Genomic DNA, 242,722 nt, shown 5'->3' with positions numbered 1-242,722 from the left:
TATCACTCTACTCTTTTGTTTTTTCTCTTGATGTCAAAGTTGAGTCAAGTTTGCAAGCAGTTTAAGTAACTGGCATGTGGTTTTAATGCGACGCACCCCTAGCGATTCCCTCTCATTTAGCCATGCTAAATGGAATGACAAGGCTCTTTGAAACTTGGGACAGAGTCTTACCTCTGGGTCTTGGTTCAGCTGGTTCTCGCTCTGTAACAGAGAGAGGGTGAGAGGGATAGGGAGAGAGAAGAAGAGAGAATAAACAGGTCCCGTGCTGTGAAAATTATTCCACGGCCATTGACTGTGCACAACATATCAGAATGTGGATGGATGATTTGTTGGTATGCCAAGACCTTGGTTTGGAGCCCCCACAAATTAGATGATTACACTTGCTTAGTGTCAAGATGTTCTTCAGGAATGTGCAAGACAGTGTTGAGCACTAATGAAATAGTTTGGCACCAGATGGAAATGCAATACTGCTGCTAGTGAAAGTCTGCTAAAATAACCATACAATGCCATGGAACTAATTAAAATACAGTCATATACTGGTACACAAGTCCCTGATAATGCTTTGTAAAGTTTTTGTTGCAACTTCTTGAAACGACAGTGCAGAACCTCCAGGGCCCCATTTAGACAATTTAAAAAAGACTGCAATACTCCAAATACTATTTTATAATTTATTCCAACCTCTAATTCTGGGAAGTTTATGCAGGCTGCCAATAATTCATGCAAGGTAAAAGTGCATGTACAAAATACATGATATAATGTAACTGCTTTAATTTCACTCTGAACTTGCATTATGAGAATTTAAGCAATTCACAACATCCCAAAAATGTACGAAATGTTAAAATCTAAGCCAATGAGAAGAATGGCTGCAGAAAAAAAGCCTAAAAGAGTAGCTGTAAGTAGAGGCCGCAGCTGTCACAACGCCTGAAGTGGTGGGTGCGGAGTCAAACGCAGAGAGCAGAGGATACTGGGAAACCGGACTTTGTTTCGGTTTCCAATGCCAACGCCCAAAACAACAGGCGAAATAATCACCAAAATGGCCAAGCCAACACAGGGCACAAACAGACAGGAACACTACACGCACAACCTGACTAACAGAAAACAAGCCCACACAAAAACAGGCGGGCCTAACAGGCTTAAATAGTACTGAATCAAAAACAAAATAAGATGCAACTAATAAGACAAAACAAACAGAAAAGGAAAAGGGGATCGGTGGCAGCTAGTAGACCAGGGACGACGAAAGCCGAGCGCCGGCCAAACAGGCAGGGGACCAGCCACCACCGGCCTGAGGAGAGACACATGAAACGAGGGGTTAATATGATAGTAAGAAGGAAGCTGTAACCTATAACACACCTTGTTTATCCTCCTCAGGACTTTAAATGGCCCCACACACTGCGGCCCCAGCTTCCGGCAGGGCAGGCGGAGGGCAGGCGGAGGTTTCGGGTCGAGAGCCAGACCCGGACCCCGGTGCGAACACGGGGGCCTCACTGCAGTCAGCATTCCTCTTGTGCCGTCCACCAGCTTGTTTCAGTGATTCCTGGATGGCTCTCCAGGTCTCCTTCGAGCGCTGCACCCATTCCTCCACTACAGCAGCTTCGGTCTGGCTCTGATGCCATGGGGCCAGGACCAGCTGGTAGCCCAACATGCACTGGAATGGTGACATGTTAGTGGAGGCGTGGCGGAGGGAATTCTGAGCCACCTCCGCCCATGGGACGTACCTCGCCCATTCACCAGGTCGGTCCTGGCAACACGGCCGCAGAAACCTACCCACATCTTGGTTCACTCTCTCCACCTGCCCATTACTCCCGGGGTGAAAACCCGAGGTCAGGTTGATCGAGACCCTCAGACGTTCCATGAACGCCCTCCAAACTCTGGACGTGAACTGGGGACCACAATCAGAAACGATGTCCTCTGGCACCCCGTAGTGCCAGAAGACGTGGGCAAACAGGGCCTCCGCAGTCTGTAGGGCCATAGGGAGACCAGGCCACGGGATGAGACAACAGGACATAGAAAACCGATCCACAACGACCAGGATCGTGGTGTTTCCCTGAGACGGGGGAAGGTCGGTGAGAAAATCCACCGACAAATGCGACCACGGCCGTTGCGGAACGGGGAGGGGCTGTAACGGGGAGGGGCTGTAACGGGGAGGGGCTGTAACGTTGGACTAGTAACCGGAAGGTTGCAAGTTCAAATCCCGAGCTGACAAGGTACAAATCTGTCGTTCTGCCCCTGAACAGGCAGTTAACCCACTGTTCCTAGGCCGTCATTGAAAGTAAGAATGTGTTCTTAACTGACTTGCCTAGTTAAAAAAAGGGCAAATAAAAATAAAATAGGCAGGTGTCGAGGAGCCTTGCTCTGAGCGCACACCGAGCAGGAGGAGACATAAAACCTCATGTCCTTGGCCAAAGTGGGCCACCAGTACCTCACCCTAAGACGCCGCACTGTCCTCTCAATACCAGGATGACCCGAAGAGGGTAATGTATGGGCCCATCGAATCCAACGATCACGGACACCAAGCAGCACGTACTAAACACCCGCTGGACAATGAGGAGGCAGGTTCCAAACGTCGATCTCCGCGTCCACCTCCCTTACCACCGGTGCTACCAGACATGAAGCTGGAAGGATGGGAGTGGGATCGATGGACCGCTCCTCGGTGTCATAGAGACAGGACAGCGCGTCAGCCTTAGTATTAAGGGAACCTGGTCTATAGGAGATCGTGAAACGAAATTGGGTAAAAATCATGGCCCACCGGGCCTGACGCGGATTCAATCTCCTCACTGCCCGGATATACTCGAGATTTCATTGGTCAGTCCAGATGAGGAAAGGGTGCTTAGCCCCCTCAAGCCAGAGCCTTGACCAGAGCTAACAACTCCCGGTCCCTCACGTCATAGTTCTGCTCCGCCGGACCGAGCTTCCTCAAGAAGAAGGCGCAGGGGCGGAGCTTCAGTGGCATGACCGAGCGCTGTGATAGCACGGCTCCAACCCCAGCCTCGGACGCGTCCACCTCCACTATGAACACCAAAGAGGGGTCCGAATGAGACAGCACGGGAGCGTCGGTGAACAGTTCCTTCAGATGACTGAAGGCTCTGCCCGCCTCCGCCTCCGCTGACCAGCGCAAGCGTACCGGCTCCCCCTTCAGCAGTGAGGTAATGGGAGCAGCCACCTGACCAAAACCCCAGATAAAGCTCTGGTAGTAATTTGCAAACCCTAAAAACCGCTGCACCTCCTTTACCGTGGTCGGAGTCGGCCAATTACGCACGGCTGTAACGCGGTCACACTCCATCACCACCACAGATGTGGAAATGCAATAACCCAGGAAGAAAACGGCTTGTTTGGAGAATACAAATTTCTCAGCCTTGACGTACAGGTCATGCTCCAGCAGTCGCCCAAGTACCCTACGCACCAGAGACGCATGCGCGGCGCGTCTGGCAGAATAGATCAGTATATCATCGATATACACCACCACACCCTGCCCGTGCAGGTCTCTGAGAATCTCATCTACGAAAGATTGGAAGACTGGAGCATTCTTCGACCCATACGGCATGACGAGGTACTCATAATGGCCAGATGTGGTACTAAACGCGGTCTTCCACTCATCTCCCTCCCAGATACGCACCAAATTATACGCACTCCTAAGGTCCAGTTTTGTGAAAAAACACGCCCCTTGAAATGATTCCACTGCCGTGGCGATGAAAGGTAGCGGGTAACTAAACCCCACTGTAATGGAATTTAGACCTCTATAATCAATGCACGGATGCAGACCTCCCTCAATTTTCTTCACAAAATAGAAGCTCGAAGAGACGGGTGACGTGGAGGGCCAAATGTACCCCTGTCCCAGAGATTCAGTGGCATATGTCTCCATAGCCACTGTCTCCTCCTGGGACAACGGGTACACGTGACTCCTGTGAAGTGCAGCGTTTACCAGGAGGTTTATCGAGCAATCCCCTCATCGATGAGGTGGTAATTGGGTCACCGGTGGAGGGCCCTGTCTCCATGAAATCTCAGGATTGTGATTAGTCAGCCAGGGAATCCCTAGCACCACTGGAAACGCAGGTGAATCAATAAGGAAGAGACTAATCCGCTCCTTAGGATCACCCTGCGTTACCTTGTCCAGTGGAACCGTGGCCTACCTGACCTTAAGGGTCGGCTATCTAAGGAGTACACGGGGAAGGGTTGGTCTAGAGGCACCAGGGGAATCCCTAGCCTTAACGCGAGCCCACGATCCATAAAGTTCCCAGCTGCGCCTGAATCGACCAGCACCTTATGCTGTAGAGAGGGAGAAAACTCAGAGAAAGAAATTAGTAGGAACATATGACCAACAGGGAGCTCTGGGTGAGTCTGGTGCTGACTCACCTGGGGTGAACGAGGAGTGCTCTGCCTGCCCTTCCGACTCCCAGACGACCTCCTCCAGCACCGATCGGTAGTGTGTCCTCTCCGACCACACCTGGTGCAGGAGGAGCATCCTCCTCTGGTCCGCCTCGATGTGCCCCCCCCCTAACTCCATGGAGATTGGAGTGGGAGGGCCGGGAGGTGGAACCAACAGGGCCCGTTCTGGATGCCCGCGGGCAGCCAGCAGGTTGTCTAGTCGGATCAACATGTCAATGAGTTCGCCGAGGGAGAGGGTGGCGTCCCGACATGCTAGCTCCCTGTGGACGTCCTCCCGGAGGCTATAGCGATAGTGTTCAATCAGGGCCCTGTCGTTCCACCCCGCCCCAGTGGCCAAGGTCCGGATATCCAGCGCAAAGTCCTGTGCGCTCCTCGTCTCCTGTTGCAGGTGAAACAGCCGTTCACCTGCCACTCGGCCTTCCGGTGGGTGATCAAACACGGCCCGGAACCGGCGGGTGAACTCGGGGTAGTGGTCCCTCGCTGAGTCTGGGCCATTCCACACTGCGTTGGCCCACTCCAGGGCTCGACCCGTCAGACAGGAGACGGGGACGCTCACCTCCCCGAGGGAGTCGGACGAACGGTAGCCAGGTACAGCTCAGGCTGTAGTAAGAACCCCTGGCACCCAGCCGCCATTCCATTGTACTGCCTGGGGAGCGTCAGACGCAGAACCCCTGATCCGAACGCCGCAGGTGGTGCTTGCGGAGGAGGTGCTGGGGGTGAGGTAGGGAGGCCACTCCTCTCCCATCGTTCCATCCTCTCCATCATTTAGTCCATTGCCGACCCGATACGGTGGAGAATGGCCGTATGATGGAGGACTCGCTCCTCCATGGATGGGAGAGGAGGGGCAGCTGCTCCTGCTGACTCCATAGTATGGTGCGGGCTTCTGTCACAATGCCTGGAGTGGTGGGTGCGGAGTCAAACGCAGAGAGCAGAGGATACTGGGGAAACCGGACTTTATTTCGGTTTCCAATGCCAACACCCAAAACAACTGCCGAAATAATCACCAAAATGTCCAAGCCAACACAGGGCACAAACAGACAGGAACACTACACGCACAACCTGACTAACAGAAAACAAGCCCGCACAAAAACAGGCAGGCCTAAACAGGCTTGAATAGTACTGAATCAAAAACAAAATAAGAGACAGGTGCAACCAATAAGACAAAACAAACAGAAAAGGAAAAGGGGACCCCCGAGCGCCGCCCCAACCGGCAGGGGAGCCACCTTCGGTGGGAGTCGTAACAGCAGCATGTTTCTGAATATGAGCAAACCCAGGCGTTCTCCCAGTTGTCACTGCACTGCTAAATTAACATTTGTTCTTCACATTCATTTTAACATTGCTGAAAAGTTCTACAAGCTATAAGCTAAGAAAAATAAGATAAGATAAGATAAATAATTCCCTACTCCAGCCGGCAAAATCAGGCACATATCGAGGTGTAACTTTCGGGTTGTTAACTGGTTTTCTGGTTGAGAGGACGTCACCAAATTACCAACCCGATAAAGACATAATTTTCTGGTTGCTTAAAAGACATTTACAAAACATAGATTTACAACCAGTATAAAACCTGACCATGACGTCATGAGATCATTACAATGTGTTTTGCCTGCTGGGACTATGCTAACTGCCTGGAAACCTTCACAGTCTGTCTAATCTAGAGTGCTCCATGATGTGTCTGGGTCCCTGTGCTGTGCTGCAGCCTGTCTGTAAGGTTTTACTAGCACCCCCCAATATGTCCTGCATTGCGTTACACTGTTATGATGGTGCTAGGCAACAGCTTCCCAGAAATGTTGTCGTATCCCACTGAGTTACAAGCTGTGTTAAATTCAGACACAACATGCATATTTGAGTGTGCTATCCAGCTAGCTAAACTGAAAATGTTACAATAATGAGGGGTGGCTACATTCTTATAAATTATTTCAACATTTTTGTTGATTATAAATTGTTAAAGTGCAGTTCAATGTATTAACTGTCCGTGACTTTCCATGTATGCTGTAAAATAGGCCTAGTTGAAAGTCTGTGTTTAATTAAATTCTTCCTGGTTCATCATCTATCACAGCCAATGTTGTCACCATATATTGCATTACCGACAACCAACCCCCCCATATTAAGATAGAAAATACTAATGTGAAGTTCGTGGCCTAATTGGTGCCCCATGTCTCTCTACATAAAGACCAAAAGGTCTCGGAGCAAAAGGAAACATGTCTTACATATTTCACGGTTCCGATGTGGCAAGCACTAATGATTGTTGCACACTATTAATGTCTCCCTCACAACTTTAAGCAACTGGCCAACATGTCAAAGCAGAGCTCAGCTGACATCTGTGCAAAGCTTCTCATTCAACGCATGCCACCTAAGTGACTTAATTTGGGTGGATAAAAGCATTCTGAGGGTATACACATGGTGCTTTTCAGCTCGTTGCATTCTATAATGAGAGCCAGCTTTCAGATGTAATACTAACAAGCAGGTTGCTGACACAATGCAGACTATGGGACTGATTATTTTCAACTCTACAATGGACGAGGATGCCATTTTATTTAGCATCCAGAGGATTCTCATCCTGATGATTCTATGGGTGTGGTTCAAATGGTGTTCATTGCCTATATGGAAATTATGAAATGGAAATGTTGTTCTTATTCCTAGTCAAGCCGCAAAGATATGCTCAGTGTGCTAGTTTATTTTCTATTCATAAGCAACAGCATACTGTCTCCGTCATAACCAAAGTATTCACGCTAGGCTTCCTGTTGGTGCCTCTCCTTGCTTTCCCCCATAAACACATTATCAAAAGGAAAAAACTGTTCAATGACCACCTTTTGGCTTTCAACGGGAAATGTATGTGTCAGTTATACCAACATGTGTATTGCCCGTTGGAGTGTAAACGAATAAAAAGGTGGATATGGGGTTGTCTCAGTGTGCTCACAGCATGTCTGAAATATCTTGGCCGCTGGAGAAAGTATTAAGTACAGCAGTTATGAATGACAGAAGGCTCTGCAAATTGACACATTTAAAGTATCCAACTTGGTTCCATCCTTTCTCTTTAAAGCTATTTTATCTCATGCTGTGCTTATCATAATGTGTTAACTTCTGATCGTAAAGAACACATCCTTATAAGCCAGTGGAAAAAATGAATACTCTGATAAATTAGGCTATCCAATTCACCACTCAGCTACAATGCCCTCCGTAATTGTCTTCTTTTGGCTCTATACTTCACATTTTTGGATTTGAAATCAAACAATAAATATGAGGTAAAAGTGCAAATTCTCAGCTTTAATTATAGGGAATTTTCATTCATATCGGGTGAACTGTTTAGAAATTACATCACTTTGTGTACATAGTCCCCCAATTTTAGGGGAGCAAAGGTATTGGGACAAATTCTCTTATGTGTATTTGATTTTTATTAGGATCTCTTTTAGTCCTCATTTGGACTAATCATCCAAGAGTCCTTAAACATTCTAATACAATTTATAATACGACCACATTTTCACATATAACACATATAACACACTGTTACAAACAGACAATACACTGACATATTGATCAGATAAATACTCTTGAAGTCTGAAAATATAGATCAATTCCTTCATCTATCATAGTCCCGCACAACCTTCCAATTTATTAGATTTAAATGGTTCTAAAGCATTGTTTGAATGTATATATTGAAAGGTTTCTTGTTTTCTCAGGTAAATTATTCCGTTTCTTTATTGCTCTAAATCGAAATGTTATTTTGCCTATTTCTCTTTTAAGTCTGGATAACACAGATGGTGGACAATCTATTCCTGGTATTTACTGAATATCTGTCTCTTTTTAACTGAATACTGTTGTGAATAGAGTTTGGCAGTTTTAAATAGTGTTCATTGTTAAATAAAATAACCATGTTTTTTTTTTCAATTATCTTGTTGATTGATGACCAACCAAGAGCATTGAGCATGACTACAACAGAAGAACCCTATACCCACCGTAAAACAATCCTTGCTGCTTTGTTCTGTGCAATCTGCAGCCTCCTACATTAACTTGCTGATGCTTAGGTTGATTGCTTAAGAATCTTTCCCTGCAAATATTTAGCTATCCTTCTGATCATTCATGCATTTTGTTTTTTACATAGATGAGTTGTTTGAGACGACCATGATAAGCAGTTGTCCAGCTGCACCCTTAGTAGTTTGATTTCTGCCACTTACCCAATTTGTACTCCCCCCATACTTAATTGTATCCCATGCTATGTTGGCCATTTCCTGGTGGAACAGACCAACAACCTTGGTTTTCAAAACAAGTTTCTTCCGACAAACCCACTCCCTGATATTTCCCAGATCTGCTTGTAGAGCTTGCTGTACCTGTTGAACCGATTGTCTTGCTGTATAATTTGTAGTATCATCTGCAAAATTAGCTTGAGTTTCAGACAAGGCATAAGGAAGGTCGTTGGTATATATTAAGTAAAGAAGTGGCACAAGGCAGTATCCCTGCGGTATTCCACAGTTTAAAGCATGAGGGGAAGAAAACGACCCATGACTGTTTCCTGTCAGTTAGATATGACTGTACCCAATTAAATGCTGCCTCCTTAAACCCATGATGCAATAATTTTGTCAAAATTATTTCATGATCCACTAAATCAAATGCTGCACTTATATAAAATACATGTACACCCACAAACCTTCCAATATCCAGAGCATTAAGGCACTGGTCAGTCATGTCAACGAATGCAGTGGTAGTGGAATGTTTTTTGCGATAAGCATGCTGATTGGCTGTAATCAGATCATTCTTTTCCATGTACTCCCATATTTGTCTACTCACAATTCTCCAATATCTTACTGAGTGAAGGGAGTAGACTGATTGGTCGACTATTGGCAGGAATGGCAGCTATCTTTTGGGATCGGACACAGTTTAGCATGCTTCCATACATTTGCAAATATACCCGTTTCCAGTGGTGCTGCAATCTTGGGAGCAGCAAATCAATGTACCAAATAACACCTCCTCTACTGACACCATTTGAAGACTAGAAGAGCACATTTTTTTGCTCATAATATGATCATCAATCCATTGAACAATAGCTTGTTTGGAAGAATGGGTGTTTACATTATCGCTCAGTAAATTAATTTTTTCTTTGTAAAAAAATAGCAAAATGATTGTCAATATCAGCTGGTTCTGTTATTGTTCTCCCGTCAACCTCCACACTAGGTGGGCATGATGAAATAGATATAACAAGTAAGTCCTTAACTGAATTCCATACCATTTTAGAATCATTTTTGCGATCAATATAAGCATTTTTACGTTGTGTTCTATAATTCTGTTAACCTGTTTGGAATAGGGGGCAGCATTTTCATGTTTGGATGAAAAGTGTGCCCAGAGTAAACTGCCTGCTACTCAGTCCTGCCTGCTATTAGTAGATTTGGATGGAAAACACTCTGTGAGTATGACAGAATATGTATGTCTGTGAGTATAACAGAACTCATATGGCAGAAAAAATCCAACCAGGAAGTGGGAAATCTGAGGTTTGTAGTTTTTCAACTCTTGGCCTATCAAATACACACAGGGTCAAATTGCACTTCCTAAGGATTCCACTAGATGTCAACAGTCTTTAGAACCTTGTTTGATGCTTCTACTGTGAAGGAGGGTGAATGAGGGCTCTTTGAGTGGTCTGGCAGAGCGCCACAAGCTGTTGACGAGCGTTCAGGTGAGATTGCATTTGTGAAGACAAAGGAATTCTCAAGTTGGAACATTATTGAAGATTTATGTTAAAGCATCCTAAAGATTGATTCTACTATGCCCTCCGACGAAGCCTCAACCAGGCAAAGCATCAATACAGGACAACGCTCGAGGGATGTGGCAGGGCTTGCAAACTATTACAAACTAAAAAGGGAAGCACAGCCGAGAGCTGCCCAGTGACATGAGCCTTCCATATGAGCTAAATTACTTATATGCTTGCTTCGAACCATCACTACTTCGAAGAGAACGTGTGTCTTGAAATGCCGATGGCATTTGTAGATGGCTGTTCTTACCGCCATCTAGACCACTTGCAAGCTGGGGTGGGATTGGTATGGCACAACGACATTCCGTGTAAACCACTTCAATTTCAGCAAACGGAGGTGAAACGCGAATTGTCAGAACTGGCGATCTGCACCGACTCAAACTACTCGAGACTCACCTTCTTATGCCACTTGCCATTTTGGAAACAAAAGCACATGACTACTTCAAGTGGTAAAGGGGTGAAAAACAAAGAGCTCATCCTAGCTTGTGATGACCTCATCACCAAACACGACATACAGGTGTATTGGAAGAAAGTCAAGGGACACTCCAAATCACCTGGTCGTGACAAACTTGGCAACGACCATGCCGACAGCATGGCGAAATCGGTGCAATTCACGGCACCGCTTGGGTGCTTGATGCTCGAGACGATAAAACCACTGAGGAAGCTATGTTGTCTGCGGTAACGCATAGCCATGTAGCACCACAGAAAACGTCTTTGCACAAACATATTGTGTTGCTAACGCATTAATTCCTGAATAGCGATCTGGTAGCAATGCAACACCAAGATGTGTCCCGCGCCACTTTGATGGCGTTCCTGTCGGATCATGTCAACCACCCAGTGTCCGAACTGGCTTTGGCAGGTTCACACGACTTGCGTTTCCTGTACGCAACTAAACAGCACCTCACACTTGTAGATGACCTATGTTTCAGAAACCGACACCGCTCAAAGGTGGGTGGTTCCTAAAACACAGAGGGGGATGATGATAGCCCATGCACACGACGAGCCATGTGGAGGCCATAGGGGGGTCAAGGCTGTGGGTCAAGGCAATGTGAAACATTGCGACAAGTGGCCTACTAGCCTCACATGGAACAAGACGTGGCACAATACGTGCAGGGGGTGTCTAGTTTGCTGCCAGTTTCAACCCTCCAAGCCACTTCACAGAGCACCCCTGCAACCGAAGGGTGTGTCTTACCCCTGGAGCTCGATCCAGATTGACTGGGTCGGCCCAGTTGCCAGGTCAGCCAGAGGCAACAAGTATCTCCTCACAGTGACTTGCGCATTCACAAAGTGGGTGGAGTGCCTGCCGGCGACCAATGACACAGCGGAAGCCACGACCGTTCTCTTGCTAAACCACATTTCCAGTTGTTTCGGCCTGCCAGGAGAAACCGTGGACAGCAACAGAGGAACCCACTTTTCGGCAGCTGTAATGACCAAACTGTGGAGGCTTCTGGAAATCAAAGCTAAACTCCACATCGCATACCTCCCTAGGAGCTCGGGCAGGGTAGGAAGGAGCAACCAAACAATCGTCAGAATCTTGAGGAAGTATGTGGCAGCCAACAACAAAGATTGGGACCTCAAACTCCCATTGATACTGATGGCGATCAGAGCCACACGCAACAGGCTACAGGAATAACACCCTTCAAGATGATGATGGGCCGGCAAATGACGCTTCCACTGCATCTCCTGTACCAACAGGGAGATGTCGCCGCAGCCACCGCCTACACGGCTCATCAATACGTGACCGACCTGCGGAACCATCTCCAGACTACCTTTGCTTATGCTCAAGGACAGTTGGAAAGAAGTGCAGAAGGTGACAAGACCTATTACGACAAAAAGGCCTCACACCAGGCGTTTGAGGTCAGGGATAAGGTGTGGTACTACATATACACCAAACCCGCGGGCGTCGCAACAAAGTTCCTGCCCCACTGGACGGGGCCACACGAGATTGTGGTGAAGCTGTCCCCTGTAGCTTACCAGATCAGAATCAGCTAAGGTCGACAAAACGCCACATTAAAGTGGGTCCACCGGAACCAAATCATGTTGTACACTCCCCCCATGGGAATAGAAGGGGTGCTAGCCAGCACCGAATAGATAAAAACCTAGCAAAGTCAGAGATACTAAGAAAATTCTTAAGTACCCTCAGCTGATCCCTTCCAGGAGATCAGTATGTTGCACCTAACATCTCTTATTTGCTTCCCAGCTACCAGATATACATATGTTGACGCTATTGATATCATCCTACGCTGTACTGTTTCAAAATAAGAAAACCAGAAAAATTGTTGTCAAAACATTTTGTTTACAAAAACAAATAACTTAAATAATCTAACAATCTCTGATTATGCATTTCTGTAGGATGGAGTTCCTTTGGCTGATCCTGGCACTCTGCGCCCTGGTCAAAACCAACCCGGCAGACGTAATCACGAACGGACCCCCTACGGGAATCGTTCTCCGCGACGACCCAGGACTCCTCATAACTAACTGCAGAGTACACACACAGAGGGTGTATGTCCGCCTAGATGCAGAGAATGTGTACCGCCAACACATTCCACCAGCGGCACATTTGATTTGGGCCGGGACTGACTGGACCAGCCAGGCAATTAAGCACGCCCAGCTAGACACTGCCCATATGTTAGCCCAACTCCAAAAGTTCACAGTAGCCCAGTCAGAACTAGCCGAGCCCAGGCGAGAGATACGATTCGTCTGGGCGCTACTATCGATAGGGGCACCCGCAGGGTCGCTATTTACCCTAGGTACCACTGCCGTTAACGCAGTCAGTCTAGCCACAGTCAAGAAGAATGTTAGGAAGATTACTGAAGAGATGCCACTTATCCAGCAGCAGATGAAGGCACAGGCCCTCAGGTTGCAACATGTGGGAAAGTCTCTCCAGGACACTATTCTGGTGGTCAACACACACGCTACTCTCATTAACAAAACTATCCTGTCTGTAGGAAAGCTAGCAGAGGTCATGAACCATGACTATGCCCATGTCCAATTGGTTTGATTGTTACTGGAGGATTTTCTCTGTGAAGTTAGCTCTTCTATGGACCACTTGGCCATGAATAGAATCCCCTCATATCTAGTGCCCCTCTCAATGGTGCACAACATATTGACCTCAGCTACTTCAACCACGATAAGGCCATTACAGTCACATTTGGCCTATAGTCTGGGGTCGGCCATCCCAACGCTGCCGGTTGTTGAACTGGAGAATATCTACAGATTGAAAACAGTTCTCAATGTAGGATTTTGGCGCGACAGTACCCACTTAAAGATTGCCACGCCCCCAGTTGTAGCTTACCAGGAAAACAACCCAGATTTCTATCTCACCCCTAAACTGTTAATGTGTACTCTAACCAAAGATGTCCACTACCAATGTCCTAGAAAACCAGGGATAACACTGAGCAGACACAACGATGGCTCTGAACGAACTTTATTTAACTCTCTGCAAACTGGAAACCATTTATCCGGAGGCTGCATTCATTGTAGCTGAGTATTTTAACAAGGCTAATCTGAAAACAAGACTCCCTAAATTTTATCAGCATATCGATTGCGCAACCAGGGGTGGAAAGACCTTGGATCATTGTTACTCTAACTTCCGCGACGCATATAAGGCCCTGCCCCGCCCCCCTTTCGGAAATGCTGACCACAACTCCATTTTGTTGATCCCTGCCTACAGACAGAAACTAAAACAAGAGGCTCCCACGCTGAGGTCTGTCCAACGCTGGTCTGACCAAGCTGACTCCACACTCCAAGACTGCTTCCATCACGTGGACTGGGAGATGTTTCGTATTGCGTCAGATAACAATATTGACGAATACGCTGATTCGGTGTGCGAGTTCATTAGGACGTGCGTTGAAGATGTCGTTCCCATAGCAACGGTTAAAACATTCCCTAACCAGAAACCGTGGATTGATGGCAGCATTCGCGTGAAACTGAAAGCGCGAACCACTGCTTTTAATCGGGGCAAGGTGTCTGGTAACATGACCGAATACAAACAGTGCAGCTATTCCCTCCGCAAGGCTATCAAACAAGCTAAGCGTCAGTACAGAGACAAAGTAGAATCTCAATTCAACGACTAAATAACTTTTTTGCCCGCTTTGAGGACAATACAGTGCCACTGACACGGCCTGCAACGAAAACATGCGGTCTCTCCTTCACTGCAGCCGAGGTGAGTAAGACATTTAAACGTGTTAACCCTTGCAAGGCTGCAGGCCCAGACGGCATCCCCAGCCGCGCCCTCAGAGCATGCGCAGACCAGCTGGCCGGTGTGTTTACGGACATATTCAATCAATCCCTATACCAGTCTGCTGTTCCCACATGCTTCAAGAGGGCCACCATTGTTCCTGTTCCCAAGAAAGCTAAGGTAACTGAGCTAAACGACTACGACCACTTCCGTCATCATGAAGTGCTTTGAGAGACTAGTCAAGGACCATATCACCTCCACCCTACCTGACACCCTAGACCCACTCCAATTTGCTTACCGCCCAAATAGGTCCACAGACGATGCAATCTCAACCACACTGCACACTGCCCTAACCCATCTGGACAAGAGGAATACCTATGTGAGAATGCTGTTCATCGACTACAGCTCGGCATTCAACACCATAGTACCCTCCAAGCTCGTCATCAAGCTCGAGACCCTGGGTCTCGACCCCGCCCTGTGCAACTGGGTACTGGACTTCCTGACGGGCCGCCCCCAAGGGTGAGGGTAGGCAACAACATCTCCTCCCCGCTGATCCTCAACACTGGGGCCCCACAAGGGTGCGTTCTGAGCCCTCTCCTGTACTCCCTGTTCACCCACGACTGCGTGGCCACGCACGCCTCCAACTCAATCATCAAGTTTGCGGACGACAAAACAGTGGTAGGCTTGATTACCAATAACGACGAGACGGCCTACAGGGAGGAGGTGAGGGCCCTCGGAGTGTGGTGTCAGGAAAATAACCTCACACTCAACATCAACAAAACTAAGGAGATGATTGTGGACTTCAGGAAACAGCAGAGGGAACACCCCCCTATCCACATCGATGGAACAGTAGTGGAGAGGGTAGCAAGTTTTAAGTTCCTCGGCATACACATCACAGACAAACTGAATTGGTCCACTCACACAGACAGCATCGTGAAGAAGGCGCAGCAGCGCCTCTTCAACCTCAGGAGGCTGAAAAAATTTGGCTTGTCACCAAAAGCACTCAAACTTCTACAGATGCACAATCAAGAGCATCCTGGCGGGCTGTATCACCGCCTGGTACGGCAACTGCTCCACCCTCAACCGTAAGGCTCTCCAGAGGGTAGTGAGGTCTGTACAACGCATCACCGGGGGCAAACTACCTGCCCTCCAGGACACCTACACCACCCGGTGTTGCAGGAAGGCCATAAAGATCATCAAGGACATCAACCACCCGAGCCACTGCCTGTTCACCCCGCTATCATCCAGAAGGCGAGGTCAGTACAGGTGCATCGAAGCTGGGACCGAGAGACTGAAAAACAGCTTCTACAGTGCCTTGCGAAAGTATTCGGCCCCCTTGAACTTTGAACCCCTCGACCTTTTGCCACATTTCAGGCTTCAAACATAAAGATATAAAACTGTATTTTTTTGTGAAGAATCAACAACAAGTGGGACACAATCATGAAGTGGAACGACATTTATTGGATATTTCAAACTTTTTTAACAAATCAAAAACTGAAAAATTGGGCGTGCAAAATTATTCAGCCCCTTTACTTTCAGTGCAGCAAACTCTCTCCAGAAGTTCAGTGAGGATCTCTGAATGGTCCAATGTTGACCTAAATGACTAATGATGATAAATACAATCCACCTGTGTGTAATCAAGTCTCCGTATAAATGCACCTGCACTGTGATAGTCTCAGAGGTCCGTTAAAAGCGCAGAGAGCATCATGAAGAACAAGGAACACACCAGGCAGGTCCGAGATACTGTTGTGAAGAGGTTTAAAGCCGGATTTGGATACAAAAAGATTTCCCAAGCTTTAAACATCCCAAGGAGCACTGTGCAAGCGATACATTGAAATGGAAGGAGTATCAGACCACTGCAAATCTACCAAGACCTGGCCGTCCCTCTAAACTTTCAGCTCATACAAGGAGAAGACTGATCAGAGATGCAGCCAAGAGGCCCATGATCACTCTGGATGAACTGCAGAGATCTACAGCTGAGGTGGGAGACTCTGTCCATTGGACAACAATCAGTCGTATATTGCACAAATCTGGCCTTTATGGAAGAGTGGCAAGAAGAAAGCCATTTCTTAAAGATATCCATAAAAAGTGTCGTTTAAAGTTTGCCACAGGCCACCTGGGAGACACACCAAACATGTGGAAGAAGGTGCTCTGGTCAGATGAAACCAAAATTGAACTTTTTGGCAACAATGCAAAACGTTATGTTTGGCGTAAAAGCAACACAGCTCATCACCCTGAACACATCATCCCCACTGTCAAACATGGTGGTGGCAGCATCATGGTTTGGGCCTGCTTTTCTTCAGCAGGGACAGGGAAGATGGTTAAAATTGATGGGAAGATGGATGGAGCCAAATACAGGACCATTCTGGAAGAAAACCTGATGGAGTCTGCAAAAGACCTGATACTGGGACGGAGATTTGTCTTCCAACAAGACAATGATCCAAAACATAAAGCAAAATCTACAATGGAATGGTTCAAAAATAAACATATCCAGGTGTTAGAATGGCCAAGTCAAAGTCCAGACCTGAATCCAATCGAGAATCTGTGGAAAGAACTGAAAACTGCTGTTCACAAATGCTCTCCATCCAACCTCACTGAGCTCGAGCTGTTTTGCAAGGAGGAATGGAAAAAAATGTCAGTCTCTCGATGTGCAAAACTGATAGAGACATACCCCAAGCGACTTACAGCTGTAATCGCAGCAAAAGGTGGCGCTACAAAGTATTAACTTAAGGGGGCTGAATAATTTTGCACGCCCAATTTTTCAGTTTTTGATTTGTTAAAAAAGTTTGAAATATCCAATAAATGTCGTTCCACTTCATGATTGTGTCCCACTTGTTGTTGATTCTTCACAAAAAAATACAGTTTTATATCTTTATGTTTGAAGCCTGAAATGTGGCAAAAGGTCGCAAAGTTCAAGGGGGCCGAATACTTTCGCAAGGCACTGTATCTCAAGGCCATCAGACTGTTAAACAGCCACCACTAACATTGAGTGGCTGCTGCCAACACACTGACACTGACTCAACTCCAGCCACTTTAATAATGGGAATTGATGGGAAATGATGTAAATATATCACTAGCCACTTTAAACAATGCTACCTTATATAATGTTACTTACCCTACATTATTCATCTCATATGCATACGTATATACTGTACTCTATATCATCGACTGCATCCTTATGTAATACATGTATCACTAGCCACTTTAACTATGCCACTTTGTTTACATACTCATCTCATATGTATATACTGTACTCGATACCATCTACTGTATCTTGCCTATGCTGCTCTGTACCATCACTCATTCACATATCCTTATGTACATATTCTTTATCCCCTTACACTGTGTATAAGACAGTAGTTTTGGAATTGTTAGTTAGATTACTTGTTGGTTATTACTGCATTGTCGGAACTAGAAGCACAAGCATTTCGCTACACTCGCATTAACATCTGCTAACCATGTGTATGTGACAAATAAAATTTGATTTGATTTGATTTGGTATTAAAGATATCACCAGCGAAGAACGCTGTAGAGCCAAACTAACAGCCAGGGATGGGGCCTCCACCACGCAAGTGGAGGTGGTAGGGAACCGATGGTTGGTCAACACACCGTTCGCGTCCGCCACTATGACTTACGAACGCCATGACTCCATTACCCAATTGAACCGCCCCAACCAGACTGTTTTTGTTAAGGTACCAAAGGGGGCGACTATTCACATAGACGACCTCGCTCTATACCAACTTCCCGATGACAGGATAGACACAGAGATTGAAATGCCAAACGCTTTTGCTAAATGTTCCCTTGAGTTACCACAAACCATTCAAAACCAAATCCAGTATGAGGGACCCATGACTGTTGATCTTAGCGTATGGGATGAGGCACTTTTAGTTGACCCGGTTGACTACAGACCAAAAGATTGGTCTGTCGCCCGCTCTTGGACGGTGCCGGACAGTATCCTGACTGTTACCATGATCCTTGGTCTTATTTCCCTTGGCGTGTGCACCTACTACGTACACAGGTGCACACGTGCAATGGAAGACCTAATGAGGTCTTATACTAGGATCACCCGTGGGACGGAAGCGATCCCAATTTTTGTCAAATTGGCAATAGATCCTGAAACCCCCTAAGGGGGCCCAGTCCCAGCCTCCTCTCCCGAACTCGTTAGGTCAGCCCAGTAATGTGCCCATTGTAATCTTTGACCTTCAGGGGCCAAGTTTTTCCAAGTGCCTTAACTACCCACCTGCAAGTAGGATCACCCTAGACATGACCTTAGAGACAGTGCCATGATATAGTCATTTAGCCAAGACCTTGGACATATATAGAACACAGTCCAAATTAGATGATTAAGGTGTGGTAGACACATTTTGTATACTTTTATGTTTTAATTCCATTATTTGTCGTTTCATTTCCTTTGACACTTAGGAAGCAGTAGAGCCCAATGCCGCTCATTTGGGGAGGAAATGTAATGATGTATTGCCTGAGTTTTGTGCGTTATTAACGCCTGCCAAGTTACTGCCTAGGTCCACTAGCCGGGATAACCGGACAACGGGCCGGAACACAGAGCCACTGCCGGACCTCCCAGGTCCATTCTGGTGGTGGTCCGCAGCTTGCAGAAATCCTACCAGGGTGAACCACCAAAACGGGAGGGGGAACTGCTATGATGATCCACAAACCAGGATATCCGATGGTCATTCTTATGGTGGGTTGCAACATGCAGAATCATTCCAAGTTGAACCTACCAGAGGGGGACTGTCATGACTGTCCTGATCAGGTCAGATTACAGGAGACCACAACCCTACAGATTATCTCTCAACCCCAACAGAGGAGGAGAGATCTAGGGGTCTGAAGATGTGGGGGTTTTATGAACCCTCACGCCCCTGGTAAATCTCAGGCCACAGACAAATTCCTTTGTCCTGTTACTATGGAGAACCAGCCTCAGAATATTAAACATGAAATAAAGGAACAATGGTTTCCGTCAGCCACAATGGTGGTCATGACAATAGATGGAATATGAAAATGTATGTCATTTTTGTTTTGTTATTAAAGGTTAATAGATGACGTTATTACGAAAACATTGTAACGTGAAGAGTTTTCCTAGTATATGTTTGATGTTTATACATTGTACATTGTATGGAAAATATCCAAATCAAAGAGAATATTTTGGGGAAGATGAAATGTGAAGTTGTCTAAAATTGGATTTGAGTAAAATCCAGACCTTGCCCTCTTAACTTGGTATGCCCAGAGAATTTCCCCAAAGGCGGTTACGCCCACTTCTGACCCAAGGGTATAAAACCTGTGAATAAAGTATTTCCAGAGAAGACTACGTGACCCAAGCTGCAGCCAAGGTCTAAAAAGTCAACGAACCCAGAAAGCAACACAAGTTTGAAGACAAAAAAATATTTTTCTACCCAAGCTACGGATGAGTAGCTGTGTCTAAGCGGGTGAATTCAAACCGGACCCCCTTAGCATCCAATCCCAGTGAATCGTGGTATCTAAAAGGTTTCATTCCTATGCTGTGAGCTCTGAGCTACAGAGCTGTCTGTCAGAAGACCCCTTCAGAAGACCCCTTCCATAGCAAGGGTGAGGGAACAGACTCCTAAGCCAAAAGGACACTGACATCGTGAGGACGACCAGAAAGGCGCGCCGGAGAAGTGCATCATCGAGCAGCCTGAACAGTCCATGCGGAGGATCCACAGCGAACTTCCCCACGTAATTACATCATAACATTCTGCCCCCTAAGAGCGGCAGTTTGGGGCAAGGCTAGGGTTAGAATAAGCATAGCTGACAAATTCACCCAATTGTATATTTCTCTTGTGTACTTTCTTTTTTCTCTCTCTCTTTGAAATCCCCATTTTGGGTAACATGCGCCATAGTGTGTTTGCCCGTTATACTAAGTTCTAATCAATAGCCTACAATGTGTTTAGTCTATGTGTATCATCATTTTAGCTTTTTAGTAAATAAATATTCAACTAAGATTGGTGTCGTACGAACTTAGTGGTGAGACCTGGGTCCGTGCAGATTCACGGACTATACGACGTTCAGAACGAGATTGTAGAGGTAACTGGTTAATTAGCGGCTGTTGTAAAATCAATATTCTGATATGCTTTGAGTTAATTTGGGAAATAGAAACTCAATAAAAACTAGTTTTCCCATGGTGCCCCAGGTTAATGAGTTAATAATAGCTTGATTCAGTTAATCACGCAATTAGAAACTTCTAATCATTCGATGAGCAACAGTTGTCACATTAACTAATACACCGTCATGATACATGGGTAGGCAGACCATTCCATAAAAATGGAGCTCTATAGGAGAAAGCCCTGCCTCCAGCTGTTTGCTTAGAAATTCTAGGGACAATTAGGAGGCCTGCATCTTGTGACCGTAGCGTACGTGTAGGTATTTACGGCAGGACCAAAATGCCTTAACAGGAAGCCAGTGTAGGGAGGCTAGCACTGGAGTAATATGATCAAATGTTTTGGTTCTAGTCAGGATTCTAGCAGCCGTATTTAGCACTAACTGAAGTTTATTTAGTGTTTTTTCTGGGTAGCCGGAAAGCAGAGCATTGCAGTAGTCAAATCTAGAAGTAACAAAAGCATGGATGAATTCTTCGGCATCATTTTTGGACAGAAAGTTTCAGATTTTTGCAATGTTACGTAGATGGAAAAAAGCTGTCCTTAAAACAGTCTTGATATGTTCGTCAAAAGAGAGATCAGGGTCCAGAGTAACCCCGAGGTCCTTCACAGTTTTATTTGAGACGACTGTACAACCATCAAGATTAATTGACAGATTCAACAGAATATCTCTGTTTCTTGGGACCTAGATCAAGCATCTCTGTTTTTTCCGAGTTTAAAAGTAGAACGTTTGCAGCCATCCACTTCCTTATGTCTGAAACACAGACTTCTAGCGAGGGCATTTTTGAGGCTTCACCAGGTTTGATTGAAATGTACAGCTGTGTGTCATCTGCATAGCAGTGAAAGTTAACAGTATGTTTTCGAATGACATCCCCAAGAGGTCAAATATATAATGCAAACTATAGTGGTCCTAAAACGGAACCTTGAGGAACACCGAAATGTACAGTTGATTTGTCAGAGGACAAACCATTCACAGCGACAAACTGATATCTTTCCGACAGATAAGATCTAAACCAGGCCAGAACTTGTACGTGTAGACCAATTTGGGTTTCCAATCTCTCCAAAAGATTATATAAATATACGGATGAGTGATGGCATAGGCAGATTCAGTAGATGGTTGTCACACCCTGACCATAGTTTGCTTTGTATGTTTCTATGTTTTGTTTGGTCAGGGTGTGATCTGAGTGGCATTCTATGTTGTGTGTGTAGTTTGTCTGTTTCTGTGTTTGGCCTGATATGGTTCTCAATCAGAGGCAGATGTTAGTCATTGTCTCTGATTGGGAACCATATTTAGGTAGCCTGTTTGGTGTTGGGTTTTGTGGGTGATTGTCTCCTGTGTCAGTGTTTGTACCACACGGGACTGGTTTCGGGTTTTCACATTTATTGTTTTGTAGTTTGTTCATGTAGTATAGTTTTTCTTATTAAAAAACCATGAACTTCAACCACGCTGCGTATTGGTCCGCCTCTCCTTCGACGGAAGAACCCAGTTACAATGGTGTAGAGTACAATATATACATGAGATGAGTAATGTAGGATATGTAAACAAAAGTGGCATTATTTAAAGTGACTAGTGATACCTTTATTAACTCTGTTGATTTAAGTGGCCAGAGATTTGAGTCTGTTTGTTGGCAGCAGCCTCTCTATGTTAGTGATGGCCGTTTAACAGTGTGATGGCATTGAGATAGAAGCTGTTTTTCAGTCTCTTGGTCACAGCTTTGACGCACCTGTACTGACCTTGCCTTCTGGATGATAGCAGGGTGAAACAGGCAGTAGCTCGGGTGGTTGTTGTCCTTGACGATCTTTCTGGCCTTCCTTTGACATCGGGTGCTGTAGGTGTCCTGTAGGGCAAGTAGTTTGCCGGTAATGCATTGTGCAGACTGCACTATCATCTGGAGAGCTTTGCGGTTGAGGGCGGTGCACTTGCCATACCAGGCGGTGATACATTCCAACAGGATGCTCTCGATTGTGTACGTATCTGTAAAAGCCTGTGAGTGTATTAGATGACAAGACAAATTTCATAAGCCTGCTGAGGTTGAAGAGGCGCTGTTGCGCCTTCTTCACTATGCTGTCTGTGTGGGTGGACCATTTCAGTTTGTATTTCAGTTTGTCCGTGATGTGTACACCGATTAACTTAACTTTCCACCTCCTCCACTACTGTCCCGTCGATGTGGATGGGGGTGTGCTCCCTCTGGTGTTTCCTGAAGTCCACAATCATCTCCTTTGTTTTGCTGAAGTTGAGTGAGAGGTTATTTTCCCTCACCTCCTCCCTGTAGGCAGTCTCGTCATTGTTGGTAATCATGCTTACCATTGTAGTGTTGTCTGCAAACTTGATGATTGAGCTGGAAGCATGCATGGCCACGCAGTCATGGGTGAACAGGGAGTACAGGAGAGGGCTGAGAACACACCCTTGTGGGGCCACAGTGTTGAGGATCAGCGGGGTGGAGATATTGTTTCCTACCTTGACCACCTGGGGGTGGCCCGTCAGAAAGTCCAGGACCCAGTAGCACAGGGCAGGATCGAGACCCAGGGTCTCGAGCTTAATGACTAGTTTGGATGGCACTATGGTGTTAAATGCTGAGCTGTAGTCAATGAACAGAATTCTTACACAGGTAGTCCAGATGGGATAGGGCAGTGTGCAGTGTATTTGCGATTGAATTGTCAGTGGACTTATTGGGGCAGAAAGCAAATTGGAGTGGGTCTAGGGTTTCAGGTAGGGTGGAAGTGATATGGAATGGTGGCCATCTTGAAGCATGTGGGGACAACAGACTGGGATAGGGATTGGTTGAATATGTCCATAACCACACCAGCCAGCTAGTCTGTGCTTGCTCTGAGGACACAGCTTGGAATGCTGTCTGGGCCAGCAGCCTTGCGAGGGTTAACACATTTAAATGTCTTACTCATGTTGGCCACGGAGAAGGAGAGCCCACAGGAGGCTTTGGTAGCGGGCCGTGTCAGTGGTACTGTATTGTCCTCAAAGCGAGCAAAGTAGTTGTTTAATTTGTCTGGGAGCAGGATGTCAGTGTCCGCAATGGGGCTGGTTATCTTTTTGTAGTCCGTGATTGACTGTAGACCCTGCCACATACGACTTGTGTTTGAGCCGTTGAATTGTGACTCTACTGACGCTTTGCTTGTTTGATTGACTTGCGGAGGGAATAGCTGCACTGTTCATATTCGGTCGTGTTTCCGGTCACCTTGCCATGATTTAAAGGAATGGTTTGCGCTTTCAGTTTTGTACGAATACTGCCATCAATCCACGGTTTCTGGTTAGGGAAGGTTTTAATGGTTACAGTGGGAAGAACTCCTATATATATGAAAGTAGTGTCCTTTTAAAAAAGAATAATACTTTGCCTTGGACCATTTTATATTGGTACAAATATAGCTTAGGCTTGGAGCAACCAAATGGAGGCATGGTCAGATTTGGCAAAGGCAATCACGGAAGTTCGAGGAGCAGTGATCCAGAAAGTTTAGCAGCAGCTTTGGGGTTTTAGGCTGGGTTTCTGTATAGCACTTTGTGACCTCTGCTTATGTAAAAAGGGCTTTATAAATGCATTTGATTTAAATTCATCGTGAATAAGGATGAGTGAGAAAGTTACAGAAGCACAAATATCACACCCACCAAAAATGTAAACATTCCCAGTTATTGTAATGGTGAGAGTTTAGCATGTCTTGGGGTATGATATATGTATCTTTATTTTTCACAATTTATTCAGGATTATCTGTAATCATAGTATCATCCACATTAATGTAGAAGTGTTAAGAAACATATTATATTCTTATTTTTAAAAAGTGACATTTACCATTAATTTCTATTGGGCACAAAATAATCTTTGAACATCCAAAACAAAGATCAAATTTATTCAACAAATGTGCAGAATCAAAAGCTTGATGTAGTCATTGCGTGCTATGAATATGGGACCAAATGCTTAACTTTTTACTACTTTAATACATATAAGTGAATTTGTCCCAATACTTTTGCTCCCCTAAAAGGGGGGCTATGTACAAAAAGTGCTGTAATTTCTATACTCGATATGGATTAAAATACCCTCAAATCAAATTTAACCTCATAGTCATTATTTGATTTCAAATTCAAACTTCTGAAGTATAGAGCCAAAAGAAAAAAAAATGCTTCACTGTCCCAATAATTATGGACGGCACTGCATTTAGATGAAGTGGGCCTACATTTCAGGTTCTGTTTCTCTCTTGTTTATCTCATGCTCTGCTTATCATAATGTGTTATATTGTGTGATCCTAAAGAACAAATATCTATAAACCAGAGTAAAAAGTGAATGCACTCTTCTACACTGTGTTAGCCTATCCACATCACTCAGCTATTTAGAGGAAGTGTGTCTACATTCCAGCTGCAGTGCAAGGTTTTTACCTCAGATTTAATAGTTGTTATTACTAACCATGCATCCTTTGCTTTGTGGTCTCTCTTATACCACAGTTTCTCCACAACAAGCAACATTGCCATACTCACACAAGGTCATACGAATCTGACAGGGCTAGTGCATTAAAGGTGGTTCTGGCACCACATCACACCAATGTATGTGATGTCACAGGCAATTATGGTCTTTTATTCGATTGATGTGTGTTGATTTTGTGCCTTCTTGCAGTGTGTACTTTTTGTTCACAGTCAGCTGGCCAAGCTGAAGCCTCTTGGGAATCAACAAAAATGACCCTTATATAGCTTGGACTGTTTTCTCTTCTGTGGATTTGGGGCAAATTTACAATTTTCCCATGAGCTTCCTTAACTTTGGCCTTGCCTGAGACCTTGTTGAGCCATAGACTCTTAGAAAAAAAGGTGATATCTACACCTGAAATGGTTCTTCAGCTGTCCCCATAGGATAATATTTTCTTTGCAGGTAGAACATTTTTGGGTTCCACGTAGAACGCTTTCTACAGAGGGTTGAACCAAAAGGGGTTCTATGTTGTAACAAAAAGGGTTCTACCCGGAACCAAAAAAGGATTCTCCTATGGGGAAAGCCATAGAACCCCTTTGGAACCCTTTTTTTCTGAGAGTGTAGAGTCTGCAATTCTATAAGCAACAAAGCCACCTCCCCACCATTTATTTTGATATACAGCTAAGGGATGGGGCTAAGGAAATCTATCCCCTTTCAAATTCAGTGCTCTAGATGCAGGGACTGACAATCCATTACATCCAAATGATAGTTTTAACCATGTTTTGAAGCTAGACATGTTTTACAAACAATGGAGTAAAACAAGCTTATATTTGGGATTTTCATGGAATAACAGTTGCACTTTGCTCATGAGGTATTTATATGTTATATTCTTTAAGAATCAGTAGCTATATATTATTAATTAGATTTTTTGATGTACCAATTCAAGACTGTAGCTTTAAAGTAGAGAACATTATGAAAGTATCTCTCCGCGGATCCAAGCTGCAACCACTCATGAAATAACAACATTTACCGTTAATTTGTTTGAACTGTTCTGATATCTTCTTTGGATCTTGGGGCAAATGTAAGACATTCCCATGGTCTTCCTCACATTTGGCCTCACCTGAGGCCATTTGATCAAGCTGGAAAGGACTAAAAGTCAGTGTGCACTAAAGTAGGGTCAATCTCTGTGAGTTCAGATGTCACATATTGCATTAAGCTTGCGCTGTTGTTCAAAGACATGAACCCTGTACAACCCTTTAGGGCTCTCCTGAACTTTGACGCCCCAACTGGGGAAAGGAGTGATGAGGCCCACTGCAGTAGAGGTAGATTCTCACGGGACACATTAACAGCTGACTCTCAACACGCTGCTCAATGCCACATTTTGAAAAGATGGCTTCCCCCGCCCCCCTCTGAAAAACAGATGAACTCATACAATTATTTTCCCACTCATTTTTTTTTTTGCACATTCTCAATGTTTCTGTCTTCCTGCCTCTCATTAGCTCTCAGGAAAAGGAAAGATACACAGAAAGACATGTTTTGGATTAATGAAGTGAGAGAGAGAGAGAGAGAGAGAGAGAGAGAGAGCGAGAGAGACAAACAGAGAGAGATCGCATTTTGTAAGGAAAGTGGTACACTAACTCTGACCAAATTATGAGGTCTTTATGGTGGTAAGACATAGAGGGCTAATCAGCACAGCATAGGGAAAACTTTGCTTGTTGTGGAGAGACCAGCAATGTGGAACGCTCCACATGCGTTCCACATGCACAGCAGTAAAATGGTCCATTAATTTATGTGGTTTGTATGTTATGTTCTGTGGTTTGTATGGTATGTTCCTGTAGGTTTCAACACATTAAAAAGGCTCATGTGCTGTTGTTTCCATAACCACCAACTGAAGAAATGCCTATGAGTCAGAGGTACCTGGGGGAGGGGGTTCCATCAAGTTGAAAATTCCAACAATATGTAAGAGGGTATGACATGATAGACACTACCGTTCAAAAGTTTTGGGTCACTTAGAAATGTCCTTGTTTTTGAAAGAAAAGCACATTTTTTGGTCCATTAAAATAACATCAAATTGATCAGAAATACAGTGTAGACATTGTTAATGTTGTAAATGACTATTGTAGCTGGAAACGGCAGATTTTAAATGGAATATCTAAATAGGCGTACAGAGGTCAATTATCAGCAAACATCACTCCAGTGTTCCAATGGCATGTTGTGTGTTTTTTTAAGGGGGGGGGGGATCAGCTTAATATTGCGGAAAGATTGTTGCTTCCATCAATTATTTTCTGCAGTGTAGAGTCCCAAACCCTACCACCCTTCCCCCAATTGGAGTAAACTAATAATCAATAACACTTAAGCTTCTACCTAGAGTATATACATCTTATACACATTTTACAGACAGAATCTATTTTATAATAGTTATTTTTTGTTTGTTTTTAGTCCTTCCTCTAGTTCCATCCAGTTCTATTTGTAATTGTGCTATTTCACAAAATTTCGGAACCTATATACATTTTACAGACCCAGTGAGTTTTACATTGGTTCTCTTGTTATTAGTACCACCCTTCAGGTCCATTCAACCCCTCCCATCTATCTCTCAACACCATCCATTTTGGATTTCTACTTGCCATATATTTTTCAACTGTGCTGTGATGCTTGACAAAAGTACTGAACCTTTCTATTCTCATAGCTTCTAGAGATTGTAAATTAAAAATAAATAAGTAATTTAAATTGAAAAATGTGAAGTTTTTAATCCGGCGTTGTTTTGCATATCAATTCATAAACCATGTGCCATTGAATGGGTACATCGAAAATCTCTTCCCAATTATTTTGCAGTTTTTTGGTCCTTAAATGAAATTGGTATATGTTTTTATTCATCACGCTTTTCTTTAAACCATTTATGTACTTTAATACAGGGCAGACATACAAGTTCCTTACTTTTTCCCCCTTCTACTTGCCTCTTCCATTTTTGTGGTATTGCTGCAATTAGTTGGTTGTAATTTTGGGTAGAGCAGACATTTCCATATGTGTCACGACTCCGACCGAAGGTGGCTCCCCTTCCCGTTCGGGTGGCGCTCGGCGGTCGTGGTCGCCGGCCTACTAGCTGCCACTGATTCTTTTCTCTCCCTCCTTATGTGTTTATTGATTACACCTGTTTTGAGTTGGTTGTAATTAGTTGGGCTTTATTAGTCAGCCGGCCCGCCCGTTTCTTTGTGCGGGATTGATTATTGTAACCCTGGTGTTTGATACAGACGAACGTGTTGGTGTATGTTCGTATATAGTGCTAGACTGTTGTCGTTCCCCGTGTCGGGCATAAAAAGCAGGTCACTAGGTGTAGGCAAAACCATAAGCAAATAGGTAAAGTGTGATGACTAATGAGTTAATCAGGATGATTTTTCCACAAATAGACAGGTATTTTCCTTTCCATGGTAGCAAGATCTTATCTATTTTTGCTAACTTTCTATAAAAACGTATTGAAGTGAGATCATTTCTTTCTTTTGGGATTTGTATACCGAGTATGTCCACATCTCTGACAGACCATTTAATTGATAAACTACACGGTAATGTTAAATTAGCATTTTTTTGTGATCCAATGCGTAATATTGGTCATAATTTGATTTTAAATCCAGAGAGGATAGCAAAAGTATCTAGATCCTCTATGAGGCCATAGAGAGATTCTAATTGTGGTTTTAAAAGAAAACATGAATCTTTAGCGTGCAATGACACCTTAGTTTTTAAGCCATGGATTTCTAATCCCTTAATATTACTGTTTGATCAAATTTTAACAGCTAACATTTTGATGGCAATAATAAATAGATATGCCAATAGTGGACAACCTTGTTTTACTCTAGATAGTTTAAAACTTTCTGAGATGTAGCCATTATTTATTATTTTACACCTAGAGTTACTATACATAACTGTAACCCATTTTATAAGATATTCCCCAAACTTGAAATATTCTAGGCATTTAAATATAAACTCCAGTCGTACTTTATCAAAAGCCTTTTCAAAATCAGCTATGAAAACAAGGCCTGGTGTCCCTGATATTTCATAGTATTCTATTGTTTCCCGTACTTGTCTTATATTATCTCCAATGTATCGTCCATGTAAAAGACCTGTCTGAGTAGGATGAATAATATCTGACAATACTTTTTAAATTCTATGCGCCAAGCATTTTGCTATGATTTTTTCATCATATCACTGAAGTGCAAGAGGTCTCCAATTTTTTTAATGGACTGGATCTTTATATATACCACTTGGGTCCTGTTTCAGTAATAATGATATCAGACCTTCTTGTTGCGTGTCTGATAATCTATTGATAATCCAAGTTTATAATTTTAAAAGGCTAATTGATCATTAGAAAACCCTTTTGCAATTTTTTACCACAGCTGAAAACTGCAATTTTATTGCTTCTTTAGACTAGTTGAGTATCTGGAGCATCAGCATTTGTGGGTTCAATTACAGGCTCAAAATGGCTAGAAACAAATAACTTTCTTCTGAAACGGGTCAGTCTATTCTTGTTTTGAGAAATGAAGGCTATTCAATGCGAGAAATTGGCAAGAAACTGAAGATCTCGTACAACACTGTGTACTACTCCCTTCACAGAACAGCGCAAACTGGCTGAATAGAAAGTGGAGTGGGAGGCCCTGGTGCACAACTGAGCAAGAGGACAAGTACATTAGAGTGTCTAGTTTAATAAACAGACGCGTCACAAGTCCTCAACAGGCAGCTTCATGAAATACTACCCGCAAAAAAACAGTCTCGACGTCAACAGTGAAGAGGCGACTCAAGGATTCTGGCCTTATAAGCAGAGTTCCTTTGTTCAGTGTCTGTTTTCTTGTGCCCATCTTAATATTTTCTTTTTATTGGCCAGTCTGAGATATGGCTTTTTCTTTGCAACTCTGCTAAGAAGGCCAGCATCCTGGAGTCACCTCTTCACTGTTGAGACTGGAGTTCTTAATGTTTTGTATACTCAGTGTATGTCACATAAGGAGGGTCTGCACATCATGTTACCACATCCATTGGGTTTAAGCAGAGGGCACTATTTTGAAGCCAGGTGGGAATTTAACAAACACTCCCTCACCACTGTTCATTTCCCTAAATCCACTCAACTTAAATGGCCAAGATACATCTGGACAAGCTTGTGACACCCGGGCTTCATCATGAATATGTCGCACTGTGGTATGATTCAGTACCCTTTGAGCCTTTGCCTCCATAAACCAGTAGATTAGGAGTTTCATTTGTTGGGACTAGGAGTGTGCCAAAACAGAAGCTCACCTCCCATCTTGATGGGTGGGTACGGGTAGTGCGAGCTGGGATGGGAATAGCTCCCAATAGTTACAAATAAACTTTTTCAATTTTCAGCAAACTTAACATGTGCAAATATTTGCATGAACATAACAAGATTCAACAACTGAGACATAAACTGAACAAGTTCCACAGATATGTGGCTAACAGAAATGGAATAATGTGTCCCTGAAAAAAGGGGGGGACAAAATCCAAAGTAACAGTCATTATCTTGTGTCTTGCCACCAGCTACATTAAGTACTGCAGTACATCTCCTTCTCATGGACTGCACCAGATTTGCCAGTTCTTGTTGTGAGATGTTACCCCACTCGTCCACCAAGTCACCCTCCGATCTAACAGGTCCCAGATGTGCTCAATGGGATTTGAGAGCTGGGCTCTTCGGTGGCCATGGCAGAACACTGACATTCCTGTCTTGCAGGAACTCATGCACAGAATGAGCAGTTGGCTGGTGGCATTGTCATGCTGGAGGGTCATGTCAGGATGAGCCTGCAGGAAGGGTACCACATAAGAGAGGAGGATGTCTTCCCTATAATGCACAGTGTTGAGATTGCCTGCAATGACACAAGTTCAGTCCGATGATGCTGACACACCGCCCCAGACCACGACGTACTCTCCACCTCCAAATTGATCCCGCTCCAGAGGACAGGCCTCTGTAATGCTCATTGCTTCGACGATAAACACAAATCTGACCATCACCCCCGTTGAGACAAAACCGCAACTCTTCAGTGACGAGCACTTTTTGCAGTCCTGTCTGGTCCAGCGACAGTGGGTTTGTGCCCATAGGCGACGTTGTTGACGGTGATGTCTGGTGAGGACCTGCCTTACAACAGGCCTACAAGCCCTCAGTTCAGCCTCTCTCAGCCTATTGCGAACAGTCTGATCACTGATGGAGGGATTGTGCATTCCTGGTGTAACTCGGGCCGTTGTTGTTGCCATCCTGTACCTGTCCCGAGGTGTGATGTTCAGATGTACCGATCCTGTGCAGGTGTTGTTACACGTGGTCCCTGCGCGGATTGTCAGCTGTCCATCCTGTCTCCTTGTAGCACTGTCTTAGGCGTCTCACAGTACGGACATTGCAATTTATTTCCCCAGCCACATCTGCAGTCCTCATGCCTCCTTGCAGCATGTCTAAGGCACGTTCATGCAGATGAGCAGGGACCCTGGGCATCTTTCTTTTTGTGTTTTTCAGAGTCAGTAGAAAGGCCTCTTTAGTGTCCTAAGTTTTCATAACTGTGACCTTAATTGCCTACCGTCTGTAAGCTGTTAGTGTCTTAACAACCGTTCCACAGGTGCATGTTCATTAATTGTTGATAGTTAATTGACCAAGCATGGGTTTAAACAGTGTTTATATCCTTTACACTGAATATCTGTGAAGTTATTTAGATCTTTACAAATTATCTTTGAAAACAGGGTCCTGAAAAAGGGACATTAATTTTTTAAGTTTAGTTCAGGTAAAATGTGCAATGCAAAACACTTCTGTGGGAATTTGTGTATAAACTGTGCACAGTAAGTGTATCTTCTGTATTTGTAAAATAGTAATATGAAAGTTTAGTTTCTGAAGTTTCCAAAACTGTATTGCACGCAATTATTTTTAACGGTCGGGATTGTTGTACCAATGGTTTGAATGAGAATGCAGTGGCTGAACGTGTTCTCCAACAAGGTTGTTTGGCTCGACTAGGTAATCCTTACAGGCCCGATTCGAGGAGAAATAGAAACAGGACGCAGCTCTTCGGGTCCTTTTCCCAGGAAAATCCTTCAGAGGGTCGGCTCGGCAGCTCCCAAGGCTTGGTGGAAAGGGTCCAGGCCAGAGGCGGGTTGCCTGGGCCAGGGGGTGACTTCAATGTTGGTTTTTGATCATCTTGGTGCTTCTGTGCAGCAGCGGTCGTCTTGGCACAGATACCGTGTTGGGTCAAAGGAGAGTGGGGTGAAAACAGATAGTTCCGCGGGGTAAGAAGCAGACCTCGGCCCCTAGCTGGAGTCCTGGGGAGGGGGCGTGTTCTCTGGGCCTTCCTTCCCAAGAATTTACTGTGGCAAAAGTGCTCCCAAGTGGCTTGGTCAGGGGACAAGTTACTGCTTGCCAGTCCCTGAACCCAGTGTGGGCTGGCTATCATAATGGCGATAACACATAAGCACATTGTTTCTACCCAATGTTCATCAGTGCTCAGGTGTATCGAGATTGCAGTATCATCCAGATGTGGACATAACTAACACAGTTCCTACCCCACATGCAGAAACACTGTTGTCAAGAGTGGTGGAGATGAAAACAAGGATGACACCAAAAAAACTAATTATCCCAGTCCTCAGGGTGACTCTTTGCCCCTTCAGAAGATATGGGAGACTGGTTTAATTGATTGGTTTTATATCACAACAGAATCCCAACAAATTATATATACATTTATCCCCCCCCCCAAAAAAAAACTAAATAGGCCAACAATCAGCATTTTATAAGACACTGTAATTGTTTCTATGGTACAAGTTATTGTTGACCCGAAAAAAAAATATATAAACTAAAATGTATAATATTTTTTTGGATGTTGGCTTTGACAGTGGACATGTCTCTGAAATGTTGTTTTCATTTTTGTACTGATTCTTATGTAAATAAAGTACAGTGCCTTTCAAAAGTATTCACCACCCTAGGCGTTTTTTCTATTTAGTCCAAATAGTCCAAATTCGTTGAAGTGAAATTAAATAAATTACTTGTTTCAAAAAATGTTTAAAAAAAACAGAAAAGTGGTGTGTGTGTGCATATGTATTCACCCCCTTTGCTAAGAAGACCCTAAATAAACTCATGGACCAGGTAAGGAGGGCATTAATCAGAGAGACAACAAAGAAACCAAAGATAACAATGAAGGAGCTGCACAGCGGAGAATGGAGTATCTGTCCATAGGACCACTTTAAGTCGTGCACTCCACTGCAGTTTATGTCTCAGTTGTTGAATCTTGTTATGGTCATACAAATATTTACACATGTTAAGTTGGCTGAAAATGAACAGTTGACAACGAGAGGACGATTCCTTTTTACTGAGTTTACAAACGTCAGCTCAAAGCTGTGTTCAACAAAAGACCTTTGTGCAAATCTGTGGTAAAACAACTAACATTTACTGTAATTTTTATGACAATTAAAGGGTGACTATAATTAAATAAATGGGCTTATTGTTCATCAATGCGCATGAAGACAACGAAAGTTGTCTTGGGGGTGTGGTTTGATGTGGGTGTTTCTTGGGTGTGTCTTTGCTATTCAGTCATACAAACAAGGACAGTAGGGAGGTAAGCTAAGCTAGGTTTGCTATTGAGAGAACTAGATTTTAAAGCCATCAAGATGGTCAGCAAATGCAGTTAGAATTGTAGGCTAAGGAGACGGCTGCCGTTTTAAGATCCTGTAACCAAATGTGCTATTTCGTATATATATTTTTTTGCATTGTTTGAAAGTTATTTTGTACATAATGTTTCTGGCACCGTGTCCTATGACCGAAAAGAGCTTCTAGATATCAGGACAGCAATACCTCACCCCATACTGGAGGAATACTTTTTCATCTACTTTAGACAACCAACAAAGCTCTCATCCCCGTCATTCACAGGAGAAAGAGACGGAGGTATTGTGGATGAATATCCGGGGTCTGGTTAGGATCCGTCGCCGAGAGGGTAATCTACCTTTACCATTGGTCCTATTAGCCAACGTACAGTCAATCGATAATAAAATAGACAAACTACGATAGCGAATATCCTACCAAAAGGACATTAAAAACTCTAATCTTGTTACGGTTTTCTTCGGGTGAAAGAGAGTCGGACCAAAATGCAGCGTGGTTAGTTCGATACATCTTTAATGAAGACAAAAACACGAACTATACAAAAACAATAAACGTAACGTGAAAACCGAAACAGCCTATCTTGTGCAAACAAACAGAGACATGAACAAATAAGGACAATCACCCACGACATACTCAAAGAATATGGCTGCCTAAATATGGTTCCCAATCAGAGACAACGATAATCACCTGACTCTGATTGAGAACCGCCTCAGGCAGCCATAGACTATGCTAGACACCCCACAAAACCCCAAGACAAAAACGCACCACAAAAACCCAGGTCACACCCTGGCCTGACCAAATAAATGAAGACAAACATAATATACTTCGACCAGGGCGTGACAGAACCCCCCCCCCCTAAGGTGCGGACTCCTGGACGCACATCAAAACAATAGGGAGGGTCCGGGTGGGCGTCTGTCCATGGTGGCGGCTCCGGCGCGGGACGTGGACCCCACTCTATCAATGTCTTAGTTCCTCCCCCTCGCGTCCTAGGATAGTCCACCCTCGCCGCCGACCATGGCCTAGTAGTCCTCACCCAGAACCCCACTGGACTGAGGGGCAGCTCGGGACTGAGGGGTAGCTCGGGACTGAGGGGAAGCTCGGCACTGAGGGGAAGCTCGGCACTGAGGGGAAGCTCGGCACTGAGGGGAAGCTCAGCACTGAGAGGAAGCCCAGCACTGAGAGGAAGCTCAGCACTGAGAGGAAGCTCAGGCAGGTAGTTGGATCCGGCAGATCCTGGCTGGCTGGCGGATCTGGAAGAGTCTGGTTGACTGCCGGATCTGGAAGAGTCTGGTTGACTGGCAGATCTGGAAGATTCTGGCTGACTGGCGGATCTGGAAGAGTCTGGCTGACTGGCAGATCTGGAAGAGTCTGGCTGACTGGCAGATCTGGAAGAGTCTGGCTGACTGGCGGATCCTGGCAGACTGACGTATTTGGAAGAGTCTGGCTGACTGGCGGATCTGGAAGAGTCTGGCTGACTGGCGGATCCTGGCAGACTGACGGATCTGGCTGCTCCATGCTGACTGGCGGCTCTGGCTGCTCCACGCTGACTGACAGCTCTGGCGGCTTCTTACAGACTGGCAGCTCTGGCGGCTCCGTGCAGACTGGCAGCTCCTTGCAGACTGGCAGCTCCATGCAGACTGACAGCTCTGGCTGCTCCATGCAGACTGGAAGCTATGGCTGCTCCATGCAGGCTGGCAGCTCTGGCTGCGTTGAACAGGCAGGAGACTCCAGCAGCGCTGTAGAGGAGGAAGGCTATGGCAGCGCTGAACAGGCGGGAGACTCCAGCAGCGCTGTAGAGGAGGTAGGCTCTGGCTGCGCTGAACAGGCGGGAGACTCCGGCAGCGCAGGAGAGGAGAAAGGCTCTGGCTGCGCTGAACAGGCGGGAGACTCCGGCAGCGCAGGAGAGGAGAAAGGCTCCGGCAGCGCTGAACAGGCGGAAGACTCCGGCAGCGCAGGAGAGGAGAAAGGCTCCGGCAGCGCTGGAGAGGCGAGGCGCACTGTAGACCTGATGCGTGGTGCTGGCACTGGTGGTAATGGGCCGAGGACACGCACAGGAAGCCTGGTGCGGGGAGCTGCCACCGGAGGACTGGTGTGTGAAGGTGGCACAGGATGGACCGGACCGTGAAGGCGTACTGGAGATCTTGAGAGCAGTGCTGGCACAGGACGTGCAAGGCTAGGGATGTGCACAGGAGGCCTGGTGCGTGAGGCTGGCACAATTTTCACCAGCCGACTAACACGCACCTCAGGACGAGTATGGAGCGCTGACCCAGGTGCCATCAAATCCCGACACGCTCCGTCGGGCAAATATCGTGCCTAAAGCACCAACCTAGCAACTCCCTCATAACTCTCTCCTCCACTTTCCCCATTAACTCCTTCACAGTCTCTGCTTCACTCACCTCCAACACCGGCTCTGGTTCTGGTCTCCTCCTTGGCTCCTCACGATAAACAGGGGGAGTTGGCTCAGGTCTGAACCCTGACTCTGCCACACTCTCCCTGAGTCCCCACCCCAATACATTTTTGGGGCTGACTCTCGGTCTTCCGTCCGCGCCGCCATGCTTGCTTCGCCAACTTCATTCTCCGATAACCTTCTTCGCACTGCTCCAGCGAATCCCAGGCGGGCTCCGGCACTCTCTCTGGGTCGACCGCCCACCTGTCTATTTCCTCCCAAGTAGTGTAGTCCCGATATTGTTGCTGCTGCTGCTGCTGCTTCTGTTGCTTCTCCTGCTGTTGCTGCTGCTGCAGCTGCTGCTGCCTCTGTTGATTCTCCTGATTCCAGCGCCTCTCCGCTTTCGCTGCATCCAGTTCTTCCTTGGAGCGGCGATATTCTCCAGGCTTTGCCCAGGGTCCTTCTCCGTTTAGGATTTCCTCCCAAGTCCAGAATTCCTTATTTCGTATCTCCTGCCGCCGCTGTTGCTTCTCCTGCTGCTCCTGCCTGTTGACACGCCGCTTGGTCCTGTTGTGGTGGGTGATTCTGTTACGGTTTTCTTCGGGTGAAAGAGAGTCGGACCAAAATGCAGCATGGTTAGTTCGATACCTCTTTAATGAAGACAAAAACACGAACTATACAAAAACAATAAATGTAACGTGAAAACTGAAACAGCCTATCTTGTGCAAACAAACACAGAGACATGAACAAATAAGGACAATCACCCACGACATACTCAAAGAATATGGCTGCCTAAATATGGTTCCCAATCAGAGACAACGATAATCACCTGACTCTGATTGAGAACCGCCTCAGGCAGCCATAGACTATGCTAGACACCCCACAAAACCCCAAGACAAAAACGCACCACAAAAACCCATGTCACACCCTGGCCTGACCAAATAAATGAAGACAAACATAATATACTTCGAGCAGGGCGTGACAAATATCTTATGTTTCACCGAGTCGTGGCTGAACGATGACATGAATAACATGCAGCTCGCAGGTTTTAAGCTTTTTTCTGCAGGATGGAACAGTGGTATCTGGTAAGACAAAGCGTGCGGTCTATGTATATTTGTAAACAACAGCTGGTGCATAAAATCTAAGGAAGTCTTGAGGTTTTGCTCGCCTGAGGTAGAGTATCTCATGATAAGCGGTGGCCAGGGACTTTAATGCAGGAAAACTCAAATCTATTTTACCTCATTTCCACCAGCATGTTAAATGTGAAACCAGAGGGGAAACTCTAGACCACATTTACTCCACACACAGAGACACATGCAAAGCTCTCCCTTTCCCTCCATTTGGCAAATCTGACCATAACTCTATCCTCCTGATTCCTGCTGACAAACAAAAACTAAATCAGGAAGCACCAGTTACTCAGTCAATAAGAATGTGGTCAGATGAAGCAGATGCTAAGCTACAGGACTGCTAGCACAGACTGGAATATGTTTCCGGGATTCTTCTGACATTGAGGAGTACACCACATCAGTCACTGGCTTCATCAATAAGTGCCTCAAAGACGTCGTCCCGACAGTGACCGTACGTACATACCCCAACCAGATGCCATGGATTACAGGCGACATCTGCACTAAGCTAAAGGGTAGAGCCTCCACTTTCAAGGAGCATGACTCTAACCCGGAAGCTTATAAGAAATTTTGCTATGCCCTCCGATGAACCATCAATCAGGCAAAGCTTCAATACAGGACAAAGATGGAATCGTACTACACCGGCTCTGACGCTCGTCGGATGTGACAGGGCTTGCAAACTATTACAGACTACAAAGGGAAGCACAGCCGCGAGCTGCCCAGTGACACAAACCTACCAGGCGAGCTAAATTACTTCTATGCTCTCATCAAGGCAAAAAACACTGAAGCATGCATGAGAGCATCAACTGTTCTGGACGACTGTGTGATCATGCTCTCCATAGCTGATGTGAGTAAGAACTTTAAACAGGTACCAGGACGTGTACTCCGAGCATGTGCTGACCAACTGACAAGTGTCTTCACTGACATTTTCAACTTGTCCCTGATTGAGTCTGTAATACCAACATGTTTCAAACAGACCACCATAGTCCCTGTGCCCAAGAACACTAAGGTAACCTGCCTAAATGACTACCGACCCATAGCACTCACGTCTGTAGTCATGAAGTGCTTTGAAAGGCTGGTCATGTTTCACATCAACACCATTACCCCAGAAACCCTCGACCCACTCCAATTTGCATTCTGCCCCAACAGATCCACAGTTGATGGAATCTCTATTGCACTCAACACTGCCCTTTCCCAAATGGACAAAAGGAACACCTATGCGAGAATGGTATTCATTGACTACAGCTCAGTGTTCAGCACCATAGTGCCCTCAAAGCTCTTCACTAAGCTAAGGACCCTGGGACTAAATACCTCACTCTGCAACTGGATCTTGGACTTCCTGATGGGCCGCACCCATGTGGTAAGGGTAGGTAACCACACATCCATAATGCTGATCCTCAACACGGAGGCCCCTCAGGGGTGCATGCTCAGTCCCCTCCTGTACTCCCTGTTCACTCATGACTGCATGGCCAAGCACGATTCCAACACCATCATCAAGTTTGACGATGACACAACAGTGATAGGCTTGTTCACCAACAACGATGAGACAGCCTATAGGGAGGAAGTCTGAGACCTGGCCGTGTGGTGCCAGGACAACAACCTCTCCCTCAACGTGATCAAGACTAAGGAGATGATTGTGGACTACAGGAAAATGAGGACCGGCACGCCCCCGTTCTCATCGGCGAGGCTACAGTGGAGCATGGTGGGAACTTCAAGTTCCTTGGTGTCCACTTCACCAACAAACGATCATGGTCCAAACACACTAAGACAGTGGTGAAGAGGGCACGACAAAGCCTATTCCCCCTTGGGAGACTGAATAGATTTGGCAAGGGTCCCCAGATCCTGAAAAGGTTCTACATCTGCACCATCGAGAGCATCCTGGTTGCATCACTCCCTAGTATGGCAACTGCTCGGGCTCTGACTGCAAGGCACTACAGTGGGTAGTGCGTATGGTCCAGTACATCACTGGGGCCAAGCTTCCCGCCATCCAGGACCTCTATACCAGGCGGTATCAGAGGAAGGCCCGAAAATATTAAAACTCTAGCCACCCTAGTCATAGACCGCATGGCACGCGGTACCGGAGCGCCAAGTCTAGGCTCAAAAGGCTTCTTAACAGCTTCTACTCCCAAGCCGTAAGACTCCTGAACAGCTAATCAAAGGGCTACCCAGACCCCTATTTTACGCTGCTGCTACTGTCTATTTATTATATATGCATAGTCACTTAAACTCTACCTACATGTACATATTACCTCAATTACCTCGACTAGCTGTACTGGTGCCCCCTGTATATAGCCTCGCTATTGCTATTGTTATTTTACTGCTGCTGTTTAATTATTTTTACTTTTATTTTATTTTTTTACTTATCTATTTTTTACTTAACACGTTTTTCTTCCTAACTTCTTAAAGCAATGTTTGTTAAGGACCTGTTGTATTCAGCACAGGTGACAAATCAAATGTATGCATTTGATTCGACCAGCTAGCTAGCATAGCTTGGTGATATCTGCAGCTGGCTATCCTATTTAGATGATATTGCTCTGTCAAATCAGTTATCACACGATAGCAAGAGCCAATGTCTGCAATGTGTTTCATTTGACACTTGTTCGACAACACTTTGCTTCGAAAGAAGCTTACAACATTTCATCACGTCATGTAAATACATGCTAGAATCCTGACTAGAACCAAAAAATTTGATCATATTACTCCAGTGCTAGCCTCTACACTGGCTTCCTGTCAAAGCAAGGGCTGATTTCAAGGTTTTACTGCTAACCTACAAAGCATTACATGGGCTTGCTCCTACCTATCTCTCTGATTTGGTCCTGCCGTACATACCTACACGTACGCTACGGTCACAAGACGCAGGCCTCCTAATTGTCCCTAGAATTTATAAGCAAACAGCTGGAGGCAGGGCTTTCTCCTATAGAGCTCCATTTTTATGGAACGGTCTGCCTACCCATGTCAGAGACGCAAACTCAGTCTCAACCTTTAAGTCCTTACTGAAGACTTATCTCTTCAGTGGGTCATATGATTGAGTGTAGTCTGGCCCAGGAGTGGGAAGGTGAACGGAAAGGCTCTGGAGCAACGAATCGCCCTTGCTGTCTCTGCCTGGCCGGTTCCCCTCTTCCCACTGGGATTCTCTGCCTCTAACCCTATTACAGGGGCTGAGTCACTGGCTTACTGGGGCTCTCTCATTCCGTCCCTGGAAGGGGTGCGTCACCTGAGTGGGTTGATTCACTGATGTGGTCATCCTGTCTGGGTTGGTGCCCCCCCTTGGGTTGTGCCATGGCGGAGATCTTTGTGGGCTATACTCAGCCTTGTCTCAGGATGGTAAGTTGGTGGTTGAAGATATCCCTCTAGTGGTGTGGGGGCTGTGCTTTGGCAAAGTGGGTGGGGTTATATCCTTCCTGTTTGGCCCTGTCTGGGGGTGTCCTCGGATGGGGCCACAGTGTCTCCTGACCCCTCCTGTCTCAGCCTCCAGTATTTATGCTGCAGTAGTTAATGTGTCGGGGGCCTAGGGTCAGTTTGTTATGTCTGGAGTACCTCTCCTGTCCTATTCGGTGTCCTGTGTGAATCTAAGTGTGCGTTCTCTAATTCTCTCTTTCTCTCTCTCTCTCTCTCGGAGGACCTGAGCCCTAGGACCATGACCCAGGACTACCTGACATGATGACTCCTTGCTGTCCCCAGTCCACCTGGCCGTGCTGCTGCTCCAGTTTCAACTGTTCTGCCTTGTTATTATTCGACCATGCTGGTCATTTATGAACATTTGAACATCTTGGCCATGTTCTGTTATAATCTCCACCCAGCACAGCCAGAAGGGGACTGGCCACCCCACATAGCCTGGTTCCTCTCTAGGTTTCTTCCTAGGTTTTGGCCTTTCTAGGGAGTTTTTCCTAGCCACCGTGCTTCTACACCTGCATTGCTTGCTGTTTGGGGTTTTAGGCTGGGTTTCTGTACAGCACTTTGAGATATCAGCTGATGTACGAAGGGCTATATAAATAAATTTGATTTGATTTGATTTGATGTTACTGCGTAAACGGTATCAACTGCGAGTTGAATGCCCGGTCTTGAGTCAGCTCAGCTGTCCTGCAACACAATATTCAATATCTGGCTAATTTTGCCCACGTTGTCCACGTTCCAAAAACAAAACATTTTATGCTGTACATATAATAATGATGTGCTAATAAAGAAGGTATGCCTACACTTACTTAGCAAATGAAAATAAGTTGTGTGTAGAGAACAACTTCAGCTGTCTAAGCAGAACTATAGTGGAATGGAATTCTGTTTGTCTATTTGGTCAAATCTAAGGATTTGGCAGTCTTACCAAACACAGCAAGTCTCCAGTGGGTGATGAAGTCCCTTCCATCGATGTGATGTATTACAGGTTATGGACAGGTGCAGTCAGGTAGCAGGAGGGGTGGAGTTCCTGACACTCCATCCTGGATATGACAGTTTTCCTCATGGGTCCAGCAGGCAGAGATCAATAACTACAGGCAGATGTGAGGTACAGGAGGATGGCACTCTTCTCATACTGAGTAGCCTACAAAGAAATATGAGAAGAATGCAATTGCTGAACTTTTGTAGGTATTCTAAACAATGTGTTTTAATAATTTTGAAGTGTAACAGTTCCATGTAGAATAAACAATCCTTCACATAATAATGTAGAGGCACTGTTCTGCTAATATAACAATGTGCAAATATTACTCGTCTTTCATCATTTACTGTCATTCACAGCCGATACAGATACTGTACCTATCAACATTTTGTTTGGTGGTGCTGGGACTACCTTGCCAAACATGTCAGTCGTGAGACCTTCTTGTATGGTGTCCAGTATCTGCCCACCATTGATAGTACCATTCGATTTAATAATTAAAAAGGTATAGATGTGTCTTGCATAATTATAATGCTGATTTCAAGGTCTCTCCCTATTCAGACATCAGTATCAACCTCTTTCCGTCAGAGGACTCCCATGAGCAAAGCTTCTCTCCTGTCCTCCATCTGTTGAAAAATTAGGTATAGTTGATGAATGACACATAAAATGGGTATTGTTATCTTGTCCATGTATATTCAGTTTGTCTGTCTGGAAATTCTGTTTATTGTGTCAGCACTATTTCACTGAGTCAAATTTCTGTACATGTAAAATTATTTGGAGAATAAAGGTGATTCAGATATTACTCAACACTTGTGATGTCCTGTCTTATTAGTAATCACATTTTGTCCCTTCTGAGGTGTTTGCCAGCGCAAGTAGATCAGCTCCAGGCCACTCTCGTCACAGATACTTGTCATGAAGGTGCCTGACCTACAGATCCAACCCAGCTTCTATCACAGAGAAAGAGAGGGAGGGACGAGAGAGAGAAACTGTCACCATACAGTCATGGAAGCCAACAGTATATACACGGTTGAACATAGCCAATCAGATATTATGATTCACAGCTAATTCACAAGGGACATCTGGTTGGCATTAGTCAGCCTGGCCCAGGAGTAGTCCATTGTAGCACCATGGGATGGTAGGTCCCTTCTTACAACATACAAAACACAAACAGAACTGATTACATTGTCAATGGGGGTTATGTCCTCCATTAATCTAAAACATGACTGGTGTCTGGCCAATGCCTACTTATCTGGTGATCTGTCATCATTATTGTTGCCCTAGAATATACACTATAATGTTGTTGCTTGTTGGCATCTTTTGGGGGGTTAGCTAAATAACTATTTAGTTTCCTTGATTATTTAGCAGGGATCTTACAGTAGTTAAAACTTCTTCAGGATTGGTGGGTCTCCTGCGGGATGGTTGAGCTAACATAGGCTAATGCGAATAGCATGAGGTTGTAAGTAACAAGGACATTTGCCAGGACATAGACATATCTGATATTGGCAGAAAGCTTGAATTATTGTTAATCTAACTGCACTGTCCAATGTACAGTAGCTATTACAGTGAAATAATACCATGCTATTGTTTGAGGAGAATGCACAGTTTTGAATATGAAAAGAAAGTTATTAATAAACAAATTAGGCACATTTGGGCAGTCAACATTTTGAACAGAAATGCAATGATTCATTGGATCAGACAACAACTTTGCACATACACTGCTGGCCAATATCTAAATTGCACCTGGGCTGGAATAATACATGATGGCCTTTCTCTTGCATTTCAAAGATGTTGAAACTGTTTTTTTTCTTTGCATTATCTTTTACCAAATCTAATGTGTTATATTCCCCCTACATTCCTTTCACATTTCTACGAACTTCCGTGTTTACTTTCAAATGGTACCAAGAAAATGCATATCCTTGCTGCAGGGCCTGAGCTACAGGCAGTTAGATTTGGGGATGTCATTTTAGACAAAAATTGAAAAAAATGGGCCGATCCTTTTAACTCATCACACTTACTGTAAGGGATCTTGTGTTGACACTGCCAGCATACAGTTGTGAGAAGTATGTATGGAAGTGATGCAATATGTTACAAAGTAATGTGCAGTAATGTGGTATGCAGTTTGGTGAGCCCATGACTGTTATACTCTCCAGTGTTTAATCTGTCCTCCTCAATGAGACTACTTCCTGACTGGGGAGTCTGCTGTCTCCATTATACACTGGAAATGGTCTCTTTGGGCATGTTCCCCTTATAACAACATCCGGAATATGGGGTGTGTGTGTGCTTTTTCTTTTCCTATCCTTGTGGGGACCAGACGTGGGGACGTTTATCCGGTTCCCACAAGGAAAAAGGCTATTTTAGGTTTAGGGGTTAGGTTTAGGGTTAGAATTAGGGTTAGGGGATAAGGTCAGGTTAAGGGTTAGGGAAAATATGATGTTTAACGGGAATCAACTGTTTGGTCCCCACTGGGATAGTAAAACAAACGAGTGTGTGTTTGTGTGTGTGTGCGTCTGTCTGTGTGTGTATGTGTGTTTGTGTGTGTGTTGACTGACACTGATAGCCCACAGTCCAGGGAGGAGTTCTCACAGGGACAAAGTGTGCTGAAACATAGACAAAATCATAACTGATTCAAGCACGGACCCCTGAAAGCGTGGAAATGGCAAACACAGCTGACAGGTTTTACACTGTGTGTGTAAGTGTGTGTACATGTGTGAGGGGATGCTAAGTTACAAGCCACAGGGGATTACAAAACTATACAGGCGATTTCCATCGCAGGGCCAACCCAAACCCCCAGTACAACCTCAAAATGCCATTGGTGGAGCACTCAGCTCATCATACGGTAGATCTGTTTAACTTAACTGTAATTATATGTGGGTTTGTTATCATTTCGTTAAAGATCAGAGATTGTTGGGAAGCGAACTGCACAAGCTCTAAACCAGAGAGTCATCAAGGCAAACAAATATGCAACTAGACATGTTCCCAACTTATCTATGATATTGTATTTTCTGAGAGAGGGGAGGAATTACGTGGTCTTTCAATTGAAGAGGCGGTCCACTACTGTCAACCATAAAGAGGAAAAAATGGGGCTTTGATGCATCTAGATTGTCCTTGAACCCCCTAAAATGAAAGACAAGCTCATAAAAAAACATTTACAGTGCCTTCACACACCTTGACTTTTTCCACATTTTGAATTTAAAATGGATTAAATGGAGATTTGTTTATCACTGGCCTAAACACAATACCCCATAATGTCAAAGCGGAATTATGTTTGTAGACATTTTTACAAATTAACAATGAAAAGCTGAAATGTCAATAAGTATTCAACCCCTTTGTTTTGGCAAGCCTAAATAAGTTCAGGAGTGAAAATCTGCTCAACAAGTCACATATTAAGTTGCATGGACTCACTCTGTGTGCAATGATAAAGCTTGTCTGTCAAAACGTTGGATATTAGATTATTAAATTATTGCATCTGAGCTCCTAGAGTGTGCCATTCTCCTTTTCTTTTTTCAATATGATTTTTGAATGACTACTTCATCTGTGTAACCCACACACACACAATTATCTGTAAGGTCCCTCAGTCGAGCAGTGAATTTCAAACACAGATTCAAGCACAAAGACCAGGAATGAGTTCCAATGCCTCGCAAAGAAGGGTATTGGTAGATAGTTAAACACAAAAAACAGACATTGAATATCCCTTTGAGAGTGGTGAAGTTATTAACTACACTTTGGATGGTGTATCAATACACCCAGTCACTACAAAGATAAAGTGGTCCTTCCTAACTCAGTTGCCGTAGAGGAAACTGTTCAGGGATTTCACCATGGTGACTTTAAAACAGTTACAGAGTTTAATGTCTGTGATAGGAAAATCTGTGGATGGATCATCAACACTATAGCTACTCCACAATACAAACCTAATTGGAAGAGTGTAAAGAAAGAAGCCTGAACAGAATATAAATAGTTCAAAACATGCATCATGTCTGCAACAAGGAACTAAATGAATACTGCAAAAAATGTGGCAAAGAAATTCACTTATTTTCCTGAATACATAGTGTTATGTTTGATGCAAATCCATACATAGCTGAATACAAAGCTGAACACCGCAGCTCAATCTGGTGTAAGAACACTGACTATGCAGTAGCAGCTGACTTTGTGGAAGCTAACCACCCTATCTCCTCCCTCAAATACACAGGCATTGAGCATGTTACTCTACCATGGAGAGGAGGTAGCATTGGTATTCTACTACTACAGTGTGCATCCTACTGGATTTCCTATCTAAAAACAGGAAATCCTATTTCTCTTCGAAACAATTAAATATATATGTGAAATTAAATGAAACAATAATGTATGTTGATGGTAATATTATGTACAATATCTAATCATGTTTCCATATGATAGCAATAGCCTAATGCATTCTATGTGCTGTAAACAATTGTCTTTTAAGAGTTTCACTCAATTAATTCTGATCAATCTAATAATTATGACACACCCTCACTATTGTAACTGGTTACACTAATTGCACTGTTTGTCTCCAAAAACTGGTTCAACCATTCATGACATTACCCTGAAGAAGGCACAGTGGTGCCGAAACATTGGTGTTTTACCCAATACGTTACTGGGAGCTTATAGTGTGTGTGTATACAGTGTGTGACTCTTTATTTTTTATAGCAAATCCCATACAACACATTACTGAGTACCACTCTCCATATTTTAAAGCATAGTGGTGGGTACATCTTGTTATGGGTATGCTTGTATATCTAAGGACTGGGATGGAGCTATGCACAGGCAAAATCTCAGAGGAAAACCCGGTGAGGTGTATATCTGTCTATAATAAAGCCCTTTTGTGGGGAAAAACTCATTCTGATTGGCTGGGACTGGCTACCCAGTGGCTCCCCACCCATGGCTGCAACCCTGCCCAGTCGGCTAAAATCCATAGATTAGGGCCTAATTTATTTATTTCAATTAACAGATTTCCTTATATGAAATGTAACTTGGCAAAATCGTAGAAATTGTTGCATGTTGCATTTATATTTTTGTTCAGTAAAAATCTGCTTGAAAATCTATGGCAATACTTGAAAATGGTTGTCTAGCAATGATCAACAATCAATTTTTCATTATGGGGTATTGCGTGTAGATGGGTGAGAGACTTGTTTTTATTTGATCCATTTTGAAAGCAGGCTGTAACACAACAAAATGTGGAATAAGTCAAGGGGTATGAATACTTTCTGAAGGCACTGTAAATGTTCCATTATCCAGTAATGTTAATGATTCACTTACTATATTTAGTTAAAATCCTTTTGGAATTCCAACGGTCGTAAATTTGACGGAAGGAAAACCAAAGCTAGCCCATCATATGCATCTTTAAGCAAATAACAATGATGTCTCACAATGACTGTCAATCTCCAAAACTTCTCTTAGTAGGAGTAAATGCTACAGAGCTTAGTGTAGGTGAAACTGACCAGTTTGCTATTTTAATGGCATCCTGTCGTCTCTAGGGTGCCCAAGTAAGGGAGGAATGTTTAAAAGAAAAAGACTAAATGGGAAGCAGACATCCCTGACAGCCATCCAAATTAAAAAAGAGAGAAGGCGGAATAAAAAAGAAAGCTCTTGGGCCCAAGAGGACGAATAAGCTTGAAATGTGCTGCGCACATGGGAAGCACAGGCACAGCTGCAAGCCATCTCTCAGTGAACCCATTTCCTTTGATTCCCCTCATTCTTAAAGGGATTGAACATTGATATTTTGGAAAGACACCAGGCCCTCCAGATGATCCGCGGCGGTGGACAGATGAGTGACTCATCTGGGTCTCACACCTGGAAGTCTATAGAAACAGTCCTTTCGCTTTCAAAACCTGGGTTTGCTTTTGAACACAAAATTACTGCATTCAGTTAGTGGGTTTGATTGAGGTGTGTGCATGGGTACGCTGGCAATGTCAACACAAGAGCCCTTACAGTAAGTGTGATGAGTTAAAAGGATCAGACCCTTTTTTAACATGTTCACCTAAAATGACATACCCAAATCTAACTGCTTGTAGCTCAAGACCTGAAGCAAGGATATGCATATTCTTGATACGATTTGAAAGGAAACACTTTGAAGTTTGTGGAAATGTGACATTAATGTAGGAGAATATAACACATTAATGGCTGTGACAGGAAAATCACCTTTGAAATGCAAGAGAAAGGCCAATATATGACTTAGGAATCTAGGCGCAATATCGATTTTGGACACTGGATGGAAGCAGTGTATGTGCAAAGTTTTAGACTGATCCAATGAACCATTGTAGTTATGTTCAAAATGTTGTATCAAGACTGCCCAAATGTGCCTAATTGGTTTATTAATACATTTTCAAGTTCAAAACTGTGTACTCTCATCAAACAATAACATGGTATTCTTTCACTGTAATAGCTACTGTAATTTGGACAGTGCAGTTAGATTAACAAGAACTTTCTGCCAATATCAGATATGTCTATGTCCTGGGAAATGCTTTTCTTACTTACAACCTCATGCTAATCACATTGGCCTACGTTAGCTCAACCATCCTGCGGGGGAGGACACCGATTCTTTAGAGGTTTAAAGAGGGGCTGCCATGAAGGCAACTCGTAATTACACTATGGGTGCAGGTGAGATTTTCATAACGCATAAGCAATACATAACATCTGACATGATCATTGAACAGACTTCATTAAGCTTTTAAATTGATGGCTTTGATGATCTGCTTCCAATGTGCCTACCAGACTGGTTGAACAAATTAGTTTGTTTGAAAGAGCGATTCACTTTTTTCTTTACATAATAACAAGTGACAAGACCGTGATCAACTTGGCGATCAACTTGACTCATTTGGATCCCACAGCCACTTCTATCTGTTGTTAGTTACTGAGTCCAGCACATAAACTCTCCAATACTGGAGTACCAAGTGTGAATCACCAGTATATGGGGGTTCATAGAGAGGAAACGGAAACCTGTTGGTCTCAAAAGGAATGCATTTCACTCCTCCATTGTGGCGCCGTCTTTTTCCCCACTAATGTCACTAATCCTTGGTTCTGGACGACTGTCAGTAGCACCTGTATTTTTTTCGACGTTTTTTGCTGTATATTTCAAGGGTTTGCATGACCAATTTAGCTGCAGAAAAGCCCAAAGAATGTGTTCCACCAACTGCTAGGTTACAGACTGGAACCAATGGCCCACTGATAATGGATGTTCGTACTGATGCCTTACATCCAGCCAGCTGTTGGCATCCGTTCAAAACTGTGATTGATCAGATTTGTTGTAATGGGTAAACAGTACAAACCAGGGTCAATAGTGGCAGACAAAGTTAGCAAGACGCAGCCATCACCTTATATGAAGCAAGGGTGGCCCCCAAATCAAAACATTGAAGGCCCTTTCTAAAAGAAACAATCTTTAGTCTTAGTCACAGACAGTGCCAACTCAAACAATGTTACGTCACCAGCGGCCATATGAACCTGAAGCATCATCATAGGGTTATTTTTGAAAGTTACACCGTTTCATCATCCCATCAAAGGGGATCACACGCACTGGGCACTGACATCAGTTCAACGTCTGATTTTTGATTTACATGTGGTTGAGTTGTCTTCTAATGTGAATTCAACATGAAATCAACAAAAAAATGTCACCATGGCATTGGAATTAGGTTCAAATTCCTTACATGGATGACTTTTTGCAAATCCGATCAGTTTTCCACATTTTTTCTAAAAATGTTGTGGAAACAACGTTGATTGAACCAGTTTTTGCCCAGTGGGCAATGTGTTTCGATAAATTCACACATGTGCAAGAAGCCTGCATGCATGTACGCACAAACGCACCCACACACATCCGTACACACATGCACAGACACACACACGTGCACGGACACACACGCACACATACAGATGGGCACAATCTGGCCCTAATTGCATCCCATTTCGTATGTGAAGAGCCGGAATTGAAAACATGCTTCATACTCTTGATCCAGGATTGTTTTCAGATTTTGAACATTAAAACCCAGAGGTGGGACCAAGTCATTATTATTAGTATTATTAGTATTATTATTATTAGAGTCACAAGCAAGTCTGAAATCACGAGGTCTGAGTCTCGAGTCAAGTCCAAGTCGTTTATTCTAAGAATAAAAATAAATAAGCAAATCTAAACATGCAATGACTTCTTCAAATTTGTCTAATTATTGAGACTATCAGACAGCCCTTTTCGTTATTTTGATTATGTAGGCCTAATTGTAAAATAGGGACCTTGTAGCAGTCGTAAGGGCATGAAATCAGTAGAAGGCAAGGTATGTTGACGTGCTCAGAGTGTAGATTTATTTACAGGTTTTGGTGATCCAATGGCGAAAGTGCCAAATCAAACAAAATATACAAATAGATATACCAAATATACACGACAATAGCACAAAAGCAATAGCCTCTGTATCAGGCTTAACCTGTCCAATCTGAAAGGACACAGGTAGAGGGCAAAACTGCACAGCCTACCCTTGAGAAACCATATCCATTCTGTCTAACAGGAGCTCAAACAGGCACATTCAGTATAAGCACTTGGCCCCTCCCAGGACCATACAATTGGCAATTACAACCTATAAATTGGTCCTAAATTAGTATATTTGTCTTAATACAAACTTCATGATTACTAATGATATTTCATCACCATTCATACAATGCCTTGTAAAAGTATTCATTCCTCTTGGTGTTTTTCCTATTTTGTTGCATTACAACCTTTATCTGGATTTAATTAATATAATGGACATACACAAAATAGTCCAAATTGGTGAAGTGAAATGAAAATAAATATTTGTAAAAATTTATTGAAAAGTGGTGCGTGTATGTATTCACCCCTTTTGCTATGAATCCCCTAAATAAGATCTGGTGCAACAAATTACCTTCAGAAGTCACATAATTAGTTAAATAAAGTCCACCTGTGTGCAATCTAAGTGTCACATGATCTCAGTATATATACAGTACACCTGTTCTGAAAGGCCCCAGAGTCTGCAACACCACTAAGAAAGGGGCACCACCAAGTAAGCGGCACCATGAAAACCAAGGAGCTCTCCAAATAGGTCAGGGACAAAGTTGTGGAGAAGTACAGATCATGGTTGGGTTATAAAAAATATCCAAAACTTTGAACATCCCACAGAGCACCATTTAAATCCTTTAATAAAAAATGGAAAGAATATGGCACCACAACAAACTTGCCAAGAGAGGGCCCCCCACCAAAACCCACGGACCAGGCAAGGAGGGCAGTAATCAGAGGCAACAAAGAGACCAAAGATAACCCTGAAGAGCTGCAAAGCTCCACAGTGGATATTGGAGTATCTGTCCATAGGACAACTTTAAGCCGTACATGCCACAGAGCTGGGCTTTACAGAAGAGTGGCCAGAAAAAAGCCATTGCTTAAAGAAAACAATAAGCAAAAACATTTGGTGTTCGCCAAATGGCGTGTGAGAGACTCCCTAAACGTATGGAAAAAGGTACACTGGTCAGATGAGACTAAAATTGAGCTTTTTTGGACATCAAGGAAAGCGCTATTTCTGGTGCAAACCCAACACCTCTCATCACCCCGAGTACACCATCCCAGCATCATGCTGTGGGGATGTTTTTCATTGGCAGGGACTGGGAAACTGATCAGAATTGAGGGAATGATGGATGGCGCTAAATACAGGGAAATTCTTGAGGGAAACCTGGAAACCTTCCAGAGATTTGAGACTGGGACGGAGGTTCACCTTCCAGCAGGACAATGATCCTAAGCATACTGCTAAAGCAACACTCGAGTGGTTTAAGGGGGAACATTTAAATGTCTTGCAATGGCCTAGTCAAAGCTCATACCTCAATCCAATTGAGAATCTGTGGTGTGACTTAAATTGCTGTACACCGGCGGAACCCATCCAACTTGAAGGAGCTGGAGCAGTTTTGCCTTGAAGAATGGGCTCAGTGGCTAGATGTGCCAAGCTAATAGAGAAATACTCCAAGAGACAGCTGTAATTGCTAGAAAAGGTGGCTCTACAAAGTATTGACTCTGGGGGAGTGAATAGTTATGCATGCTCAAGTTCTCTATTTAAAAAACAAATCTTGTATCTTGTTTGTTCTTCAATTTACAATTTTAATTCCAGGCTGTAAGGCAACAAAATAGGAAGAATGCCAAGGGGGGTGAATACTTTCACAAGAAACTGTACATGAAAATGTTTCTCTTATTCAGCTTACTGACTCTGTCCAAAAGGCCATTCCCGTGCACGTGACTTTCCCCACAGTCCCGTTAGGGTGATTTCTGAGCTTCTCAGCTGCCTATAACAGCCTCCTGGATTCCACCAATCAGAGTTCCTGAATGCATATTTGGAGTTGTGGGTTTACTGTTGTGGGTTTTATGCTGTTAGCAATGCTCAGTCACCTAAAGTTACTTTCTTACATTTATAACTTGCGCATACAGTACTGTTTGTAAAATGCAGCTAATGTACGTGTATATTTCAGATATGACATCTGCATGTTTTTTTATATTTTCTGTGCCAACATTGCCTTAATTGCATGAGTATTTATGCATAATATGTTAGTTTATTGTATAGCCTTAAGTTTATGCACATGCTACCACTGCATATTCATAGTTCGCGCTAGTACTATGCCATGGCGAGTTTCTAGATCCTAATAGATATTTCAGATATGGGTCTTGGAGCTAGTACATGAGCAAAGTAATTTACAACCATGTGGCGCCAGGACAGTTTAGATAAGATCTCCACCAGTCTGGATAGAGAGGGCCATAAATCTAGCCTGTCAGAGTAATTAGTTTCTCCCTCTCTCCAGAGAGAAGTTTATATACATATGTTTTTGTTGATGTGTATATGCTGCTATGTTAATATAATTTTAATTCCTGTTATATATTCCAATTGCATGTACAACTATATTGTCATATGTACTGTATACTGAACAAAAATCTTAACACAACATGTAAAGTGTTGGTCCCATGTTTCTTGAGCTGAAATAAAATATCCCAGAAACGTTCCATAAAAAGCATAAAAAGCTTATTTCTCCAAAATGTTGTGCTCAAATTTGTTTATAATAAAAGGCCACTCTAACATGTGTAGTTTTGTCAAACAACACAATGCCACAGATGTCTCAAGTTTTGATGGATCGTGCAATTGGCATGCTGACTGCAGGAATGTCTACCAGAGCTGTTGCCAGATAATTCAATGTTAATTTCTCGACCATTAGAATCTGTACTGCCAACGTCGTTTTAGAGAATTTGGCATTTTTGTTCAGTATAGATCTACCACATATGCATTTAAACGTGTGAAAGCAACAACAAACATTTCAACAAGAGAACAAAGCACTCTCCACTGGTGGGAGTTTGGAGAGCGCAGGTGGAGAGACGTGCCTATGCATCATCTTAGCCAAAGTAATAATTCATTTTAACAACAAATTCCAAATGGAAGCTTCAATTTATAGCAATTTTGACGTGACAAAAGACAAATAGGCCTGTGCTAGTACATGTTGCTTGATGTCCCATTGCTGGTGAGCTGAAGACAGCTTGGCTGTCGAAATGTTGGTAATTACATTTTTGCATCTGAGCTCCTAGAGTGTGCGGCTCTCTTTTATTTTCGAGTGTGCAAAGTAAACAGTTCATATTCTTGATCACCAAACAATTTGTGGAACTGCAGATTTAATATGGCAATCCTCTCTTTCCTATAATTTGATGTTTGTGCTGTACCCGACCCTATACCTGTACAGCAAATCAGCAATCTCATCCCTAGCTCACCCAACCTGTGATGATTGACAGTTTGCTGGTCCAATCACAGGGTCAAGTGTGAGTTTCACAAGTATTTTTTTCTTCCTAGGGCGGCGCTGCGTCTCCTCGGTGCTTTCAAGACAACTGGGAACTCTGGGGGAAAAAACAAGGTCAAATCACGACGTCGGTGATCTTCATGTCAGAAAGTCAGAGCTCTAGAAAGAGTTGGATGACCGTTCAAAAAAAAATCCAGTTGGAGTTTTTTTTTTTGTTGAGTTCCCAGTTGTTCTGAATGAGGCATCAGTCTCTGGCTGTGTGGGGAGTAATTCACAGAGACTGCAGACTTTGTGCCAGGAAATTATTGAGAAAGCATTTCAAATCCTGCCCAGATCATTTCAAGTTATCAATCTCAAGTGGAAATGTTATGTTTGTGCTTTTCTATTTACCAATTTTTGTGTTCATGCAAGTGACTGATTGAATAAATCCTTACTATCAGTATATACAATTTGGCAGTGTCACACCCTGACCATAGTTTACTTTGTATATTTCTATGTTTTGGTTGGTCAGGGTGTGAGCTGAGTGGGCATTCTATGTTTCATGTCTAGTTTGTCTATTTCTATGTCTGGCCTGATATGGTTCTCAATCAGAGGCAGGTGTTAGTCATTGTCTCTGATTGGGAACCATATTTAGGTAGCCTGGGTTTCACTGTGTGTTTGTGGGTGATTGTTCCTGTCTCTGTGTTTTCACCAGATAGGGCTGTTTCGGTTTTTGTTACGTTTCCACGTTTGTTTGTTTTTTTGTAGTTTTGTATTGATTCGTGTTTTACGTTTGTTGATTAAACATGGATCGCAATCTACACGCCGCATTTTGGTCCGACTCTCCTTCACCAAAAGAGAACCGTTACAGAATCACCCACCACAACAGGACCAAGTGGCGTGGTAACAGGCAACAGCAGCAGCAGGAGCAGCGCAACAAGAATTTCAGGACTTGGGAGGAAATCCTCGACGGGAGAGGACCCTGGGCTAAACCAGGGGAGTGTAGCCGCCCCAAGGTGCAGCAGGAGAAACATAAGGATTTATGGACATGGGAGGACGAACTGGACGGTGAAGGACCCTGGGCTCAGCCTGGAGAATATTGCCGCCCCAAGGAAGAACTGGAGGCGGCGAAAGCAGAGAGGCGCTGGTATGAGGAGGCAGCATGGCGACGCGGATGGAAGCCTGAGAGTCAGCCCCAAAAATTTATTGGGGGGGGGGCTCACAGGGAGTATGGCTATGCCAGGTAGGAGACCTGCGCAAACTCCCTGTGCTTACCGGGGGGCTAGAGAAACCGGGCAGGCACCGTGTTATGATGTGGTGTGCACGGTGTCTCCAGTGCGGGTGCATAGCCCGGTGCGGTATATTCCAGCTCCGTGTATCGGCCAGGCTAGATTGAGAGTCGAGCCAAATGCCATGAAGCCGGCTCTACGCATCTGGTCCCTAGTGCGTCTCCTTGGGCCGGCTTACATGGCACCAGCCTTGCGCTCGGTGTCTCCGGTTCGCCTGCATAGCCCAGTGCGGGCTATTCCACCTCGCCGCACTGGCAGGGCGACCGAGAGCATTCAACCGGGTAAGGTTGGGCAGGCTCGGTGCTCAAGAGCTCCAGTGCGCCTGCACGGTCCGGTCTATCCAGTACCACCTCCACACCCCAGCCCTCCGGTAGCAGCTCCCCGCACCAGGCTTCCTGTGCGTGTTCTCGGTCCAGTACCACCAGTGCCAGCACCACGCATCAGGTCTACAGTGCGCCTCGCCTCTCCAGCGCTGCCAGAGCCTTCCTCCTCTCCTGCGCTGTCGGAGTCTCCCGCCTGTTCAGCGCTACCAGAGCCTTTCGCCTCTACAGCGTTGCCGGAATCTCCTGCCTGTTTAGCGCAGCCAGAGCTGTCAGTCTGCATGGAGCAGCCAGAGCTGCCAGTCTGCATGGAGCAGCCAGAGCTGCCAGTCTGCATGGAGCAGCCAGAGCTGCCAGTCTGCATGGAGCAGCCAGAGCTGCCAGTCTGCAAGGAGCTGCCAGTCTGCAAGGAGCTGCCAGTCTGCATGGAGCAGCCAGAGCTGCCAGTCGGCATGGAGCAGCCAGAGCCGCCAGTCAGCATGGAGCAGCCAGAGCCGCCAGTCAGCATGGAGCAGTCAGAGCCGTCAGTCTGCCAGGATCCGCCAGTCAGCCAGACTCTTCCAGATCTGCCAGTCAGCCAGACTCTTCCAGATCTGCCAGTCAGCCAGACTCTTCCAGATCTGCCAGTCAGCCAGACTCTTCCAGATCTGCCAGTCAGCCAGACTCTTCCAGATCTGCCAGTCAGCCAGACTCTTCCAGATCCGCCAGTCTGCCAGACTCTTCCAGATCAGCCAGTCAGCCAGACTCTTCCAGATCCGCCAGTCAGCCAGACTCTTCCAGATCTGCCAGTCAGCCAGGATCCGCCAGTCAGCCAGACTCTTCCAGATCTGCCAGTCAGCCAGGATCCGCCAGTCAGCCAGACTCTTCTAGATCTGCCAGTCTGCCAGACTCTTTCAGATCCGCCAAGTCTGCCAGATCCGCCAGTCTGCCAGACCCTTCCAGATCCGCCAGACCAGATCCGAGTCTGCCAGACTCTTCCAGATCCGCCAGTCTGCCAGACTCTTCTGCAGACTCTTCGATCCAGTCTGCCAGACTCTTCCAGATCCGCCAGTCAGCCAGACTCTTCCAGATCCGCCAGTCAGCCAGGATCTGCCAGAGTCTTCCTCCTCTCCTGTGCTGTCGGAGTCTGAAGAGCCCCTTTGTCCCGAGCTGTCCCTCTGTCCCGAGCTGCCCCTCTGTCCCGACCTGCCCCTCTGTCCCGAGCTGCCCCTCTGTCCCGTGTTATTAAGTAGGGTTGCCGTGGCTAGGAGGTCACGGAAGCGGACAAGGTGGAGGAAGACTACGGTGAAGTGGGGGCCACGTCCAGCACCAGAGCCGCCACCGTGGACAGATGCCCACCTAGACCCTCCCCTATAGGTTCAGGTTTTGCGGCCAGAGTCCGCACATTGGGGGGGAGGGGTACTGTCACACCCTGACCATAGTTTACTTTGTATATTTCTATGTTTTGGTTGGTCAGGGTGTGAGCTGATTGGGCATTCCATGTTTCATGTCTAGTTTGTCTATTTCTATGTCTGGCCTGATATGGTTCTCAATCAGAGGCAGGTGTTAGTCATTGTCTCTGATTGGGAACCATATTTAGGTAGCCTGGGTTTCACTGTGTGTTTGTGGGTGATTGTTCCTGTCTCTGTGTTTTCACCAGATAGGGCTGTTTCGGTTTTCGTTACGTTTCCACGTTTGTTGTTTTTTTGTAGTTTTGTATTGATTCGTGTTTTACGTTTGTTGATTAAACATGGATCGCAATCTACACGCCGCATTTTGGTCCGACTCTCCTTCACCAAAAGAGAACCGTTACAGGCAGTATGGCCAGACCCTTGTTTTGAGAATGAAAACAAAACCTGTTTTCCTTGAAGTTTCAAGGTCTCAGCTTTGAGAGAAGAAGCCTCGTGAGGTATTGGTCTGTCACTTGCATGACCCTGTATTGGTCGGTCACATGAATGGAAAAAAACATTAATGATCAATTAATTATGAATAATGACTAAGCTAAATCATGCAAATATGACTTTCTGTGTAAGCAGTACTTAAGAGAACTAACGGGATTGCCCCTTTAGAGCTCCTGATCGACATGTGTACTTGTTGCATTGAGTTGGTTGGAACCTCTCCAGTGTGCTCATAATAAAGAATTATTCATTTAGGATTGACTTTGTGTCCCTGTGTAGAATTTCCACAACAATTTGGCATCAACGAACAGGATGATTGATTCTGCCTGCGGAGCATTCCAGTGGGGGTCTGCGAGGAAAGCCAGTGGCGCATTTGATGAAGCATTCCCATCAGATGGAAATTCCCATCTGACCAAAAGAGGACGAGACCCACCCAGACCAGACCCTTATTGTGAGCTGCCCAGGAGGAGACACATCATCCGTGAACAATTGAGGGACACAGCAACTGATTTCAGCAAATCAATTTCAATGAATTTGTATGAAAATAGAAAAAATATATAAAACCAATAAAACTAAACATAAAAATAGAGGAGTACCACTAGTCCAATGTCAAGTAATATCACAAAGTGAATGTGGATGTAAGGTGAGTGTAGTGTATGTGAATGTTGTGTGAGTGTGTAAAGTATTAAGCTGATTGAAATTGGTATAATAACAGAATTGAAATTTGGATAATAAAAGATTGGCACTTGGATATTAGAAATAGAAAATCACTTAACTAAGAAATATTAGTTAAGTGATTGAAATGTGGATAATAAGCTGATTGGAATTTGGATAAAAAGTACTGAGTGAATATGTGAAATTGCGTGTGTTATTCCAAATGCTGCAAGACTATACAATCTATAGGGAACATAGTATTTATGACTATATAAACTACTGAGACTATAGATACGTGGACTATTGATACTATATGGTATAGATACTGTAGAGACTATGGCGACTGTTGAGACTATAGAGAAACCGCGGCAGTGATACATATGACAGCAGAAGGCTGGAGCTAGTCTTATAGAGAAGACTAGAGTGAGGACAAGTAATTGTGCCATGGAAAGCCCCACTGACAACTGTCTGTAGGCATTTATTAGAGACATGTCTACATGGTCTGCAGCCACTGATAATAGCACACGTTGCAATTCCATATGTATAAAAAGGCGCATATGGTGCATAGGAAGTAACGACAGGAGAATTGTTGAAGATGCACATGGGGTAATAAGGGAGATTACTGAGTGTGCTTGGGAATAGTATTCAGTGAATGTGGATGTGAGAGTTGTGTGAGCGTGAAAGAGGTGCGTTTCTGGAAGAATACCCCAACCAGTTCTGTGAGTTTTTTTATCTACAATGATATCTACGGTTATTATATATTTACATGAAGTAGCAGCAAGCTAGTCTTAAGAGAAGGCTAGAGTGAGGGCAGGATGCCTCACTGATAATTGTCTGTAGGCATTTAAAAGACAAGTGTCTACGTGGTCGGAGAATCACTGGAACCGTTGAAGATACATATGGCGAATGCCTAAGAAGTGTCTGCGTGTGTCTGCAGCTTCTACTAATAGCACGTGTGTCAAAATAGTCTATGTGGTCTGAGAACCACTTATAATAGCACAAAGTGTTATTGTAGGCATTTAGAGTGTTTGAAGATGCACATGACTGGTGTGGATGTCTGTAGGCATTGATGATCTATAACATTATAAAGAGATTCTGTATAGAGATTTGAAAGAAGAGAGGCCTATTCCTGAATATGCTGATAAATAAAACACTAAAGTGAATATTTAAACCCCTGAATGAATAGAACACTGGTGTAGAGAAGGAATGTGTGATGTAACACAAATGTATAATGGGTTACTAGAGTTAAAGTAACATAATATTTAGTATAAATATATATATATATACAATTTGTACATCCACATGTAGACGTAAAAAAGTGTAAAAAGAAATGTTCAGAGTGGTCCCTTTATGGATAATTTGATAAAGATAAGCTTAAAGCATTGTACGGGAGGGCCTCCCGAGTGGCACAGTGGACTATGCCACTAGAGATCCTGGTTTGAGTCCAGGCTCTGTCTCAGCCGGCTGCGACCGGGAGACCCATGGGGAGGCACACAATTGGCACTGCATTGTCCAGGTTAGGGGAGGGTTTAGCCTGCAGGGATGTTTTTGTCCCATCGCGCTCTAGCGACTCCTGTGGCGGGCCGGGCGCATGTACACTGACACGGTCACCAGGTGTACAGTGTTTCCTCTGACACATTGGTGCAGCTGGCTTCCAGGATAAGCGGGCATTGTGTCAAGAAGCAGTGCGGCTTGGCTGGTTAGTGTTTCTGAGGATGCATGGCTCTCGACCTTTGCCTCTCCCGAGTCCATAAAGGAGTTGCAGTGATGGGACAAGACTGTAACAAACAATTGGATACCATGTAATTGGGGAGAAAAAATGGGTTAAAAAAATAAGCATTGTACGGGACTTGACTTACCCCTAACCAATAAAACTAAAAACGCTTATGAGATTTATTCCACCCTCGTAACACATTTTGAAACAAACCCCATACCCGTTTAAATAGACCCAATGATTTTATGTATTCACCTATTCAACCATTTAATTTGCTAGGTAGAGACTTATTATGGACAGAGCACCATGTCATCTACAGGGTATCGATAAACAGTGCCAGCCCAGTTAATACATTTTGATTCCTCCAAAGCATTACATATGAATATTAAAATAATAGACATTTAATAAATATTGAAGCAGAAAGTGAATATCCAACAGAGATTGGTAATATAATTATAGAGTAGGGTATAATAAAATGAAAACAATGCCTTCCATTATGGAGAAAGTAATCGTGTTTATGTTTTTTTTTAAACATTGCAATAGGGGGGAAAGCAAAGTCTGAGTATATTAGCAGTAGTGATTGAGGTCTTCCTATTGGGAAGGGTGTCCAAGTTGAGGGAAATAAATATGAATCCAAATCAAAATCCAATCAAATTTGATTTGTCACATGCGCCAAATACAACAGGTATTCACCTTACACCTTACAGTGAAATGCTTACTTACAAGCCCTTAACCAACAATGTATATCTCTAATTCCATGTATAATAGTCGTATCTTTATCAATGTTTATTATGAGTATTTCTGTAATTTGATGGGGCTCTAAGCTAAATCACCGCATGTTTTTGAACTACTGAACGCGCCAATGTAAAATGCTGGTTTGTGCTAGCTTGACCACCAGAGGGCATCTTTGAGAAGTATTTGACAGCCTTCAATAGTGGCTGTATTAGAGAATACAGGCACGCAGGAGACCGGGGTTCAATTCCCCAATGGGGAGGAAGAAGTAGGCTGTCCTTGTAAATAAGAATTTTTTCTTAACTGATTCCATGTGTGTTATTTCATAGTTGTGATGTCTTCACTATTATTCTACAATGTATAAAATAGTAAAAAAATGTAAAACCCTGGAATGAGTAGGTGTGTCCAAACCTTTCACTGGAACTTGCTTAATTTATTTAATTAATATTATGGTGTTGGTGGGGGGGCGCTAGTGTGCATGCGTATGGAGTAGAGCGTTCCTTCAGATCTTCTCTCCGCTCATTTTTAAATCTTTAATTGTTACTGTTTTAGTTCCAAATATGCAATAAAATATATACACATTGTGTAGTATATAACCCAAGCACCAACTATCAGAGAAAAAGTGAAATATGGTGACGAAAACCAACAGAACAGCTAACGCAAAGTCTTCAAAGGCCCAGTGTAGCAGCAGATTTCCTCTTTGTCTGAAGAGGAGTAAGGATCGGACCAAGATGCAGGGTGGTAAGTGTTCATGACGATTTATTAAAAACGAACTGAACACTGAAATACAAAACAATAAACGATGTGATGAAAACGAAAATCGAAACAGTACTGTGTGGTGACAAACACTCACACGGAAACAAACACCCACAAACCAACAGTGAAACCCAGGCCACCTAAGTATGATTCTCAAGACAACTAACGACACCTGCCTCTGATTGAGAACCATACTAGGCTGAACACAAAAACCAACAAAGAAAGACAAACAGACTGCCCACCCCAACTCACGCCCTGACCATACTAAAACAAAGAATAAAATAACAGAACTATCGTCAGAACGTGACACCCAGGCCCAACAAGCAGCAGCTAGCATCATTTTGAGTTCTGAAGACGAGAACTCTTCAGACACCCAACAATAAGATTCTGCCATGGTAATGTTTCAACAAATGAAAGAGGCTGTAATAAAAACGATCAACGATTGACAGGCTCGAAACAAAGTTTGAGTCTCTAAAAGACAGTACAGGCCACACTGAAGAGTCACATAGATACATCCGATGAGGCATTGTCTGTTCATGACACCCGGATCGGAGGGCTGGAAACCACCTGGCACAACTTTTTTAAAAGAACGAGGCGCTCCATGCCAAAGTACTCGACTTAGAAGGCAGAAGGCGCAGGCTGAACATCAAACTTGTGGGGACAAGATAAACCCGGAGAATCAGTCAGATGTTTATACTGTCCCCTTAGTCTCGTGGAATGTGAACGGTCTCGGGCACACACGCAAAAGGGCATGGTATTTAAACACGAAAACACTTGGTACTGACAATGTTCCTGCAAGGAACGCACAGAAAAGCCAGTAGCATCTGAGATCCAACTGGATTTTTCAAGTTTATCAATCACCCTTCTCCTCCAAAGCTATAGGTGTCACTATTCTCTTTCGTAAAAACATCCCTTTTCAACTCGCCTCCATGTCCACAGACCCACACAGTAGGTACATCATTCTATCAGAGAACATTCATTCCTATCCTGTCACCCTATTGAACGTCTTTGGCCCTAACATTGATGAACCACATTTATTTCATAATGGTTTTGATTTGCTCCCGACTCGGAACACTTATTGTTGTTGTCATTGTTGCTAATTTCTCATCCCATGATTTGCCTAAGCAATACTTGCTGGCAGCTGTGTTTTTGTTTTTTTAAATTATTGTGTGCTTTTGTTTTGTACAGAAAATCCTTTAAAATAAAATCTCTCTAAAAAAAACGAAAAACGAAAAACTCTCTGGGTTTCCGTTAGGATGGAACGGAAAATATGTCACTGTACAACATGACGGTCAGGAGTACAGTACTGGGCTAATTAGCTAAAGAAACTCTGTGTCATGTGGAAACGTGGGAGCCCGGGGTTCAATTCCCTGATGTGGAGGAAGGAGTAGGCCTTGTAAATAAGAATTTGTTCTTAACTGACTTGCCTAGTTATCTAAAGGTTACACTAAGAGCATAACATTTCTATACTCTAATTCTAGTCTAACCAAAACCCAAACGGAGATTCAGTGAAAATACAAATCTCATTGATTTATCAAGACCAGTCTCCATGCTTGTCTCAGAGCAGCGTGAAATGGTGCAAAAATAGTTGTAGGCTATTGCTTGAAATCCTATTGCTTCTAACTTCAATATGCTCTTTAAATAAATAAGACCTACATCACTTTTAACAGCACATTACTCAACACTAGTGAGACTCATGTTGCCTACGGTAGGCCTACAGTATATCGAAAAATATGACGTGACTCTCCGGCAAAAATTACATATAGAGGATTGGAGGATTTCTAAATTAAAACCAAAAGCCACCTCATGGGTCTCCCGGTGGCGGCCGGCACGGGTATCGAACCTGCATCTGTAGCAACGCATTTTGCACTGCGGGAGCCCCCATCCACAAAGTATCAAAATACAAATATAGCCCTGCTAATAGCCATAATGGCGCTGTACAACGTGACCGTCTGTGTTTGAAAGAGTATGTTTATCATTATTTTATTAACAAAAGCATAAAGATTCTGATGAAGAAATACAGTACTGTACAGTATATGCTTTTACATTTGGATAATAAAGCATTTAAAGCATTTTTAAGATATAAGCCACCTGCATTTGTGTATTAGGCTACTGTGCAGTCTGACAAGTAAACATAGCCTACAATATATACTGTTGTAAACATGGGAAAGTACCTAATTCCTTACATAAGGGAGAGCAGGCCATGTCCAGACTTTCTCGGTGACCTCAAGTACTCATTAACTCTGTCTTTAATACGTTTTCGGGTTGCATCAGTCATGGACAGAAACTTCTGAGACACAGTATTAATGACGAACACCCGGAGGTTCACTGGTAAGCCACATTTGCCTCGGGATCCATTTGCCTCGGGATCCCAGTTGGTATTCTGTGCCCACTCGTGGTATTTCTCTTTGGTTACACATCCTTGGAATAGCAGAACAGCATAACGGTCCGGACGGCCATTTCTGTGCCTGGTGGGCAGTTGGTCAAGTTCTGTTGTCAGAAGAGGAATGGAAATGTCAGGGTGAACTGACGACCTGATGAACCCGCCAGGTAGGTTGACTCTGCCTTTTATCATTATTTTATTAACAATAGCATAAAGATGCCAAGATTAGTTACATTGTTTTAGTTTGAATGTTTCCCTAGTCAGTGCCATTATTAGTGAACTGCCCCTTAAAGTGTTTCCAGTGTGGCGTTGTGGGGGTCTAAATTAATAATAATAATAATCGCTTTGTTTAAAAAATAACAATATTTTGGAGATGATTTCATTTTCAAATAAGGTAAAATGAGTGATAAAAAGGCCATTCTTGAACATGGGGTGAGACATTGTTGCCACTCTGTTATTTAGAATGATTTATTTCTGTTTTTAGAGGGAGAGAAATCAAAAACGTACAATCTTCTCATGGGTCTCCCAGTTGAGGGCAACACAAGTATTGAGCCAGCATCAGTAGTAACACAGCTTGCACTGCTATGCAGTGTCTTAGACCGTTGCACCACTCAGGCACTGTATAATGTGACCGGTCGGGAGTGGCCTACAGTACTACAGTAAGAGCAAAATATTAATGATACTATAATTCTGAATATGCATGGGTTTATCAAAACTTCTTGCCCAAGATGCAGTAAACTCGATTAAGATTATAATTTTTTTAGGACTGATAAAGATGTTTATTTTCTTTCTTCCAGGATTTATGGAAGGTCCGCTACCAAGTTTTTCTTATGTTTGCCAATGGTTCTGTTTCTGTCCCTTTGAGGGGCTTCCTTAGGCAGGTGCCTTAGGAGAACAGTTATTGTCACTGTGTACTGTCCAGTGTAAAAGTGTCTGGATCCAGCTGTTGAGGGAGCTCCCATATTTGTTTGTTTCTAACCTACTGACCTCTGTTCTTACTTCCTGGTGAGACCTGATCACCCTCACTACAAAGATTAGAGACATTGGTGAGATTTAAATGGGCTATGTAAACACTAATAATTAGAAAAAGTTCATAATTTAGCAATAGTCCTATGTGTGATTCGGACCACGAGAAGGACAAAGAGAGAGAGAGAGAGTTCTGCTCCTGAATGATGCACACCTGTCTCTAGACAATTCCTTGAATTACCTTATGGGATACAAATACATGAAGACCTGTTGCGACTCTAGCGGCAGTATTTTCATTTTTGGAGAAAAAAAAAGTTATATAACGGGATATTTTGTCAGGACAAGATGCTAGAATATGCATACAATTGACAGCTTTGGATAGAAAACACTCTAACGTTTCCAAAACTGTAAAGATATTGTCTGTGAGTATAACACAACTGATGTTGCAGGCAAAAGCCTGAGAAAAATCCTATCCGGAAGTGCCCCAGGTTTTGATTGCGCTGCGTTCCAATGAGTCCCTATTCAGCTGTGAATGTGCCATCAATGAGCTTACGCTTTCTACGTATTCCTCAAGGTGTCTACAGCATTGTGGCGTACTTTTACGCATTTTTGCTGAAGAATAGCCGTAGGCGGCCACATTGCGTAAGTGGTCACATGGTGGCTCCAAGAGAGATTCTCGCGTAAAATACAGAGGTAGCCATTACTCCAATTGGTCCTACTGAAAAACGAATTGTCCCGACGGATATATTGTCGAATAGATATTAGAAAAACACCTTGAGGATTGATTCTAAACAACGTTTGCCATGTTTCTGTCGATATTATGGAGCTAATTTCGAATATTTTTCGCTCGTTTTCGTGACTGCAATTTCCGGTCGATTTCTCAGCCAAACGTGAAGAACAAACGGAGCTATTTCGCCTACAAAAATAATATTTTGAGAAAAAATTAACTTTGGCTATCTACCTGGGAGTCTCGTGAGTGAAAACATCCGAAGTTTATCGAAGGTAAACAATTTAATTTGATTGCTTTTCTGATTTGTGACAAGGTTGCCTGCTGCTAGCAAAGCATAATGCTATGCTAGGCTATCAATAAACTTACACAAATGCTTGTCTAGCTTTGGCTGTAAAGCATTTTTAGAAAATCTGAGATGACAGGGTGATTATCAAAAGGCTTAGCTGTGTCTCAATATATTTAATTTGTGATTTTCATGAATAGGAATATTTTCTAGGGATATTTATGTCCGTTGCGTTATGCTAATTAGTGTCAGGCGATGACTACGCTCCCGGATCTGGGATGGGGAGTCACAAGAAGTTTTAACAGGCAGTGTTGTTGTTTTTTTGGACGCATGAATCACAATGTGAGTCATGTGTCCAAAGGGGGAATTATCAGTCCCCTGGTGCCCTTTGGTAAATATGCAAATCGATTTTCTTCACATGCCTGCCTGTAAAAGGAAAAAATATATGTTGGTAATGGTTGACAGTTAGTCCAAAGGGATTGAAGTTTTCCCCACCTCTAGTTTATATGAAGAAGTGTATTGCTGTTGTTGTGTTGTTTGTTTGTTTGTGTCTTGCTTCAATACAAATCTCATCAGATTGGGTCTGCTGGATGGTTGGGATTTCTCCCTAAGGATTAGCATTCTGACTCCCTGACCCTGTAACTCTGCGGTGAGATGGCTTCTGCTCTTACACCTTTTTTAAAACTTTTGTAGTCAAGTGGATCTCTCTCTATCTTGACGGGCACAGTAGTAATAAAAATGGACTTGGAATACTGCAGTTCACAATGCTGCCTATAACACTTAATGTGCTATTACCGTAATATTAAAATTCCACTGCGGTAGAACTTCATTGCCCCCTAGCGGTCATACAACGCACAATAGGATTCCACGTGAAATTTAATGAGAAAAATTACAGTTTAAACGTTAAGATTTTTTTTCCATTTTTCACATCCCTATTATGAACGAAGCACTACACTTAGGTTTGTACCTGTTTAGATCTCTCATAAACCAATGAAAATTGAGTCATGAAACTTAAGTAATAAGTAGTGTAGTACCACTAACATCCACCTGACAGTATATTACATACTATTGAGAAGCACAGCATTCACCCGTTTCGACTGGTATGTTTTGAGTGTTTTATTCGATAAAAATAAATACATTAAAATGGCCTAGTTCCCGATTTTCATGGCACCAGTTATTTTAATAAGCCTACATGAGTGATAACTTCTGTGATAAACTTTAAGTAGAATGATGCAACACATACTTCATGTTGGGTAGGCTAATATAAAATCAGTCTAAACTGGTGTAGTTTATTTTTATGTACTTTTTATATAGATGAAAGGATTACTTATGCATTAGAAAATTCAAACAGTCAATAGTCAGGGAATAATCAAGATCAGTCCAAAAATAATTATTCCACTTTTTCTCTTTGAAACAAATTCAGTTGGATTTACAATGTTTCTTTGGTGAAAAACCACTTCAACAAAAAAGCTTTCTAACACAGCCAAACACGTGATGGACACATTTTTCCATATCCATTTGGGTTTGGAGGCAGTTTCTGGAATATTCCTCTGAGCTTTCCCATGGCCAACCCCAGGCACTATTACACGTCTTCCTGCATTGCATCAATGGGGATCATGACCGCACCTCCCCCAAAGACAACCCGTGCATGATGAGGAGACATCACAAAGCAGTTTTAACAGTTTGGTGAACTCAATATGTCAGTACCGCAATGTAACCAGCTAAATGCCAGCTAACTTAGTGGCACAGAGGTATTGTGAAACAATAAAACTGTTGTTTTTGATTGTTTACATTGTTTTAGCTCGCTTACTCATGAACCCTGATTCATTTACCCCCTGGTAGGCCTAACATTGACAGAACACCTTTTGTAAGACATTTCTTAATGTAGATTTGCATGAACCTTTCGTACATTTTGTAAAACCATCGTCCAAGTAACTTTTTGGGCTCTTGCACAAAACGAGGCTGGGACAAACGTTTTTCCAACAGTAATTGCTGTACTGTAACTAGCGTCTGGTGTATCATACTCTCTCGTTGCTAAGTGAAGCTGCGCAGCCTCCCACCCCTGGTGGTTCTTTGACTCTCCAATCGGACTGAACAATGCCCACCATTGAAATCTCAATGGTGTCTTTAATGGTGTCTTTAATTGGCAGCTGGAAATCATTAATGCTGAGCCTGGTAGCCATAGCAACTCCACAATAACTTTGTCATCCATATTCATGAACTAAAAATATATTTTAAGCCCAGTGCAATGGAACTAAGATGGAAATATCAGACTTTGTTCGGTGCAGCCCGTGCACAGTGACTAAACAGTCTAAAACAGCCTTGAAAAGAGGCCCTTCAGTGTTTCAGCATGTTTTGTAGCTGAGTTACTCGCCTTTTCCACCCCTGGTTGCTATTTACCTTTAGGAGTTATAATTTCCATGATTTGGATAAATGGGGCAACTGGAGTACATCTGGTAACCATTTTGTTCATGGGGCTTATAAGCTTGTTCTCTCTTCTTCTGTATGTCATGTTAGGGTACTGTACTGTAAAAGGAGGGAAGACAGAGTTTGCTCCCTCAGGAGAAATTGATGATGAATTGTACTGGATGTTTCCAAACCTCTTCTGGTTTTCAAAAGTGAAATAAGCTGCTTCATCACAATATTGTGTTATTATTTAATTATTGAAGTAAATAACAATTTATTCAAAATCAACCAACACGACACAGAATGAAGTTCCATTGAACTTATCACATGAAAGACTTTACAGTGGAGAAGATGAGAAGTTGATTCAGCACTTGTGGCCATTGTGAACTTCAGTTCACTGATATCAACATCTAGGACTCACCATCCCATACAAATATATACACTACATGACCAAAAGTATCTCATTCCAAAAGCATGGGCTCACAAACTATTTCTGTATGGACCTCGCCTGGTGCACAGGGGCCTTGTCATGCTGAAACAGGAAAGGGCCTTCCCCAAACTGTTGCCACAAAGTTGGAAGCACAGAATTGTCTAGAATGTCATTGAATGCTTTAGCATTAAGGTTTCCCTTCACTGGAACAAAGCAGCCTAGCCATGAAAAACAGCCCCAGACCATTATTCCTCCACCTCTTTTTCACCGCTCCAGAGTCCAACAGCGGTGAGCTTTACACCACTCCAGCACTCCAGCCGACACTTGGGATTGTGCATGGTGATCTTAGGCCTGTGTGCGGCTGCTCGGCCGTGGAAACCAATTCCATTAAGCTCCTGCAGTTTTTGTTCTGACGTTGATTCCAGAGGCAGTGTTGCAACCAAGGACAGAAGATTTTTACACGCTACGCGGTTCAGCACTCGCCGGTCCCGTTCTGTGAGCTTGTGTGGCCCACCACTTTGCTGCTGAGCCATTGTTGCTCCTAGACTTTCCACTTCACAATAACAGCACTTACGGTCGACCGAGGCAGGTCTAGCAGGGCAGACATTTGACAAACTGACTTGTTGGACAGGTGGCATCTTATGACAGTGTCACATTGAAAGTCACTGAGCTCTTCAGTAAGGCCATTCTACTGCCAATGTTTGTTTACGGAGATTGATGGCTGTATGCTTGATTTCATACAGCTGTCAGCAAAGGGTGTGGTGAAATAGCCTAATCCACTCATTTCAAGGGGTGTCCACATACACTATATATATAAAAAAGAATGTATCAAAATATTTGCTACTGAAACTCTGATATTACATGTTGATCCTGGCAGAAATTGTTTACACTTGGCTTTCGAGCTAAATTAAATGGTGTCTTCAAGACCTTGGACCTCCTGCAATTTTACTGGTTTACTGCACTGGGCGAGTGTTACTTAAGTTCACAGAAACGGAAAACGTCAAAATGGAGAGTGTGTGTGTGTGTGTGTGTGTGTGTGTGTGTGTGTGTGTGTGTGTGTGTGTGTGTGTGTGTAAAAGAGAGAATGGTTACAACATTGTAAAACTGACAGAAACGGGCTGAATTGCGATTACAATTTACATGAAAACAAATATTATACACCACACTTTTCACAAAAATGGTTTGCTCCTACAGTCTGGTGTCCATCGCTATATAAATCAGTCAGACAGGCATCGAGGCATTCAGTTACTGTTCAATTGAACATTAGAATGGGCAAAACAAGTGACCTAAGCAACTTTGAGTGTGGTATGATCGTCAGTGCCAGGCACGCCGGTTCTAGTATGTCAGAAACGGACAGCCTCCTGGGCATTTCATGCACTACAGTATCTATGGTTGATGGTGCGACAAACAAAAATGTCTGGTGGGCAAAAACAGCTTGTTGATGAGAGGTCGAAGGAGAATGGCAAAAATCGTGCAAGGTAACAGGCGGGCCACAAATAGGCAAATAACAGCACAGTAGAACAGTGGTGTTCAGAAGAGCATCACGGAACGCACAACTCGTCAGTCCTTGTCACGAATGGGCTATTGCAGCAGACAACTACACCAGGTTCCACTCCTATTAGCTAAACACAAGTAATAGCAGCTCCAGTGGGAACGTGACAATTGTGACCCGATTCATTAAACTAGGCGTATGTCGCAAGTCATGACTTTACAGGAGAGCCGTTTGAACGTAAAAAAATATTTTTGAAATCAAAATGTGTTTTTTGGCGGAAATGCCTTCTTGAACATGTGAACTTACATGTGCCTTAATAACAAACTTGTATGCCTTCTGTAAATACAAATAAAATTGTTAAATTATGAGCCTTGTTGGTTAAGCCACAGAAAAAAATAGTCACCTTCCCACTGATTGGCTAAGATAATGAGTGGGCTAGACATGCTGAGAGAGGAGTTCGGATTGGTCTCCTATATTGAAGGCTTCTGTCTATTTGAGCTCGTCAGTCTGTGTTGGTAATCCTGTCAAATGCGACTTTACATTTTTTTTATTGTGTGGAGCTGCTTAAGTGTTGCCCTCCACTTTCTGGAGGATCAAGTTTTGAAATCAGTGGAATTAGAGTATGATAGCTAAAGAGATGGAGGAAACACCTGTCTCTGGATTACATCTTCAAACTAAGGACGTGGCATGACATTCCTGATAGGGAGACACGTCCATCATGCATGATGATGTATACAGGTAAGATTGTTGAATGTTAGCTAGCTATATTTTCAGATATTACACGTTTCTAATTTTCACAGAAAGTGGTTTCATTTCAAGCTAAAGTGTACTGTTAGCTAGCTAACGTTATCTGGCTGGCTCCCTAGCTGATGTTATTATTCGTATCCCAGAGCCGTTTGTTAGCTGGCTGGCGTGTGGGATCTTGTTCATTGTTTGTCTTAAACTAAAGTGTATTGTTACCTAGCTAACGTTATCTGGCTGGCTCCCTAGTGGACGTTATTATTAAAGCGTAATGAAATTGTTGCCAGCAGAGCTGGTTAGGCTGTTTTCATGTTAGCCAGAGGTAAACAAATCATTGGACAGAGCGTCAAGTGTACCCTCCGAGAGCGAAACTAGATGGGTGGGGCTAAAGGGTGTGAACGATGCTGAATGAGTGTAGACAAAGAAGAGCTCTTCACCAGATACCAACACATTCATTGGCGTATTTCTCAAAAGTTGATCAACTTTCAAAGCAGAATTACTTTCCCATTGTTCCTCAAATGCAGTGTGTGCGCTACCATTTTGTAGCTCGGAGTCTCTACTTTTATGCAATGTAAGAAACTCCTTTTCACATTTTGCTACATAAGACCGAATCCAGGTTGTGAGTCACAAATGAGGAGTGGAAAAACATAGCCTGATCCGACAAATCTCGGTTCCTGTTGCGTCATGCAGATGGCAGAGTCAGGATTTGGGGTAAGCAGCATGAGTCCATGGCACCATCCTGCCTTGTGTCAACGGTACAGGCTTCTGGCGGTGGTATAATGATGTGGGGAATGTTTTCCTGGCACTTGTGCAGCCCTTGATACCAATTGAGAGAAATGTCAATGTCCCGAAGAAGTCAGGCTGTTCTGGAGCAATGTAACTAGCTAGTAATGTTTATCATACACACGCCAGGAGCTCTTTTTAAGGATGCCTCACTGTCTCGGACATTCACCTTTTCTCTGTAGTAGCTGCTCCTAGGTATCTAGTCCCCCATGGCCGAAAGCGTACCACCCACTTCACAAGAGAGTCTAAAAGTGCATTTTGATTACCTCCAGCTGGTTCTCAGTAGGGCTGTTACGATGACCGTATTACCGCCACATTGGCAGTAAGGAGTCATAACCACAGTCAGATTCCACGTGACTGTTTAGTCATGGTAACAAGGCTTCTCCAAAACGGTGCTCTGATGCCTCTGATGGTCATTAGTAGCCTACCAAAGTCACTATTGCGCTGTGAGAAAAGCGTCCTCCATTTGTTATTCAAGTGCATATGGATGAAATCTTTTTTTACCCTCCCACTGTTCCAACAAGTACATGATAATGGCCCATTCTAAATCAAAACTAATTTCACACATATTATTTAGTATATGTAAAGGCAAGATTAAGTTGAGAATAGTCAGAATGGTAAGAATATTATCACTTGTGAATGATGGATTTTTTTTGCAACTTTTTCCAATCATAGTCACATGCATCATGTTGCCTGGCCCATAAGCCTATATGTTTTGCCAAGGTTTGTAATCACAACTAAAGTGGCCAAATAACTCAAAACAGCCTATAGGCCAAAGACCCCTGAAACATGGTTGGAGAGCTCATAGCCTACAAAGCTTAGTGAAACGTGTTCTTATAAGTCGAGTCATTGCACAATTGCACGTGAAAACCAGTTTTGATTGGCCACTATTTAAAAGCTTATCTCAGCTTTCTCGTACTGCTATATTTATTTCTAAATTCTTAAGAATTAAGCACATTAATTGGCTTTACAAATGGTGTAGCCTACCTGGCATATTAAAAAAGTAACTGCATATAACTTCCATTCGCTATTGAAGTACAGGCTATGGATTACATTTTTTTTAAGAGTCTTTCTAAATAAAAAATAATTCCACTCTTTATGTAAAGACCAGTTGGAGAAATTGGAGAATACTGGTTGAGAAAATGGTCAAATTGTGAATCAGAGACTGATTAAGTGTGTGCAGCCTGCCATTCATACACCTTTTTTCAAATCATCTTCTGTTGCATCAGGCAGCCTTAGAATATATTAGAAATCAAAACATATAACCTAACGTTTGTATCAAAACTAAAGTTGCATAAATAACTCTAAATAAAGCATATATACATGGACCTGTTTCTTTGTTAGAATAGCCGCATGTGCACGCGCTCCCTCGAAAATAGCTTGCGGAAATATATCCTTTGTCATTTCTCAGCTATGTTCCATTGTATTGATCTTACTATAAAATAGTGTAAAATAATGCCACAGGAATTATAAGCAAATATTGGCCTGCTAAATGAACTAGTGTAGCTCACTGCCATAGGGCATAGACAGTTGAGGACCTAACATAATGACGACTCAGAATATGCTATTCTGTTCTTCTGAAATAGGGTAGGTTTCTTTAGACCTGCCTAAAATAAATAATGGATTTATTGTGATGGTGTAGGCTATATTAAATGGATTTATTAGACTTTTTAAAATGTAGATGTTCCAAAGGTCAGCATCAGTAGCTTGTAGGCTATGCGTGGAAGACGGAGATGCTATGTTATGCTGAACAAAAATATAAATGCAGCATGCAACAATTTCAACAATTTTACTGAGTTACAGTTCATTTAAGGAAATTATTCAATTGCAATAAATAAATTAAAATTAGGCCCTAATCTATGGATTTCACATGACTGGGCAGGGGCGCAGCCAATCAGAATGAGTTTTCCCCCACAAAAGGGCTTTATTAAAGACAAAAATACTCCTCAGTTTCATCAGCTGTACAGGTGGTGGTCTCAGACAGTCCCTCCGGTGAAGGAGTCGAATGTGGAGGTCCTGAGCTGGAGTGGTTACACGTGGTCTGCGGTTGTGAGGCCGGTTGGACGTACTGCCAAATTCTGTAAAACGACGTTGGAGGTGGCTTACGGTAGAGAAATGAACATTTAATTATCTGGCAACAGCTCTGGTGGACATTCCTGCAGTCAGCATGCCAATTGCATGCTCCCTCAAAACTTGAGACATCTGTGGCATTGTGTTGTGTGACAAAACTGCACTCTTCAGCGTGTTCTTTTATTGTGCCAAGCACAAGGTGCACCTGTGTAATGATCATGCTGTTTAATCCACTTTTTGATATGCATACCTGTCAGGTGGATTGATTATCTTGGCAAAGGAGAAATGCTCACTAACAGGGACGTAAACCAATTTGTGCAACATTTGGGAGAAATAAGCGTTTCAATGCGCATGGAACATTTCTGGGATATTTTATTTCAGCTCATGAAACATGGGACTTCACATTTTGCAATTATATATTTTTTTAGTATAATTAATAGTAAATTACAGTGAGACCGGCAGTTATTTGAATGACAATCACCGCCTGATAAAATGTCATGACTGTCACAGCCCTAGTTCTGAGCACATTCAACACAACAAAGGCTAAAAATAGCACACAAAACACATTTAACATAAACCATGCAGGCTCTATAAGATAACGTTCCAACATTTCACTATGACAGGGCCTTTAAAATAGATCAAGACAGCTCTCTTACTCTGTTGATCTGTGCTTTTGGTGTAAGACTGGAATGCATTATAGGTGGGCTCTTACCTTTCACCACGGCAATTATCAATGGGAAATTGGGAACTATATGTCATTACAGTCCACTAATGAACATTAATATTATTAATCACTTGAAATTAAGCTAAGCTTAAGCTTCAATAAAGTGATCAGGGAAGTGCAACTATAGTTTTCCTTCACAGAAAATACATTAGTGCAACACATTTTACAGAAAATAGCTTAATGTTCATCAGATGATAACATACAATTGAAGTCGGAAGTTTACATACACCTTAGCCAATTACATTTAATCCTAGTAAAAATTCCCTGTCTTATTTTAAGAATGTGAAATGTCAGCATAATAGTAGAGAGAATTATTTCTTTCAGCTTTTATTTCTGTCATCACATTCCCAGTGGGTTTATATACACTCAATTAGTATTTGGTAGCATTGCCTTTAAATTGTTTAACTTGGGTCAAACGTGTTGTGTAGCCTTCCATAAGCCTCCCATACAAAGTTGGGTGAATTTTGGCCAATTCCTCCTGACAGAGCTGGTGTAACCGAGTCAGGTTTGTAGGCCTCCTTGCTCGCACATGTTTTTTCAGTTCTACCCACAAATGTTCTAGGGGTTTGAGGTCAGGGCTTTGTGATGGCCACTCCAATATCTTGACTTTGTTGTCCTTAAGCCATTTTGCCACAACTTTGGAAGTATGCTTGGGGCCACTGTCCATTTGGAAGACCCATTTGCGACCAACCTGGTGTCTTGAGATGTTGCTTCAATATATCCACATAATTTTACTTCCTCATTATGCCATCTATTTTGTGAAGTGCACCAGTCCCTCCTGCAGCAAAGCACCCCAACAATATGATGCTGCCACCCTCGTGCTTCACGGATGGAATGGTGTTCTTCGGCTTGCAAGCCTCCCCCTTTTTCCTCCTAACATAACGATCGTCATTATGGCCAAACAGTTCTAATTTTTGATTCATCAGACCAGAGGACATTTCTCCAAAAAGTACAATCTTTGTCCCCATGTGCAGTTGCAAACCGTAGTCTGGATTTTTCATGGTGGTTTTGAAGCGGTGGCTTCTTCCTTTCTGAGTTGCCTCCCAAGGATGAACCAGACTTGTGGAGGTCTACAACTTTTTCTGAGGTCTTGGCTGATTTCTTTTGATTTTCCCATGATGTCAAGCAAAGAGGCACTGAGTTTGAAGGTAGGTCTTGAAATACATCCACAGGTACACCTCCAATTGACTCAAATTATGTGAATTAGCCTATCAGAAGCCATGACATCCTTTTCTGGAATTTTCCAAGCTGTTTAAAGGCACAGTCAACTTAGTGTATGTAACTTCTGACCCACTGGAATTGTGATACAGTGAATTATAAGTTAAATGATCTGTCTGTAAACAATTGTTGGTAAAATTACTTGTGTCATGCACAAAGTAGATGTCCTAACCGACTTGCCAAAACTATAGTTTGTTAACAAGAAATTTGTGGAGTGGTTGAAAAATGTGTTTTAATAACTGCAGCCTAAGTGTATGTAAACTTCAGACTTCAACTGTGTATATGTAGAACTTTATGTGCTTGATTGCCTGTCTTTGCAATTAGTTCATTTAGGCTGAGCTTGTTATCATATGTAGCTAGCAGCCTCCATTGAAATATGCCATTACTTGTTCAATTTTTGTTAGCATCCTGGTAATAGACGTCCAATGGGCTTTTTTGTTGTTACCTTTTTTGGCGCCCCCTTGTGTAGTAAGCCGGTAGTAACGTATAGTCTGCTATGAGAGGACAGAAAGATGTTGTGAAAATCTGGATACTGCCCAACCCTACTGGCAAGTAAGCATTTAACTAGGGGTCCATTTGAAGAAAACTAAATCTATTCCACTCACTCTTTCACAGTCTCAACGGCTCACAAACACATGTGCACAGACACATACATGCACGCAGGCACACAGTAAACCAACTTCATATGCTCTCATCTATAGCAGCGCTCACTCTCACTCAGAAACAGAGCTGTTCAGTTCAGATAGTATCATTTGCAGGAGCAAAAAATTTGCCACTCCTTTGTCCTCATGTTCTCATGCAAAACCAAATGACTTGCACAAGGAAACTAAACTAGTATTCATATTGCTTTGTCCTCCAAGGTTTGGAACATGTGATGTGGCAAATTGTCCCTTGAGTAAGACAGTAGTCAAACAGATTCTATAAAACTTTTGTCACTTTCTCAAGACTGCTGTAATTGAGTAAAAATGTGCCGTTAATAGCCAGCAGTGTCTAGCTGGGTGTGTGAAAGGAAAAGCCACCCAACACCACATAACTTTAAAGGAGGGATTCCCATAAAAACGATTATTTCTACCATCTCGAGACAAACGCTCCCCTACGCATCAAACCAAGAATTCTGGAATGTTGGTTGCTAACAGTGTTATTAAGTCTATGGTTTACTGACAGTAAGCAACAGCAGTAAAACCAAGCCGTATCTTTCCTACTAACAAGGAAATCACAACCGTATGAGACTTATTTTGTCAAACATTTCTCTTCAAAAATGTCTTCATCATTTAAAGGCCTATTGTATATTAGCAGGTGAATGGACATCTGTGGATGACATCATCACCACCAGCGGCGTGTTTATGATGTGAACACGGATGTTGATCTGACGCGGGACAGCCAAGCCAGACCAAGTGCTCAGTCAAACTGTGAGAAATATACACAATTTCACTGTGGGATGTCCCTTTAATAGAGGAGGACTTTAATGATGTGAGGCTTGGTGCACTGCCCGACTTTGGGACCCAGTGAAGGAATGTGACCATTTCCTGCTGTTTTTGCTGACATTGATAGGCATCGCTTTCTGGTTTATCACTACGCAGCAGAGAAACCAGGCCCTCTTCCTGCTTTCAGTGATTACCCGGAGAAGGGTTCCAACATTTCAAGGGCAGAGCAGGAAATAACTCATTAACAACTCCACAGGGGTAACCTAGAGGATCATTAAGCATTTCAAGAAGTAATTTTCAGTACTGTATAATTGGCATATAAGTCCATTATGTGTGCAGGGTGAGTGTACTGCAACAACCACACAAGCTATAATAGGCATTGTTGTACTGTGAATCCAAGTTAAGTCAAAAATAAAAGTCTGCCAGCTAACAATATTCCTTCAGTCTTTGTGGTTAGGCACATTTACATGCTGTATGATGTCAAATGCAAAATTCAAAACAATTCTAAAACTAATCTCAGGGCCTTCGAGGCCCCCCTCTACTATACTTAAAACCAAACTCACTTTATATAATGTTTACATACCCTACATTACTCATCTCATATATAAATACTGTACTCTATACCATCTACTGCATCTTGCCTATGCCACACGGCCATCGCTCATCCATATATTTATATGTACATATTCTTATTCATCCCTTTACAATGTAGTTGTTGTGAAACTGTTAGATGACTTGATAGATATTACTCCATTGTCGGAACTAAAGGCACAAGCATTTCGCTACACTCGCATTAACATCTGCTAACCATGTGTATGTGACCAATACAATTTGAATTGATTTTTACTCCAAACTCTTGAGCATTGCAATTGCATTGCTGGAGAATGCATTATTTTGGAGACAAGATTGATTTACATTTCTACCAGATCAACATTTTCATACAGAGTGCTCATCTTACCAATAGGGGGAGACCTAAAGCAGACCTACAACCAATGCCTACAATCCAATTTACCTCTGTATAATTCAATGACAAACATGCACTGTTGAGTTATTGGCCATTGCAGTTCAGAACACCAGTAAGCCATTTGGTGTATTTATGTACAGTACCAGTCAAAGGTTTGGACACACCTACTCATTCAAAGGTATTTATTTTTTATTTTTACTATTTTCAACATTGTAGAATAATAGTGAAGACATCAAAACTATAAAATAACACAATAATCATGTAGTAACCATGAAAGTGTTAAACAAATCAACATACACTACCGTTCAAAAGTTTGGGGGTAACTTAAAAATGTCATGTTTTTGAAAGAAAAGCAAATTTTTTGTCCATTAAAAGATCATTAAATTGATCAGAACTACAGTGTAGACATTGTTAATGTTGTAAATGATTGACTATTGTAGCTGGAAACGGCAGATTGTTTATGAAATATTTACATAGGCGTACAGAGGCCCATTATCAGCAACTATCACTCCTGTGTTCCAATGGCACGTTGTGTTAGCTAATCCAAGTTTATAATTTTAAAAGGCTAATTGATCATTAGAAAACCCTTTGCAATTATGTTAGCACAGCTGAAAACTGTTGTTCTGATTAAAGAAGCAATAAAACTGTCCTTCTTTAGACTAGTTGAGTATCTGGAGCATCAGCATTTGTGGGTTTGCTTACAGGCTCAAAATGGCTAGACACAAAGACCTTTCTTCTGAAACTTGTCAGTCTATTCTTGTTCTGAGAAAAGAAGGCTATTCCATGCAAGTAATTGCCAAGGGTACAACGCTGTGTACTACTCCCTTCACAGAACAGTGCAAACTGTCTCTAACCAGAAGAGAAAGAGGACTGGGAGGTCCTCTGAGCAAGAGGACAACTGAGCAAGAGGACAAGTACATTAGAGTGTCTAGTTTGAGAAACAGATGCCTCATGTCACGTTCTGACCCTAGTTCTTGTGTTATGTCTTTGTTTTAGTTGGTCAGGACGTGAGTTGGGTGGGTATTCTATGTTTTGTGTTTCTAGGTTGGGTTTGTTGTTTGGCCTGATATGGTTCTCAATCAGAGGCAGGTGTTAGTTATTGTCTCTGATTGGGAACCATATTTAGGTAGCCTGTCGTCTGTTGGGGATTGTGGGTGGTTATTTTCAGTCTTTGTGTGTCTGCACCAGATAGAACTGTTTCGGTTGTCACTTTGTTGTTTTGCGTTTTTTTGAAGTGGTCAGTTTTCCATTAAAAAGATGAACACTAACCACGCTGCGCTTTGGTCCTCTCTATCTCCAGATGACAACCGTTACATCTCACAAGTCCTCAACTGGCAGCTTCATTAAATAGTGCCCACAAAACATCAGTCTCAACATCAACAGTGAAGAAGCGAGGCAGAGTTGCAAAGAAAAAGCCATATCTCAGACTCGCCAATAATGTAAAAGATTGAGATGGGCAAAAGAACACAGACACTGGACAGAGGAATTCTGCCTAGGAGGCCAGCATCCTGGAGTCGCCTCTTCACTGTTGACGTTGAGGCTGGTGTTTTGCGGATACTATTTTGTGACCCACTACACAGGAGAGCCGTTTGAACGTAAAACATATATTTTTTTTTTATCAAAATGTGTTTTTTTTTGGCAGAAATGCCTTCTCGAACATGTGAACTTTCTTGTGCCTTAATAACAAACTTGTATGCATCTGTAAATACGAATACAACTGTTAAATTACGAGCTTTGTTGGTTAATTCACAGAAAAATGTAGCAACCTTCCCACTAGCCATGATTGGCTGAGATAATGAGTGGGCTGGACATGAGGAGAGAGGATTGGTCTGCCATTTTGAAGGCTTCTGTCTATTTGAGCTTGTCAGTCTGTGTTAGTAATTATGTCAAACGCTGCTTTAAAAAAAATGTATTGTGTAGTGGAGCTGAATAAGTGTTGCTCTCCGTTTTATGGAGGATCAAGTTTTGAAATCAGTGGAATTAGAGTTTGATAGTTAAAGAGATCGAGCAAACACCTCTCTCTGGAATACATCTTCAAACTAAGGGCAACCGTGGTATGGCATTCCAGACAGGGAGAGGCATCCACGATGTATGTTGATGTATGCAGGTAAGATAGTTCAGCGTTAGGTAGCTACATTTTCAGATATTAGACATTTCTAATTTTGACAAAGTGGTTTCATTTCAAGGTAAAGTGTAGTGTTGGCTCCCTAGCTGACGTTATTATTTGTTTCCCAGAGCTGTTTACTTTTATAGTTAGTCTAATGTTAGGTAGCCATCATTGGACCTGGTTGGTTGACTCCCAGCACTGTGGCATTGTTGGCACTTTGTTCATTGTTGTTTAAGTAGCTAACATTAGCTGGCTGGCTCATTAGCTAATGCTACGTGACCCGTTGAATATGGCCGGTGTCAGTAAACATCTGTAAAAAAGCGTAGTGAAATTGTTGCCAGCAGAGCTGGTTAGGCTGTTTTCATGTTATCCAGAGGTAAGCAAATCATCGGCCAGAGAGTCAAGTGTGCGCTCCGTGAGCGAAATGAGATGGGTGGGGCTAAAGCTTAAGAGGGTGTGAGCGATGCTGAATGGGTGTAGACAAAGTAGAGATACCACTAGATATCAAAACATTTATTGGCAATTTTCTCAAAAGTGAGTTTACAAGTTGATCAACTTTCAAAGCAGAATTCCTTTCCCATTGTCTCCTCAAATGCAGTGTATGATATACCACTTTGTAGCTCGGAGTATCTACTTTTATCCACTGTAAAAAAAAAACTTTAAAAAAAACACCATTTCACATTTTGCTACAAAAGTCACATTTTAACTACTGTTTACACTTATGGTATCCAGCCAATCTCAACTGGATATAGTTGTCTCTTTCAATTTAACAAGAAAGTTAAATTGCCGAACAAACCTTCTCATGTTGATCATTTGGATAAAGTCCAAATTGATTTGTTTCAACCAATGAGACATTTGTAACTCTTCCACATGAACCTAGATACAGTGACGCTTTCAGGATAATTAAAGTTTAATTCCCAGATAGCCTATACAGCTGCGATTAATCAGTAACATTGATTCATCAATTAAATTGCTATTGCAAATTCATTCACGTCCAACTCCCACATTACTGATCTAGTATTGATGGTTCATTGACGTATATAAATAGATTAAAAATAGTTCAGCTTCCAATGACTCAAAACCTAAACTCTAAAAAATTTAAAAAATGTGCAAGCTATCATGTCCCCATTCCCCTGCTAATTAGTGAACCTTCACCCATAAAAGTATTGATCGCTGTCCCCAGCAGCGATAAAAACCCTAACTATGCCATTAGCGGAAATCCAGCAGAAATTGCGACAAACGCTCTCTAAATTCAACCATCGGGTGCAGCTCTTGAAAAGGTTCTCTTCAGTTTAGCCCTGATGTATGGTCTCGATCAGAGATTGACATGGGTGCAGAATCGCAGTGCACAGCAGACGCACGAGCAAGAAACGGTTCATATGAAGGGAAACTGCAGAAAAGGAAAACATTCTGCTAGGCGAGGAACTCCGTTTGAAAATTGAACAATTAAAAGTAATTGCAGCAAATACATATGACGAAGATTTTGTGTTTGATCTTGATCAACAACAAAATCGTTATCTACAGGAAAAACTTGATTTAGCCAGAACTAAATATGATGAAGTCCACGCCAAACTAGATATATCGGACGAGTTATCTACAAAAAGGAGTGCACAACTTGATAATATGCATGCTGTTTTGTTGAACGTTACTCAAAGCAATAATATTCTAGTCCAAATGCTGCAGACCAAAGACAATCAGTTAATGAACACACTGACCAAGTTGGATGACAAATCAGCAGAACTTATTGAAGTCACTGACCAAATGAATGATGAGAGAACTCAGGTGATGAAGATGGAAATGTTCATTTCTAAGCAAGTGGAGGAAATCTCATCACTGAACTTCTTGCTCCGTGCTCAAGACCTCTACCTGCAAACCAGTACACAAAGGTACACAAAGGAGTGAAGATGACAGAAGGTTTCAGACTTTGCCTCTCTCAGGTGTCCCTCAGTGTTCTCCTCTTGGCCATTCGGCACAGAGTAATATGGCGCCTCCTCGCCAACAAAGCCAAAGCTTGGCTTCTCCTCTTGGCCTTTCGGGCCTCAATTTCAGCACAGGATGAAGCCAACCCTCTCCGCCCACTTGGCACGGAACACCGTGACAAAATCGTCAAAAACGTCTGCACCTTTGAACCCGTTCCAGGTAAGCCAAACAGCAGAGACATAAAGGATGTCTTGGATGGCTAACCAAATGCTACGGGTTCTGACAGGCACCTGTTGATGCGAACGGCGAATAAACACATGACCAGGTTCATTCCTCTACAACAGCAACACCTGCAAAAACAACTACGCTAAACTTGCCACAGCTTTGAAAATAGAATTCAGTGGTTCTGAGACTCGCTGTCAAACAAGCTCGGAATGAACACTCATAAGCTTACAATCATAGGCTTCGTTCAGCCAACTTTGGCCTACTCTCTGAAACAGGAATGGAAGAGCTATTGTCATTCAAACAAATGTGTCTGTCGAACATGTATCTCAACTTCATTACCTACTTGGGCCCTACAGCCCACACTGGTTTGCAAATCTCAGAACTCAGAGAATTTTGGAGCACAGTTTTGAGGCATCAAAAGTGTGCAGCACTGAATGCCTGACATCCTGGTTTTGAAGTTTAACTGCAGCACTCACTCCAGTTAGAGGGTGCATTATCCGGTATTGGAACATTGAGAGATGACGCCCACAACGGTTTCTACCACAAAACCAAAATACCAATACCCACCGCGGTCAAAATAACTAAAGTACGTCGCCAGCGAAATGACTACCATTACAATCAACCTGATCAATACGATCCTGCACCCAACCCACACAAAGTGTCAGAACACAAGGGTAAAAAGCGCCACAAAGAGTTTGACGATGATCAAAACGTAGACCGATGCTCTCTAGATGTTCTTCTACATGAAGTACTAAAGCAAGAAAATGTTGATAAAGGGGAAAAAGGCAAGTTACTATGACTAGACGGGGAATTGCCGGACAAGACATCCGCCAGATTTAGCACCCCTTGCCTTCACCATGAACACAAATGACACATCACGTAGTTGCGAACAACCACTCCACTTTGTGGGGAATATGACCAAAAAACAGAACTCAAACAGCTGTTGGTGTTTACATACTGGAGAGGAAATGCAAAACGACACTGGACAGAGTGGAATCAGGTGTATCAAAAAGAAAGTTTATTGAGTCAAAGATATCTTGTCCTGCCGTTTATCGTGCACGGACCAAGCAATATGACTCTGTGAGGAGTCAGAAAAATTAGGCTGCCTCGCCAGAGTTTACAACAGAATGTATACACAGAATAATGTAGGTGGGGTCTCGTCGTGTTGGTCTTCTGACTGGTCCTGAAGAGTTGGAGGCGGGCCCTGCTCTAGCCAGAGCCCCATTGGTGCACAGCAAAGTCCTTTGCTCTTGGCACCCGACCAGTAGGGGGAGTATAGTGTGAGTGTACAGTGCTCATGAAATGTATGTGTGTCAAGGAAAGCGTGGATTTAGGGACTGGTAATGTCTGCTTTAGGCTCAGGTGTTTCCTGTTTATGCAGGAGTGCATGTAGGGTTCAATGTCAGTGAGATAGCTTGGCACTCTAAGCTCGTTAGTGTTTCAGGCTGTTCTTTGTAGTTACAGGGGAGTATATTTGCGTGATGGCAGCTGTGTGTCCTTCGGATAATCATGTTATTGCACGTAGGCTCTAAACTAAGGCTCTTCTTCCGGCGCCGACAGAGATGGCCGCCTCGCTTCGCGTTCCTAGGAAACTATGCAGTTTTTTGTTTTTTTACGTGTTATTTCTTACACTAGTACCCCAGGTCATCTTAGGTTTCTTTACATACAGCCGAGAAGAACTACTGAATATAAGATCAGCGTCAACTCACCATCAGTACGACCAAGAATATGTTTTTCGCGATGCGGATCCTGTGTTCTGCCTTACAACCAGTGTAACCGAGTGGATCACATGCAGCGACCAAAAAAAAAAAGACTCAGAAAAAGAGGGAAACGAAGCGGTCTTCTGGTCAGACTCCGGAGACGGGCACATCGTGCACCACTCCCTAGCATTCTTCTTGCCAATGTCCAGTCTCTTGACAACAAGGTTGATGAAATCCGAGCAAGGGTAGCATTCCAGAGGGACATCAGAGACTGTAACGTTCTCTGCTTCACGGAAACATGGCTAACTGGAGAGACGCAATCCGAAGCGGTGCAGCCAGCGGGTTTCTCCACGCATCGCGCCGACAGGAACAAACATCTTTCTGGTAAGAAGACGGGCGGGGGCGTATGCCTTATGGCCAACGTGACATGGTGTGATGAAAGAAACATACAGGAACTCAAATCCTTCTGTTCACCTGATTTAGAATTCCTCACAATCAAATGTAGACCGCATTATCTACCATGAGAATTCTCTTCGATTATAATCACAGCCGTATATATCCCCCACCAAGCAGACACATCGATGGCTCTGAACGAACTTTATTTAACTCTCTGCAAACTGGAAACGATTTATCCGGAGGCTGCATTCATTGTAGCTGGGGATTTTAACAAGGCTAATCTGAAAACAAGACTCCCTAAATTTTATCAGCATATCGAATGCGCAACCAGGGGTGGAAAGACCCTGGATCATTGTTACTCTAACTTCCGCGACGCATATAAGGCCCTGCCCCGCCCCCCTTTCGGAAAAGCTGACCATGACTCCATTTTGTTGATCCCTGCCTACAGACAGAAACTAAAACAAGAAGCTCCCACACTGAGGTCTGTCCAACGCTGGTCTGACCAAGCTGACTCCACACTCCAAGACTGCTTCCATCACGTGGACTGGGAGATGTTTCGTATTGCCTCAGACAACAACATTGACGAATACGCTGATACGGTGTGCGAGTTCATTAGAACGTGCGTTGAAGATGTCGTTCCCATAGCAACGATTAAAACATTCCCTAACCAGAAACCTTGGATTGATGGCAGCATTCGTGTGAAACTGAAGGCACGAACCACTGCTTTTAATCAGAGCAAGGTGTCTGGTAACATGAATGAATACAAACAGTGCAGCTATTCCCTCCGCAAGGCAAGCTAAGCGCCAGTACAGAGACAAAGTAGAATCTCAATTCAACGGCTCAGACACAAGAGGTATGTGGCAGGGTCTACAGTCAATCACGGACTACAGGAAGAAACCCAGCCCAGTCACGGACCAGGATGTCTTGCTCCCAGGCAGACTAAATAACTTTTTTGCCCGCTTTGAGGACAATACAGTGCCACGGCCTGCAACGGAAACATGCGGTCTCTCCTTCACTGCAGCCGAAGTGAGTAAGACATTTAAACGTGTTAACCCTCGCAAGGCTGCAGGCCCAGACGGCATCCCCAGCCGCGCCCTCAGAGCATGCGCAGACCAGCTGGCCGGTGTGTTTACGGACATATTCAATCAATCCCTATACCAGTCTGCTGTTCCCACATGCTTCAAGAGGGCCACCATTGTTCCTGTTCCCAAGAAAGCTAAGGTAACTGAGCTAAACGACTACCGCCCCGTAGCACTCACATCCGTCATCATGAAGTGCTTTGAGAGACTAGTCAAGGACCATATCACCTCCACCCTACCTGACACCCTTGACCCACTCCAATTTGCTTACCGCCCAAATAGGTCCACAGACGATGCAATCTCAACCACACTGCACACTGCCCTAACCCATCTGGACAAGAGGAATACCTATGTGAGAATGCTGTTCATCGACTACAGCTCGGCATTCAACACCATAGTACCCTCCAAGCTCGTCATCAAGCTCGAGACCCTGGGTCTCGACCCCGCCCTGTGCAACTGGGTACTGGACTTCCTGACGGGCCGCCCCCAGGTGGTGAGGGTAGGCAACAACATCTCCTCCCCGCTGATCCTCAACACTGGGGCCCCACAAGGGTGCGTTCTGAGCCCTCTCCTGTACTCCCTGTTCACCCACGACTGCGTGGCCATGCACGCCTCCAACTCAATCATCAAGTTTGCGGACGATACAACAGTGGTAGGCTTGATTACCAACAACGACGAGACGGCCTACAGGGAGGAGGTGAGGGCCCTCGGAGTGTGGTGTCAGGAAAACAACCTCACACTCAACGTCAACAAAACTAAGGAGATGATTGTGGACTTCAGGAAACAGCAGAGGGAACACCCCCTATCCACATCGATGGAACAGTAGTGGAGAGGGTAGCAAGTTTTAAGTTCCTCGGCATACACATCACAGACAAACTGAATTGGTCCACTCACACAGACAGCATCGTGAGGAAGGCGCAGCAGCGCCTCTTCAACCTCAGGAGGCTGAAGAAATTCGGCTTGTCACCAAAAGCACTCACAAACTTCTACAGATGCACAATCGAGAGCATCCTGGCGGGCTGTATCACCGCCTGGTATGGCAACTGCACCGCCCTCAACCGTAAGGCTCTCCAGAGGGTAGTGAGGTCTGCACAACGCATCACCGGGGGCAAACTACCTGCCCTCCAGGACACCTACACCACCCGATGCTACAGGAAGGCCATAAAGATCATCAAGGACATCAACCACCCGAGCCACTGCCTGTTCACCCCGCTGTCATCCAGAAGGCGAGGTCAGTACAGGTGCATCAAAGCTGGGACAAAGAGACTGAAAAACAGCTTCTATCTCAAGGCCATCAGACTGTTAAACAGCCACCACTAACATTGAGTGGCTACTGCCAACACACTGTCAATGACACTGACTCTACTCCAGCCACTTTAATCATGGGAATTGATGGGAAATGATGTAAATATATCACTAGCCACTTTAAACAATGCTACCTTATATAATGTTACTTACCCTACATTGTTCATCTCATATGCATACGTTGATACTGTACTCTATATCATCGACTGCATCCTTATGTAATACATGTATCACTAGCCACTTTAACTATGCCACTTGGTTTACATACTTCTCATATGTATATACTGTACTCGATATCATCTACTGTATCTTGCCTATGCTGCTCTGTACCATCACTCATTCATATATCCTTATGTACATATTCTTTATCCCCTTACACTGTGTATAAGACAGTAGTTTTTTTTTGGAATTGTTAGTTAGATTACTTGCTTTTTATTACTGCATTGTCGGAACTAGAAGCACAAGCATTTCGCTACACTCGCATTAACATCTGCTAACCATGTGTATGTGACAAATAAAATTTGATTTGATTTGATTTGAACTTGACTGAGGACACTGGGCCCAGAGTTATCTGAGGGCATCCGGTTTAACCAGAGCTTTGGTCTGCTAGTAATGCTTGATATTATTATTTATATAACACAGCCCATACCTGAAAACAGTCCTGGAGGACTGCTTAACCTGTGATGCGCTAATTATTTCAGGCGCGAGAATGTCGCAAATTTCTGAAACGTTTTTCAATGAACTCAAAAGGGCTTTGAAGCCAGATAAACGTTGGTTAAAAACAGAACGATGCAACACTACACTTTGAGGTTTCACTCAGACTACCTCACCTTGAGACTCATGCTGAAACTACACTTCCAGCACATATTGCTTGTTCACCCTGTGTATGTTACCAGCCTCGAATCTGAACCCCTGCGATTCGGAGCAGACTTGATGGATCGTTTACCTTCACTAATGGAAAACCAACCAAGTATGGTCACAGGTCACAGTGCCGTCTCCACTGACCACACCATCTTCTCATGACGCTTGATGCAATGCAGTCCTCCATGAGGGGTATCTGTCGCCAGCACCCTTTGGGAAAAATGCATTTTGAAACCTCTTGGTGAAGAATCTGACCCAAGGAGATATTACGATATCTCGTCACATTTAATCAGCAAACCTGATTGACCATTCTTTTCATGATTTCGAGCCAGCAGTCTCTGTGAATGAGAAACCTCCATCCTCCTTGGAGTCATGCAATACTGTAGCTGACATTAACCTCTCTTGTCTTTCGGACACTTCTGCAAGTACTGTGGCCATTTTAGGAATAAAAGCATCGATAAGCAGAGTGGACTGTGCTTCCATTGATACGTGTTCCACTTTGAGGGGGACTGAAACATCTTACAATGAAACTAACGCCAGTCCCGCAACTGACCCAATGACTCCCACGAGACCACGCACAACACTGTACAAAGTCGTCCGAGCAGGAAACAAATCTAGTTGTCAACTTCCCTACAAGAACAGGGATGAGTGGACAAGCTCCTCGACGGGGATAACCTTAGAATACATCTGAGATATCACTGTGGTGTACCACACTGGTCATAAAAATCCAGTACTCTTTCCACCTCCAAAATCAAATGGTAACAATAATCATTCCTTGCATTGTGTAGTCTCAACTACAATGAAACTAGTAAAATGCTACAATCATGTATTCCAGTAGGATAACATTTCAGGATAAACAGGTAGGATAGCTGGTCCCTTTGGGTAGCAGTACCAATGCCAGCAACAGTCAGCCCAGGTATCATCAGTAAGAAAGTTAGAGACCTAACAGGTCAAATTGGGGCGGCCTTCTGAGAATTCCTAGGTGAATGCGTAAACCCCCAATGCCATCCGTTCTATTGGCCAACGTGCAATAATTGGAAAATAAAATTGATGGCCTACGATCAAGATTATCTTACCAATGGGACATTTAAAAACGGTAATATCTTGTGTTTCACCGAGTCGCTGCTGAACAACTACACGGATAATATAGACATGGCGGAACTTTCCATGAACCGGCAAAACAGAAAAGCTTAATCTGGTAAGATGTTGGGAGGGGGGATCTATTTGTCAATAACAGCTGGTGCTCAATGTCTAATTCTAAAGAAGTCTTGAGGTATTGCTCACCTGAGGTAGAGTACCTTATGATAAGCTGTAGACCACACTATCTACCAAGAGAGATCTCATCTATATCATTCATAGCCGTATATTTACCACAATAAACCGATGCTGGCACTAATACCGCACTCATCCAACTGTATAAGGCCCTAAGCAAATAAGAAAATGCTAATCCAGAAGCGGCGCTCCTAGTGGCCGGGGACTTTAATGCAGGAAAACTTAAATCCATTGACCTAATTTCTACCAGCATCTGACATGTGCAACCAGAGGAAAAAGTGCATTAACTTCTCTAGGGTAGGGGGCAGCATTCGGAATTTTGGATGAAAAGCATGCCCAAATTAAATGGCCTGCTACTCGGGCCCAGAAGATATGATATGTATATAACTGGTAGATATGGATTGAAAACACTCTAAAGTTTCCAAAACTGTTAAAATGGTGTCTGTGAGTATAACAGAACTGATTTGGCAGGCGAAAACCTGGGAAAAATCCATTCAGGAAGTTTCTTTGGGGGGTTTTGTAGTTTTCTATTCAATGCCATTACAGTATCCATTGATTTAGGACTCAATTTGCAGTTCCTATGCCTTCCACCAGATGTCAACAGTCTTTAGAAATTGTTTCAGGCTTGTATTCTTATAAATGAGGGAGTAAGACCAGTCTGAATGGGTGGACCCTGACGTGTCACAGAGCTTTTTCATGCGTAATCCCGAGAGTGCATTTCTTGTTTACCTTTTATATTGACAACATTATTGTCCAGTTTAAATATTATAGATCATTTAGGCTAAAAACAACCTGAGGATTGAATAGAAACATCGTTTGACATGTTTCTATGAACTTTACGGATACAATTTAGATTTTGTCTGTTCGTTTTGACTGCGTTTGAGCCTGTGGATTACTGAAGAAAACACGCAAACAAAACTGAGGTTTTTGGATATAAACAGACTTCATCAAACTAAAGGAACATTTATTGAGTACAACCATCTGAATATCATCAAAGGTAAGAGATTCATTTTATCTCTATTTCTGAGTTTTGTAACGCTTCTGCTTGGCTGGTTACTGTTTGATAATTTGTCAACTGGGCTGTGTTCTCAAAAAATCGTAAGGGATGCTTTCGCCGTAAAGCAAATAAATAAATAAATCTGACACCGTGGTTGGATTCACAAGAAGTTAATCTACCTATGTAAAATATGTTTTGTTTTCTGAATTTTTATAATGAGTATTTCTGTATTTGAATTTGGCGCTCTGCAATCTCACTGGATGTTGGCCAGATGGGATGCTAACGTCCCACATACCCTAGAGAGGTTAACAACGTTGTCCTCACAGTGACCTTAAGTACATATCCCAACCAGAAGCCATGGATTACAGGCAACATCTGCATTGAGCTGAAGGCTAGAGCTGCCGCTTTCTAGGAGCGGGATACTAATCCGGACACTTATAGGAAATCCCGCTATGCCCTCAGATGAACCATCAAACAAGCAAAGCGTCAACACATTATTAAGATTGAATCCTACTACACTGGCTCTGATGCTCGTCGGATGTGGAAGGGCTTGAAAACTATTGCGGACTACAAAGGGAAACCCAGACGCAAGCTGCCCAGTGACGCGAGCCTACCAGATGAGATAAATGCCTTTTATGCTTTGAGGCAGGCAACCCTGAAGCATGTGCACACCAGCTTTTCTGGACAACCGTTTGATGTTGCTCGTTAGCCAATGTGAGCAAGACCTTTAATAAACAGGTCAACATTCACAAAGCCGCGGGGTTAGACAGATTACCAGGACGTGTACTCAAAGCATGCACGGACCAACTGGCAAGTGTCTTCACTGACATTTTCAACCTCTCCCTGACCAAGTCTGTAATACCTACAAGTTTCAAGCAGAACACCATAGTCCCTGTGCCCAAGGAAGCGAAGGTCACCTGACTAATTGATTACCGCCCCGTAGCACTCACGTCGGTAGCCATGAAGTGCTTTGAAAGGCTTGTCGTGGCTCACAACAGCATCCTCCCGGATACCCTAGACCCACTCCAATTTGTATACCGCCCCAGCAGATTCACAGATGACGCAATCTCACTCCAAGCTACTCTTTCTCACCTGGATAAAAGGAACACCTATGTGAGAATGGTATTCATTGACAATAGTTCCCATGAAGCTCATAACTTTCTTTAACGAGGCAAGTCAGTTAACCATTCTAGGGTACGTGGGACGGTAGCGTCCCACCTGTCAACAGCCAGTGAAACTGAAGGGCGCCAAATTCAAAACAACAGAAATCCCATAATTAAAATTCCTCAATCACATATGTATTTTACACCATTTTAAAGATACACTTGTTGTAATTCCAGCCACAGTGTCCAATTTCAAAAAGGCAAAAGCAAACCAAACGATTGCCATTTTTCCAGCCTAAGAGGGGTGTCACAATAATCAGAAATATAGATAAAATTAATCACTAACCTTTGATTGTCTTCATCAGATGACACTCATAGGACTTCATGTATGTTTTGTTCGGTAAAGTTCATATTTATATCCAAAAATCTGAGTTTACATTGGCACGTTATGTTCAGTAGTTCCAAAACATCTGGTGACTTTGCAGAGAGCCACATCAATTCACAGAAATACTCATAATAAACATTGATAAACGATACACGTGTTACTCACAGAATTAAATATATAATTCTCCTTAATGCAACCGCTGTGTCAGATTTCAAAAAAACTTTACGGAAAAAGCAAACCGCTAGTTAGCAAAGTAAGTGGCTGAATTAATAAGGTGATGGGGAATTATATTGTGTTGGCTTTCTACCATGTTTGAGAAGTTAAAGTCTTTTGGATGAGTTGTCTGTACAGCTGCCACTGCTATTTTTTTGATTTCCTTGGGTTTTTTCTTCTTTCGGGTTCTCAGCCGTCTGCTCCACCCCCATCTTCTCTGAGCAGAGTAGACAGGCCATTGCCCTTGCGACTCCAGGATCCACATGTGTACACATGCTGCTACAGACCTAGTACTGTTCATTTGCACAATGTCACTTGTAAATGTGACCCGTTTCAGGAAGCTAGGCATATGTCACACGTCACTACCTCACAGGAGAGGCATTTTAATGTAAACAATATTTTTTGGGAACATGAACTTTAATGTGCATTATTAACAAACTGGTATGCCATCTGTAAATACGAATAAAATGGTTAAATTACAATCCTAGTTGGTATAACCAAGGAAAAAGTAAGGAACCTTCCCGCTAGCCATGATTGGCTAAGATAATGGATGGGCTGGGCATGCCGAGAGATGAGTTCGGATTGGTCTGCCATGTAGTATGCTTCTGAGCTGCTCAGTATGTGTAGATCATCTTTGCTACCGTAGCTTTTTTGAAAGATATCTTGGAGAACTGCAAAAGTGTTGCTACTGCTCTCAACAACGTTGCTGGCCTGAATTTAGCAGGCGCTATCAACAAAGTGGGAAAAAGTTATGATTAACTACTTTCTGGTGGACGATCATACCTTGCTGACTCTCTGACTGTAAATTAATCTTAAAATAAAGAAATCCCTGATTTAGGTAAAAACATTTTAATTGAACCAGATATTGTAGTCTTCTGATGACAGTAATGGGGAAGAAACAGTGATACGAATAATATTACTATCTCAGAAATCCATTTGCCTTGCTAGTTATAGCCATTATTTAGCTAGCTGCTTGTCTAAATAAAAGACTCTACTTTGCCATATGATTGCATGACCCATCAAATTAGCCATGTGTTTGGGATTGTTTACGGCTCTATTGTATTTCATAAACTTGTGTACATGTCTAGACAATAGTGTCCCATCCACTTAGCTAGATGGGGGGGGGGGTGGTTTTCTTTCACAGGAACCATCAATTTAGACAAGCATGTCTGGGTAAGCATCATCTAATAATTATACTGAACAAAAATACAAAACGCAACATGCAACAATTTCACTGAGTTACAATTCATAAAAGGAAATCAGTCAATTGAAATAAATGTATTAGGCCCTAATCTATGGATTTCACATGACTGGTATAACCAAGATATCCTGGCCTGGCGTGGTTACACGTGGTCTGCGGTTGTGCGGCCGGTTGGACGTACTACCAAATTCTCTAAAACAATGTTGGAGGCAGCATATGGTAGAGAAATGAACGTTACATTTTCTGACAACAACTCTGGTGGACATTCCTGTAGTCAGCATGTCAATTGCATGCTCCCTCAAAACTTGAGACATCTGTGGCATTGTGTTATTTTTTTTTGTCAAAGGTGGAATTTTCAAGTGGAATTTTAAGTTCACCAGGACAAGGTGCACCTGTGTAATGTTCATGCTGTTTAATCAGCTTCTTGACATGCCACACTGGTCAGGTGGATGAATTATAATGGCAAAGGAGAAATGCTAAATAATGTTGTGCACAACATTTGAGAGAAATACGCTTTTTGGAACGTATGGAACGTTTCTGGGAGAGAAAAAAAATTCAGCTCATGAAACATGGGACCTACATGTTGCTTTTCTATTTTTGTTCAGTGTATAAAATATTTATACAATATTTTTATCTGGACACTTTCTATTTTTGATATTGCTAAAATGAAAATATGCTAGTAACCATTTCACTATGCCATTTACACCTTCTGTATCCTGTGCATGTGACAAATAAATCTTGATTTGATATAGAGTGTATTTACCAGAGACGGTAATGTGAAGAACAACATGACCTGCCTCACAGTTAGATTAGGATTTAGGCCAAGGACTAGATATTGTATTTTTACCTGGAGATTTTCCCTTATTGTAGGCTACTACTTTCACCACTTTTAGTCTTGACATTTTGGTTGTTAACTACACTACCTTACTCACTCTGTTTAGCACATGGCCTCACATATGAATCCTTAAAGTGATGGTTAGGGCTAAGGCTTAAGAGGGTGTGAAAAATGCTGAATAGGTGAAGACAAAGAAGATCTCTCCAGTAGGTGTACCAAAACATTCAGACATTTTGTAAAAAATTACATTACAAGTTTATCAACTTTCAAAGCAGAACTACTTTCCCATTGTTCCTCAGCTGCAGTGTTTGATATACCATTTTGTAGCTCTGAGTCTTTACTTTTATCCAATGTAAATGAACACAATTTCAAATGTTCCAACATAAGACTAAATCGAAGTGGTCGGTGACATATGATGGTGCGTAGGACCCAACCACACATGCTGTAATGTGATTTGTAATATATGAGACGTTTGCTGCTTTGAACCCAGTCGTGCATACAGTAAACGTGCCAAGAGTGTCTGACCCAAAGGCCGAGTGTAATATGAATGGCCACCACATGCATGCGTGTCACTAGAAACGTGCCAACTAAAGTAGATATTGATACTGTAGCTATGGTAAGGAGCCATTGCTGAGGTGATAGATTGGGTCTATCATGTGAGGTGTATTTGTGTCACAACTTCCGCCTGAAGTCGGCTCCTCTCCTTGTTCAGGCGGCGTTCGGGGATCGACGTCACCGGCTTCCTAGCCATCGCCGCTCCAATTTTCATTGATCCATTTGTTTTGTCTTGTTCCCTGCACACCTGGTTTACATTCCCCATTTGTTTTGTCAGGGTATGGTTCTCAATCAGGGACAGCTGCCTATCATTGTCTCTGATTGGGAATCATACTTAGGTAGCCCTTTTTCTCTCCTTTCCGGGGGCTTAGCCCTGTAAAAAAAATGGGCGGGGGCACACAGGGAGATTGTCGGAGTTTAGACCTGAGCCAACTCCCCGTGCTTACCGTGGGGAGCATGTGACTGGTCAGGCACCGTGTTATGGGGTGATGCGCACGGTGTCTCGAGTGAGCATTCACAGGCCGGTGTGCTCTGTGCCAGCGTCCCGCATTTGCCGGGTGGAAGTGGGCATCCAGCCAGAACGGGTCGTGCCAGCTCTACGCTCGAGACCTCCAGTGCGCCTCCCGGCCCAGTGTATCCGATGCCCGCCCCACGCGCCAGGCCTCCTGTGTGTCTCTCCGGCCCGGTGAGTCCTGTGCCTGCTTCAAGGACCAGGCCTCCTGTGTGTCTCCCCAGCCCGGTGAGTCCTGTGCCGGCTGCACGAACGAGGCCTCCAGTGATGATCCATGGCACGAAGCCTCCAGTGATGATCCATGGCAAGAAGCCTCCAGTGATGATCCATGGCAAGATGCCTCCAGTGATGATCCATGGCAAGAAGCCTCCAGTGATGATCCATGGCACGAAGCCTCCAGTGATGATCCATGGCACGAAGCCTCCAGTGATGATCCATGGCACGAAGCCTCCAGTGAGGAGTCATGGCATGAAGCCTTCAACAACGGCTTCCAGTCCGGAGCCTCCAGCGACGGTCTCCAGTCCGGGGCCTCCAGCGACGGCCTCCAGTCCGGGGCCCGCAACTAGGGTGCCCAGTCCGGGGCCCGCAACTAGGGTGCCCAGTGCGGGGCTCGCAACTAGGGTGCCCAGTGCGGGGCCCGCAACTAGGGTGCCCAGTCCGGGGCCCGCAACTAGGGTGCCCAGTCCGGGGCCCGCAACTAGGGTGCCCAGTCCGGGGCCCGCAACTAGGGTGCCCAGTCCGGCGCCCGCAACTAGGGTCCCCAGTCCGGAGCCCGCAACTAGGGTCCCCAGTCCGGGGCCCGCAAGGAGGGTCCCCAGTCTGGGGCCCGCAACGAGGGTCCCCACACCAGAGGCGCCACCAAAGCGGGGAGAGCCAGAGGTGGAGCGTGGTCTACGTCTTGCACCAGAGCTGCCACCGCGGATAGATGCCCACCCGGACCCTCCCCTATAGGTTCAGGTTTTGCAGCCGGAGTCTGTTTGTGGCACTTAGCCCTGTAAGCTTCACGTTTGTTGTTTTGTTGGCGACATTTTAAAATAAAAATGTACTCTCACCACGCTGCACTTTGGTCCACTTATTTTGACTGCCGTTACACAATCAATCTGTGCCTTATTTTTAACCAAATGTAATTGTGTTATTGTGACATGGTAGGAACCAGATTTTAGTTGCAATGGGTCCCCTAGGAAACACTTATGTTCTCTTAGCTACTTCATGCTTTGCATATTCCTCTTTGATTTAGAAGATACTGTTGCACAAACAACATGCTGATTTAAGTCTACACCATCACTGGTATGATCGGACTGTATAGGTAATTACATTTGCTCCGACTCAGTACATTTATGCGCTCCTTGAGTGACAGGGGGAGAGGCTAGGTCTGTGTGGAAAACTGCATAGGGAGAGAGCAGAACATTAATCACTGCGTCAACCACCCAGTACTCTGCCCTATGTACAGTGCATTTGGAAAGTATGAAGACCCCTTCCCTTTTTCTACATTTTGTTACGTTATGGCTTAAATAAAAATAAATGTCAGACTACACACAATACCCCATAATGACAAAGGGAAAATTGCATTTACCGCAGGTGGACTCCAATCAAGTTGTAGAAACATCTCAAGGATGATCAATGGAAACAGGATGCACCTGATCTCAATTACAAGTCTCATAGCAAAGGGTCTGAATACTTGTGTAAATAAGGTATCTGTTTTTATTTGATGAGGAACACTTTTTATTTAATCCATCGTAGAATAAGGCTGTGGAAAAAGTCAAGGGGTCTGAATACTTTCCAAAGGCACTGTATATACAGTGGGGCAAAAAAGTATTTAGTCAGCCACCAATTGTGCAAGTTCTCTCACTTAAAAAGATGAGAGAGACCTGTAATTTTCATCATAGGTACACTTCAACTATGACAGACAAAATGAGGAAAATAAATCCAGAAAAATCACATTGTAGGATTTTTAATTAATTTATTTGCAAATTATGGTGGAAAATAAGTATTTGGTCACCGACAAACAAGCACGATTTCTGGCTCTCACAGACCTGTAACTTCTTCTCTAAGAGGCTCCTCTGTCCTCCACTCGTTACCTGTATTAATGGCACCTGTTTGAACTTGTTATCAGTATAAAAGACACCTCTCCACAACCTCAAACAGTCACACTCCAAACTCCACTATGGCCAAGACCAAAGAGCTGGCAAAGGACACCAGAAACAAAATTGTAGACCTGCACCAGGCTGGAAAGACTGAATCTGCAATAGGTAAGCAGCATGGTTTGAAGAAATCAACTGTGGGAGCAATTATTATGAAATGGAAGACATACAAGACCACTGATAATCTCCCTCGATCTGGGGCTCCACGCAAGATCTCACCCCGTGAGGTCAAAATGATCACAAGAACGGTGAGCAAAAATCCCAGAACCACACGGGGGGACCTAGTGAATGACCTGCAGAGAGCTGGGACCAAAGTAACAAAGCCTACCATCAGTAACACACTACGCCGCCAGGGACTCAAATCCTGCAGTGCCAGATGTGTCCCCCTGCTTAAGCCAGTACATGTCCAGGCCCGTCTGCAGTTTGCTAGAGAGCATTTGGATGATCTGTCTTTCGCAATTTACGGAACTGTTGCCTGTATGCCTCTGGGACCAACTCATAATCCCCAAGGACAGCAACTTCAAGTGTTATATTAAGAAGATTGGGAGAATGTCATATGGTCAGATGAAACCAAAATAGAACTTTTTGGTAAAAAACTCAACTCGTCGTGTTTGGAGGACAAAGAATGCTGAGTTGCATCCAAAGAACACCATACCTACTGTGAAGCATGGGGGTGGAAACATTGTGCTTTTTTTTCACTAATTGATATTTTGACCAATCAGATCAGCTCTGCAAAAGATCTGAGAATTGATCTGATGTGATTGGTCAAAAGACCAATTGGTGGGAAAACAAATCAGAATTGGGCTGCCTGTGTAAACACAGCCCTTGAGCTACGGTTTTCGGTTTCTCTATTCATTTCAATGTTGATTGGGTGTGGGGCACTGATCAAATCAAATGTATTTGTCACATACACATGGTTAGCAGATGTTAATGCGAGTGTTGCGAAATGCTTGTGCTTCTAGTTCCGACAATGCAGTAATAACCAACGAGTAATCTAACTAACAATTCCAAAACTACTACCTTATACACACAAGTGTAAAGGGATAAAGAATATGTACATAAAGATATATGAATGAGTGATGGTACAGAGCGACATAGGCAAGATGCAGTAGATGGTAGAGTACAGTATATACATATGAGATGAGTAATGTAGGGTATGTAAACAAAGTGGCATTGTTTAAAGTGGCTAGTGATACATGTATTACATAAAGATGCAGTAGATGATATAGAGTACAGTATATACGTATACATATGAGATGAATAATGTAGGGTATGTAAACATTATATTAAGTAGCATTGTTTAAAGTGGCTAGTGATATATTTTACATCAATTCCCATTATTAAAGTGGCTGGAGTTGAGTCAGTGTGTTGGCAGCAGCCACTCAATGTTAGTGTTGGCTGTTTAACAGTTTGATGGCCTTGAGATAGAAGCTGTTTTTCAGTGAGTTCCTGTATGTTTCTTTCGTCACACCATGTCTCGTTAGCCATAAGGCATACGCCCCCGCCCCTCTTCTTACCATAAAGATGTTTGTTTCTGTCGGCGCGATGCGTTTAGAAACCCACTGGCTGCACCACCTCGGAAGCGGTCTTCTGGTCAGACTCCGGAGACGGGCACATCGTGCACCACTCCCTAGCATTCTTCTCGCCAATGTCCAGTCTCTTGACAACAAGGTTGATGAAATCCGAGCAAGGGTAGCATTCCAGAGGGACATCAGAAACTGTAACGTTCTTTGCTTCACGGAAACATGGCTCACGGTATACTTCCAGCGCCGACAGAGATGGCCGCCTTGCTTCGCGTTCCTAGGAAACAATAAATGCTTGATTTGTTCGATAATGTCCACTATTTATGTCTAAGTAGCTACTTTTGTTAGGGCATTAGGTACACACATCCAAATGCTCGTGCAGGTCCAGCATAACTTCAGACAAAAACTTCAAAAAGTTATATTACAGGTTGAAGAAATATTTCAAACTAAGTATAGAATCAATCTTTATGGTGTTTTTAACATAAATCTTCAATAAAGTTCCAACCGGCGAATTCCTTTGTGTCTAGAGAAGCCATGGAACGCAGGTTGATATCATATGAAATGCGCGTGACCAGGACTCATTCAGCTCTTATTCAGCCCCACAACATAGTAGAAGCCTCATTTATTTCCCTGGCCACATCTGCAGTCCTCATGCCTCCTTGCAGCATGCCTAAGGCACGTTCACGCAGATAAGCAGGGACCTTGGGCATCTTTCTTTTGGTGTTTTTCAGAGTCAGTAGAAAGAGTCTGCCTTTGTCACGCTAGTAATGACAAAATGGTGAATACGATGCCAAACCTTGCCTTTGAGGAAAAAGACTGAATCTCGTCGTGGGAAGTTACTTTTCTGGATAGTGTTTTGTGTAGGGATAAGTACTTGGTGCTTTTTTTAAGGTAGATTTATGAGTCAACATAAGCTCATCTGCAGGGACTGCAGCTTTCTCAAGAGTGAGATCCTTCTGCTCATAAATGAAGGTAGCAACCCTTTTGTGAAGGCCACTCTTGAACTGCTCAAGAGTGTCTTTAAATCCACAAGGTCCTTGACTTCTTGAGATGGACACCATCGATCAAAAAGAGAAGCTTGTTTCCTTGCGTATTAAACATGACTGTGCGACTGTCTTTCGCAATTTACGGAACTGTTGCCTGTATGCCTCTGGGACCAACTCATAATCCCCAAGGACAGCAACTTCAAGTGTTATATTCTGAACTCTGATCAAGAGATTAAGCGGCAAGTGGTAATTGTTTCCCAAAAGAACACATTGGAGGAGCAATGACCAGATATTGCGTAGCCATTTTAGGGATGTGGCAATCCACTCAAACAGAGCAAAATATATTGGTCGAACCAAGGTCAAACTCTATTGAAGGTGCAGGATGGCATGACTGGATTCGGAAAATTGTACAGATCTATCTCGTTGTAATGCTACCAGATCTCTCTTTTAATCGAATGGTTTATTATCAGGTTCTTTCTCCTTTGCTGCACGTTCTTCTTGTACTAGTCTGGCTGCACATACTTATTCCTTTTCTATGTGCTCTTACTCAAGTTCCCTTTTCCTGTACTCAATCTCTAATTTCAGTTGCTCTAATTTTGCCTTTAGTTTTAACTCCCGCAGTTGCACGTCTAATGGGGTTTACCCTACTACCCGAAGCGCCCTTTTCATCAGCTTCACTCTCCTGAAGGATTTCCCTCTCCACCAAAGCAGCATCAAGCAACTCCTTGAGCAGTCACACTGTCATAATGCTTTGCAATAATGATCGGATTCGTATTCGTACATTCATCTCATATTTCCCAAGTAGGGTTTTCCACAAATGCTTCCAAACCAAAATCCTGTGTACTTATGCAATTTTCAAACCGATTTCACCAATCTTATAACCACAATGTTGGTTGTCAGTGGCAGAAGCTCTACAATGAAAGCATTATTTAAACAGTCATACCTGGGCACAGTAGAGCTTCAGAGTAGGTGATTATAGTGACTACCATACTAATTGGAAACAATATCCCAGACAAGCTCCAATTTTGTTAAGTTCCCACAAGACAAAATATGTCGTAGGATAGGAAGTAAAACTAATATGGAGCCAAACAAACAGGGGAAAACTCACACCTCAGGCTTCCTTTGGCTAACTATAGTGGTTGAGCTGTAAATTACACCACAGCTAACGTGAGGTGTAGCTCTCCCAACACCTTCTTTCCAATTGATGCACTGGACCAAGAGGTCTAACGAGGTGACTCCAATCATAACAGGACCTTTTGCGCCGACAAAGATGGCCGCCTCGCTTCGCGTTCCTAGGAAACTATGCAGGTTTTTTTTACATGTTATTTCTTACATTGGTACCCCAGGTCATCTTAGGTTTCATTACATACAGTCGAGAATAACTACTGAATATAAGAGCAGCGTCAACTCACCATCAGTACGACCAAGAATATGACTTTCCCGAAGCGGATCCTGTGTTCTGCCTTCCACCCAGGACAACGGAATGGATCCCAGCCGGCGACCCGAAACAACGACTTCGTAAAAGAGGGAAACGAAGCGGTCTTCTGGTCAGACTCCGGAGACGGACACATCGCGCACCACTCCCTAGCATACTTCTCGCCAATGTCCAGTCTCTTGACAACAAGGTTGATGAAATGCAAGCAAGGATAGCATTCCAGAGGGATATCATGGACTGTAACATTCTTTGCTTCACGGAAACATGGCTCACTCGAGAGACGCTATCGGAGTCGGTGCAGCCAGCTGGTTTCTCCACGCATCGCACCGACAGAAACAAACATCTTTCTGGTAAGAAGAGGGGCGGGGCGTATGCTTTATGGTTAACGAAACGTGGTGTGGTCACAACAACATACAGGAACTCAAGTCCTTCTGTTCACCCGATTTAGAATTACTCACAATCAAATGTTGACCGCATTATCTACCAAGGGAATTCTCTTCGATTATAATCACAGCCGTATATATTCCCCCCCAAGCAGACACATTGATGGCTCTGAACGAACTTTATTTGACTCTTTGCAAACTGGAAACCACATATCCTGAGGCTGCATTCATTGTAGCTGGGGATTTTAACAAGGCTAATCTGAAAACAAGACTCCCTAAATTGTATCACAATATCAATTGCGCAACCAGGGCTGGTAAAATCTTGGATCATTGCCTACAGGATCCCAGGATCTTGGATCCCTGCCTACAGACAGAAGCTAAAACAAGAAGGTCTGCACTGAGGTCTGTTCAACGCTGGTCCGACTAATCTGATTCTACGCTCCAAGACTGCTTCCATCACGTGGACTGGGATATGTTTTGTATTGCGTCAAACAACAACATTGACGAATACGCTGATTCGGTGAGCGAGTTGTCGTTCCCATAGCAACGATTAAAACATTCCCAAACCAGAAACCGTGGATTGATGGCAGCATTCGCATGAAACTGAAAGCGCGAACCACTGCTTTTAATCACACATGACCGAATACAAACAGTGTAGCTATTCCCTCCGCAAGGCAATCAAACAAGCTAAGCGTCAGTATAGAGACAAAGTAGAATCGCAATTCAACGGCTCAGACACAAGAGGTATGTGGCAGGGTCTACAGTCAATCACGGATTACAAAAAGAAAACCAGCCCAGTCACGGACCAGGATGTCTTGCTCCCAGGCAGACTAAATAACTTTTTGGCCCGCTTTGAGGACAATACAGTGCCACTGACACGACCCGCAACCAAAACATGCGGACTCTCCTTCACTGCAGCCGAGGTGAGTAAAACATTTAAACGTGTTAACCCTCGCAAGGCTGCAGGCCCAGATGGCATCCCCAGCCGCGCCCTCAGAGCATGCGCAGACCAGCTGGCTGGTGTGTTTACGGACATATTCAATCAATCCTTATCCCAGTCTGCTGTTCCCACATGCTTCAAGAGAGCCACCATTGTTCCTGTTCCCAAGAAAGCTAAGGTAACTGAGCTAAACGACTACTCACTTCCGTCATCATGAAGTGCTTTGAGAGACTAAGCAAAGACCATATCACCTCCACCCTACCTGACACCCTAGACACACTCCAATTTGCTTACCGCCCAAATAGGTCCACAGACGATGCAATCTCAACCACACTGCACACTGCCCTAACCCATCTGGACAAGAGGAATACCTATGTGAGAATGCTGTTCAACGACTACAGCTCGGCATTCAACACCATAGTACCCTCCAAGCTCGTCATCAAGCTCGCGACCCTGGGTCTCGACCCCGCCCTGTGCAACTGGGTACTGGACTTCCTGACGGACCGCCCCCAGGTGGTGAGGGTAGGCAACAACATCTCCACCCCGCTGATCCTCAACACTGGGGCCCCACAAGGGTGCGTTCTGAGCCCTCTCCTGTACTCCCTGTTCACCCACGACTGCGTGGCCACGCACGCCTCCAACTCAATCATCAAGTTTGCGGACGACAACAGTGGTAGGCTTGATTACCAACAACGACGAGATGGCCTACAGGGAGGAGGTGAGGGCCCTCGGAGTGTGGTGTCAGGAAAATAACCTCACACTCAACGTCAACAAAACTAAGGAGATGATTGTGGACTTCAGGAAACAGCAGAGGGAACACCCCCCTATCCACATTGATGGAACAGTAGTGGAGAGGGTAGCAAGTTTTAAGTTCCTCGGCATACACATCACAGACAAACTGAATTGGTCCATTCACACAGACAGCATCGTGAAGAAGGCGCAGCAGCGCCTCTTCAACCTCAGGAGGCTGAAGAAATTCGGCTTGTCACCAAAAGCACTCACAAACTTCTACAGATGCACAATCGAGAGCACCCTGGCGGGCTGTATCACCGCCTGGTACGGCAACTGCTCCGCCCACAACCGTAAGGCTCTCCAGAGGGTAGTGAGGTCTGCACAACGCATCACCGGGGGCAAACTACCTGCCCTCCAGGACACCTACACCACCCGATGTTACAGGAAGGCCATAAAGATCATCAAGGACATCAACCACCCGAGCCACTGCCTGTTCACCCCGCTATCATCCAGAAGGCGAGGTCAGTACAGGTGCATCAAAGCTGGGACCGAGAGACTGAAAAACAGCTTCTATCTCAAGGCCACCACTAACATTGAGTGGCTGCTGCCAACACTAACACTGACTCAACTCCAGCCACTTTAATAATGGGAATTGATGGGAAATGTAAATATATCACTAGCCACTTTAAACAATGCTACCTTATATAATGTTACTTACCCTACATTATTCATCTCATATGCATACGTATATACTGTAAACTATATCATCGACTGCATCCTTATGTAATACATGTATCACTAGCCACTTTAACTATGCCACTTTGTTTACATACTCATCTCATATGTATATACTGTACTCGATACCATCTACTGTATCTTGCCTATGCTCCTCTGTACCATCACTCATTCATATATCCTTATGTACATATTCTTTATCCCCTTACACTGTGTATAAGACAGTAGTTTTGGAATTGTTAGTTAGATTAACTGTTGGTTATTACTGCATTGTCGGAACTAGAAGCACAAGCATTTCGCTACACTCGCATTAACATCTGCTAACCATGTGTATGTGACAAATAAAATTTGATTTGATTTGATTTATTGTGGAACTAGGATTCCTGGGAGTGCATTCTGATGAAGATCAAAGGTAAGGGAATATTTATAATGTGATTTCTGGTTCCTGTTGACTCCAACATGGCGTAAAATTGTATTTATTTTCTGAGCGCCGTCTTATATTATTGCATGATTTGCTTTTTCCTTAAAGTAAAAAAAAAATCTGACACAGCAGTTGCATTAAGGAGAGGTATATCTATAATTCCATGTGTATAACTTGTATTATCATCTACATTTATGATGAGTATTTCTGTTGATTCAATGTGGCTATGCAAAATCACTGGATGTTTTTGGAACTAGTGAACGTAACGTGCCAATGTAAACTCAGATTTTTGGATATAACTATGAACTTTATCAAACAAAACATACATGTATTGTGTAACATGAAGTCCTATGAGTGTCATCCGATGAAGATTATCAAAGGTTACTGATTCATTTAATCTCTTTGTGCTTTGTGACTCCTCTCTTTGGCTGGAAAAATGGCTGTGTTTTTCTGTGGCTTGGTGATGACCTAACATAATCGTTTGTGGTGCTTTCGCTGTAAAGCCTATTTGAAATGGGACACTGTGGTGGGATTAACAACAAGATTACCTTTAAAACGGTATAAAATACATGTATGTTTGAGGAATTTTAATTATGAGATTTCGCCCTGCACTTTCACTGGCTGTTGTTAACGGGATTAACAGGATTTTCTGGCTAACAATGTAAGTAATTATACATTAAATAAAAACGAATACTGCATAGTTTTCTAATGACTAGAAAGAAGCAAGGTAACCCTCTGACGGTGCCATCTTGCTCAGTAAGTGCACTATGTCATCATGAACAGCCTTTTATACGCAAGACAGTTTGATGGAAACACGTCTCAGGTGGGAAAATGTGCATTTAAGTTTAGGCAGATTTGTGAATATTCGCATGAAAATCTGTCTGCGATTGGATGGAAGCCTAGCGATTGTCCTAAATTGAAACAAAAAAAACTGAGCCCTCCAGCCCATTCAAATTCTTAGAGTTTATTGATGCACCCATGCATCAATCTAATTAACATAATAATAAAACATCCTCATCAAAATCCGCCAGTTTAAGCTAAAGATATGTTTTTATTGCATGGGCTGTGTCTCAAATACAGCATACGCCTATGTCGGGCTTCAATATCTGCGGTAGAAAGTGTCTGTTTGGGTCTGGTTTACCTACTAAACAAGATTTGGATCAGATTTGTATGAACCCTTTGTTTCAGATGGGTCCGTGTCTCTGCGGAGTGGTGATGCTGTTAAGCAGCCTGTGAAGATACTGCGGGACACTGGGGCAGCCCAGTGTTTTGCCTGTGTCTAACACTTCAGCAACTGATTACAGTGTGTTAGTTGAAGGTGTGGAGATGGACTGCATGGATGTTCCTTTGTGTAATGTGGAACTCGAGTCTGATCTTGTTTCTGGTCCTGTGGTCTTTGAAGTGAGGCCTAGCCTACCTTTGAAGGGGGATGTAACGGCTTTCTTCCGTTGAAAGAGAAGCGGACCAAAATGCAGCGTGGTGGTTACTCATGTTCTATAAAGAAAATGAACAAACATGAAATAACGTAAATATACAAAACAACAAACGGACCGTGAAAACCTATACAGCCTATCTTGTGACAACAAACACAGAGACAGGAACAATCACCCACAAACACACAGTGAAACCCGGGCTACCTAAATATGGTTCCCAATCAGAGACAACGATAATCACCTGACTCTGATTGAGAACCGCCTCAGGCAGCCATAGACTTTCCTAGACAACCCTACTCAGCCACAATCCCAATACCTACTAAAACCCCAATACAAAAACACACCACTAAATAAACCCATGTCACACTCTGGCCTGACCAAATAAATATAGAAAACACAAAATACTAAGACCAGGGCGTGACAGGGGATTAATTAATTTGTCAATGATTGCTGTTTGGAAGGATGTGCTAAATCTTGTCGTTTATAAGGTACCCAGAGTAGAGCAACCTGATGGGTTTTCAGAGATATTCCCTAGAGCAGTGGTTCCCAAACTTTTTATAGTCCCATACCCCTTCAAACATTCAACCTCCAGCTGCGTACTCCCTCTAGCACCAGGGTCAGCACACTCTCAAATGTTGTTTTTTGTCATCATTGTAAGCCTGCAATACACACACTAGACGAAGCATTTATTAAACATAATGAGTGTGAGTTTTGTCACAACCGGCTTGAGTATCAAGTTGAGTATCTGGAGCAACAGCATTTGTGGGTTTGATTACAGGCTCAAAATAGCCAGAAACAAAGACCTTTCTTCTGAAAATCGTCAGTCTATTCTTAAAATAGTCATTTACAACATTAACAATGTCTACACTGTATTTCGGATCAATTTTATGTTATTTTAAAGAACCAAAATTGTGCTTTTCTTTAAAAAACAAGGACATTTCTAAGTGACCCCAAACTTTTGAATGGTAGTGTATACCTGCACTTTCTATTTGTCTGTTGCCAGTTCATCTTGTCTTTGTTCGGTCTTTGTTCGGTACCAGCGTGTTTTTTCCTGTTCCTTAAGTTTTTGTTTTTAGTCTTCCCGGTTCTGACCCTTCTTCACAGTCAACTTTATTATTATTATTTTATTTTTTTCCCCGTTTTCTCCCCAATTTTGTGGTATCCAATTGTTTTAGTAGCTACTATCTTGTCTCATCGCTACAACTCCCGTACGGGCTCATGAGAGACGAAGGTTGAAAGTCATGCATCCTCCGATACACAACCCATCCAAGCCGCACTGCTTCTTAACACAGCGCGCATCCAACCCAGAAGCCAGCCGCACCAATGAGTCGGAGGAAACACCGTGCACCTGGCAACCTTTGTTAGTGCGCCCAGCCCGCCACAGGAGTCGCTGGTGCGTGATGAGACAAGGATATCCCTACCGGCCAACCCCTCCCTAACCCGGGCGACGCTAATTGTGCGTCGCCCCATGGACCTCCCGGTCACAGCCGGTTACGAAAGAGCCTGGGCACGAACCTAGTCTCTGGTGGTGCAGCTGGCACTGCAGTACAGCGCCCTTAACCACTGCCCCACCCGGGAGGCAGGCACAGTCAACTTAGTGTATGTAAACTTCTGACACACTGGAATTGTGATACAGTGAATTATAAGTGAAATGATCTGTCTGTAAACAATTGTTGGAAAAATTACCTGTCATGCACAAAGTAGATGACCTAACCGACTTGCCAAAACAATGTTTTTTTTAACAAGAAATTTGTAGAGTGGTTGAAAAATTATTAGTAATGACTCCAAATTAAGTGTATGTAAACTTCCGACTTCAACTGTATGTGTGGTCCTGACTTTGGTAAACCTCCGGAGTTGACCTTTCCTTTGGTAAACCTCCGGAGTTGACCTTTCCTTTGAAAACCCCAAAGGTGATTGAGTTCGTGGGGACCTCTGAAAGAAGAGAGAGTCCCTAAATGGTCCTTAATTAAAAGTTAAAAATAACAACAACAAAAAAACGTTGTCTCGGAAGCAGCTGATTGTGGAGATATGTGCAGAAGAGGCGTTTGATTAAGTTTGTGTGGGTTGCTTTGACATAGATGCGTTTCTGATGACGAAATTCCTACGCCACTTCTGGTCAAGATGATTGGCCCAGTGTATCTTAAGTTGTTGTTACAGTTACACTCTGACAAGAGATACTGATGTTGGCTCACAATGGTAATATGGCACGCCATATTGGGGTCAACAATACATATGACCGTATCTTGAGTAAATAATTCTGTCCAGGTCTGAAAAAATATGTTGGGGTTTACCCTAAATCCTGTCATGTTTGTCAACTGACAGGTAAACAAAAACAAAATGTGCCGGTTGCACCTTTGCAGCCTATAACTGCTTTTGACGAAACTTTCAGCAGGGCTCTGGTGGACTAAGTTGGTCCTTTGCCCATATTTCAAGAGTGGAAATCAATTTATCTTAGCCATCATGTGTGCTTCCACTCATTTCCCCAAAGCCATTGCTCCTTGTATTGTTAAGGCCCTTGTGAAATAATTTTCAATGTTCGGGCTTCCACAGTGCAGTCAGACCATGATTCAAAAGGTCTTCAAACAAGTGTTACAGCAGTTGGGAGTTACCCATTGCCCCTTTAGTACCTTCCACCCAGACTCTCTTGAGAGATTTCATCAGACTTTGAAGTCGATGTTGAAAGCTTACTGCTTTGAGTTAGAAAAAGACTGGAACTCCATTGAGAGTTTGTTGCAGGACAACACCTCAAAGCAAATCTGTTGGAGCATGTTAACACTTTTTTTTATACAGATTGCACCACCTCTGTGAGTTTGCCAGTAAGAATATGGAAAAAAGTCTGGTATGATTTAAAGTTGCACTTTCGATGTGGGTGACCAAGTCCTAGTTTTGTTGCTCGTTCTGCGGTCACCGTTGTAAGCTCTCTTTTCAGGCCCTTACCTCAAGTAATCTGAATGACTTCATCACGCAGAAAAAAACACAGCTGCTTCATGTCAACATGTTGAAGCCATACTTATCCCATTGATTCTTGGGGATGGTTTGCTACTACCGGGCATTTTGAGATTGCTGCCCCACTTATGGATTTGACCAATCCCAAAGTCACTTTCCGTTGCATCCCAGACTGTTAAGTGGTTTTTGAAAAGTCGAAGGCCCTTTTAGTCTCAGCACCGGTGCAGGTGCTGTGATCCTACAGCAGGACAACAGCGATACTGAGCACCCTGTGGGGTACTTTTGAATAACTTGGCCTCCTACCAAAAACACTAATCAACCATTGAGAAAGAAGCCTTTGCTTTGATACTGGCTCTTCAGCACGTTGAGCTTTGTGTCGGGCCTCTACCCCGCTATTGCACGTTCGTCATAACGAGGAGACCAAGGCGCAGCGTGATAAGAATACATTCTTCAATGTATTGCCACCCTTCTCACACCCTGACCTAACCAAAATAATAATGAAAACAAAGATAACTAAGGTCAGGGCGTGACACGCTAGTTGTCTATACCTCTAAAAGACTAGTTCCAAAAAACAGTTCGTATACTTTCTATTATTCCATCATCATAGTGTGGATATACAGGTATATACACTACCGTACACAAGTTTGCGGTCACTTAGAAATGTACTTGTTTTTGAAAGAAAAGCTTATTTCTGTCCATTAAAATAACATCAAATTGATCAGAAATGCAGTGTAGACATTGTTAATGTTCTAAATGACTGACTATTGTAGCAGGAAACGACAGATTTTTAATGGAATATCTACAAGGGCGTACAGAGGTCCGTTATCAGCAACTATCACTCCAGTGTTCCAATGGCACATTGTGTTAGCTAATCCAAGTTTATCATTTTTAAAGGCTAATTGATCATTAGAAAACCCTTTCGCAATTATGTTAGCACAGCTGAAAACTGTAATGAATTAAAAACTGGCCTTCTTTAGGCTAGTTGAGTATCTGGAGCATCAGCACTTGTGGGTTAGATTACAGGCTCAAAATTGCCAGTAACAAAGACATTCTTCTGAAACTTGTCAGACTATTCTTGTTCTGAGAAATGAAGGCTATTCCATGTGTGAAATTGCCAAGGATCTGAAGATCTCGTACAATGCTGTGTACTACTCCCTTCACAGAACAGCGTAAACTGGCTCTAACCAGAATAGAAAGAGTGGGAGGCCCTGGTGCACAACTGAGCAAGAGGGCATGTACATTAGAGTGTCCTCAACTGGCAGCGTTATTAAATAGTACCCTCAAAACACCAGTCTCAACGTCAACAGTGAAGAGGCGACTCTGGGTTGCTGGCCTCTTGTAAGGGATTTCCTCCTCTTCTTCCGAAGAGGAGAGGCGAGAAGGATCGGAGGACCAATATGCATCGTGGTAAGTGTCCATGGTTCTTTTAATAAGAAATACTACACATGAACACGACTGAAATACCAAAACAATAAACGTGGAACGAACAAAACCCAAAACAGTACCGTGTGGTGAAAAACACAGACACGGAAACAAACACCCACAAAACAAACAGTGAAACCCAGGCTACCTAAGTATGATTCTCAATCAGAGACAACTAATGACACCAGCCTCAAATTGAGAACCATACTAGGCCGAAACATAGAAATCCCCAAATCATAGAAAAACAAACATAGACTGCCCACCCCAACTCACACCCTGACCATACTAAATAATGACAAAAACTACGGAAATAAAGGTCAGAAAGTGACACCTCTAGGCAGAGTTGCAACGAAAAAGCCATATCTCAGACTGGACAATGAAAAGAAAAGATTAATACGGGCAAAAGAACACAGCCACTGGACAGAGGAACTCTGCCTAGAGATAGCTAAAATCATATAGTTGGTGAGGGCCTTTAGGTAACAGCTTTTTAAGGGAAGGTGGTCAGTTCGGTCATCTGGCTGGTCTTGTAAGATAGGAGAGGGGTGGAAGAGGGGCCCTAACCATTTGCTAGTGCACCTCACATGCTCCTCACATGCGTACGTCCTACATCGCGCGCAAGTTGATTTTGTTCACCCACACTAGAAGTGATCATGACACACAGGTTGAAATATCAAAACAAACTCTGAACTAATTATTAATTTGGGGACAGGTCAAAAAGCATTAAACATTTATGGCAAATTAGGTAACTAGCTTGCTGTTGCTAGCTAATTTGTCCTGGTATATAAACATTTGGTTGTTATTTTACCTGAAATGCACAAGGTCCTCTACTCTGACGACTAATCCACAGATAAAACAGTAAACCAAATTAGTTTTTCGTCATATCTCCTCCTTCAGGCTTCTTTTTCGTCTTTGAACTTCATATGGCGGTTGGCAAACAACTTTACAGCATTACTACAACTGACCGGAGTGTGGATGTAAGTTCATATTTCAATCACCCACGTGGGTGTATGCTCCTAAAAACCAGTGAGGAGATGGGAGAGGCAGGACCTGCACCGCTTTGAGGGTCAGAAATAGAACCAATTTCTATTTTAGCGCCTGGCCATGCAGACGCGCGCGAGCAGTGTGGGTGCAATGATTGAATAACATCTATGTGTACATTTATTTTGCAGCGCACGTGACTTGAGCGATGTGGTCAGCATGTTAGCCTTAATGATGAAGTGTCTTCCAGTTACACCTTGAAACACCCCACAGTAGGCAGTCACGTAAATACTAGTGGTGAGATGTTGAAGTTCAAGTGTTCTAGATTTCCACAAGACCTGTCATTATAACCTGGAAAGTGAGGATCTGTTGAGAGAGCTATTGTTTTGCCTTTCAGCTGTGTACTGAGTGTTTTTCTTAAGTTAATTTGAGAGAAAGTAACAGGAAGTCCTCCTGCTTTCCCTAATACCTTGCCTCCATATGTTATATGTCATGTCCTGAAATGCCAATGAGGGAAACATTCAAAACACTTTGACACATTGTATTGAAGCACAATCACTAATACCATACACTCACTCACACTCAGACTTGAAAAAGAGATCTCAATTGTGACTTCCTTGGTTACATAAAGGATAAATACAAGTTTAAAAAATATATACTCATCGCCCAAATATATTTTGATATTTTTGGCCATATTGTCTAAACTGAATCAATATGAATAACTTTTTAGGAAGTTTTTCATATTATTTATATTTATTTAAGGCTTATTACGGCTTAATAGGGCCTACCTCTTATGTCGACAATAGAGACAAATCCAAATAGCAATCAACATCATACAAATTCACGTAAGGATTTAGTGAGTATTATTGAGCCTGACCTTTTGAAGTTTAGTGCAGGGAGGCGGAGACTTTCTTCTCTCTTGTTAACAAGACATGTGATTAACATTTCTGGATTTGCGCCCTATGCAGTCGGTCTGTCAAGTTCTCTCAAGGGAATGTGCCACAGGGAAGGCTACGAACGAAGTTAGCGCGCAGGTCAAGGTAAGTGTAATATTTTACAGCGTTACTGTGCTAATAATAGGCTACATTACCGCTTTGTAGAAGTATAGGCCTATAGTAATGGCCCTGGAGTAAAATAGGTGAATACCTTTTGCATTCTACATTCCCAAATGTAACATGAGGGATGGCGTGATATGGTCCCTGTTTTGAGTCCTCTCAGTATTCCTTTTGCAAGTGCAACTTTGATCATTTCTCCATAGTTTTTTTAAACGTTTTTTTTTGTTATAGCTGTGCATTCTTGCCAATAAATATGAATTCACTGATTAACGTGGTTTATGCGGCATTGAGCCAAATTGTATTTTGAGAGATTGAGTATAGTTTATAATGACTCATTTCCCATAAGTGCAAATATATGTTCACCTCAAGTTTTGCAAACTCATGCTTTTTGCAAATAGTGAATAGTGAGCACATTTAGCTTATACACCTGTTACATTCTGCTGCAAGGCCCAGTGTGGAAACCATTATTATTGGTGTGACAGTATGCTTGTTTCCCCTCACACAATGACTTGTATGTCTGTCTGTGGGCATGAGTGCAAGTTGCCTCATTTTCAGCTTATCTCAATACATGTATTGTGATGCCTGGGTCTGGGAAAATGTGCACAGGCTAAATTGCATGGAGTCCAGACAGACTGGCTATAATCTGCTCCACTGGAGAGTGATGTGATGGTTCTGAGTTGTGCCAACGCTAGGTCACATGATAGTGCTGGCGCAGCAGACAGAGGAACCTTTCACCACAAACAGAATCATGGAGGAAAATACTATTTAAAAAATATAGAGGAATGAGGTGTGATTATGATTAGTGTTTTACACCAATATTGATACATATATGATATGACTGAAGCATGTTGTGATATCGTTTAATACTTATTTTACCCACCTTCTACAATCTTTTAAAAAACTTTTTTTCAATGCGGCGCTAGGCGGATAGCTAAGTAATAGCATGGGTTCATCAATGCGACCAGCTTGCTAGTTCACCCAAATTACAAAATTACATTAGTTTCCTTACCCTTTAAGCAGTCTTTCGACAAAGTATGACAGCTATCCATGCTATGGTTTCGTTACCCTGGCACCGTTTCCACATGCTAACATTTTAGCATTTGTGGCACAAATTCCATTTATGTCATGTGACCGATAATAGCATTTTTTTTTTGCGCATCATATCCAAATCACCTGAAAGTGTCTACAATTGATTGTGAAGCTCAACAAAGACACTTATAGATGAACATGATGTAATATAGACATTTTTGCTAATATATTGAAAATACAGAAATATCTTATTTATATAAGTGTTCACATCCCTGAATCAATACATGTTAGAATCACCTTTGGCAGGGAGTAAGCAACTCCAGTGTAGATTTGGACTTGTGTTTTAGGTTATTGTCCTGCTGAAAGGTGAATTTCTCCCAGTGTCTGTTGGAAAGCAGACTGAAGCATGTTTTTCGCTATGATTTTGCCTGTGCTTAGCTCTATTTTGTTTATTTAAAAAATACACTCACTAGGGCCTCTTGATTGACACAGCGTTTTAAGGCACTGCATCACACTGCTAGAGGTGTCATTACAGACCCGGGTTTGATCCCAGGCTGTGTCGCAACCGGCCGTGATCGGGAGTCCTATAGGGCGGCGCACAATTGGCCCAGAATTGTCCGGGTTAGGGAAGGATTTGGCCGGGGGGTCTTTACTTGGCTCATCGCGCTCTAGCGACTTCTTGTGGCTGGCCAAGCGCCTGCAGGCTGACCTAGGTCATCAGTTGAATGACCTAGGTCACATTGGTGCGGCTGGCGTACGGATTAAGTGGGCGGGTGTTAAGAATATCGGTTTGGTGGGTCATGTTTCGGAGGACGTATCACTCGATTTTCGCCTTCCAAGACCGTTTGGGAGACAAGATGGAAATTGGGGATAAAAACATCCATAGACCTTTTCTATGACAAGCATACCCATAACATGATCCAGCCATCACCATGTTTGAAGAGTGGTACTCAGTGACTTGTTGTGTTGGTTTTGCCCCAAACACAATGCTTTGCATTCAAATTTCTTTGCAATTTTACTTTAGTGCCTTATTCCAAACAAGATGCATGCTTTGGAATATTTGTATTCAGATTTTTTTATTTGATTTGTTATACCTTTATTTAACTTGGCAAGTCAGTTAAGAACACATTCTTATTTTCAATGACGGCCTAGGAACGGTGGCTTAACTGCCTTGTTCAGGGGCAGAACAACAGATTTTCACCTTGTCAGCTCAGGGGATCCAATCTTACAACCTAACAGTTAACTAGTCCAACGCAATTAACGACCTGCCTCTCTCTCGTTGCACTCCACAAGGAGACTGCCTGTTACGAGAATGCAGTAAACCAAGGTAAGTTGCTAGCTAGCATTAAACATATCTTATAAAAAGCAATCAATCATAATCACTAGTTAACTACACAAGGTTGATGATATTACTAGATATTATCTAGCGTGTCCTGCGTTGCATATAATCTGACTGAGCATACAGTTATCTAAGTATCTGACTGAGCGGTGTAGGCAGAAGCAGGCACGTAAACATTCATTCAAACAGCACTTTCTTTGTGTTTTGCCAGCAGCTCTTCGTTGTGCGTCAAGCATTGTGCTGTTTATGACTTCAAGCCTATCAACTCCCGAAATGAGGCTGGTGTAACTGAAGTGAAATGGCTAGCTAGTTAGCTCACGCTAATAGCGTTTCAACCGTCACTCGCTCTGAGCCTTCTAGTAGTTGTTCCCCTTGCTCTGCATGGGTAACGCTGCTTAAGATACGTTTTTTTGCTTCTTTTACTGTTGGTTTTGTACACCAGCTTCAAACAGCTGAAAAAGCAATATATTTGGTTGTGGAAAAGATACTGTATTTCAAGGCAGTTTAGGTGGCACAATGATCACGTCATTTGCGTGAAGAAAAGACAGAGAAAAAGGGAGTGGAGGTCGGGCTGCCTTCTGAGATTTGTAGGCGAGTGTGTAAACCTCCATTGCCAACATTTCTATTGATCAATGTGCAATCATTGGAAAAGAAAAAAAGATTATCCTACCAACAGGACAATAAAAACTGTAATATCTTATGTTTCACCGAATCGTGGCTGAACAACAACACGGATAATATAGAATTGGCAGAATTATTTATGCATCGGCAGGACAAAGAATCTACGTCTGGTAAGACGAGTGGTGGGGTTATGTTTCTGTTTATCGATAACAGCTGGTGCGCGAAATCTAATATTAAAGAAGTCTCAAGGTATTACTCGCCTGAGGTAGAGTACTTTATGATAAACTGTAGACCACACAATCTACCAAGAGAGTTCTCATCTATATTATTCGTAGCCGTCTATTGACGACCACAAAGCGATGCTGGCACTAAGACCGCACTCAATGAGCTGTATAAGGCCATAGGCAAACAAGAAAATGCTTATCCAGAAGCGGTCCTGCTAGTGGCCGGGGACTTTAATGCAGGTGAACTTAAATCCGTTTTACCTAATTTCTACCAGCATGTCACATGTGCAACCAGAGGGGAAAAAAACTCTAGACCACCTTTACTCCACACACACAGACACATACAAAGCTCTCCCTTGCCCTCCACCTGGTAAATATGACCATCATTCTATCCTCCTGATTCCTGCTTACAAGCAAAAACTAAAGCAGGAAGCACCAGTGACTCGCTCAATACGGAAGTGGTCAGATGACGCGGATGCTACGCTAAAGGACTCTTTTGCTAGCACAGACTGGAATATGTTCCGGGATTCATCCAATGGCATTGAGGAGTATACCACCTCAGTCATTGGCTTCATCTATAAGTGCATCAGCAACGTCGTCCCCACAGTGACTGTACGTACACATCCCAACCAGAAGCCATGGATTACAGGCAACATCTGCATCGAGCTAAAAGCTAGAGCTGCCCCTTTCAACTGGACACAAATCCGGACCATTACAAGACTTTTAAACAGGTCAACATTCACAAAGCCCAGATGGATTAACAGGACGTGTACTGTCGTTCTGCCCCTGAACAAGGCAGTTAACCCACTGTTCCTAGGCCGTCATTGAAAATGTGAATTTGTTCTTAACTGACTTGCCTAGTTAAAACTTCTTACGGCTGAAATCCCGCTAACGGGATCGATATGACAACAGCCAGTGAAAGTGCAGGGTGCCAAATTCAAACAACAGAAATCTCATAATTAAAATTCCTTAAACATACAAGTTTTTTACACCATTTTAAAGATAAACTTGTTGTTAATCCCACCACAGTGTCCGATTTCAAAAAGGCTTTCCTGCGAAAGCAGACCAAACAATTATGTTAGGTCACCGCCTAGTCACAGAAAAACACAGCCATTTTTCCAGCCAAAGAGAGGACTCACAAAAAGCACAAATAGAGATAAATTTAATCACTAACGTTTGATGATCTTCATCAGATGACACTCATAGGACTTCATGTTACACAATACATGTATGTTTTGTTCGATAAACTTAATCTCAGTTTACATTGGCGCGTTATGTTCAATAATGTTTTGCTTCCAAAACATCCAATGGTTTTGCAGAGAGCCACATCAATTTACAGAAATACTCATAATAAACATTGATAAAAGATACAAGTGTTATGTGTGGAATTCTAAATATACTTCTCCTTAATGCAACCGCTGTGTCAGATTTCAAAAAAGCTTTACGGATAAAGCACACCATGCAATATTTGAGTTCAGCGCTCAGACACAAAAACAAGCCATACAGATACCCGCCATGTTGTGGAGTCAACATTAGTCAGAAATAGCATTATAAATATTCACTTACCTTTGATGATCTTGATCAGAATGCACTCCCAGGAATCCCAGTTCCACAATAAATGTTTGTTTTGTTCGATAAAGTCCATAATTTATTGTCAAATACCTCCTTTTTGTTTGATCGTTTAGCCCAGTAATCCAAATGCATAATGCACTTGTTCAGACGAATTGTCAAAAAAGTTAAATTACGTAGAAACATGTCAAATGATGTATAGAATCAATCTTTAGGATGTTTTTAACATAAATCTTCAATAATGTTCCAACCTACTAATTCCTTTGTCTTTAGTAATGCAATGGAACGCAGCTACCTCTTACGGGAGCAAGCGTGATCAGCTCATGGCCTTCAGTTAGACCTCTTGTTGAAACAGCATTCATTCTCTCCTCCTTCACAGTAGAAGCCTCAAACAAGGTTCTAAAGACTGTTGACATCGAGTGGAAGCCTTAGGAAGTGCAATCGTACCAAATTTACACTGTATCTTGGATAGGCAAAGAGTTGAAAAACTGCAAACCTCAGATACCTCAGGTTTTTGCCTGCCATATGAGTTCTGTTATACTCACAGACATCATTCAAACAGTTTTAGAAACTTCAGAGGGTTTTCTATCCAAATCCACTAATAATATGCATATCATAACTTCTGTGGCTGAGTAGCAGGCAGTTTAAACTGGGCACCTTATTCATCCAAGCTACTCAATACTGCCCCCCCACCCAGCCATAAGAAGGTAAATAAAGGTAAAACAAATATTATTTAAAAAGCATGTGTGGACCAACTGGCAAGTGTTTTCACTGACATTTTCAACCTCTCCCTGACCAAGTCTGTAATACCTACATGTTTCAAGCAGACCACCACAGTCCCTGTGCCCAAGGAAGCAAAGGTTTTTAAATGTTTTTTTTTTATTGAACCATTATTTAACTCGGCAAGTCAGTTAAGAACAAATTCTTATTTACAATGACGGCCTACCGGGGAACAAAGGGTTAACTGCCTTGTTCATGGGCAGAACAACAGATTGGTACCTTGTCAGCTGGGGTATTCAATTCAGTAACCTTTCGGTTACTGGCCCAACACTCTAACCACTACCACCTGCCGCCCCTAAAGGTAGGTAACCTGCCCAAATAATAACTGCCCTGTAGCACTCACATCGGTAGCAAAGACAAGCTTTGAAAGGCTGGTCATGGGTCACATCACCAGCATCATGCCGGATACCCTAGACCCACTCAAATTTGCATACCGCCCCAACAAATGACGCAATCTCAATCGCATTCCACACTGCCCTTTTCCACCTGGACAAAATAAACACCTATGTGAGAATGCTGTTCATTGATTACAGGTCAGCGTTCAACACCATAGTGCCCACAAAGCTCATCACTAAGCTAAGAAACCTGGGACTAAACACCTCCCTCTGCAACTGGATTCCGAACTTCCTGACGGGTGCCTCCCAGGTCATAAGGATATAGGCACAACACATCCGCCACGCTGATCCTCCACACTGGGGCCCCTCAGGTGCGCATGCTTAGTCCCCTCCTGTACTCCCTCTTCACCCATGACTGCGTGGCAAAACACAACTCCCAACACCATCATTAAGTTAGTTGACAACACAACTAGGCTAGTGGTAGTGGTAGTGGACTACAGGAAAAGGCGGGCCGAACAGGCCCCCATTAACATTGACGTGGCTGTAGTGGAGCGGGTCGAGAGTTTCGAGTTCTATGGTGTCCACATCACCAACGAACTATCATGGTCTAAACACACCAAGACAGTTGTGAAGAGGGCACGACAACACCTTTTCCCCCGTAGGAGACTGAAAAGATTTGGCATGGATCCTCAGATCCTCAAAAAGTTCTACAGCTGCACAATCGAGAGCATCCTGACCGGTTGCATCTGGTATGGCAACTGTGCGGCATCTGACCGTAAGGAGCTACAGTGGGTAGTACAGCCCAGTACATCACTGGGGCCAAGCTTCCTGCCATCCAGGACCTATATATAGTAGGCGGTGTCAGAGGAAAGCCCAAAACATTGTCAAAGACTCCAGTCACCCAAGTCATAGACTGTTCTCTCTGCTACCGCACTGCAAGCGTTACCGGAGCGCCAAGTCTATCCATAAGACTGCTGAACAATTAATCAAATGGCCACCCCTACTATTTGCATTGACCCTCCCCTATATTTGCTATTACACTGCTGCTACTCTCTGTTTATTATCTATGCATAGTCATTTCACCCCTACCTACATGTACAAATTACCTCGACTAACCTGTACCCCCACACATCGGTACCGGTACCCCCTGTATATAGCCTCATTATTGTCATTTTAGTGTGTTGCTTTTTAATTATTTTTTACTTTTCTTTATTTGGTAAATATTTTCCTCTCTGGTACATGTGGGACACAACAGCCAGTGAAATTGCAGGGCGCCAAATTCAAAACAACAGAAATCCCATAATTAAAATTCCTCAAACATACAAGTATTTTACACCATTTTAAAGATACATTTCTTGTAAATCCAGCCACAGTGTCCGATTTCAAATAGTCTTTACGGCAAAAGCACACCAAACGCACACCAAACGATGTTATGTTAGGTCAGCACCTAGTCACAGAAAACCATACAGCCATTTTCCAGCCAAGGAGAGGGCTCATAAAAGTCAGAAATAGCGATTAAATGAAACACAAACCTTTGATCTTCATAAGATGGCACTCACAGGACTTCATGTTACACAATAAATGTGTGTTTTGTTCGATAAAGTTAATCTTTATGTTCAAAAACCTCATTTGATATTGGTGTGTTATGTTCAGAAATACATTGTGTAAAACAAACATCCAGTGAAAGTGCAGAGAGCCACATCAAATAACAGAAATACTCATCATAAACATTGATAAAAGATACAAGTGTTAAACATACGAATACAGATAAACTTCTCCTTAATGCAATCGCTGTGTCAGATTTTATTATAGTATTAGCCTACTGTCTGTTCACTCCTCAGATGAAATTAATTGCCCAATTCCTTGGAGGCCTTACACTGCTGTAGTCCAGAACGTTGCTATTAAACTCCGATTTTTTATCTGTGGGGATTTATCTCCACCTTTAATGGTAGCAGTTAAAAAATACTGTCAACTATATGACTGGTTTGGCATGGGGATACAGTGGATATGTGTGGTTATACAATGGGTGTGTCTAATCCTGGATGCTGATTGGTTAAAACCACATTCCAGCTGGTGTTTACTCCACAAGTTACCACTGTAAGTCTATGATGTTGAAATGCCTGTTTACTCTGTTCCATCTGACTGCACAATCCACTGTCTCATCAGCTCAGCCAGGCAATTCATATACTAGAGCTACGCTGTAAAAAGCATGAGGACATTTCTTTTAGACTTGCATTTGGGTTTCAACAGCGGAGATTTGTAATAACATTGTTGTCTGTCTATCTGACATTTGCAACATTGTTTCAATGTTGAAATTCGATCTCCAGCTGTACTATGGTAATGAACGTGTCAGGAGGCAGGATGAGACAGACAAGCTTTTCTCAGCCAATCAAAATCATGAATGAGCATCATTTTTATGGATATATACAATGAAATGCCAATAGAAAAACATAAAATGCAGCTAGTTTGCTGTCATTCCAGCTTCAGTTTGAAGTGATTGTGTTAGCTGTGTAGTTGACTATCTCTTCTGAACAGTGGCCTGGTGAGAGAGCAAATGTTCAATGCCAGGTGAAATCACACATCAATAGCTCATTGTTATGGATGTTTCCCAGAAAAGCACTAGAAAACAGTTAAATAAACACAAATGCAGCTGCTTTGATGTTATTATGGCTGCACTGTCTGACATGACTGTGCAGGCCAAAGTTGGCTAGCTAGCAAGTAAGGGATGATAACGTTGCCAGCCATCATGGCAATGGAACATTTAGAACGAACACATCTCAACCTAAATTTTTCTGAGGAGACTGCGTGAATCAGACCTTCATGGTCGAGTGTCTGCAAAGAAACCACTACTAAAGGACACCAGTAAGAAGAAGAGACTTGCTTGGGCCAACAAACTCGAGCAATGGACATTTAGATCGGTGGGAATCTGTCCTTGGGTCTGATGAGTCCAAATTTGAGATTTTTGGTTCCAACCGCCATGTTTTTGCGAAACGCAGAGTAGGTGAAAAGATGTGTGGTTCCCACTGTGAAGCATCGAGGAGGAGGTGTGATGGTGTGGGAGTGCTTTGCTGGTGACACTGTCTGTGATTTATTTAGAATTCAAGGCACACTTAACCAGCATGGCTACCACAGCATTCTGCAGCGATTCACCATCCCATCTGGTTTGTGCTTAGTTGGACTATCTTATCTTTTTCAACAGGACAATGACCCAAAACACATCTCCAGGCTGTGTAACCCAATTGACATGGTTTGAGATGAGTTGGACCAGAGAGTGAAGGAAAAACAGCCAACAAGTGCTCAGCATATATGGGAACTACTTCAAGACTGTTGGAAAAGCATTCCTCGTGAAGCTGTTTGAGAGAATGCTAAGAGTGTACAAAGCTGTCATCAAGGCAAAGGGTGGCTACTTTGAAGAATCCAAAATATAACATCACTTTTTTGGTTTCTACATGATTCCATATGTGTTATTTCATCGTTTTGATGTCTTCACTATTATTCTACAATGGAGAAAAACCCCTGAATGAGTAGGTGTGTCCAAACTTTTGACTGGTACTGTATGTCAATCATTATTTTAATATGTAACAACACCCGTGCCAATATTTCCTCTAAACACTGGCTTCCCGGGCATTATCACTTAAATACATGAGGCTGCACTGGATTGGGAGAAGACAACTTAGCAAGACTTGTAAACTAAGTGTTGGATTGCTTGAATGATTATGCTTTTGACAATTACAAAAAAAACTACTACCCACCTCCCTACTGAACATTAAACTCAATATGAATATTTCATTTGTCATTCACAAATGGATTTGAATAACATTGCAACACAATATTAATACCATAAATATGACTGCATTCAAAGCATATCAAATGTGTACATTTCCGGTGGGGCTATCTAACCCTCACCAAATGATGAGGAAAAGGGAAATATAGGATAGGTAGGCCTAATGTTGCAGTATTCTAGAGTGTGACAGGTTCCCCTGATAATATGTATTTTATGTACCTTGTTTACGTTGGCTGTTTTGCATTTAGTCAGTCCAAGGAACTGCTTCAGGTAAAATAGAAGCAAAGTTGACCAAAATTAAAGAGCCCCCAAGCCCTCCACCCAATTTTGGTTATTTGGTAACCCAGCGCTGGGTAAATATTGTGTGAATAACCCAACATGTTGGGTTGTTGGAATTACTCAAACATAGGTTAATTTAACCATCAGTTGGATATTTTTTACTTTTATGCTTGGTTGACCTAGCAGCTATGTCTTTTTGAATGTAAACCTTAGGTTATTTTCAGGAGAAGTGTCTTATTAGGGGTGTGGCTTTCAGATAGATCTAATTGGCCACCCATGAGAGTAAATGTGACCGACCGGCTAAAATCGGCCTTATGTAGAAAAATCTGAAATTGTGTTTTTTACATTGGATAAATGTAGACACTCAGAGCTAGGGTTGGACATTTTGGGGAATATTCAGAGGGGGAAACTTTCCGTGGGATTTAACGAGAATATATGGGAATTAACGGGAATATATGGGAATTAATGGGAATATATGCAAATTAATATTAATACCATTTAAATGTAGATGTTTTTTGCATTGGATATATTTACCATATCATATGGAGACAGAAACATAAACCTTTTACCTTATCATAAGTAGACAGAATTGCAAATGATTGAATCCTTTCAATAGACATTTAAAAAACAATTTAGTTACGAATTGAACTTTAATTAAATCAGTTGACTCTTCACATGGGATGATTTCACTGAAAAACAAAAGAAAAGTAATATTGAAGGATCCCCAATGATCCATTGGATCTCCCAAAAACGTTTTCAACATAAAATGTAAACGTAAAATGATAGTCTAGAAACTAATGCTTTGGTTGTATTCCTCTCAGGCTTCCATGTCTTCTCCCTTGACCTCCTCAATGTCCACCTCTTGAACATCAGACTCTGAGGCCTCATCTTCAATGTCATTTTCCAACCTTGTTGAGGATGGCTCATTGTCAGGCTCAAAAAGCCTCAAATTTTCCTGGGTGGCCAACAATTTTTCAACCCAGGTATTGGTCAACCTGTTGCGTGCTTTGGTGTGTGTGTTCCCAAACCAGTTGACCAGTTGCGCTCTGAGGCGGCTGATGTTGGTGGGATTTGGAGGATGATGGAGGCAACAGGGGAAAGAGCCTCAGATCTACAAAGTCCCTTCCACTATGTGGCTGATGAGAGATATTGGCACGACTGCCATGTTGCATCTCCATCCCAAAGCCCTTGCTTGGAAATGGACTTCGCCAGACTGCCAAGAACCTTTCCCTCATCTAGGCAAAGGTGACGTGACATGGTTGTGATGACACCATAGGCCTTGTTGATCTCTGCACCAGACAGGATGCTCTTGCCAGAATAATTGGGGTCCAACATGTACGCTGCAGCGTGTATGGGCTTCAGGCAGAAGTCTAAAAGCTTTTTGATGTATTTCAGAACTGCAGTTTCCTCTGCTTGGAGCAACAGTAAAGTGGGCAGGGCAGTACAGATTTCTTCTCATACATCTGCAAGCAGAGTCTGAACATCAGACATGATGGCATTGTCTCCCTCGATCCATGCAATGGCTACTGCTATAGGTTTCAGGCTGCTTACCACTCTCCCAAAATACATCATCCAAGAGGAGCCTCTTGATGGGGCTGTCCATATCGGCAAACTGTGATATGGCCATTTCTTGGAGACACTCCTTCCCCTCCAGGAGACTGTCAAACATGATGACAACATCACCCCAATGGATGTTGCTGGGCAGCTTCAATGTGGTGCTCATATTCTTCTCACTTTGCTTGGTGAGGTAGATTGCTGCTATAACTTGATGACTCTTCACATACCTAACCATTTTCTTGTCTCTCTTGTAGTCTGTATCCATTGTTTTCAGTGGCATGATGTCCTTGAGGAGTAGATTCAATGCATGAGCAGCACAGCCAATGGGTGTGATGTGAGGGTAGGACTCCTCCACTTTGGAACAAGCCACCTTCATGTTCGCAGCATTGTCTATCACCAGTGCAAATCTGTGGTCCAAGGTCATTGATGACTGCCTTCAGCTCATCTGCAATGTAGAGACCAGTGTGTCTGTTGTCCCTTGTGTCTGTCCGTGTCTGTGCTCTTGTAGAATACTGGTTGAGGGGTGAAGATGATGTAGTTAATTATTCCGTGCCCACGAACGTTCGACCACCCATCAGAGATGATTGCAATACAGTCTGCTTTCTCTATGATTTGCTTGACCTTCACTTGAACTCTGTTGAACTCTTGATCCAGCAAATGAGTATATAAAGCATGTCTTGTTGGAGGGGTGTATGCTGGGCAAAGAACATTCAGAAATCTCTTCCAATAAACATTTCCTCTGAGCACCAGAGGTGAACCAGTTGCATACACAGCTCAAGCAAGACATTCATCAGTATTTCTCAGACTACATTCCTCCATTGAGTAAAACTAACTACTTATTCCAGGAGGACCATGAGCTGTTGCTATCGATAAGGTGTCTGACTCATCATGTTCACCTCGAATAGAAGTAGAGGGACTTTTGTCAGAGGTTGCATGTTGTGAGTGCTGAGGGAACTTTATGGACTTGGCCAGATGATTCTGCAGATTTGTTGCATTCTTCACATATGATTAGGCACAGTATTTGCAAATGTACACCGTTTTTTCTTCTATATTAGGTGCAGTGAAATGTCTCCACACATCAGATAGTGCCCGTGGCATTTTCCTGTAAATACTTGAAAAAAAAGAGTAAAAAAACCCAAATACAATTCCATGTACAGATAAATAGTTAAATTAATTAACTCATTTGTAAGATAAATGTTTTAAAATGAAACATGTATGGAAACAGGTGAATTACCCCTCCTCAGTTAGCAGGCTCAAGCAAGCTAATACCCACATGGTAGCAAAAACTAACTAGCATAAATTGTTAAGTTCGAAATTATTGAAACTCACTTTGCTGTTTTTTTTACTTTTTATTTTTATCTCAAATCAAAGTTTATTTGTCACATGCGCTGAATACAACAGGTGGAGACCTTACAGTAAAATGCTTACTTACAAACTCTAACCAATAGTGCAAAAAAAGCTATTAGGTGAACAATAGGTAAAGACATAAAAACAGCAGTAAAAAGACAGTGAAAAACAGTAGCGAGGCTATATCCAGTGGTGAGGCTAGAAAAGTAGCAAGGCACATACAAACACCGGTTAGTCAGGCTAATTGAGGTAGTATGTACATGTAGATATTGTTAAAGTGACTGCATATATGATGAACAGAGAGTAGCAGTAGCGTAAAGAGGGGTTGGCGGGTGGTGGGTGGCGGGACACAATGCAGATAGCCCAGTTAGCCAATGTGCGGGAGCACTGGTTGATCGGGCCAATTGAGGTAGTATGTACATATGTATAGTTAACGTGACTGTGCATATATGATAAACAGAGAGTAGCAGCAGCGTAAAAGAGGTGTTGGGGGCACACAATGCAAATAGTCCGGGTAGCCATTTGATTACCCGTTCAGGAGTCTTATGGCTTGGGGGTAAAAACTGTTGAGAAGCCTTTTTGCCCTAGACTTGGCACTCCGGTACCACTTGCCATGCGGTAGTAGAGAGAACAGTCTATGACTGGGGTGGCTGGGGTCTTTGACAATTTTCAGGGCCTTCCTCTGACACTGCCTGGTGTGGAGGTCCTGGATGGCAGGCAGCTTAGCCCCAGTGATGTACTGGGTCGTACGCACTACCCTCTGTAGTGCCTTGCGGTCGGAGGCCGAGCAATTGCCGTACCAGGTAGTGATGCAACCAGTCAAGATGCTCTCAATGTTGCAGCTTGGCAAGTCAGTTAAGATCAAATTCTTATTATCAATGACACCCTAGGAACAGTGGGTTCACTGCCTTGTTCAGGGGCAGAACAACATTTTTTTTACCTTCTCAGCTCAGGGATTCGATCTTGCAATTTCTTGCAAAAAAACTATTTACTAGCAAACAAAAAATGATGTATGTCATATAAAATATATTCACCCCACCCAGTATTTGTAATCAAAAGCATGTAGTCCTTGGCTCAGACAGTGTAGTACTGTGGGCTCAATAGCATCTCATTAGTGTGCAAGATCTTGAGAATCAGCTATACATGTGATGGAAAAGTGCACTGCACATGTGATGGAAGAATGCACTGTGCATGCAGAGGGTTGCAATTCCATTGAATGGAGGATAGTTTAACCAAAATGTGCCACAAGACCTAGAATTGCCTTATGTGTATCCCACATAAAATGGTTCACTATTGTAAGCTAACTTTTTTGATGAATTTGAGCTAAATTCCCAGGCTTTACTGCCCATGGAAAATTTCTGGAAAAATTCAGTCAATTATCGGACAGTTTCTGACCCTTTGCAACCCTACACAGAGCAACAAAATGTTATATCATACACTACAGTTGAGGAACAATGGGAAGTAATTTTGCTTTGAAAGTTGATAAACTTGTAAACTCACTTTTGAGAAAATTGTCTTTGAATGTTTTGGTACTACTACTGGAGAGCCCTTCTTTGTCTACACCCATTCAGGATCTCTTAAACTTTATTCCCACCCATCTCTTTAAGGGTTGATCCGGGCGTTCTGTACACACAGCAGTCAATCACCCAAGCTAACATGCTAGCTACTTCCAGACACAAATGAGAGAACAGCACACTGAACTTGCCCTAGCAGAGCTGGTTAGGCTGTTATGTTATCTAGAGCGTTGGTGACTGCAACTGTGCTGTCAGATTGTCCGTTAGTAAATTCAGAGCATTTCACTCTCAGAGAGTTCAGAGCATGCAATGGACACACAATTATGCGCACTGGCACACTCAGACAATATTATTTTGTTAAAACATGTAGCTAGGAAGGTAAACAATGAACCATAATCCCAACTCATGATGTTACTACCCTGCATGAATCTGCAGGTAGCTAACCAACCAGGTTCAATATTAGCTAGCTTAGTCAAGCTAATTTCTTTGAGAAACAAAGAATAAGGTCATACACGTAACGTTAGCTAGCGAAGCAGCCAGCTAACGTTAACTTGAAATGACTACTTTCTGTCAATTTGAAATGTGTAATATTTGAAAATGTAGCTAGCTAGACTATATTACACATATACATCATGGATGGATGCGTCTCCTGTGCCAAAAAACGTATTTTGATAAAAGTAAAAAAAGTTTACGTTCAAACGGCACTCCTGTGAAGAAGTTACCTGCGACATACGCCTAGTTTCCTGAAACGGGTCACAAATGTCATTCCCATTCATCATGTTAAGTTTACATATAGCAAATGTAAAATGTTAAGCTTTTTACACATTCTTCTAGAATTTGAAGATAATTTATTACATGTTATAATAAGGTGGTATCTAGCCCAATAATGGGATTTACATAGGCTTTAAGGGACCTCGTACATTTCTGTAAGCCTCATTGATCAACAAAAATGTCAATGTTCAACCTTAATGTGACAACTATACAACAGAACAGATGAACAGGAATGACATTTACTCTCACAGGTGGGTAAAAAGAATAATCTGAAAGCTACACCCTTACTAAACTACATGACCAGTCTTCTGATCTGACACGCTAGGTCATATCTCAATAACCCAGCACCAATAACCCAGTATCAACAATGGAACCTTTCTATTTTTAAAGAAAACAACCCAACTAAGTGACCCAACGCCTGCAAACCAGCTGTTGGGTCAACCAAACAACCCATAATATTTTAGTGGACTGCATTCCCTACCTCCCTCATGTTGTTTTGTCCGTTACACTGACTGCAAGCTTTTGTATTACTTTTGTTGTAAGATAAAAACAGACATTTTCATGACAAGAAGTGAATTGCAGCAAAGCAAAGCTTGCAATTATCTTCCTTCTAAAATTGCTATAGCTTTACTACTCCATTCAGCTGTATCAAACATTGACTTTGGAACATCAACTGTAGTGTTTTATGTAGTAGTTATTAGGGGATTTGGCTTTTCTTCATTGAGTTGTTGACACTGTTGTTTTGTATTATAATGGTTTTGAGTAAACATTTGTCTTGTATCTTTCTGTTGCACTATGGTGGCAATCTAACTGGTTTTCTCTCCCACTTCTTGCAGTCCAATATAAAGCAGTGAATGGTCCCCGGGTGCGCAAGGTGAACATGATGCCTACCACCGCTGTGGGGAAGAAGCTGGATCTCTCCACACTGACAGAGGAGGAGGCCCAGCACGTGTTTCAAGTCGTCCAGAGAGACTTTGACTTGAGGAAGAAAGAGGAGGACAGACTGGGGTAGGCAAACCCCTTTTCATTTGATATATTATTGATCCTTTTGTTTTTCCTTTTATTTGAACATAGAGGTTTGTTGGTTCACAAAAAAACACATCTCTACTTTGTTGAAATTAAAGCAAAAATTACCAAGAGCTGGACTCATACAAAGGCAGGGGCCTCTTATATGTTTCAATTTAAGAAGTTTGTTGTTGCCAAATTATTGGTTTGATTTCAGTATGTTATATTGAAGTAGTATGCAAATATTATGCATATTGCTATATATTTGCTATTTATCACTATTCTGTCTACCAGTGACTGATCTCGCCTAAGAATTAACAATGTCATATCTTAGTAACAATCTAATTGAGTTACTGGATAGGTTGAAATGTCAGAGGTTTACTGCTCTGTAATTTGGGACAGCAACTTTAAAGATCACTTACAATGCAGGATCAATCAGTTATTCTTTATTCATTTCATGTCATTATTTTGATACATATCGGAGATACCACCTATGTGACTATATATCGGAGTCTATAGACATTACATAAAATTTGAATAGGGATTATCATTCGACTTTGTTGAGGGAATCATTCTTTCTACCCAGAGAATAGCAGAGTTGGGTCCAGCTGACAAAGGCTACTTTTGAATATATCCACCATTGAATTTACACTGTGTGACCATGTGGATTAATAGTGTAGATTAGTGCAGATCAGGATATTTTGTTGGTTCAGACGACTCTCCAGGAGACGTGTTAATCCGTCTCATTTTAATTGCAGTTTTCTGTAGACTGGGATTAGAACTGACCTCAAGGTTCACATCAGAGTCAAATGCATTATACAGTACATACTGTACATACTTGTTGTTCCCTTAACTCCCTCTGATGATGTCAACCAAGCGTGTTAGACTAACGTGAAATTAACTAAAACCTTGATGCCTGTGATGGCCTTTGATTTCAGGCAAGACCAAAACTGAATTCTTCAAATCCAGTTTGATTTCCATGTTGATACAATGTTAACAAGACAATTGTACAAGACAATGTTAAAGCAATGTCCTTTCAACCTGTTTGTACCCAGTGGGTAGGCATGATAGTGAACAATGATAGAGGGCCTTTATATATCTAAGCTCTACTGGGATGCCTGGTAGTGAGCCACAGATCACATGACCTGTACTGTAGCCCAGGCGTGTAATGCCAGATAATTGGCACATTCCTGATGCCCCAGTGTGTTTTTCTCTGGTAGAGATGGAGTCTACTAGTCAGCTGACTGGGCAGTTCATGATATTATTCCATAAAGGCAAGGTTGCATGATACAATTGTGGTTTGACACTCACATTTGTTTCACTTGAAGGTTCACCTCACTTGTATGGTTTGGCATTAATTAAACAAAATATGTCAAACACCTTAGAACATTTGACAAAAATGCCCTCATAAAAAGCTAATCAATTGGTAAAAAAATATATTTTTTAAACTTGTGGTAAGATGCATTGATTCTCATAGGAGTCAGGTCAGAGCTAGCAATGTTATGAAGAGCATTGACTCTCCCATCTCACGCTGTGTGGGTTTCTAGGTAATGAGTCTCAGGACTATCTGTGCCATGCAGGAGTCAGCAGACGATGTGGACTATGTCCAGACTCCGGGATGCACTGCTCGACCTAGCCCGGCCATCACATGACTCTCTGGAGCGCCTCTGATGGTAGGGAGAGAAGCATGATGGGATGAGGATAATGGGACCTTCTCTGGCTGTGTCATGGATTTAGTTCTGCTGGGTCAATATCTTGCTCATCCAATATGCAGAATTGGACAAAGTTCCATGTAACCGCTGGTCCAGGGTCAGATTTGTTTTGATCCTCGTAATGGTGAAGGTTAGGATCTGGGGTTGAATAATCGGTTAGTCAGTAGTTTTGAATCTAATGAGCTACTAATTGCATGAATTTGTTACTCAAAGGGATGCACAGTGCTTATGATGTGTTCAAACGCCATGCAAGATGGATTTATGCAACGGGTTTATGCAACAGTAACCTACCTTAGATTTTGCTTAATGCCTTACCTTTGTTTCTTTACCTCTACCAATATGCAGTATGCAGATCCTAAACCAACCACTTGGATTTACACTTTTTGACATCACATCTAAGCCTCTGATGGAGTATATACCATGTTGGATTCCTACTTGACTCCAGTTGATCAGCAAACAATCAAACCTGATCATCCGTGGATCACTATCACTTAGTAGCCTAATATAATTGTAGACAACATGCTATGTCTGATCACACCAGAGAGGTATCCTACAAAGCAAGCTAGATCTACTCAGGGTTTTCTAAAGCTAACCAGCTTCAGTTAGCTTCACATTCCAGCTCCGGCTTCATCCATACTATGACAGTGGATATTGCTCGTCCGCCTGCCTCTGACTCTAGCAGGTTTGTAACTGTGCGTGCATGTTGCACATTGCTAGTCGAACACCAAACTCTTCATTGAGACAATGTTGAAACGTTAATCCAAGGGCGAATCAGTGCCACATTTTCATTTGTGCAGGCTATGGTGTGAAATAGGCTTTTAGAAGTGCTGTCTTTATTTTATTACTTATCATCTTTGGTGTACTTATCAATGCACAAGCACATCGATACAATTATTTTATTAAGTCATACAAAAGTGTTACTGTGCGTGAAGTTTAAAATACATTGTCATTACTAAATGTGTAATGGGATATATTTTAATACTAAAACATTTTAACACAATTTTTTTAATTTATTAATAAAATATTCAATCAGTCGTCTTCCTCAAATGACGCAATCTTTGCAAGAGGGAGGGAATCGGATTTCATTGATCCATAACTTATGGCTCAGTCATTTCATTCAGGATTAAGTGGAGTTCAGTGTCGTTTAAAACGAGCATGGCCTTATTTCTATTACAGCATATTGGATGACTCATTCATATTCCATTCACCCAGTTCAATGTAACAGCAATAGGTTTAGGCTACTACATGATACTCAAATTTTCCCTATACCCATCATTAGGTTGCTACAATCTAGCCTATGAATGAAAGTATACAACGCAGGTGAACACAAGTCGAGAGACTAATTTGATGTGCTTTCTAAATGTTCCATTGCCATACTGGCTGGAAACGTTCTTGTCCCTAGCTTGCTAGCTAGCCAACTACAGCTAACTTACAGTCACATCAAACAGTGCAGACAGAATAACAACAGTAGCTGCATTTGCATTTGTTTTAGCTGTTTTCTAGTGATATATCCATACTATGAGCTAATGAGGCCAGGCGATTTCGCATAGAAAATGTGCTCTCTCGTCAGGAGAGTGTTGTATTATAGGAGCTAGCCAATAACACAGTTTACACAAACAATAATGTAATTATTAGTCCAACAGTTGCAAACAAGAGTTTCTATTGGACAAATTCAGGTCTTTTTTATCCCTGTTTTGTTCCGTTTGCTTCCGTTTTAAGAAATGTTTTTCAACAGAATCGGAATGAATACACCCCTGATCACGCGTAAACAGTTTCCTTTCAAAACAGCCACATTGTATTCCTTCTTTTCCCTTCGCTTGCGGTCTTCAATGCACAACAAATCAAAACTGAAGTTTTGGCAAGTCGGTTAGGACATCTACTTTGTGCATGACACAAGTCATTTTTCCAACAATTGTTTACAAACAGATTATTTCACTGTATCACAATTCCAGTGGGTCAGAAGTTTGCATACACTAAGTTGACTGCCTTTAAACAGCTTGGAAAATTCCAGAAAATCATGTCATGACTTTAGAAGCTTCTGATAGGTTAATTAACATTATCTTAGTCAATTGGAGGTGTACCTGTGGATGTATTTCAAGGCCTACCTTCAAACTCAATGCCTCCTTGCTTGACATCATGGGAAAATCAAAAGAAATCCGCCAAGACTTCAGAAACAAAATGTAGACCCCCACAAGTCTGGTCCATCCTTGGGATGAATTTCCAAACGCCTGAAGATACCACGTTCATCTGTACAAACAATAGTATGCAAATATAAACACCTTGGGACCACGGAGCCGTCGTACCGCTCAGGAAGGAGGCGCGTTCTGTCTCCTAGAGATGAACGTACTTTGGTGCGAAAAAAGTGCAAATCAATCCCAGAACAACAGCAAAGGACAGTGTGAAGATTCTGAAGGAAACAGGAACAAAAGTATCTATATCTATTCTACCCTGCCTTTCTAAGGTCTTCGAAAGCCAAGATAACAAACAGATTACCGACCAGTTCGAATCTCACCGTATCTTCTCCGTTATGCAATCTGGTTTCAGAGCTGGTCATGGGTGCACCTCAGCCATGCTCAAGGTCCTAAACGATATCATAACCACTATCAATAAGAGACATTACTGTGCAGCTGTATCCATCGACCTGACTAAGACTTTCGACTCTGTCAATCACAACATTTTTATTGGCAAACTCAACAGCCTTGGTTTCTCAAATGACTGCCTCGCCTGGTTCACCAACTACTTCTCTGATAGAGTTCAGTGTGTCAAATAGGAGGGCCTGTTGTCCGGACCTCTGTCAGTCTCTATGGGGGTCCACAGGGTTCAATTCTCGGGCCGACTCTCTTCTCTGTATACATCAATGGTGTCGCTCTTGCTGCTGGTGTTTCTTTGATCCACCTGTACGCAGACGACACCATTCTGTATACCTCTGGCCCTTCCTTCCTGTGTTAACAAACCTCCAAACGAGCTTCAATGCCATACAACTCACCTTCAGTGGCCTCCAACTGCTCTTAAATGCAAGTAAAACTAAATGCATGCTCTTCAACCGATCGCTGTCCGCACCCGCCCGACTAGCATCGCTACTCTGGACGGTTCCGACTTAGAATATGTGGATAACTATAAATACCTAGGTGTCTGGCTAGACTGTAAACTCACCTTCCAGACTCACATTAAGTCTGCCGATAAGAATGCGGTGATTGACAGAGTTGAAAGCCTTGGCCAGGTCGATGAAGACAGCTGCACAGTACTGTCTTTTATCGATGACGGTTATGATATCGTTTAGGGAATAGGGTGCCATTTGGGATACAGTCCTTGTTTTTATTCCTCTATGTGAAATGTCCTTGTTACTTAACCCATTGTAAATGGATTAGCTGCTGGTTCCCATGTGTTCATAATGAATAAAAAGTTACATTTAACATGATAAATGCCATGTCTGGTTTTTAAACTAGCATGTCACGTATATTTTAATTTAAGCATTTAAATGATTGGAATTCTTCGGTAGTAACATGTAGGATGATTAATCGCAGATATATTGATGTTCTACAGGTGTTTGCGAATGCCTGGGTTGTGCGTGTGTGCACACGTATGTACTGTACATGTGCCTTTGTGCATATGGCCTTATTTGTGTGTATGGTTGGGTTTGAGAGAGAGAGAGACAGAAAAGGAAGGAACATAGCAGAGAAAGAAGCACCAGTTTGGCACACGCCCTGCCCTTTGGTCAGAAATCTAACCTGATCTAATCAACCAATCATTCCTGGCATACTCAGAGCTCTTTTGCAGATTTGCAGAAATCCCCCAAGTTCCCCGATGCCATGATGCTGACCTCTGCTGCTCCACATGTCTCTATAACTTAATATAGAGAAAATACAAAAATACACAGATGCACAGTAGCAATAAAACAGGACTAACGGTCCATTTTGTGTCCAGATTAAACTCCCATGTATCCATATTCAGTGTGGTTGTTTGTTGTGGTTAGAAAGCTTTAGCTACAGTCACAGCTATACAGTAGGCCTAAGCATGCTTGGTTGCAGTTGCTGATGGTCTATGTTGTCTAGGCCATGAGTGTCTCTATGGCTCTGTAATGTACGTGGAATTTTCTTTCCCGTTGTAGAGAGGAACACAGCCATGTCACAGTCACAATGCCAATTTTAGCCAGACTATTCCAATCTCTGAATGAAAAACAAGATTCTCTCTCTCTCCTCTCCCCTCTCCTGGTCTGTATCTTTCCCAAAACACAAACAACTCACTGTCTCCTCTTCCTTTCCAAATTCTGCCACACACTTTGCCAACATCTTGATCCAGCTATTTATTCTCTGTGTTCTATGTTAAAGTTAAAGCTGTTTTTGTCATGATGCTTGTTGTTGATTAAGTCCATTAACTAGTGGAATCTGGACACATTGTTACTCATGTGGATTCAATCAGTTTTAGGCCTAGTCTCTTAGCACTGAATAAGACATAGAAAAATGGGGTTTGAGAGATTGGTGTACTGGTCTCTATGTGAAAATAGTCTATTGTGAAGAATATTAACCACAAATCATGGAGCTTATAACAATGGAGCTTATTCATCACTGGCTTACTGTCCTTAACCCTCTAAGGTTGATGTCCGTGCCCCGCGGAAATCTAATTAGCATAATAAGAACATTAGAGTCCATCAGCTCGAGATATGTTTTTTTTTTTGCATTGGATGCATCTGCAGTGAAAGGTGAAAGAGCTAGAGCGATGTATGTCAGACCATCCCGAAAAAATCAGTCTTCTCACAAAATAGTCTGTAGTGTCCTAACGGTTTGGCCTACAAAACGAATATGACCCCTCTGTGTAAAGGTGACTCTCATGAACACCTACTTGTCTGTTGTTTGGTTCTAGGAAGACCACAGGCCTCACAATACTCGTCTGAAAGTCCCCCAGTACCAGTCAAAACAATTATGGAAATATACAGTATATGGAGGCTGTTTAGTGACAAATACAGTGGGGGAAAAAGTATTTAGTCAGCCACCAATTGTGCAAGTTCTCCCACTTAAAAAGATGAGAGGCCTGTGATTTTCATCATAGGTACACTTCAACTATGACAGACAAAATGAGAAAAAAAAAATCCAGAAAATCACATTGTAGGATTTTTTATGAATTTATTTGCAAATTATGGTGGAAAATAAGTATTTTGTCACCTACAAACAAACAAGATTCCTGGCTCTCACAGACCTGTAACTTCTTCTTTAAGAGGCTCCTCTGTCCTCCACTCTACTTGTATTAATGGCACCTGTTTGAACTTGTTATCAGTATAAAAAACACCTGTCCACAACCTCAAACAGTCACACTCCAAACTCCACTATGGCAGAGACCAAAGACCTGTCAAAGGACACCAGAAACAAAATTGTAGACCTGCACCAGGCTGGGAAGACTGAATCTGCAATAGGTAAGCAGCTTGGTTTGAAGAAATCAACTGTGGGAGCAATTATTAGGAAATGGAAGACATATAAGACCACTGATAATCTCCCTCGATCTGGGGCTCCACGCAAGATCTCACCCCGTGGGGTCAAAATGATCACAAGAACGGTGAGCAAAAATTCCAGAACCACATGGGGGACCTAGTGAATGACCTGCAGAGAGCTGGGACCAAAGTAACAAAGCCTACCATCAGTAACACACTACGCCGCCAGGGACATCATGCTTTGGGGCTGTTTTTCTGCAAATGGACCAGGACGACTGATCCGTGTAAAGGAAAGAATGAATGGGGCCATGTATCGTGAGAATTTGAGTGAAAACCTCCTTCCGTCAGCAAGGGCATTGAAGATGAAATGTGGCTGGGTCTTTCAGCATGACAATGATCCCAAACACACCGCCCGGGCAACGAAGGAGTAGCTTCGTAAGAAGCATTTCAAGGTCCTGGAGTGGCCTAGCCAGTCTCCAGATCTCAACCCCATAGAAAATCTTTGGAGGGAGTTGAAAGTCCGTGTTGCCCAGCAACAGCCTCAAAACATCACTGCTCTAGAGGAGATCTGCATGGAGGAATGGGCCAAAATACCAGCAACAGTGTGTGAAAACCTTGTGAAGACTTACAGAAAACATTTGACCCCTGTCATTGCCAACACGGGGTATATAACAAAGTATTGAGATAAACTTTTGTTATTGACCAAATACTTATTTTCCACCATAATTTGCAAATAAATTCATAAAAAATCCTACAATGTGATTTTCTAGATTTTTTTTCTCATTTTGTCTGTCATAGTTGAAGTGTACCTATGATGAAAATTACAGGCCTCATCTTTTTAAGTGGGAGAACTTGCACAATTGGTGGCTGACTACATCTTTTTTTGCCCCACTGTATATGGGGTTAAATATATGTAAAAAAAAAAAAACTAACAAATGTTTCCTGATATTTCTTATCGCTTTCAAATATAAACTCAGCAAAAAAAGAAATGTCCTCTCACTGTCAACTGCATTTATTTTCAGCAAACTTAATGTGTAAATATTTGTATGATCATAACAAGATTCAACAACATAAACTGAACAAGTTCCACAAACATGTGACTAACATAAATGGAATAATGTGTCCCTGAACAAAGGGGGGTCAAAAGTAACAGTCAGGTTCTATTGTGGCCACCAGCTGCATTAGGTACTGCAGTGCCTCTCCTCCTCATGGACTGCACCAGATTTGCCAGTTCTTGCTGTGAGATGTTACCGCACTTTCTTGGGGAAAGGGCCCTAGCCCTCACCCTCTGATCCAACAGGTCCCTCAATGGAATTGAGATCCGGGCTCTTCGCTGGCCATGGCAGAACACTGACATTCCTGTCTTGCAGGATATCACGCACAGAACGAGCAGTATGGCTGCTGTCATTGTCATGCTGGAGGGTCATGTCAGGATGAGCTTGCAGGAAGGGTACCACATGAGGGAGGAAGATGTCTTCCCTGCAACAAACAGCGTTGAGATTGCAGGCAATGACAACAAGTTCAGCCCGATGATGCTGTGACACACCGCCCCAGACCATGACGGACTCTCAACCTCCAAATCGATCCCGCTCCAGAGTACAGGCCTCGGTGTAGCGCAAATTGATTTGACGATAAACGTGAATCCGGCCATTACCCTTGGTGAGACAAAACCGCGACTCGTCAGTGAAGACTTTTTGCCAGTCCTGTATGGATCGGCGACAGTGGGTTTGTGCCCATAGGCGACATTGTTGCCGGTGATGTCTGGTGAGGACCTACCTTACAACAGGCCTACAAGCCCTCAGTCCAGCCTCTCTCAGTCCATTGCGGACAGTCTGAGCACTGATTGAGGGATTGTGTGTTTCTGGTGTAACTCGGGCAGTTGTTTCCATCATGTACCTGTCCCGCAGATGTGATGTTCGGATATACCGATCCTGTGCAGGTGTTGTTACACGTGGTTTGCCACTGCGAGGACGATCAGCTGTCCGTCCTGTCTTCCTGTAGTGCTGTCTTAGGCGTTTCACAGTACGGACATTGCAATTTATTGCAATTTTATGGCCACATCTGCAGTCGTCATGCCTCCTTGCAGCATGCCTAAGGCACGTACACATATTTGAGCAGGGACCCTGGGCATCTTTTCTTTTGGTGTTTTTCAGAGTCAGTAGACAGGCCTCTTTAGTGTCCGACGTTTTCATAACTGTGACCTTAATTGCCTACCGTCTGTAAGCTGTTAGTGTCTTAACGACCGTTCCACAAGTGCGTGTACATTAATTGTTTATGGTTCATTGAAAAAGTATGGGAAACCGTGTTAAACCCTTTACAATGAAGATACGTGAAGTTGTTTGGATTGTTATGAATTATCTTTCTTTTTTTGCCGAGTTTAGGATAGACACTTCAGAACAACCCTACTTGCGATTTTTTTTTTGGGGCCAGACTGTTTTCCATGTAGTGAATCTGTTATTCAATGCATTTGTATGTGCTCATAGCATTAAGGCCAAATAATAAATGTTTTCTTAAAATATTGTATATATATATGCTTCCATTTATACACGTCGTTGACAAACGTCAAGGTTATGTCAGCACGGAAAACAAAATGATTGATAGGCTACAGTCAGATAGACCTATTTTTTGCTTCATTTTTCATCTGAACACTGTAAAAGGTTATTTTATTAAAGTGGAACTGCATTTTAACTACTTTGAAGATGAAACAGACAATCATAATATCAGTAAAACATATAAATTCCCAGTTTATGCTACAAAACCAAGGTTTTAAAAATAGGTCCTATTTGATTCAAAATAGCATAATGTAGAGTAAGGCATTGTTGGCAGATTAGAAGGATTCAGTTAAATTATCACAGCTCAGGATAAGACCCAGACGCAGACAAAGGAGTTGGATAATTTGAATCTCAGAATGTTTATTATAACACGGGGCAGGGAAAGGACAGGCAAAGGGCAGGCTGAGGTTCGTAATCCAGGAGAATCAGGCAGGTACTTCACGGCAGGCAGGCCCAGGACAGGCAGAAGGGTCAGAACCGGGAAGACTAAAAACAAAAACTTAAGGAACAGGAAAAAACACGTTGGTATGACCTAACAAAGACAAGATGAACTGGCAACAGACAAATAGAAAGTGCAGGTATACACTACCATTGGGGTCACTTAGAAATGTCCTTGTTTTTTAAAGAAAAGCACATTTTTGGTTCTTCAAATTGATCCGAAACCCTAACCCTAACCATGTTTCCCAAACATTCTATGAATTTAATAACATTTTTAAATTACCATATCTAATTGCTTGCTTGTCAGATGGTTTTTAAAGGCTTCATATTCTTCCTGGGGGTGTATATTGAGCGGATTTTAAAAAGATTTAATGTTGCTAAAACGCTGTCAGTTCCACTTTTAAACTCAGGCCATAACCCTCATTAGAGGTTCATTTGCATTTGAGAGGGGTTACATTTTCTTAGGCCCATCTGTCAGCTGTATTTTTTAAAATTTTACCAGGTTAGTTGACTTAGAACACGCTCTCTCATTTACAGCAACTACCTGGGGCATAGTTACAGGAGAGAGGAGGGGGGATGAATGAGCCAATTGTAAACTGGGGATGATCTGTATACCAAAACAAGTGGCGGGATGGCCATTTTGGCTGTTTTTTGAATCCCAGAATGAAGCTTTAATTTAATTATATTCTAATAACTGATTGCATTTATATAGAGGAGAGGTGAGGTGTGATACTATGTGACAATTAGGAACGAAGGGGTAGGTGGCCATGATGGAAATGGGGCTAAATTGGGAATTTAGCCAGGACACCGGTGTTAACACCTTACGATAAACACTCTTACTCTTGTATATATGCATTCACATTGATCCCCGCATTATGTAACTGTAATGTTGAAACCGGTCCATTTAGCAAAACTGTTTGGCCAAAGATTTATCAAATCAAGCTGAGGTTTTTGGGATCGAAAGGGAAAATGGCTCTTAATGCTTAGTAGTCTGCTCTGAACCGTGGGTTGCTTTTCCGTCTCTGGAAACTATTATGTTATGGTTTTATAATTCTCTCTTCTCTCTCTCACTCCCCTTAACTTAATGTGGGCTATGAAGGATGTGTGGGGGGAGGGGACTGGTGTTGATGGGCATCCAGGAGATATCCTTGTATGGGAACAGTCTGCTAAATTGGATCTTCCCAGAATGTGAATGTCTGGCTTCCATGCCAGGACACCCAAGGAGTGCCAGCTAAGCAGAACTTTCTGGTTTAAGGTCATAATCAATATAGTTTAATGTAATCCTAGGGACATGCTAATCCTGTGTATTTTATAAAACCTCTCAAATATCTGTCTACTTGTAAAGTTCTTTAATTTTTTAGAACCATTACACAGACTCAAACTTGGCTCAATCTGTCTACACTAAAGATCACATTGAAAAGAAAAACATAAATATCTACTGTATCTATAGCAGGCTACAATTGAAGTACAAAAAGATCATGTGCAAAACATGTTTTTTTATTCGTTTGCACAAAATAAAATTCCAAGTTAAATTGCTTTTATTGACATAGCATATTAATGATAAAGATGATTTTGATCATACATATTTTTTTACATTTAAGAACATGTTAACACTTGCACATGTCACATCTAGCCTTCATTGTAAGGTAGTTATTTTTCCAGGTGCGTATCTTCCGGATCTCTAACCAGAGGGGTCTTGAATGGAACCTTGAGAGACGATGCTGCCACACGCCTCCATGCAACTAGCTAGGACTTTGCCCATGGTGCGGATATCCTCGCTATTCAAATCAGGAAGGCACAGGATATATACCAAGTCCCTGGGATTTGGGCTTTCAGAGGAGGACAGATTTAACAGATATAAAATGTATATCCCATTGCTAATGCCACACAGCTGTACTGCTGTTTCTCTGAGGCACCATCTTGCTGACCTGGGCATAGCTACTAAGCAGTAGCCTTCCTATTCTGACTCCTGAGAACCGTGCACAGTTCGAAAAGCATGACCCCTTATCATGGCATAAGTCTGTTAACCAGGGGTGTATTCAGTGAAAGGTTCAGAACCTTGCAGACCTGGGATATCTATAGTTTTAAATTAAATTAAGCAGTCGAAGCATCCGGCGATGCTAAAATGGGAGAACAAATATTTACTTTGGAGGTGACTACTACTACTTGGCTAACGATCTCAGAAAGTAACTACTTTTAAAAAAAATATTTGAATACATATCTGAGAAAGGAACTACTTAAAAAAACATTTGAAACAGATCTCAGGAAGTGACAACATTTCAGAAACTGTTGGATTGGCTGTGTTCAACTAATGCAAAGGGCAAACTGTCCAAACAGATCCTCAAGGAAGGTGGATACTTTTAAATATGCTATTGGACCAAAAACAGATTTAGCTAATTCATCTATATGGTCCAAATAATGATGATCCACAATTCTTAGAAAATATCTATATAATAATCTATTGAGCTCACAAGCAACAAATTACTCAATTATTATGGTGGAAGATTATAATACGGTTTTAAGTACCACAATGGACAGTAAAGGAAATCACACTAAAACCTATCACCGTCATACAATTAGGGAAATTACAAATATCATGGACACATTAGAACTAGTGCCTTCGGAAAGTATTCAGACCCCTTGACTTTTTCCACATGTTGTAAGGTTGCAGCCTTATTCTAAAATTGATTTAAAAAAAATGTTTTTGTCAGGTCAGGCACAGCAATTGTCAAGTCTCTCCAGAGATTGACACAGTACCTTAAGTCTGGGCTCTGGCTGGACTTGCTGAGGATTTTTTTATTTATTTAACCCATTTTAGCAGCACGGCCAGTCTACCTGGCCGTGCTGCTGCTCCAGTTTAAACTGTTCTGCCTTATTATTATTGGACCATGCTGGTCATTTATGAACATTTGAACATCTTGGCCATGTTCTGTTATAATCTCCACCCGGCACAGCCAGAAGAGGACTGGCCACCCCACATAGCCTGGTTCCTCTCTAGGTTTCTTCCTAGGTTTTGGCCTTTCTAGGGAGTTTTTCCTAGCCACCGTGCTTCTACACCTGCATTGCTTGCTGTTTGGGGTTTTAGGCTGGGTTTCTGTACAGCACTTTGAGATATCAGCTGATGTACGAAGGGCTATATAAATACATTTGATTTGATTTGATTTTAGGACAAGGCAGTAACTTAACAAAATGTGGAAAGAGTGAAGGGGTCTGAAAACTTTCCGAAGGCACTGTATGGAGGCTTAAAAATCCTGACCTAGTGAGATATACAATACCAGTCATAAGTTTGGACACACCTACGCATTCAATGGTTTTTCTTTATTTTTACTGTTTTCTACATTGTAGAATAATAGTGAAGACATCAAAACTATGAAATAACACATATGTAATCATGTAGTAACCAAAAAAGTTTTAAACAAATCCAAATATATTTTGTATTTGAGATTCTTCAAAGTAGCCACCCTTTGCCTTTGACAGCTTTGCACACTCTTGGCAATCTCTCAAACCAGCTTCACCTAGAATGCTTTTCCAACAGTCTTGAATGAGTTCCCACATATACTGAGCACTTGTTGGCTACTTATTCTTCACTCTGCGGTCCAACTCATCCCAAACCATGTCAATTGGGTTGAAGTCAGGTGATTGTGGAGGCCAGGTCATCTGATGCAGAACGCCATCACTCTACTTCCTGGTCAAATAGCCCTTACACAGCCTGGAGGTGTTCTGGGTCATTGTCCTGTTGAAAAACAAATGATAGTCCCACTAAACGCAAACCAGATGGGATGGTGTATCACTGCAGAATCCTGTGGTAGCCATGCTGGTTAAGTGTGCCTTGAATTCAAAATAAATCAGACAGTGTCACCAGCAAAGAACCCCCACACAATCACACCCCCTCCTCTGTGCTTCACGGTGGGAACCACACATGCAGAGATAATCTGTTCACCTACTGCGTCTCACAAAGACATGGCGGTTTGGAACCAAAAATCTAATTTGGACTCATCAGACCAAAGGACAGATTTCCACCGGTCTAATGTCCATTGCTCGTGTTTCTTGGCCCAAGCATGTCTCTTCTTATTATTGGTGTCCCTTAGCAGTGGTTTCTTTGCAGCAATTTGAATGTGAAGACCTGATTTATATGAATTCACACTACTTGTTTCTAAACCTTGTAAATTATTGCATTTGTTTTAGCATCTACTGTATACAGTTTAAACGTTTGCATTTTATGTACGATTACAAATTTTCCATGCTTACACATTACTGCTCTTCCATTTAATTCAATCACTAAAACTTTTTATCAATGTCTTTGATGTACACATTCAGTGTTTATATGATTTGCTGGTCTCCAATTTTATCCCTGATGTCCTTACACAGCTCTCTGGTTTTGGCCATTGTGGAGAGGTTGGAGTCTGTTTGAGTGTGTGGACAGGTGTCTTTTATACAGGTAACGAGTTCAAACAGGTGCAGTTAATACAGGTAATGAGTGGAGAATAGGAGGGATTCTTAAAGAAAAACTAACAAGTCTGTGAGAGACATAATTCTTACTGGTTGGTAGGTGATCAAATACTTATGACATGCAATTGCATGCAAATTAATTACTTAAAAATCATACAATGTGATTTTCTGGATTTTTGTTTTAGATTCTGTCTCTCACAGTTGAAGTGTACCTATGATAAAAATTACATACCTCTACATGCTTTGTAAGTAGGTAAGCCTGCAAAATTAGCAGTGTATCAAGTACTTGTTCTCCCCACTGTATTATTGGGTCCTTGGGATCAAGGACCATTTGAGTTTATTTAATGTACCATTGAAGTCGGAAGTTTACATACACTAAGGTTGGTCATTTAAACTAGTTTTTCAAAAAAGCTTGGTAAATGGGTCTTCCCAAATGGACAATGACTCCAAGCATATTTCCAAAGTTGTGGCAAAATAGCTTAAGGACAACAAAAGCAAGGTATTGGAGTGGCCATCACAAAGCCCTCACCTCAATTCTATAGAAAATGTGTGGGCAGAACTGAAAAAGTGTGTGCGAGCAAGGAGGCCTACAAACCTGACTCAGTTACACCAGCTCTGTCAGGAGGAATGGGCCAAAATTCACCCAACTTATTTTGGGAAGCTTGTGGAAGGCTACACAAAACGTTTGACCCATGTTAAACAATTTAAAGGCGGTGCTACCAAATACCAATTGAGTGTATGTAAATTTCTGACCCACTGGGAATGTGATTGAAGAAATAAAAGCTGAAATAAATCATTCTCTCTGCTATTATTTTGACATTTCACATTCTTAAAATAAAGTGGTGATCCTATCTGACCTAAGACAGGGAATTTTTACTCGGATGAAATGTCAGGAATTGTGAACAACTGAGTTGAAATGTATTTGGCTAAGGTGTATGTGAACTTCCGACTTCAATTGTATGTCCAATGTTAGATTTCAGCCATTATGCATACATGGAACTTTTCTGTCAGATTCTACTAACTCTACATGTCCAGTGCAGTTAAGGTACTGTGTCAATATGTATGGAAACCTCCATGTTTCCAGCTGCTACCGAGAACTCCCATGCAGCCACCAACCCAGCAGCCAGTTGTGAACGAATCGGCTTAATGCAGGTTAGAGCTAAACAAGTTAGCTAAAAGTCAGTTTTCAATCAAGAAGCACATTATGACATTTACCATTCCCTTACCATGGATTGTAAATATGTTACGTTTGTCTTTTATTGTTACAAGCAAGCAAGGCTTTGATATTTGGCAAAAAATAAATAAACATATGGTACCGCTTAATGGAAGCAATAATGCTTCGGTTTTCATCTGCAAAGTGATAGCTTTTTAGCCTTTGGGCTAGTCATGTTGCTGGATATGAGATGGCTCACACGGCCTCATGGACTTGTTTCCCGGGGCCATGTTTGCAGCTTATGTAAAATATATGTAACCACAGATATGAGCCGTGCCTCTCGGGCTTCATAGAAAGCCTTTATAGATACCAGTGCACCTTCATTACTTTGGATAGCCCGAGGATACGCATGCCTTGGTCCATCCCTGAACATATTACAGGATAGGAAAGGGACTGATTGCTGGCTTACAGAAAAATTGGGCCATTGTCTCCTGTGACTGGTATAGAATAATCAATCTACTGTCTGTCCTATCTACTGTCAGTTTGTCCCTCCATTGGCCTTTCCTATGTCTATTCTTCTGTCTTTACTTCTGTCTGTCCATCCATCCATCCACTACAGCAGGGTTCCCCAACTGTGAATTTGGCCCGCAGGTGATTTTATTTGGCCCCCTAAGTTTTCTGGGCAAAAAGAATTCTAGCTTTATTGGGGGGGTGAAACCTATGATCTCTTATTCATGTCACTTGTTAGATCCACTTCAATCAGTGTAGATAAAGGGGGAGGATACATCTTAAACAAGGATTTTTAAGCCTGGAAACAATTGAGACATGGATTTTGAATGTGTGCCATTCAGAGGGTGAATGCACAAGACAAAGTATTTAAGTGCCTTTGAATGGGTGTGGTAGTAGCTGCCAGGTACACCGGTTTGTGTCAAAAACTGCAACACTACTCGGGTTTTAACGCTCAACAGATTCCTGGGTGTATCAAGAATGGTGCATCACCCAAACGACATGCAGCCAACTTGACACAACTATGGGAAGCATTGGAATCAAAATGGGCGAGCATTCCTGTCCCAGTGCCCAGCTGTAGAATGCTTTCGACCCCTTGTAGAGTCCATGCCCCGAACAAATTGAAGCTGTTCTGAGGTCAAAAGCGGTGGTGCAGCTCAATATTAGGAAGTTGTTCCTAATGTTTGGTATACTCATTCTATGTGATTGTATACAAATTCAAGCAAGGTTTGAAATTATTATGTTTTAGTCTAATATTATATCTGTTTCGGCTTCTTGCGGTCAATTTGCAGACTACAAATTATTTGTAACTATTTTCCGTCCCCCTGACCATCCTCTCAAGAATAAATCAGCCCTTGGCTGATTCTAGTTGATAATCCCTGCACTCTATAGCCTCTCTGCCAAGCTAGCCATCATCTTCTGTTTATATTTCTCTGTCAATCAATTCATCCATCCATCCTTGTGTATTTTGCAGGGAGCTAAAGACTCAGCTAGAGAAGGAGGACACCAAGAGAGAGCTGCTGGGCACTGGGACCAGCCTGACAGAGTCCCACTGCATCCGCTGCTTGCAGCCCTTCAAGTTCCTTGTCAACAGCAAGCGCCAGTGTCTGGACTGCCAGCTGTACGCCTGCAAGGCCTGCAGCCGCTACAACAAGAAAGAGCGCGGATGGGTATGCGACCCCTGCCACATGTCCAGGTGAGCTGGAGAAACATACTAATACTAACATCTCGGTATAACAACATTCACGCTAAAATATGCTGACATGCTAGGGCCTGAAGCCTCTACAACAAAAAGTATGTCAGCTGGGTGTGCGACTCCTGCCATATGAACAGGTGAACTGAACAAACATGCTAAGGTTAGGACATTAGCACAACAACTGTAATGCTAATATATAGTGCCTTCAGAAAGTATCCACATCCCTTGACTTTTTCCACATGTTGTTGTGTTACAGTCTGAATTTGAAATGGATTGTTTGTAGAATTTTCTTGAAATGAATTAAAAATGAAAAGCTGAAAATGAAAAGCACTTATTCTACCTCTTTGAAATGGCAAACCTAAATAAGTTCAGGAGTTCAAATTTGTTTAACAAGTCACATAATAATGTGTATGGACTAACTCTGTGTAATAGTGTTTACCATGATTTTTGAATAACTACCTCATCTCTGTGTCCCACATACACAACTATATGTAAGGTCCCAGTGAATTTCGAACACAGATTCAATTACAAAGACCAGGGAGGTTTTCCAATTCCTCGCAAAGAGGGGCACCTATTGGTAAGATGGGTGAAAATAAAAAAGCAGACATGAAATATCCCTTTGAGCATGGTGAAGTTATTAATTACACATAGGATGTCGTATCAATACACTCAGTCACTACAAAGATTCAGACGTCCTTCCTAACTCCTTCCTTCCTAGTTCCTGGTGAGGAAGGAAACCACTCAGGGATTTCATCATGAGGCCAATGGTGACTTTAAAACAGTTATGGAGTTGAATAGCTGTGAAGGGAGAAAACTGATGATGGATCAACAACATTGTGGTTACTCCCCAAAACTAACCTAAATGACAGTGTGAAAAGAAGGAAGCCTGTACAGAATAAAACATATTCCAAAACATGCATCATGTTTGCAATAAGGCACTAAAGTTTAAACAGCATGCTTGTGGCAAATCCAACACAACACATCAATGAGGACCACACTTCATAATTTCAAGCATGGTGGTGACTGCACCATGTTATACAGTTGAAGTTGGAAGTCTACAAACACCTTAGCCAAATACATTTAAAATCAGTTTTTCACAATTCCTGACATTTAATCCGAGTAACAATTCCCTGTCTTAGGTCAGTTAGGATCACCACTTTATTTTAAGACTGTGAAATGTAGGAATAATAGGAGAGAATGATTTATTTCAGCTTGTATTTCTTTCATCACTTTCCCAGTGGGTCACAAGTTTACATACATTCAATTAGAATTTGGTAGCATTGCCTTTAAATTGTTTATCTTGGGTCAAGCCTTTTGTGTAGCCTTCCACAAGCTCCCCACAATAAGCTGGGTGAATTTTGTCCCATTTCTCCTGACAGAGCTGGTGTAACTGAGTCACGTTTATAGGCCTCCTTGCTAGCACACATCAATATATCCACATAACTTTACTTCCTCATGATGCCATCTATTTTTTGTGAAGTGCACCAGTCCCTCCTGCAGCAAAGCACCCTCACAACATGATGCTGCCACCCCCGTGCTTCACAGTTGGGATGGTGTTCTTCGGCTTGCAAGCCTCCCCTTTTTACTCCAAACATAACGATGGTCATTATGGCCAAACAGTTATATTTTTGTTTCATCAGACCAGAGGACATTTCTCCAAAAAGTAAGATCTTTGTCCCCATGTGCAGTTGCAAACCGTAGTCTGGCTTTTTTATGGCTTTGGAGTAGTGGCTTCTTTCTTGCTGAGCGGCCTTTCAGGTTATGTCGATATAGGACTCGTTTTACTGTGGATATAGATACTTTTGTACCTGTTTCCTCCAGCATCTTCACAAGGTCCTTTGCTGTTGTTCCGGGTTTGATTTGCACTTTTTGCACCAATGTATGTTCATCTTTAGGAGACAGAAGGCGTCTCCTTCCTGAGCGGTATGACGGCTGCGTGGTCCCATGTTATTTTTACTTGCGTACTATTGTTTGTACAGATGACCGTACAATTCTAAGCTAGTTTTAATGACTCCAACCTGAGTGTATGTAAACTTCCGATTTCAACTGTATGTATGCTTCAAATTTGCAAGGACTAAACAAAATTAAAGATATCAACAGAATAGAGCTAAGCACAGGCAAAATCCTAAAGGAAAAGCTGGTTCAGTCTACTTGCCAACAGACACTACTGATATTTGTTCCCATAGTAATTTATTTTGGATCCATAACTAAATCAACATCTGCATTTTGAAAGAGTATTTGTATCATTATTTTATTAATGAAAGCATAAAGGTGCTGATGAAGAAATACAGTACTGTACAGTATATGCTTATATATTTGGATTATAAAGCATTTAAAGCATTTTGAAAATATAAGCCACCTGCATTTGTTTATTAGGCTACTGTGCAGTCTGACAAATCAAATCAAATCAAATTGTATTTGTCACATACTCATGGTTAGCAGATGTTAATGCGAGTGTAGCGAAATGCTTGTGCTTCTAGTTCCGACAATGCAGTAATAATCCAACAAGTAATCTAACTAACAATTCCCCCAAAAAACTACTGTCTTATACACAGTGTAAGGGGATAAAGAATATGTACATAAAGATATATGAATGAGTGATGGTACAGAGCAGCTTAGGCAAGATACAGTAGATGGTATCGAGTACAGTATATACATATGAGATGAGTATGTAAACAAAGTGGCATAGTTAAAGTAAACATGGGGAAGTGCCTAATTCCTTTCATAAGGGAGAGCAGGCCATGTCCAGACTTTCTTGGTGACCTCAAGTACCTTCAATAATGGCTGTACTAGAGAATGCGGGCACGCGGGAGACCGGGGTTCAATTTCCTGACTGGGAGTAAGGAGTAGGCTGTCCTTGTAAATAAGAATTTGTTCTTAACCTCTTTAGAGGTCTTTAGAGGTTAACCTCTAATTCCATATGTGTTATTTCATAGTTGTGATGTCTTCACTATTATTCTACAATAGAAGAAAGAAAAAATTGGAATGGTTTCCGTTAGGATGGAATGGAAAATATGGCGCTGTACAACGTGATGGTCGGCAGTACAGTACTGGGCTATTTAGCTAAAGAATCCCCATGTCTTGCAGGAAGGGCACGTGGGAGACCGGGCTTCAATTCCCAGATGGGGAGGAAGGAATAGGTTGTCCTTGAAAATAAGAATTTGTTCTTAACCTCTCTGGGATATGTGGGACACTAGCGTCCCACTTGTCCAAAAGCCAGGGAAAATGCAGAGCACCGAATTCAAATAAATTACTATGAAAATCTAACTTTCATTAAATCACACAAACAATATTTAATTTTTATTTTATTTAAAATTTTACCTTTATTTTACTAGGCAAGTCAGTTAAGAACAAATTCTTATTTTCAATGACGGCCTAGGAACAGTGGGTTAACTGCCTGTTCAGGGGCAGAACGACAGATTTGTTCCTTGTCAGCTCGGGGATTCGAACTAGCAACCTTTCGGTTACTAGTATATAGCAAATTAAAGCTACACTTGTTGTGAATCCAGCCAACATGTCAAATTTCAAAAAGGCTTTTCGGAGAAAGCAAACAATGCTCTTATCTGAGGATAGCACCTCTCGCGAAAGCAAACGATGCTATTATCTGAGGATAGCACCTCCGTAAACAAAGAGAGAAACCATATTTCAACCCGGCATGCGCGACACAAAATGCAGAAATAAAAATATAATTCATGCCTTGACGAGCTCCTTTTGTCTGCACTCCAATATGTCCCATAAACATCACAAGTGGTCCTTTTGTTTGATTAATTCCATCGATATATATCCAAAAAGTCCATTTATTTGGCGCGTTTGATCCAGATAAACACCTGTCCCAACTTTTGCAACGTGACGACAAAATATCTCAAAAGTTACCTGTAAACTTTGCCAAAACATTTCAAAATACTTTTGCAATACAACTTTAGGTATTTTTTTACTTAAATAATCGATACAATTGAAGCCGGGATGATCTGTGTTCAATACAGGAAGAAAACAAACTGTAGCTAGCTTTCTGATCACGCGCCTCTATCTAACAGTACACTTTAAGTGACTCTCGTTCAAGATGGCCGTACTTCTTCATTACACAAAGGAATAACCTCAACCAATTTCTAAAGACTGTTGACATCCAGTGGAAGCGATAGGAACTGCAAGACGGTCCCTTAGAAATCTGGATTCCCAATGAAAACCCATTGAAAAGAGTGACCTAAAAAAAAATAATAATAATCTGAATGGTTTGTCCTTGGGGTTACGCCTGCTAAATAAGTTCTGTTATACTCACAGACATGATTCAAACCGCTTTAGAAACTTAAGAGTGTTTTCTATTCAAATTGACTAATAATATGCATATCTTATCTTCTGGGGATGAGTAGCAGGCCGTTGAATTTGGGCATGCAATCCGGACGTGAAAATACTGCCCCCTGTCACAAAGGAGTTAACTGACTTGCCTTGTTAAATAAAGGTTACACTAAGAGCATAACATTTCTGCACCCTATTTTTTTAATTCTAGTCTAACCAACCTTATTCACCCAAACAGTGATTAAGTGAAAATAAAAATCTCATTGATTTCTCAAGACCAGTCCGCATGCTTGTTTTCAGAGCAGAGCGAAACAGTGCTAAAATAGATTTAGGCTATTGCTTCAAATCCTATTGCTTCTAACTTCATTATGCTCTTTAATTAAATAAATAAGGCCTACAGCACATTACTCAACACTATTGAGTATCATGTCGCCTATGGTAGGCCTACAGTATATCGAAAAACATGACGTGACACTCCGCCAATAATTACATATAGAGGATTGGAAGATTCAAAATTAAAAACAAATGCCATCATGGGTCTCCCTGTTGCGGCTGGCACAGGTATCGAACCTGCATCTGTAGTAACACAGCTTGCATTGCTATGCAGTGTATTAGACTGTTGCGCCACTCAAGTGCTGTACAACATGACCGGTTGGGAGTGGTCTACAGTATTACAGTAAGAGCGAAATAATCCTTTCAAAATAAAATAATAAAAACCTTTGTGTAAGAGGTTTAGTAAGTAATGCTGAAGTCACGCAGAATTATCAGTTTCTATTTAGGTTTATGTCGCCCATTCATTGTCAGTTAGAGACACAGTAGGACCCAAAAGCATAATCAGTGCTCTAACTCCCCCTTGCGCTGTTCTAAAGCAATGAATTGGTGACGCAGGGTACCGTACTAAACCACAAATTACCTCTAAGTCCTGCGGCGTAAGCTTGCAACTTTTAAAGGAGGAACCACTGTATTTTTCATATAAAGTTCCTCTCCCAATTCCTACTCAAGGTCTGAGGGCATCCATCCATCCATCCCTCTGACAAATCTCCCAAACACCTGGTCTGATGCATTTTGCAAACTCGCATACTGTATATCTAACATATTGTGTGTGATCCAAGTACTGAAATGCTTACCCTACTCACTTGGGAGAGTGGGGTAAAATCAGCCTAAGGGTTTGTTGAGACACCCCTTGTTTCTAGGAAACTATACACAAAATGTATAATGTGAACAAATATTTAGGAAGAGGTCATAATTTCATGCATTCTGTGAAGGAAAAAAATCACACGGGAAAAAGTGGTAAACAAGTCCAGGTCCAAAAAACTGATTTCCACCATCAAATGAATTATTTGGGGTACAGGTTTCATGATTCTTTTATGTAAACCAAAGAACATACTGTAGTTTTGTAAACTGTTCTATACATCAGTTGGTGTATCTATAAACATCAATATGAAGTCCTAAACATAACATGAAAGTGCATCCTTGTAGCTTTTTGGGCTAATATAGTAAAAAAGCTTGCTGTGGGGCAAGTTGAGCCAATGCTTGAGCCAATGGAAAGTTGAGCAAATTGAAGTGTTTTCTTCCCAGGTTTGAATTCAAGGCATTATCACTGGGATATGAGGTAACACCATGGCCTGGCCTATGTTAAAAGTGTTAAAACAGTACAAGTGTTTGTTAGGTGTTAAGCCTATGTTATGTTTTAAACATGTGTTAACAGATGCTTAAAATTACTAAAAGACAAAGTGATTCTGATTGTGTTCAATTGTGTTTGGGAAATAAAGATAGACATGGGTTTTAAAAAGGTTGTGGTAATATTTGATTCAGTATATACATTTGTAGGCGTGCTCAACTTAGCCCATACCCAGGATAAGGTATGTTTTAAAAACTATTATGTAGATATCTTTGTTAGAAAGGATACTATATTTCCCTTGACCTCAAGAACATACTCCTAGAATAGCTGCTTCAGATTTAAACCTTGGAGCCATACAGTAACTTACATTGTTTATCAAATCTATCAATGTCTGTCCCTGCTCTGTCCATCCATTTGTCTGTATAGCCAGTCATTATTGAAGTCCTCTCTCTCTCTATCTCCAGGGTCCTCAAGATTGGCACTTTGGAGTGGTACCATGAGAATGTACGCTCCCGTTTCAAGCGCTTTGGCAGTGCCAAGGTGATGCGCTCGCTCTACAAGAGGTTGAGTGGCGATCTCAGCGCCTCCCAGAGTGACCTGAGAGGTGGGTACTATGGGTTCCATGCCCACACCCGAACAAGCCCTTAGGAGACCCCATCACCCCTGTATAAACTCTTAGGAAACCCGGTAGCACACGGCAGCAGTGCTATAGAGCCCACTAGGTACAGTAGGGAGTTTACTGTTGCTCAAGATCTGCTGAAGCTTATTGTTCTAAATACACAATAAATGAAAAGCTTTATACAGTGGCTGGATGTTAATAACCTCTTGTCATGGTGGATGGAATGTATTTACTGTAGGCTGCATCTATGGTATAGAAAATATCACCCAAAATGATTACAATGTCAGGCCATGTCAGGTCAGTGTTGTGGTGTATGCATCACCATGTTAACTCTGGAATCGGAAATGATTTAAATCACTGGTCGTCATTTTTTGTAAACACAACTCATAAAATGATGGTGTTTATAACAGCCTATGCAGGCATTTTAAATGTCACCAAAGCACATTTTAAACCAATTCCCTTCTCAACTTACCATTTACACTCTATAAATCCAACATTTGCATGATATCTAACACGGGAGCTTTTGTAATCTGTTAAAGTAACATTTTACCCCTCTTTGCATAGTGCTTTTCGGGTGTGTTGAAGATTTACATACAAACTTGACTGGAGTGATACACATGACTAATTTGTCCCACTCTGTGAATTCTGAATCATAGGAAATAAGTTTTTCTTTCTTTCTCTCTTTTCAGTCAGTAAGCCCTTCTCAGGGAGCTGCCTGCCAAATAGGACAGAGGGACTTAATCTTTTCCATCTTTTCTGTTTTTCTGGCTTCCTACAACTGTGTGTGGAGCCGTGTTAAGAGTACTGGAGCACAAAGGCCTGGATTCAGTCTAAATGTCATGCCATTTTATCCTCCACTGACCAACCATGTTAGAGAAACGTTGCTTCCGTTGGTCCCTATATGACTCGGTCAGTTCCGGACGTTGCCTACGTTACCAGACTTATTGACATAGCAATGAAACGCTTTGTGTATGTTTGTCTGACATGTTTAAAGTTTAACGCAGTGACGATTGGGTTTAATCAAAGCAAAACTGACATGTTATTTGCCTGATGTTAACTATACAATGGAGCTTACCTGCTAGCAACACCCAAGGCATCTTTAAAACCATGAGACCTATGATGTATTGGCCCTGACGAGTTTGTGACATTGCTTAAAGGAAAAGGAAATCATGCAAATATGAATTATAGGGAAAAGAGTTAAGTCACTATGGAAGATTGTTGGTAGGATGAGGAGGGAGCTGGTTGGCTGGATCCAGCAGTCTGTGTGATTGCATGATCACGTCTTGCTCTGTGTCTGAAATGTCATGTCTTTGGTTGATCCAATCCTGCAGGGTTCAATTGGCCAGATACAGGGCAAAAGAGAACAGACACCGGTTTTGCTTTTTTGTTAAATTAGTAACACACATTTAGGCAAATGTACATGTACACATGTAAAGATATACACAGAAACACCCACACCTACAAATACATATACAAACAGATGCATACACAGTCTATACAGAGTCCACACGCAAGCACATACCAATGTGAACATATTGCTTAACACACACATGCTACATACGCCAGAACAGTGTGCATGTGCACAAACACACAATCCTTTCTGACAGTGGTCCATGAGGCCCCCAAAGCTCAGAGGGTGTCATCCCCACACCACTGTCTTCTGGTGTACAGAGAGACTATTACAAAAACTTATGCTGAGACTTTCCATTCTGTTGAGGAGCAAAACTACATAAGGTTTCTTAACACATGCACAGTACAAGTATCATTCTTCACATATGAGCATACATTGAAATTAGCAGCTATAGCAACAGTGTATCCTTACATTTTATGTTATGTCATCAAGATTGTCTCTGATTGTGCATTTATTTACAAAAGGACCATCACTACTGATGACGTCAGGGGCCTTTCTTTTGAATTGTTTGATTTGACCTCAGATAGTTAGTCTTTCTCCCTCTGTCTCTCCCTCCCAGAGCCTCGTGAAGATGACACACACAGCATGCCCGAAAGCCACAGTAAGTAGAGCTCTGTGTCTCTGCACAATTCTCAAGCACAATGGCTTTGTCCAGTGTCATTCCATAGACACTCTACCAAGAACGGCTTGTCTCACTGATCACTCACTCACTCCATTCACATACAGTAAAGAATGGGCTTTTCAGACTTTGGAATCTGATTTCTGGTGAAGCACAAACATATTTTACCCTAAAACCTATTAGGTCATGTTTAAAGTAGATGTATTTTTATCGTTTAGATAAGGGCAGTCTGACAGACATAGATATTAACCAGCTCGCCAGAGCACAATTTGGTTATGGCTTAGGAAATCTGATTAAGGTAAAATATTAAATACAACTTCATTTACATTTATTTGATTGAAAAAGACAGCGGCTCTAGGCAGAGCCGTGGGCATTGTAGCTTGGCCACTTACCAAGCGCCCTTTGGGTTGGCTGGCACATAGTTAGCCTGTCACACCCTGACACATTGGCAATGGTGGAAAAAGTACTCAATTGTCATACTTGAATAAAAGTAAAGATACCTTAATAGAAAATCACTCAATAAAAAGTGAAAGTCACCCAGTAAAATACTACTTGAGTTTTAGTCTAAAAGTATTTCGTTTTAAAAGTACGTAAGTATGAAAAGTAAATTGAACTGCTAAAATGTACTTAATTATCAAAAGTACAATTATTTTTTATTGACAGATATCCAGGGGGATGTGCCAACACTAAGACAAACGAAGCATTTGTGTTTAGTGAGTCCTCCAGATCAGAGGCAGTAGGGATGACCAGGGATGTTATCTTGATTAATGTGTGAATTGGATCATTTTCCTGTCGAAATGTAGCAAGTACTTTGGGTGTCATGGAAAATGTAATGTAGTAAAAAGTCAAATATTTTCTTTAGGAAAGAAGTGAAGTAAAGGTTGACATGAATATACAGTTGAAGTCGGAAGTTTACATTACCTTAGCCAAATGCATTTAAACTCAGTTTCACAAATCCTGACATTTAATCCAAGTAAACATTCCCTGTCTTAGGTGAGTTAGGATCACCACTTTATTTTAAGAATGTGAAATGTCAGAATAATAGTAGAGAGAATGATTTATTTCAGCTTCTATTTATTCCATCACATTCCCAGTGTGTCAGAAGTGTACATGCACTCAATTAGTATTTGGTAGCATTGCCTTTAAATGGTTTAACTTGAGTCAAAGGTTTTGTGTAGCCTTCCACAAGTTTCCCACAATAAGTTGGGTGAATTTTGGCCCATTCCTCCTGACAGAGCTGGTGTACCTGAGTCAGGTTTGTAGGCCTCCTTGCTCGCACACGCTTTTTCAGTTCTGCCCACAAATTGTCTATGGGATTGAGATGGCCACTCCAAAATCTTGACTTTGTTGTCCTTAAGCCATTTTGCTACAACTTTGAAGTATGCTTGGAGTCATTGTCCATTTGGAAGACCTATTTGCGACCAAGCTTTAACTTCCTAACTGATGTCTTGAGATTTTATTTCAATATATCCACATAATTTTCCTACCTCATGGTGCCATCTATTTTGTGAAGTGCACTAGCCCCTCCTGCAGCAAAGCACCCCACAACGCAATGCTGCCACCCCCGTGCTTCACAGTTGGGATGGTCTTCTTCGGCTTGCAAGCCTCCCCCTTTTTCCTCCAAACATAACGATGGTCATTATGGCCAAACAGTTCTATTTTTGTTTCATCAGACCAGAGGACATTCCTCCAAAAAGTATGATCTTTGTCCCTATGTGCAGTTGCAAACCGTAGTCTGGCTTTTATATGGCTTTGGAGCAGTGGCTTCTTTCTTGCTGAGCGGCCTTTCAGGTTATGTCAATATAGGACTCGTTTTACTGTGGATATAGATATTTTTGTACCCGTTTCCTCCAGCATCTTCACAAGGTCCTTTGCTGTTGTTCTGTGATTGATTTGCACTTTTCGCACCAAAGTATGTTCATCTCTAGGAGATAGAACGTGTCTCCTTTCTGAGCGGAATGACGGCTACGTGATCCCATGGTGTTTATACTTGCATACTATACTATTGTTTGTACAGATGACCGTGGTATCTTCAGGCGTATGGAAATTGCTCCCAAGTATGAACTAGACTTGTGGAGGTCAAATTGTTATTTTTTTTGGTCTTGGCTGATTTCTTTTGATTTTCCCATGATGTCAAGCAAAGGGGCACTGAGTTTGAAGGTAGGCCTTGAAATACATCCACAGGTACACCTCCAGTTGACTCAAATTATGTCAATTAGCCTATCAGAAGCTTCTAAAGCCATGACATCATTTTCTGGAATATTCCAAGCTGTTTAAAAGGCAGTCAACTTAGTGTATGTTTACTTCTGACCCACTGGAATTGTGATACAATTAATTATAAGTGAAATAATCTGTCTGTTAACAATTGTTGGACAAATTACTTGTGTCATGCGCAAAGTAGACGTCCTAACCAACTTGCCAAAACTATAGTTTGTTAACAAGAAATTTGTGGAGTGGTTGAAAAACTAGTTTGAATGACTCCAACCTTAGTGTATGTAAACATCTGACTTCAACTGTAAGTAGTAAAGTACAGATACCCCAAGAACTAGTAGTTTAAAATATTTTTACTGAAGTACTTTACACCACCGCACATTGGTATGCCAACAGAGGTATTCAAGTCTGGGACGTTTTAGGTCAATTAGAGTGTTGTGGAATCTATTAGAGGGTAACTTGGTGTATTTTTTTTGTGTGTGCACGTGCATGCGTGTGATAGCATGTGAGCATGTGCATGTGTGGTTTAAGCATCTACTGTGCCATTTGTTTGCTGCACGGCCCCATTACTTAATTTGCACGATCTTAACTTTTACTATCTTTCAGTTTTTAGTTGTTTATTTTTTTGCTGAGCAGAGCAGCTGCTCATCCTTAAATCTTCTCCCACTTAGCATCTCTTTTTTTCCCTCGCTCTCTCTATTCCTCTCTCTCTCTCTCTTTTCCTCTCCCTGTCTCCTTGTGTCCTCTGATTCAATAAGCGCAGGATCCAGTAGAACAAAATGTTACTGAGCAAAGCAAGTCACTCATAAACACACTCATAAAAAGAGACTGAGGAACACATTGTGTGCTCGCACTTTACCTACTTGTGCTGCTTTCGTGCTGGCAGACAGAAGCACCATATGATTTGCTCTCTGACGTGTGTTTCTTAAAAGTTCACTTAGCTCCTGCATTTCCATTATCTTATCTATTTAGAGAGCTATAAAAAGAAACAAACACTATACAGCTACAACATAGAAAAGAAAAGCTAATGCTAAATTAGTCTTTGCTAATATGATGTTTTTTGACGTACAGTAGCGCTGGACGATATGGCCAAAGTGTAATATCCCTATATAGGTCATTTCATAATCCGATAACGATACGTATCAAATCAACTTCCGGCGCCGACAGAGATGGCCGCCTCGCTTCGCGTTCCTAGGAAACTATGTAGTATTTTGTTTTTTTACATGTTATTTCTTACATTGGTACACCAGGTAATCTTAGGTTTCATTACATACAGTCGGGAGGAACTACTGAATATAAGAGCAACATGAACTCACCATCATTACGACCAGGAATATGACTTTCCCGAAGCGGATCCTGTGTTCTGCCTTCCACCCAGGACAATGGATCAGAGCCCAGCCGGTGACCCAAAACAACAACGTCGTAAAAGGGGCAAACGAAGCGGTCTTCTGGTCAGGCTCCGGAGACGGGAATATCGCGCACCGCTCCCTAGCATACTACTCGCCAATGTCCAGTCTCTTGACAACAAGGTTGATGAAATCTGAGCAAGGGTAGCATTCCAGAGAGACATCAGAGACTGTAACGTTCTTTGCATCACAGAAACATGGCTCACTCGAGAGACTCTATCGGATTCGGTGCAGCCAGCTGGTTTCTTCACGCATCGCACCGACAGAAACAAGCATCTTTCTGGTAAGAAGAGGGGCGGGGGGGTATGCCTTATGATTAACGAGACGTGGTGTGATCATAACAACATACAGGAAATCAAGTCCTTCTGTTCACCTGACTTAGAATTCCTCACAGTCAAATGTCAACCTCATTTCTACCAAGGGAATTCTCTTCGACTATAATCACAGCCATATATATTCCCTCCCAAGCAGACACATCGATGGCCCTGAACGAACTTTATTTGACTCTATGTAAACTTGAAACCACATATCCTGAGGCTGCATTCATTGTAGCTGGGGATTTTAACAAGGCTAACCTGAAAACATTACTCCCTAAATTCTATCAGCATATCAATTGCGCAACCAGGGCTGGTAAAACCCTGGATCATTGTTATTCTAACTTCCGCGACACATATAAGGCCCTCCCCCGCCCTCCTTTCGGAAAAGCTGACCACGACTCCATTTTGTTGCTCCTAGCCTACAGACAGAGACTAAAACAAGAAGCTCCCGCGCTCAGGTCTGTTCAACGCTGGTCCGACCAATCTGATTCCACGCTTCAAGACTGCTTCAATCACGTGGATTGGGATATGTTCCGCATTGCGTCCAACAACAACATTGATGAATACGCTGATTCGGTGAGCGAGTTCATTAGAAAGTGCATTGACGATGTTATACTCACAGCAACGATTAAAACATTCCCAAACCAGAAACCGTGGATTGATGGCAGCATTCGCGGGAAACTGAAATCGCGAACCACTGCTTTTAACCAGGGCAAGGTGACCGGAAACATGACCGAATACAAACAGTGTAGCTATTCCCTCCGCAAGGCAATCAAACGAGCTAAGCGTCAGTATAGAGACAAAGTAGAGTCTCAATTCAATGGCTCAGACTCAATTGGTATGTGGCAGGGTCTACAGTTAATCACGGATTACAAAAAGAAAACCAGCCCCGTCACGGACCAGGATGTCTTGCTCCAAGACAGACTAAATAACTTTTTTGCTCGCTTTGAGGATAATACATTGCCACTAACACGGACCACTACCAAAACCTGCGGACTCTCCTTCACTGCAGCTGACGTGAGTGAAACATTTAAACGTGTTAACCCTCGCAAGGCTGCAGGCCCAGACAGCATCTCCAGACGCATCCTCAGAGCATGCGCAGACCAGCTGGCTGGTGTGTTTACGGACATATTCAATCAATCCTTATCCCAGTCTCCTGTTCCCACATGCTTCAAGAGGGCCACCATTGTTCCTGTTCCCAAGAAAGTTAAGGTAACTGAGCTAAACGACTACCGCCCCGCAGCACTCACTTCCGACATCATGAAGTGCTTTGAGAGACTAGTCAAGGACCATATCACCTCCACCCTACCTGACACCCTAGACCCACTCCAATTTGCTTACCACCCAAATAGGTCCACAGACGATGCAATCTCAACCACACTGCCCTAACCTATCTGGACGAGAGGAATACCTATGTGAGAATGCTGTTCATCGACTACAGCTCAGCATTTAACACCATAGTTCCCTCCAAACTCTTCATCAAGCTCGAGACCCTGGGTCTCGACTCCGCCCTGTGCAACTGGGTACTTGACTTACTGACCGGCCGCCCCCAGGTGGTGAGGTTACGTAACAACATCTCCACCCCGCTGATCCTCAACACTGGGGCACCACAAGGGTGCGTTCTGAGCCCTCTCCTGTACTCCCTGTTCACCCACGACTGCGTGGCCATGCACGCCTCCAACTCAATCATCAAGTTTGCAGACGACACTACAGTCTTAGGCTTGATTACCAACAACGACGAGACGGCATACAAGGAGGAGGTGAGGGCCCTCGGAGTGTGGTACCAGGAAAATAACCTCACACTCAACATCAACAAAACAAAGGAGATGATTGTGGACTTCAGGAAACAGCAGACGGAGCACCTCCATATCCACATCGACGGGACAGTAGTGGAGAGGGTTTTGAGTTCCTCGGCATACACATGACAGACAAACTGAATTGGTCCACCCACACAGACAGCATTTTCTGTAAATTCAATGAATAAATTGCTTATATAAAATGTGGTCACATGTAAAGGCTTATTTCTTATTGCATTTTGAATTATACTCAACAAATAAAAGGTACTAAGTCATATTTGATTATTTCTCCTTTTATTTAAAAATGTTGTGCACATTTTCAATTAAGCATGTAACAAAATATAAAATATGAATGTATAAAATCTAAAAAGGTAAATAGAAAACACTTCAACTACAGTTGCAAACAAAATAAATATAGGCCTAAAAGATTTTCTTTTGGGGGGGGGGGTTATTCACATATCAATTTGCATTAGGTACCTTGGGTCGAGTGTTAGCACCAACTCACGAAACCCCCGTTTCTCGACTGTGTACATTGAGGCCATGTCTTTGCAGATGTCAGTTATAACGGCAGCTGTTCTCTCCTGTCGGCAGCTGTTCTCTCCTGTCTGAGTCGGGGGTTTGTTTTGAGCACTCGACTGTAGTGTTTCACATGATTCTTGCGTAGTCAATGTCTCGTAAAGAAGGGCTCCTATTGGTAAAAAAAAAGCAGACATTGAATATCCCTTTGAGCATGGTGAAGTTATTAATTACACTTTGGATGGTATATCAATACACCCAGTCCCAACAAAGATATAGGCATCCTTCCTAACAGCTGCTGGAGAGGAATGAAACCCCCCAAAAAAATCAATATTTAATCAATTTTGAATTGAGGATCTATCAACAAAATGTGGAATAAGTCAAGGGTATGAATACTTTCTGAAGGCACTGTACATTAGGGCTGGGCAATATGACGATATATATCATGTGATGATAGAGCATAATCTAAAACTATAGACATTTTCCCATCGTTTATTTTGTTATGTCGCAAATCACACTACGGCAATATTTTTAGTCAATTGGACGACGCTTTGCTTTCATCCACACCTCCCGTGTATAAGGAAATTTGCAACACAAACAAACATTGACGAGAGTGAACGTGACACATAGCACGGAGACACGGAGCTCGTACCTAAAAGAGGGGCTACTTCGGTCACATGGACGTGGTTTAGGCATAAAAAGTCTGACAGAAACTGTCCTCTGCAAAATATGCCGCAGGCCGGTCCCGACAACAGGCTCAAACATCACTAACCTCTTTTACCACGAAAATCTTCCTGGTCTTTGTGGTTGAATCTATGTTTGAAATTACCTGCTCAGTTGAGGGACCTTACAGATAATTGTATGTGTGGGGTATAGAGATGGGGTAGTCATCTAAAAATCATGTTAAACACTATTAATGCACACGGAGTGAGTCCATGCCACTTATTATGTGACTTGTTAAGCACATTTTTATTCTTGAACTTATTCATGCTTGCAATAACAAAGGGATTGAATACTTATTGGCTGAAAAAACATAATTCCACTTTGACATTATGGGGTATTGTGTGTAGGCTAGTGACACCAAATCTAAATGTAATCAACGTTAAATTCAGGCTGTAACACAACAAATTGTGGAAAAGTGAATACTTTCTGAAGGCACTTTATTATGTAATGTGTGTATGCATGTACCTAATGTATTAAAACGTGCACTGTTTTGCCCAGCACAGTTGCTTTTTGAGAGATAATTGAAGTCTTATGGAATTGAATAAAAAAAATAATAATGTAACTCACACGAGACACTTCTCCCTCCTCATCAGATCTCTATGATGAGAACAACATGGACACCGTGGCAGATGGACGACACTACAGAATGGTATTGCCCACTCTCAATTCCTGACTTCCTGAATTACAGTCTTACCTTTTTTACACTACCGAGCCAAGCCAAACTATACTGGGCTGGCCTGGGTTCACATACACCAAAGTTGCTGGAACTGTTCGCGAAAGGACAATGTAAGAGAAAATATCAGAGCCAGCACAGTATGGTTCTGGTTGGCCCATTAGTGTTAATCAGTCAATTGTGTCCTTGACTGTTTATGTTGGTGGGTAGAGGACATCCCTCTATGGCAGTGTTTCTTAGCTTGCGTCCTCGGGTGTGCCCGAGTGTTGCACATTTTTATTCCAGCCCTACGATTCAACTAACAAAGGGTCTTGAGGAATAGTGGAATAGTTGAGTCGGTTATGCTTGTGCTGGGCTAGAACACACATGTGCAACCTTACCCTATGAACAATTATGGGAAACGTTTATTTGTGTTATACTGTACGTTCCATATCCATAAAACAAACACAAAATGTAAAATGAACAGTGACTCATTAGTGTGCATACAGCAGTATATCATTTTAAATGTGGCTGGGTCTTCTCAATGGTAATCCATGCTGAAGCATTGAGACCTTGACACATAGTAACATGTATACACAAATGAAAACCTAGTTTCTCTACAGTACCTGCTTTATGTCTTATAAGTTTTATATGTTTGTTTTAACCCTCATACTACAGACTGGAGGTTTTGACCCCAGAGGCATATTTTTTATCATAGCCCAAAGATGATTTATCAATTCTTCCAATATTTCATGACTTTGTCAATCAACTTGTTCTTAACGAAACTAAATCATTGTTTAGTGTTTCTATATTCAAATGGATTAGAAAGAAGAAAGAAAAGTCCTTTGGGGTCATTCTACCCAGCCAAAAACACCTAATTCAGCCTATAGTAATTTGGTAAATAGGACCTTTATTTGAATCTAAGTTCATCTTGGGACATAATTACCAGCTACCCTCTAAATGTACACATAGTGCTGTATTGGGGCGGCAGGGTAGCCTAGTGGTTAGAGTGGTGGACTAGCAACCGGAAGGTTGCAAGTTCAAACCCCCGAGCTAACAAGGTACAAATCTGTCATTCTGCCCCTGAACAGGCAGTTAACCCACTGTTCCTAGGCTGTCATTGAAAATAAGAATTTGTTCTTAACTGACTTGCCTGGTTAAATAAAGATAAAATAAAAAATAAATTGTTGTGTATTCTCAGAAATAGTTTTTCTACGGTAAATGTTATATAAATACCAGAATTCCCAAAATATCTTGCAATATTCTATATGTGCAACTTGTTGATATTGTTGATATGATATTTGGGTTGCTATAACATTTAGTTTGAGCATGCTTTTTGAATCATCCTGCCATAGGCTCAACCACTCCCATTGTTTCAATGACAGCAATGCTAATGCTGGCTTTGGGGTAAGTAAATAAAGAAAACAAAGGCATATTCTTTGTAATTTCCTCTCAGGATCAATGGATTTTTTTGTCAATAAAATTAAGTATATTAAAAATGTTGGTGTACCGCCCCAAAATATGGCACAATTCTAAAGTCTAAATGATAATAGTGCAACGACCCTGGGTTTATAAGCGTGGAAATCGTCTCTGCCGCTCGAGTATGCTTTTGCGGCACAGTCGATAGCGCGCCAGACCTCGGGCTAGAAGGTCGAGGGTTCGAGACCTGCTCCCTGTTGTTTCATTACATTGGTGTCAGAAGGAATCGGACCTTGCATCCACGACAGTACGTGTGCTTGGCCGGAGAGCGCGTTCCTGTAAGACGTAGAGTCGCAAACTAGAGCGAGGACGCGCTCTTTGAAAGGAGGGAGTAGTGTAACGACCCTGGGTTTATAAGCGCGGAAATCGACTCTGCCGCTCAAGCATGCTTTTACGGCACAGTCGATAGCGCTTTATTTGGATAGTCCATCTGTAGATGCTGTACAGATGGTCATACTATCTGTTGATAAGCAACTGCTTCCTAAGGTTACGGTTAGGGTAAGGCTTAAGGTTAGGTTAGGGTTAGTAGATAGTTAGTTGAAATGTTACTGATAGTCTGTAGATCTCTACAGGTGGCATGTCCAAATAAAGTGTTACCAAAAGCTGTACATTATTTAAGGGGAAATATATATTTTCATTTGACAGAATATACAAATGACCTGTAATTTAGCCGAAATAAGTCTGTTTTGGTTATTCTTTATTTCTGATAAAATTATTTCTAATTATGTTTTTATAAGAATTAAGTTGATATTTGGCTATGATTGTTACTTTTTCAAATAGTTTCTTCTTGGGGTCAAAATGATCCCAGTTGGTAATCCATGTATGTATAATATGTTGGTAGTATGAGGGTTAAGTTGCTTGTACAGGTCTTCTTGAGTGTTTGAGACACCTTAGTTCATGTTTATGGTTGAGACATCCCTGTGTGCAAGTAAAGGCGAATTCAGACTTTACTCATTCAGACAAAAAGTGGACATGTTTGTACAGCCCCTTATAACATTTCATCCTTTCCTAAACTATGGGCTATCAACCATAAGTCATTTAATTGGGCCTACATGAAAGCTATGTGGTCCTGTATGGCTCAGTTGGTAAATCATGTCACTTGCACTGCTAGGATTGTGTGTTCAATTCCCAGGACAACCCATATGTAAAATGTATACAAGCATGACTGTAAGTTGCTTAGGACAAAAGCATCTGCTAAATAGCATATATATTATGTAGCAGCTTCTGTATCATTGGCCTAAGCTAGGCAATCTAAACCATAGAATCACTCATCTTGATTTATATTTAAAAAAAAAAAATCCTCATTTATATTATTATTTTTATTATTTATTTATTATTATGTTTACCCCCTTTTTCTCCCCAATTTCGTGGTATCCAAATGGTAGTTACAGTCTTGTCTCATCGCTGCAACCCCCGTACGGACTCGGGAGAGGTGAAGGTCGAGAGCCGTGCGTCCTCCGAAACACAACCCAACCATTGCTTCTTGACACAATGCCCACTTAACCCGGAAGCCAGCCGCAACAATGTGTCAGAGGAAACACCGTGCCATGTCAGCGTGCACTGCGCCCGGCCCACCACAGGAGTCACTAGTGCACGATGGGACAAGAACATCGTTGCCGGCCTAACCCGGACGACGCTGGGTCAATTGTGGGTCTCCTGGTCACGTCTTGCTGTGACAGAGCCTGGACTCGAATCCAGAATCTCTAGTGGCACAACTAGCACCTCGATGCACTGCCTTAAACCACTGTGCCACTCGGGAGGCCCCTTCATGTTGTTTAACAGTTGACCAGATATATAAATCATTTCATTTTTGCTGACCCTTAACCCTGATGAGCAGCTGGTCAGGGTTAAGGCATTGCAGTGTCAGCGCTGGCCCAGTGCATTATTGGTAAATAAATACCAGGCTGTCATAGATCATGACACACATTAAAGAGTCCCAGGTTGTATCCCAAAAACCCTTCTTTTAACCGAAGCCATTTGGGCCCCGGTTAATAGTAGTGCACTACATAGGTAATAGGTTGCCTTTTGGGACGCAAGCCCCAGAAACTTCAAGTGTATGAGAAAGTATGAGAGAGACCTTGAAGTGTCTCCTGCTGGTTTTTGTTATGACTGTTGTACAGTCTAGATTGGTTGTTTAGTTCCAAATCACAATGAATAACCAAAACGAAGCACTTTCTCTCATTGTTGTCTGCTGACACAATAATCCTTGGCTCGTATTTACAGTGTTGAGTAGGAGTGCTTATCTAGGATTAGTTTTGTCTTAGATCATAATGAGTAAGATCACATGGACAGCGGGGGGCGGCGCACGAGCCCATATCCACGAAGCATCTTAGTGTAGGATTGCTGATCTAAGATCAGTTTTTCCTTTTAAACAATAATTAATTATTAAAGCAGGGGACCTGATCCTAGATCAGCACTACTACTGTGAGATGCTTTGTGAATATGCGTCATTGTGTCAAAGTTTAGAAATGTAATACCACATATCAAATCAAATGTTATTAGTCACATGCGCCGAATACAACAGGTGTAGTAGACCTTACAGTGAAATGCTTACTTAAGAGCCCCTAACCGACAGTGCAGTTTCAAAAAATACGGATAAGAATAAGAGATAAAAGTAAGAAGTAATTAAGAGGAGCAGTAAATATATATATATATATAAATAAATATATATATATATATAAATATATATATATATATATAAATATATATATAAATATATAAATATATAAATATATATATATATATATATGTACAAATAAGGGTATGGTAGGATGTGAATATAGTGGAGGTAAACCAAGGCATTGAGTGACGATGAGAGAGGTGTTGTCTCTAAAGACACCATTTAAACCAGGTGAGATCCCCACATGTGTGGGAGGTGGAACAAAAGGTCTACCTGAGGCATATTAAGCAGGGCTGGAGCCTGTACAGTGAAATAAGACAATAATCACTAACCAAAACAGCAATGGTACAAGACATATTGACATTAGGGAGAGGCATGCATAACCGAGTGATCATAGGGTGCAGTGAGTAGCTAGGCGAGCTGGAGACACGGCGATTCAGACAGCTAGCGGGCCTGGCCTAGCAGGCTAACAGAAGGAGCCTTAGGGGACATCGTGACGGAAGAATCTGTTGAAGCCCACTCGGACGGTTACGTCGGCAGACCAGTTGTGATGGATCGGCAGGGCTTTGTGTAGGCAGTAAAAGGGTCCAGGCCAATTGGCAAAATATGTATTGTAGCCCAAGAAATTGGCTGATGGACCTCTTTAACTAGCCAGGAGATGGGCCTAGCACGAGGCTAGCTCCAGGCTAACTGGTGCTTGTTTCGGGACAGAGACGTTAGCCAGGAGTAGCCGCTCGGATAGCAGCAAGCTAGCTGCAATGATCCAGGTGAAAAGGTTCAGGGCTTGCGGTTGGAATCCAGAGATGTGGTAGATGTTTTTGAGAAAAAGCAGTCCGATAGGCTCTGGGTTGAATTGCGCTGTGCAGACTGACAGGAGTTGTCCGGGCTGAGGTTAGCTGATGACCGCTAGCAGTGGCTAACTGACTAAGTTAGCTGGCTAGCTTCTGTTGGGGGTTCCCGTTCTAAAGTATAGACAATAGCAGATCCATACCACATTGGATGAAGCGGGTTGCGGGAGAGTAGGTTGAAATTGAGGTTAGAAATACACTGCCCAAAAAAATAAAGGGAAAACTAAAATAACACATCCTAGATCTGAATGAATGAAATATTCTTATTAAATACTTTTTTCTTTACATAGTTGAATGTGCTGACAACAAAATTACACAAAAATGATCAATGGAAATCAAATTTATCAACCCATGGAGGTCTGGATTTGGAGTCACACTCAAAATTAAAGTGGAAAACCACACTACAGGCTGATCCAACTTTGATGTAATGTCCTTAAAACAAGTCAAAATGAGGCTCAGTAGTGTGTGTGGCCTCCACGTGCCTGTATGACCTCCCTACAGTGCCTGGGCATGCTCCTGATGAGGTGGCGGATGGTCTCCTGAGGGATCTCCTCCCAGACCTGGACTAAAGCATCCGCCAACTCCTGGACAGTCTGTGGTGCAACGTGGCGTTGGTGGATGGAGCGAGACATGATGTCCCAGATGTGCTCAATTGGATTCAGGTCTGGGCCAGTCCATAGCGGGCCAGTCCATAGCATCAATGCCTTCCTCTTGCAGGAACTGCTGACACACTCCAGCCACATGAGGTATAGCATTGTCTTGCATTAGGAGGAACCCAGGGCCAACCGCACCAGCATATGGTCTCACAAGGGGTCTGAGGATCTCATCTCGGTACCTAATGGCAGTCAGGCTACCTCTGGCGAGCACATGGAGGTGCGGCTGTGCGGCCCCCCAAAGAAATGCCACCCCACACCATGACTGACCCACCGCCAAACCGGTCATGCTGGAGGATGTTGCAGGCAGCAGAACGTTCTCCACAGCGTCTCCAGACTCTGTCACTTCTGTCACATGTGCTCAGTGTGAACCTGCTTTCATCTGTGAAGAGCACAGGGCGCCAGTGGCGAATTTGCCAATCTTGGTGTTCTCTGGCAAATGCCAAACGTCCTGCACGGTGTTGGGCTGTAAGCACAACCCCCACCTGTGGACGTCAGGCCCTCATACCACCCTCATGGAGTCTGTTTCTGACCGTTTGAGCAGACACATGTACATTTGTGGCCTGCTGGAGGTCATTTTGCATGTGAAATTTGTCAATCAGTGTTGCTTCCTAAGTGGACAGTTTGATTTCACAGATTGAAATGTGTGATTGACTTGGAGTTACATTGTGTTGTTTAAGTGTTCCCTTTATTTTTTTGAGCATTGTATAAACAATATATACGAAGAAAAAATATATATACACGGGACACGACAAGACAAAGACGTCTGACTGCTACGCCATCTTGGATAAATGAATGATGGTGTTGGAGTCATGCCTGGCCATGCAATCATGAGTGAACAAGGAGTACAGGAGGGGGCTGAGCACCCCCCTCTGAGGGGACCCTGTGTTGAGGATCAGCTTGGCGGATGTGTTACCTACCCTTACCACCTGGGGGCAGCCGTCAGGAAGTCCAGGATCCAGTTGCAGAGTGTGTGCAAAGTGTTTAGTCCCAGGGTCCTTAGCTTATTGATGAGCTTTGAGGGCACTATGGTGTTGAACGCTGAGCTGTAGTCAATGAACAGCATTCTCACATAGGTGTTCCTTCTATCCAGGTGGGAAAGGGCAGTGTGGAGTGCAATAGAGACTGTATCATCTGTGGCACTGTTGTGGCGGTATGCAAATTGGAGTGGGTCTAGGGTTTCTGAGATGATGGTGTTGATGTGAGCCATGACCAGCCTTTCAAAGCACTGCATGGCGACAGACTTGAGTGCTACGGGTCGGCAGTCATTTAGGAAGGTTACCTTTAAGTGTTCTTGGGCACAGGCACTATGGTGGTCTGCTTAAAACATGTTGGTATTACAGACTCGGACAGGGAGAGGTTGAAAATGTCAGTGAAGACACTTGCTAGTCCATGTCCATTTAGCCTATGATTTAAACCTAATTTTGTTGTTGCAATTGAAGTGATAGTGAATACTTCTGTTTTCATGTTTATGACCACAACTTTAGCATGGTCTTACCAGCATTTCCTGCTTTGGTTACCTTGGGAAAGATAGAGAGGGAGAGCACCCTCAAGTGGTGTGAGCAGAACAAGTAATTTGAATGACTCAGGGAGACATAAGCCAGTATAGTTGGGTGAAATGCTTTTTTCTGCTTATGTACTGTTCATTTCTGAAACAACTCAAATCCAACCTTCAAGAGCCTCAGTTTAGCATATGGTGATCCTTTGTTATTCCAAAAAAGGAAATGTGACACCATCTCCCATAAATGACCACAGCAACAAACTTATGGTGATATTTCCATCATATAGTGATATTTACTCAGGGAACGTCGTACTCATTGTCATTCAACGTATGGCAGCCCACCCAAAGCCATGGGAATAATGCATTTGCATGGCCTGTATAATATCCGTCATTTAGCAAACACTTTTATCAAACCCATGTCCTTGGCATTGCAAGTGCTGTGATCTACCAACTGAGCCTTATTGACTCATACAGTATTGGAAAGAAGAACAAACATCTGTTGTCACATTCAGTAAAAGGATCATCTTCCTAAAAAACATGTCAGCATGGTAATGCTTATTGGACCAATGCTAACCCCACTAGGGTACACATTAAGAGGAAAGGTTGTATTCCAGGTATAAGGTTCTCGATCTTGAGCTCCCTCAAGAGCTCTGGAGGGGACCAGAGCTCTTGAGTGTGTCTCAGTAGTTCTTATTAGTGGAGAGTTGCCACTACTCACCACCTTTACCCATCTTTGGTGTCCTCCCTGTCTCCTCTCCGCTCTCCTGGTTCTATGTGTGATGATGTCTTTATCTCTACTCTTTTGAAGATGAAAACGACCAAGCGACTGCTCACTGTGCACCCCGTCGACTTCGGTCTGGACCTTAACTACTCCACCCACTCTCTGTCTCGACAAGAATCCTGTCAGGTACTGACTGGAAGAGAAAGTCCTCTGTCTCCCTTAGACTCTCTCATAGCCCTGGCTTGTAAAAATAAAAAGGTACACCCATATAACCACACAATGCATACGTAAATACATACACAGACACACGTTTGTTTTACTATCCTTGTGGGGACCAAACAATTGATTCCCATTAAAAAAGCCTATTTTCCTAATTGTAAACCTAACCCTAATCCCTATGCCTAAAATAGTTTTAATTTTACTTGTTTTACTATCCTTGTGGGGGCTTCTGGTCCCCACAAGGATAATAAAACCAAACACACACACACACAGTAGTGTCTTTCTTGGCATTAACTTTAATCCAGTAACTATATTAAATTGGCCATATTTCTATATCTATTGTTTTATTCATGCAGTCTAGTCAGCATGGTTCCTCTGGTTTCGCTTTCAAAGTGGACAATCATTCTTAACTGTGAATGTTGAGTTGCGCTATCAAGTCTGGAACACATTTGAGCTTGATTCAATAAAACGATCACATTGTACCAGCCAGATACCCTAGGGGAGGCTCAAAATATCTCCAGACCAATCTAAACTACTTGACTTCATGTGCTAGGGCTAACATGGCATTTTTGTGAGCAACAGGTCTGCACTTTGTAAATACAAGGGATTGTAAGAAGGTACAATATCCTGACTGCTTTAGTTTATTGTCAATTAGTTATTGTAACTGTTTGGGCTTGGGCCGTATACCGTATATATCAAATCAAATGTTATTAGTCACATGCACCGAATACAACAGGTGTAGTAGACCTTACAGTGAAATGCTTACTTAAGAGCCCCTAACCAACAGTGCAATTTAAAAAAATACAGATAAGAATAAGAGATAAAAGTAACAAGTAATTAAAGAGGAGCAGTAAAAAATAACATAAACAGGGGGGTGCCGGTACAGAGTCAATGTGGAGGAGCACCGGTTAGTTGAGGTAGTATGTACATAGAGTTAATTAAAGTGACTATGCATAGATGAAAACAGAGAGTGGCAATGATGTGGAGAGGGGAGGGGGCAATGTGAATAGTCTGGGTAGCCATTTGACAAGATGTTCAGGAGTCTTATGGCTTGGGGGTAGAAGCTGTTTAGAAGTCTCTTGGACCTAGACGTGGCACTCCGGTACTGCTTGCCATGGGGTAGCAGAGAGAACAGTCTATGACTAGAGTGACTGGAGTCTTTGACCATTTTCAGGGCCTATATACCTGGGTATTTGAAATAGCCAGGAGATGGTTTTTCAATAACATTAAAAGTTTTTATTTGAAGTTGTTCAATATGTTGTTGTATTTGTAGCTACTTTTTAAGTAAATACCTGGTGTCAACTTGTGCAATACATTAGGAGATAAAGCAGATCACATTCTTCATTTCACCTGCCACATTATTTTACATTATGAAGCTTACCATAATTCCCCAGAACAATTGAACCAGTCATATGTTTGTAAATAGCACAAAGGGTGAAAGCGGGAGCGGGTGAGTCCAGCTGTGTATTGGCAGGGGACATGATTTATATTGAGTCAACAGTGTTTTTTTTTTGCTTCAATAGACTGATCAGGGAAGTGCAACTATAGTTTTCCTTCACAGAAAATACATTAGTGCAACACATTTGACAGAAAACAACTTCATTTTCATTAAATGACAACAGAAGTGCAAAGTTATTTGGCTGGCAGCCACACATGTAGCCTAATTGAGCTTGCAAAAACGATGCATGGCCATAATTTTTCTGTTTATCATAGAAGTAATGTAGCCAGCTGCATGTCCTAATATTTTGTTTAAAGTTCATCTGGAATTTTACCAGAGAAAAGTAGGCTGGCTACACCGAGAAAAAAGTAGGCCTACCAAGTAGAAGATAAAAGCTACAAAACCAGTCAGAGCGTGCTGTCTGCTGATAGAATGCCCATTTGGTGAATTCTCATCCAAGTGGGGAGAAGTGCAACAGATGCACAAAGTTAGTCTGATGCAGAGCAGAAATTACAATAAGAAGCATTTTAGATCAGCGTAATGGATTTCTTACTAATTTTATATTTTTTCCCGTGTGACAAATTAAGAATTATGCATTAACACAACTCCTAAGTTTAACTTGCTAGTTATCTAAGTAAGTTACTGACTGAATAAGGTGATGGGACATATTGTGTAAGCTTTCGCCTGTGTTTGAGAAGTCAAAGCCTTTTGAATTAGTTATCTATACAGCTGCCACTGACATCTTTTGATTTGCTTGCCTATTTTTCTCTCCATTCTCAGCCTGTCTATTCCTCCCCCATCTGCTCCAAGCAGAGCAGGCAGGCCCATTGCCCTAGGGACTCCAGACAGACACAGAGTGTACACATGCTACTTCAGAGCGGATAAGCTTGCTTCAAAACTTTGTTAATTTGCACAATGTCTTTCGATTACATTCGCTTGTAAATGTCCAAATTCAGCAAAAATGACATTCGGCAACTCTTACCTATATATGTACAACTTTATGAGCTAGATTGCCTGTCTCTGTAAATAGTTTATTTTCGTTTGTGCTCATTAGCAGCCTCCATTGAAATTCTATATTACTTGTGCTAATTTTGTTAGCATTCTAGGAAGATGCCCAAAGGTATTTTTAGTTTTTTGGCGCCCCCTTGTGTACTAAGCCGGTAATACCATACATCTCAGAATGAGATGTATGTCGATTTAAACTGAAATGTGATTCGGTGAATTCAAAGACTTTTGGTGCCACACTTCATTAAATCAAATCGAATCAAATTGTATTTGTCACATGCGCTGTATACAACAGGTTAACCAACAATAAGAAAAATACGTGTTAAGCAAGTATTTACTCAAATAAACTGGGGAGAAAAAAATTATATATATATATAAAGTAAAGAAGAAAAATAACAAATAGTTAAGTATCAACAATAAAATAACAGTAGGCTAAATACAGGGGCTATATACAGGGTGTACCGGTACAGAGTCAATATGCGTGGGGCACAGGATAGTCGAGGTAATTGAGGGAATTATCCATGGATAAACAGATAGTGCTCTACACTGAACAAAAATATAAATGCAAAGATTTGACTGAGTTATAGTTCATGTAATGAAATCAGTCAATTGAAATAAATTCATTAGGCCCTAATCTATGGATTTCACATGACTGTTGGTCACAGATACCTTAAAAACAATCTGAAAATAGTTAGTATCTGGTGTGACCAACATTTGCCTTATGTAGCACGACACATCTCCTTCGCATAGAGTTGATCAGGCTGTTGATTGTGGCCTGTGGAATGTTGTCCCACTACTCTTCAATGTTTGTGCGAAGTTGCTGAATATTGGCAGGAACTGGAAAACGCTGTCGTACACGTCTATCCAGAGCATCCCAAACAAGCTCAGTGGGTGACATGTCTTGTGGGTATGCAGGGCATGGAATAACTGGGACATTTTCAGCTTCCAGAAATTGTGTACAGATCCTTGCGACATGTGGGCGTGCATTATCATCCTAAAACATGAGGTGATGGCGGCGGATGAATGGCATGACAATGGACCTCATGATCTCTTTGTGCATTCAAATTGCTATAGTTTATGCCTGCTCATACCATAACCCCACCGCCACCACTTGTTCAAAGCTCCTCAGTTGGTGGGCCTGGCTGCCAATGGGCTGCACCTCTCCCAGTCATGCGAAATCCATAGATTAGGGATCTGCAGTGAAGAGAATTGTCGCGTTACAACTTTGTCAATTTGGGATTTTATAAGCAAAATAGAAAAGGACATTCTTAAAGAAACTTTGGACTCAACTGGCTAAAAGTATTTCAATGGTACTCGTTGAGTAGATGTCAAAAGTTTGGACACCTACTCATTAAGGGTTTTTCACTATTTTCTACATTGTAGAATCATAGTGAAGACATCAAAACTATGAAATAACACATATGGAATCGTGTAGTAACCAAAAAGGTGTTCTTATGAGCAGGTGGGACGGTAGGGTCCCACCTGGCCAACATCCGTTGAAATTGCAGAGCACCAAAATCAAAATACAGAAATAGTCAAATTAAACATGAATAAAAATACAAGTGTTATACATCGGCTTAAAGATTCATTTCTTGTTAATCCAGTCGCTGCTCAATAAATGTTTGTTTTGTTCGATAAAGTCCCCCTTTATGTCCCAAAAACTCTGTTTTGTTGGTGCGTTTTGTTCAGTAATCCACTGGCTCACAGGCGGTCACGACATGCAGACGAATACATCCTAATAGTACTGGTAGTTTGTCGAAACATGTCAAATGAAACATGAAACAAATTTGTCGAAACATGTCAAATGATGTTTAGAATTAATCCTCAGGTTGTCTATTGTCTACATAATTGATAATATTTAAACCCGGACAATAGCGCCTTCAATAGAAAGGAAAAACAACGAACGGTGCGCAATCGTTCATGCGAGCAAACTAGCTCTGGTTAATTCTAGAGTCCACATAGAAAATGGTCTCATTCTTCCTCATTTTTCATAACACAAGCCTGAAACAATGTCCACAGACTGTTGACATCTAGTGGAAGCCATAGGAACGGCAATCTGGGTCATAACCATTTAGATACTGTATAGGCATTCAATAGAAAAGTACCCACATCAAAAATATCCCACTTCCTGGATGGTTTTTCCTCAGGTTTACGCCTGCCATATCAGTTCTGTTATACTCACAGACATTATTTTAACAGTTTTGGAAACTTTAGAGTGGTTTATATCCAATACTATGCAAATGCATATCCTAGCTTCTGGGCCTGAGTAACAGGCAGTTTAAATTGGGGACCTCATTCATCCAAGATTCAAAATACTGCCCCCTACCTAAGAGAGGTTAAACAAATCTTAATATATTTTAGATTTTATATTCTTCAAAGTAGCCTCCATTTGCCTTGATGACAGCTTTTCACACTCTTGGCATTCTCTCAACCAGATTCATGAGGAATGCTTTTCCAACAGTCTTGAAGGAGTTCCCACATATGCTGAGCACTTGTTGGCTGCTTTTCCTTCACTCTGCAGTCCAACTCATCCCAAACCATCTCAATTGAGTTGAGGTCGGGTGATTGTGGAGGCCAGGTCATCTGATGCAGCACTCCATCACTGTCCTTGGTCAAATAGCCCTTACTCAGCCTGGGAGTTGTTTTGGGTCATTGTCCTGTTGAAAAACAAATGATAGTCCCACTAAGCCCAAACCAGATGGTGTATCGCTGCAGAGTGCTGTGGTAGCCATGCTGGTTAAGTGTGCCTTGAATTACAAATAAATCACAGACACTGTCACCAGAAAAGCACCCCCACACCATCACACCTCCTCCTTCATGCTTCACGGTGGGAACCACACATGCAGAGATCATCCAGACACCTACCCTGCGTCTCACAAAGACACGGCAGTTGGAACCAAAAATCTCAAATTTGGTCTCATCAGACAAAAGGACAGATTTCTTGGCCCAAGCAAGTCTCTTCTTATTATTGGTGTCCTTTAGTAGTGTTTTTTTTTGCAGAAATTTGACTATGAAGGCCTGATTCACGAAGTCTCTGAACAGTTGATGTTGAGATGTGTCTGTCTGTTACTTGAACTCTGTGAAGCATTTATTTGCGCTGCAATTTCTGAGGCTGGCAACTCTAATGAACTTATCCTCTGCAGCAGAGTTAACTCTAGGTCTTCCATTCCTGTACTACACTTCAGAATTTGACGAATAAACAAACATTCTTTGGATATCTGAATGTCTAGCATCTGTTTGGTGCTACGGAACCCTGTAGCATATATTATGTTAATCCATGAGGGCAGACACATTTCAAAGACTTGGAATATGGAAGAGATCCATATTAATTTTATGGTGGTATTAAACCAGTGCTCTCAAACCCTTGTTCCTGGAAAGCTACCTACCTGTTGGCTTTCAATTAGCTGGTTGATAAGCTGACCAGGTTACTTACAACAACGGTTGTGTCACGACTCCGACCGAGGGACACTCCCCTTTCCGTTCGGGTGGCGCTCGGCGGTCGTCGTCGCCGGCCTACTAGCTGCTACTGATTATTTCCTCCCCCTCCTTATGTGTTGATTTAGTGCACCTGTTTTGAATTAGGTAGTAGGCTTTATTAGTCAGCCGGCCCACAGAGTTCCTTGTGCAGGATTAATTATTGTGACCATCTGTTTTAGTGTGCTTGTCTATGGGTTTTGTGTTTTTCCCATTTTGTGGGTTTTTGCCTGGACCGTTTAAGTCCCCCTGTTTGGGGGCATTTGTTTGTTCATTACGCCCTGTGTGTTCGTGAGGGTTGACTTATGTTCGCCGTTTGTCGGTGCATTAAAATAGCACTCACCTGAACTCTCTGCTTCCTGTGCTTGACTCCTCATCCATTACACTCAGATCGTTACAGGTTGGAGTGAAATCCTACAGGAGGGTAGCTCGCCAGGAACAGGGTTGGAGACGCCTGTTCTACCACAGGAGGTTTGTGGCACCTTAATTGGGGAGAACGGGCTCAAGGTAATGGCTGGAGCGGAATTAGTGGAATGGTATCAAATACATCAAATCTCATTCCATTTTCTCCGTTCCGGACATTTATTTATCCCCTCAGCAGTCTGCTGTGTGTTTGACATTGTCTTAAGCTGAGCCACACTGGCTGCGTTTACACAGGCAGCCCAATTCTGATATTTTTTTACACTAATTGGTTTTAATTGGTAGGGCTGACCCCATTTAGTCAACTGGTCGATTGTTTGGTTTTGGTCGACTGATTTTTTTTATTTGAGTAGTGGCAAATATATTTATGAAAAATTATGGCACACTAGGCACCTGTCTGATTCACGCCTGTCTGAGTGGACTAATCTCTTGCAGAGGCCACGTGGATGGCACACCAGTCAAATCAAATGTTATGTCACATTCACCTTACAGTGAAATGCTTACTTACATCCCTTAACCAACAATGTAGTTAAGAATAATACCTTAAAAAATAAGAAATAAAAGTAACAAATAATTAAAATGCTGCTAGTTTGCCTGTCCCGGTCTGCTAACTGCTAGCCCCTGCTAACTGCTTGCTTGCAAACCCGGTCTGCTAACTGCTAGCTTGCCAGCCCCAGTCTGCTAACTGCTAGCTTGCCGGCCCCAGTCTGCTAACTGCTAGCTTGCCGGCCCCAGTCTGCTAACTGCTAGCTTGTTTAGCCCCGGCCTACTAACTGTTAGCTTGTTAGCATCGGCCTGCTAACTGTCTGAATCTCTGTGTCCCCAGTCAGCCCAACCACTCACTGGATCCATATGTTCACTTGGCTACGCATGCCTCTTTCTAATATCAATATGCCTTGTTCATTACTGTCCTGGTTAGTGATTACTGTCTTATTTCACTGTAGAGCCTCTAGCCCTGCTCAATATGCCTTAGCCAACCATGTTCTTCCACCAACATATGCGATGACATTACCTGGTTTAAACGTCTCTAGAGACTATATCTCTCTCATCATTACTCAATGCCTAGGTTTACTTCCAATGTACTCACATCCTACCTTACCTTTGTCTGTACACTATGCCTTTAATCTATGCTATCGTGCCCAGAAACCTACTCCTTTTACTCTCTGTTCCGAAGGTGCTAGACGTCCAGTTCGTATAGAATTTAGCCGTACCCTTATCCTACTTCTCCTCTGGTGATGTAGAGGTTAATCCAGGTCCTGCAGTGCCTAGCCCCACTCCCACTCCCCAGGTGCTCTCATTTGTTGACTTCTGTAACCGTTACAGCCTTGGTTTCATGCATGTTAACATTAGAAGCCTACTCCCTAAGTTTGTTTTACTCACTGCTTGAGCACACTCTGCCAACCCGGATGTCTTAACCGCTAACTATAACATTTTCCGCCAAGATAGAAATGCCAAAGGGGCATGTGTTGCACTATCTACTGCAAAGATAGTAATACAGAACTCTGCAGGCTATCCAAGTCTGTACCCAAACAATTCGAGCTTCTACTTCTAAAAATTCACCTTTCCAGAAACAAATCTCTCACTGTTGCCTCTTGCTATAGACGTCCCTCTGCCCCCAGCTGTGCCCTCGATACCATATGTGAATTGATTGCCCCCCATCTATCTTCGGAGTTCGTGCTACTAGGTGACCTAAACTGGGACATGCTTAACACCCCAGCCATCCTACGATCTAAGCTTAATGCCCTCAATCTCACAGAAACTATCAATAAACCTACCAGGTACAACTCCAAATCCGTAAACACGGGCACCCTCAGATGTCATCCTAACTAACTCGCCCTCCAAATACACCTCTGCTGTTTTCAATCAAGATCTCAGCAATCACTGCCTCATTCCCTGCATCCGTAATGGGTCTGCGACCAAACGACCTCCCCTCATCACTGTCAAACGCTCCCTAAAACATTTCTGCGAGCAGGCCTTTCTAATCGACCTGGCCAGGGTATCCTGGAATGACATTGACCTTATCCCATCAGTAGATGATGCCTGGCTATTCTTTAAAAGTGCCTTCCTCACCATCTTAAATAAGCATGCTCCATTCCAAAAATGTGGAACTTGGAATAGATATAGTCCTTGGTTCACTCCTGACCGGTCTGCCCTTGACCAGCACAAAAACATCCTGTGGCGTTCTGCATTAGCATCGAATAGCCCCCGTGATATGCAACTTTTCAGGGAAGTTAGGAACAAATATACACAGGCAGTTTGAAAAAGCTAGCCTTAGCTTTCCTAAAATAAATTTGCATTCTGTAGTACTAACTCAAAAAAGTTCTGGGACACTGTAAAGTCAATGGAGAATAAGAGCACCTCCTCCCAGCTGCCCACTGCTCTGAGGCTAGGAAACACTGTCGCCACCGATAAATCCACTATAATTGAGAATTTCAATAAGCATTTCTCTACGGCTGGCCATGCTTTCCACCTGGCTACCCCTAAACCAGTCAAATGCCCTGCACTGCCCACAGCAACCCGCCAAAGTCCCCACCATTTCTCCTTCACCCAAATCCAGATAGCTGATGTTCTGAAAGAGCTGCAAAATCTTGACCCCTACAAATGAGTAAGGACCCTCTCTTTCTAAAATTATCTGCCAAAATTGTTGCAACCCCTATTACTAGCCTGTTCAACCTCTCTTTCGTATCGTCTGAGATTGGAAAGCTGCCGCGGTCATCCCCCTCTTCAAAGGGGGCGACACTCTAGACCCAAACTGCTACAGACATATATCTATCCTACCCTGTCTTTCTAAGGTCTTCGAAAGCCAAGTTAACAAACAGATTACCGACCATTTCGAATCCCACCATACCTTCTCCGCTATGCAATCTGGTTTCACGGCTGGTCATTGGTGCACCTCAGCCACGCTCAAGGTCCTAAACTACATCATAACTGCCATTGATAAGAGACATTACTGCGCAGCTGTATTCATCGACCTGGCCAAGGCTTTCAACTCTGTCAATCACCACATTCTTATTGGCAGACTCGATAGCCTTGGTTTCTCAAATGATTGCCTCGCATGGTTTACCAACTACTTCTCTGATAGAGTTCGGTGTGTCAAATCGGAGGGCCTGTTGTCCGGACCTCTGGCAGTCTTTATGGGGGTGCCACAGGGTTCAATCCTCGGGCAGACTCTCTTCTCTGTATACATTAATGATGTTGCTCTTGCTACTGGTGATTCTCTGATACACCTCTTCGCAGACGACACCATTCTGTATACTTCTGGCCCCTCTATGGACACTGTGTTAACAACCTCCAGACGAGCTTAAATGACATACAACTCCCCTTCCATGGCCTCCAACTGCTCTTAAACGCAAGTAAAGCTCCTATATCGCAACAAAGCATCCTTCACTCATGCTGCCAAACATACCCTCGTAAACCTGACCATCCTACAGATCCTCGAATTCGGGGATGTCATCTATAAAATAGCCTCCAACACTCTACTCAACAAATTCGATGTAGTCTATCACAGTGCCATCCGTTTTGTCACCAAAGCTCCATACACTACCCACCATTGCGACCTGTATGCTCTCGTTGGCTGGCCCTCGCTTCATACTCATCGCCAAACCCACTGGCTAAAGGTTATCTACAAGTCTCTGCTAGGTAAAGCCCCGCCTTATCTCAGCTCACTGGTCACCATAGCAGCACCCACTCGTAGCACGCGCTCCAGCAGGTATATCTCACTGGTCACCCCCAAAGCCAATTCCTCCTTTGGCCATCTTTCCTTCCAGTTCTCTGCTGCCAATGACTTGAACGAACTGCAAAAATCTCTGAAGCTGGAAACACATCTCCCTCACTAGCTTTAAGCACCATCTGTCAGAGCAGCTCACAGGTTACTGCACGTGTACATAGTCCATCTATAATTTAGCCCAAACAACTACCTCTTCCCCTACTGCTATTTATTTACTTTTGCTCCTTTGCACCCCATTATTTCTATTTCAACTTTGCAAATTATTCCACTGCAAATCTACCATTCCAGTGCTTTACTTGCTATATTGTATTTACCTCGCCACCATGGCCTTTTTTTACCTTTACCTCCCTTATCTCACCTCATTTGCTCACATTGTATATAGACTTATTTTTCTACTGTATTATTGACTGTATGTTTTGTTTATTCCATGTGTAACTCTGTGTTGTTGTATGTGTCGAATTGCTATGCTTTATCTTAGCCAGGTCGCAGTTGCAAATGAGAACTTGTTCTCAACTAGCCTACCTGGTTAAATAAAGGTGAAATAAATAAAAACATTTAAAAGAGCAATAGTAAAATAACAATAGCGAGACTATATAGGGGTACCGGTACAAAGTCAATGTGCAGGGGCACCGGTTAGTCGAGGTGATTGAGGTAAAATGTACTTGTAGGTAGAGTTATTAAAATGACTATGCATAGATAATAATCAGAGAGTAGCAGCAGCGTAAAATGGGGGGGGGGGTACCCATTTGATTAGATGTTCAGGAGTCAGTATCACCAGTAGTAGGTTTACTGTGAATTACCATAATTTCTAAGCTACAATGTTTGTTTGGTTATGGTTATTTATGTTAATGCATTCAATATATTATTATTACAATGTTTTATTTTTTATTGTATATATTGTTTGTATGTTTTGTTTTTTGTATTATCCTTAGAAGAATGAGGTGGTTGTGACATTACTATTGTAGTCTTCATTTTATACCTTTCAGTGCCCCTTGAGAACTGCAAGGTGTGTCCGCTCCCTCATGCTTTTGTACCCAAAATGCCCCCGCTTTGGGGTATTTTTTAGCAGGGCACTGTGGAATGACTCCAGATAATGTGATTTTTACAAAAAGAAAGTGTAAAAAAGAGAAGAGGGGTAGACTAAATTGATTACATGGTCTGGAAGGTTTTCTGTGGTTCTCAGGCTCTCTCTAAACACCTGTTACCCATAACAAACACAAACCATACAAACACTACCCAATTTCTGTTTATACCATGCTTACTGTACATTCAGCTATTTTAACCGTTAGCTTGTAAATATTTTGTCTAACTTACCTTCACCTTGTGCAGAGCTAGGGGTTAGGAGCGCATGTTGGTGGAATCAGATTCTGTACCACCTACAACAGAGTACAGAACCATACACAATTTAGCCACCCCACTAATTGTATTGATATCTGTTAGACTGGCTAGCTAAGCATACCTAACATGGACATTTCAATATTGCCAGCCAAGCAACCATAGATGATTTAAACACATTCATCATTGCTACCAACCCACAAACAGAGAGTGAATTGGCTATTTCAAAAATTATATTTTTAGTAATTGAGTGTTTTCCAAACAAGGGTGGAATAGTTGGCTACAAAATTGAGATACCAAATAAGAGTAACATTAGCTAGCTTACGTTAGCTAATGTCAGTCAAAGATAGAACAAACAAACATGTTTAATCTGCTGAAGGTAGCTAACAGTCTAGCAATGACTAAATTACCAGTATCATGGCATAAGCTACCTTGATTGACTGTGTATGCCAAAATATATCTATTTGATTTAACTTAGCTGATGGCTTTCAGAGTTTAATACAGGATGTTAAGTTAGCTAACTGACTTACCCAGCTAGGCTAGCAAGCTAGCTAACATTAGGTTGTTACATCACTTCAGAGCTGGAAATTGATTTCCCATCAGCCTGCAAATCCCTCTGATAATCTTTGGTCGCTGCATCATTTTTGATAGACGCAGGCCACTAGCAGAATCGCAGTGAAACTCTGGTAGAACGGTTAAAGGTAGCAAATTTTCGTGCTTGTTTGTAATTAGCACAGCCGGGCTCAAAACACCACAATGGCACGATGACAAAAATTTGTGAAAAACAAATGTTTTCTAAAATAATCTTGCCTAGAGAATTACTGACATGGTGGTGGTGATGTCTCCAGAGTCCACAGAGCAGTCTGGAGGGCGGCACACGGGAGTCCCTGACAGCCGAGGCCGACATGGCCTGCATGTTCCAGCAGATCCTGGAGGAGCAGGGTGGGAGACACTCCGAGTTCAACACGGAGGTCCTCCACAGCCGTCGGATGAGTCTGCTGGACAAGCCGGCCCGCTTCGGTGAGGACTACACCATGTGTGTTAGACGTACACCCCCACTAACATACATTAATATATACAATAGAAGAAGTGTATGTGCTCATTGATATTAGGACACAAAGTACATACATACAATGTAGCCAAGGGTCAAGCCTAAATGCCTTAGCTGTTCTTAGGGTTGCAAAGGGAGGGTATATTACTGTAACTTTTTAAGTTTACCATTACACTACCAGAACTTTGGTAATGTTCAAGTTTTTCAAATTCATTTTAACAGATGACATCTAGTGGCATTTTCGGGTACTTCAGATTATCACTTCTGATTATCTCTGACCCTCTGTGGCCACGTAAAATATATAATTTATTACAATTTGATGATTTTTAAATTTAAAACATTAATGACAAAGCTGTAAAACATTATCCTAAATATAAACCATCATTTTAGTGAACACCATTGGTGTTTAATATTAGGATTTCAACATGAAATATTTTTTTACAACCAATTGGTGGCAGTTGTGAAAAAAGTCAATACATTGAAGTGATGCATCTCATTGAAAACAATGCCATTGTTTATTAGATGCTTTTTAAAATTAATTAGGCAATTTTTTCTTGAACCAAAACTCATGGACAATACGAACATACATATAAAAAATGAATACTATATATGAATAACTTTTAAAAAAAAATGTATTTAAGTACAAATGACCAAAGTTACCATAGATTGCAATAGATTACTTTGATAAATTACTGGTAGCTTTGCAACCTTTGCTGTACTTGATTGAGCTTTCCTGGAGCAAAATAGAATAGTCCAAAAAGTGCAAATCCAACCTATCTGGCACTCAATATGGTATTCCAGTACTCCAATACTATTTGAACCAAGAATGCACTCTGGCAAGAACGCACTCTGCTAGAAGTAGATTATAACGGATCACGCAAAAGGTACACATTATTACACTAGGTACAACATCTCTTGCTCTTTCCTACATGAACATGAATTCCATAATAATAACTTCACTAGGCCCCCCCGTCTATGAACTCTCTATCCGGACAGACGAGGTGCCGTACCCAGAGAACTGGATGATGCGGGCACGATCCTTGTCCAGGATGAGCCAGTCTTCGTGTGGCAGTGCCAACAACGGGCACCTTCGCAGCAGCGGACAACTGTATGGCCTGGAGGACTCGGAGGAAGAGGAAGAGTACCAGCGCCAGTACCAGCTTCTGGCGTCGCGCCGACGTAGTCACAGCCACTTCTCCTCACAGGAAAGCCTCAACCACGGGGCACCGCCACAGGTAAAGGACACAGACACACGAAGGGGCTCTGCTCCGCCAGATGTATAGGACATTGGAAATGACACACCCACAAACACCATGGGACTCCAACTAGGTTTGCAGGATGTCTATAATGAATAGTTAACCATCCATTGAGACAAACCGTCTTGCCAGGATAAGTGTATGTAAGGCTGTGTCTACACAGGCAGACCAATTCTGATATTTTCCCACTAAATGGTCTTTTGACCAATCAGATCAGCTCGAGTCAATAATTGGGCAAAATATCAGATTTGGACTGCCTGTGTAAACATAACCTGAGTGTTTTATCTTGCATAACCGTTGAACTCTTGTCCTTAGAGTGGATGTTGGTTCTGTAACATAGACGGGAAGTGATCACTTGAGCTGAGTTACGTTGAGACTCTCATGCAAGCATTCACCCAGGGTCCCCACCAACACAGGGAACAACATCAGTGTGACACATGGAGTGGAGACACAGCTGTTAGAAGGGAGATATGGAGAAGAGGATATTGCATCATATTCATATGTTACTACTGACTCCGACCTTTACAGTGCCTATCATAAATATTCACCCCCCTTGGATTTCTTAACATGTTATTGTGTTACAAAGTGGGATTAACCCTATCAGACCCAAGACTCGACATTTCATTTATCTGCATGTCCAACCCCTATTTAGCCTCACAACTAAGTTTTCAGGACAACCAAGGCTACAAGTAGAACACAAAACAATTTGACATAAACAGTTGCATTCATCTGTTTTATTGACAAATGTGTCTGGATCTCTCACGTGTGCTGTAAAACCGACATGTCTAATTCAAAGGATAATTTTTCGGGGGGGCAGAAACGCCTTATTAAACATGTGTACTTTCATGTGCCTCAATAACAAACTCATAGGTGATCTGTGAATATGAATGAAAAATAAATTGTTACTATCTAGTTATATTTTTCATGGAGAAACAAAGGATTCTTCCTGGCTAGCCTTGATTGTTGAGAATGTTGTGATTTACTTATTTCTGGAGGAAGACGAGCTGACTCTCTAAGACTGAAAATGAAGCAGATGATGATCAAATCCTTGACTTGGGTAACAAGCACATTGTCATTGAACCAGACATTGCAGTTTTCTGATAGTGATGGTACACTGTCAGTGTGAACTGGAGCGAAATGACACAACTTCCCAAGAAAACTGAGCAGAAGAAACGCAAATAACAGAATACCCTTTACTTAGATGTACTATAGAGAAATTGCTACGCCATTTGCTGTTTGCTAAAATTAGAATTGTTTCCTGGTTGCTAAAATGTTTTGGTAAACCTACTGGAGACCTCTACTTTGTTGACACCCATTCAGCATCGTTCACACCCTCTAAAGCCTTAGCCTCACCCATCTCTTTAAGGATTCACATGTGAACTTGGACACTGTCTCATTGGCCTAACGTTATATCCTAATTTGACTTTAGTGCAGGTCATGTTCTTCACATTACCATCTCTGGTAAACACATACTATATCAAATAAAATCAATGTTTATTTGTCACGTGCACAGGATAAGGAAGGTGTACTGAAATGGTTACTTGCATAGTGGAGTCTTTTCTTTAGACATTTAGTTCGCTCGCTAAACAATGAACCATAATCCCAAATCATAACATTACTACTACCCTGCATGAATCTGCAGGTATCTAACCAACCAGGTTCAATGTTAGCTAGCTAGCTAACATTAGGCTTTAACTAGCAATGCAAATGGCTCTAAGATACAAATAATATTACTACACAGATCATACACGTAACATTAGCTAGCGAGCCAGCCAGATAACGATAGCCAGCTAGCTAACAGTACACTTTAACTTGAAATGAAAATGAATACCTGACAAAGTTAAAAGTTATAATATCTGAAAATGTAGCTAGATAGACTATCTTACCTGTACACCTGGATGTACGCTTCTCCCTCTCTGTGACGGATGCCAGGGATGCCCTTAGTTTGAAGATGTAATCCGGAGACAGGTGTTTCATACAACATCCTTCAGTGTTCTCTTTTTGACTCCGTCTGCATATTTGCAATCAAACACCAGAATTGTCTCCATATCCTTAGCTATCATACTCTAATTCCAATCGGCATTCCGCTGATTTCAAAACTCGGTCTTCCAGAAAGTGGAGAACAACACTTTTGCATTTCTACTACGTAACATCTTTCAAAAAAGCAGCGTGGGTTTTATGGCAGACTACAACCCCAAAATATGTATAGCCGCCACCAGCTGGACTGGTTGAAAAACCAAAACAATGTAAAAATAAAATCTGTACATGATAGCGAAACTTAACTTAATCCACCAAAATAAAAATAGTACATTGACAAAAGCAAAAACTCACTCTTCTTTCTTCTTTCAAATCTCCATATCTCCCTTCTCAAGCTTTAGGGCCTGAGAGGGTGGTACAGCTTTTTGGCAATATTCCATGTAACGCTGAAATGTTTCAGTCCCAGGAACCGCTCAGCCGCATCCACAATGATATAGATTTTCCTGGACTGTCTCTCCACCTTGGCAGTGCCATTAATCACCATAGCTATAAAGGACACAAAGTCCACCATCTTAACCTCTAAAATGTCAGGGTCCTGCTGGTGAAAGGCAAACCCTGCAGCCGCAATTCTGGCCTATCCACCACCATTGACTCTTCAGGAGCATGATTCAAACCCTCAATCCTTTTAACAGCTGTTGCATGTGAAATGCTCTGAACAGCACTGACTTTGGCCACCTTATTCTCTTTCATCCTTGTCGGGCATTCGAAAGAAGTGGCTTCGTGGTTCCCACCACAATTGCATCAATCCCCCCAGGAATACTTCAACATCTACTTCCCATGAGACGCCAGATATAACCCCCTTGAGAGGTGCCCTGTGTAACGGATGTAAAATAGCTAGCTAGTTAGCTGTGGTGCGCGCTAAATAGCGTTTCAATTGGTGACGTCACTTGCTCTGAGACCTTGAAGTAGTGGTTCCCCTTGCTCTGCAAGGGCCGTGGCTTTTGTGGAGCGATGGGTAACGATGCTTCGTGGGTGACTGTTGTTGATGTGTGCAGAAGGTCCCTGGTTCGTGCCCGGGTATGGGCGAGGGGACGGTCTAAAGTTATACTGTTACACTTGCTCTGAAGTGAGACACACACGACACTTCAAACGTATCAAATCGGGTGAGAAGCAACACACGTTCCTTCTGATCCGTAGAAGCAAAAAAATCTAAAAAAGCCCACCTCGTGATCCTCACAGCCTTCACTTTACCCACCAGTTTGGATATCTTAAATGGATTCTTATAGATTGGTAATCCGATCAGCTGCTCCTCATTTAATAAACTGTACTCCTACAAGATACGAAGGGACATTCTCATCACACTACTTTGCTCCATGCCCCATTATTTTGGAGAATATTCCAATTCGCCTTGATTCTACCTGCCATTAGATTCAGAATCCACTTTATTGTCCACTTCCGCCATTTTTTTTCCGGTAATTACCTACTGACCAGCTCATGTTAGAGACAGATGCGTATTACATGGTAGACCAATCTGACTCATCTCTCGGCATAGCTGGAAGGTTCCTGGCTTTTTCCATAGCTAAACCAACTGCCCTCGTAATTTAACAATATTATATGTATTTACAGATGGCATACAAGTTTGATATTAAGGCACATGAAAGTTCATATGTTCCAGAAGGTATTTCTGGCAAAAAAACACATTTTGATAAAAAAACTACTGTGAAGTAGTGATGCACGATATATTCCTAGTTTCCTGAAACCAGTCACAAATATTGTATATTCAGCTGTTGTACAAAACCAAAACTTAAGAACGGGACACATAGAAATAGCGCACATAGAACCGATGTACCGCTTCTTAGACTTGCTTTCAATGAGTGACAGATTTATAACACACATTTGTGTGTGAACTTGGTCAGGTCGCCCAAGTTACATAATTGCAGCTTTATTCATCAAAAAAGTTCCAGTCTGCCATGAAGCATCCATCCATGTATTTGGATAAGAGTCTAACGTTAGCTTCATGTACAGGTATTGTTTGTATATCATTTTGTTATAAAGTTGTCTGCATTGTTAGTTAAAGCCTAATGTTAGCTAGCTAATATTAGCTAGCTAATGTTAGCTAAGCTAATGTTAGCTAGCTAAACTAATGTTAGCTAAACTAACATTAGCTAAACTAACGTTAGCTAAGCTAACGTTAGCTAAGCTAATGTTGGGGCTGTTGCTGGGCAACACGGACTTTCAACTCCCTCCAAAGATTTTCTATGGGGTTGACATCTGGAGACTGGCTAGGCCACTCCAGGACCTTGAAATGCTTCTTACGAAGCCACTCCTTCGTTGCCCGGGTTGTGTGTTTGGGATCATTGTCATGCTGAAAGACCCAGCCACGTTTAATCTTCAATGCCCTTTCTGATGGTAGGCTTTGTTACTTTGGTCCCAGCTCTCTGCATGTCATTCAGTAGGTCCCCCTGTGTGGTTCTGGGATTTTTTGCTCACCGTTCTTGTGATCATTTTGACCCCACGGGGTGAGATCTTGAGTGGAGCCCTCTATCAGTGGTCTTGTATGTCTTCCATTTCCTTATAATTGCTCCCACAGTTGATTTCTTCAAACCAAGCTGCTTCCCTATTGCAGATTCAGTCTTCCCAGCCTGGTGCAGGTCTACAATTTTGTTTCTGGTGTCCTTTGACAGCTCTTTGGCCTTGGCCATAGTGGAGTTTGGAGTGTGACTGTTTGAGGTTCTGGACAGGTGTCTTTTATACTGATAACAAGTTCAAACAGGTGCCATTAATACAGGTAACGAGTGGAGGACAGAGGAGCCTCTTAAAGAAGAAGTTACAGGTCTGTGAGAGCCAGAAATCTTGCTTGTTTGTAGGTGACCAAATACTTATTTTCCACCATAATTTGCAAATAAATTCATTCAAAATCCTACAATGTGATTTTCTGGATTTTTTTCTGATTTTGTCTGTCATTAGTTGAAGTGTACCTATGATGAAAATTACAGGCCTCTCTCATCTTTTTAAGTGGGAGAACTTGCACAATTGGTGGCTGACTAAATACTTTTTTGCCCCACTGTATATCCACAGTAAAACGAGTCCTTTATCGACATAACCTGAAAGGCCACTCGGCAAGGAAGAAGCCACTGCTACTAAACCTCCATAAAATAGCTAGACTACAGTTTGCAACTGCACATGGGGACATAGATTGTACGTTTTGGAGAAATGTCCTCTGGTCTGAGAAAACAAAATTAGAACTGTTTGGCAATAATGACCATCGTTATGTTTGGAGAAAAAGGGGGAGGCTTGCAATCCGAAGAACACCATCCCAACCGTGAAGCACGGGGATGGCAGCATCATGTTGTGTGGGTGCTTTGCAGGAGGGCTTGGTGCACTTCACAAAATAGTTGGCATCATGAGGAAGTAAAATTATGTGGATATATTGAAGCAACATCTCAAGACATCAGTCAGGAAGTTAAAGATTGGTGGCAAACGGGACTTCCAAATGGACAATGACCCCAAGCATACTTCCAATTAAGGACAACAAAGTCAAGGTATTGCAGTGGCCATCACAAAGTCCTGACCTCAACCCTATGGAAAATGTGTGGGCAGAACTGAAAAAACGTGTGTGTGAGCAAGGAGGCCTACAAACCTGACTCATTTACACCAGCTCTGTCAGGAGGAATGGGCCTAAATTCACCCAATTTATTGTGGGAAGCTTGTGGAAGGCTACCTAAAACGTTTTTCCCAAATTATGCAATTTAAAGGCAATGCTACCAAATACTAATTGAGTGTATGTAAACGTCTGACCCACTGGGAATGTGATGAAAGAAATACAAGCTGAAGTAAATCATTCACTCTACTATTATTCTGACATTTCACCTTCTTAAAATAAAGTGGTGATCCTAACTGACCTAAAACAGAGAGTTTTTTACTTGTATTAAATGTCAGGAATTGTGAAACACTGAGTTTAAATGTATTTGGCTAAGGTGTATGTAAATTTCCTACTTCAACTGTACATGAACAAGGCAGTTAACCCACTGTTCCTAGGCCGTCATTTTGCCGTCAATTTGCCGTCAATTTGTTCTTAACTGACTTGCCTAGTTCAATAAAAGTTAAAAAAATATATAACGTCCTTTCACTGGCAACTGCGTTTATTTTCGGCAAATTTAACATGTGTAAATATTTCTATGAGCATGACAAGATTCAACAACTGAGACAAACTGAACAAGTTCCACAGACAAGTTACTCACAGAAATGGAATAATGTTTTCCCGATGACAGCTTTGCACACTCTTGGTATTCTCTCAACCAGCTTCACCTGGAATGCTCTTGAAGGAGTTCCCATATATGCTGAGCACTTGTTGGCTGCTTTTCCTTCACTCTGCGTTCCAACTCAACCCAAACCATCTCAATTGGGTTGAGTTTGGGTGATTGTGGAGGCCAGGACATCTGATGCAGCACACCATTACTCTCCTTCTTGGTCAAATAGCCCTTACGCAGCCTGGAGGTGTTTTACGTCATTGTCCTGTTGAAAAACAAATGATAGTGGAACTAAGTGCAAACCAGATGCGATGGCATACCGCTGCAGAATGCCGTGGTAGCCTTGCTGCTTAAGTGTGACTTGAATTGTAAATAAATTACTGACAGTGTCACCAGCAAAGCACCCCCACAACATCGCACATCTTCCTCTATGCTTATCGGTGGGAACCACACATGCGGACATCATCCGTTCACCTACTCTGCGTCTCACATGACACGGCGGTTGGAACCAAAAATCTCATATTTTGACTCATCAGTCCAAAGGACAGATTTCCACAAGTCTAATGTCCATTGCTCGTGTTTCTTGGCCCAAGCGAATCTCTTATTATTGGTGTCCTTTTAGTAGTGGTTTGTTTGCAGCAATTCGACCATGAAGGTCTGTTTCACTCTGTCTCCTCTGAACAGTTGATGTTGAGATGTGTCTGTTACTTGAACTCTGTGAATAATTTATTTGGACTGCAATCTGAGGTGCAGTTAACTCTATTGAACTTATCCTCTGCAGCAGAGCTAACTCTGGGTCTTCCTTTCCTGTGGCGGTCCTTATGAGAACCAGTTTTATCATAGCGCTTGATGGTTTTTGCAACTGCACTTGAATAAACTTTCAAAGTTCTTGAAGTGTTCCATATTGGCTGACCTTGATGTCTTAAAGTGGTAATGGACTGTCAGGGTAGCCTAGTGGTTAGAGTGTTGGACTAGTAACCGGAAGGTTGCAAGTTCAAATCCCCGAGCTGACAAGGTACAAATCTGTCGTTCTGCCCCTGAACAGGCAATTAACCCACTGTTCCTAGGCTGCCATTAAAAATAAGAATTTGTTCTTAACTGACTTGCCTAGTAAAATAAATAAAAATACATTTTAAAAGTTCTCTTTGCTTATTTGAGCAGTTCATGACATAATATGGACTTGGTCTTTTACCAAATAGAGCTATCTTCTGTATACCACCCCTACCTTGTCACAACACAACTGATTGGCTTCAACGCATTAAGAAGGAAAGAAATTCTACAAATTAACTTAACAAGGCACACCTGTTAATTGAAATGCATTCCTGTTGACTACCTCATGAAGCTGGTTGAGAGAATTTGCAAAGCTTTCATCAAGGCAAAGGGTAGCTACTTTTAAGAATCTAAAATTTGAATTATTTTTTTGATTTGTTTCACATTTTTTGGGTTGCTACATGATTCCATATGTGTTATTTCATAGATGTGATGTCTTCACCATTTTTCTACAAAGTAGAAAGTAGTGAAAATAAAGAAAAACCCTGGAATGAGTAGCTGTGTCCAAACTTTAGACTGGCACTGTATGTCTCGTGTCGGAGCCGTTGAATTGTGACTCTACTTTGTCTCTGTACTGACATTTTGCCTGTTTGATTGCCGAGGCATAATTAGACTATTTGTGTTCAATCATATTCCCAGTCACCTTGCCGTGGTTAAATGCAGTGGTTCACGCTTTCAATGCTGCCATCTATGGGTTTTGGTCAGGTTTTAATCATCACAGTGTGAACAGCATCCCCTGTACGCTGAAGTCACCGTGTCAGTGTATACGTTAATGTTATTCTCAGAGGCAACCCAGAACATGTCCCAGTCCTCGAGATCAAAACAGTCTTGACTAGCGTTGAATAGACCTTAGCTCGGGTACTTCCTGCCTATGGGAAGGGAGGGGCAAAATGTAGTCGTGATCTGATTTGCCGAAGTGAGGTCGGGGGAGGACCTTGCAGCCATCCCGGAACAGAGAGTAACAACGGTTGAGTGTTTTTGAAGTGTGAGTACTGCAAGCAATGTGTTGATAGAACTTTGGTAGCGTTTTTCTCAGATTTGCTTTATTAAGGTCCCCAGCTATAAAAAATGCAGCCTCAGGATATGCAGTGTCCAGTTTGCACAAGCTATTATAGGTCGGCTGAACAAAAGGACTTGAGTTTCTGTACGTTACCACAATCACGCCATGGGTAGTTAATCATGAGACATACAACTCTGCCTTTCTTCTTCCCAGAGAGTTCATTATCCCTATCCACACAATGTATTGAAAACCCTGCTGGCTATATGGATGGGGACAGTATATCTGGAGAGAGCCATGATTCTGTGAAACAGAGCATGTTACTGTCCCTGATGCCTCTCTGGAAGGAGATTCCTCGCCCTGAGCTCTTCAACTTTATTGTCCAGGGACTGAACATAAGCGAGTAATATACTCGGATGCGGTGGAGGGTGTGCACGCCTCCTGAGTCAGACTAAAAGTCCACTCCGAATACTTCTTCTCCGGTGGCGTCTGGGATAAGTTCAATCGCCTTGGAACGTACAAACAAAGGTTCCAATTTAGGAAAGTCATATTCCTGGTCAAAATGCTGATGAGTTACTGCCTCTTTGATATCCAAAAGATATTTCAGGCTGTATATAATAATACAAAACAAAATTCTGGGCTAATAACATGAGAAAGAACATTTAAAAATAATACTATAAAGTTGCTTAGGAGCTAAACAAGAAACAAGGCGGCCCTGTCTATCGGCCCATCTTCACATCTTTTTTTGTTGTTATATATATAGTGTATAGTTTTATATATATATATATGTATATAGTGTATTTACCAGAAACAATGTGAAGAACAACATGTTAGTATATAGGTCAAGGACTAGATAAAGTGTATGTTTACCTGGAGATGTACCTTCTTTTAGGTTACTACTTCAACCACTTGTTTCCTACACTACCTTAATCACTCAGTTTAGCACATGGCCTGACGGGAATTCTTAAAGATGCGTCGAACTAAAGCTTAAGAGGGTATGGACGATGCTGAATGGGCTTACTCAAGAAAAGAGCTCTCGAGCAAGTGTGAAAAACTTAAGGGGGTTTTCTGGTACTTGTCTACAAGGTGGAATAACATGTTTATCACATTTTAAATAAGCATGTTTCCCCCAACTGCAGTGTATGATATTTAATGTTTAAGCTCTGAGTATGTACTTTTAGAAAATGTACAAAAAAACAATCTTGGAAATGGTATATCAAATTCAAATGGGAAATGTAGTCACAAACGTCAATACAAAAAAATAAGGTCATCCAACGCAAAAACCTGACAAATACTAATTAATATGAATGCTGTAAGTACAGAAATTGTTTTCTCAGAGATTAATTTCCAACCAGTTAGTAAAAAATTTGTAAAATTTGCAGTTTGTGACAGCAACTATGTGAGCTTAATTCAGTATTATAGACACTAAGTCCTGGGATCTCCAATGCTCTTCTATATAGAAGAACCCCTTCTAATGACTCGTGTAGCTTGTGAGCGTCATAGAGCAAATTGTGCATGTTTGTGAGAGTCTCAGACATATTTTTTTTTTAAAGACCCGGACCGGAAACCTTTGGGATCCACACTTGTCTCACAAACACCTCTTTAGCTCAGCCCCTGTTAACCACACAGACTAATTGTACAATGGATGCAGAAGAAATAGTTTAATCCAATGATACAGAATTATATATCTCAAACACAATGTTTTAAGGTGTTATCTCAGCCAATCATGGCTAGTGGGAAGGTTGCTCGAGATGGCATTTCTGCCCAAAATTTTGATTTAAAAAAAAGTTTTGACGTTCAAATGGTTCTCCTGTGAAGTCGTGACTTGCGACATATGCCTAGTTTCCTGAATCTGGTTTCAAATGTTATGGGATGCATTTTCTCAATTGCTTTTGATGGTAGGCCACTCTGGGTGGCCTACGTTATGATCAAATAGCCAGAGTAGCCTACATTGCCACTGTTAAAACTGTAACTTAAAGTGGGTACAACCTCAGTGTTCACAGTAAACGCGCGCAGGAAGTTGCACAGAATTTTCGCAATGTTCAAGTTTGTGCTCAGAAGACATGAAATCTGCTCAGTGCGCAAAAAAATGAGGGAACATTGCATGGTGGGTGTCTTAAGACACTTTGCTGATTGCTTTGCCAACTTTCAGACACCATTTGAAACCCATTCTGTTTTTATGTAGTTGTCAAAGTGACTAATTTGTTAGATAATTTTTCTGTTGAGCGACAACATCCAGGTTTGTCTTCAGGATACGTAACAAATTAGGGGCTCGACGGGATCTTTTTTTCAAAGATTATAGTAGTTGCAGTATTGTTGTATTCACTCATGACTTACTCTGAAGCTCTAGATATGTGTTCAAACAACACTTTTGTTGTACAGTTTCTGTCACTGACAAACAATGTAGGTGTTATAAGATTGGTGAAATCAGTTTGAAAGTTGCAGAAGCATATAGCACTTTGGGTGGCCATAGTGCTATTTGCAGTTCTGGAGAATGTTCAGGAGTCTCAGTTTCAGTCCGAATTAGCTTGTTTGGACATTATGTCAGAGGTCCGTTGGAGCACATTAGCACTTTTCAATACAGATTGAACCACTCCTTTGAGTTTGCCAGTGATCGTATGGAAAAGACGCAAATCAAAATGAAAGTCCTGTATGATCGAATGGCCTGAAGTCGCATTTTTGTTGCCTGTTCTGGGGCAAACTCACTTTTCAGGCTCTTACCCCATTGAGAGAACAGTTCCCTAAATTGCTGAAAGACTGTCGCATAGGAACAAGCATATCTTTTTGGTGGGGTGCTTCTCAAGAGGTCAAGAATTAAAGACACTCATACTGCTCTAGTAGTTCAAGAATTGCCTTCAAGAAAGAGTTGCTACCTACATTAATGAGCACAGTTCTCGCAGATGAATTTGTGTTGACACATAAAACTACCTTCACAAGCAAGGCACCAAGTACTTATTATCCCTACACAAAAAAACTATGCAGATAAGTCACCTCAAACTACAAGTTTTCAGCAGTCATTTTAGTCTCCGCACCGGTGCTTACTGCTCCAGATGGCCGTTCTCCATTTTCTTTGTACACATGCCAGTAATTAAGGAGAAGGTACTATGTTTCTACAGCAAGACAGTGAAATTGAGCACACTGTGGGGTACTTTTCAAAGAAGTTAACCTCCTATCAAAAACACTACTCCACCATCGAGAAAGAAGTGTTCGCTTTGATCCTGGCTTTTCAGTTCTTTGAGGTTTGTCGGCTTCTACTCCACAAGTTGTCTATACTGATCACAATTCTCTCATATTCCTGCAAAAGACTAGTTCCACAAAACGCTGACTCCTTTCACTGGCGTCTGATGTTGCAGGAGTTTTCCCTTGAAGTTCGGTGTGTCTGTGGTAAGGACAACTTGTTCTTTCGAGGGTGGGCAGACAGTATGATTTTTGTGTTCTGTGTTTTGCCAGTAAGTAGATCTGGTGCACATGTTGGTTTGGCTGCACGTTTTGCTGTATTGTAGATGTAAGTTTTGTTTTGGATTGGCTCGTCCGGGGGAATAAGGATAATAGAAAAATAGAAAATGTTTAAAAAAGTTTTGTATTGGGTTTTCTTTTTGTTGGTTGTGAGAATTTCTTGTGTTGGGGTTTGCACAACCACAACTTCTACAGCCTCAGGTTCCCTCAAAATCAGACCTTCTCCACCTGTATCTCCCTGAGAAATATATGTTTGTGTGATGTTACCGTACTGAATTTTATAGCTAGATTCATTTTTGGAGTGGTCCTGGGCTGGAAATGCTGCAACCACCTAGGTAGTTAGCATTATCTACAAAGGAAACGCACTATCATGTCAGCAATCTGCATATTTAGCTTTAGCTAGTTGAAATAAAGCATTGTGCATCTTGTGGGGTTTATGCAGTGTAGCTACATGATGCTATCGTTGGATTCATTTGAATACAAAACAGTCAGAATACAGAAGTTAGCTAGCTAAGTAGACTTGTTAGCTAGCTGAACATTAAACACACTAAGGTTAGCAACTAACGTAGCTAGCAGGCTAAAAACTGAACTGTGAGAACGTGGCCATTTTGGCATCACTCTTCCACCTTTCAAAATGCATAACAATGTTTATCCGGTTTATGGATAGGTCATGAGCAGTCATTCTCATTTTTTTTCTCTTTTGGGGTCGAGTTGACTCAGATCCAAGAACAGAGAATGATGCTTGTTGGCTTCGTCTGCTCTGTTTGTGTCTGGTGGCTGTAACATAAGGTTGCAAGTGACTTCCACTTCCTCTCCAGCAGGGTCATTCGAGTGCCCAAGAACACTAAGGTAACCTGCCTAAATGACTACTGACACGTAGCACTCATGTCTGTAGCCATGAAATGCTTTGAAAGGCTGGTCATGGCTCACATCAACACCATTATCCCAGAAATCCTAGACCCACTCCAATTTGCATACCACCTCAAAAGATCCACATATTATGTAATCTCTTTTGCACTCCACACTGCCCTTTCACACCTCATCACTAAGCTAAGGACCCTGTGACTAAACACCTCTCTCTACAACTGGATCCTGGACTTCCTGACGGGCTACCCCCAGGTGGTAAGGGTAGGTAACAACACATCGGCCACGCTGATCCTCAACACGGGGGCCATTCAGGGGTGCGTGCTCAGTCCCCTCCTGTACTTCTTGTTCACCCAGGCACGACTCCAACACCGTCATTAAGTTTGCCGATGACACAACAGTGGTATGCCTGATCACCGACAACGATGAGACAGCCTATAGCGAGGAGGTCAGAGACCTGACCATGTGGTATAAGGACAACAACCTCTCCCTCAATGCGATCAAGACAAAGGAGATGATTGTGGACTACAAGAAAAGGAGGACCGAGCACGCCCCCATTCTCATCCATGGGGCTGTAGTGGAGCAGGTTGAGAGCTTCAAGTTCCTTGGCGTCCACATCACCAACAAACTAACATGGTCCAAGCACACCAAGACAGTCGTGAAGAGGGCACGACAAAACCTATTCCCCCTCAGGAGACTGAAAATATTTGGCATGGGTCCTCAGATCCTCAAAACGTTCTACAGCTGGACCATCGAGAGCATCCTGACGGGTTGCATCACTTCCTGTTATGGCAACTGCTTGGCCTCTGACCGCAAGGCACTACGAAGGGTAGTGCGTACGACCCAGTACATCACTGGGGCCAAGCTTCCTGCCATCCAGGACCTCTATACCAGGCGGTGTCAGAGGAAGGCCCTAAAAATTGTCAAAGACTCCAGCCACCCTAGTCATAGACTGTTCTCTCTGGTACCGCACGGCAAGAGGTACCGGAGCGCCACATCTAGGTCCAAGAGGCTTCTAAACAGCTTCTATCCATCCCCAAGCCATAAGACTGCTGAACATCCAATCAAATGGCTACCCAGACTATTTGCATTGCACACCCACTCTACGCTGCTGCTACTCTCTTATTATCAACGCATAGTCACTTTAATAACTCTACCTACTTGTACATATTACCTCAAATACTTCGACACCGGTGCCCCTGCATATTGACTCTGTACCGGTACCACCTGTATATAGCTACGCTATTGTTATTTACTGCTGCTCTTTAATTATTTGTTTGTTTGTTATTCTTTAAAACTGCATTGTTGGTTAAGGGCTTGTAAGTAAGCATTTCACTGTAAGGTCTACACCTTTTGTATTCTGCGCATGTGACAAATACAATTTGATTTGATTAGCGCAAAGACACACCTTGCCCAGAAGGTCAGCCCAAAGCAGCTCATGGCTCAACACCCCTTGTTTTCGTTCAAAGTGAAAACACTGCACAATAAGTGGGGCGGCATAGGTTCGCCCACGACATGCAGATTTCATTTGGAAAGGAGATGTTGGGAGAGCTACACCTCACATTAGCTGAGTTGCGAGCTACAGCTCTTTCAATTTACATAGCCAATCAAAGCCTGAATCTGGCGTTTACCCCTGTTTAGTTGATCTATATTCATAGTTTGTTCTTTCTTACTCACTATCCTCAGTTCATGTGGGGTTTTCCTTTAGTTTGTCTTTTCTAAAGCAAATCTAGTGGGTATCCATGGTGGGTGTCAAGGTGACTCCTTTGTTAGTTCTTTTTTCTGTTGGGCGACAACATTTAGGTTTGTCTTTAGAGAACGTAACAGTTCTTACTGAGGCATTTGAAAAACTCCATGGTCTTTGTTGTTGAATCTGTGCATGAAATTCACTATTTGACTGAGGGACCATACAATTTTCTTTTCACTTTGACATTATGGAGTATTTTGTGTGGATCAATGACCAAAAACAAAAATCAATGAAATCCTTTTAATTCCCACTTTTAATGCAACAAAATGTGACAGAATCCAAGGGAGGTGAATACTTATGATAGGCACTGTACATGTACAATTATTGACATGGTCATGTTTATGTCTGTCAATCAAGCAAAAACACTCAACTAATTAGTTGGTCAGTTTATCATTGAATCAATCAATCAATGTCCTCTCCACAACATAAATATAGCTTATTTCACTACTTGTATCGAGTTATTTATCGGAAGATAGGAGACATAACACAACATGTTTTTGATCGTTTTTTCCCGAAACGATCAGATCATCTATCACTGAGGAGGGGATAAGGCCAGAGAAAAGAACAAAACAAAAAGGCATTAAGACAGTCGTCTGTTGCAATATCAAAGAGCTTTATCTTCTCAATCCCAGCTGTACTCTCTCTCTCATTCCCACCTTAAAATATTGAGATATCCTGTGTCATGCCAAATTAGTCTCACATCTGGGCAACACTAAGGCAGTTAGGGAGATGTTGAGAAGAAGAGAGCAGCTCAGTCAAACACAGAGCAGACAGCAGAGCAACATGTGTTTGTCAGCGATCAAAAGAAGCCATGACATCAATCTATGCATCAGTCTCCAAACTCTTATCGGCAGCCAATGGCAAGCCTTTCTCAGTGTCTATGTTAGCTCATCTGGCATATGATGTGTCTATTGTGTACTGCTAGACTAGGCATTCATCTTGTGTTTTCAAATCAAGAGCTGGATTCAATCAAACTGGTGCTGTAGATACACTAAATATACACAAGAGTATGTGATCACTCCTTCAAATTAGTGGATTCGGCTATTTCAGCCACACCCGTTGCTGACAGCTGTATAAAATCAAGCACACAACCATGCAATCTCCATAGACAAATATTGGCAATAGAATGACCTTACTGAAGAGCTCAGTGATTTTCGACGTAGCACCGTCATATGATCCAACAGGTCAGTTTGTAAAATTTCTGCCCTGCTGGAGCTGCCCCGTTCAACTGTAAGTGCTGTTATTGTGAAGTGGAGCAACAATGGGACCCCAGAGTGCTGAAGCACGTAAGCACATAAAAATCGCCTGTCCTCCGTTGCAACACTCACTACCGAGTTCCAAACTGCCTCTGGAAGCAACTTCAGCACAAGAACTGTTTGTCGGGAGCTTCATGAAATGGGCTTCCATGGCCAAGCAACGCACACAAGTCTAACATCACCATGCGCAATGCCAAGTGTCGGCTGGAGTGGTGTAAAGATCGCCACCATGGACTCTCTGGAGATATCATGATTTATATCTGGCAGTCCGACGGATGAATCTGGGTTTGGCGGAGGCCAGGAGAACGCTACCCGCCCGAATGCATAGTGCCAACTGTAAAGTTTGTTGGAGGAGGTATAATGATCTGGGGCTGCTTTTCATGGTTCGGGCTAGACCCCTTAAAGCCCTTGGGCTTTATTACAGATGGATTTTCCTTATGGATGGATTTTCCTTATATGAACAATAAAATCTTTGAAATTGTTGCATGTTGCTTTTATATTTTTGTTCAGTATACATAAAATGCAGATAGCATTGTGGATTAAAATAGCACCCATTCATTAAAATTGAAAGGAATGTGGTTTTGGACCTCTCAATAATTGTGGAAGTGTTTTTCAGAATTTATTGGTTTGGGTGGGAACCCACTGCTTCAGATACAGTGCCTTCAGAACGTATTCATACCCCTAAATTAATCCTACATTTTGTTGTTTTACTACTTTAATTAAATGTTTTATATTTTTTCTCACCCTTGTACACACAATACCCCATAATGACAAAGGGAAACAGGTTTTCGAAATGTTTGCTAATTTATTGAAAATGAATTGCAGAAATATCAAATTTACATAAGTATTCACACACCTGAGTCAGTAAAGGTTAGAATCACCATTGGCAGTTGTGAGTCTTTCTGGGTAAGTCTTTAAGAGCTTTGCACACCTGGATTGTATAATAGTAGCACATTATTCTTAAAAACATTATTCAAGTTCTGTCAAATTGGTTGTTGATCATTGCTAGACAGCCATTTTCAAATCTTGACATAGATTTTCAAGCTGATTTTAAGTCAAAAATGTAACTAGGGCTCTAAGGAACATTCAATGTCATCTTGGTAAGCAACTACAGTGTATATTGGACCTTGTGTTTTTAGCTTATTGTCCTGCTGAAAGGTGATTTTTGTCTCCCTGTGTCTGTTGGAAAGCAGACTGAACCAGCTTTTTCTGTAGGGTTTTGCCTGTGCTTAGCTCTATTCCATTTATTTTTTATCAACAACAAAAAACTCCCTTGCTGATGACAAGAATACCCATAACATGATACAGCCACCACCATGCTTGAAAATATGTAAAGTGGTACTCTGATGTGTTATGTTGGATTTGCCCAAAAAAACAATGCTTTGGACTCAGGGCATCAAGTTAATTTCTTTGCCTAATATTTTGCAGTTTTTCTTTAGTGCCTTGTTGCAAAGAGGATGCATATTTTTGAACATTTTTATTCTGTATGTGCTTTGACTCTGTCATTTAGGTTAGTATTGTGGAGTAACTACACTGTTGTTGATCCATCCTCCAGTTTTCTCCAATCACAGCCATTCAACTCTGTAACTGTTTTAAAGTCACCTTTGGCCTCATGGTGAAATCCCTGAGTGTTTTCCTTCCTCGCCGACAACTGAGTAAGGAAGAACAGCTGTGTCTTTTTAGTGACTGGATCCAAAGTGTAATTAATAACGTCACCATGCTCAAAGGGATATTCAATGTATGCTTTATATATACATACATATATATATATACGTACACAGTACCAGTCAAAGTTATTTACTATTTTCTACATTGTATAACAATAGTGAAGACATCAAAACTATGAAATAACACAAAAAATGGTTAAAATCCAAATATATTTTATATTTATATTGATTCAAAGTAGCCACTCTTTGCTTTTAAGACAGCTTTGCACACTCTTGGCATTCTCTCAATAGGTGCCCTTCTTTGCGAGCCATTGGAAAACCTCCCTGGTCTTTGTGGTTGAATCTGTGAATGAAATTCACTGCTTGACTGAGGGACCTAACATATAATTCTATGTGTGGGGTACAGAGATGAGGTAGTCATTAAAAAATAATGTTGAACATTAATTATTGCCCACAGAGTGAGGCAATGCAACTCATTATGTGATTTGTAAATCACATTTTTATTCCTGAACTTATTTAGGCTTGCTGTACCAAAGGGGTTGAATAATTATTGACTCAAGACATTTCAGTTTTTCAATTTCTATTAATTTGTACAAATTTCAAACAACATAATTCTACTTTGACATTATGGGATATTGTGTGTAGGCCAGTGACACAAAATCTAAATGTAATCCATTTTTAAATCAGACTGTAACACAACAAAATGTGGAATAAGTCAAGGGGTGTTCTATGTTCTAGTATCATAGATTCAAGGTTACTGGTATTTGAGACAAAAGTCTCTGTTCCCTTGTTCACAACTGGATTGGTACATTAAGCTCAAGCTCAGCATGTTTGGAATGACCCAAAACCCATGGCTGAAGCTTGTGCTTTAATTTTATACACAGTGCAGGTTTTTACACTACAACACATACCATACAGTCACAATGGGTATTTTGTCTTCCTGTCTCTCCTTTCCTCCCTTGTCTCTGTGTGTGTCTCTCTGCTGCAGATAACTGAGCTGAACAGACGCATGTCGGTCATTGAGAAACTACTGAACCGTCTGGAACAGAAAGTGACATCCCCCTATGACCAGGTAAAGGGCCTTACCCCTAGAGACTGTACAAAGAACAGAATTTTTGGGACAGTGCTCTACACCAGTCGGTTCTAAAGCTCTATGTTTTTCACTTATTGGTATGCTCAAAAGCTCTTTTGTCTCATGAATGTTATACCTGAAAGCAGGTTCACTCTAACCCTTTGTTAATGAGAGAAGAGGAGCCATATACAATAAAATCTCATCATTAATGGTTTGTCACGCAAGTCTGAGATCATTTTTGCATCGACACTTCCGAGACCTCGTGTCCAAGCCATCAGTTGCCAGGGGAAAACCAGCAGACCTTTGAAAATGTGTATTAAGTTAAATTCAAAACACTTCACTATAAACAAGGCAGGCTTTGAGCTTGATTGCTCATTCTTTTTTGCTTCCAAAACGAATCATGCTTTGCCTTTTTGTGGCTAATGCGCTATTACATTAATTATCGTTCAGTTAACATTTTTGTGAAAGCAGGATCTGCAAAGCATCTGTAAATCATCTCCCGTACAAAGTCAAGAAAACATTTGGACATTTGAACAATGTTGGCTTCTGGTTACACAACTATAGAATATTATTAATCCCTATAAACATTTGTCAAGAATTGTTTGTAAAATAATAAATCTGCAGTAGGCCTATGTTTATGTAGTTATTACAGTAGTCTATCTGTTCAGCAACCCTCTGATAAATTCAATTTTCCTTGACAAAAGAAAAGTCAAAAATATTTGCTATGATTTATTTAAGAGTTTTAGTTTGTACTATTGTTATGGTAATAGTGTCTTCACCTTTAAAAGCAGGATTTTATTGTATTAATAAAGGGGGTTCATACAGTAAGTTTGTGTAGTCCATTGCTCTGTCAGACTGGATTACATTTAATTACTTTTGTGTCTCTGCTTCTTTTTCTATTATTATTGAATTATTTGCCATGCTCAACTCTAAACAAAAATATATAGATGCGTTTTTAACTGGTATAGCAAGTAAAGCAACTTCAAACAAGGCAACAGTAACCATGTCGTGCCACACGAATGATGCAGCGCCCAGGGACTTTGTTTTGAGGGGGGAAAAAGCTAAAGGTAAAAAAAAACATAAAAATATAATCCATAGATGACAGTTCGCATTCAAGTCAGGACTTGCAGCCATTGCTAGTGTACCCATGAGTTTTAAGTCACATTGCGGGAGTAAGAGGTTCCAAAAGCATTCTATGGCCACAGCGCAACAAGCTGTATATTTGGCACGCATGCTGCCCAAACTGCTGCCTTTCCGACTGTAGGCATACCAGTAACTGCCAAAATAAAATAAAATCACTTGAGTAAATGAGTGATACAAAGTATATGTTATGGTTTGGGGTGCATTTTCCTGGCATGGTTTAGGTCCACTTGTACAATCTATGCCAAGGATTTATCCCAAAATCTATCCCCAAATAAATTCAATTCAAACGCGCATTGAAGCTGTTGTGACAGGAGAGGGACCTAGGTACCGAATTTCACGACTTTAGGTCAAACGGGGTGAGAGGCGTGACCTTTCAAAGTTAGCATTTTCAATCACTTGTTATAGCGCCATCATCTGGCCAATCAGTGTAATTTTGTAAATGCCGGATCTCTATGTTCAGACGCATCATTCACCCAAGTGCCGTCAAAATTGGTCAGTGCTGTCTGAGATATCATGTGTGACGAACGTACTAATAGACGGAGACAGGTCCTTGGATCCTCTGTCCCCTCATCCCCTCATCGTGGGGGACAATAATGCTTTTTTTTCCCATAACGTAATAAACATTATGCCATTGTGTAAAAAAAATTGAAATTAAACAAACAAAATAACCATATTTATAAGTGATGACTCATTTCTCCCCATTCTGTGTTTTCCTAGGGCCAGTCTTGTACTTCTCCCCTGCCCCAGTGGGAGGAGGTGGACCTGGAGGAACTGCAGCTGAGGCAGAAGCTGGACCAGCTGACGGGCAACATCAGTGACAAGGGTCTGTCCTCGGAGGAGGATGAACCCAAGAGTCCCCCATCCCCTAAGGAGAGCCCAGGGTGGGGGAGGCGCCTTAGGGGGGACGTGAGCCCATCCGGGTCCCTCTCCAGACCCTCCTCCAGACCGGGCATCATGATCAGCCCACCCATCGATGAACTGCAGGAGCCCTCTGAAGGACAGGTAGAGAAAGTCATCTGTGGGCCACAAGATTGTTAGCTTTAGCTCGACGGGCTAAGGCAATAAGCTCAGGGAGCTAACGCAAATCTTTAGGTCTCAAGCAAGGTTACTCATCATATTATTTCGTGCTATGTGTAACACACTATGCTGGATAGATACATTTTTCAGGATGAAAGTCTTTTTCATGTCTTAGAATCTGTCTTATCCACCTGTAGCCTTTGGTGAGCAAGTCTAATAGCGCAGTTTCTCTTAGCCAGTAAGTAAATAGAAAAATAATAATTTGCTACAGGTAGGACATGTACATGTACAAACAGACCAGCTATGACTTCCATAAGGCATTCAGAAGCAAAACGACAGTACAGAGACAAAGAGGATTCTCAATCCAATGGCTCAGACATAAGACGCATGTGGCAGGGACTCCAGACAATCACAGATTATAATGGAAAGCCAGCCATGTCGCGGACACCAACTCCTCTCTCCTGGACAACCTAAACACCTTCTTTGCCCGCTTTGAGGAAAACAACAATGAACCGCCAATGTGGGCCCCTCCGTTCACGAGGACCTTGTGTGCCGGATCTCTGTGGCCGACGTGAGAAAGACATTTAATCGTTAACCCACTCAAGGCAGCCGGCCCAAACGGCATCCCATGCTGCATCCTCAGAGCATCTGCAGACTAGTTGGCTGGAGTGTTAACGGACATATTCAATCTCTCCATATCTAAGTCTGTTGCCCCCATTGCTTAAAAATGTCCACCATTGTTCCTGTACCCAAGAAAGTGAAGGTAACTTAAATAAATGACTATCGGTCCGTAGCACTCACTTCTGTCATCAAGATAAAAAAAAAATGTTGTTCTGCCCCTGAACAAAGCAGTTAACCCACTGTTCCTAGGCCGTCAATGAAAATAAGAATTTGTTCTTAACTGACTTGCCTAGTGAAATAAAGGTTAAATAAATAAATAAAATGAAGTGTGTTGAGATGCTAGTTAAGGATCATATTACCTCCACCTTACCCGACACCCTAGACCCACTACAATTTGCATACCGCCTCAACAGATTCACGGACGACGCAATTGCCATTGCACTGCACACTGCCCTATACCACCTGGACAAGAGAAATATCTATGTAATAATGCTGTTCATTGACTACAGCTCAGCTTTCAACTACATAGTGCCCTCCAAACTCATCTCTAACCTCAGGGCCCTGGGTCTGAACCCCTCCCTGTGCAACTGGCTCCTAGACTTCCTGACAGGTCGACCCCAGGGGATGATGGTAGGCAACAACAACTCTGCCACGCTGATCCTCAACACAGGGGCCCCACAGGGGTGCGTGCTCAGTCCCCTCCTGTACTCCCTGTTCCCTCATGACTGCGTGGCCACCCACGTCTCCAAGTCAATCATCAAGTTTGCTAACGATACAACAGTGATAGAATGACTATAGTGGTAGCTAGCTAGAGGACTCCTAATTTCTCCAGGTATGATTTAGACAAACATTTTACTTATCTGTTGTTGTCTTTGTCTATTTGCTAGCTAGGGCCATCTACTTTAAGTGCTGTGTCTTTCCAGTACTTGCTGTGTGGACTGCTCATAACTTGCAGATGATTGTTGACACAACAATCAGGATTAAGTGGAAGGGCAATTTGTGACTGTTGTTTTTGTAATCCGTGGCTGTATTGGAGGGGGAGTGGTTTCCCCTTTTTTAGGTAATCAGTAATTAGTGGAAGGTGTGCTCTTCACCTCTGTAAGGCAATTATCAATTAGTGTCCCATGTTTTCTCAGTGGCAGCTGTAGGCGGCAGTCATGTCAGTGGAAGTCTCGTCCCAAAACTAAGACGGTTCTGCCAAGTTGTTCTGCGGAGTGGTTTGAGGAAGCTCCACACCACTCTCTCAATATCTTACCTAGTTATTTTCTGATCTCATTTAGCTCTTTTGTAGCTTTGGCAACTGTGTTTGTTTTCTATACCTGTTCGTGCTTCTCCCTGTAGGCTTTACAGATGCTCCCCACCCCTTGCAACCCTTCTAATTTAGTGTACCCTCCACTCACAACCCTTGTGGAATTCCTGGTCTCTGGTAGCGTTTGGAACTGCCAATCTGCGGTCAAGAACACCAAGTTCATCTCAGCTATGGTACACTTCAGTCCCTTGACTTCTTGGCCCTGACGGCGACATGGATCACCCCTAACACCACTGCTACTCCATCTGCTCTCTCTTCATCTGACTACGTTTTCTCTCATAGTCCAAGAGCATCTGTTCATAACAGTGGTGGCACAGGGCTACTCTTCTCTTTACTCTCTCACTCACCTCATTTGAATTCCATACTGTCACTGTCAATTGTCCACTCAAGATGAACATTGTTGTTATCTATTGCCTGCCAGGTGCTCTTAGAGTTCCTCAATGAGCTTGACACCTTGATAAGCTCATTTCCTGTCGATGGCTTACAGCTCTTTGTACTGGGAAACTTCAACCTCCCGACGTCTGCCTTTGATTCATTTCTTTCCAACTCTTTCTTTCCCCTCCTCTTTTGACCTCACACTTTCCCAGTCCACTCCCACTCACAAGGCAGGCAATTTGCTTGACTTCATCTTTACTTTACTCTTTACCCTAGCCACTCAGCCCCTATCTAAATGGTCTTGCGCCGTCTCAATCTTCGCTATCTCTCTCTGACTACTCTCTCCTCTTCTATCCTGTCATCTCTCCCTTCTGCTAAATCCTCTCCCCTCCTTTCTCCTGATTCAACTCTTCAACACTACTCTCTTCCCTTTCTGCATCCTATGTCTCGCACTATCCCCTTTCCTCCCGGACCGGCTCGGCCCTCCCCTCCTGCTCTGTGGCTGAGTGAGGCATTGCGAGCGTACAGAACAGGGCCGTGGGCAGCTGAGTGAAAATGGAGGAAAACTAAATTTCCTGGAGGACCTGTCATCCTTTTACTCCCTTCTCTTCCTCTGTATCTGATGCTAAAGCCACTTTATCACTCAAAATGTCAAGCTTCTGCCTCTAAACCTAGGAAACTATTTTCCTCTTCTCGCTCCTTAATCCTCCACTCCCTCCCTCCTCCCACTCTGAGGATGAATTTGTCAACCACTTTGAAAAGAAGGTTGATGACATCCGCTCCTCATTCACTCAGCCTATTGAGTCCACTGGTCCCACTCACACAGAACTACCCTACGCCTTGACCTCTTTCTCACCTCTCGCTCCAGATTAAGTTCTGCAACTAGTGTTGTCCGGCGCGCCCGACAACTTCCCGCTCGACCCCATCCCCTCCTCCAGACCATATCTGGAGACCTTCTCTCATTCCTCTCTTCCCTCATCAACTAACCCCTGATCACTGGCTGCATCCCCTCTGACTTCAAAATGGCCCAAGTTGTTCCCCTCCTCAAGAAACTAACACTTGACTCCCCTGATGTCAAAAACTACAGACCAGTATGTTCTTATTTCTAAAACACTTGTGTGCTTTCTCTGACCAACTCTCTTGCTATCTTTCAGAACTACTGTCTTTCTCTCTTCTTGACCCTAACCAGTTTTCAAGATGGGTCATTCAACAGGGATTGCTGTTCTGTGTCAAAGAGGCTTACAGAGGCCCACACCGCAAAGCTGATTGCCTCCTCTGTTCTCATCCTCCTAGATCTATCCACTGACTTCGACACTGTGCCCATTCTAACGTTCTATTGAACGGGGTGGTCAAGAAGCTAATTCCCTGAAATTCTATCCATTTTGCCTTGGGGTTTTATACTTTGTATCGACAGCTCATTCTAATATTTCTACTGCCGTACATTGCATTTTAGTTACACTGTTTATACACACACCGTATATTTATTTATTTTGATATGTACTGCTGTACATATTCTTAGCATATCTTGTGTAAATTCATCCAGTGTATATAAGCATAGATTGCATTTGATTACTGTTAATGCAATTTGGGTCGTTAATTGGATTCGTTCGGACATTTTTTGATTTCTTGTCATTGTTTTTATTTATTATTTGTGTACTTGTTTGACATTTTACTGCATTGTTAGGAGCTAGTAAGATAACAATTTTGCTGCACCCGCTATAACATCTTCTAAACTGTGTACGCGACCAAGGTTTTTTATTTGATTTTGATGTAGAGAGTAGTAAAAGGCGCTCAACCAACGTGTTATGTGATAAAATTGTATGAGCACTGAGAAGGAAAAAAGAGCAACTCTCACAATTAAAAACATGATACTTTATATATACACAACTATTAAAAACAAGAAGTTTCAGCCATCAATGTCCTCTATAGATGTGCAGATGTATCAGAACATGTTGCATAGATGCAGATTGGTTAATCATTGGCAGAATTGTGTACATAATGCATGTTAAAAGATAGCAATTACGAACAACTAATTCCAGTACAATTAGGTGGTGAACATAGCAAGGCCTTCGTGTTAAAGTGGATTTTAGGGTAGCCTAAGGTTATATTCATTTTACGTCATTCATTTAACGTCCCAATCTTTCTCTGTAGGCCTATTTTTCAACAGGACATTCCAGGAGCCTCCGTGAGGGCAGTTCTCTGCCCCGCTACCGTCCCACCACCACCACAGAGCTGTTTGAGCTGGAAGGCAAGGTGGCGATGGCCGCTGCCACAGTACAGAGCACAGTGAGCGAGGTAAGGGTCAATTTACACTGAGGTCCAAAAGTATTTGGACAGTGACACTTTTTTTTTGTTGGTTTGACTCAGTACTCCAAGCACTTTGGATTTGAAATTATACACCGACTACAAGGTTAAAGTGCAGACTGTCAGCTATAATTTGAGCATATTTTCATCCATATCGGGTGAACCATTTAGAAACCATGCATGAAATCAGCAGAATGCAAGGCAGGTTGACGTGCTCAGTGTAGATGTATTTACAGGTCTTGGTGATCCAATGGTGAAAGAGCCATATAATACAAAATATACAAGTAGATTTACCAAATATACACACGGGCAATAGCCTGAAATAAATAGCTTGCATCAGGCTTAAAACCCTTTCCTATCTGAACGGACACAGGTAAATGGCAAGATGGCACAGCCTCCTCTTGAGAAACCAAATCAAATCTGTCTTAACAGGACCTTAATCAGATAGCCTACATAAAGGTTGCGTTCCCCTGCTCAGACATTGCATGCATCAACCAATGGTTGCAAGCCATGTCATCAACTGTGTCATTGACTGACCGATTGCTATAACATAGGTGGTTAGCTGATATGTAAAATACCATTTCAGGCATTGTAAGCTGTGGCATGTGTCAGCAACACCTGGGCAGGGGAAAGTGCCCATAAGCAGTTGGCCCATTGGCAAATAATGAAAGTATTTTTTTATTTAACCTTTATTTAACTAGGCAAGTTAAATAACTAGGCAAGTTAAGAACAAATTCTTATTTACATTGACGGCCTAGGAACAGTTGCTTAACTGCCTTGTTCAGGGGCAGAATGACAGATTTTTACCTTGTCAGCTTGGGGATTCCATCCACCAACTTTCCGGTTACTGCCCAAACGCGCTAACCACTAGGCTCCCCCGCCGCCCCCCTTAAAAAAGCTCATTATGTACAACCAGAATGACCGAAACATAGGAGACAGACTCTGACATAACCTGGGAATTATGAACAAAGGAAACCATGCGTTGAATTAAATAATCAGAACTTGAGAGTCTTGAGAATGTTCATGTGCACAATAACATCGCGCCCACTCAGAAATGGTAATTGAAAATGTACTGTATCAAGCAAACAGAAACATCTAAATGTTGCAATAATAAAATATAGATTTACCACATACTGTATGCATTTAAACGTGTGAAAGCAACAGCAAACATTTCAACAAGAGAATAACGCGCTTTCCACTGACTGGCGTAACACATTCGCAGGGAGTCAGGCAGAAGTTGATTTTCATAATGAAACAATACAAAATAACAAACACGAGAAGCATACTGAACGTGAGAGAAATCAATACTGCCTGATGACTGAGGCTTACTGATGTCACGTTCTGACTTTTATTTCCGTTGTTTTGTCATTATTTAGTATGGTCAGGGCGTGAGTTGGGGTGGACAGTCTATGTTTGTTTTTCTATGATTTCGGGATTTCTATGTTTCGGCCTAGTATGGTTCTCAATCAGAGGCAGGTGTCATTGTTTCCGTGTCTGTGTTTTTCACCACACGGTACTGTTTTGGGTTTTGTTCGTTCCACGTTTATTGTTTTTGTATTCAGTCGTGTTCATGTTTAGTATTTCTTATTAAAAGACCATGGACACTTACCACGCCGCATATTGGTCCTCCGATCCTTCTCGCCTCTCCTCTTCAGACGAAGAGGAGGAAATCCATTACAACTGAAGGCTATATGAAGGGAGAGTAATCAGACTGGTGAAGTCCAGGTTTGCTTAACGATGGGGAGCAGGTGTGCGCAATGATGGTTGCCAGATGTGTGCAATGTGGGTTGTCAGGACCGGTGGTTAGTAGACCGGCAACATCGAGCACTGGAGGGAGGGAGCAGGAGTGACAGTTGGAGTTTGGAGAAGGTCTATGGTGCTTCTTCGCCACAGTAGTAATTCATTGTAACAACAAATTCCAAATGCACGCTAAATACTTCAAGTAAATAAAAAATAAAATGATACATTTCTGTAAATTTTGACATACCAAAAGACCTGTAGGCGTATGCTAGTAATTGTTGCTTGATACCCCTTCGTTGGTGAGCTTGCAAACAGTTAATATTCTTGATCACCAAAACTTTTTGGAACCGCATATTTATTTATTATGGCAATCCTATCTCCCTACAATTTGACGAAATCAGCAATCTTTTCGCTAGCCCACCCGACTTAGGTAGAGTGAAAGGTTTAGGGTTCAATCCATGGGCCAATATTTTGCTAGATTTTTTGCAATGGCAATGCTACGGCTACTGTGTCTGGCTGCTGCGTGGAGAGTAATCCACGTTGACTCTGTGCCACAAAATTTGTGACAAAATGGTACAAAACCTGGCCAGGTCAATTCAAGTGATCAGTCTCAAGTTAGTCGAGTCTTGATGCTCCAAATTAAGTCTCAAGTTAATAGAAAATAAAATAAATTGAGTCTCAACTCATCATATTTGTGACTCGAGTCAAAGTCATGTGACTTGAGTCTTACAACTCTGTATTTATGCCTCTAACTTCCTCACTCATTAATTAGGATTCATTCATAACATATTCTATTACTTATTTATATAAAAGTGACTCAAATTACTCAATATTATTTACCATTTAATTTATATTGGGCACAAAATAATCTGAAACACAACCAAAACAAACTGCAAATGCTTCCAAGTTTGTAGAGTTACAAGCTTGATGTAGGAATATGGGACCAAATACAACACTTTTGACTACTAACCTGTTGAACTCTGACACCCTCTGGTGAAATGTTCTAAACACATAATATTGTATAGTACCCTCAAAGTACATTTTGGTTTCAAATCTACAAGTCCTACAAACACATGCTTTGAACTGTGGGATTCTGATAAAGGCTCAGAAATAATGTGAATATTACAGTTGTCAAACGTTGAGGGATAAGAGATTTGAAAGTCTAGCACCTTGGGCAGCGATTACATCCTCGAGTCTTTTTGGGTATGACACAACAAGCTTGGCACACCTGTATTTGGGGAGTCTTACCCATTCTTTTCTGCAGATCCTTTCAAGCACTGTCAGGTTGAATGGGGAGCATCACTGCATAGCTATTTTCAGGTCTCTCCAGAGATGTTAGATCAGCTTCTATTCTGGGCTCTGGCTAGGCCACTCAAGGACGTTCAGAGACTTGTCTCTAAGTGACTCCTGCGTTGTCTTGGCTGTGTGCTTAGGGTCGTTGTCCTGTTGGAAGGTGAACCTTCGCCCCAGGTTGAGGTCCTGTGTTCTCTGGTGCAGGTTTTCATCAAGGATCTTTCTGTACTTTGGTCCGTTCATCTCTCCCTCGATCCTGACTAGTCTCTGAGTCTCTGCTGCTGAAAAACATCCCCACATTATGATACTGCCACCATCATGCTTCACCATAGTGATGGTGCCAGGTTTCCTCCAGATGTGACACTTGGCATTCATGCCAAAGAGTTCAATCTTGGTTTCATCAGACATGAGAATCTTGTTTTTCATGGTCTGAGAGTCTTTAGATGCCTAAATTCCAAGTGGGCTGTCTTGTGCCTTTTACTGAGGAGTGGCTTCCTTCGGGTCAACCTACCATAGAGGTCTGATTGGTGGAGAACTGTAGAGTTGGTTGTCCTCCACAGAGGAACTATGGAGCTCTGTCAGAGTGACCATCGGGTTCTTGGTACACCTCCCTCTAGGAAGAGTCTTGGTGGTTCCAAAGTTCTTCCATTTAAGAATAATGGAGGCCACTGTGTTCTTGGGGACCTTCAATACTGTAGACATTTTTTTGTACCCTTCCCCAGATCTGTGCCTCGACACAATCCTGTCTCGGAGCTCTACGGACAATTCCTTTGACCTCAAGGCTTGATTTTTGCTGACATACACTGTCAACTGTGGGACGTTATATAGACAGGTGTGTGCCTTTCCAAATCACGTCTAATCAATTGAATTTACCACAGGTGGACTCCAACCAAAGATGATCAATGTAAATAGGATGAACCTGATTTCAATTTCGAGTGTCATAGCAAAGGATCTGAATACTTACAGTGGGGCAAAAACGTATTTAGTCAGCCACCAATTGTGCAAAGTTGAAAAAACTGACCCTACGTTACATCGTGTCATGCCGTGACGTACAGCACGCATAAAGCGTAAAACTATTTCTGTCTTACAATCTCTCTCCACCAGGTGTAGCACTTCTCTCATCATTTAAAAACAAGAAATGGACAGTGACAGGGGTAAGGGGGGATACCTAGTCATATTTTGCATCGTCACTGCAAGCGTCACTGACTCTCAAAAAAAAAAACTGTTTACTTATGTTTACTCAAATTTGACACACACCTTCAAATAGGTATGTAATCACACATTATATAAACTCTTTATAGTGTTTTATTTACATTTTAGCAGCGATAAGGTGATAAGTTGGACAGATCGAGTGAAACAAAGCAATTTTCCCACACATCTCTCCTTCTTACTATCACGCATTAGTTTCACTTCCCCACCCGCCATTTTTAAAAAGAAAGTAGGAAAACCTGCAAAATCGGCAGTGTATCAAATACTTGTTCCCCCCACTGTATGTCCTAGTGCTAACTGAGGAAAGATTGACCAAACACAAGCGGTCATATTTTCTAACTCTCGGCTGACAAACTACAATATGAATTAGCTAATAGCAATTACTATGTATATTTAATCATATCACGAGTGAGCTCATCATTGATCAAAATAATTGAGTAAAACACTTTCTAGAAATCAAAAGTAATCCAATGATGATTCGTTTCAGCACGCAGTCATACTTTTTTTCCTCACAGAAACCAAAGATAATAAGAGAAGACCAGATGAGTTTGGTCTGTTTATAGTATGCATGTTGAAGGGGTGTGTCATCTACCATCGTTCACATCCCACCATTCACTTCTTGAAGTTCTCAAAAAAATTGTGAACCCTTACTCACCTCATTTTGTTATAGCATCTTTGGTCCGATAGATCACCGGTAATTGAAAAACGTGAATAAAATAGTAAATATATCAATAATACCACACAAAACATTTTCTGATAGTGATTTATTGATACAAATGGCGCGTGCAGGCAGTCAATCACGTAACCTCTCACTCTGAGCCATTCACTGTTGTTGTTTATGTATGTAGCTAGTGAGCTAAGCTGTAGCATTAGCAATGTCTTTCAAAAGGAGACAACTCACAAATGAAGAAATTCTGGAGATATAAAAAAAATACTGACAATGAGTCTGAAAGTCAGGAATCAGATTCTGACAGTGACAGTGAGGAGCTTCCCCCCAGCCCGTGAGAACCCTGAATCTGAGGACCCCTTGTCCACTGACGAATTCCCAGTTCCCTTTGAAGATGCTGGTGGTGATGGAGGCAGACCAACAGTGGATGAAGTACGGGAGTTCTGTGGTAGCTGGAAGGCTGCCAGCCATTTCACCCCCCCTGGCCCTGCTGTTTGCTTTGATGAGTCCCAGTCTGAGTGCAACGGCCCTTGCCATTTCCATCTGAGGCAGTGCTTCAAGTTGTTTCTGACAGAGGAGCTGGTGGGAGAAATAGCAGAGACCAATTACTATGCCTTGGAGCTACAGGAGAAGAGAGAGCCAGGAGTGGGAGGGACAACCACAATTAGTGAAATGTATACCTTCCTGGTGATAGTCCTTCTCATGGGGATAGTAAAGAAGAACTCCCTAAGAGAATACTGGAGCACAGATCCTATGTTTGCAACTCCCTTCTTTTCCACCCTCTTCCCAAGTCTGCTTCCTAGTTCTGCTGCGATGACTGCATTTCATCAACAACGCTACTGCCATCCTAAATGACCCGTTAAACAAAATAAGAAATGTCAACAGCTGGCAGTAAAGTGGCAGGACAAAGGAGACGTCCATGTCCTCTCCACTGTCCATACAGCAACCATGTCGGCCATAGGGAAGGTGGACCCTGATGGGAGAAAGAAATATCAAACCAGACTGCATGCTTGACTATAACTATAGCTTGACTATAGTTTCAAAATACAAAACATGCTAATACTTCTAATACTTTTCCAGAGCTAATAGAAGAATGTAGCTAGCTAGCTAAACATTGAGTATAACACCATAAAGGTTATGAAATGAGTAACGTTACCTCGTGTGTCCGCGGTTATAAGGAATATACACAAAAACATGCGACAGTAGAAACAACATGCATAAACTATTATAACATAATAAGGCACTTACTTTGATAGAAACGCACACATTTCCAAAAGTATTATTGGTAACAAAAACAACTATGATTGCGATGCAGGCAACAGATAGAAAATGTGAACACGTGTGTGCAGGACGGGAGATGAGCAAATGTCTGCAGACTTGAACTGCACAAACAATTGGGAAGTATTTGGGGAATTTTGTCTGGGTCAGAAATGTCAAAAACATTAAGTGGTCCGCAAAAGTAAAATTACTACTTTTATGTGAATGAATGAGGCGGAACACACCTCAATAATTTAAAATTGACAAATTGAAAACAGCCTATGAATAAAACAGGGATTATGCGTGCGTGCTTTGGTTTGAAATGTACTGTTGCGTAACAATCGCATTCTGGAATGGAGAGAACATTCTAACATCATGTGCATAAAAAAACTCACACTGGGGTGACCATTAGAGATATTTGGAACTTACGCATGAAAGGGTTAAAGAGATGGGTGGGTCTGAACCTTAAGAGGGTGTGAACGATGCTGAATGGGTTTAGACAAAGAAAGGCTTAACAGGAGTAGTACCAAAACATTCAAAGGCCATTTTCTCAAAAGTGAGTTTACAAGTTTATCACTATCAAAGCAGAATTACTTTCCCATTGTTCCTCAACTGTAGTGTATGATATACCATGAGTCTCTACTTTTATACAGTGTAAAAAAAACACAATTAAAAATGTTGCTACATAAGACCGATTTGAGCTGTTCGGTCAAATATGAGGAGGTTTCTACCTATTTATTGATGTAAATATATCCCCTGTCTGATTCCCAGTTTGTCCACTAGTACTAAGTAGGAGATCACATGGCGTCTCTTGGCCACTTGAAACCAGTTACGTCTGGTTTGGGTAGTGAGTCACTGTGCCAAAGTGGCATCTTAAAATGACCCTAGCAATCAGAGCTTCAAGAAAAAAAACACAAGACAGGTGAGAACTTTGGACACACCTACTGATTCAAAGGTTTTTCTTTATAGTGTTAAATCCAAATCTATTTAATATTTGAGATTCTTCAAAGTAGTTACAATATGCCTTGATGTCAGCTTTGCATACTCTTGGCCTTCTGTCAACCAGCTTGATGAGGTAGTCACCTGGAATGCATTTCAATTAACAAGTGTGCCTTGTTAAACGTTAATTTGTGGAATTTCTTTCTTTCTTAATGTGGTTGAGCGATTCAATTGTGTGGTGACAACGTAGGGGTGGTATACAGAAGATAGCCCTATTTGGTAAAAGACCAAATCCATATTATGGCAAGAACAGCTCAAATAAGCAGAGAAATGACAGGCCATCATTACTTTAAGACATGAAGGCCAGTCAATATGTAACAAGCGCTATGTAATATGTAACAAGAGCTATGATGAAACTGGCTCTCATAAGGACCACCACAGGAAAGGAAGACCCGGAGTTACCTTTGCTGCAGAGGGTAAGTTCATTCGTGTTACCAGCCTCAGAAATAGCAGCCCAAAGAAATGCTTCACAGAGTTCAAGTAACAGACACATCTCAACAGCAACTGTTCAGGGGAGACTGCGTGAATCAGGCCTTCATGGTCGAAAGATGGTGCCCGGAGGGGATGGCTGCCGTTTTATGGGCTCTTGATCAACCATGCTATTTTGTTTTTTTCTCACATTGTTTGTAACTTATTTTGTACATAATGTTGCTGATACCATCTCTTATGACTGAAAAGAGCGTCTGGACATCAGAACGGTGATTATTCACCTTGAACTAGACAAATAATGTTTCTTTAATGAGTCAGACGAGAGGGATTTACTCCAGACACCAGACAAGGCCCTCATCCCCGTCATTAGCAGGAGAAAGAGACAGAGATATCGCGGAAGGAGATCGGGGTGCCTTGTAAGGATCCGGCGACGAGTGGCTAATCTACCTTTACCATCGGTACTATTGTTCAACGTACAATCGCAGGATAATAAAGTGGACAAACTACAAGCACGTATATCTTACCAACAGGACATTAAAAACTTGTTAAGCCTATGGGTTCCCCTACAGGAACTAACACCACCCCCCCCCCTGTTCAGCTGAAACGGTGGCGCAGGGAATGCAAAAATATTCTTAGAAATATTTAACCTCCACACATTAACAAGTCCAATACCTCAAATGAAAGATAAACACCTTGTTCATCTACCCAGCGTGTCAGATTTTTAAAATGTTTTATGGCGAAAACACAGCACATATTTATGTTAGACCACCACCAAAACAAAGAAAAAAGTGGCCATTTTGTACAACAAAATATAAAATGACAAAAGCAGGATTAAAAAAAATAATAATTCACTAACCTCTTGAAAGTCTTCATCAGATGACAGTGATATGACATGTTACACAGTACATTTATGTTTTGTTTGATAATATGCATTTTATATCCATAAATCTCGGTTTACACTGACGCCATGTTCAGAAAATTCTCCAAAATGTCCGGAGGAATTATAGAAAGCTACGCCAGATAACAGAAATACTCATCATAAACTTTGACTAAAGATACATGTTCTACATATAATTAAAAAGATACACTGGTTCTTAATGCAACCGCTGTGTCACATTTTTTTTAACGTTACGGAAAAAGCCTAACATTGCAATAATCTGAGACGTATGTAACAGATGTAACAATATTTCTCCGCTATGTTGGAGTCAACAAAAATACAAAATTACAACATAAATATTCCCTTACCTTTGATGAGCTTCCATCAGAATGTAGTGGAAGGAGTCCTAGTTCAACGATAAATCGTTTTGTTTCATAATGTTCAATTCTAGTGTCCATGTAGCAGCATTTGCTACCACTTTCAGCTCAAATGCCCAAAAAATGACTTCTGGTCCAGGATAATTTTGCATCAAAACTTCCAAATTACATATTACAGGTCGACGAAACTGGTCAAACTAAGTGCAGAATCAATCTTCAGGATGTTATAATCATACAAATCGAATAGCATTCCAACCGGGCCATCCTAGTTCATCTGGGGCTGATTGGAACAGACGAAGCACTCCAACGCATTACGCGCCTTCAAGCACCTGAATCATTTGCGACACTTTAGTACTTTCCTTCCCATTAGGTCAAAGTTCACAGCAAATGCTCCATTACATGTTCTACTGAATGAGGACATCTCTTGGAAGATATAGGAAGTGTTTCCAGATCCATAACTTGTTGGGAAGGGAGGGGGCGATGATGTCAAAGTTGCCCCAACTTTCAGGATTTCAAAACTAGTTTGCAAGATTGCCCGCCCTGTGAGTTCTGTTATACTCACAGACATAATTCCAACGGTTTTAGAAACTTCAGAGTGTTTTCTATCCAATATTAATTATAATATGCATATATTAGCAATTTAGGACAGATTTTGATGCAGTTCACTATGGGCACGCAATTCATCCAAAGGGGAAATACTGCCCCCTATCTCTAACAGGTAACAGTAATATCTTATATTTTACCGAGTTGTGGCTGAACGACGACATGAATAACATACAGCTGGCGGTTAGACACTGTATCGGCAGGATAGAACAGCAGCCTCTGGTAAGACAAGGAGTGGCGGTCTCTGTATATTTGTAAACAAGAGCTGGTGCACGATATCTAAGGAAGTCTCAAGGTTTTGCTCGCCTGAGGTAGAGTATCTCATGATAAGCTGTAGACCACACTATCTACCTAGAGAGTTTTCATCTATATTCTTCGTAGCTGTCTATATACCACCACAAACCGTTGCTGGCACTAAGAACGCACTCAATGAGCAGTATACGGCCATAAGCAAACCTTCCGACAGCATTGAGGAATACACCACATCAGTCACTGGCTTCATCAATAAGTGCATCGATGATGTTGTCCCCATAATGACTGTACGTACATAGCCTAACCAGAAACAATGGATTACAGGCAACGTCCGCAATGAGCTAACGTGTAGAGCTTCCACATACAAGGAGCGAGACTCTAACCTGGAAGATTACAAGAAATCCGGCTATGCCCTCAGATGAACCATCAAACAAGCAAATACAGGACTAAGATCAAATCGTACCACACCGGCTCCGATGCTTGTCGGATGTGACAGGGCTTACAAACTATCACAGACTACAAAGGGAAGCACAGCCGCCAGCTGCCCAGTGACACGAGTTTACCAGATTAACTAAATAGCTCAATTATTTCTATGCTCACATCAAGGCAAGTAACACTTAAACATGCATGAGTGCATCAGCTTTTCCGGATGACTGTGTGATAACGCTCTCTGTAGCCGATGTGAGTAAGACCTTTAGGAGTCTCATGGATCCTGGACTAACCGACTCTGTACCGGTAGCCACTGTATATAGTCTCGCTATTGTTATTTTACTTTTATGTTAATTATTTTCTTAACGGCATTGTTGGTTAAGGCCTTTAAGTAAGCATTTCACTGTATTCGACGCATGTGACAAATAACATTTGATTTGAATCGCTGCAAAGAAACAAAGGACACCAATACAAAGAAGAGACTTGCTTGGGCCAAGAAACACGGTCTGATGAGATTTTTGGTTCCAACCGACGTGTCTTTGAGAGACGCCGAGTAGGTGAACGGATGATGTCTGCATGTGTGGTTCCCAACATGAAGCATGGAGGAAGAGGTGTGGGGGTGCTTTGCTGGTGACACCGTCTGTGATTTATTTAGAATTCAAGGCACACTTAACCAGCATGGCTACCACAGTATTCTGCAGCAATATGCAATCCCACCTGGTTTGGGGAACTATCATTTGTTTTTCAACAGGACAATGACCCAACAGACCTCCAGGCTGTGTAAGGGCTATTTGAACAAGAATTAGAGTGATGGAGTGCTGCATCAGATGACCTGGCCTTCACAATCACCTAAACTCAACCCAATTGAGATGGTTTGGGATGAGTTGGACCGCAGAGTGAAGGATAAGCTGCCAATAAGTGCTCAGTATATGTGGGAACTCATTCAAGACTGTTGGAAAAGCGTTCCAGGTGAAGCTGGTTGAGAGAATGCCAAGAGTGTGCAAAGCTGTCAAGGCAATAGGTGGCTACTTTGAAGTTTCTCGAATATAAAATATATGTTGATCTGTTTAAAACTTTTTTGGTTAATACATGATTACATACAGTGGGCAAAAAAAGTATTTAGTCAGCCACCAATTGTGCAAGTGCTCCCACTTAAAAAGATGAGAGAGGCCTGTAATTTTCATCATAGGTACACTTCAACTATGACAGACAAAATTATTTAAAAAAAATTAAAAATCACATTGTAGGATTTTGAATGAATTTATTTGCAAATTATGGTGGAAAATAAGTATTTGGTCACCTACAAACAAGCAAGATTTCTGGCTCTCACAGACCTGTAACTGCTCCTCTGTCCTCCACTCATTACCTGTATTAATGGCACCTGTTTGAACTTGTTATCAGTATAAAAGACACAACCTCGAACAGTCACACTCCAAACTCCACTATGGCCAAGACTAAAGAGCTGTCAAAGGACACCAGAAACAAAATTGTAAGACAGAATCTGCAATAGGTAAGCAGCTTGGTTTGAAGAAATCAACTGTGGGAGCAATTATTAGGAAATGGAAGCCATACAAGACCACTGATGATCTCCCTCGATCTGGGGCTCCACGCTAGATCTCACCCCGTGGGGTCAAAATGATCACAAGAATGGTGAGCAAAAATCCCAGAACCACACGGGGGGACCTAGTGAATGACCTGCAGAGAGCTGGGACCAAAGTAACAAAGCCTACCATCAGTAACACACTACGCCGCCAGGGACTCAAATCCTGCAGTGCCAGACGTGTCCCCCTGCTTAAGCCAGTACATGTCCAGGCCCGTCTGAAGTTTGTTAGAGAGCATTTGGATGATCCAGAAGAAGATTGGGAGAATGTCATATGGTCAGATGAAACCAAAAATATAACTTTTTGGTAAAAACTCAACTCGTGTTTGGAGGACAAAGAATGCTGAGTTGCATCCAAAGAACACCATACCTACTGTGAAGCATGGGGGTGGAAACATCATACTTTGGGGCTGTTTTTCTGCAAAGGGACCAGGACGACTGATCCGTGTAAAGGAAAGAATGAATGGGGCCATGTATCGTGAGCTTTTGAGTGAAAACCTCCCTCCATCAGCAAGGGCATTGAAGATGAAACGTGGCTGGGTCTTTCAGCATGACAATGATCCCAAACACACCACCCGGGCAACGAAGGAGTGGCTTCGTAAGAAGCATTTCAAGGTCCTGGAGTGGCCTAGCCAGTCTCCAGATCTCAACCCCATAGAAAATCTTTGGAGGGAGTTGAAAGTCTGTGTTGCCCAGCAACAGCCCCAAAACATCACTGCTCTAGAGGAGATCTGCATGGAGGAATGGGCCAAAATACCAGCAACAGTGTGTGAAACCCTTGTGAAGACTTACAGAAAACGTTTGACCTCTGTCATTGCCAACAAGGGTATATTACAAAGAATTGAGATAAACTTTTGTTATTGAGCAAATACTTATTTTCCACCATAATTTGCAAATAAATTCATTAAAAATCCTACAATGTGATTTTCTGGATTTTTTTTCTCATTTTGTCTGTCATAGTTGAAGTGTACCTATGATGAAAATTACAGGCCTCTCTCATCTTTTTAAGTGGGAGAACTTGCACAATTGGTGGCTTTTTTGCCCCACTGTATATGTTATTTCATAGTTTTGATGTATTGAAAATTGTAAAAATAAAGAAAAACCCTTGAATGTGTATGTGTGTCCAAACTTTTGACTGGTACTGTACAAGGTAATGTTGATGGAGAAGAAAAAGCATTGCTTAACAATGGGTTTACCCTTTCCATGCATACTAAATGTTTGCACTTTTGGTGACTTGACCTACATCGCATACTCTATGAATATGACCATTGCGCATTATTTATGGCCTTTATGGGGGCGGGCATGATTCTACTGATGTTGCCAGCAGTAAGATTTGATTTTGATTTCCCAAAAAACAAATGCTCTAGCTTTCAAATTATATGTTCTATATTTTCTGACCCAAAATGTTTGGGGGGGATACCTCCTAAACTCGCTGGACCTGTCTTAAACAAATGCTCAGAGTTAATTTAGGGCTGACAGTCTGCACTTTGACTTCATAGTCATTATATAATTTAAAATCCAAAGTGCTGGAGTACAGAGCCAAAACAACAACAATATGTCATGTCCAAATAGTTTTGGACCTCACTTTATATACCGTAAAACTGTCATTTGAGTTGTCAAAGTCAGACATTTAAGGGGCGCTTTCCCGGACACAGATTAAGACTAGTCCAAGCCTAAAAAGCATTTTCAATGGAGATTCTTTGCAGGGCCGGCTCTAGCCTTTTGGAGGCCCTAAGCGAGATTTGTTTGGGTGGTCCTTCACCATCCGCAGAAAAACATTTTCGTGGATTTCCTCCTGATGGTGGAGAGACAATTCATTTCAGTGTTCATTTCCTGCAATTCTTAAAATTTTGGCATGGTGTATAGAAAGATTTTGCAATTTTACAGCTAATTTCCTGCAATTCTGCACATTTTGTGACTTATGACTTATGACTTTTTGTGACTTATGACTTATGCCAATGCTAAGATGATATCTGAATGAGAGTGACTATCAAAATCAATGTGGGCCCCTTGGAGGTCAGGGCTCCTGGGCACGTGCCATGCGTGCCCGGTCAGTATTCAGCCATTATTACTAAACTCAGCAAAAAATAAACGTCCTCTCACTGTCAACTGCATTTATTTTCAGCAAACTTAACATGTGTAAATATTTGTATTAACATAACAAGATTCAACAACTGAGACATAAACTGAACAAGTTCGATAGACATGTGACCAACAGAAATTGAATAATGTGCCCCTGAACAAAGGGGTGGATCCAAATCAAAAGTCACAGTCAGTATCTGGTGTGGACACCAGCTGCATTAAGTACTGCAGTGCATCTCCTCCTCATGGACTGCACCAGATTTGCCTGTTCTTGCTATGAGATGTTACCCCACTCTTCCACCAAGGCACCTGCACGTTCCCTGACATTTCTGGGGAGAATGGCCCTAGCCCTCACCATCCGATCCAGCAGGTCACAGACATGCTCAATGGGATTGAGATCTGGGCTTTCCGCTGGCCATGGCAGAACACTGACATTCCTGTCTTGCAGGAAATCACACACAGAACGAGTGGTATGACTAGTGGCATTGTCATGCTGGAGGGTCATGTCAGGATGAGCCTGCAGGACGGGTACCACATGAGGGAGGAGGATGTCTTCCCTGTAATGCAGAGCGTTGAGATTGCAGGCAATGACTGCAAGCTCAGTCCGATGATGCTGTGACACACCGCCCCAGACCACGGACTCTCCACCTCCAAATCGATCCCGCTCCAGGGTTACAGGCCTCGATGTAATGCTCATTCCTTCAACGATAAATGCGAATCCGACCATCACCCCATCACTCGTCAGTGAAGAGCACTTTTTGCCAGTCCTGTCTAGTCCAGCGACGGTGGGTTTGTGCCCATAGGTGACGTTGTTGCCGGTGATGTCTGGTGAGGAGACTGCCTTACAACAGGCCTACAATCACTCAGTCCAGCCTCTCTCAGCCTATTGCGGATAGTCTGATCACTGATGGAGGGATTGGACGTTCCTGGTGTAACTCTGACAGTTGTTGTTGACATCCTGTACCTGTCCCGCAGATGTGATGTACCGATACCTGTGCAGGTGTTATTTACACATGGTCTGCCACTGCAAGGACAATCATCTGTCTGTTCCGTCTCCCTGTAGCGCTGTCTTAGGCGTCTTACAGTACGGATATTGCAATTTATTGCCCTGGCCACATCTGCAGTCCTCATGCCTCCTTGCAGCATGCTTAACCTAGGGTATGCATCCCACCTGGCCAACATCCAGTGACATTGCAGCCAAATTCAAATACAGAAATGCTCATTATAAAAATTCAGAAAACAAAACATATTTTATATAGGTTTAAAGATTAACTTCTTGTGAATCCCACCACGGTGTCAGATTTTTTAAAATTCTTTACAGCAAAAGCGTACCTTACAATTATTTGAGAACATAGCCTAGCAGAAAAATCATTACAAACAGTAACCAGCCAAGTAGAAGAGTTACACAAGTCCGAAATAGAGATAAAATGAATCCCTTACCTTTGATTATCTTCATATGGTTGCACTAAGAAGACATTCTTTTACTCAATAAATGTTCTTTTTGTCTCTTAATAACCAAAAACCTCCGTTTTGTTCACGCGTTTTCTTCAGTAATCCACAGGCTCAAACGCAGTCAAAACAGGCAGACCAAAAAATCCAAATTGTATCCGTAAAGCTCATAGAAACATATGAAATTATGCTTATATTCCAACCTCAGGTTGTTTTCAGCCTAAATAATCGATAATATTTAATCCGGACAATAACGTCATCAATATAAAAGGTAAACAAGAAAGGCACTCTCTCGGGATTGCGCATGAAAAAGCTCTGTGACACGGCAGGATCCACTCATTCAGACTGGTCTTACTCCCTCATTTATAAGAATACAAGCCTGAAACCATTTCTAAAGACTGTTGACATCTAGTGGAAGGCATAGGAACTACAATTTGAGTCCTAAGTCAATGGATACTGTAATGGCATTAAATAGAAAACTACAAAACCAAAAAGAAATCTACTTCCTGAATGGATTTTTTTCAGGTTTTCGCCTGCCAAATCAGTTTGGTTATACTCACAGACACTATTGTAACAGTTTTGGAAACTTTAGAGTGTTTTTTATCCAAATCTACCAGTTATATGCATATCATCTCTTCTGGGCCCGAGTAGCTGGCAGTTTAATTTGGGCATGCTTTTCATCCAAAATTCTGAATGCTGCCCCCTACCCTAGAGAAGTTAAGGCACATTCACGCAGATGAGCGGGGACCCTGGGCATCTTTCTTTTGGTGTTTTTCAGAGTCAGTAGAAAGGCCTCTTTAGTGTCCTAAGTTTTCATAACTGTGACCTTAATTGCCTACCGTCTGTAAGCTGTTAGTCTCTTAACAACCGTTCCACAGGTGCATGTTCATTAATTGTTTATGGTTCATTTATGGGAAACAGTGTTTAAACCCTTTACAATGAAGATCTGTGAAGTTATTTGAATTTTTACGAATGATCTTTGAGACAGGGTCCTGAAAAAGGGACGTTTCTTTTTTTGCTGAGTTTACAAGTTTGGATAGTTAGTCTAGCCAGCTATGTCGCTAAAGATTGAATTAGCCATGTCAGCTGACAATGACAGCATTTTCTACACCATCAATAACATATGCTAAATACAGTGCATTCGGAAAGTATTCAGACCCATTGAATTTTTCCACATTTTGTTACGTTACAGCCTTATTCCTCATCAACCTATACACAATACCCCATAATGACAAAGCGAAAACAGGATTTTAAACATTTTTGCAAATGTATTAACAATAATAACAGATACCTTATTTACTTACGTATTCATTCCCTTTGCTATGAGACTCAAATTTGAGCTCATGTGCATTCTGTTTCCATTGATCATCCTTGATGTTTCTACAACCTGATTGGAGTCCACCTGTGGAAAATGTTATTGATTGGACATGATTTGAAGAGGCACACACTTATCTATATAAGGTCCCAAAGTTGACAGTGCATCCCAGAGCAAAAACCAAGCCATGAGGTTGAAGGAATTGTCTGTAGAGCTCTGAGACAGGATTGTGTTGAGGGACAGATCTGGAAAGGACACGATGGCCTGGTCAGAACATGATGGCCACTCTGAGAATTCTTCTATGGAGATGGGAGAACCTTCCTGAAGGACAACTATCTATCCAGCACTCCACCAATGAGGCCTTTATGGTAGAGCGGCCAGACAGAAGCCACTCCTCAGTAAAAGGCACATGACAGCCCGCTTGAAGTTTGCCAAAATGCACATAAAGGACTCTCAGACCATGAGAAACAAGATTTTCTGGTCTGATGAAAACAAGATTGAACTCTTTGGCCTGAATGCCAAGCGTCACGTCTGGGGGAAACCTGGCACCATCCTTACGGTGAAGCATGATGGTGTCAGCATCATGCTGTGGGGATATTTTTCAGTGGCAGGGACTGGGAGACTAGTCAGGATTGAGGCAAAGATGAACGGAGCAATGTACAGAGATATCCTTGATGAAAACCTACTCCAGAGAGCTCAGGACCTCAGCCTGGGGCAGAGGTTCACCTTCCAACAGGACAACGACTGTAAGTACACAGCCAAGACAACGCAGGAGTGGCTTCGGGACAAGTTTCTGAATGTCCTTGAGTGGCCCAGACAGAGCCCACACTTGAACCTGATCAAACATCTCTGGAGAGACCTGAAAATAGCTTGTAGCGACGCTCCCCATCCAACCTGACAGCTTGAGAGGAGCTGCAGAGAAGAATGTGAGAAACTCCCCAAATACAGCTGTGCTAAGCTTGTAGCATCATACCCAAAAGGTGCTTCGACAAAGTACTGAGTAAAGAGTCTGAATAATTATGTAAATGTGATATTTAAAAAAAAAAAACATTTTTTATAAATTTGCAAAAATGTCCAAACTGTTTTTGCTTTGTCATTATAGAGTATTGTGTGTAGATTGATGAGGGGGGAAAAAGATTCAATATATTGTAGAATAAGGCTGTAATGTAACAGAAAAAGTCAAGGGGTCTGAAAACTATCCAAATGCACTATGTTTATGCGAACAATACAATTTGATTTGATTTTTGAGTTGATTGTCAGTGACTAACATAACAAGAGAGAAACTGCTGATGCACAACCAAATTGCACCTGATGTATTCGATCAGGACCTAAGCAACCGATTATGCAGCTTATGCCTGGATCCGCCACTGCCCCTTAGTGTAGTCAACGTTAGAGATGGGCAAGCAGCATATCTCAAGCCATACACCTCAAACCAAGGAGGGACATTGTTCAGAAAGGTCTTTAAAAATCATCTGTTCCTGGACTAAAAAAGCACTTTCTATGGAGATGTTTTATTGAGCTACCTTTTTAGTCCAACAGCAGGCTTAATCTGGGTCCAGGAGACACAGGCCCATTGAGTAAATGTCCTTTTCCCCTGAAGGTGACAGACATCGAGAACAAGATCGCTGCCCTGAGTGCTGCTGGGATGTCTGTGGATATGACCAGGAGAAAGGTAAGGTGGGCAGAGCCTGGGACCTGTGAATCACATTTGAGTATCTCTGTACTTACTCATGATTTTGATGAAAACAGGACCCTCATGTGTAGATTGCGTAATACTATGGAAAACAAAACATGGTGTTATGTGTATTTTTCTAAAAGTGATATTTTCAGCCATATAGGCTGATTACAAGGCACTCTCCAAGAGATGAAACAAGCTTTTTAACTTTTTTACAGATCAACTCCCATGTCACCATAACAGAGCATAGACAGAGCGTGGAAAGTCTCAGTGTCTAATTTGAATCAGACTACTGCTGAGTCTTCATGTGGGTCCAGGGTCCTCTTCACAATAGCATTATTTTTTCTTCTCTCTTGTTTCTTTTAGTCAACAGTCCCTCCCCAAAGAAGGAGAAGTGCCTATGACCTTCCAACAAGTAAGAACCGAAAATGCTGCGCTTGCAGAATCTACAGGGGCTCGTAACCCTAAAGTCTTAAACCTTGTTTCACTTAGAACATGATAGGATTGAGAAACATTGCAGAGCTCATTCCTGAGTGTACCAATTGGCCAAGAAACTTTGGAACACTTCCCATGCTTTTGACAGTCATAACCGTGTCATACATTGTTACAGGTTTATAGTATGTCAATTATCATGTGTTTCTGGTTGATCGTCATAATATGCTTCACTACATGACATGATCAAATGTTTATGACAGCACTATGTCAGAGTGAGGGCTATAGTTGAACTAAAGTGTCACCAGGAACCAGATCTGTTTTGTGCTGTCTTGCTAACTCCTATGGTGATTGAAGTTGATTTGGAGATTGAAGTTGGCAGGACAGCACAAACAGATCTAGAACTATGCTACCGGGAACCTCCCTACATGAGAAAATACATACTTGTGGGGGACCCCAAAAACACTTTATAGAGAGGTTGCAAACAACTTTATACGGTGGTTGCTTTCTAATAATCTCATGAAGGAAAGTGCACTTGTTCACTTTCCTTCATGGATTTGAAAGGAAATTAGTGGTATATGGAAACTCACTTTAGCCCATGCCTGCACCAATCCAATGTTTTAAACTTGTTGGGAGAAGTGAACAAGTGCACACTTCAGGAAGGAGACATTGGGACGCAACTTGTGTGTTCCAACTTCCAGGTGAAGAGGAAGAGTTTCAGAGGAAGTCAGTCAACAATGGCTCCCTGACACAGTGGGAAGGCCTCAGCTCCAGGGCACCACATCCTGTGGGGTACGACCCAGTCTCAGGATGGCTGGTGATTGGTTCACCAGTGGTTGGTTACACTGGGCTTATACAGGCTGGGTTGGCTTGCCTGTTGTTGGTTTGTGGTTGCTCTCAGTGCTTAATTTGTGCCGGATCCAGCACCTCTGTTTCTGACTGTATATTGTTTCAGATTCCATTTGCCAGGATGTGGTACAGTACCTTTCATGGCATGAAAAACAATCAGTTTTCAATGTAAAAATTATATTAAAAGCTATTAAAGTTAATTCAAGTTGACTCCTCTGTAATTCTCCTGTCCCCTAAAAAACGTAATGTAAAAACGCGCCTGATATACAAAGAATTGATTTGTGTTGGACCGGCCCGGGTTTAGCCTATGGTTTGCGTAACATTGTGGCCAATATAGACCAACGCGTGGCCATTGCTGTGGTGAGAGAAGCGTGTCTGTGTCTCTCACAGAACTGAAATGAGATTCACTTTCTATAATCCATCTCCCTCTCTCTGCTCTGATAGACATGAGCCTGCAACTCTCATCTCTCCAGTGTTGCACTTCATTTATTTCTTTATAGAATAAAATCCATGGAAGGGTGCTGGAGGTGCCGCAGCACACATGATAAATTGAAATACAATTGAATTAATGCTGTCTGTTCAGAAAGAAATGAAATAATATTGAATACTACACCAGGAGTAGACCTATAATTTAGCCACAGCTGCGCTGTGGATTGTGTGTAGGCCAATCTCTAAGCATGCCTATAGTGGGGAATGCTCAGCAGAATTGTCAGTGAACAGCTTTTTATTTTATTTTAAATGCCTAGCTGTGGATTATGTGTAGGCCAATCTCTAGGCATGCCTACAGTGGGGAAAGCTCAGCAGAATTGTCAGTGAACAGCTTTTTATTTTATTTTAAATGCCTAGCTGTGGATTATGTGTAGGCCAATCTCTAGGCATGCCTACAGTGGGGAATGCTCAGCAGAATTGTCAGTGAACAGCTTTTTATTTTATTTTCAATGCCTAGCTGTGGATTATGTGTAGGCCAATCTCTAGGCATGCCTACAGTGGGGAATGCTCAGCAGAATTGTCAGTGAACAGCTTTTTATTTTATTTTAAATTCCTAGCTGTGGATTATGTGTAGGCCAATCTCTAGGCATGCCTACAGTGGGGAGTGCTCAGCAGAATTGTCAGTGAACAGCTTTTTATTTTATTTTAAATGCCTAGCTGTGGATTATGTGTAGGCCAATCTCTAGGCATGCCTACAGTGGGGAATGCTCAGCAGAATTGTCAGTGAACAGCTTTTTATTTTAATTTAAATGCCTAGCTGTGGATTATGTGTAGGCCAATCTCTAGGCATGCCTACAGTGGGGAATGCTCAGCAGAATTGTCAGTGAACAGCTTTTTATTTTATTTTAAATGCCTAGCTGTGGATTATGTGTAGGCCAATCTCTAGGCATGCCTACAGTGGGGAATGCTCAGCAGAATTGTCAGTGAACAGCTTTTTATTTTATTTTAAATGCCTAGCTGTGGATTATGTGTAGGCCAATCTCTAGGCATGCCTACAGTGGGGAATGCTCAGCAGAATTGTCAGTGAACAGCTTTTTATTTTATTTTAAATGCCTAGCTGTGGATTATGTGTAGGCCAATCTCTAGGCATGCCTACAGTGTGGAATGCTCAGCAGAATTGTCAGTGAACAGCTTTTTATTTTATTTTAAATGCCTAGCTGTGGATTATGTGTAGGCCAATCTCTAGGCATGCCTACAGTGGGGAATGCTCAGCAGAATTGTCAGTGAACAGCTTTTTATTTTATTTTAAATGCCTAGTTGTGGATTATGTGTAGCCCAATCTCTAGGCATGCCTACAGTGGGGAATGCTCAGCAGAATTGTCAGTGAACAGCTTTTTATTTTATTTTAAATGCCTAGCTGTGGATTATGTGTAGGCCAATCTCTAGGCATGCCTACAGTGGGGAATGCTCAGCAGAATTGTCAGTGAACAGCTTTTTATTTTATTTTAAATTCCTAGCTGTGGATTATGTGTAGGCCAATCTCTAGGCATGCCTACAGTGGGGAATGCTCAGCAGAATTGTCAGTGAACAGCTTTTTATTTTATTTTAAATGCCTAGCTGTGGATTATGTGTAGGCCAATCTCTAGGCATGCCTATAGTGGGGAATGCTCAGCAGAATTGTCAGTGAACAGCTTTTTATTTTATTTTAAATGCCTAGCTGTGGATTATGTGTAGGCCAATCTCTAGGCATGCCTACAGTGGGGAATGCTCAGCAGAATTGTCAGTGAACAGCTTTTTATTTTATTTTAAATGCCTAGCTGTGGATTATGTGTATGCCAATCTCTAGGCATGCCTACAGTGGGGAATGTGTGGCAGAATTGTCAGTGAACAGCATGCAGCCAAAACAGGCCTTTCGCAATAGTTCAAATACAATTGCGGGAAAACAGGTTGGAAAACAAATGGACCCTGCTGAAAAGAGAAGACTAATCTGTCTGTAGACTACCAAATGATCACCTTCCAACTCGGCATATTGTGCGGACAACATTGTTTTACAAAGTAAAACGAGAGATAAGCTTTGGGCAGGAGCGCGTCAGCCATCAGCGTTGAGTGAGCTGTGCATCATTGGGTGAGTCAGTGAAATGGAAAAGCTTTTTTAGGACTATAATTTCCTCCTTATATTGTAGCCTACAATATGTGTCTCCACCACACACCTAGGTCTAGGCTATTGATGGACTCAAGACAAGGTTGTTTTTATTGATCTCAGATTCTCAGTATGTCAGTGTCAAAGTAGCATGACATATTGATCATTTGTGAGGTATTAAATAATATTGTGCTAAAGTCTCCAGTCATCTAAAATGATGTAGAATTGCATGAAATGTGTTTATAAAAGGCCACATTTTTCCCGGACTCTAGGTTACCAAAATGTTGCCCAATGTGTACAACTTTTGCAAGCCCTCTACTCTACAGCTCTATGCCAAATTAAGCACTGGTTGCTCTGTGTGGTGTTTCTCTTGTTGGCATACTCCTTCATACTCTCTGGGTTTATTCCACATGTGGTTGGTTTTGGTTAATCTGTGTGTTGATTGGGTTTCTGTTGTTTGGGTACATTGGGTAATTAATTCATTACCGGAGCTCATAAAATGGTGTGGATCTAAGAATCAAAACATTGTTTCTCTTGTTTTGGGCTCCAAATGGAAGGCTGCAGAGGTATAATCATGCTCTTATTTCTACATTGCATAGTCATTAGAACAGGGTGTTGAGGCTTGGAAGCATTCTAGCTGAACCTTTGTTCACTTTTTTTCATCGTCAGTTGCCTGTGTAGTCTCTAAACACTGTGATGCACTCAACGACGTTCTCTATCCCATAGATACTCCCATAGAGAAATCGACCTTGATTGTTTTGCACTGCCGCCATTTCAGTGACACATGCTTTGAACGCTGATAAGAGGAATATGATGAGAGACAGAGAATAGGGAGGGATGAGGAAAGAGGCGAGCAAGAGAAAGTTGTTTGTGGTGCTGTTCAATGCCAAAATGTATTTCTTATTTGTGTTGATTTCAAACGTGGTTACACCCCTAGTTCGGTTTAAGAGGGTTCTTAGTGGAGGTTTACTTAATGCTTTGAGTTTCCAGACTTCTACAAAAGTTTTATGAGAGCGCTGTATGAGTGTGGGAGGAATACTGCACACACACAACACTTTCTCATCAGCCCCTTAGGTATAGTTAGTTATTCAGCCTATTTTAGTAGGCCCTAAATTATATTAGTTATAATCATCGGTATGATTTACAATTTGTGGTCCCAGCCTTTTCTTTTCAGCTGACCTAACAACTAAGCATCAAAGGTATTTATGTGACACATTTTTAACTATTCTTGTGTCCCAATGTCCCAGTTTTATAAGTCAGTCATGTTTGGGATAATCATCCAATCACTCTCAAATGGAATCAAAGCATTCTCTCCCTCTCCTCCCCATTTCTCTCTCTCTCTCTCTCGCTCTCTCTCTCCTTCTCTCTCTCCTTCTCTCTCTCTCTCTCTCCTTCTCTCTCTCTCTCTCCTTCTCTCTCTCTCTCTCCTTCTCTCTCTCTCTCTCTCCTTCTCTCTCTCTCTCTCTCTTCTCTCTCTCTCTCTCTCTCCTTCTCTCTCTCTCTCTCTCTCTCTTCTCTCTCTCTCTCTCTCTCTCTCTCTCTCTCTCTCCTTCTCTCTCTCTCTCTCTCTCTCTCTCTCTCTCTCTCTCCTCTCTCTCTCTCTCTCTCTCCTTCTCTCTCTCTCTCACTCTCACTCTCCATTCTGCAGAAACCAGTAATGGCACAGGGTCATTGAGGAGGAAGTTGAGCATCTTGTAACTGAGTACAGTGATTCTTATAACAGAGAATCTGCTGGAGCAGGAGTCCATTTTGTGTCAAGTTCTTTCATTGGCTATACGTTATTGTGAACTGAACCTAATAATGCTATTATCTCTCTGTTTGTTTATTACATTTACCCAATATTATTTCTAATATTATTTATATTCAAGAATGTGAAATGTTATGCTTCATGTTACAATGTCTTAATGCATTTGTTGAACAGTAAAAAAAACATTATAGCAATGATGTAACTGCCAACTTTATTAAAATGTACTTATGACTAGACTTAGACATCCATAGTACATTAACTGTAATCTCATGTTTGTACTACTATTGAATGAGCCTGTTGAAAAGCTTTATTAACTTCACTATTAACCGATTACACAATTATATGTAGGGTTTTCTCCAGAGAATTGCAGCTGTTTCTCATATAGGCTTCATTCCATAGGGTTCATGGAACACTTTGTAGGAACCAAATCTCAGTGGTCAATTGATAAACCAATTCCAGGAGGCACATATGGTTCTCCATTGGGTTCCAGTCTATATGCTTTCTGACATCAAGGGACAAGAGATTGAGTGATGGTCTGTGTCCAGACCCGGCGCCAAAATTAATCATTTGGACTGTCTTTGCTTTCCATAGGCGGACCCATTTTTTCACGGGACCTCATGCGTGTGCACATGCTTGCGCCTTCACAGTTTTTTTTTTAAAATTGGTGTAATAGTAAAGCCCATCCGCAGCTCGTGGGTTTCAAGTTTGGGGAAGCTTTCTATTTATCCTACCATTTTCTGCGTGACAGTTCTGATTATTTTTATACGCACATTTTCAATAATAACGTTTTCATGTGTCAAAATCAATGACTTTGATTATCGAGGCTGGGAGTGTTTGGAAGATTTTTCAAATACTGACAAACAATCATTCGCAATGGATGTTTAAAAAAAACAGCCTTTGTTGACTTGTGTGAGACGAAGAAAAAATGTGTGGTGTAACGTTACATGGTGATTTAATCAGAAATAAGGCATTGCCAAATAGGCACTATCCTATATATGCATGTATTCTGGAGAGAGACGTACCATATTTTTGCCACACGACCCTTACCATTTTTCTTGATGCAGTATTTTAAATTATAGACACATTATCTTCACACATATTTTAGACGCTTTTCACTGACAGCCGCAAGTCAATCAGCTAGACCTATTGCCACGCACACTACACAAATTGTGGGCTTCCCAAACACACTTGTAATTTGAACAAATCCATAGCTATTTTTTTTAAAGAAGCTAATTATCCTCTGTGGCTAAATCATGCTCCCTGGTGAAGTGTTTTGAATTATTTTATTTACACAGGAGTGATTATATAATTTGGGAGAAACATGCATTTACTTTAGGGCAATCCAGCATCTTAACAGTACACTGTGCACACGCCAACTTTCCTTACCAATTAGCAAGAGGCTGAAACCAGAGATCTGTATATAATGACGAGTTGCTCATGTCTCCAACCTAACAATGGGTATTCCCATAGAAACGCATTGAATTTATACTGGACAGATTATGGCAAGAGTGAGCCCTCACGCTTCGCCACTTTCCGGTTACTAGTCCAACGCTCTAACCACTAGGCTACGCTGCCGCATCCGAGCGAGCGAAACAGCGCCCCTCTATATGTTGCCCATGTATCTGATGCTGTGTGGCCAGAAATAGTATGACATGCCATAGTCTTTTGGTCCAGATAGCATCAGATACATGGTTTACACATACTGAGACAGAGAGGCGCTGTTTCGCTCGCTCAGATGCGGCAGCGTAGCCTAGTGGTTAGAGCGTTGGACTAGTAACCGGAAGGTTGCAAGTTCAAACCCCCGAGCTGACAAGGTACAAATCTGTCGTTCTGCTCCTGAACAGGCAGTTAACCCACTGTTCCCAGGCCGTCATTGAAAATAAGAATGTGTTCATAACTGACTTGCCTGGTTAAATAAAGGTAAAATAAAAAATAAATAAAAACTGAGATCGATGCGTCGTTCTGTCGGCATTCGTCTCGGTCAAATAAATAATCAGTATTTCAATATTTTATTTGGAAGGGCCCTCCCATTACGCCGGGCCTTCTGCATCCAAATGGCACCCTATTTCCTATGTAGTGCACTTATTTTGACCAGAGTGCTATGGGATTACAGTCAAAAGTAGTTATTTTAATTTTATTTATTTAACCCTTAATGTAGTGCACTATAAAGGGAATAGAGGGACATTTAATTATGTCGGTGTAGGAGACTGTTCAAATAGATACAGCAAATATAGCAATTATTAGGGCATATATTCAGGATATACACACAAACATGGGTGCGTGAATGATGCAAGAGGTTAGAACTGATTGCCGCTATTGTACTATGTTAAACAGTAAAGTATCATTCATGTAGTTTTTAGTACAATAGACTTAATACTGCTTTTCTGCTACTGAATTTGTAGTCATCTGAATTAATTAATTTGAATGAATTTGTATCCTCTGCATGAACCATTAATTGCTATTTTATATTTATTAGTAGATATCCTAGTGTGAACATCACTACAAAGTATGTGAACCATGTTTCCAATACTATAGTGCCAAGTAACACCTTTGACATTGTACTAATTAAAATGTAAACAAAGTCAATGTTTTTGTGTTTGTCTTTTATTCACGCCTCCACTTTTGCAATTAATGACTCAATAAATTTAAGGTCAATGATATTTATTTCAACAACTACTTTTTCCTCCCAACATATGTTTCCTCATCGGTCTTATTATTCAGCCACAGGTTTACACACCAATAATTATTTGTAGCCTTGTAAAGTTTTTGTATTTCTTGCGGATGGAGTCTTATCTCATCATAATTTAACCATAGACATAGGATTCATTCAGTCTATAAGGAAACATGGCGATATTTTGATCATTTCCTTTGACATACGGACGGAATCAGATACTCTTAGGATATTAGTTTTCTTCGGGCTGCTGCTTTTTGAAAAGTATGCCACGTGCCCGGCCATTGCCTTAGCGAAAATGATTTTTTTTCTCTCTCACTAAGATCCCTCTGAAAGGTCTCGGTGAGGTCCACTGGTGTGAGACTAAGATGTTTTCCATGTCGTTATCACCAGCCTTGTCATGAAATGGCCTCTGAACGAGCTGAATGCCTGTTGCGAGTGCACGTAGACACACTGCAGGGATTCCATTACAGATAACTACCACACATTACTCTGCGCAACACATACTGTTTCACTCTTGTCCTATCTATATGGGACCACCCATTATGGTCAAGAGAAAATCCGCACAACCCACATTGCACTTGTGTGGCCTGGGTGGTCAAGCTGTCAACAGCACTCTCTACTCTATCCAATAAAACATACAATACAGAAGGAGTGGGATTGCACAACTCATTCTATTAAATATACCCTTAAATACATTATGGAAGCTCGTCATAATGTAGTTAAATAACATTAATAACTCTCCTAATCCCCTTGCTGGACATAAAATATTCCATATACTGCGCTACTCCATTTTCTCACCCCTTATTCCAAGATTTAAAGTAGGACCATGAATGGAGGATTGTGGTCATAGCTATTTACAGAAAGCAGCATACCTTGCCTTTTAATAATTCATTTATTCAGACCATTGTATAGTTTGTGCATATTCATGGTTTTGTAAGTATATCTTGTTAATTTCAGATGATGCAGTTATAGGTGTCACTGAGGATGTGAGTCATCTATGTGCTCATGATTGGCTTTGTGTGAATGTATGAGAATATGCATGTGTGACTTGACCTCTCAACCAAACATTACATTTTTTTTTTTTTTTTTGCTAAACTTTCATTTATACCCATTTATAAAACTGCAACATGCAGCAAGTGGTTAGGGTAAAGTCGATCATTTTATGAATGCTAACGAGTGGTTAGGGTTTGTTAAGTGGTAGGGTAAGGTCAGGTTTAGCCAGCTAATGTGCGTAGCGTCACCAAATGTACAGATACAGTAGGACGCATGAAAACGATAAATAAATTGTTTTATTATCTTGCCTCAAGTAATAACAGGCTCATGAGAAAGATGTCAATGTTTAATATCCATGTACACAAAAGTGGAATGAGACACAATGTAGATACAAGGTGTGTGTGTGTGTGTGTGTGTGTGTGTGTGTGTGTGTGTGTGTGTGTGTGTGTGTGTGTGTGTGTGTGTGTGTGTGTGTGTGTGTGTGTGTGTGTGTGTGTGTGTGTGTGTGTGCGCGCGCGTGCAATGTGACATCAGCATCCCCTCTGTGTGGATATAAACCTACTTCCAGAGCAGGTCCTTTTCTGAATGACTCTCCACTACAGCCGTACACCTCAACTCCATCCACCTCACAGGATAAGCAGAGGCATGCCAAGACACTTCAGCTCTCCCTAGACCCATAGACTAAATACACTGAGTAACTCTGGTCTATCATACTTTTTACACTCTAGTAGCTAGCCATCGGAACAGAAGATTCTCTTTAGATTCTCCATTCAAGCAGAGGGACAACCTGAAGCCTGAGGTTCCTAAAGCCATACTTGGCTCTTCTCCACATTGTAAGTTTTCACTTCTATTGTTTACTCTTAAATGTCCTTGAATTAACTCTAAGATGTTTTATTTTAATAGCTGTTATATTTTGAGCAAATTTGATTCATGTTTTTTACACGCCTGAAGCATATTTGATGTCAAGTGAACTCCTTGACCAGTCTATCCCCAGGATTTACCAATGCTATTTTTATATTGTGTTTTAGAAGCACTGCAATCATTTTCATAGCCAAGTCCTATAGCAAAACCTGGATGAATCAATGATGGTTCTGCGTCATTTTAACCCCCCAAAAATCTATGTGATGACGTTGAATCAACATGGAAAACTGATTGGATTTGCAAAAAGAAATCAATATGAAGGCATTTTGTCTTTTTTTCAACCAACATTTTTCCAACCTAAAATTCATAATATTGAGTTGCACCCCCCTTTTCCCTCAGAACAGCCTCAATTCGTCGGCATGGACTACAAGGTGTTGAAGGCATTTCACAGGATTGCTGGCCCATGTTGAGTCCAATACTTCCCACAGTTGTGTCACGTTGACTGGATGTCCTTATGGTGGTGGACCATTCTTGATACACATGGAAAACTGTTGAGCATGAAAAAACCTGCAGCATTGCAGTTCTTGACACACTCAAACTGGTGTGCCTGGCACCTACTATCATACCCCATGCACCCTGTCTTGACCATTCATGCTCTGAAAGGCACACACACACAATCAATGTCTCAATGCTTAAAAATCTTTCTTTAACCTGTCTCCTCCCCTTCATCCACACTGATTGAAGTGGAATTAACAGGTGACATCAATAAGGGATCATAGCTTTCACCTGGATTCACCTTGTCAGTCTATGTCATGGAAAGAGCAAGTGTTCCCAATGTTTTCAACACTTAGGGTATTGTGTTATTTTCTTGTAAGTCCATGCAATGTTTACAGAATTGTTTCTTGCCTGGTTTGGTAGTCAGTGTATTGCGCGTATGATAGTTTGGCAACAGAAGACAGACATGTACTAGGAGTTTGGTATTCTGTTGTACTGTATCTTCTGATTGTTATTCAATGAACACATTATTCGATAGCACCTTTATAATCAATAAATAATGTGTTCATTGGTTCTGGTTGATCAATGATTTATATTATTATTTGCATGATGAATTATATTTACTTTCTATGAACCTATGCTAATTTAGCAGAATTCAATTCTAAAGTAAAACTTTATTGTTCCAGATTGACGTCTGCCCCAGCCTAGGACTCAGTGATCGACATCTGTATGATGACCATGAGGGTGTGTGCGGTGCTCTATGCCCTCATGTTACTGCTGTCACGGACTCTATCCAAGACACACGTTGGGTATCCACAGAGCTCCATTGAGATAAGTATGTTATTTTCCCATCTCATCTTTCCTTTAACTCAAACTAATTTACTATAAAGTCATATGGTCGCTCTCGCCACTTTCATTATTTGGACCGCATTCACACACTCACTCTCTCCTACCATGTTCTTGTGCACACTCCTGTCCTTCTCTTCTAACTTCTCCCACAGTCCCTTTCACCCCACAGATTCTGTTACAACCTCACCTATATTTCTCAGCTCCCCCAACGTTGACGTCATTATTTATTTTCAGAAAGGTTATGCGTCTTCTATTTTTCCTTTAAAAAAAATATTTGTGACACTCAGATCCAGACATCAATGCCTCGTGGTACACAGGACGAGGGATCCGACCAGTAGGACGTTTTGGGCGACGGACGAACGGGAGAATCCAAAGGCTGGCCCTCGCCACACATAGTCTGTGTTCCCAACATGGAAAACAAAGACTGGCGAACGGATTAAATACATCATGAAACTGTTTTGCCTCTTTATTTCTCCTTGTTGTTTGTATATTAAGAGGTGATGTGATTGAATAAAAACATTTCGAAACTAGCGTGTCATGGTGAATTCTGCTCTTCTTACATACAGTACATCTGTCTCATATTGTGCATTTGTCTTGGCTTTGACTCTAAATTGTAACCTTTAACATTTCTGGGCAACATTTTTAATTACGCTTCATATTACAGTCATTTTACAGGGAGGTTCAGGGCCGGACTTGGACCAAAAATCGTCCCTGGCATTTTTAACTCACTGGTTCATTTTTTTCCTCGACACCCCCTATTATTAGACAGTTAATAATGTGTGCAAGGTATAAAGACTAGTAACGTAGGCTTAAAGTAGTACGGAACACCGTACAAGTGTTAAAGGATAAAGGGCTACAGCATAAGAATTGTTGGAAGAGATTCTCTTCAGCACTGTTGAACCAACCCAGTAAATGTGGAGGTGTTAAGATGGAGTGTCTTGTTGGCCAAATCCAAAAGTGGAAGTCGCATCAGGCTCTTTTTCCATTTCCACTGAAAAACCGATGCATCCGGTTGGGTCCAAACCCGCAGGTAATTGCCTGTAGCTGATTGGCTAGATACACTATATATACAAAAGTATGTGGAAACCCCTTCAAATTATTGGATTCTGCTATTTCAGCCACACACACGTTGCTGACAGGTGTATAAATCAAGCACACCGCCATGCAATCTCCATAGACAAACATTGGCAGTAGAACTGGCTTATTGAAATGCTCAGTGACTTTCAATGTGGCACCATCATAGGATGACACCTTTCCAACAAGTCAGTTTGTCAAATTTCTGCCCTGCTACAGCTGCCCCGGTCAACTGTAAGTGCTGTTATTGTGAAGTGGAAACATCTAGGAGACAACGGTTCAGCCGCGAAGTGGTAGACCACACTAGCTCACACAATGGGACCACCGAGTGCTGAAGCACATAGCGTGTAAAAAATGTCTGTCCTCAGTTGCAACACTCACTACCGATTTCAAACTGCCTCTGGAAGGAACGTCAGCACACTAACTATTCATCGGGAGCTTCATGAAATGGGTTTTCATGGCAGAGCAGACACACACAAGCCTAAGATCAAATCACCCTTCATCATCTGGCAGTCCGAGGGACAAATCTGCATTTCCAGGAGAACGCTACCTGCCCGAATGCATAGTGCCAACTGTAAAGTTTGGTGGAGGAGGAATAATGGTCTTGGGCTGTTTTTCATGGTTCAGACTAAGCCCCTTAGTTCCAGTGAAGGGAAATCTTAACGCTACAGCATACAATGACATTCTAGACAATTCTGTGCTTCCAACTTTGTGCCAACAGTTTGGGGAAGGCACTTTCCTGTTTCAGCATGACAATGTCCCCGTGCACAAAGCGAGGTCGTCCATACAGAAATGTTTTGTCAAGATCAGTGTGGAAGAACTTGACTGGTCAGCACAGAGCCCTGACCTCAACCCCATCGAACTCCTTTGGGATTAATTGGAACGCTGACTTAGAGCCAGGCCTAATCGCCCAACATCAGTGCCCGACCTCACTAATGCTCTTGTGGCTGAATGGAACAAGTCCCCACAACAATGTTCCAACATCTAGTGGAAAGTCTTCTCAGAAGAGTGGAGGTTGTTAAAGCAGCAAAGTGGGGATCAACTCCATATTAATGCCCATGATTTTGGAATTAGATGTTCTACGAGCAAGTGTCCACATGCACTAAATAACCAAAAGTATGTCTGGTGATCAGAATCATAGTTGCCGGACTACAGGACAACAAACCAGGGATCGGTTGGCTAAAGTCAGGGAGGTGAGAGAGTTCTACAGCCAGATATCATGGCACCAGAAGGAGGAGAGTGTTAGAGAAGGCTGCAGAAGACTATACACTTAGGAGCCACATGGGGTTCTCTACAGAGGGAAAGCATTAGGATTGTAACTTGTCATAACTCTCCTGTGTAACTTGTCATAACTCTCCGGTTACAGTGGGTCCGCTCTACAGCGTGCTCTCTCTCGTAGAGGGGGAGAGCAGGAAGCCGGCTGTGTTATGGTCGGTCATAAAATACACTGCCCCTATGTTCTGTAGTGTTCGAGTTTGGAATGTAAACTGTGGAACACAGAGAGATACTTGGACATCAAACTTGAATATACAATATTTCTATTTTTGAGAACGTGGGAGTGGTCCGTGGACACCTAAGTGAAAGTCATGACGAGTGTGTTTAATTTGGTGATCTCATGAAGGACAGGAGACCTACATTACTGTATCTCTGGTTGTGTACACCTTCCAATCAATTATCAAATCAAATCAAATTGTATTTGTCATATACACATGGTTAGCAGATGTTAATGCGAGTGTAGCGAAATGCTTGTGCTTCTAGTTCCGACAATGCAGTAATAACCAACGAGTAATCTAGCTAACAATTCCAAAACTACTACCATAAGGTGTAAAGGTGTAAAGGGATAAAGAATATGTACATAAATATATATGAATGAGTGATGGTACAGAGCGGCATAGGCAAGATGCAGTAGATGGTATCGAGTACAGTATATACATTATATATATATATATATATATATATATATACATTTTTTATTTTTTTTTATTTTTTTATATTTTTAACCTTTATTTAACTAGACAAGTCAGTTAAGAACAAATTCTTATTTTCAATGACGGCCTAGGAACAGGCTCTCGGTCCCAGCTTTGATGCACCAGTACTGACCACGCCTTCTGGATGATAGCGGGGTGAACAGGCAGTGGCTCGGGTGGTTGTTGTCCTTGATGATCTTTACGGCCTTCCTGTGACATTGGGTGGTGTAGGTGTCCTGGAGGGCAGGTAATTTGCCCCCGGTGATGCGTTGTGCAGACCTCACTACCCTCTGGAGAGCCTTACGGTTGTGGGCGGAGCAGTTGCCGTACCAAGCGGTGATACAGCCCGACAGGATGCTCTCGATTGTGCATCTGTAGAAGTTTGTGAGCGCTTTTGAAGACAAGCCGAATTTCTTCAGCCTCCTAAGGTTGAAGAGGTGCTGCTGCGCCTTCTTCACGATGCTGTCTGTGTGGGTGGACCAATTCAGTTTGTCTGTGATATGTACGCCGAGGAACTTAAAACGTACTACCCTCTCCACTACTGTTCCATCGATGTGGATAGGGGGGTGTACCCTCTGCTATTTCCTGAAGTCCACAATCATCTCCTTAGTTTTGTTGACATTGAGTGTGAGGTTATTTTCCTGACACCACACTCCGAGGGCCCTCACCTCCTCCCTGTAGGCCGTCTCGTCGTTGTTGGTAATCAAGCCTACCACTGTTGTGTCATCCGCAAACTTGAAGATTGAGTTGGAGGCGTGCGTGGCCATGCAGTCGTGGGTGAACAGGGAGTACAGGAGAGGGCTCAGAACGCCCCCTTGTGGGGCCCCAGTGTTGAGGATCAGCGGGGTGGAGATGTTGTTACCTACCCTCACCACCTGGGGGTGGCCCGTCAGGAAGTCCAGTACCCAGTTGCACAGGGCGGGGTTGAGACCCAGGGTCTCGAGCTTGATGACGAGTTTGGAGGGTACTATGGTGTTAAATGCTGAGCTGTAGTCAATGAACAGCATTCTCACATAGGTATTCCTCTTGTACAGATGGGTTAGGGCAGTGTGCAGTGTGGTTGAGATTGCATCGTCTGTGGACCTATTTGGGCGGTAAGCAAATTGGAGTGGGTCTAGGGTGTCAGGTAGGGTGGAGGTGATATGGTCCTTGACTAGTCTCTCAAAGCACTTCATGATGACGGAAGTGAGTGCTACGGGGCGGTACTCGTTTAGCTCAGTTACCTTAGCTTTCTTGGGAACAGGAACAATGGTGGCCCTCTTGAAGCATGTGGGAACAGCAGACTGGGATAGGGATCGATTGAATATGTCCGTAAACACACCAGCCAGCTGGTCTGCGCATGCTCTGAGGGCGCGGCTGGGGATGCCGTCTGGGCCTGCAGCCTTGCGAGGGTTAACACGTTTAAATGTTTTACTCACCTCGGCTGCAGGGAAGGAGAGTCCGCATGTTTTGGTTGCGGGCCGTGTCAGTGGCACTGTACTGTCCTCAAAGCAGGCAAAAAAGTTATTTAGTCTGCCTGGGAGCAAGGCATCCTGGTCCGTGACTGGGCTGGTTTTCTTTTTGTAATCCGTGATTGACTGTAGACCCTGCCACATACCTCTTGTGTCTGAGCCATTGAATTGCGATTCTACTTTGTCTCTATACTGACACTTAGCTTGTTTGATTGCCTTGCGGAGGGAATAGCTACACTGTTTGTATTCGGTCATGTTTCCGGTCACCTTGCCCTGATTAAAAGCAGTGGTTCGCGCTTTCAGTTTCACGCGAATGCTGCCATCAATCCACGGTTTCTGGTTTGGGAATGTTTTAATCGTTGCTATGGGAACGACATCTTCAACGCACGTTCTAATGAACTCGCTCACCGAATCAGCGTATTCGTCAATGTTGTTGTCTGACGCAATACGAAACATATCCCAGTCCACGTGATGGAAGCAGTCTTGGAGCGTGGAATCAGATTGGTCGGACCAGCGTTGAACAGACCTCACCGTGGGAGCTTCTTGTTTTAGCTTCTGTCTGTAGGCAGGGAGCAACAAAATGGAGTCGTGGTCAGCTTTTCCGAAAGGAGGGCGGGGGAGGGCCTTATATGCATCGCGGAAGTTAGAATAGCAATGATCCAAGGTTTTACCAGCCCTGGTTGCGCAATCGAATTGCTGATACAATTTAGGGAGTCTTGTTTTCAGATTAGCCTTGTTAAAATCCCCAGCTACAATGAATGCAGCCTCAGGATATATGGATTCCAGTTTGCAAAGAGTCAAATAAAGTTCGTTCAGAGCCATCGATGTGTCTGCTTGGGGGGGAATATATACAGCTGTGATTATAATCGAAGAGAATTCCCTTGGTAGATAATGCGGTCGACATTTGATTGTGAGGAATTCTAAATCAGGTGAACAGAAGGACTTGAGTTCCTGTATGTTGTTGTGACCACACCACGTCTCGTTAACCATAAAGCATACGCCCCCGCCCCTCTTCTTACCAGAAAGATGTTTGTTTCTGTCGGTGCGATGCGTGGAGAAGCCAGCTGGCTGCACCGACTCCGATA

At 42.3% G+C, this 242,722-nt stretch overlaps 1 protein-coding gene and 1 long non-coding RNA gene across 5 annotated transcripts; both read left to right on the top strand.

The window, feature by feature from the left end:
- The first annotated feature begins 110,683 nt into the window (after window positions 1–110,683).
- On the top strand, window positions 110,684–233,019 carry LOC112225080 (melanophilin). 4 transcript variants are annotated; one of them, XM_024388695.2, is made up of 15 exons: window positions 110,684–110,790; window positions 126,791–126,962; window positions 144,166–144,387; window positions 150,766–150,905; window positions 152,891–152,932; window positions 160,513–160,568; window positions 168,481–168,579; window positions 180,860–181,031; window positions 182,026–182,297; window positions 200,571–200,654; window positions 202,515–202,799; window positions 207,271–207,414; window positions 225,602–225,673; window positions 226,043–226,091; window positions 231,175–233,019. In XM_024388695.2, exons 2-15 carry the CDS (start codon window positions 126,835–126,837, stop codon window positions 231,222–231,224), a joined length of 1,815 nt encoding a protein of 604 aa, XP_024244463.1. In that variant the 5' UTR covers window positions 110,684–110,790; window positions 126,791–126,834; the 3' UTR covers window positions 231,225–233,019. The 4 variants fall into 4 exon arrangements, with proteins under 4 accessions (XP_024244463.1, XP_024244461.1, XP_024244459.1 ...); XM_024388693.2 differs by lacking the exon at window positions 231,175–233,019 and adding an exon at window positions 226,810–230,891 and having other exon boundaries at window positions 182,059–182,297; XM_024388691.2 differs by lacking the exon at window positions 231,175–233,019 and adding an exon at window positions 226,810–230,891.
- A 3,578-nt stretch (window positions 233,020–236,597) lies between these two features.
- Window positions 236,598–237,635, top strand: LOC112224909. The gene is made up of 3 exons (XR_002949504.1): window positions 236,598–236,671; window positions 236,983–237,131; window positions 237,433–237,635. It is a non-coding gene; the product is annotated as an uncharacterized LOC112224909 (long non-coding RNA).
- Window positions 237,636–242,722: the final 5,087 nt, after the last annotated feature.

The sequence above is a fragment of the Oncorhynchus tshawytscha genome, linkage group LG26 (genome assembly GCF_018296145.1).
Source record: "Oncorhynchus tshawytscha isolate Ot180627B linkage group LG26, Otsh_v2.0, whole genome shotgun sequence".
NCBI lineage: Eukaryota > Metazoa > Chordata > Actinopteri > Salmoniformes > Salmonidae > Oncorhynchus > Oncorhynchus tshawytscha.
Note: the sequence above shows the minus strand (reverse complement) of the source record. Positions and strands in the feature narration are given on the sequence as shown.

Bases quoted from the DNA above. Each gene is read 5' to 3' on its own strand.
- LOC112225080 (XM_024388691.2), top strand. From the start codon at position 126,835: ATGATGCCTACCACCGCTGTGGGGAAGAAGCTGGATCTCTCCACACTG. The intron at 126,963-144,165 runs GTAGGCAAACCC...TGTATTTTGCAG, and splicing joins AAAGAGGAGGACAGACTGGG to GGAGCTAAAGACTCAGCTAG. The intron at 144,388-150,765 runs GTGAGCTGGAGA...CTCTATCTCCAG, and splicing joins GACCCCTGCCACATGTCCAG to GGTCCTCAAGATTGGCACTT.